Source organism: Erpetoichthys calabaricus, chromosome 15 (assembly GCF_900747795.2).
Source record: "Erpetoichthys calabaricus chromosome 15, fErpCal1.3, whole genome shotgun sequence".
In the NCBI taxonomy this organism is placed as follows: Eukaryota; Metazoa; Chordata; class Cladistia; order Polypteriformes; family Polypteridae; genus Erpetoichthys; species Erpetoichthys calabaricus.
Window position 1 is genome coordinate 11132268 of NC_041408.2, and position 288358 is coordinate 11420625.

The window sequence follows — 288358 nt, forward strand, 5'->3', positions numbered from 1 at the left end:
ACAAATGAAATGCATGTGTTCCAAATAACGAGATGCTGTATTATTTAGAGTTTACAGCTCCAGGCACCTCACACCCAGATAAACAAGACTTGAGCTGGGAGAATGTCAGCTTCCTCGGTGGGGAGGATGGGATAGCAGGCTGCCTGCTGCTTGTGCTGATTGACATATTTACAACACAAAAGACACTGATGAGACGGTGCAAAGGAATTTAAGGTGGCCCGGGATTACAAGTTTTTTCGCAGGTTTCAGGGATTCTAGTGTTAAAATACACATTTTACGGGATAAGGACGAGATAACAGATTACAAGAGGTACAAACTTCATATAGACGACCATCGGGCACAGAATTCAAACTCAGAATGTTACACTGTTGAAGGATGGTGCCGCCGTGCGGCCCACTCATCGACTGTATGTGGCGTAGTCGTTAGTAGAACATTTTGACTGCTGAATTTTCTTCTTCTTTTTTAAACATTGCTCCCTTTTTTTTGTTTTGTTTGGTGTTGTTTTAAAGTAGCAGGTGCCAACGTGTGTCACTTAAAGCCCCCCTGTGAGTGCTTCTCATGACCACCATAATCAAACCTGTAATTGATTTCAGGTCTCCTAATAAGTCAGTTAGTCACAGATGAACCAAACAGAATAAAAGATGATTTTTTGTCTTAGTCACGGTCAAACAGTCTGGAACTTTAATGAAGTGTAAAAATAACAGCCTGACGGTTAAATAATGTTGAACGACCAAAGACAGGGGTGGGCAAAAGTAGGTTTACAGTTGTTCGTATGGAAACTGAAGATTAAAATAAGCTTTGTTAATTCAATAACTTTAAGAAGCAGAAGACAAATGATACAAATAAATAATACAATAATTAATAAATAAATAATACAAGATGTGTGTTTCACACTATAAAACTTCTTTTGCCCATTCCTCTATATTTTTTAATATAAAGTGGAAGCAATATTTTAAAAACATATGGATAATTGGCTTCACGGTGGCCCAGTGGGTAGCACTGCTGTTCGCTTCCTGGGTCCTCCCTGCGTGGAGTTTGCATGTTCTCCCCATGTCTTGCGTGGGTTTCCTCCCACAGTCTAAAGACATGCAGGTTAGGTGCATTGGTGATCCTAAAATTGTCCCTGGTGTGTGCTTGGTGTGTGTGTGTGCCCTACGGTGGGCTGGCGCCCTGCCCAGGGTTTGTTTCCTGCCTTGCGCCCTATGTTGGCTGGGATTGGCTCCAGCAGACCCCCGTGACCCTGTAGTTAGGATATAGCGGGTTGGATAATGGATGGATGGACATATGCATAATTTGTAACCTTTTGATTTAAATGAATATATTAAGAAATATATTCATATAGGGCGGCACGGTGGCGCAGTGGGTAGCACTGCTGCCTCGCAGTTGGGAGACCTGGGGACCTGGGTTCGCTTCCCAGGTCCTCCCTGCATGGAGTTTGCATGTTCTCCCCGTGTCTGCGTGGGTTTCCTCCGGGTGCTCCGGTTTCCTCCCACAGTCCAAAGACATGCAGGTTAGGTGGATTGGTGATTCTAAATTGGCCCTAGTGTGTGCTTGGTGTGTTTGTGTGTGTCCTGCAGTGGGTTGGCACCATGCCTGGGATTGGTTCCCTGCCTTGTGCCCTGTGTTGGCTGGGATTGGCTCCAGCAGACCCCTGTGACCCTGTGTTCGGATTCAGCGGGTTGAAAAATGGATGGATGGATGGACTCAGAAAGTAGACTGCGTACTTTATTGGGTTGGAGATTTAATTTTAACTGGATAAAGCTGACATTTTTCCCAACATGCAAAGCTTGCATGTTGCAATCATTTTAGTTAGCCAATAAAAGGGGTCATTTTGCTTGACTTCTTACTACATTCATAATGGCTAACACAGTACAACACCCTCGTACTACTGACATTTTTCCCATCAATCTACACTCAATAACCCATAATGACAAAGTGAAAACACATCTTCAGAAAAATTGGCATATTTATTGAAAATAAAAAACTGAAATCATTCCTTCCTGGGAATATTTAGACACTTAAGTCCCATTGGCAGCAGCCCCAGCTTCAGGTCTTCTTGCATGAGTCTCTACAAGCATTGCACAGCTGATTTGGGGCCGAGCCTGTCAAGCTCTGTTGTACAGGATGGGAGAGCTTCTTCAGGTGGGCCGGGGACACTCAAGGACACTCAGAGACTTTATGCTTTGAGTGATCGTGTAGGTGAACCATTGCCAGGTTTGACGTGGCATGCACTCTGGCGCAGGTTTTCTTGAAGGACCCGTCAGTATCTGTATTGGGCTGCAGTCTCCCTGTCCCTGCCACTGAGAAGCACCACAAAATTCAGAGAGATTTTCAAAACAAACTGCCAGGGTTCCGCCCATTTTAATGGCATCTGGGATGGAAGGGGGGGGGGCGGGGTCATCTTGCTGTGGGCGGGGCTATTTGTCCTCCTTGGGTGTTTTTACAGAGCTACAGTTAGTGCCTTTGCTCCCCTCTCACCCTGGAGTGGAATCTCTTACCTCGTCAGGTGGTCCCCAACAGTGAGAAAAAGGGCCCAGCAACAGTTCTGGGGGCTTGGCTTATTTAAAAAGAAAAACGTATTTCTGAATATCTAATCAGACATTTGCCCACTAAAAGGTATGCTGAATTTATTTCTATTGATGTATTACAAAGAAATAAATTAAAATATCTTTATAATTCTGAGGTCTGTCATGGCTGATGGAGAGGGCGTACCCAGGACATACACTCTAATTCTGGAAATTAATCCAACTTTTGTTCTTCCTTCATTTGCATACCAAATTAATTTTGTTTTAAAGAAGATAATAAAAATGCTATTGAAGCTTCCCTCTGGAATTCTTTTTTTTTTTTTTTTCGGATCCATTTAAGCTCATAATACTAATTTTGTCTAACAGTTGCTAACACAATCGGTTCAGGTTTCATTTTCCCTGATAATTTGAATTTTAGAGGGACAGGAGAATTTCCAATCGCCACGGGGCCTGGGATTGTGCTCACTGATTCCATCCATCCATTACAAATAGAAAGACGTAAAACAATCTAGTTTGCTAGCTAAAGCTCATAAGCACAGTTCATCTTTTAATTCAAAGAAATTAGGAGGAGATTTAAATTGTAAACGCCTTTATTATCAGCATTACCAGGTAGCGACGCACCAGTGGTGTCAGACGCAAAAACAGTCAACACAAAACAAAGGAATCTCAAGCCCACTTAATCCAGTTCAAGGTTGTGGGGGCCAGAGACAGCATCACCAGTACTCCACGTCATGTACATACAATGCCCTCCGTTACCCCAACTTGGCAGGAAAACAGGTAACTAACTTTTTGGGAGGACCTGGGGAGAGACAGTGAGGTCAGTCGGGGAGGATGTCCTGATTTTCTAGCACATACCCACCACACGACAAACCACCTGCATTGGGACCCGAGTGCAGTGGGTGACACCTTAGCACCACACTTCAACAGTGGGAGTTTTCTTTTGACGATAGCTGGAGTGACAATCCTGCCACCAACCGCCAGGTTTTCCCTGTAAGTTGGAGGACCTGTTTGCAGATTAACGTTATACCCAGCCCCAATGGAGTAGAGTCACTTCTGGCGTTTATGGGATTCGAACTGCCAGCGCAGGTCTCTAGCCAACATTCTGCCCTATATACAGTTAGGTCCATAAATATTTGGACAGAGACAACGTTTTTCTAATTTTGGCTCTGTACATCACCACAATGAATTTGAAATGAAACAACTCGGATGCAGTTGAAGTGCAGACTTTCAGCTTTAATTCAGTGGGGTGAACAAAACGATTGCATAAAAATGGGAGGCAACTAAAGCATTTTTTGAACACAATCCCTTCATTTCAGGGGCTCAAAAGTAATTGGACAAATTACATAACTGGAAATCAAATGTTCATTTCTAATACTTGGTTGAAAACCCTTTGCTGGCAATGACAGCCTGAAGTCTTGAACTCCTGGACATCACCAGATGTTGGGTTTCCTCCTTTTTAATGCTCTGCCAGGCCTTTACTGCAGCGGCTTTCAGTTGCTGTTTGTTTGTGGGCCTTTCTGTCTGAAGTTTAGTCTTCAACAAGTGAAATGCCTGCTCAGTTGGGTTAAGATAAGGTGACTGACTTGGACATTCAAGAATTTTCCACTTCTTTGCTTTAATAAACTCCTGGGTTGCTTTGGCTGTATGTTTTGGGTCATTGTCCATCTGTATCATGAAACGCCGCCCAATCAATGTGACTGCTGTATTTAGCTGGATTTGAGCAGACAGTATGTCTCTGAACACCTCAGAATTCATTCGGCTGCTTCTGTCCTGTGTCACATCATCAATAAACACTAGTGTCCCAGTGCCACTGGCAGCCATGCACAAGCCATCACACTGCCTCCACCATGTTTTACAGATGATGTGCTATGCTTTGGATAATGAGCTGTTCCACGCCTAATCCATGCTTTTTTCTTGTCATCATTCTGGTAGAGGTTGATCTTGGTTTCATCTGTCCAAAGAATGTTTTTCGAGAACTGTGCTGGCTTTTTCAGATGTTCTTTAGCAAAGTCCAATCTAGCCTTTCTATTCTTGAGGCTTATGAGTGGCTGTCACCTTGCAGTGCACCCTCTGTATTTACTTTCATGCAGTCTTCTCTTTATGGTAGACTTGGATATCGATACGCCCGCCTACCCCCTGGAGAGTGTTATTCACTTGGTTGGCTGTTGTGAAGGGGTTTCTCTTCACCATGGAAGTGATTCTGCGATCATCCACCACTGTTGTCTTCCTTAGACGTCCAGGTCTTTTTGCGTTGCTGAGTTCACCAGTGCTTGCTTTCTTTCTCAGGATGCACCAAACTGTAGATTTTGCCACTCGTAATATTGGAGCAATTTCTCAGATGGGTTTTTTCTGTTTTCGCAGCTTAAGGATGGCTTCTTTCACCTGCATGGAGAGCTCCTTTGACTGCATGTTGTCTGTTCACAGCAAAATCTTCCACATGCAAGCACCACACCTCAAATCAACTCCAGGCCTTTTATCTGCTTAATTAATAATGACATAATGACGGACTTGACCACACCTGCACATGAAATAGCCTTTGAGTCAATTGTCCAATTACTTTTGAGCCCCTGAAATGAAGGGCTTGTGTTCAAAAAATGCTTTAGTTGCCTCACATTTTTATGCAATCGTTTTGTTCACCCCACTGAATTAAAGCTGAAAGTCTGCACTTCAACTGCATCTGAATTGTTTCATTTAAAATTCATTGTGGTAATGTATAGAACCAAAATGAGAAAAAAGTTCTCTCTGTCCAAATATATAGTCACACACACACACAAGTACAGGGCAGCCAAAGGGCCTGATTGAGTGTGAATGAACGAAAGATGGGGGGATATGAACAGAGTATTAACACCTTTTTCCCTTCCTCAGCAGAAGAATGGAAGATTAAAGAACATACCTTACGTAAAGTCCACGTGGTAAAATCCGTTCTGGATGACTCCCTTTCCAAAGATGTAACTTCCGGTTCTAGCTGATGACTTCATTCTGGCTCCAGATTATGATGTAATTTCCGGCTCTCACTATCAGCGTCACTTCCGTCAACATTCGTTTCCTTTCCTGTCTGTTAATCATTTCCTGCCATGTATACATAAGAGACCTGCGGAGCATTGTTTTGATTGTCAAATGTCTGTTCTATGCATTATTGACTGCAGTATCCACCAACATTATATGGGAAATTCCCCCAACAGCCCTTGATCTACTTTATTTGTGCTTTATTTCTTCACTATATATATATATATATGTATAGTGACAGGTGGCCATGAAAGGATTGTGGGAGAGAGAGCATCAACGCTGTAATACCTTCCCCAGGACACTAGAGGGCAGCTCTCCTGGACGGCTGAGGCACTACGGATTCCCGCAGAGCATGCTGGGACTTGGAGTTTGGCGCAGCCCTGTTGGGTTCCATGGGGGCCACCAGGGGGAGCTGCAGAGCCCTTCATTGGGCTCTCACCACATCTTGGAGTGATTCCAGGTCCAATTAATGAGCCACCTAGAACACTCCCAGGGCCAACATAAAAGGAGAGCCGCCTCACTCCATTTGGGGAGCCAGAGTCGGGAGGAAGAAGGACGAAGCTTGCGAGGGAGGAGTGAAGGCAGAAGGACTGGGAATTGGCAGCCGAAGGAATGACAGTGTTGTGGTCCTGTATGAACTGTGCTGTAGGGAGCAGAGAAAAGCGCCCCCCAGCTGTAAATAAAATGTGTGTGCTGGACTGGAATTTGTGTCTGCCTGTCTGTGTTAGGGTAGGGCAGCTGTAAGCACCCTGGTGGTCTAAAATATATATTTATTTATGTATATATATATATATATATATATATATATATATATATAGAGAGAGAGAGAGAGAGAGAGAGAGAGAGAGAGACATTAGGCAAGGAGATGGTGGGGGTTCCAGTTGGAAAGCCCTGTTTAATGGCCTTTAATTGGAAATTGGACTCAAGGGTGCATAAAACAAACGGGATTGGAGGGATTCTCGTGTTAAGTGAAACATAAATGAGGAGTCTGACGGGCCGTCACCTTTGAGCAGTAAGCCTGTCCAGTGGGATGTTCTCACGTGGTCATTATGGGTCATTGAGCGAAGCTTCTTGACGAGGTGAGAAATGGCAGATTCATTCAAATAAAATGAAATCCACAACCCAATGAAGTGGGTAGAAAGTGAAGGGAGGGGTCTCAATATTTTCTTCTTCTTCTTTCAGCTGCTCCCGTTAGGGGTCACCACAGCGGATCATCTTTTTCCATATCTTCCTGTCCTCGTCATCTTGCTCTGTTACCCCCATCACCTGCATGTCCTCTCTCATCACATCCATAAACCTTCTCTTAGGCCTTCCTCTTCCCTGGCAGCTTTATCCTTAGCACCCTTCTCTCATTATACCCTTCATCTCTCCTCTGTACATGTCCAAACCAATGCCATCTCGCCGCTCTGACTTTGTCTCCCAACCATCCAACCTGAGCTGACCCTCTAATGTCCTCATTTCTAATTCTATCCATCCTCGTCACACCCAATGCAAATCTTAGCATCTTTAACTCTGCCACCTCCAGCTCTGTCTCCTGTGCCACCGTCTCCAGCCCGTATAACATAGCTGGTCTCACGACCGTCCTGTAGACCTTCCCTGTCACTCTTGCTGATACCCGTCTGTCACAAATCACTCCTGACACTCTTCTCCACACTCTTCTTCACCCCTCTTCCACGATCCCCATTACTCTGTACTTTCTCAATATTTTCTTAATCCACTCCATTTTTTGGGGGGGGGGGGGGGGGGGGGGGGGGGTCAGTCCAGTTTGAAAGGAGAAATAGGAAATCTGAAGCCCTGTTATACACTACAGTCGTCACCCTCCATGAAATCATTTTTCTTCACACATTGCACAATTTAGTTAATACCTAAAAAATGTTTGTTTTTTTGTTGTTTCCTCCTTTTCAGAAGCAAAGCACTTCCTTAGTGGGCTTATCTCGGTCCAGTAAACAGATTTTCTCTGTGAACAATGGCATCGACACAGCACATATTCAATCAGCTATCAGACGTCACATTTCATTGTTACTCACCGGCGAGAAGAAAGTGCATTTCCTTCCAAGTTCTGCCAGATAAAAACGATTTTGCAGGGTGAGAAATGAGCACAGTTAGAATAGTATTCATTCTCAGCTTTTAAACAATGATCAGTTCGTTAATCTCATTAGACTTGTGTTTGCTGGGAAGGCGACAGAGGAGCAAGCTCTTGTGCCATCTGTTTAACTGCTGTGCTTTCATCGAGAATGAACAACGAAAAATACGGAAAAAAAAAAATAATCACTCCGAAAATAAATCATGTCTGTAATTACTGCCATTCAAGATAAAGATGCAACAGGTGGTTAGAAAGAGATAATAAATTGTGGTCTTCATAGAGAGCACTCATTAAGTGACTTCTGGAAGGGGCTGAGAGACCCCGGGGTGAAGGTGATGGACAGCAAGAGTTGAAGTTCAGCGGCCTCCTGTGACGGAGCGACTGCTGCGCCTTTCGCAAGTCATCGACGGCTGCGGGACTCTTTTAACAGTTCATTTGAGACTTATAAAGAATTGGAGTAGGGGCGGATATTTCTGAGAGAATTTTAAAAATTGACGAGCCATCAATGATCAAGCTTGGAGCAGTATAAATGTTCCCACTTTGTCATTATGGGCTACACTCATGCAACACACAAATAAATGTGCCACAAATTGTGACAATAAGTAAAAACCATTGAGACTGGAGAAAAGTAATTAAGATATTCCATAAAATGTTTTGTTGGTTTTGTTGCCTGCAATTAAAACATAAACCACAAAATTAACATTTTCAGTGCACCATCTATTGAAACATATTTTGTAATGCGTGCAGCAATAAAATGCATTACATTTGCCATTCCAACAGATGGTGCATCACAAAGATTTGTAGCAATAAAATGAATTGTATTTGCCATTCCAACAGATGGTGCCTCACAAAGATTTGTAGTGGTAAAGTGTATTACATTTTCCATTCCAATAGATGGTGCATCACAAAGATTTGCAGTGGTAACGTGCACTGCATTTGCCACTCCAACGGATGGTGCATGAAAAAGATTGGTAGTAGTGAAGTGCATTGAATTATCCATTCCAACAGATGGTGCATCACAAAGATTTGTAGCGGTAAAGTACATTGCATTTGCCATTCCAACAGATGGTGCATCACAAAGATTTGTAGTGGTAAAGTGTATTACATTTTCCATTCCAACAGATGGTGCATCACAAAGATTTGCAGTGGTAACGTGCACTGCATTTGCCACTCCAACAGATGGTGCATGAAAAAGATTGGTAGTAGTGAAGTGCATTGAATTATCCATTCCAACAGATGGTGCATCACAAAGATTTGTAGTGGTAAAGTACATTGCATTTGCCATTCCAACAGATGGTGCATCACAAAGATTTGTAGTGGTAAAGTGTATTACATTTTCCATTCAAACAGATGGTGCATCACAAAGATTTGTATTAATAAAATTGATTTGTAGAAATGTTTGTGATGCACCATCTGTTGAAATGACAAATGCAATGTATTTGAGTGTTACAAATGTTTGTGATATGCCATCTGTTGGAATGACAGAGATATAGCAACTGGAAGAACCCTCAGATGAAGACATGTTCAATCAGTACAAACTCACAGAGACAGGCGGGCACAGGACAGCACATACAGTACATCCAGACAGAAAGTGAAATCCATTTCAACAGATGGTGCATCACAAAGATTTGTAGTAATAAAATGCCTTACTAGAAATGTTTGTGATGCTATCAGTACGAACTCACACAGACAGACAGGCACAGGACAGCACATACAGTACATCCAGGCAGAAACTGTACTATAAGGTGGTCAAGTCGTAATCTAATTGTGTGTATGAGGCAGTTAGGTTCCTTTTTAAATGGCCCGTCTGCTCAATCTTTTTCCCAGCAGCCCCTGTGCCTCCCGAAGCTGTCTAATAGTGTTATTCCGCAGGGGCTCCTGGGAGATGGAGGCCATTTTAAGTAGTGCTGCTACACAGTCATTAGCGACCCTACAACACTGGGATATTCGATGGGATTCTTTCAGTTGTTTTTATTTGGGAGTGCAAGCGGACATTACAATAACACACACATCTACATAAATGGATTTAACAGCTTCCTCTGGGCTGCAAGAACACATTCATTGCAAGCGTGTGCGAGTTATGAAGCATTTCAAATTGAAGGGAGTACCTGTAACCCCGAGCCCTAACCCTAAATACATTTGGAAGCGCTGTCACAAACTCCAGAAAGAGCCATAGCAAGGTTTGGGGCAGCCACCTGTATATTAATTTCCTGGCTGCAAAAGTTGCAAAAATAAATGACAGTACTGTTGTGCCCAAACTGGAGTCCAAAACAGAACTGAGGGAACAGGGGAAAGGTGGAAGCTTTTAAAGGTCAGGATAGGAAGTGACATCAAAGGGGCCGGGATCGTAAGGGTCTTCAGCTATAGGCTCAAGCCTGGACGTGACATCAAGGGGGCCGGAGCCGGCAAGGCCTTCCTCTATAGGTCCAGACCCGGAAGTGATGTCAACAGGGCCAGGTAAAGTGAGAAAAAGAGTCAGTGCAATCTGCCACATCCCGGTCAGATTCGGAATTGCCCTTACTCAAGCCCTTTAGCTGCCTCCCATGCACACGTGTGTGACACTATCTAATCCTGCCAACTACGCTATCTATGCTATATAGTGCCTTTCCTATCTATCTATCTATCTATCTATCTATCTATCTATCTATCTATCTATCTATCTATCTATCTATCTATTTTATATAGTGCCTTTCCTATCTATCTATCTATCTATCTATCTATCTATCTATCTATCTATCTATCTATCTATCTATCTATCTATCTATCTATCTATCTATCTATCTATTGTCACAAACTCCAGAAAGAGCCATAGCAGGTTTGGGGCAGCCACCTGTATATTTGGTTTCCTGGCTGCAAAGTTGCAAAAATAAATGACAGCACTGATGTGCCCAAACTGGAGTCCAAAACAGAACTGAGGGAACAGGGGAAAGGTGGAGGCTTTTAAAGGTCAGGATAGGAAGTGACGTCAAAGGGGCCGGGATCGTAAGGGTCTTCAGCCATAGGCTCAAGCCTGGACGTGACATCAAGGGGGCCGGAGCCGACAAGGCCTTCCTCTATAGGTCCGCACCCAGAAGTAACATCAACAGGGCCAGGTAGAACTTCCCGTGAATGGTCTGCAGGAAAGCGAGAAAAAGAGTCAGCAGTGGATTTGATTCAATTCATTTTTGCAAGACACCAAAACCTGAGAGTTTCAGGCGTGCTGTTAATATTTATAATCAGTCATCTAATCGCGGATTCCAAACTTCCAGGCCGGGCCCATTTCAATGGGATTGATGAACACAGATAATGTCTCTCCTGGGAAATGCTAACAAACCGATTGGGGTACAGAGAGCTTTGGAAACTCCTGTAATTAAGCCTTAAATTCATTAAAAATTGACATTATATGAAAGAAAAAAGTGGTCCGAAGAGTAGCCTGCTGCTACAGGGGCTCTCCAGAGCTAAGAGCAACGTCGCCGTAGAGCTATGCGGTTCATCCCACTTGATAGGAGGCAATCTGTGTAACAGAAATGTTTGCTGAGGATTTTAGGATCCTGTTGCCAGCGCTGTCCGCATTCTGCGAGTTCTTTGATTTCAGAATAATAATAGAAAAAAAAACCCATTTGCAGTGCGCATTCATGATTCATCATCAGACTCGGCACCGCCGGAATGTTCTAGAGACTAACAGGATATTTTCACCTGAAGTAATAATTTGTCCACAGTATCAGGCTTCTCCCTCATTTCTTCATTCAGGATGCGAGGACAATAAAAAGGAATGTGGAAATAAGCGAAGGGTGGGGACGGAAGTTAGAAAGAGACCCCCCTTTTAATTCCAAAAAAAACGCCACTTCCGTAGCGAATGATTTTTTTTTTTTTAAATGAAAGCCAAGAGCTTGGGTGGTTCTGGGATTGGAATGTGTTCAAATGTGGAGATAATTCTTGTTGGGGTCTTAATGACACTCTTCTTCTGTGCGGGATCTGTTTATAAATGATGGGCCACAACTGTCAAGGAAATGAAAATAAATCGCAGTATTCTCCCTGAAGGAAAACAGAATTAATCTGCATTAACAAGCTCGCGTTCTGTGCCTTTCTATCTTTATTTTATAGAGCAAGGGGAGGAGTGGCGGGGGACTCTGACTTTATCGGTTTGTTTACAGTTTGTTTTTTCTAAAGTCTGTATTTTAATTAATTAGAATATTTTTCTCAGAATTGCCACAAACACAGTAAAAAATTTATTGTTTTTTTTTACTCTCATATATATTAAGGCCCATCAAAGCTGTCTGTCCTGTTATTGATTACCTCTAACACCCTGCAGGTCTTTTGACATTTTCATCATTAAGTATGATTCACATGTCAGGTTTAAATATCTCCTTAACAATTCACATAAAAATGGAGACATTTATTATGCACTGGAACAGCAGCCGACTCGACAGTAAAAACCAAAACTTTAATTACGCAGTTGAGCCTAAACTTTGTGCTGAAGACTATCATGCTGTTTATTTCATTGTCTGTGTCCGCTGGTGATGACTGGGGTCCCCAACTCCGGTCCTGGAGGGTCCCAGTGGCTGCAGGTTTTCATTCAAACCCTTTTCTTAATCGGTGACCTGTTTTTGCTGCTAATTAACTCCTTTTGAATTGATTTTAATTGACTTGCTCTTGAAGACTCAGACCCCTTAATTATCTGCCAAACAATAATGAGATACAAAACAGGACCACCAAACTGTGACCATCATACAACATCTCAAAATCAAGAAAGGTGAAGGTCTCAGGAATGCTGATCTGCTCAGGTCCATAAAACAATTTAACAGAAAAGAGAAAATCAACAACAGGCCATGGAATTAAAGAACGGGTTTAATTAACGATGAGACTCGGCGCCTCATGAAGCAACTGGTTGGAGTTTGAGGCCCTGACTGAGTTGGTCTTCTGTTGGCTCACTCACTTCACATGTCATTTCTGTTTGGATGCCATTTAAGGAAAGAAATGAAGCAATTCAGAGGAACAATGAAGAAATTCAGGAGAATAAATCTTTAAAAAAGTCAATTAAAAGGAATGTTAAAGGAGTTAATTAGCCACAAAGCTGGTCACCGATTAAGAAAAGGGTTAGAATGAAGACCTGCAGCCACAGCGGCCCTCCAGGACCGGGGTTGTGGACCCTCTACTCTATGATACTGTTAGCCCAGGGTTGTCCAACTCCGGTCCTGGAGGGCCGCTGTGGTTGCAGGTTTTCATTCTCACCTTTTTCTTAATCAGTGACCTGTTTTTGCTGCTAATTAACTCCTTTTGAATTCATTTTAATTGAAGACTCAGACCCCTGTATTATCTGCCAAACAATAATGAGACACAAAACAGGACCACCAAACTGTGACCATCATACAATCTCTGAGAATCAAGAAAGGTGAAGGTCTCAGGAATGCTGATCTGCTCAGGTCCACAAAACAATTTAACAGAAAAGAGAAAATCAACAACAGGCCATGGAATTAAAGAACGGGTTTAATTAATGACGAGACTCAGCACCTCATGAAGCAACTGGTTGGAGTTTGAGGCCCTGACTTAGCTGGTCTTCTGTTGGCTCACTCACTTCACGTTTCATTTCTGTTTGGGTGCCGTTTAAACAAAGAAATGAAGCAATTCAGGGGAACAACTCTTAAAAAATGAGTCATCTTGCCTGAAGAAGGGGCCTGAGTTGCCTCGAAAGCTTGCATATTGTAATCTTTCTAGTTAGCCAATAAAAGGTGTCATTTTGCTTGGCTTTTCTCTACATGGAAAAGGAGTAAATTAGCCACAAAAATGGTCACTGATTAAGAAAAGGGTTAGAATATAAAGCTGCAGCCACTGCGGCCCTCCAGGACCGGAGTTGGGGACCCTCTGCTCTATGATACTGTTAGCCCAGGGTTGTCCAACTCCAGTTCTGGAGGGCCGTGGTGGCTGCAGGTTTTCATTCTCACCCTTTCCTTAATCAGTGACCTGTTTTTATTGATAATTAACTCCTTTTCAATTCATTTTATTTGACTTGCTCTTCAAGACTCAGGCCCCTTAATTATCTGCCAAACAATAATGAGATACAAAAAGAGCCAAAAACAGGACCACCAAACTGTGACCACCACATAATATCTGTGAATAAAGAAAGGTGAAGGTCTCAGGAATGCTGATCTGCTCAGGTCCATAAAACAATTTAAAAGAAAAGAGAAAATCAACAACAGGCCATGGAATTAAAGAACAGGTTTAATTAATGACGAGACTCCGCACCTCATGAAGCAACTGGTTGGAGTTGGAGGCCCTAACTTAGTTGGTCTTCTGTTGGCTCACTCACTTCACATTTCATTTCTGTTTGGGTGCCATTTAAGGAAAGAAATGAAGCAAATCAGAGGAACGATGAAGAAATTCAGGAGAACAAATCTTAAAAAGGTCAATTAAAAGGAATGTAAAAGGAGTTAATTAGCCACAAAACTGGTCACCAATTAAGGAAAAGGTTAGAATGAAAACCTGCAGCCACAGCATTCCCTCCAGGACTGGAGTTGGAGACCCTCTGCTGTATGATACTGTTAGCCCAGGGTTGTCCAACTCCGATTAACTCCTTTTGAATTCATTTTAATTGATTTGTTCTTGGAGACTCAGAATCCTGCATTATCTGCCAAACAATAATGAGATACAAAACAGGACCACCAAACTGTGACCATTATACAGTCTCTGAGAATAAAGAAAAGTGAAGGTCTCAGGAATGCTGATGTGCTCAGGTCCATAAAACAATATAACAGAAAAGAGAAAATCAACAACAGTCCATGGAATTAAAGAGCGGGTTTAATTAACGACGAGACTCGGCGCCTCATGAAGCAACTGGTTGAAGTTGGAGGCCCTGACTGAGTTGGTCTTCTGTTGGCTCACTCGCTTCACATTTCATTTCTGTTTGGGTGCCATTTAAGGAAAGAAATGAAGCAAATCAGAGGAACAATGAAGAAATTCAGGGGAACAAATCTTAAAAAACAAGTCAACTAAAGTGAATGGAAACGGAGTTAATTAGCCACAAAATGGTCACCAATTAAGAAAAGGGCTAGAATGAAAAGCTGCAGCCACTGCAGCCCTCCAGGACCGGAGTTGGGGACCCCCTGCTCTATGATACCGTACCGTCACTGTGTAAAGTGCTTTGAGTAGTGAGAAAAGTGCTAGATAAATGGAAAGAACTATTACTATTATTATAGTGGTGATAGCAAGGTCAGCAGGGGGGCCTTATCCTGTGCTCTTTGTGTGGATCTCAATGCCTGAGGGATGTAATGGGGTCACTGTGCTGTAAAAATGGCACATTCCTTCAGATGAGACATCAAACGGAGGTCCTGACTCTCTGTGGTCACAAAAGAGCCCTGGGTATCCTTTATAAGGAGAAAGGGGTATCCTGATGTCTTGGCTAAACTGCCCTCCACGGCCTTGTCCATTCTGGCCCTCTAATCACCGCCTATCTCTGATTGGCAATCTGTCTCTCACCACTTCACCACCTAACAGCTTATGTGTGGCGAGGGTACTGGCTCAAAAATGGCTGCTGTCACATCATCCAGGTGGGTGCTGCACATTATGCGGTGATTGAAGTGACTCTCCACTTACTGAAGTGCTTTGAAAAGCACTATATAAATGTAAAGAATTATTATTATCTATATACTAGGGTGGCACGGTGGCGCAGTGGTAGCGCTGCTGCCTCGCAGTACAGAGACCTGGGTTTGCTTCCCGGGTCCTCCCTGTGTGGAGTTTGCATGTTCTCGCCGTGTCTGCGTGGGTTTCCTCCCACAGTCCAAAGACATGCAGGTTAGGTGCGTTGGCGATCCTAAATTGTCCCTAGTGTGTGCCCTGTGGTGGGCTGGCGCCCTGCCCAGGATTTGTTCCTGCCTTGTGCCCTGTGCTGTCTGGGATTAGCTCCAGCAGACCCCCGTGACCCTGTGTGAGGATATAGCGGGTTGGAGAATGACTGGCTGACTGACTTATTATTATAGAGATGTTGGCAAGGCCAGCAAGGTGCTCTTACCCTGTGCTCTTTGTGTGGATCTCAAAGCCCCAGGGCAGTAACGGGGTCACTGTGCTGTTAAAATGGCACATTCCTTCAGATGAGACATCAAACAGAGGTCCTGACTCTCTGTGGTCACAAAAGAGCCCTGGGTATCCTTTATAAGAAGTAAGGAGTTATCTGATGTCCGGGCCAAACTGCCCTCCATGGCCTTGTCCATTCTGGCCCCCTTTTCATCCCCAGTCTCTAATTGGCTAACATTTCACCATCTAACAGCTCATGTATGGCGAGGGTACTGGCGCATAAATGGCCGCCGTCGCATCATCCAGGTGGGTGCTGCACATCAGTGGTGGTTCAAATGGCTCCCCACTCACTGTGCAAAGAGCTTGGAGTAGTGAGAAAAGCGCAATATAAATGTAAAGAATGTAGTATTAGTATTATTATTATATACTGAGTTGAATTCTAAAAAATATCCACAAATAGATCAGTCATAAAGATTTCCGTATATCATACCTTCATTTTAATTTAGCACACCTCCTTAAATGAAGGGCTTCAGAATAAAAAATGGCACCTTCTATTTCCGAAGACCCTGCAGGTTTGTTCACAAAAAAATCCAATAAATGTACTTTTTGGTTACTTTTATGGTTATTATGTACCTTTATATTTTTCAATCTTGAAAAAAAAAACAGCTTATTTCTACCTGAAGATTGAAAAAAAGAAAAAAAAAAGGGAACGAGTGTGGTAATGAATACATGCTGTGAGAAAGAAAATACCGTTAGAAATGACAAGTCAACCTGGGTTTTCATAAATAAACGGAAAAAAGGCAAACGTTTTTGAAAAGAAGGCCCCCTTAACGCTAGCGGTGAGTCGATACATAAACAAGACCTTTGAAATAGAATTACATAAATAATTGCAGGAAATTACCAGGCCCTGTTTTTTAAATGCATGGCAGTGTAAACCTTGCACTGAGCGCATTGCCTGCTTTTATTACGTTTATACACTGGGGGTGAATGACGTTACCGAGAAACTACTAGATGCGGATTTGAACCGCGGTGTCGCAGTTGAAGACTCAGACCCCTGCATTTTCTGCCAAACAATAATGAGATACAAAACAGGACCACCAAACTGTGACCATCATACAATCTCTGAGAATCAAGAAAGGTGAAAGTCTCAGGAATGCTGATCTGCTCAGGTCCATAAAACAATTTAACAGAAAAGAGAAAATCAACAACAGGCCATGGAATTAAAGAACGGGTTTAATTAACGACAAGACTCGGCGCCTCATGAAGCAACTGGTTGGAGCTGGAGGCCCTGACTGAGTTGGTCTTCTGTTGGCTCACTCGCTTCACATTTCATTTCTGTTTGGGTGCCATTTAAGGAAAGAAATGAAGCAAATCAGAGGAACAATGAAGAAATTCAGGAGAATAAATCTTAAAAAAAGTCAATTAAAAGGAATGTAAAAGGAGTTAATTAGCCACAAAGCTGGTCACCGATTAAGAAAAGGGTTAGAATGAAGACCTGCAGCCACAGCGGCCCTCCAGGACCGGGGTTGGGGACCCTCTACTATATGATACCGTTAGCCCAGGGTTGTCCAACTCCGGTCCTGGAGGGCCACGGTGGCTGCAGGCTTTCATTCTCACCTTTTTCTTAATCAGAGACCTGTTTTTGCTGCTAATTAACTCCTTTTGAATTCATTTTAATTGAAGACTCAGACCCCTGTATTATCTGCCAAACAATAATGAGACACAAAACAGGACCAACAAACTGTGACCATCATACAATCTCTGAGAATCAAGAAAGGTGAAGGTCTTAGTAATGCTGATCTGCTCAGGTCCATAAAACAATTTAACAGAAAAGAGAAAATCAACAACAGGCCATGGAATTAAAGAACGGGTTTAATTAATGACGAGACTCGGCACCTCATGAAGCAACTGGTTGGAATTTGAGTCCCTGACTGAGTTGGTGTTCTCTTGGCTCACTCGCTTCACATTTCATTTCTGTTTGGATGCCATTTAAGGAAAGAAATAAAGCAAATCAGAGGAACGATGAAGAAATTCAGGAGAGCAAATCTTAAAAAAGTCAATTAAAAGGAATGTAAAAGGAGTTAATTAGCCACAAAAATGGTCACCAATTAAGAAAAGGGTTAGAATGAAAAGCTTCTGCCACTGCAGCCCTACAGGACCGGAGTTGGGGACCTCTGCTCTATACCATTAAAAAAGAAAAGGTTTTTGAAAAGAAGGCCCCCTTAACACTAGCGGTGAGCCGATACATAAACAAGACCTTCAAAGTAGAATTACATAAATAATTGCAGGAAATTACCAGGCCCTGTTTTTTAAATGCATGGCAGAGTAAACTTTGCACTGAGCGCATTGCCTGCTTTTATTACGTTTATACACTGTGGGTGAATGACGTTACCAAGAAACTACTAGATGCGGATTTGAATCGCGGTGTCGCCGTGACACAAAATGAAATGAGTACATATTGCATTTCAAGAAACGGAGACGAAGGCTGTGTGTTTGTGTTCTAAAGAACATTTAGATATTTCTTCTGCCATCGTAGTAAAGCGAGGGAGTGGATTCCGCATGTATCCCTCACCGCATCTTTACTTGTTAAGAGTCGTTTGTATCACCAGTATGGGGAAAAATCAATCGTGACTAACCACATGTCAGACTGAAACGTGATCACGTGGTCTCTTCTTTATAGCTGTTGTAACCAGAAGGGGCTCCACTGTTCAAGTGCAAGTTCAAAGTTTATTGTCATGTACACAGTAAGGAAACAGATTTCCATGTACAATGAAACTCTTTCTTTGCTGTCCACACCAAATGCCAAAACCAACGTATAAAGATAAACATAAATAATAAGTAGCAGATAGATAATAAGTAACAGAGGCAGCATAACGTATAAAAACGGAAGTATAAAGTGTAATGTTCAGGTAGGTGTGTGATGGACAAGTCCAATACAGTTGTGTGAGGTCGATAGAATGAGGTGGCCCACGGTTATAAACTCCAGTCAGTTATTTAGGAGTCTCATGGCCTTGGGACAGAAAGAGTTCTTTAGCCTGGAAGTCCTGCACTTCATACTTTTATACCTCCTGCCTGAAGGTAGAAGTGTGAACAGTTCGTGTTGGGGGGTCTCTGAGGATCGAGGCAGTTGTAGATGCTCTGCAGAGAGGGCAGTGGGGTCCTGGTGATCTTCTCAGCAGTCTTTACCACTCTCTGCAGGCATTTGCGGTCCATAGCAGTCGTGTTGCCGTACCACCTGGTGATGCAGCTGGTCAAGATGCTCTCAGCAATGCAGCTGTAGAAGTTGCCGAGGATCTTAGTCGACATACCAAACTTCCTCAGCCTCCTCAGAAAGTACAGCCACTGCTGAGCCCTCTTGACCAGCTGTGTGGTATGAAGTGTCCAAGTGAGATGGCCAGGTATATGTTAGCCCCCATATCCCAGACCCAATAACGTCCAACACAGTCACGAGTTCACATAATGGATTGTTTTAATCCAATACGCACAAGTAAAATGAAACACGTTTCATCATCAATACGAATATGTTCTTGTTCTGCGCAGAAAACATCTCCACCTATCACTTGTACACTACACTGGTTCTGTTTTCCGTAGCGTAATTATATTAAACTAATAATTAGAACACGGCTTATCAGTGCGTCTATACTATATTATTGTCTAGTTGATGCTTATAAATAATTATATGTGAAAAATTATTGCTGCACGCGCGCTCAGGAGGCAGTCGACAAAACCCACGGTGAGTAGACGGTCGAGAGACGGAGGGCTACAAAAGGGTACTAACCTTTCTCTCTGTTTTTCCGCAGAAGCAAAGAAGAAAAATAAACCGCCGTATCAAAGAGCCAAAATGGCCGACTTGTCTTTCCGTCTCTCCTCGATGACGTCACGAACATGTCAGAGCCAAGACGTCACTTCCCCCATTTAATTTACTGTAGCATTTTGATTTTCTGTATAAATAGAAAATTAAAGGTGGAGTGGTGGCTCTGAGGCTAGGGATCTGCACTGGCAATCGGAAGGTTGCCGGTTCGAATCCCGTAAATGGCAATAGGGACTCTTCTTTGTTGGGCCCTTGAGCAATGCCCTTAACCGGCAACTGCTGAGCGCTTTGAGTAGTGAGAAAATCGCTATATAAATGCAAAGAATTATTATTATTATTTAAATACCCCTCTACTGCAGTGGGTTGGCACCCTGCCCAGGATTGGTTCCCTGCCTTGTGCCCTGTGTTGGCTGGGATTGGCTCCAGCAGACCCCCGTGACCCTGTGTTCGGATTCAGCGGGTTGGAGAATGGATGGATGGATACCCCTCTATTTGCAATGTTATTTTGTCAAATGCTTGGTTGAACCCTCATGCTTCAGCTTTATTTTGACCTGTCCATTGGACATTATATGGCACGGGTGTCGAACTCCGGGCCTAGAGGGCCACAGTGGCTGCAGGTTTTCGTTCTAACCATCTTCTTAATTAGTGGCCAGTTTTTGATGCAAATTAAGTTCTTTTATTTTAGTTTTAATTAACTTGAGTCAGGCCCCTTAGTTGTCTCTTTTGGTCCCCAACTAATCGTGGTACAGACAATATTCACCAGGTAGAACTGCCACTTAACAATTATAAGAGGTAGAAACCACCGTGATCGCTGCTGCTGCTGCCCCGGCCACGTGAAGACAGCCTGGCAGCAAACCTGCTGCACATTCTTCACAAACTGCCAGCCACAGCATGCAGCAACAGACGTTTTATGTTGATTTCTGTGTGAAACCATTGCTTTTCAGAAACTTTTTTGGAAAAATATTATTCAGCCCTCAAAGAGTTAATTAGCAGCCAAACAATAATGAGACATGAAACAAGCTGCCACATGATCAGCTCATCTTTGTCCACCACACAAAATCTGAAAATAATGAAAGGTGATGGTCTCAGTAAGGCTAATCTCTCAGGTCACCAAAACGTTTTGATGGCGTTCTTAGAAAAAACAGAAAAATCAACAGCTTTGGAAATGTGTGCTGTGGCAGAATGAGAGCAGCAACAAGCCATGGAATTAAATAAGGGGCTTAATTAACAGCAAGAATCATCCATCCATTGTCCAACCCGCTGAATCCGAACACAGGGTCACAGGGGTCTGCTGGAGCCAATCCCAGCCAACACAGGGCACAAGGCAGGAACCAATCCCGGGCAGGGTGCCAACCCACCGCAGGACACACACAAATACACCCACACACCAAGCACACACTTGGGACAATTTAGAATCACCAGTCCACCCGCTTCTCATTAATAGATTGGTTGGAGTATGAAATCCCAGTTTAGCTGGTCATCCGTCACATCTCATTTCTGTTTTCCTGCCATTTAGTGAAGAAAGGAATACATTCAGAGGACTGAATCGTTAAAACCATGGCTACTAAAATGAAAAGAAAAGAAGTTAATTAGCAGTGAAAACTGGTCACTGATTAGGAAAAGGGTTAGCATGAAAACCTGTAGCCATTGCGGCCCTCCAGGCCCGGAGTTTGACACCCGTTATATGGGGTGGTTCCCCAAAACTTTATTTTACTGGCTGTCGAATTTTCTTTCTATTACACTATCTATGCAAAAATTATCTTAATTTTTCTCTATACATCATTTTATTTTTCTATTTAAATAGTTTAACATGGGCGGCACGGTGGCGCAGTGGTAGCGCTGCTGCCTCGCAGTTAGGAGTCCCGGGTTTGCTTCCCAGGTCCTCCCTGCATGGAGTTTGCATGTTCTCCCCATGTCTGCGTGGGTTTCCTCCGGGCGCTCCGGTTTCCCCCCACAGTCCAAAGACATGAAGGTTTGGTGGACTGGTGATTCTAAATTGTCCCTACTGTGTGTTTGTGTGTGTCCTGCGGTGGGTTGGCACCCTGCCCAGGATTGGTTCCTGCCTTGTGCCCTGCGTTGGCTGGGATTGGCTCCAGCAGACCCCCGTGACCCTGTGTTCGGATTCAGCAGGTTGGAAAATGGATGGATGGATAGCTTAACATATTCAGATATGCTGGAGGGCGGCAAATTGAAGCACGAGCGGCACAAACTCTAGCTACGCCACTGAGTGATGCGATTGTAAGGCCCACCGAACCGGACCCCCCCTCCCCGGCTGCACCTTGATATCCTGTCCATAAAAAAATGCACAAACAGGATAGGTGACAAAAGCACAGTCCCACACACACTGGAAATGCATCCTATTAAAATATGTCAAGGAATAATTTGTGAAAACGCAAGATTATTTTAATAACTTCAACAAAATGAAGCTGAATTTATCGGAATTTGCATTTCTGTCACATCTTATGATACCTGAAAGTGTCACTAACCCGGTGATGAGAACCTTCACCTTTCACCGGTAAGAATGCGATCCGCAAGATAACAGATCACCGCGTGTTTAATGTATTCTTCATTTGCGGAAAGCAGTTCCAAGTCGCTCTGACATCTTTTCCTCCTTTTTTAAATTGTTGACTGAGTCGTCTGTATTCAAATCGGGTTGCCAATCCACTAAAGAAGCCTTTTGTTTCTCAAGCTGGTGGCTCACTTTGTGGCAGGCTAATGAAATATGTAAGGAAATATAGCACCTCTTGTTCTTTTTCTCAGCCCCTGAAAGTCCCGAGGGGGAGGCTGCAGAACAGAAGAGCAGAATTACAAGAAAACAAGGACTGAGCTTCAGGCTTCACCTTTGAAGATAAGAGAAAGCCACACACAACAAAAGGCTAAATATATCTTTCAATTTTAGTCAGAGACTACAGCCTTATTTGTATTGAATTTAAGGTTAATCTATTGGATTCAGCAGGGTGTCGAGTTTCAATATTTCCAGCTCTCCAGTTTCAAAGCTGGTGTAGCCTGCAGCCGTACTGCTCTCTTTCAGCCAGGGGGTGTTGATATCATTACAGTTGCACGATGTCCACCAGTCAACCTTCAAGGTTGCACAATAATAAACAAACAGCAACGTATAAAATAAAATATTGATCAGATATTCACCTTATTGTTCTGTTCCCGCCTGGTGGATACATTTTTTTTTGTCTTCTTTGGATGTGTGCCTCTGGCAGACACTGGCGACTTTCAGTTTCCTTAGATCGCATTTTTGTATGCATTCGGAAATTAACATGAAAAAATAACAAGGTTAAAATGAAGGGTGGATGTTTTTTTTTTTTATTGTCCTTGGTTGATTAATCAATTAATCACACTGTAGTTTTGGAAAATCAAGGGACTGAACAAAGACATTACCCTAGCGAGTATGGTGGGGAGCAAAAAAGATACAATCAATTAACAGCTGATGTTTCCTCCGTTTTACAAGTCAAGTCAAGTTGGGGAGCATGCACTGGTATCACACCCAAGGCAACCCCCCCAGGGCAGACACGCGGTGCAGTCCCACCCTCCAGAAATGACCCTCTATCTGCCGCAACCGGGTGTTACGTGGGCCACCTCTTGGCCTGGTCCAGCCACTCGGGTCGTCAACAATGAGGATCTTACAAGGTGGAATCACCCTGGGGGAAACGTGCCACATGGCCGTAGTGCTGTAACTGCTGTACTGTAACTGACGCTCCCTCACATGCCAGCAAAGCAGCGGGTCCAGATGGAGTATCGCCAAGACTGCTGAAGGTCTGTGCATCGGAGCTGGGGGGTCCTCTACAGCGCATCTTCAACCTGAGCCTGGAACAGGGGAGAGTCCCGAGGCTTTGGAAAACATCTTGCATCACCCCAGTCCCAAAGGTATCACGTCCTAGTGAGCTGAATGACTTCCGGCCAGTTGCCCTGATGTTACATGTGATGAAGACCATGGAGAGGCTGCTGCTTCACCACCTGAGACCACAGGTTCAACACGCCCTCGACCCTCTGCAGTTTGCATATCAGGAGAAGGTGGGAGCGGAGGATGCCATCATCTATATGCTACACCGATCCCTCTCCCACTTGGACAGAGGCAGTGGTGCTGTAAGAATTCTGTTTCTGGACTTCTCTAGCGTCTTCAACACCATCCAACCTCTGCTCCGTAGGGACAAGCTGACAGAGATGGGAGTAGATTCATACCTGGTGGCATGGATCGTGGACTATCTTACAGACAGACCTCAGTATGTGCGTCTTGGGAACTGCACATCTGACATTGTGGTCAGCAACACAGGAGCTCCACAAGAGATTGTACTTTCTCCGGTCCTGTTCAGCCTATATACATCAGACCTCCAATACAACTCGGAGTCCTGCCACGTGCAAAAGTTCGCTGATGACACTGCTATCGTGGGCTGCATCAGGAGTGGGCAGGAGGAGGAGTATAGGAACCTAATCAAGGACTTTGTTAAATGGTGCGACTCAAACCACCTACACCTGAACACCAGTAAAACCAAGGAGCTGGTGGTGGATTTTAGGAGGCCCAGACCCCTCCTGGACCCTGTGATCATCAGAGGTTACTGTGTGCAGAGGGTGCAGACCTATAAATACCTGGGAGTGCAGCTGGATGATAAATTAGACTGGACTGCCAATACTGATTCTCTGTGCCGGTTATACTTCCTTAGAAGGCTGGCGTCCTTCAACATCTGCAATAAGATGCTGCAGATGTTCTATCAGACGGTTGTGGCGAGCACCCTCTTCTACGCGGTGGTGTGCTGGGGAGGCAGCATAAAGAAGAAGGACGCCTCACGCCTGGACAAACTGGTGAGGAAGGCAGGCTCTATTGTAGGCACGGAGCTGGACAGTTTGACATCCGTGGCAGAGCAACGGGCGCTCAGCAGACTCCTGTCAATCATGGAGAATCCACTGCATCCACTGAACAGGATCATCTCCAGACAGAGGAGCAGCTTCAGCGACAGACTGCTGTCACCGTCCTTCTCCACTGACAGACTGAGGAGATTGTTCCTCCCCTAAACTATGCGACTCTTCAATTCCACCCGGGGGGGTAAACGTTAACATTGTACAAAGTTATTGTCTGTCTGTATACCTGCATTGTTATCAATCTTTAATTTAATATTGTTTTTTGTATCGGTAAGGTGCTGCTGGAGTATGTGAATTTGCCCTTGGGATTAATAAAGTATCTATCTATCTATCTATCTATCTATCTATCTATCTATCTATCTATCTATCTATCTATCTATCTATCTATCTATCTATCTATCTATCTATCTATCTATCTATCTATCTATCTATGCAGGTAATGTGCCTCATTAGGGACTCCATGAGCAACACAAAGTCAAACCAGCGGTACCCAAGGATTTTCCGGAGAGACACAGAATTGCAGGAGTCCAATCTTCGTCTCAGGTCACTGGATAGCGTCCATGTCTCACAAACAGGAAGCACCAGGACTCTAAAGACTTGGACCTCCGTCCTTTTTGCAGAGATATCGGGAGCGCCACACACCCCTTTCCAGTGACCTCATGAGCCCCCATGCTCTCCCAATCCGTCTACTGACTTCATAGAGAGAGTCACCAGAGTCATGAATGTCACTGCCGATGTAAGTAAACCTCTCGACGAGATCGACACTCTCTCCGCAGACAGACACACTGCTGATGGCAGTGCCCAAGAGGTCATTAAATGCCTGGATCTTTGGTTTTTATCAGGACCCTCACTCGTTCGGGACTCCATGAGCAACACAAAGTCAAACCAGTGGTACCCAAGGATTTTCCGGAGAGACACAGTACTGAAGGAGTCCAGTCTTCATCTCAGGTCACTGGAGAGCGTCCATGTCTCGCAAACATATAGCAAGACAAGAAGCACCAGGACCAGCACTTCAGAACATCCCAAATTAATCAGTGCAGGGAGTCAAAAAGATTTCAAAAAATCGACCCTTCTGTCATGGCTTCACACACGCACACACATACCACAAACCTTCTCAGTTTACAGATTTGCACTGTGACAACTCCCGAACCCACAATCTCTTGATTCTAATGGTGCTCTAAACACCCCTCCTTGGCAGTGTTTTGAGCTAAAGGAAGACCCCATTAGATCTACACACAAGGAGAGGCTGTAAAAGAAGTGCTTCCTGGTGTTGTCATCTGGGTTTTATCCTCTCACATCCAAACAGCCACCCTATTGTGCAGCACCACACACCACCCTCACCATAATGCAAATCCTGCCGACTACGCCAATTGTTGTATGGTGGTTTCATACACACACACACACCATGGGCCTTCTCAGTTCACAGATTTTCAATTGTGACAACTCTTGGTTGCCTGCCTTAAACCCACAACCTCTGAATTCTATAGGACTTTGAAATCCTCCTCCTTGGCAGTATTTTGAGCCAAAGGAGACTATAGTATCTTTAGACACAAGGTGGGGAGCATGCGCTGATAGCGTGTTGCCGCACCCACCACACAACAAACCACCTGGATTTGGACCCGAGTACAGCAGGTGACATCTCAGCACCACACTGGAACAGTGAGTGATATTTGTACGGTGGCTGGAGTGCCAATCCTGCCACCAGCCCCCCTGGTTTTTTCCTGCAAGTTGGAGAACCAGCTTGTAGGGCTGGATGCAGATTTACGTCATACCCAAGACAAAGCAATTGCAGGTTAAGGGCCTTGCTCAAGGGCCCAAAGGAATAAAGTAACTTCTGGTATTTACAGGACTTGAACCGGCACCCTTCCGATTGGTACCGCAGACCACTAGCCTCAGAGCCACCACTGCACCTCATTAGGCACAAGGAGTGGCTGTAATCAAAGTGCTTCCTGGTGATGTCATCTGGACATTTTCTCCCCACCCTACTATGCAGCACCACACTGACACCTCACTCCAACCTTACCATAGTGCAAATCTTGCCGACTACGCCACGTGTTGTATCATGGTTTCACACGCACACCATGGGCCTTCATAGATTTGCACTGTGATAACTGCTGGCAGCCAGCCTTGACCCCACAACCTCTGAATTCTAATGGCCCTTTAAATCCCCCTCCTTGGCGGTGTTTTCAGCTAAAGGAAGGGTACAAGGACAAGCTGTGCGCGAAGTGGAGCACTTCCTGGTCTTTCTTACTCTTTCTCCAGTCTATTGTGCACTTGGATGACCAAAACAAAGCAATACGTTTTCATAAAAATCTAAAAAAAATAAGTGAAAAAGAACCATACATGAAAAGCTAGAACACTTTGTAATAACATATTAACATCAAAGGGTAGCTGTTCTTTTGTTTGTCGTGGTATCACACAGTGATCCATCCCAGCCCAGACATTTCCATTATGGTAACTGCCAGTTTGCAATATCTAGATTACAAGGTCCCTCAAAGGCAGCGTTTTTTTATCCCAAGACCTAATGAGAGAACTTCTGCACACAGGGACCACCTCTAAGCACTACACGTGGAGCACTTCCTGCTAACGTCAGATTAGCTCTCTGTCACTCAACACCCAGTTCTTCTGGTAAAGCACTTCCACTACACTCCACCTATCCAACGTGAAAGTCCTACTGACTATCCCAAGTGTTTTTATCAAGGAATCACACAACGATCTGTTCCAGATAGCTACCACTGGCCAGCCATGAACCCATGACATCTAGATTAAGGCCTTCAGAAGTAGTTCCTTATATGCCTTGAGCTAACATGAGAACTCCGATGTTTGTACATACAGGGACCACCTCTAAGCACTACACGTGGAGCACTTCCTGCTAATGTCAGATTAGCTCTCTGTCACTCAACACCCAGCTCTTCTGGTAAAGCACTTCCACTACACTCCACCTATCCAATGTGAAAATCCTGCTGACTATACCAAGTGTTTTATCGAGTAATCACACAAAGATCTGTCCCAGCTTAGACATTTGGGTAACTACCACTGGCCAGAACCCACAATGTCTGGATTAAGGCCTTCAGAAGTAGTTTCTTATATGCCTTGAGCTAATATGAGACCTCCTATGTTTGTACATACAGGGACCACCTCTAAGCACTACACGTGGAGCACTTCCTGCTAACGTCAGATTAGCTCTCTGTCACTCAACACCCAGTTCTTCTGGTAAAGCACTTCCACTACACTCCACCTATCCAACGTGAAAGTCCTACTGACTATCCCAAGTGTTTTTATCAAGGAATCACACAACGATCTGTTCCAGATAGCTACCACTGGCCAGCCATGAACCCATGACATCTAGATTAAGGCCTTCAGAAGTAGTTCCTTATACAGTATGCCTTGAGCTAACATGAGAACTCCGATGTTGGTACATACAGGGACCACCTCTAAGCACTACACGTGGAGCACTTCCTGCTAATGTCAGATTAGCTCTCTGTCACTCAACATCCAGCTCTTCTGGTAAAGCACTTCCACTACACTCTACCTATCCAACGTGAAAGTCCTGCTGACTATCCCAAGTGTTTTTATCAAAGAATCACACAACGATCTGTCCCAGATAACTACCACTGGCCAGCCATGAACCCACGACGTCTAGATTAAGGCCTTCAGAAGTAGTTCCTTATATGCCTTGAGCTAATATGAGACCTCCTATGCTTGTGCATGCAGGGACCACCTCTAAGCACTACAAGTGGGGTGTTACTGGGTGACATCAACTGCACTCTTTCTCACTCGTCCCCACTTTTTTTTTGCACAACACCTCCACTACACTCCACCTGTCCATAGTGCAAGTCCTGCCGACTATGCCAAATGTTTTGTCATGGAATCCCACCACGATCCCTCCCAGTCCAAGCCAGTGTCTTTATATGCATTCATTATGTAATTAGTAAGGACTGTCACGGCACCTGCACTCAGTGAAGAGCGCTATACAAAACTAAACTGAATTGAACCGGCACCCCTCTAAACTGTGATGACTGGTACAAAGGGTCTCACAAGCAGCTCATTTTATGCCATGACGTGATGGATCGTAGTGTGGTGTGATCCCACGACAGAAGAAATGTGTCATCAGTTTTGTGTGCGATTGTCGTCAGGCATCTCGCCATCTAATTCCATATGCAACCTGAGACTCGGGGAATTGTAAGATGGCTTGGGAGGAGATTTCAGATTTGATATAAATAACATATTGCATTCTTTGTCTGACTGACTTTTATTTGGTTATTAAAATGTAATTTATCAAACGAATAAAAGGATAGTTTTCAGTCCCACAATTTAACATCATAATCATTCTGCACTTGTATGACCTATTTTGAGTATTCATTAAACATTAAATATTTATTCCATCTTTTTATTTTCTTGTTCAGCAACAATTTTTATTCTGCTAACAAAGAACCTCCAGGACTGCATTGCACTGGGCCTGTAAATATAGTGTAGCTTCATAAATTAAATATACTTATGTATACATAATTAAATAAATCGAAAATGTTAACAACGTAATGAAATAATTGGCATAATAAAGAAGAAAATTAAGATGCAGCATTTGCTTCCTCATTACTTGCTGAATCGATTGCATTTTAAACATAAAAACAGCTAAAGTAATGTTTATTAATAAACTCTGTTAAAATGAAGGATTTAAGTTACTTTCTTCCGACAGTGCAAATCTAAAATTGATTCAGTTGACAGAGTGAGCAATGTTTTATGCATAAGAGCTTATCTACAGATTACATACTCCCAGGGTAAACAACATGTGTAGCAAATGAATGCCTAATAATAACAAGCAAAAAATAAAAATATGCATTTTAATTCTCCAGAATATGACATTATTTATGAGCTTTTATCTATGCTTAAAAACACACACACACACAAAATGTAGCCCAGAGACTCTTTGGCACTAGACAGGGAAACATGGCAGTAAGCTGACTTACTGGGAATGTGCCAGTAATAAATAAGCAAAAAAGAATGGAAAAGATGCCTATGAGGAAAGCCACTTATGACAATATTCGGAAGCACGGTCAAAATAAAACTTGCATTATGTAAAAGATCCCTAAGCACAAACATGCAAAATCAAAAGCACCAAGTCCATCAAAATTAACGCATTATTTTTTTCCATTGGTGTACTCATCCCTTATAGATGCCAACGTCAATGGGTCTGAAATCAATTGATGTTCAAAGGAACCAACCCTGGACAACTGCACTGTCCACCTCTAAGTTAAGAGTGTGTCCTACTGACTGTTGAATGAGTTAACGCTTACTGACCACCAGACCTAAATTTAATACCACACCACCGTCATATGCACATGCATAAGGGGCATCAGGTTTTCTACACTAGCTGTAATTCCACCCCAGGCCATGGGTTGGTGCTGTCACACACATCATTTCCTCTGGTGTGCTTAACACCCGAAGGCCACAGACTGGAGGACTACTGATGTCACTTCCTCTCCTCCTCTGGAAGCCCCGCCTCTTCTGCCCTGGGATTCTGATTTAACCCCAAGCATCACCAAGCATCTCATGTCTGAACATGACGTCACACCAGACCAGTGCGCTGGCTCTATTTTTGTATTTTTCGATTTTGCCGTTGAACAGGATTTGTAATGTGGCACCCCAACCCATCATACTTCTCGTTGTCTTTCCTTTACACCATATTTAAAATAAAACTAGCACTTTCATCACATTACACTAGTCTAAAATTTACTTTTATCAAATTATATAAGTTGATCCATAAAGCAAAACACAATTTTGTTTTGATAATTTTTCTGCAAAGTGAAACAGCAAGTTTTGCCGTGAATTCAACTTAGTGCCGTGGCTCAGACTCCACAGACTGGAGGACTGCTGATGTCACCTCTGGTCATCCTCTGGAAGGCCCGCCTCTTCCACCTCATGTTCTATGTAACGTCTAAATAAGACATCACACCAGACCAGTGCGATGGCTCTATTTTACTTTTGCCATTAAACGTGAATCACAACCTGTCATACTTCTCGTTTTCTTTCCTTACACCATCTTTAAACTAAAATGATCAATTTTGTCAACTTACATTAGTCTGTCTAACATTTAATTTGATCCATAAAGCTGTAGCAGTGCTAACGCTGGGAGGACTCCATTTCCCAGCAGCCCCAAAGGGGATTGCCTTCATTGGATGTCTGCTGGGGACAAGAAGGGCCAGCAGGAAACTTGAAAATGGGCTAGCAAAGTAGCAAGGGAGAGATCGGTGTTTCTGTGTAACCTGTGTGTCCCGTCCAACGTAACCACTGTGAAGTCATTTGTACCCTGGATTGTTTCTCGTAAGGATGTTTCGTGCCTGCCTGTCATGTGAATAGTGGTGGATTAGTCGTCAGTTGTCTTTCAAGGTAGCATTCCCATAAATCTCAGGACTACCGGTAGGACTGTCCAGTTCATTTATAATGGAAGCTGTTCCCAGGATCATCATTGTCATCTTAAGTCCACACCACTACCACATCTGAACTGCGATAAGGACACTGTCGTGAGCGTTTATTGTCGGGGTCGATTGTTGTATCGCTGAAGGGGAAGGGGAGGTTTGTCTGATCTTTGTGGTTGTTAATTGATTTTCACTCCATAAATTTCACACTTTTGTTTGATTCGTATCCCTGTCTGTGAGTGTGTGCAGGTCGGGCCAAGGCTGGGTGCGTTCCTGGAATCCCCACCGAAAAAATAAATAAATCGCCGTCCTATCGATGTATATCCTGTCAGTGTCTGAGTGGCACCGGACTGCTACAAAGCAAAAAACGCAATTTTTTTGCTATTTTTGCGAAGTTAAACATCGAGTTTCACCGTGAATTCAATTTCATTTCTCTCGTCACTAGTGGTTGTTCTGTTATTATGGCAAAATAAGATGACAGATCTTCATGATTTGAGTGAGTTTTTGATGGCGTTATTCAGCTAACATTTTATTACTCGTACCGGTGATTGGTAATGTAGAAACACTGTGTAATGATCACAAAATCAAACTTTCCAGTGTGAATAGTGTGTGTCTCCACCAGACTTTCTACGACTATGGATAACAAATTATGAAGAAAATCAACAGATGTTTTCAAGTGAATCGTTTCTTTTTTCAAGAAACTTGATATTTATGGTCTTTTTGAACGTGTGAAGTGAAAATAAATGTTGCTTCATTTTGCCATGGCAGGGTTTTTTCAAGGATGATAAGATCCTCCTGCTCTTGGTAGTCACTCTAACAGGTTTAATGTGTTGGCTGAATCTTTTATGCCTGAATCCCCTAATGGATCCCTATATATAAAGGCAAAGCGATAGCTAACATCCAAATAAACGTTCATTTCAGAGGACACTCCTTGGATACTGAAAAGACAAAGCAGCCTTTTGTGTGCCTGCGACTAATGCACACGATAAGCACGGCCTAAGCAAACATTCCAGAGATTACGCTGAACATCTCCCAGATGAGGGCGAAGGGTGGACTGTTAGTGTTTATTACACCCAGGCCCCTTAGCTAAAGCCGTCACAAATTAATAAGTAGCAGGTAAGTACCACCAGGTCCCTCCATGGGAGAAGAAAAGAGAAATCTGTGCAGAATTCTGCAAGACAAGAATGAAAATGCAAAGGTTAAATATAACATTTATTTATTTTTTTCTCCTGTGTTGTTCAAATTTATTAGCTAACATGTGTACAGACGTGGACAAATGCATTGATCAAGTGCTGTCTGCCTCGTGAAAAGTGACGAAATGAAAAGCCATTGTCACCCGTTTACCTGCCTGCCTTTGACATGTCATCGAGTAAAGCAAACGTCATGAGAGATCAAGTATTGCTTATCATTCTACATGCATCTTCTAAAATGACCTGGACACCTTTGTTGGTACCGCTGGAAAGGATCCGAAAGGATTAGATCTGAGAGATTTTTCAGACTTGAATTCCTATCACACACAATTGTCTCCAATCACTCTGCTGTTTGGTGTCACCACGTGTCCCACACTGAATGTGAACCGGAGAAAGCCAAGTACAGAATCATCTGAGGAGATCAGAAGGACCAGCATGTAAAAGGCAAAGGCTGGAAGACCACCATCTCCAAGCGGCTTTGATGTGACAACAATTCCAAATATTATTAAGAAGTTTACAGTCCATGGGATTGTAGCCAACCTCCCTGGACACAGTCGCAAGAGGGAAATCGACCCCAATAATGGACAGAAGAATAGAGAGAATGGCAGACAAAATTCCAAGGACAACTTCCTATAGAGATGTAAGATGAACTCCAAGGTCAGGGTCCATCAGTGTCTGATCGGCACCATCTGCTGTTTTTTGAATGACAATGGATTCAATGGACGAAGACCACTGTTGAAAGAAAAACATAAAAAAACGCCAGACTGGAATTTGCTAAAATGCATATTGACGAGCCACAGTGCTTCTTGGAGAATGTCATTTGGACAGATGAGACAACACTGGAGCTTTCTGGCAAGTCACATGAGCTGGCGCAGATAATGACAAACACTTGGATACTGTTGTGGTCGATTGATTTGAACGGTTGGTTGGGAGAAGCATTGGGCTAACCTTGGCTGTCAAATTGCATTGTTTTTCATTAGGTGTAGACATTTATAGTTACACAAATCGATAGATAGATAGATAGATAGATAGATAGATAGATAGATAGATAGATAGATAGATAGATAGATAGATAGATAGATAGATAGATAGATAGATAGATAGATAGATACTTTATTAATCCCAATGGGAAATTCACATTCAAATTCATTCAAATCTGTGGCGGCCACTGACCTCCTATAATTTTGGGGTCAGTTACAACGTACCATACTCTTGAAACGGTGTCATTCCACCATCACCTGCTCCACCGGAAAGCCATTAGGAGATCTATAAGAAAAAAATCCTGAAATACATTTGTGAAGGATGGAGCATTCAATTAAAGGCTGAAAAGATGATACAAGGAGGCCAACTAGAATAAAAGGAAATTATACAGAAGTGCAGTTAGGACTGAAGCCAGCGAGCACTTCATATGGAAAGAGCTGTGGGAATCCGGGACAAACTACTGAGCCATGGAGTTGAAACAGAAATCATGACAACGTTTAAGAAGAATCTGAATGAGATATGGGGAATAGCTTAGCTATTAGCTAAAAACATGCGTGACAAATGGACTGAATGGTCTCCTCTCATTTGTTAAACGTCTTATGTGATACATCTGTAGATCTGACTGGGAAAGACTCACCACCCGTGTAAAGCAAAACGGTTAGGCTCAGGGTTAGGGTTAGGGATATGGCGTCTCCTCCGGAGAGAGGAGAGATTTAAAACTGGGCCAATCTGCCATCTGTGGTATCAAAAGAGTTAACACTTCCCATCTACATCAATGCAGTCATAAACAGACAATGATCTACATTAATAATGTTAAATTCAGTGAAATACATGGAATGGAGGAAAAGTGGGGAAAAAAAGGGGAAATGAGAATATTTTTAATTTCACAATAAAAAAACCTTTTACTCCTTTCTCTGGACAGAACCTCAGTGCTGTCCTACTACCAATCTGAATTCCTTTTCCAGTAACTTGTCGTTCCTGCAGCTATCACATCCGAGGGATTTTATAGGGCAATGGCGAGATTAAATTAAACACTTAATGGAAAACTTCACAAGTATTTCTGGCAGGAATTTTAAATGAATGAGTAATTAATTGGTAAATGCACTTTAAACTTTGTAAATAATGGCAAAACAATGGAATGGCACTTGTTGTATTATTGTATGACGTTATTAAGAACACATTTTTCTGATGGTTAACAAATCACTGCTGCTTCAAGCGTTAAATTACTCATTGTTGTGGCAAATGTGACCTATTTCTTTGTAAAGAAAAAATGCCCTCAGATTTTTCTTAATTGCTTAAAAAGTTGAATTATTTTCTTTAATGTAAACACATCTGTGTAATATATCATGTGTACAACCTGAAGAAAGAGAAGATGATCTTGATCACAAAGGCCGGCAGTCTGTGCACAGTTATATTAATAATAATAATGATGATGAATTAATTACATTTATATAGTGCCTTTCCTATCTATCTATCTATCTATCTATCTATCTATCTATCTATCTATCTATCTATCTATCTATCTATCTATCTATCTATCTATCTATCTATCTATCTATCTATTATATAGTGCCTTTCACATCTATCTATCCAATCCTGCCAACTACGCTATCTATCTATCTATCTATCTATCTATCTATCTATCTATCTATCTATCTATCTATCTATCTATCTATCTATCTATCTATCTATCTATCTATCTATTGGAGTTGCAGAAGGAACTCCGAGTCCAGCTCAGGGCGGCGAAGGAGCAGTACAGGAGGAAGCTGGAGCAGAAGTTGCAGAACAACAGCATGAAGGAAGTGTGGGATGGGATGAAGATCATCACTGACTGCATCTCGAAGCGGGGTGCCACCATCGAGAGAGACGTGGAGAGAGCAAACCAGATGAACAACTTCTTTAACAGGTGTGACCACCCTAACCCACTCTCACCTTGGAGTACTGCACCCTCCACCCATCCTTCTGCTGACACCAGTATAGGAGAGAGTTTCCCCACACCCATAATTACAGCAGCCCAGGTAAGCAGAGAGCTGAGGAGACTTCGTGCCAGTAAAGCAGCGTGTCCAGATGTAGTATCACCACGACTGCTGGAAGGCCTGTGCATTGGAGCTGGGGAGTCCTCTACAGCGCATCTTCAACCTGAGCCTGGAACAGGGGAGAGTCCCAAGGCTTTGGAAAACATCTTGCAACACCCCAGTCCCAAAGATGTCACGTCCTAGTGAGCTGAATGACTTCCGGCCTGTCGCTCTGACATCACATGTGATGAAAACCATGGAGCGGCTGCTGCTTCACCACCTGAGGCCACTGGTCCACCACGCCCTCGACCCTCTGCAGTTCGCATACCAGGAGAAGGTGGGAGTGGAGGATGCCATCATCTACATGCTACACCGATCCAAAACCAAAGGAGCTGGTGGTGGATTTTAGGAGGCCCAGGCACCTCATGAACCCCGTGATCATCAGAGGTGACTGTGTGCAGAGGGTGCAAACCTATAAATACCTGGGATTGCAGCTGGATGATAAACTGGACTGGACTTCCAATACTGATGCTCTGTGCAAGAGAGGACAGAGCCGACTATACTTCCTTAGAAGACTGGCGTCCAACATCTGCAATAAGATGCTTCAGATGTTCTATCAGACGGTTGTGGCGAGCGCCCTCTTCTACGCAGTGGTGTGCTGGGGAGGCAGCATAAAGAAGAGAGATGCCTCACGCCTGGACAAACTGGTGAGGAAGGCAGGCTCTATTGTTGGTATGGAGCTGGACAGTCTAATATCCGTGGCAGAGCGACGGGCGCTGAGCAGACTCCTGTCAATCATGGAGAATCCACTGCATCCACTGAACAGGATCATCTCCAGACAGAGGAGCAGCTTCAGCGACAGACTGCTGTCACCATCCTGCTCCACTGACAGACTGAGGAGATCGTTCATCCATCACACTATGCGACTCTTTCAGTTCCACTGGGAGGGTAAACGTTAACATTATTCAAAGTTATTGTCTGTTATACCTGCATTTTTATCACTCTTTAATTTAATATTGTTTGTTTATCAGTATGCTATTATAAGGATTGCACCCCTGTCTACAAGGAACCAAGGATAGATAGATAGATAGATAGATAGATAGATAGATAGATAGATAGATAGATAGATAGATAGATAGATAGATAGATAGATAGATAGATAGATAGATAGATAGATAGATAGATAGATAGATAGATAGATGTGAAAGGCACTATATGATAGATAGTCATCTGGTAAAGTAAGTACACCCCATGAAGTGTTCTTTTTTTTTAAATATGTGGACATATAAAGATTTGCTTTTCATTTAATGAGGGTCTGTAGATGAAGGTGGTACATAATATAACAAACATTATGCCACATTAACATTTTGCAGGCCGTTGTATAATTTAAGTAAACATAAATGCAGATTTCACTTGTGGACGCAGTGCTTCTACCCCTAAACTTATCACTCCCTCAAACACCTCCGTTTAGAATGAGGTGCTCCAGGTCAGGAGCGAGTGTTTAGACCACCACTAGAGACCATCGTCGTCTGATCCTGTCCTCTCGTTTAAACCTCGGAAGTTCAGTTTGCTTTGCCCTTTGTTGTCGAAGCGAGTGTCGTCACCTCTCTCTGAGGCCTTTAGAAAGAGGGCTGTAGATGACTGGGATTCCAGGAAGGGATTTCAAGGGGTCTCCAAACATTTGCCTATCAACAATTCCACTGTGCAGGAGATCATCTACAAGTAGAGAAGATTTCAAATAACTTCCTGCTTGTCCAGGCCAGGCCACCCCAGCAATTTCAGGCTGGCAGCAGAACACAAGATGTTGAAAACGTCTCCAGTAACCCCAGGTTTTCATCACAGGCCCTACAGAGATCTCTTGCCAGTGTTGATGTCTACCATTAGATAGAAGATTCACAAATGAGGTCTGCATTGGAAACCTTCATTTTTTTCCTGTCCATTTTCTTCAATATTTTTTTATAGAGTCTGATTGATAATCCCAGGAAGAATTGAAAACCCAGTGGCGTATGAGAGTATTATATTTAAGCAGGGATCTTTTAATGCATCTTTAGCCAGCATTACATACTGTCAAAGGAATATCCAGGCTGCATCTACAAATTAATTTTATCCCGAGCTCTCATTTAAGCACAAGTGACCTTCAGCTGTGCTGCACATCTATTATTTTCTGATCACTTTGTAAAGGAAAATGTCTGCTGTTGTGTTGACGCTGTCTTGGACTCCTCTTTATTTGCATTTCAGGTGCCCTGCAAGTGCTTTTCATTTTAAACCGGAGAGTAGAGCTCTGACGTCCATGTAGCAATCTCCACTTTGCTACCTGATTTCCATAGACTACACATTACAAGGTCATTTATTTCCGCTGCGGGCATGTGCACGATGCTTAGTCATTCATTAAAATGTACGAGTCATTCCTGATTATGTAGCTGATATGGAGTGACGTGAAGGCGGTAGACGGCGTGTAGGCTGAAATGCCACATTTGCAGTCTGCTTCTCTTCACTCGACTTTATTGATGCAAAAGACACTAACAACTGTTAAGTCGTCCATCCATCCATTATCCATATAAACCCTGGTTTATATCCTGCCAGGTGCCAGCTTTGGAGAATCTTCATAATAATAATAATAATAATAATACAAAATGACTTAACAGTTGGTGGCACGGTGGCGCAGTGGTAGCGCTGCTGCCTCGCAGTAAGTAGACCTGGGTTTGCTTCCCGGGTCCTCCCTGTGTGGGGTTTGCAATTTCTCCCAGTGTCTGCGTGGGTTTCCTCCCACAGACATGCCAGTCAGGTGCATTGCCGATCCTAAATTGTCCCTAGTGTGTGCTTGGTGTGTGTGTGTGTGTGCCCTGCAGTGGGCTGGCACCCTGCCCGGGATTTGTTCCTGTCTTGCGCCCTGTGTTGGCTGGGATTGGCTCCAGCAGACCCCAGTGACCCTGTGTTAGGATATAGCAGGTTGGATAATGACTGACTGACTCTTTACATTTATATAGCACTTTTCTCACTTCTCAAAGCGCTTCAATGAATGGGAAGCCACTTCAATCACCACTAATGTGTAGCATCCACTTGGACGATGCCACAGCAGCCATTTCTGCGGCGGTTAAATGTGCAAAATGCTAATTGATTGTTCTTTGCATGCAGGTGTGGTGTAATCATAGAATGATTTTTGTATGTATACATATATATATATATATATATATATATATATATATATATATATATATATATATATACAATGTGGTATGGTACTTAAAACTTTAAATGTATTTATGATATACAGTATATATGATTCTTGAAAAGACAAGTGGCCTAATATTAATTGATGAATATAACATAAATGTACATAACAAATATTAAATAAAATGCTCTTTAGTTAAATACCCATATAAATTCACTAAACATGCACATGTATAGTAATTTAAATTAAACTATGTATATAATATAATTCCTGCAGAGGGTTGGCTCCCTGCCCGGGATTGGTTCCTGCCTTGTGCCCTGTGTTGGCTGGGATTGGCTCCAGCAGACCCCCGTGACCCTGTGTTCGGATTCAGCGGGTTGGGAAATGGATGGATGGATGAATGGATATAATATCATTCAAGCAGAATTTAGTATTGTACTATTGCATGAAGCATGTGTTAATTGTGAAATTAAACCTGAATGAAACATATATATATATATATATATATATACACACACACATATTTATATATATATATACATATATATACACATATATACAGTGCTTCATGTATACAGTATATATTTTTTCCATACTGACACATTCTAATCCCATACATCTTTCTGAGGTGAAGAAACAGGTCAGGCAACATCAAGAGTTTCTTGATTAATCATGCTTAATCTGAAAAACACTAGTTAGCTTTAAGATGTAGGCAGCCTGCTAAATGCTAATTTCTGCCTGAATGGCAGCGCCTTTGTGTCACAGCTATTATCGTCATCAGAAGAGGTTACAAGAAAAAGAGAGTCAATAGTCAATGTGAGTACACAATGAGCACTAATCACAGTGGATTCAGAGACAACTGCAATGAAGCCCTCCTTTACTGTGAGAGCCCTTCAAAGGTACTGGGCTGGGGGTGGCGTTTAATGTGAGATCAGTGCGGGGTGATTAATGGGGTGGTACAGTCTGTTCTGGAGTTAAAACTCGTACGACCTGCGTCACAGCAGAGCGATGAAACAACATTAGCATTCAGAGGCTCGAGAGGAACTGAGCAGCTGGCACAAGATATGCAATATTTTTAGGCATGTTGTTTTAAATTGGTTGCAAAAAAAAAATGCTGTGAAAATGCCATGTCAAATATATATATATATATATAAAGAGAGAGAGAGAGTATATATCAGAGAGAGAGAGAGAGAGTATATATATATATATATATATATATATATATATATATATATATATATATATATATATATATATATATGTGTGTGTATATAAATGCGGTGGGCTAGCGCCCTGCCCGAGGTTTGTTTCCTACCTTGTGCCCTGTGTTGTCTGGGATTGGCTCTAGCAGACCCCATGACCCTGTAGTTAGGACATAGCAGGATGGATGGATATATATATATATATATATATATATATATTGTCCCAGATGGATGAGGACCCTACCCAGTCGGGACGCCAGGATAGTCCCTGTGATGGACAATACCTCCCCTGGGCGCAGCCGCCCGGGTCTGCTTATGGGCCACTGGACCAGAGCGGGGACATTCATCCCTACCGGAGGACGTGGTCACCACCAGGGGGCGCCCAAACAGTCCCGGATGGCAGCACTTCCGCCACACCAGGAAGTGCTGCCGGAAGAATTCCCAGGGACACCCGGAGTGCTTCCGGGGACTCTCTTGACACTTCCGCCACACCAGGAAGTGTCATCAAGGGGAGCACCTGGAGCTCATCCGGGTCAGTATATAAGGGACCGCCTCCCTCCAGAAACTGAACCACAGTTGGGAGGAAGGAGACAAAGCTTGTGAGGAGGGGAGAGGCGGAGAGAAAGAGAAAGAGAAGAAGAAGAAAGAGTGTTGGAGGAAGGCATTGTGGTGCTGAAAGAAAATAAAAGAAGTGTGTTTTGGATATTCTGGTGTCTGTCTGTCTGTGTCCGGGGGTATGCGTTCCACAATGTATATAGTTTTACTGTCAAATAATGCAAAGAGTACACGACACGTGTTTCGCCCTAATTCTGGGCTCATCAGGCGTATACACTCACTGCATCCCCTCTCGGGAATCGAACCTCGAACGTCAGTGCCAGAGGCGAAGCCCCTAACGCTGCGCTACGGCGTGTGGTTCGTTCATTTGACAGCATGTAGATCGGGGTAATTACATTCATGGCATTCATAGTCTGAATCATAATCTGATTGTATGGGTGGTTACCTACCAGGTAACGCTTGTGGTTGGTCAGCAACTCGGCTAACATCCGCCACGGTGCCCTCTTTCAGTTGCGAGAAGCAGGTCATAGAATGGTTGAAATAGTTTTACTGTCAAATAATGCAAAGAGTACGCGACACGTGTTTCACCCTAATTCTTGGCTCATCAGGCGTACACACTCACTGCATCCCCTCTTGGGAATCGAACCTCGAACGTCAGTGCCAGAGGCGAAGCCCCTAACGCTGCGCTACGGCGTGTGGTTTGTTCATTTGACAGCATGTTAGCCGACTTGCTGACCAACCACAAGCGTTACCTGGTAGGTAACCACCCATACAATCAGATTGTGATTCAGACTACGAATGCCATGAATGTAATTACCCCGATCTACATGCTGTTAAATGAACAAACCACCTGCCGTAGCGCCGCGTTAGGGGCTTCGTATGATACTATGTATCATAGTTTGCCTGCGGTACCAATATATTTGCACAACTTCGAGAGACACGCAGCGGGCCGAGGGGAAGTGGGGTGGGACCCTCCTCCTCACATGCCAGCCTCGGGGCATATCTTGCCTCTGCTTAGCTAGCAAATGAGAGAACTACTTAACAAATTTAGATTGGGTTTTTTTCTATAATTTGCTGAAACATTCTGGTTCATTTTGCCACTTCTCTCATCAAGCTAAGTTTCCCAGTTCACTTACGGTAACGATTTATTTGTGTGAATCCGAGAGAGAAAGCCTGCGGGCCGAGGGGAGGGGGACAGGGCCCTCCTCACTTGCAAGTAAAACAATAAATAAATTCTATAGCTATCCACAAGATGGCAGCACAAGAGTAGGTACCTGGCCAGGAAGCTGGCTGTGCCTATAGTGGCTCTCGTATGTTGCATTTTGACAGGCTCAATGAGGTATGACTTAACTCGTACCTCGGGTTTAACATGTTAACAATTAAGAAGTTAAAAGTGTTCAGTTTGGATTATGACATCAAACAGATGGAACCTGACACAAATCTGGGGAGAAAGTTTTAAAGAGTCAAAGCCACAAAGTTGTATTAGCACTGCCCAGTGTTGTGTAGAGGGATGTTAGATTTGTCAGAAGTTGTTAACTGCCTGTCCACTAGATGGCAGCACTAGAGTAGGTAACAGAGAGGCGGCAGCAGAGATCACCAGCAAGCTGGCTGCGTCTATGGCGGCTTTACACTGAAGTACGAGTTCTCTCGTAGGTTGCATTTTCACAGGCTCAATAAAATACAACTTACCTCATACCTCGCATTCAAAGTGTTAACAAGTAAGAATTTAAAAATTTTCAATTTGGATTTTGAAAGTTTTAAAAAGTCAAAATCATGTAGCTAAATTAGCACTTACCAAGAGTTGTGTCATACTAGGGCGTTGTACCATGTTAGCCACTATGAACACTCATCTAAATTCATAAGGCACCAGAAGGAGACCATCAGTTTAACTACCACTGCCACTAAGGTGGCTTTGGTTCCACAAATATTTTTATGGCTCACAGAGGTCTCTTTATCATAGATCTATATAGATTTACATTTTTATATATCTAAAAAAAAAAAGATGTAAATTCACTGATGATGGCATCAATCAAAATAACAGCTGAGAGCAAAGTGAGACCACCAATTGAACCCCCAACATTTACCTTTCAAGAGTGATATGTGTGCAAAGTGGGCGTCCTCGTTGTTAATGTGACCGCTCTTCTGGCTCAGTGCAGACAGTGGAGTAGTGTTGGAGCAGAACTAAAATTTTGAATTTGGTATCACCACTGGCGCCCACACAGATAACTCCACAACTGCCATCTTGCCACCTACTCTATGGTGCACTTCACAATTGCTCACCATCCCGGTGATCACGTTAGTTATGTCGTTGGGTATCGTTGGGTATGCTGATGTTTTGAAACAACTAGACTCGTTACAAGATAAATACTTTGATGGTAATGATAGTGGTCAAGATTGTGATGGGATGATGTGGAGCCTGTAGGCGCTGGCACTGAGACAGATCGCTGCCCAGCAGGTGTTTCTTCATCACGAGGCATCCCGATGGATCAGGTCGGCACACCATTGAAATTCTGCCAACGGTTACCAACTCCCAAATGTTTGGAGTGTAACAAGTGTGGACAACTCAAAGAGATGCGTTATATTCATGGCACGTGAGCGTCTAAGCCTGCAATCTGTGTGGTGCTGTCCTTCAAGGACTCTCATTCTGATGGAGACTGTCAGCCGCGTTGCTGATCAAAATAAACTAATTAACAAGTTCTTTCCATTTTTGACAGTTACTATTGATAATAAAACCTTTACTTCTAATACATTTCTTTCCATTTATAACTAATTAATTATATATCGTATATGCATAGAGCAGTACTACAGCATCCTGGTAATAAAAGAGGCCAGCACTCACTGCGTGTGGGGCTTAATATATGACATCCAGTGTAATCGGGACTTCTAGAAAATAACTGCGGATGAAGTGAGGGAACACAAAAGCAGGCCGGGAAATCTTTCCAGTTGTGAGGGATTCATTTTCAGAGCTACAGATTGTCTTTCACACCAGTATCATAGCCTCCCCATTATATTTAAGGCGTTTTTACGATTTAGTGCTGATATTGATTGAGCTGTGCTATAACAAGACAGCCCAGGGCATCAACAAATAACTGCGCAGAAACTTTAAGAGAAAAAAGTCAATTTAATTTGACACCAAGTTTAGGTGGCTTTTATCGCTAATGGAGGATATTTCCTTTTTTAGCTTTGGAGGCCCATATGAAGTCAGCGCCGCCTCTTGTTAGACAGAAAGGATGGCTCAGTAGCCATTGTTTTATCTTTTATTAGGAACATTTTACATTACATACACTAGACATGTCGATATTATTTCATTCAACCAGTAAATAGATGTAAAACAATGAAAGTGAGCAAAATTAACCCTGATTATTCCTGACGGTAATTTGAAGTTGGATGTTAACGTTTGCAAAGACTTGGCCAAATTACAAATTTTGTTGATAATTGAAATATAAAAAGATTAATGCAATTTAGGGCAGCACGGTGGCGCCCATGGCCTTAGTGTCATGGCATATTCTAAACATGTCAAACTCCGCCCATGGCCTTAGTCTCATTACATATTCACAATATATTAAACTTGCATATTCTAAAAATGTCAAACTCCGCCCATGGCCTTAGTCTCATTACATAATCTAAGCCTGTCAAACTCCGCCCATGGCCTTAGTGTCATGGCATATTCTAAACATGCCTAACTCCGCCCATGGCCTTAGTCTCATTACATATTCACAATACATTAAACTTGCATATTCTAAACATGTCAAACTCCGCCCATGGCCTTAGTCTCATTACATATTCACAATATATTAAACTTGCATATTCTAAACATGTCAAACTCCGCCCATGGCCTTAGTCTCATTATATATTCACAATATATTAAACGTGCATATTCTAAACATGTCAAACTCCGCCAATGGGTTTAGTCCCATTACATAATCTAAGCCTGTCAAACTCCGCCCATGGCCTTAGTCTCATTACATATTCACAATATATTAAACTTGCATATTCGAAACATGTCAAACTCCGCCCATGGGTTTAGTCTCATTACATAATCTAAGCCTGTCAAACTCCGCCCATGGCCTTAGTCTCATTACATATTCACAATATATTAAACTTGCATATTCTAAACATGTCAAACTCCGCCCATGGCCTTAGTCTCATTATATATTCACAATATATTAAACTTGCATATTCGAAACATGTCAAACTCCGCCCATGGGTTTAGTCTCATTACATAATCTAAGCCTGTCAAACTCCACCCATGGATTTAATATCATTGCATATTCTAAATATGTCAAACTCCGCCCATGGCCTTAGTCTCATTACATATTCACAATATATTAAACTTGCATATTCGAAACATGTCAAACTCCGCCCATGGGTTTAGTCTCATTACATAATCTAAGCCTGTCAAACTCCGCCCATGGCCTTAGTCTCATTACATATTCACAATATATTAAACTTGCATATTCTAAACATGTCAAACTCCGCCCATGGCCTTAGTCTCATTATATATTCACAATATATTAAACTTGCATATTCGAAACATGTCAAACTCCGCCCATGGGTTTAGTCTCATTACATAATCTAAGCCTGTCAAACTCCACCCATGGATTTAATATCATTGCATATTCTAAATATGTCAAACTCTGCCCATGGCCTTAGTCTCATTACATATTCATAACTTAATAAACTTGCATATTCTTAACATGTCAAACTCCGCCCATGGACTTAGTCGCATTACATATTCACAATATATTAAACTTGCATATTCTAAACATGTCAAACTCCGCCCATGGGTTTAGTCCCATTACATAATCTAAGCCTGTCAAACTCCGCCCATGGCCTTAGTCTCATTACATATTCACAGTATATTAAACGTGCATATTCTAAACATGTCAAACTCCGCCCATGGGTTTAGTCCCATTACATAATCTAAGCCTGTCAAACTCCGCCCATGGCCTTAGTCTCATTATATATTCACAATATATTAAACGTGCATATTCTAAACATGTCAAACTCCGCCAATGGGTTTAGTCCCATTACATAATCTAAGCCTGTCAAACTCCGCCCATGGCCTTAGTCTCATTACATATTCACAGTATATTAAACTTGCATATTCGAAACATGTCAAACTCCGCCCATGGGTTTAGTCTCATTACATAATCTAAGCCTGTCAAACTCCGCCCATGGCCTTAGTCTCATTACATATTCACAGTATATTAAACCTGCATATTCTAAACATGTCAAACTCCGCCCATGGGTTTAGTCCCATTACATAATCTAAGCCTGTCAAACTCCGCCCATGGCCTTAGTCTCATTACATATTCACAGTATATTAAACTTGCATATTCTAAACATGTCAAACTCCGCCCATGGGTTTAGTCTCATTACATAATCTAAGCCTGACAAACTCCACCCATGGATTTAATATCATTGCATATTCTAAATATGTCAAACTCTGCCCATGGCCTTAGTCTCATTACATATTCATAACTTAATAAACTTGCATATTCTTAACATGTCAAACTCCGCCCATGGACTTAGTCGCATTACATATTCACAATATATTAAACTTGCATATTCTAAACATGTCAAACTCCGCCCATGGCCTTAGTCTCATTACATATTCACAACATGACTAAGCCTTCCAATTTCAGAAGAACCTCTACTTGCACGTCGCTCATTTTTACATGACAAACATTTGGCAAAAAAATGAGCTTCCCTATAAAGAAGTTGTCATAGGCGCCCTAAAAGAAATGGCATACTCCTCCAGAAACCCCCATCTGTGTTGTGAAATGGGGTCTTTACTTTTTACTTACTCGCTGCTATGCCCAATCTATATTTTTTATTACCCGTTTTCCTGGCACTGCAGTGAATCAACTTCGATCACGGCTCACTAGTAGCAGGATAACAAAATTTGTTATCCTCCTGGGTCATTCTGCAATAAAGGTTCTTTGGAATAATGTCTTTTCCCTACTAGTTGCTCAGCCAAGGTTGTTAAGCTCTTTTTCAATAATCCAGTCTATTTATGGTGTGAGAGACATATATACTGTGTGTATATATATATATATATATATATATATATATATATATATATATACACATATACATATACACATACACACACACATATATATATATATATATAGGTCCGACACAAAAAAAACTGTGACTCTTTTTATTTAACAAATTAAGATAATGAACTACGCTTACCCTCAAAGTAGTTCCCTTCTGAGTTGACACATAGCTCCATACCATGCTGCCAATGTTCAAAGCAATTCTGCAGATCATTTTTTTGAAAGGCTATTGAGGATGTTCACCATTTTTTCACATCTTCTACAGACAAAAAAATGGGTTCCTTTGAGCACCGTCTTGAACCATTCAAAAACGTGAGCATGTGACATGCACTCTTCACCGTCAGCCTCAGTCAATATTTGAAAGGTTTCCATCGTGGATTTCTTCAGTTTCACAAGAAAGTCGCAGTTCACTCCATCATTTACTGAACGAGGGTAAGAAAACGTCTATATCTGAATACATGTCCACTCGCACTGAGTGAAGCGATCAAGTTGAGTATTTTCTCACCATCACAAGTTAGAACAGGTTCTAGAACCTTCTCTTTGTTTCTGCCCTCCCGCTCTTGGTTCCTAAGCTATATGGTTTGTCTTGTGTTTTTTGTGTTGGATGTTGTATATATATATATATAAATATATATATATATTTATATATATATATATATATATATATATTTGCAGTTGGAGATCCACGAAGGGAGAAAAAACGAATCACGTATCATAAAATAGTTTTATTCCTGAGCTTTCAACCCCTATCAGGGGTCTTCATCAGAGGATAATGCTTAGACTTACAAGAATCAAAGGCAATATATAGCAACACATTCAGTGTGGGGGGGGGGGATGGGGAGGGGGTGGGTGGAGGTGACTAAGTCAGTATGATAAAGGGGGGGGTTGTACAGTTTAATTAATGTGTATATGTCGTTCTTAAGTTGGCATATGCTGGATTTATGTCCAAGTGTCTGTTGATGGCGTTTTCATCTGATAGCCAAGATTCGGCCAACTCTCTGGCACTTTTTGTACTGGCCTTAAATTTTACTTTTACGTTGTCCCAGTTGAATGTGTGTCCTGTCGATTTAGTATGTGCATATATCAAGGATAGTGCGTCCTTTCTTCTGACAGCGTTGCGATGTTCCTGTACACGTGTTGAGATTCTTTTTGACGTTTGTCCTATGTATACAGCTGAGCAAGAATTGCATGGAATACTATAAACTGCGTTTCGTGTTTCGGCTGTCGATTTCTTGTTTTTAGCATTAAACAGGACTATGCGCAGATTGTTCGTGGGTTTATGTGCTATTCTGATGCCCCACTTGGTCAGGGTGCGTGCCGTGCCTTCTGACACATTATGGTGATACGGGAGTGAATGCCAGGTGGGGTGGGGGTTCTGATTTAAGTCCTTTGGCGTCTGCTGTGTAGACTCCGATTAATGAATGATTTTGAGTATCCGTTCGAGGTGAAAAGTTGGAACAGATAGCGTCTCTCATTAATTTTTGTTTCCTTGGTATTACAATGCGTGTGGACTCGTTTAAATAGGGTTTTCACGCAACTCCGTTTATGAGATACCGGGTGGTTGCTCGCGAAGTGTAGAATCTTGTCTGCGTAGCATTGTTTGCGGTAAACACTTGTGGTCAGGGTGGCGTCACTATTTCTTTTGATGTAAATGTCCAGGAAGTTGATGTGTCGATTGATTTCTTTTTCCATTGTGAACTGGATTGCAGGGAATATTGTGTTAATATGATTGTAGAACTCATTCAGCTGGTTCTTTCTTAATATGACGAATGTGTCGTCTACATAGCGTATCCAAATTTTGGGTGTAATCTGGGATAATAATTAATAATAATAATAATAATTCATTACATTTATATAGTGCTTTTCTCAGTACTCAAAGCGCTATCCACACAGGGAGGAACTGGGAAGCAAACCCACAGTCTTCCACAGACTCCTTACTGCAAAGCAGCAGCACTACCACTGCGCCACCTGTGAGGGATAAAGCTATGTTTTCAAATCGTTGCATTACCAGTTCAGCTAGGAGTCCAGATAACGGTGATCCCATTGGCATGCCTTCTTTCTGTGTGTAATACTTGCCGTTGAAATGAAAGTGCGTTTTTTGGCAAAGTGATATTAGGTGCATTATGTCTTTGATGGACAGTTTGGTTCTTGTCTCTATGGTGGGGTCACTATCCTGTTTCATTAATAGTGTTTCTGTGGCCAGTTGGATCGGGATCATGGTGTATAGCGATATAACATCAAACGAGACCATGATCTCGTCCTCGGCGATGGATACGTCATTCAAGCGCTGTAATGCCGACTCCGCGCTGTTGACGGAATAATCTGAGTCGTCCGTTAAATGTTTAAGTAGTTGGAAAAGTCTTTTTGACAAGTTGTATGATGGTCCGCCTATTAGGCTAACCACTGGTCTGTATTTATATATGTTATATATATTATATATGTGAATTTCCCATTGGGATTAATAAAGTATCTATCTATCTATCTATCTATCTATCTATCTATCTATCTATCTATCTATCTATCTATCTATCTATCTATCTATCTATCTATCTATCTATCTATCTATCTATCTATCTATCTATTTTAGTGGTGTTTTGTGTATTTTTGGGAGTCCATAAAATTCCGGGCAGTTAGCATCATTGGATTTCATTTTGTGAAAGTTCTGTACATCCAGGCGGTTACCATTTCGGAGTTTGGTCAGAGTATAGTTTATTTTATTCTGTGTAGTTTTTGTTGGGTCGTTATTTAGCTGTTGATAAGTATTAGTGTCCGAAAGCATTTCTTCCATAGCTGTGGTGTATTGTTCTCTGTCTAGGATAACAGTTGCGCCTCCTTTGTCAGCTGGTATAATAATAATGCTGTTGTCATTCCGTAAAGATCTTAGAGCTTTCTGTTCACTTGCCAGAATACGTGTGGTTGGTTGTCTTGTGTGTAGCTGGCTGGCGACGTTGCATCTTATTTCTTGTGCCTGTTCTGTTGGTATTTTTTCAGTTACTAAGATATGTTCTAACGAACCGAGGAAGTTCATGTCAGATGCGTCCTTATAATTGAATTTTAATCCTCTGGAGAGAATATTGTGTTCTGTGGTGGAGAGCCGTCTTTTGGATAGGTTGTGTACTCCGGATTGGGGGTCATTCATATGTTGATTTCCAGTGAGTTTACCCCATTTTCTGTTGAGTGTATTTCGTTTGGAAATACGGTTTTTGGAAGCGGTGTCCTGGATCCTTTTAGTCCATTCCTCCGTAACTGTTTGCCCACATGTTGTGATTAGTTTAGCGTGTTGCTCCATAATTACAGATCGGTAAAAGTTTCGTTGGCGGTGTGTTTCCGTGATAAGTTCATACAAAACTCGTTTAGTAAATTGTTGTATGATGGTTGACATTTTCGGGGTGTTCGTTGGTGGCTTGAATCGTAGGCATCTCGGAGTTACATCGTGCCTGATGCAACTGTGGAGGAAGAAGAGTTTTTCATAGCTGTGCGCTTCATTGCTTAAAAAAATGCTATGGTTGTCCACAAGATGGCAGCACTGGAGTGGGTAACTGAGACGCAGCAGTGAAGCTGCATCCATAGGCTCTGTAACAATAATAACAACAACAACATTTATTTCTATAGCACATTTTCATACAAAAAGTAGCTCATTATGCTTTACATAATGAAGAAAATAAAAATAAAAGACAAAACAAGAAATTAAAATAAGACAACATTAATTAACATAGAAAAGAGTAAGGTCCGATGGCCAGGGGGGACAGAAAAAACAAAAAAAAAAACTCCAGACGGCTGGAGTAAAAAATTAAAATCTGCAGGGGTTCCAGGCCACGAGACCGCCCAGTCCCCTCTGGGCATTCTACCTAACATAAATGAAATAGTCCTCTTTGTTTTTAGGGTTCTCACTGAAGGACTTGATGATGATGGTCATGCAGACTTCTGGCTTTTAATCCAGCACTGTTGGAACATCACGGTGCTTTGAGTAGATGGTGGTGGCTTAAAAGGACACCAGAAAAGGAAATAGAAGAGAAAGTAGGGGTTAGTACAGAGGTACACTGTACCTGTACACTGAGGTATGAGTTCTCTTGTATGTTGCACTTAGACAGGCCCAAAGAAATACGAGTTAACTCGTACCTCATGTTCCAAGTGTTAAAGATGGTTGTTTGCCAGGGACAATTGAGATGTACCCAATGGGGTGAAAAATGACATCACATGTACAATCGATGAACCCCTTATGTTATTACAGGCTACCAAAGCGCAAGGCTTAGTGACTTCCACATTTCCCCTGTTGTGGACGTTGACTGTTGCTTCCTTGTGAACAGCACTTACTGGGGGGGCTACCATCTTGCTTGTCCTTTGCCTTTTTTGTCATGCAGCTGAGTTTGCTGGTCATATCCTCAAGGTCCGTACCGCACATCGGTTTTACTTTCATGTCAACGTCAGCTGACGGCAGAATCTGCAGAAACTGCACGATACAAACAGGTCAACACGGACCACAGTCTCAAGGGAATGTTTTCAACATCTTGTGGAATCCATGCAATGAAGAATTTAGGCTGTTTTGAGAGGAACAGGAGGTCCTACCTAGTACTAGTATGGTAGTCCCAAAACCTCAGTGAGGTACATATTTTGGTTTTCTGAGAATTTTACGGGTACCTTACTGCCGTTCATATCATGGCTCCAAATTTTGTATGTCAAACGAGGAAATTTAACATTAATGCATATTGTTGAAGTAAAATGATTTGTAATGTCCATACTTCTTCCGTCCATTTGTTTTGTACACCCTTTTGCTTCGTGAGTCTAATAGCCTGATGTGTGAACAAACTCCAAATGCAATCCATTTTACTGGGAATTGCAGAAAAAGCTCCAAGTCCTGCGAGGCATCAGTTCCATTTGCTGAACCCACGTGCCACCCCATAGATTACACTGACATGGAAGCAAGAGGGTATAGTTAAAAATATATACTTCCACATTTCTGATTATTTTTAGCTTTATAAAATATAAAGGTAGGTGCTCTTATCCTGTTTACTACACTGGATTACAGAATTTGTCCCCATAAAATGGGCTTTTTCACTTACCATCGCTCCAAAGCTTCCTTCATGTCAGAGCGAGCTATTGAATTAAAAAAGATTTACCGAACAACCATCTTCTACAAAATGCACGAAAAGTTATTTGTGTCACATTAATCACTTTTATTATCACTGACAGCCTCTCAAAAAGGGTGAAAAGTGAAAACAAAAGATGAGAATTCAATCTTCGGAGAGAGCTGCTCTGGTAATGATACCTGCCAAATGTTAGCTTGAAACACAGATCAGACATTTAAAGAATCTGTCCCTTGGTTTGAAACATCTAAGAAAGTCTGAAAATGTTTCTAGAGACGTGACAGTGGATTCATCTTAATGCCGTGACATCCCCGGTCAGCAGATCTTAATCCAGTCAAATATCGGTGGGATGAAGTGGGACGAGTTATATGGAGTAGACATCAACCACCAGCCTTGGGACCGTGGGACACATTTGAGCTGACGTGGTCCCGCTTCGCTTTTCTCACCAGTTGGATCCATTGACTGAGAGCAAATGGGGCAGCGACTCTACACTGAGTTGAAGTATCTAACAAAAAGACCCCCAGTGTGTACTTGGCATGGTACTCATTCAGTATGTACACATACAGTACCACATCATGTTTTATACTGAGGAGGATGCAATGCCCGGTATCCAAAACAGATGGTCTGGATGTAAAAGCTCTGATCAGTGGGGCATTAAGAACTGGGACAGTTCATTAGAAATTTGTGTTGCTTCTAACTCCTTTTTTCCATTCACCTAATTATGGATATTTTGAAAGGTTAACCTTTAAGCAATATACCCAGATATGTCAGTCAGTCATCCAACCCACTATATCCTAACACAGGGTCACGGGGGTCCGCTGCAGCCAATCCCAGCCAGCACAGGGTGCAGGGCAGGAACAAATCCTGGGCAGGGCGCCAGCCCAACGCAGGGCACACGCACACTCACACACTAGGGACAATTTAGGATGTCTTCGGACTGTGGGAGGAAACCGGAGCATCCGGAGGAAACTCACGCAAACACGGGGAGAACATGCAAACTCCACGCAGGGGGGACCCGGGAAGCAAACCCAGGTCTCCTTACTGTGAGACAGCAGCGCTACCACTGCACCACCGTGCCATCCACCCACATATTTGTTTGATATAAATAATTTTGTTTACGACAAATGTAATTCATTTGTCAGTTTGCAACTTCATTATTTTGTTAGTAAGTGGCTGGGACATCCTGCCTGTCTCTCTAGAGGCACTCGGCACCACGTCACGGTGTCTTCACTGTAAAACCCAGCACAGCTCAAGTTCAAGCTCTTTGTCCAAGATTACAGATTTTAAATCTTAGTGTGAAGTTGTCAATAACCTCCCAAAAGTAACAGGGACTACTAAGGAGGTACTTGTAGAGGGAGATGTGTTACGTGGGTTAAAAAGGCCGGCTGAAATCTAACAAATCACCAGCACCAGATAACATTTGTCCTCGACTACTTAAAGAAGTTAGTGAGGTGCATATAGAAACCCTTGACATAAATTTGAAAGTCACTGCTCACTGGGGACATTCCTAAGGACTGGAAAATAGCAAATATTATCCCAAAAATAGCAAATATTATTAGGGCGGAGTGGTGGCTCTGAGGCTAAGGAGCAGCGCTGGTATCCCGAAGGTTGCCGGTTCGAATCCCCGTCACTGCCAAAAAGGCCACTGCTCTGCTGGGCCCTTGAGCAAGGCCCTTAACCTGAAATTGCTCCAGGGGCGCTGTACAATGGCTGACCCTGCGCTCTGACCCCAAGGGGTATGCGAAAACTACCAAATTCCTAATACAAGAAATTGTATAAGGCGAAATAAAGAACAAAAAAAAAGGGTGATTGGGCTGAGGCCAGTAAACGTAACATGCATCACTGGTAGATTAATGAAAAGAATTATTAAGGAAGGGCGGCACGGTGGCACAGTGGTAGCGCTGCTGCCTCGCAGTTAGGAGACCCGGGTTCACTTCCAGGGTCCTCCCTGCGTGGAGTTTGCATGTCTGCGTGGGTTTCCTCTGGGCGCTCCGGTTTCCTCCCACAGTCCAAAGACATGTCGGTTAGGTGGATTGGCGATTCTAAATTGGCCCTAGTGTGTGCTTGGTGTGTGGGTGTGTTTGTGTGTGTCCTGCGGTGGGTTGGCACCCTGCCTAGGATTGGTTCCTGCCTTGTGCCCTGTGTTGGCTGGGATTGGCTCCAGCAGACCCCCGTGACCCTGTGTTCGGATTCAGCGGGTTGGAAAATGGATGGATGGATGGATTATTAAGGAAGAGATGGCGAGAACAAGAGTGTTAGCAAGCAGTCAACACATGGAGACCGGGAGGTCGGGTTTTACTAATATGCTGGAAGCCACAGAAGCATATGGCAAGAGGGGTGCCTATGCTGTTCTTTATCCTCATTTTCGGAAGGCATTTGAGGAGGTCCCACATGTGAGACTGGGCATCAAACTAATGGTGTGAGGAGTGAGCAACTTTAGCAGAATTAGGCAATTAAAGTGGCATCTCTCAGAATGCAATGCTGGGGCTGCTGTTGTTTTTAACATACAGTAGGTTGATAGATAGATAGATAGATAGATAGATAGATAGATAGATAGATAGATAGATAGATAGATAGATAGATAGATAGATAGATAGATAGATAGATAGATAGATAGATAGATAAGGCACTATATACTGCATAGATAGATAGATAGATAGATAGATAGATAGATAGATAGATAGATAGATAGATAGATAGATAGATAGATAGATAGATAGATAGATATTTTTTTATTTTTAATATAAACTTTATTTTGCACAATAAACAGAAAACATGAACATGTCAATACAAATAACACTGTCATTACTCCTCCACTACTCCCCAGTCCCCACACATTAAGTGAAGTACACAAGTCTGCATTTAGTATTCAGTACTCCAGCTAATCCTTTGAACATTTAACATTACAATTTCATACCAGGTCTTCTACATTATTCCAAATTGATTTTTAGTTGCCCCTTTTTCAAATTCTTCAATATTGCACATTGTTTTATAATATGTAAATTCTAGCTTGATTCTCGAAATTACATAAAATTTGAAAATAAACAGTACCTCATCTGGTAATGTACCATAATGTTTATTATCACGGCTTTTTAAAATGGCTAACTTTGCTTGCCCAAGTAAATAATTTAAAAGTTGAAATTTTGATTTTGATGTTTTGTTATATTTCATGCCCCAAATAAAAGATAGATAGATAGATAGATAGATAGATAGATAGATAGATAGATAGATAGATAGATAGATAGATAGATAGATAGATAAAAGGCAACTTTACATAAATTCAAGATAAATATACATATTACAACAAACCACAACTCTGCTAACACTGGCTTCTGCACGTCTGTCTGGCCTGTACAATAAGAGAGCTGCTGTTGTCAATAACCGGCCAGTAGGGGGCGGTAAGATGTGGTCAGATCTGCCTGTTTGTGCTACTGGTTTACATTTTAAGGTGCTCACATTTGCATAGAGCAGGTCCGGCTTGATGTGTCCACCAACGGCAGATGGTGATAGACGTTTACTCCTTTCAAAGTTCTCCTGGATGAAGTCACCTGCATTATAGAGTCAGAATGATTCATCATTCGATTGTTAGTAAATGAGTGAATCATTTCTGTTGCTGGGTTTATAAATGTTAACAAGGATGATGTAACTTGTCTCTTTAGGGAGGACAGTCAGTCAGTCGCTATTTCAATGCCTGGATTGCACATGTTGGATTTAATTATAATGTGTTTCTTTATTTACCATTGCTCACTCACATGGATGTCCAGATTCGCCTCCTGCCTTATCCACCCTACCTGATTGTAACAGATGAAACCCATCCAGCATTAAATAGCATCTGAAATAAGGAGTTTCAGCTGGTCCTCCATAATATCCAAAATGCCGCAGTAACTGAATTAGCTGTTACTTGACATGAGATGTGACAGTTCATTCAACTTCTGCAAAAACGATTGAGTATTCCTCATTCCTTCTTTTATCTCTGAATCTTAGACATTTTCCATACCTGGAAGATCTACTCCTCTCAAAAGGTACAGCAAAGCTCTTTAGGTGGCAGTGCTATGAGGTGAGTACGGGAACATTCAATACACCCCACTTTACATTCTCAGAGTCTCTTCCTCGACTGTTTTCTGACGTAAGGTAGCCTTCAGATCCTCTACGCTCTCACTGTGACATCTCTCACGTTCTCAGGTTGTCCGAAAGGCAGTTGAGATGAGCCAACACTCGGGTCTGCAACGACAGCAGCTTATCTTTAATTTAAAAAGCCATTTAAAAAATGTATAGTAACTAGCCAGAGGCCAAAGCTAAACATTAATAATTGTAAAATAAAACAAATGAACAGAGTGAGAGCTTCTGCAACCGGCTGCCAGACCCCACTCCCTGAAATCGATCTTCCAAATATGGGATGTTTTAATTGTCATTTTATGCAAAATAGAAAAGTACTCTGCTTCATACGGAGACTTTCCTTAACAGATACTTTATAAAATTCAATATTTTATTATGCGAGAAAAAACCCAGTTTCCTCCCTCTGACTAATCCAAAAACACATTCACACTCATCACCAAAACCTTTTTACGCTGTATGACCCAAATTATGCCTACCACTCAATTAAAATCATACCTCATAATTCCTTTTGAAATGTGTCAAAATTTTCCACTAATGCTTCAAAGGTGACAGGGTTGCCCTTCTAAGGTTTTAAAAGGACACACACCTGTCATACAGATCACTGTGACTTTGTCACTTACTTCAATTTAATTAGCATTCGTTTTGTAATAGAAGAAGTACCTTGAAGGGGCTTCAGTATCCCCCAGAAGTTACTCTTTATTCAGACAGGTATGTTGGTTTGCACTTGAGCTTCTATTGTCATGTTTCTATAGAAAGATTCAAAAATGAAGGTGCCATCAGCCTTTGTCCCCGTGTTCTATCATAACATGTCTGACCGAGTCAAAAGGAGCCATTATCTTAATACAGGAAAGACTGACTTGTTCAAATCTCCCAGTAGCCCTGAATGACAAACCAAAAACAGGATTTTAGGAATTTTGGCAAATGTATTCAAAACTTAAAAAACTGGAATACTCCATTGACCTCATATATTCAGACCCTTTGCTCTGACACTTGAAGTTTGGCTCAGGTGCCCCCATTCTATTGATTATCATTGAGATGTTTCCATAGATGGAGGCTAGGGATCTTTGCCAGCAATCAGAAGGTTGCCAGTTCAAATCCTATAAATGCTAAAAGTGATTCCACCCTGTTTTGGCCCTTGATCAAAACCCTTAACCTGCAAGTGGTCCATCCTGGTTATGATGATAACCTGAATCTAGCTTTCTCCTAGTCCGTTCAATGCTTGAATGGACTGTGTGTTGGGAAAGGTCGTGAGGTCCAGCGGCTGTGGGGCATCTGTTGGCGAAGAGATATCCACTGTTCTTGTCTTGCTGTGATCTTCATGGAGTCAGTGGAGACTCTGATCGGGGCTCTTCAGAGACTGAGCGAGAAGTCTGAGGGTCTGGGTTCGTGAGGATCCTGATAAAAACCAAAGATCCAGGCATTTAATGATCTCTTGGGCCTGGCCATCAGCAGTGTGTCTGTCTGCGGAGAGAGTGTTGATCTCGTCGAGAGGTTTACTTACCTCGGCAGTGACATTCATGACTCTGGTGACTCTCCCTATGAAGTCAATAGACTGATTGGGAGAGCACGGGGGGTCATGAGGTCGCTGGAAAGGGGTGCGTGGTGCCCCCAATACCCATGCAAGTCTTGAGAGTCCTGGTGCTTCCTGTTTGTGAGACATGGACGCTATCCAGTGACCTGAGATGAAGACTGGACTCCTTCAGTTCTGTGTCTCTCCGGAGAGTCCTTGGGTACCGCTGGTTTGACTTTGTGTTGCTCACAGAGTCCCGAATGAGGCACATGACCTGCATTGTGAGGGAGCGTCAGTTACAGCACTACAGCCATGATCAGGCTCGCAGAATCCTCATTACTGAGTACCCGAGTGGCTGGACCAGGCCATCGGTACGCCCATGTAACACCCGACTGCTGCAGATAGAGGGTCATTTCCGGAGGGTGGGGGTGTCTGCTTGGGGGGTTGCCAACCGGGATCCCGAGCTGTTTCGTCATGTGGTGGGTGTGTCAACGCACTGTACTGGTGCATGCTCCCCAACCTTACCTGACCTGCATCCAGCCCTGGAAGCAGGTCCTCCACCATGCAAGGGAAAATGTGGAGGTTGGTGGAATGATTAACACTCCAGCCACTGTAAAAATAACCTCACCCTGTTCCATTTCATCTGAACTTGTGTGGTGCTGAGGTGCCTCAGGTTGCATGGCTACACTCGGGTCCTAATTGGGATCCTGAGGTGGTTTGTTGTGCGGTGGGTGCGGCAACACACTGATTCACTGCAGGCTCCCAACCTCCACCACCACCTAGTTTGAAGTCCATATGTGGTCAATTCAATTGATTGAATCTGATCAGAAATGGCATACGCAGACCTGTCTATAGAAGGTCCGACAATTGAGCAAACACCAAGCCATGAGGTCCAAGGAACTTTATGAGGAGCTTAGAGACCGGTAGAGATATATGGAAGGCTACAAAATATTCCAAAATTTCATTAGAGGTAGTACATGGAGTGAAAGGTGCAGGACTCATTCATGGAGTTCTCTCTTGGATGTGAAAATATGACTAGGAGATTATTAACCAAAATCTCGAGTGTCACAATCCCAATTTTAAACTGCCGATTAATTTGTTATTCATGTATTGATAAAAATGATATCAAAGGGAGAATAAGAATTCAGTGTCACATATAAAGAAAAATAAATCATTAGAAACTGTATTGTCGTGAATTCTCAACACCTTCCATCCCAGTTTGCACATTTTGCACTGCGGTGACTGCTGGTGGTCAGCCACAAACCTGCAATGTCTGGATTACAGCAGCTCTCAGAAGTAGGTCCATTACAGAAGGAGCAATAAGAGAAGTGATGCTCGGGTATGCAGGGACTCCCTGAACGCACTCCAAGCAGATCACGTTCCAGTGACATCAGCTGAGCTTTGTCTCTCACTTGGTCCTCATCTTCTGTGCAGCACTGCCAGTAAACTCCACTCATCCACAATGCACCGCGTCTGAACAAACAACAAACCGGACTGCTCTGACAACACAAGCAGGCCCAGACCAGAGTGGACTTGCTAAGGAGACTCGGGTCTTTTGTTGTGTGCGGTGAGCTGCTGGAACTGTTCTACCAGGCCATAGTAGCCATTGTGGCGATCTACGCTGCAGTATCCTGGGGAAGCAACCTGAGCACAAAAGAAGCACAAGGCCTGAACAAACTTATCAAGAAAGTCTGCTCCTTTACAGGGACAGGACTGGGCACACTGGAAGCTGTTGTGGAAAAGATGATGGTGGCAAAATTGGATGCCGTCATGAAAAATCTCCTCCATCCCCTCCAGGGAGTGCTCTTTTGGAGCAATTTTAGCCACTGAATCATTCCACCACAGTATGTTAAGGAGCACCTCTGGGGGTTTATTCTGGTCACTGCTATGAGGTAATTCAACGCTTCCACGTGGTGTACTCATTTAAGTCTATTTATTTATTTATCAACTGATTGATTGATTGGTTGCATTATCTGTCATGTGAGTCTGTATTCTTGTTTTTCTTTATGTTTCTTCTGCTTCTGCTAAATCTAAATCCTGCCGACTACGCCAAGTGTTTTGTTGTGGTATCACACACACCACGACCTTTCACCAGTTTGCACATATAGCACTGTGGTAACTGCTTGTGGTTAATCATAAAATGTGTCAGCGTACTTGAGAGTTGAGTACAAGTCGAGAGGAGTTTGCACATTCTTCCTAAGCTCAAATGTTTTTCCTCTAAAGAGTTCTGTTTTCTTACATCCATACCAATCAAGATGTTACATTATTGTTGGCAGTACTCATTTCATTGAGACCCCAACTTGAGAACATGACATTAAGGACTGGTTTTAGAATATTATAACAAGGACGGGCCATTCAGTCCAACATATCTCGACAGTCCTAATCACTTAATTCTTCTAAAAATAACATCAAGTCGAGTTTTGAAAGTTCCTAAAGTTTTGCTGTCCACCACATTGCCATGTGTCTGTGGTTCTTTTTGTGAAGAAAAACTTTGTGATGTTTGTGTCAAATTTACCTGTAACAAGTTACCAACTGTGTCCCCGTGTTGTTGATGAAGTCCTTTTAAAGTCGCCGTCTCGATCCACTGCACTAATTCCCTTCATAATTTTAAACACTTCAGTCAGGTATCCTCTTAATCTTCTTTTGACTAAACTAAAAAAAACTTGGCTCTTTTAACCCTTAAACTGCCACATACTTGGGGCGGTTAATTCACCCCCTGGACGCCCAATACTTTTTTGCTGCACTTTTTAAGTAAATGTCACAATTCACCATGAAAAGGTGACATTTTAATGGAAAACGCATATTTATTCATGCAAAGAACATCACAATTACTGCAACCCTGATCATTTTACACACTGCCAATGAACTGTAAAAACTATAATTCAAGCTACTGCAACAATCAGTTATGATATGTACAAGGTGCAACTGACGCCATTGATGAAATTCAGTAAATCACTGAGCCAACTGCCCTTGACCAGGCTGCACACACTGATGCCTGCAGGCTTGTCTAGTGCAGCGGCTCAGTCCCAGGGACAGTGATGCTGATTCACTAGGGGGCACCACTGGTCATGAGCTGGCCGCTCAACGAATGTACGGCACTGACTGATCAGCTCCGGTGTGCTGGAAAATTGCACTGGGAACCAAATATATAGCCGGTTGCGACATTCAACGAATGTATGTTGCCAAAAATACTTGTGTCTGGCATGCTGGCAAATTGCACTGGGAACCAACTACAGCCGGTTGCGACATTCAACGAATGTACGTCGCCAAAAATACTTGTCTCTGGCGTGCTGGCAAATTGCACCAGGAACCAACTATAGCCGGTTGTGACATTCAATGAATTTATGTCGCTGAAAATACTCGGCTCCGGTGTGCTGGCAAATTGCACTGGAAACCGACTTTAGCCGGTTGCGGCGTTCAATGAATGTACGTTGCCGAAAATTCTCAGTTTGGCGTGCTGGCATATTGAACTGGGAACCAACTATAGCCGGTTGTGACATTCAACGAATTTATGTCGCTGAAAATACTCGGCTCCGGTGTGCTGGCAAATTGCACTGGAAACCGACTTTAGCCGGTTGCGGTGTTCTATGAATGTACGTTGCCGAAAATTCTCAGCTTTGGCGTGCTGGCAAATTGCACTGGAAACCGACTATAGCCGATTGCGACATTCAACGAATTTATGTCAGTGAAAATACTTGGATCCGGTGTACTGGCAAATTGCATTAGGAACCGACTCTAGCCATTTGTGGCAGTTTAAGGATTCATTTTTCGTCCTAACTCATCCCCTGCAGCCCTGCACTCAGCCAAGTCGCTCTTCTCTGGACTTTTTCCAGTGCTGTTATGTCCTTTTTGTAGCCTGGAGACCAAAACTGTACTTTTATTAAGTTGTGTGCCCTGCAATGGTGTGAAGCCCCATCTAGGACTGGTTCCCACATGGTGTCCATTATCACCAGGAGAGGCTCTGACTCTCTTCCATTCCTGAAAAAAATCCAGAAAACACTAAAAACTGGGCATTTTTTCACGACAATTACTTTTTGAACACGAGAGTAAAAAATAAAGTGAGAATACATGAGGTGACAGTCATCCATGGCTTGGTGATAAAGCTTTTTGCCTTACATTCTGAGCATTTAAATAATGTCTCCCAAACAATATCCAGGATAATGTCTCTTCCAGTGAACAGCTGACATGGTTTCCTGCACTCTACAATCCTCTGCACTTTATTTAAGTTCCAGGACAATCTATTCAAACTGTAATGATTGAGCTAAATGTACGTTACTTTCATATTTTTCAGCCTTTTTTTAAGCGCCTGTGGTTTAAATCATCAGTCTGTGGAGCCACATCAGAAAGTGACCTTGTCAGCTCTCTACAGAAACACAGTTATTATGCAATAGCAACATTCCATCATTCACTTTCAAGAGGGCTGCCACCATGACCCCAGGAAGGAGAAGACGTCTGTTTCATTACCAGTAGTAAGCAGGATGTTTCACAGACTACTTGGTGCTACTGAAATGTTACTTATTGTATTTATTTTCTTCATTTCCTTCAAGCTTTCAAATTATAGCATATTTCTGCATGAAAATTAAATATATACGAGGGGGGACCCAAAAATAACTGGAAATAAATAAATAACCTAACAACAACAAAATTCCGGTTATTTTTGGGTCCCCCCTCGTATACACTCACCGGCCACTTTATTAGGTATGCCTGTTCAGCTGCTTGTTAACTCGGATATCTAATCGGCCAATCACATGGCAGCAACTCAATGCATTTCGGCCAATAGACATTGTCAAGACGACCTACTGAAGTTCAAAACTGAGCATCAGAATGGGGAGGAAAGGTGATTGAAGTGACTTTTAACTTGGCATAGCGGTTGGTGCCAGACTGAGTATTTCAGAAACTGCTGATCTACTGGGATTTGCACGCACAACCATCTCTAGGGCTAACAGAAGATGGTCTGAAAAGGGTGAAATATCCAGTCAGCTGCAGTTCTCTCGACAAAAATGCCTTGTTGACGCCATAGGTCAGAGGAGAATGGCTAGACTGGTTCGAACCGATAGAAAGTCAACAGTAACTCAAATAAGCACTCGTTACAACTGAGGTGTGCAGAAGAGCAACTCTGAATACACAACACATCAAACCATAAAGCAGATGGGCTACAGCAGCAGGAGACCACACCGGTCAGCTAAGAACAGGCAACTGAGGCTACAATTCACACGGGCTCACCAAAATTGTACAATGGAAGATGGGAAAAAAACGTTGCCTGGCCTGACAAGCCTTGATTTCTGCTGTGACTTTTGGATGGTAGGGTCAGAATTTGGCTTGAACAACACAAAAGCATGGATCCATCCTGCATTCTTCTGAACTCCCCCTCATTCACACACAATGGATTATGTCTTGGTCCTACTGGCCTTCATTCCTCTCCTCTCTAGAGCATATCTCCACCTCTCCAGGGTCTCCTCAGCCTGCTCCCTACTAACGCTTGTGGAAGATGACCCGGACACAGACAGACGGAGAGCATTTTAAAGTCCACCACACGTTTATTTACACTAATATGTACAATTATAGTGAGCACAACCCGGTTCCACAGCACCAATCACCCCTTGGTCCTTGGCCACACAACACAATGCCTTCAGTCTCTCAGGTCCGCCTCCACTCCTCTCCTCTGAGCTCCATCCTACTCCTCCCGACTCTTGCCCCTGACTGGAGGGAGGCGGGCCCTTTTATTCACCCCGGAAGGACTCCAAGTGCATCCTGAGGGCTTCCATAGCCACACCCCTGTGTGGCGGAAGCTCTGGCGGTACATCCGGAAGTCCTCCGGGTGTCCACAATCCTCTTCCCCCCAGCACTTCCAGGTGTGGCGGAAGTGCTGAGGTCCAGGGCTCCCCAGGCATCGGGGCGCCCTCTGGTGGTGACCACGGGCCCCTACAGGGTAGAGCTTCCAAGCTCTGTACCCGTGGCCCCCACAGCAACCAGGGAGGATGCCCCCTCGTGTTCTGGAGGAGGCACAAGCCCTCCTCCGATTCTCCTGGGCATCCCGTCCGGGCATGAACCCCAGCCGGGTGCCACACGCTACAGATCACAATGTCATCAGCAAACATCATAGTCCACAGCGACTCCTGTCTAATCTCGTCTGTCAACCTGTCCATCACCATTGCAAATAAGAAAGAACTCAGAGCTGATCCCTGATGTAATCCCACCTCCGTCACTCCTACCGCAGACCTCACCATGGTCACACTTCCCTCGTACATATCCTGTACAACTCTTACGTACTTCTCTGCCACTCCTGACTTCCTCATACAATACCACAGCTCCTCTTGAGGCACCCTGTCATCTGCTTTCTCCAGGTCCACAAAGACGCAATGCAACTCCTTCTGGCCTTCTCTAAACTTCTCCATCAAGAGCAAACATTGCATCTGTGGTGCTCTTTCTTGGCATGAAACCATCCTGCTGCTCACTAATCATCACCTCACTTCTTAACCGAGCTTCCACTACTCTTTCCCATAACTTCATGCTGTGGCTCATCAATTTTATCCCCCTGCAGTTACTACAGTCCAGCACATCTCCCTTATTCTTAAACATCGGTACCCACACACTTCTGATAGCAATTATTCTTAAAATGTATCGTTTGTGTCAGAATCAACAAAACATGCAGTGGTATTCTATTTATGTGAATTGTTTACATATCATGAGTGTTCACGAGTGAGGGAAGAATGGAGCGGGAGGTCGACAGACGGATCGGTGCGGCATCCGCAGTAATGCGGGCTCTGCAGCGGTCTGTCGTGGTGAAGAGAGAGCTGAGACAAAAGGCGAGGCTGTCGATTTACCAGTCGATCTACGTTCCTACCCAAAGCCATGAGCTTTGAGTAGTGACCGAAAGAGCAAGATCGCGGATACAAGAGGCCGAAATGAGTTTTCTCCGCAGGGTGGCTGGACTTTCCTTTAGAGATAGGGTGAGGAGTTCAGTTATCCGGGAGAGACTCGGAGTAGAGTCGCTGCTCCTCCGCATTGAGAGGAGTCAGTTGAGGTGGTTCGGGCATCTGATCAGAATGCCCCCTGGATGCCTCCCTGGGGGGGTGTTCCGGGCATGTCCCACTGGAAGAAGGCCACGGGGCAGACCCATGACACGCTGGAGGGATTATATCTCCCGGCTGGCCTGGGAATGCCTCAGGGTCCTCCCAGAGGAGCTGAAGGAGGTGGCCGGGGAGAAGGAGGTCTGGGCTTCCTTGCTTAGACTGCTACCCCTGTGACCCGACCTCGGATAAGCGGTGGAAATGGATGGATGGGATGGATGTTTACATATCAAATTGGTTTTTCTTCTCATACTAATTTCACATGCTGCCGTCTCCTTGTATGAAGGCAATTTCCAACTGATGGGTATGTATAAAGTTTTGAGATCTTCTCTGAAGCGATTTGGATTCCCTGTGGTAGACTCTCTTTCTGTTCTCAAAACTTTTATATCGTCTTTTGTGTGTGTGACTTTCTGTAGTCCAGCAAACTTGGAACGTCGCATTTGCTGGTTTTGTAGAATGAATATCCAGAAAAGAAAGGATGGGATAGCGTGGATTTCAAGCATTCACTTCAAACATAAAAGAAGAATCAGTGATGAGTCATAGCCTATATTGTTTATTGACAAAGAGAATTATCACAAAGAATTATTCATCTGTGAAATGACAAATATTTTATTTTATTAATATCAATATTGTAAATGTATTATTCCATATTAACCATAGCGGCAAAATATATTCTCAAATCCACTTACAATAATGGTGATGTGGTAGACTGCAGCAAATCAGATCAGTTTATATACTTTTGGAATTGTTTTTAAGTGCCAATAGTTACAGCCTACTTATTTTATTTTATTTATTTTTTTATTTTGTGCCCTTTTGTAATGGTTAATGCAGTACAAAAATGGAAAAAAGGTATGGCCTTTAAAAAGACCCACAAAATACAGGCCAGAGTTCTAACTGGCCTGTAACAATTTAGGTCTCACCCCAGGGAAGCCTGACCCCAGGAAAATGGGAAGGCCTGTCTAGGCCTCAAAATGAAGAACAAGCTTTCTAAGTGCAAAATTCAAAAGAGACAAGAGGGAATGCCTTAAAACTTTGGCTTGAACAGGGATACCGCCCACCAGAGGGGAAACTGCAAAAATAACAAGCTACTGAAGAAGTATCAAAAAGGAGGCGAAAGGATATTGCCAAAAAATAAAGTCATCAGAAAAAAAATCCCAAATGCAAAAATCTGAAATCCGCATCAGTAAGAAAGAAGCAGAAGTCACAAAATAAGTAAATACAAAGAAGCAAATAATCCAAATAAGAACTCTCTGAACCACCGAGGAATGGCGAGGGACTGCATTTCCCATAAGTTTTTATAGGGCTGGGTGCAGTCATTCAATGGTGATGGACAGGTGGCCCCGCCTCCTGGGGAACCACCCACAAAATACAAAGAACATTTGAGAACATACATTGAAACTGCCATAAAACGAAACAGAATGAAGTTAACAGATATTACATATTTAGACAAATAACACATGAACAGAACAATATTATAAAAAAAAAATAATGGAAAACAATGAGCAATAAGGAAAAGGACAAGACGAAGACAAAATGAAGCACAAACAAACCGGGGAGGAACCCTGTCTTAATCATAACATCCTCTTTATTGATACTAGCCGCGTTACTTGTTGAAAGTAGGTGATAAGAATTTATTAAAAAAATATTTGATATGTCTTGCCTTACGTGTACCCTCAGTGTTCGTCCAACGCCTTCCCTCAGTATCCTCGCTTCCTCTGTCATTTGAATGTCCATAAAGCTTGCTTCTCGGACTCAGTCATTTTAAGAAGCCTTGTTCAGCTACAGCCTGCTATTTGACTGCCACCAATGGTAGATGGGCCCCCATTCCCCAGTGTGAAAACCTCATTTGCATTCTTCCAAATATTTCCCATCTTTGAAGGTGACTCTCAGTGTGCCTCCTACACCTTTCTCAAAGTTGTCTTTCCTTGATTGCGTCAACCTCTCTTGCCCGATACTTCCTGTCTCAATCACATTTGACTAAGAAACCACAGTGAAACTAACCGATCAGATTAATCAAATGGCTTGTAGGATCTGGACAGACACACACACACACACACACACACACTCAGACACACCTTAGTGTTTTATTATATAGATAGACTGTGTGCATCATAATGATGAAGAGTTTCTCCTCTGTTCTTCTCTTAGTGATGGTGTATTCAGGGTTCACATGGAAGAACTTGAGGATGATGGTCATGTGGACATCTGGCCTTTAATCCATCAATGTAGGGACTGCATGGTGCTTTGATCGGGTGGTGGTAGCGCAGATCACCACCACAGAAAACCGGAAAAAGAACAGCAGAGAAAGTTGGGGTTAGTACGGATTTCACAGCCACCAAGAAAGATAATGATAATTAATTGAATACACAGAGCATCAGGATTAAGCTAAAATGAAGCAATGAGAAAGCCATGTTAACATAATGTGTTTTTAGCAGTTTTTAAAGTTCTCTACTGTATTAGCCTGGTGAAATTCTATTGGTAAACTCGTATTCCAGATTTTAGGTGCCTAATAGCAGAAGGCCACCTCACCACTTCTTTTAAGTTTAGCTCTTGGAATTATAAGCAGAAGATCTAAGGTTATGATTAGAAGTGTAAGGTGAAAGACATTCTGAAATATAGGATGGAGCATATTATTGAAGGCTTTGTCAACCATAAGCAGTATTTTAAAGTCAATTCTTTTCTGAGTTAAGATTCTAGCAGCTACATTCTACACTTGTTGCAATCGATTGATGTCTGTTTTGGGTGGTCCTGAGAGGAGTGCGTTACAGTAATCTAGTCGACTGAAAACAAAAGCGTGAACTCATTTCTCAGCATCTTGTAATGTTACAATGGGTCTAACTTTTGCTACATTTCTGAAGTGAAAAAATGCTGTCCTAGTAATCTGATTAATATGTGATTTAAAATTCAGGTCAGAGTCAATAATTACCCCTAAATTCCTTACCTCCGTCTTGACTTTTAATCCTAATGGATCAAGTTTATTTCTAATGCCCTCATTATATCAATTTCTGCCAATCACTAAAATTTCTGTTTTCTCCTTATTTAGTTTGAGAAAATGACTACTCATCTATTCAGAAACACAAGTAAGACATTGTGTCAGTGAATCAAGAGAGTCGGGGTCATCAGGCGCTATAGATAAATACAGTTGTGTGTGTCCTTAGCATAGCTGTGGTAGCTCACGTTATGCCTTGAGATAATCTGATCTAACGGAAGCATGGAGATCGAAGAGAGCAGCGGACCCAGGATAGAGTTCATTGTACGGGGATGGCAGCTGTAGCGGTACAAGTGCAAGACAGCTAACTTGGCCACTGTTTATACAAAAACTATTCCACCTAATCGTTTTGTTTCACTTGTTAGAACAGATCATTTGTAATTACTTGGAATTTTTTAACAAGAAAGTTGCTATATAAAGAGTGCTGAATGAGCTGAGAAACTGTAGCTAGCTTGAGAAATGTACCTGCATGATCCTATAAGGCAACATCCTCCGTCTAATCATAATAATGAATTTACCTCAAGTAATCCCGTTCTGTCAGATCAATTTGTATGCAGTTCATAGGCAACTGTGGAATGTTCCTTAATAATCAGTAAAGGAATGATTACAATTGACGGCGAAGGAATGTCTGCTCCTGTCACGAGCTGTACTACCGAGAAGAGGGAGGGAGGGAGGGAGGGAGTGTAATTTGGTCAGAGCATGCCGTACAAATGCAGCGAAACACAAAGAACATCCTGTTACCAGGAAGGCTGACAAGACAAATTACAGAAGGTTATCAGTATTGCATTCTGTTCTTAGTAGCAGTGCTTGATCAGGCCATTTTGAGATCACATGGGAGCTGGCATGTATGAAAATAACTTCAGTTCTTCTCGGGACCCTCATGGGTATCGCTTTCTAGATAAGATAGTGTAATCAAATTCTTGTAGGAAGGAAAAGAAGAATAAAAATATGGGTCATTGTTTTATGCAATTTTGTTTGAATTCGTTGTACTTGCTTATGCCTTTATAGAGTAGAAGACCACCTTAAATGTTTTTAGCCAGTTTCAAGGTAACACTTTAGTGTAGCTACTGCACAGATGCGTCAGTTACTCATTACTCCTACATAACGAGACCTTAACAAACATGTCTTTGGGTCTTCCATGACACTTGCAAAGCATCAGTAAAGGGTTTATTCATCTCTGCAATGTCACCCACTAACAAAACCTCACTTTTTTGGGAGGTCTGAGGTGGATTCATTGAGACTCATTTCTCTTGATAGTCCATATTTAGTATATGACTGCTGAATCTTTCATATTAACGAGTCAATTTACCAGCATGTCAAGCTGCCACACAGCACAAAGATAGATAAGCCATCTGCTGATGTTTTTACAAGTGTTATGAAGACCAAAGGAAGCCTTTGGATAACCTGGATAGATGGCAGCTCTTCTTGTTAGAAATCGAGCTACCCAATATGCCTAGATAGCAGGAGGCACTTTCAGTCTTGGTGGCTGTGCTACTGAGCTGACAATTCTTTGTTGTCAGCTCTTTGTATGCCCTTGCCAGCAGAATAAAAGGTTTTGTCTTGTCCTCGCCAACCACTCATCAGCTGTCTTGAATCAATGACCACCCAGCAGTCCAAAAAGATGGAAATCACACTGTGCCAAATCTGGCAAATAAGGAGGATGTGGCGATACCTCAAACTTCAGACCAGCCTTGGCGTTCTTAGCAGTGTAATTGGACGGACTGGTGGGCATCGTCTTGTCCTTGAGACAGCAGTCCCCACCACTTGGATCAAATAGCAGGGTTCACCTTGGTCTCCAACAAGTGTACCAGTGACTGTAGTACCCCTCTGCATGTAGTGAGGTGCACGAGTGGTGGCAAGGACGAGACAAAACCTTTAATTCTGCTGGAATCCAGGCACTTCTAGGCAGGGTGGCACAAGGGCATCAAGAAGGGTGGAGACGACATTGAGAAATGACATCATCAGTTTTGTTAAAATGTGTTCCATGTTCTAATAAATCCCATTTTCCGAATTTAGCTTGACTCCCCCTCGTATTTTTCTAGCCAAAAAGTACCCAGAAACCCAGCTTTGTCACTCAGTAAGTCTTTCCATACCTGACAAGTGCTATTGGGAAAGAAGGTTCAGTGATGGAGCCATAAAAGTCTACGAATAGGCCACTAAGGTAATATAAATTGGATAAATCATGAATAAGTCCTTGTAATATCCTGCATTAATAACGGTGTCAAACTTAATATGTGTCGTACAGCAATCACCTAAGATACTCAGCAGAGCTTCCTGAAATTCTGACTCAAACAGAAGCTGACAACTGTCATTACTCAGCTGTCAGAGACGACTGCCCAGCACAGCTTGACCACAGCTACTGCCGCGTGTGCTTTGAAATATTACCTCATTCTACCTCTTTTCATAAGCTCTAATTAATCCATTAAATTTTTATAAAGTGTTGAATAAGACCATTACTCAATTTCACTCAATATACCCAGGGCTGCATTAATGAATGGATTTACGGGGGTCTAAGAGAATGGAGGGGACACATCACTATGACGCAAAAAAAAATAACATCAGGACTTCTTTTAAATATTATGATGTATTCAAAGTTCTTAAAAATAAAAATGTAGCGCTTTCATTTAAAACAATAAAAATGTCTAGTCTAACTCAGTGGTTCTCAAAGTGGGGGTCACGAGGGAAATTCAGAGCGGGCACCAGAAGTGGCACAAGTCTTCTGTTGAAGCATATGGAGCGGAGGGGTGGGGCTAGGGGGTTGGGAGGGTGTGATGGCACACGGTTATTTACTAACATGTGGGCACTTAACAGTTTTATTCCACCAGTTTGTATTGGATTAGATTACATGAGATTAGATAAACTTTATTAAACCCAAGGGGAAATTTAGGAGCAAACAGCAGCAGAAGCATAATAAACAAGAATACAGACTTACAGGATAAATAATACAGCCAATCAATCAATCAATAAAAATAAACTTAACAAGTACATCGAGTGGAAGCATTGAATTGCCTGACAGCAGTGGGCAGAAAAGACCCCCAGAGGCGCTTCTTAACACACCATAGTGGAGTGGGCCTGTGGTTTAAAGTGCTCCAAGACAGCGCCTCCTAGAGGGCATTTTTCATGATGGCATCCAATTTTGCCACCATTCTCTTTTCAACAACCACTTTCAGCGTGTCCAGTCTGGGCCCTGTGAAGGTGCAGGCTTTCTTGATAAGTTTGTTCAGGCCTTGTGCTTCTTTTGAGCTCAGGTTGCTTAACTAGGAGACTACAGCGTAGACCACCACAGTGGCTACTATGGACTTTTAGAACGAACATATCCATCAGCCCACTGCACACATCAAAAGATACGAGTCTCCTTAGCAAGTGCAGTCTGCTCTGGGCCTCCTTGTGATGTCAGACCAGTCAGGCTTGTTGTTTATGGGATACCCCAGGGACTATCTATCTATCTATCTATCTATCTATCTATCTATCTATCTATCTATCTATCTATCTATCTATCTATCTATCTATCTATCTATCTATCTATCTATCATATAGTGCCTTTCCTATCTATCTATCTATCTATCTATCTATCTATCTATCTATCTATCTATCTATCTATCTATCTATCTATCTATCTATCTATCTATCATTGTAATATATAGTGCCTTTTCTATCTATCTATTTATCTATCTATCTTTGTAATATATAGTGCCTTTTCAAGCCGCCATTGGCCAGTAGGGTTGGAGACCTGCAGTGGAGGTTGGTGCATGGGATACTAGCGGTGAACTCCTTCTTATCGATTACTAGACAAAGAGCCCATTTCGACAACGTAAGATGAAACGGGCACGAGTGGAATAGTAAGTATAAGCCCCACAAACCTGATATAGGTGTATTGAATGAATGCGTAATTAGGCCTCGAGCTGTAGTCGAAATCGCCTTTCAGGCCTCTAGAGCTTTAATCGAAGTCGCCTTTCTCTTTGAATTTTTGCGGCCGTAAATCTGCCGCCTGCCACTATGTCAGTCTCGTAAGGTTTTTCGGGCAGCTGCACAGAAGGCGACTGCACATTCGGTTTCGGACATGTGCAGAAGGCGACTGCGCATTCGGCTTCGGACGGACCCTGCCGCAATGTTGGTCGAAGTCGCCTTTCTCTTTGAATTTTCGCGGCCGTAAATCTGCCGCCTGCCGTGATGTCGGTCTCGTAAGGTTTTTTGGAAAGCTGCGCAGAAGGCGATTGTGCATTCGGCATCGGACATGTGCAGAAGGCGACGTGCGCAGAAGGAGACTGCACATTCGGCTTCGGACGGACATGAGTGAGTGAGTGAGTGAGTGAGGAGACTGGCAAATTATATATAAGATATGTCCGGGGGTTTCTGATTGCTGTCCTTTTTGTGGTCTGAGGGAAACTGTTTATCATGCTTTTATGTACTGTGAGAGACTCCAGACCTTCTTTACTGTCATAGAAAGAATAGTAGAAGGGCTGGGGGTCCCGTATAATAGCACGGTGTTTGTGTTTGGGGTGAGAATTACAAAACACACCAGAGAAAATATGAACCTAACTAATTTTATTATCGGGCAAGTAAAACTATCAATATGGAAGACCCGTAAAAACAAGATTACTGGGAGTGAGATTGAAGACGTTATTGTCTTTTTTAGAAAAGTGTGTGAAAGTAGAATATTAGTGGATTTTAATTTTTATAAGTCTACAAATAATTTAGCACAGTTTAAGGTATTGTGGTACGTGAATAATGTACTTTGTAAATGTGCTGATGATAATAATTCACAATTTGTGCTCTGAGTTTGGTGTTTTTACTTATTTATAAATTGAGATTATAAATAATACTTAGGATAAGTGGGATTGGAGGGTGGAAACAATGGGAGGGATTAGATAAATATATATATATATTATTCCAAGAACAACTTGAGTATGTAATGTTTTGAAACTGAATATTCATCAATAGGAATGTGTGTACATGTTTTCTGTAAGACTTAAGATTGAGTTTGGTTTACTGTTTTCATTTATTCCTGTGTTTATTAAATAAAGTTTGGTTTTAAAAATAAAATAAAAAATATCTATCTATCTATCTATCTATCTATCTATCTATCTATCTATCTATCTATCTATCTATCTATCTATCTATCTATCTATCTATCTATCCATCCACAGTATTCAGACCCCTTTCCTTTTTACACATTTTGTTATGCTGCAGCCTTCAGGTAAAATCATTTAAATTAATTTTCTCCTTCATCAAGCAACACTTAATACTACAGAATGACAAAGCAAAAGCAATATTTTAGACATTTTTGCAAATTTATTAAAAATTAAAAATGGAGATCTCACACTAATGAAAGTATTCAGACCCTTTTCTCATTACTTCAACTACCCTTTAGAGGAGATGGGGAGGTCCCCTATGATGTCTCCGAAATGGATGGGTTTCCACAACTGCAATAATGAATTGTCAAAATGGGGTGAGGAGAGGAAAGCTGACATTTATTTCCGGTACCAAAACCCCAAAGCGCTGGTACTGTGCTGTTTTACAATGTAGGTCCCTCCATTCTTAGTAACTGTAGCTTGTAACTCCTTTGGAGTTCTCATCGGTCTCTTGGTGTTCTCCTTCTCTGACAGTCTTCAGTTTTTGTGGTTGGTCCGATCTATTAGATTTCCAGCTCTGCCATACTCTTCCCATTTCTTTATGACTGAGTTAACTGGACATTTAATGACGTGGATATTTTCTTGTCTCTATCCCATGACTTGATTCTTGTTAGTCTCCTTTTCACTGAATTGCTTGTTGTGTTGTTTAAATAATGATAATAATAATTCTTTCCATGTATATAGCGCTTATCTTTTTACTCAAAGCACTTCAGTGAGTGGTGGGCCACTTTAACCACCATTGATATGCAGCACACACATGGATGATGTGACGGCGGCCATTTTTGTGTTAGTACACTCACCACACATGAGCTGTTAGGTGGTGAAGTGCTGAGAGAGATTAGCCAATAAAAGACAGGGGATGATTAGGGGGGGCAGAATGACTAGGCCGTGGTGGGCAATTTATCCAGGACATCGGGATACACCCTCCTGTTTACAACAAATGCCCAGGGATCTTTAATGACCACAGAGAGTAATGCCCTTGGGTTTGACATCTCATCTGAATGATGGCGCCATTTTAACAACACTGTCTCCCCGTCACTGCACTCGGGTATTGGCCTCCACGTTCAGACCACAGGGTACGCGCCCCCTGCTGGTCTCACCAACACCTCTTTTCCTGGTTGTTCTCCCATTCAAGTACGGGCCGGGCTTGAGCAGAGTTAGCTGCAGTTGATGAGCTCTTCTCAAGTGTGGGGGTTCTCTTCATTTTGTAGGTTCAGCCCCCAGACTGACTCACCACAGGTTGGCCTTTCCATATTCAAGTGGATTTATACTGCAGTCAATTGAATTCCCAGACAGACAACCACCATTGAGCTGATTATGGGATGCCTAAAGCCAACTGGATGCACCAGTGTGTCATAATAAAGGGCATGAATGCTTACACAATCAACTTTTTGTGTTTTATATTTACTATTAATTTAGATCACTTTGCTGAGATCCGCTTTCACTTTGATATTAAAAAGACTTTTTCTGTTGATCAATGTCAAAAGAGCCAAACTAAATCCGCCGCGAGTCAATGTTGTTTAACAATAAAATGTGAAAGCTTCCAAGGAGGTGAATTTTTTTTAGGTACTGTATACTGTATGTAAGGCACACAATCAGTCAAAAATGGAAAAAGAATCCGTGACGTCTGTTTCTTGCTTGATATGCACATTTTCAAGCCATTGTCAGAGGACTGTCCTATTTTGAATGCTTTTGGAGCAGCCGTATTCTCCAAATACTGTAAATTTGTTTGGTTAGAAGAAGAGAGTGAGAGCACTCGGAGAAACTCCCTCAAGGACGAAAACGTTAATTACAATTTAGAGAAACTTTCTGCTGCTGACCACAACGGGAACCTTGGTGGAAATTGCAAGGTACTCACTTGTGATTATTGATTTTTACATTTTAAATTCATGGCATTCTATCTCATGTATCAGGGCCTTAAAGCATGCTGGGTACTGTACGTTCAGACATCCATAGCTTGACCAGACTACATGAATGTTATGTCTCTAAAACCGCAATGTGCCAAAATGGGCCTGCAGATAATGAAAGGAGCTTCTGAGGCACAGTGAGGCAGACATCGGTATGTTACGTCTCAGGCCGGCTTAGCGGTGGCCCACACAGTCAGTCTGACTTAGGAAATGTGGTCAGCGGGGACCACTTCAGTGTGTCGTGTCGCAGGCAAGGGAACAGAATGGCCACTGAACTGCCCTGAGGTACGGAGAGTCACCAGAAGGGGTGAGCATCAGTATGATGGACACACGTAAAGGGAAGAGTCACTCTAAAGCACTGTCACTCTCCATCAGATGACCACCACCTGATAGATAGATAGATAGATAGATAGATAGATAGATAGATAGATAGATAGATAGATAGATAGATAGACAGACAGACAGACAGACAGACAGACAGACAGACAGACAGATAGATAGATAGATAGATAGATAGATAGATAGATAGATAGATAGATAGATAGATAGATAGATAGAGTAGTTGGCAGGATCAGATAGATAGATAGATAGATAGATAGATAGATAGATAGATAGATAGATAGATAGATAGATAGATAGATAGATAGATAGATAGATAGATAGCGTAGTTGGCAGGATTAGATAGATAGATAGATAGATAGATAGATAGATAGATAGATAGATAGATAGATAGATAGATAGATAGATAGATAGATAGATAGATAGATAGATAGATAGATGTTTTAGCATAGTTGGCAGGATTAGATAGATAGATAGATAGATAGATAGATAGATAGATAGATAGATAGATAGATAGATAGACAGACAGACAGACAGACAGACAGACAGACAGACAGACAGATAGATAGATAGATAGATAGATAGATAGATAGATAGATAGATAGATAGATAGATAGAGTAGTTGGCAGGATCAGATAGATAGATAGATAGATAGATAGATAGATAGATAGATAGATAGATAGATAGATAGATAGATAGATAGATAGATAGCGTAGTTGGCAGGATTAGATAGATAGATAGATAGATAGATAGATAGATAGATAGATAGATAGATAGATAGATAGATAGATGTTTTAGCATAGTTGGCAGGATTAGATAGATAGATAGATAGATAGATAGATAGATAGATAGATAGATAGATAGATAGACAGACAGACAGACAGACAGACAGACAGACAGACAGATAGATAGATAGATAGATAGATAGATAGATAGATAGATAGATAGATAGAGTAGTTGGCAGGATCAGATAGATAGATAGATAGATAGATAGATAGATAGATAGATAGATAGATAGATAGATGTTTTAGCATAGTTGGCAGGATTAGACAGACAGATAGATAGATAGATAGATAGATAGATAGATAGATAGATAGATAGATAGATAGATAGATAGATAGATAGATAGCGTAGTTGGCAGGATTAGATAGATAGATAGATAGATAGATAGATAGATAGATAGATAGATAGATAGATGTTTTAGCATAGTTGGCAGGATTAGATAGATAGATAGATAGATAGATAGATAGATAGATAGATAGATAGATAGATAGATAGATAGATAGATAGCGTAGTTGGCAGGATTGGCTAGATAGATAGATAGATAGATAGATAGATAGATAGATAGATAGATAGATAGATAGATAGATAGATAGATAGATAGATACTATCTAACGACTCGGTGATATGAATTATTATGTGTCATCATTTTGCTTTTCCCTACTTGATCGAGGGTGTCGTCATTTCCCTGTTTGCCCCAAGCATTGTGTACCCCTCGGTCAGAGTATTTAAACATCCGCATGTCCCGCAGTCACGTTTTCTATGGTGAATTTCCATCCATTTTTGTTGCCTGTTACGACTGCTCACTTTGAGCCTCTTTTTGTGCATGTGAGGCTGCAGGAGAGCAGCTCTGAAGAAGACGCTCTTCTGTTAACCATTTAACCGCCAACTCCCTAAATATTCCCCATGCCAGGAGAAATCTGAACAATTTTCGTTTTTTTACTTTACATTTATTCAAGCAGTATTTACCTGCTGAAATACCTGCTGAAATGTTTCAAATAAATGGTCAATCAAAGGACGTAGCTTGAACGAGCGGTCACGGTTTGGATCTTTCATATCTGGCTCAGATAACGGGCAGCAGTCCAGTTCAGATGCTGGGGATACACCCACTCATCGCCATCATCCGATGCGTCGTCATTCACAGTATTATGCAGCGCACGTTGCTGATCATCATTGTCACTAAAATCTTTTTCAGAACTGCTACAATCATGATCAGAATTATTGTCCAAAATCGCCTGCAAAACCTCACTTGAAGTCAGTTTGCGTTTCGCCATATTCACAGCTTTCACTTTCGAATCACATCACGTGATCGGCCAATACAAGCGCAGAGTTGTCGAAATACAACGTAGTAATAATACCCACGCCAAACTGTCAGTTATACTACGCGCCAGGCATTCACATAACCACAGGCAAATGTGCCGGATAATTCCGGCAGTAAGGCGTCAGCAATAAAGCTACGATGCCGGATATATCCGGCAGAGGGCGGTTAAGGGGTTAATCCTGAGAGGATAGGCACAGAGATGAGTTTTGATTGAAGATTTATTAAGTTTTACTTTCTGCTACACCTGATGTTAAGATTCCAGAACAGTTTTTTTTATTATTTTGGTACACTTTATTAATTCCCGAGGAGAAAGTGTCTTTTCGCATGAACTTTGGAGGTCGCAGCGTAGGGTCAGCCATTATACAGCACCCCTGAAGCAATTTGCAGGTTAAGAGGCCTTGCTCAAAGGCCCAACGGAGTAGGATCCCTTCTGGCAATAAGAGGATTTGAACTGTTTCTGCAGACTAAAATGTGCTTGAAAAAGAATGATTTATTCATTTAATTTGTACAATGCAATGCAGAGCCGAGTACCCAACAATACGAGTACACAGCACACCGACTACGTACAGTCTGAGTCATGGAGCTGGGCTCACGGTGCTTCTGTTCAGAATCAGGTGTCAGGGATGGCGGCGTCATTTTTTTCCCCACAGTTCACAGCCCATTAAACTGTCCTCTTGGTCGGTCATATTTTCCTAGCTAAGAATTTATGGATGCAGCAAATTACGTCAAGCTCGTGCTTTATAGGTTTTGATCCCTGACAAGTCACTCGAGTGGTGGAGCATGTATCATATATGATGTGTCATTTCATATAAATTAGCACATAACATCCGTCTACTGGACGCCTTGTTGAAGGCTGAGTGACAGAAAGCTAGCACGGCTCTGAGCTTCATTTTGGAAGTGAGAGAAACAGGTTTTAACTTGAGCAAGGCCTTGAAATGAGGGTTTGAGCTCTTATTTACGTATGTGTTTGTGTGTTTGCTTTTTATTCATCCCCTGTGTGATCATTCCCAGAATGTGTGCTGGGGGAGCCATACTTTAAATAACCAGCCTAAGGCATGCAATAGCAACCATAGGAAACCCTGAATCACGCCCAATAAAAACTTGCAAATAATTCACCTTCATTTTCTAACCGTAGTCTTCAAGCAATATAAGTAATAGTGATAAGGTCCGTTGGGACAATAAAAATGAAAAGTGTTTTCTGATTAAGTCCTCCAGATGTTTCGAACAACTGCATCACAACTGAAGGATAATAAGAATGGGAAGCGGGCAGACTCCATCCTCACTGCCGTACAACAGTCCCACAGTGCATACTGATGAGGGTCCTTTGCCATAATTGGTACCAGTTGTTGAATTTAATATGACTGGAGAGGCCCGCAGCAGAGAGGACAGACCACTGAGAGCCCCACTCAACTAAAAGTGGCAAACTATGAGTACTGTTCTGCTTCCTTTAACTTCATCCTCCCATGTTGCTACTTACTTCATATCAGTCATTGTGAAGTCAAGATCACGGTTTACCATACTGTGGCAATTCATCAAAAATTTACCTTAACGTGTGCCCAAAAATCGCCCGTGGTGAACTCAGCATTTTTCACAGTGAGCTCTGCCATTTTGTTTTTGGAAAACCCTAACCCTAACCCTAACCCTAATTTATCACTAAATTACATTGCTTTGCCTAAATTACAAATAAAGACATACAAAATGTTTATCAAGTTATATGTTAAATCTCACATCACAACAGAAGCAAATGAAAACAAAGTAGCCAAACTGGGCCTCAGATCATTCTGACCATTTCGGTCAATCACACTAATTGCTCCACGTCCTGTGCTGTGACGCCTCCTTTCGTCGACCATGTGACATATAGGTGAAAAAACAGAAGGGGCGGAGTCAGACCTTCCCAGTTCTGTGGAAGGCATAGAAGAGGACATGATTAGCGACAGTGGACTCGGGGTGGTATCACATACCTTAGAGGAGTCCTGAGGGTGATCCACAGACGCGCCTGCGTGACAACGTATACAACAACCTCCATAGTGTTTGGGGGCAAAGACACTTTTTTCCTTAGTTTACACGGTTAAAGTGCACATTGCAGACTTTCATTTAAGGGGATTTGTATACATTTCTGTCACACAACACTTTTTCTATTCGACCCCAAACTCCCATTCCCATAATGTTTGGCACACAGCACTGGCAGGTCTGTTAAAGCTGTTGTCATATTGAAGACTTTGGTCACATATCCCTGCATGCAATGCCTGCTTGAACTCTGCCATTCATAACCATCACCAGGGGCTGAGGGTCTTCTCTGGTGATGCTCTGCCAAACCTCTAATGCCACCATCTTCAGCTCCTGCTTGTTTTGGGGGGTTTGTCCCGTTAGGTTTTCACTTCAGTGTATGGAAGGCCTGCTCCGTTAGATTGAAATCAGGTGACTGCCTTGGCCATTCAAGAATTTTCCATTTTTTAGCTTTGACAAACCCCCATGTTGCCTCAGCTGTCTGTTTGGCTCATTATCTTGTTGTAGGATGAAGCGCCATCCAGTGAGTTTGCAGATCAGAAGTTTCTACACACCTCAGAATTCATTGTGCCGTCAGCAGTTCCATCATCAGTGAACAGAAGTGTGCCAGGACCTGTGCCAGCCATACATGCCCAAGCCATAACACCCCCAGATGAGATGGTCTGCTTTGGATCTTGGGCAGTTCCTTGTCATCTCCACACTTTGCTCTCGCCATCACTCTGATAAGGTTCATCGTTGTCTCGTCTGTCCACAAGACCTTTTCCCAGAATCCTGCAGGCTCTTTGAAGTCCTTTTTCTCAAACTGTCATCTGGCCATCCTGTTTTTGTGGTGTTCATCTTGCAGTGTGGCCTCCTCTGTGTTTCTGTTCATGAAGTCTTCTGCTAATAGTCGTCACTGACACGTTCACATCGTCCATCCTGAATACTGTCGTATGAACCAAGTGCTATTGTCAATGCTTTTTCTTCTTGGTGAATCGAACACAATCATCAGGGCGCCCATGATAGGCTGCTGTGATGTAGCGTGGTCATTAGACTGGTGGGTGGGTTTTCATGTGGAGTCAGCCGCAAAGCTGCCACTGTAAATCGAGTACGATCGAGTGGTTTGAGCTGGGTTTCATCCAGGGTCAGCTGCGGCCCACCTGTAATCCCGCCACGGCCCACAGGTGAGGAAATGCTGCAGTAAACTATGCATGAAGGGAGAGCTGAGCTGTTCAGGTCAAAGACAAATGTTGAACGGAAGGAAAGAAAAAGCATTCTTCTTTTAGCATATACAGTCATGTGCCATCTTACTGCTCCATTTGGCCAAATGTCAAAATGGCCGTATGTCAATTACAAAGCTTACAGGTCATTGCAATTTAGGCTACGTGGGACTGGTGTGGGTCATCGGTGAGCATACTTTAACTGTGGGTATGGAGTAGCACCAACTGACCTTCAAGTCCGTCAAAGACAGCGTTTCGCAACCACTGTGCTGCAGTGGTGAGTGGGTCATGGTGGGGCGCCTAAGTTATCAATAGCACTGCAGGTTATGTTGTCCCATTTCTAACTGAATTCATTTCACTAAGGGGGGGGGGGGGGCTCATTTTACCAAGGGTAAGTAGCTGCTGGTGGGTCGTCAATGAATTTAAAAAGGTTGTGCGGGCCGAATGCATAAGAATTATCGGACCAGCACAGATATAAAAAAACCTTGAAGGACCCTCCGAGAGTCAGAAAACATATGAGACCAGGTGAAATAATAATAATAATAATAATAATAAAAGATATATTACAGCATCAATTTCTAGAATATTATTACCCTATTGTTTTCCTATGGCCCTTGGCCGTAGGTACTAATCGCCTCAATTCAGTTGGCCAAAAATCGGCGCGTAACTGTAATTTGATTTAATAGTCTAAATTTCAAATTATTCATCTATCCATCCAACGGGAAAAGGACGAGTTTTGATACCGAATTTTTGATTCTATACCCTTTTTATGTAAATCAGTTGTTTTCTGAGGGCGGCATACCTTGCACAAAAGTGGAGAAATGCAACCTGACGATATTAGAATTACTCCATTTAAAAAAAAAAATCTGTGCTTTAAATTCTATGTTTTATTCAACAATTTATCTTTTATATTAACAAAAACTCATGCTTCCGTCTGAATTGAATTTTCTTCTCTAATGGAGTATCAGTCCGTCTTATTACTTTAACGGGGTACAATGGGACAGGCTTTCTGTATAGGAGTCACAACTTAGCCCATATCAGAGAACTGAGCCAATTTTAAATAAATTGTAACTTTAGGCCACCCTGATTTCCTCATTGCAGCGAATCATCCGGAAAAATAAAGTGAATATTTAGAAATTATTTTGCTTTCTGTATCATCTGCTTGAATGACCTCCAGTGCAGTAAGTCATTATTGATTATCATAAGTAGCCTACATTCAAAAAGGCTACCATAAAAGAAAAAAGTGATTTCACCCAACTGTAAGTTTTTTCCTTCAGTGTTATGATTCTTTTATTCATTGCATATTTTAATTATCCATCCATCCACTTTCCAACCCGCTGAATCCGAACACAGGGTCACGGGGGTCTGCTGGAGCCAATCCCAGCCAACATAGGGCACAAGGCAGGACCCAATCTCGGGCAAGGTGCCAACCCACCGCAGTATTTTAATTATTTGTTAGTTTGTATTTTTTCATCATACCCTCCTGTCTTTAACTAAGGTGCTCACAGACTTGGAATATGCATTCACATATATACAAAACTAGCTACGTCACAGTAACAGAATACATTTAAAAATACATGATATTTGATGTGTGTACCCTCAGGGTTCATTCTTGCACCTTTCTTCAGCATCCTCATGTGTCTCAGTCTGTCTTGGCCAGCATTTCCACACTCAGTCGTGTTCCCATATAGCTCAGGCTCTGTCCTTTCGAAGCATGTTGCTCGCCTCCTGTCAATTATTTTTGCCAGCCAACAATGGTAGACAGGCTCCCATTACCCAGGATGAAAACATCGTTTATATTCTAGGTTAATATTTCACAAGTTTGAAGATGACTTTTTTCGGAATACATGGGTTCCAGTTACCCGGTGAGAAAAAATTACTTGTATTTTTGCGAATCTTCCCCTGGTTGAAGACAACTTTCCTCAGTGTCCTTAGGTTCCTATTAGCCAGTGTGAAAACATCGATTGTATTCTAGGTGAATATTTCCCATGTTTGGAGACGACTTTCCTCGGTATCCATGGTTTCCTGTTACGCGATGTGAAAATTTGTATTTTTGCAAATCTTCCCATAACTGAGGACGACTTTCCTGGGTATCCATGGACTCCCGTTACCCGGTGTGAAAAATTTGTTTGTAGTTTTTTTAATCTTCCCATGATTGAAAATGACTTTCTTCGGGGTCCTTGGGCTCCCATTAGCCAGTGTGAGAACATCAGTTGTATTCTAGGTGAATATTTCCCATGTTTGGAGATGACTTTCCTTGGTATCCATGGGTTCCCATTACCCAGGATGAAAACATCGTTTATATTGTAGGTTAATATTTCACCAGTTTGAAGATGACTTTTTTTTGAATACATGGGTTCCAGATACCTGGTGTGAAAAAATTATTTGTATTCTTGCAAATCTTCCCCTGATTGAAGACAAGTGTCCTCAGTGTCCTTAGGTTCCTATTAGCCAGTGTGAAAACATCGGTTGTATTCTAGTTGAATATTTCCCATGTTTGGAGACGACTTTCCTCAATAGCCATGGGTTCCTGTTACCCGGTGTGAAAAATTTGTTTGTATTTTTGCAAATCTTCCCATAATTGAAGACGACTTTCCTCTGTATCCATGGGGTCCCATTACTTGGTGTGATAAACATCACTTGTATTTTTACAAATCTTCCTATGATTGAAGACAACTTTCCTCTGTGGCTTTGGGATTCTATTAGCTAGTGTGAAAAAATCGTTTGTATTCTAGGTGAATATTTTCCATGTTTGAAGAAGACTTTCCATGGTATCCATGGGCTCCCGTTACCTGATGTGAAACATTCATTTATAGTTTTGCAAATTGTCCCATGATGGAAGACGACTTTCCTCTGTATTCATGAGCTCCTGTTACCCGGTGTGAAAACATCGTTTGTATTTTTGCGAATCTTCCCATCTTTGAAGATGACTTTCCATGGTATCCATGGGCTCCCGTTACCTGATGTGAAACATTCATTTATAGTTTTGCAAATTGTCCCATGATGGAAGACGACTTTCCTCTGTATCCATGGGCTCCTGTTACCTGGTGTGAAAACATCATTTGTATTTTTGCAAATCTTCCCATGTTTGAAGACGACTTTCCTCTGTATCCATGGGCTCCTGTTACCCGGTGTGAAAACATCGTTTGTATTTTTGCAAATCTTCCCATGTTTGAAGATGACTTTCCATGGTATCCATGGGCTCCTGTTACCCGGTGTGAAAATATCGTTTGTATTTTTGCAAATCTTCCCATCTTTGAAGATGACTTTCCATGGTTTCCATGGGCTCCCGTTACCTGATGTGAAACATTCATTTATAGTTTTGCAAATCGTCCCATGATGGAAGACAACTTTCCTCTGTATCCATGGGCTCCTGTTACCCGGTGTGATAACATTGTTTGTATTTTTGCGAATCTTCCCACGTTTGAAGACAACTTTCCATGGTATCCATAGGCTCCTGTTACCCGGTGTGAAATATTCGTTTGTAGTTTTGCAAATCTTCCCATGATTGAAAATGACTTTCTTTGGAGTCCTTGGGCTCCCATTAGCCAGTGTGAGAACGTCATTTGTATTCTACGTGAATATTTCCCATGTTTGAGATGACTTTCCTAGGTATCCATGGGTTCCTGTTACCCGATGTGAAAACATTGTTTGTATTTTTGTAAATCTTCCCATAATTGAAGACGACTTTCCTCGGAACCCATATGGACTCTCATTACCCGGTTTGAAAACATCATTTATATTTTGCAAATCTTTCCATGATTGAAGACGACATTTCCTGGTATCCTTGGGCTCCTGTTACCCAGTGTGAAACTATCATTTGCTTTTTTGTGAATATCTCCCATGTTTGAAGATGGCTTTTCTCGATATGTTGTGTGTGTGTCAGCCTGCCAGGCGCTTCTTGTCTTGATTGTGTTTGACTAATAAGAGATCAGAGCTTCAAAATGGTGACTAATGAATACACATTTTACTTTCCTACTTATGTGTATCAAATTTATTAACATACCTATTATAAAAATGAATATGCGTGAATATACCCACTGTATGTATTTATAATAGCCAAGAAGCGACATGAACATACACTGATGTCACAAGGTATTTTGTAATTTGATGTACCTTATATGATTTTGATATGATTATATGATTGTGTCCTAATGTTGATATCCCGAAATTGGCTGATGAAGAGTTGGTCCCTCTAGTTATATGCGATGATGTAATTCATGTGGCAATCACAGTCACATGATGCACTGTACCTCAAATCTAGGCGAATGGAAAACCCTCCAATCAGAACCTACATGGTACACTAAATGGATACACGTCTAAAACATATTAATCGTTGCAGTCCTCAAATAATGTCACCACCACCAAATCAACCAAGTAATGGCTGTCTTTGTTAGCTATTTGTACACCGTGGTTGCTAACTATGTCTGCCCAGCATAATGGTAAATCGTGTAACCGGAACATTCTTCAGTCTTCAAAAACAGGAGATGTGAAAAATGTGGAGGCTTATAGCTGGAAGAAATTAATGTAGTAGTCGTCACCTTAGATCTTCTAATGCTGGCCTGCTTATAACTGCCAAGAGCCAAGCTTGAAAGAAATGGTGAGGCGACCTTTGTGCTGTTACCCAATCAAAAAACTGGAATACTTTACCAGTTGACATTCGCCAGACTAATAACGTGGAACATTTTAAAAAACTTCTAAAAAAACATTTTTTAATTTAGCTACATTTTAGTTGTACTCCTGATAATAATACGTTTTACTTATATAGCGCCTTTCCCATGTTCAAGGTGCTTAAAAGATTATCATACTGTTAAGCGATTTGCACTCTTTACTAATGTCTACTTTCTGTGCACCACCACCACCACCAGATCAAAGTCCTGTGCAGCCACCTGTGATGCTGGAATGACGGCGGGTTTTGTTGGCCAGTTTTTCTAATATTCTAAAGTTCTAAAATGCTACTCTGTGTAATGGTTAGACAAGATTCTGTGTATTCTTCTGAATGCATATAACAGCTAAACTGACAGTCGCATTATTGATAATTGACTCCATGATTAGTATACATTGACCTGCTATGCATTGTCACACCTTGGCGGCCCTGATCAGGTATGCAGTACCACTCCAGAAGGAGAGGGGGCGCTGTTTGCTAGCTGCCTTGTCTGTTCCCTCTGCAGCTCAGAGAAGACAGCCCAGCAGGATGAACTGGCCACGCCCCTGTCGTTTCAAAAGGCCCCACCCCTTCCAATCTGGAACATACAGTATAAAAACGACCATCTCCGGACGGTGACGTCTCTCACTTGTGACCAGTGTTTTTGACAGACTGAAGCGGAGGCGGATTGGCCGTACTTTTGTTGTACGTTACTGCGACAGAGCGCCTGTTTATTTCTTGAAAGTTTTTTGCTTATTTCTGCTGCCTCGCAATTCAACAGGGTGGATGGGTTAGCATCCCAACTGTTTCTGGGACTCTGCTAGTCACTCTGTTCCAAGTCCTACACTGCAGATATTTTGGGTTGGTACTTTTGTTTTGTAAAATTGCACTGAGTTCCTGTTAATAATGTTACTGGTGGTCCAGAGCAAAAGATTAGGTGAGACTTTGTTTATTCTTTATACAGTAGCAATTGAAACATCGATCAATCAATCAATCCTCTTTGTCCCTTGTGGGACATAAGGCTTCAATGAGCTCCCTCCATCGCCTGCGGTCCTTTGCAGCATGTTGTGCTTCTCCCCATGACAGGTTCATCTTTTGAAGCTCTTGTACCACCATTCTACGCCAGGTGTTTTTTGGGTCTTCCAGTTTTTCTTTTTCCAGGTGGTGTCCATCTTAAGGCCACTCTTGGGATGCGGTTTTGCTCCATCCTTAACACATGTCCAAGCCATCTTAAGCGTCTTAATGTAATGTCCTTGGTGATGCATTGACTGTTTGTTTTCTTGTTTGTTTTCTTGAGGGTCAGTTCCGAAAGTTCCTTATGGCATAATGGTGAGAACTGCCAAAAAGAAGATGTTATTTTTGAAAGTTCGTTACAGGGCACTGCGCAAAATGAAACTTACTTAACGTTTGTAAGTACAGTGTAAAGGATGAGCATGGGAAATTTGAGCTTCCTACGTAATTGTTGGTTTGATATTTTGTTGGGCCAAAAGATCTGGCAGATTCGTCTGAGACATCTGTTGTGAAAGACCTCAAGTCTCCTCATGTCTGTTCTGACCACACGCTAAACACTCTGAACCATACTGGAGGACAGACTTTATGTTGCTACTGTACAGGAGCATCTTTGTTTTTAGGCCAGATGGAACGGAGTTGGGAAGAGGCACCCTGAGCCTTTCCCAGCCTTGATTGAATGTCTTTATGGACAGCGCTGTCCTTGCTGATAAGGCTGCCAAGGTAGGTAAAGTCCTCCACAAACTCGAGTGCTGCTCCATTTACCTGGATGGGTGCTGTGGGAATGGAGTTTATGCCCATCACTTGGGTTTTGGAGGTGTTGATGTTAAGTCCGGCCTGTCTGGCATATTTATGAAACCTGAATTGAAACATAACCCCCTTTTATTAAGATGATGCTAAACCTCAGGACAGATCATTCCTAAAAAGAACAAATCTTTAATAATTTCAAAACAGGGAGGTTCAATAAATGGGGCTATGCATGCTGGCATTGACATTTAAATTTTTGCTGTTTTATATAAATATATTGTTAACATTATGCCTTTGTGACTAATTAAGAGTACATCTGCTAATTTGGATAGATGGAGATATTATCATTCCAGAGACATTAAAAGTTTAGAGCATTTTTGATCAAAACCCCAAGGATAAATGCCATGTGGTGTCTCTTTCATGTAATAAAAATCAATGACACTGCAATAGATTGTGAATCAAGAGAATTGATTAAACAATAGCAGCATGTCTACGTTTAATTAGATACGCCATTAAAGGCATAAAGTTGCCTCTCTTGGTTTTGATGTTTCAAAACTGTGCAGTTTAATGTTTGAGAAAGTGAAACCCTTCAGCCTGGTACCGGAATTGGGAGATAAGCTTATCTGTTCATTCTCATTCCGTGCCTCAGTTCTTCTTTTTCTTTCCTTTGGTCTGTATCCTTTTCCTTTTTAATGGTGGGCTGTCCAATACCTTTAACCTGGTCCAGATTCACCGAGAGAAAGAACAAACTGTGCCGGGTGTACCAGACATGAAATTCCACAAATTATTGTGAAAAGTAAGACTGACGAAGAAGCAGATTCCGGGTAAACATTCCAGTGAATGCTGGCCATGAACCAAAAGTACAAAGCAAGCTTGACTGTCAGAATGGCACCACTATGTTACCCTTTTATTAGGCACTCATACTGTGCCCTGTACTTCAACACCCATGACATGCCTTAATAAAATGCGACACGTGTGGCTATCAAACATGAACACAAAACCATTAATCATGACTTGAAGGATCTTGACTTACATAACCAGGGAAAGTTGGAACAAAACTGCATCATTTAAGAACTGACCAGTACTCAGAAGTGTGTGACGGTCAGATGGGTTGCTGGAGAGTATACTGTAGTCGTCTGACCCGAGATATGACCGTTTGGGCTGGAAAAGAGGAAAGGGGTGAGAGGGACGCATTATCATTGAGGTTCATGCAAAATGGGAAAGTAGGCAGGCCGTCGAGAAAATGACTATGTGTAGTTTGACTTAATCAAAGTATAGGATGATCCATCTACCCATTAATCCATCTTCTATAACAAGAACAATTTGTTTCAAGTACAGTAATCCCTTGCTACTTCACGGTTCACTTTTCGCGGATTCACGACTTTGCGGATTTTATATGTAAGCATATCTAAATATATAACGCAGATTTTTACTTCTGGTACTTGATTCCTCAGTTGGTTTGCCCAATTGATTTCATACAAGAGATGCTATTGGCGGATAGCTGAGAAGCTACCCAATCAGAGCACGCAGTTAAGTTCCTGTGTGCTGCTGATTGGCTCAGCGACGGAGTGTTGCATTAACCAGGAAGTCTCATCTCACTCATTCAGCATTAACGTGCTATTGCTTCAGGGGCCGTGTCCAAGCGCCAACAGATGCAAATGATTGCAGAAAAGGTAAACGTTTTGGATATGTTGAAGGAAAAGAACAGCCACACCGCTGCAGACACCATTACAGCATAAATGAGTCCACGATTCTTTTTATTTAAAAAGGAGGAAAAGCATATAAGATCTACGGCCGCAGTGTCCTTTAACCAGGGCGCAAAACGAGTTGCAAGTGGACGTGATAAAGCAGTAGTCTGGATGGAGTCTGCTTTAGGAATCTTTGCAACAAGGTCGACGACGTCATGACCGCCTACAAGCTGCTACGTGTACTTCGCTATACAGTTAGTGTAAACTTATCTACCGATTTCATATTGCTTAGTAGTTGTCCCTGTTATTAATAGAGTAAAGGGTGGGTTGTTAACAATACAGGGAGGGTTTAAAAACGTCCAAATACACATTAGATAATTAAATAAATATGGTGTCCCTACTTCGCGGAAATTTAGTTATCGCGGTCAGCCTTGGAACCTTGGAATCTCCCGCGATAAGTGAGGGATTATTGTACAGCCCAAACTCACACAAGACAGGCCCCAGTGGGCTTTGACAGGCCTTATTTTTTGACAGTGCCGCAGCTTTGACTCCGTAAGAAAACAAGAAAAAACTCCCAAGTTGCAGAGAAGCTGAGGCCTATCCCGGCCTAAAAAGCATTCAGTCGGTGCCCAGAGCTAGAAGTGTTTCACACAAGAAACCACCATTTTCCCATTTCTATTATTCTCTTTTATTGTTTTGTTGTTTTCTGTTCTATATGCCACTAGTAAAATACCGCCGCTTCGCAGCAGAGAAGTAGTGTGTTGAAGAAATTATGTAAAAGAAAATGAAACATTTTAAAAATAATGTAACACGATTGTCAATGTAATTGTCGTAGACTTATTTCAGTATTGAGAGTGAATTTCCATCCATCCATTTTCCAACTCGCTGAATCCGAACACAGGGTCACGGGGGTCTGCTGGAGCCAATCCCAGCCAACACAGGGCACAAGGCAGGAACCAATCCCGGGCAGGGTGCCAACCCACCACAGGACACACACACACACACACACCAAGCACACACCAGGGACAATTTAGGATCACCAGTGCACCTAACCTGCATATCTTTGGACTGTGGGAGGAAACCCACTCAGACACGGGGAGAACATGCAAACTCCACGCAGGGAGGACCCGGGAAGCGAACCCAGGTCCCCAGATCTCCCAACTGCGAGGCAGCAGCGCTACCCACTGTGCCACTGTGCTGCCCGAGAGTGAATCTGATGATTGTAAAGAGTTTCATTTATGATTGTAAATGGTCGTGTATGAGAAATGCCCATTTTTAGGATATTTGGATCTCTTTGTAAAGGACGCCCTCAGGCTGTAAAATGACCAAGCTGTCTGCTGAGCTCACTCTTGAGCAGGCAACGTTCAGTCGGCCATGTGAGAAGCAATCTTGTGTCAAGTCAGTGGTGACCTTTTTTAGAGTCTGGCCCTGTGAGGTATTTATTGTCATAGCAAAGCAGACCCTTACTGGAAATTGGAGGCGTTTGAATTGGAATGGGAGGTCAGAGGGCATAAAAGGGATGTGAGGAATAAATCCAGTCTCCCCTGAGGCAGGTCCAGTGAAGACGGTAGATACAAAGCGGTTCTTGCGCAGAGATCTGATCTGAGGCCTGGTGCCGTTACAAAGTTTAGTGGTTGTAAGTTTCGTAGTAACATAATTGGTGCGCCGACCGTCAAAAGTAGAGTATGCGGAGGCATGCATGGAGGATTAAGAGTGTGAAGAAACTAAATGAAAAGGCAGGAGTCACCAGCAGGAAGACATGAAGCAAGGCGAACAATAACAGGCTTGAAGTGGTGAGCACGATGAATAGCTGAGGAAGGTAAGGAAGCGAGTGAGGAGGCACACAAGCGCGGGATGTCATTAATGTATACAGGCATGGACCCAACCACGTGGGGTAGGTGCGTGGACAGCGGCCGTGCGGAAAAAGAAAGGGGGACCAGGGGCGGCCCTTGTGGATCTCTGGGAATGAAACCGCCAAAAGGAAAGGGTCAGTTCCGAAAATTCCTTACAGCATAATGGTGAGAACTGCCAAAAAGAAGATGTTGTTTTTGAAAGTTCGTTACGGGGCACAGTGTGAAATGAAACTTACTTAACGTTTGTAAGTACAGTGTAAAGGATGAGCATGGGAAATTTGAGCTTCCTACGTATAGGAAGTCACACAAATAGTGAGGAAGAGTGTCCCCTATCTATATATACAGTTTAGGGGGGGTACACCTGTTTCCCCCCCTTGGGTGTTACAATAGGACATACACAACTTTTGTAAGTACGCTGCAAGAAATGAGCACACGAAATTTCAGCTTGCCACCTTTATGGAAAGAAGGAGAATTAGTGAGGAGTCAGCGAGGGCTTTGCCTTTTATATGTAGAGATAACAATGCCTTGTTTATTGTACGGTTTTTCCCAAATTTTTCTCAAATCTACTAAATAAAATTAGGAATTGCAGCGGGGCTGGAGAGAAACCCAGCAGCACTAGGCAAGAAACATGACAGGGAGCTAATCTACCACAAGGCCCACTCTCACACTGGAGACATTTTTTAATTGGCAATTAAAAGATACGTTTGGTATTTTTCAAGTCAAACCTATTTTCTTACTATCACGGTAAATATTAATTTGCAACATAAAATTGTGTTTTATAGTGAAGCGTTTTTTTTTTTTTTATAAATTTTAAAAATACCTTGTCTGTTCTTTCAGTTTACACTGGGGCTGAAGGGTACCAGGTTCCAAACATGAAAAAAGGCTTTAACTTCCCAAATACGCCCACTTTTCGATACAAGACTGTTATTGAAAATGAATACACATTTTCAGGTAACAGAAATATCGTTAAATAGTATATTCACGTGGTTTTAGAAAGGAATAAAAAAAAAATAAAAAACTATTTGTGGGAGTCGGCCATTTTGAAAGAAAACTCTGTAGCTCATCTTGCCGATTGCCTCTCCCTCCCTCTTGTGAAAGAGAAGAAGTTTTGGTCTCCAGGCTACAAAAAGGACATAACAGCACTGGAAAAACCCAGAAAAGAGGGACTCGGCTGATTCCAGGACTACAGGGGGTGAGTTATGTGGAAAGAGACCTGACTGAAGTGTTTAAAATTATGAAAAGAATTAGTCCAGTGGAGCGAGATGGTGACTTTAAAATGAGTTCATCGAGAACGCGGGACACGGTTGGAAACTTGTTGAGGGTAAACTTCACGCAAATATTAGGAAGTTTTTCTTCATGCAAAGAACCACAGATACCTGGAATAAGTGATCAAGTTGTGATAACAAAAACGAGAACTAGAACTAAAAGTATTGTTATTTTGATTTACAAGTATGAGAACTGAAATTAAGGCAAACAGAGAAACTAAAACTAAATAAAAGTAAAAATTTGTGATATGTGAACAAACTAAAACGAGAACGAAAATTGAGTAAAAATGAAAAAAACAGCAATAGCATTTTCGTTCAATCTGGTTCACTTGTGCAGAGGGGTTGTTTGTAGGTCTCCCTGAGCGTTCAGTTACGTTGCACTGTTTACTATGCGGTGATCTTATAACTTGGGCCTACTATAGTCACATGGGGCAACTTCCGTAAAGGGCCGTTGTTTGTTTGTTGCGTACATTTGGTTCGTCGGGTTGAAGCAGTAAGCACGTGTAGTTGACGATGGCGAGTTTGAAATAGAAATTGAGAAAGTAACGTGTGGGAAAACAAATGTAGCATGCGAGAAGAAGAAAAAGAGTGCGGTTTTTAGCTAGTTGGGAGAATACTACGAATCTGAGGGCTTATTTAGCTCGACATTATCCAACGATTTTAAGTGCATTAGATGAGGAAAACAAGACTAAAGTTGAGAAGCGAAAGAGAGAAGTTAAGCAACATTACAGTCTGTTGGTGCCAGTGGCTGAGGGCCTTGTCTGAGCACCAGCATAACAGGCGTTCATCGAGCGAATATTTTCACTGTGTGGCTGTCTGTGCGATGGACGTCATTACAATATGAACAAATCTCTCGAAATACGTGCTCGTCTAAATCTTAACAGAGTGTTTCTCAATCTTTTTCCATGTGTGCCCCATTTTTTCAAATTAGGTTTTTTGGCGACCCCACCCTAAAGTTTTTATGCACATTTTCAGATTTTTGATTATACCAGCGGTTCTCAAACTGTGGGGCGCGCTGAAGCTGTACAAGGGGGGCATTGAATAAATGAACAAGACATCAAAATTAATTTTTTACATTTTAATTTCAAATTTAAATTTGCAAGCATATAATCACAACGAATGCATTATAACTAAAATTAAAATAAAACATTTCTAAGGCATAGATCTAATGACTAATATGTGCCTACTTTAAAGTGAGAGACGTATCGGTATCTGTCGCGAACATTCAGGTAACAGTAGATCAGGTGATAATGCGGCATGACTGCACCACAGCGTAGCCAATATTGCCAAATTGAGTTAAATAATTTACTGCATATTGGGTTATTTTCATGATACAACTAAAAGCGGTATAATATTTGTCATATGAAAATACATTCGTCTCGCGCACATTGACTTCATTGGTGTCCTCGTTTATAAGATTTTTAAAAATTAAAACATATTTAATCATTTCTTTACATAAAAAAATAATTAAATAATTTATTCTTTGTTTTTGGTATTAGAATTACTACCAAAAACCACACAAGGCATTTTAACAGTTATTAAAGCACTTAAAAAAAATAAATTGCAAATATTTCATCGAAGTTAGCCGAACACATGCAAATCTTATGGAAGTAAAAATGATAGGATACCGCGACACTGCATGAGTATCATACCTTTGTTAGTTGTATCATGAGTTATTCTCATCTATCTTATATTATGCAGGGGGTGCAGAATTATTCCAGGTAGAAAAGGGGGGTGGGGGGGCGGGAAATATGAGATCCATCCAACAACACTAAATTTTAATTTGGGAAGGCTCTATTAGTAGAAATGCTTAAGTCTGGATCAGACTGGGGCATCGCTAATATTTTTTAATCAACAAAATATATAGCCACACATGTGACACATTTAACATTAAAATCCATGTGATAAAATATAGAGTACGTAAAATTCAAACATTTCTTCGGTTTTCATTAAATTTCATGACATTTTTTACTAATTTTAATAATTCTACATTTTAAATGATTCCATTCCATTATAATAAAAATGTAATTACAAATATTATAAATAATCATAAGAATACTATCACTTCTTATTTCTAAAAAACAACAATTGACATATTAGCGATTACAGAAGTGACGTACAACGGTAAGAGAGAGGGATGAGTTGTACAGTAATCCCTTGCTACTTCGCGGTTCACTTTTCGCGGATTCACGACTTTGCGGATTTTATATGTAAGCATATCTAAATACATAACGCGGATTTTTCGCTGCTTCGCGGGTTTCTGCGGACAATGGGTCTTTTTACTTGCTTCCTCAGTTGGTTTGCCCAGTTGATTTCATACAAAAGATGCTATTGGCGGATGGCTGAGAAGCTACCCAATCAGAGCACGCAGTTAAGTTCCTGTGTGCTGCTGATTGGCTCAGCGACGGAGTGTTGCATTAACCAGGAAGTCTCATCTCACTCATTCATCATTAACGTGCTAATGCTTCAGGGGCCGTGTCCAAGCACCAACAGAAGATGCAAATGATTGCAGAAAAGGTAAAAGTTTTGGATATGTTGAAGGAAGGGAACAGCTACACCGCTGCAGGACATCGATTCTTTTTATTTAAAAAGGAGGAAAAGCATATAAGATCTACAGCCGCAGTGTCCTTTAACCAGGGTGCAAAACGAGTTGCAAGTGGACGTGATAAGGCAGTAGTCTGGATGGAATCTGCTTTAGGAATCTTTGCAACAAGGTCGACGACGTCATGACCGCCTACAAGCTGCTACGTGTACTTCGCTATGCAGTAAGTGTAAACTTATCTACCGATTTCATATTGCTTAGCAGTTGTCCCTGTTTTTAATAGAGTAAATGGTGGGTTGTAAACAATACAGGGAGGGTTTAAAAACGTCCAAATACACGTTAAATAATTAAATATAGTGTCCCTATTTCGCGGAAATTCAGTTATCGTGGTCGGCCTTGGAACCTATCTCCCGCGATAAGTGAGGGATTACTGTAACTTGAATTATGATGTTTGCTTACGGGCGGACAGGCCTATCTACACACGTGTCTAGGTGAGTCTTGAAATGATTTGAAATGAATTAATTTAATAGAATCAACATGAAGACTGGTGCCTTTATCTTTATTCACGTCTTTATTAACATTGTTATACCATCACGAGCACAGTAAAAACTATAAACGAAAAGTATAAACATACATTATTTAACATTTTTTTCCACGTCCCAAGAGCCAGCTTCTGTAGCCGAGGATCGGACCGCCAAGGTCCCCGCCTTCGGCCACCACCCAACTCACACTACACCCGACCTCCTTGGCCCCTCCCATAGGTGGTGAGCCAATGGGAAGGGGGACCCACGTTGCCTCTTCGGGCTGTGCCCAGCCGAGCCCCATGGGTGCAAGCCCGGCCACCAGGCGCTCGCCATCGAGCCCCACCTCCAGGTCTGGCTTCAGAGGGGGGCCCCGGTGACCCGCGTCCGGGCAAGGGAAAACGTCGTCCAAAGTTTTTATTCATCATAGGAGGTTTGAACCGCTCTTTGTCTCATCCCTCACCTAGGACCAGTTTGCCATGGGTGGTCCTACCAGGGGCATAAAGCCCCGGACAACAGAGCTCCTAGGATCACTGGGACACGCAAACCCTTCCACCACGATAAGGAGGCGGTTCGAGGAGGGCCTTAAAGATAGGGTGAGAAGCTCAGTCATCCGGGAGGGGCTCAGAGTAGAGCCGCTGCTCCTCCGCATCGAGAGGAGTCAGATGAGGTGGCTCGGGCATCTGATCAGGATGCCTCCTGGACGCCTCCCTGGTGAGGTGTTCCGGGCACGTCCAACCGGGAGGAGGCCCCGGGGAAGACCCAGGACACGCTGGAGGGACTATGTCTCCCGGCTGGCCTGGGAACGCCTCGGGATTCTCCCGGAAGAGCTAGAAGAAGTGGCCGGGGAGAGGGAAGTCTAGGTATCTCTGCTCAAGCTGCTGCCCCTGCGACCCGACCTCGGATAAGCGGAAGAGGATGGATGGATGGATGGATGGATGGATGGATGGATGGATATTTAACATTTTAAACAGAATAGATGAATAAATGAAACAACATATAATCAATGGCGTACCTTGCTCCATTTACCAAGGGTGCAACAATTTTAAAGGTTACTGTTTTAGAGATCAGCGTTTGCCTTCCATTGTTTTCTCACAGTTTCTCCACACACTTCCGGTATTCTACATCATTACATCCCCTATGTGCAGAATGATTTTGCGGTCATTTACACAAATACCACAGAGACGATAGTCCACATACTCCATGCTGCAATAAACAAGCTTGTTTCAATAAACAGCTTCCACTTCAATTTCCATTTTTTTCACACACCCCCCCAATCCCCCCCCACCAACAGGTTTTGAAACACTGGCTTAACAGCAACATGCTTGCACAGATTGGTTTCTTGGGTTGAAACATTTGATCTTGCCGACTACGCTCATTAGGCCACTTGATCTGTTTCATCATTGATAGTCAAGCTGCGTTTAATGGCATTATGAACCGTGAGTGTACTTTGTTGACTGAAACATAACTTGTATTGAAATACGCGTAGGCCGGAGTTTGTGGTCTTGCAACAAATAAAAAAAACTAAAATTGTACTCATATTATGTAAAAAGTCCAGAACTAAATTAAATAAAAACTAAATTTTTAAACACAGGACTAAATAAAAATAAAAATGGTTGACTACACTGAAAGCTAGAACGAAATAAAAATGAATTGTATGTGTGGCAGGCGGCTGGCGTCCATGTCCAGCCAGGACGCCCCTGCACACTATATTCAGGGGGAGCAGCCATGGACAGTGCAATACCTCCCCCTGGACTCTAGATGGCAGTGCCTCGGTTTCCCACAGGGCTCCCTCGGAATTGGACTTGGGTGCAGCCCTGTTGGGTCTCGCAGGCACCACCAGGGGGTGCTGTGTTTGGGATTCCTGAGCCCGTGTGGGCAGCAGATTCATCACAGCAGATTGATCGAGCACCTGGAGCACTTCCGGGTGAACTATAAAAGGAGCCAGCGACCACCACTCAGTGGCCAGAGTCGGGTGGGAGGAGGACAAGGTTGCTTAGGAGGAGTGGTGGTGCCAAGGACGAGAAAGTGCGGTGGATTAATGGTGTGCTTGGGATTCTGTATTGCCTGTGGGTCACGGGGAAGACGTGTGCCCACAGGTGAAGAAAAAAAAAAAGTATTTCTTTTATTTTACACGTGCCTCCCGTGTCCAATCTTTTGGGCGCTATATAGTGTCATCTTACAGTATGAAATAAAATAAAAACTAAAACTACAATTAATATCAGAACTGAAATATCACTGGTGGACGGTAGGACTCGACTTGATGTTACTTTGGAAGAATTCAGCGGGTAGGACTGGCGAGGTTTGTTGGCCTGAATGGCCTGTTCTCGTCCCGATTGTTCTAAAGCTCTAAAAAGACCAAATTGCTATTAAGTAGACTTTCCTGTGGCCTTTGTTTAGCCATGGGCGCTCAACAGACAACCCAGAAGATTTAAACAACTTTAAAAAGTGCTGAGCTCCACAGCCATTCGAGTTCACGTGCCAAATGAGGCTGATGGGTCATCTTCTCCCACCTCCGCTTTTCTCAGTCATTAAACACTTATTGCCCACAGGGCAAATATGTATGAGTCAACTAATGTGCGTGGAAAGGCCATATTTCACGTAGCTGTATTTAGCCCTGCATCACAGAGGGTGGCCGTTTTTCTTTCTTGTTACCTAAAAGCATTAGGCTATTTATTTTTAATCTAGCCTACTTAAATCATAATTTATTACAATTAGTACCTCTAGCTCAGGACTGTCTGTTTTGCAGCGAGTGCTAAAATGATAAATCTATCACTCCTTTTATTTATAAATGAACCCTCGTTCCGAAAACGGTACATTAAATTACAGTTAATTAAACACGCAATGTCTTTCAGATGCAATCCGGTGAAGGTAACTGGATGGCACTTAAAAGAAGATTCAATACTGTCAGGCATACAAAGATTAGTTTTGCAAAAGACAGATAAGACCGAGTGAAATTTTACTCACAAATCAAGTCAAACATCCTAACTCAGGCTACCATAAAACTGCCGGCGCTAACAATTACTTCCAGATGACCTTAATGGATGAATAGAAGCTTAAAGGGGATCTACCCAAAGGAAATCATGCAGAAAATAGAATAGTCTACAAACATGAAAAGGTGGGGCGTTACTAACTGAAGAATAGTGTAGTTCAGTGACAATGAGAAAAATAGTTGTAGGTCGTCTGAAGATGTGCATCGGAGCTGTCTGTCAAATAACCGCAAGCGGCGGTAATGCATAATGCAGAGTCCCTGCATAAAGGAGTGTGCAGTTTTCAAACAACAATGTATGATTTCGAAAATGCTGACAGAAAATCAAAACGTCCTTCGGTAATTTTGATGTTATGTGACACGTAAACTGAATAGACATCCCGAGCATTGCTACATTCCCAATTTCAACAGTGCACTGACCGATAATAAACACCGCTTCTGTTTTCTTTCGTGGGACGATTGTGAATTAGCGGGTAAGCCATTGAACTGTGGACCACTCGGATGTGAGTTCAATCATTATAAGATCAAAGCAAAGTGATTACAATTAATAACTCCAATTGTGTCCGAATATGCTGCTTACGGACGATTTATTACCGTCATCACTAGGAAATAAACCTAATTCTCTTTACACCAATGCACTGCTAACCGAAAGTATTCAGGTAATTGCTATTGTTCAGTTTAAATAAGAGCATTGGCTGATGTAGTGGCGATGCAGCATGAAAACAATGGGGGCTGACACAGAGAAAGTGATCAGCTGACATCGGCAGGAAGCGCACCATTTACAGGGTTCAGCTCACGGTGCAAGGAACTCGCTGTGGGGTCTAGACTCGCCATTGGCAGTTCAACATGGTGAAAATCTGCAAACTGATACAATTGGTGTTAACAGTGGGATTTGAACTGCTGTGTCAGAGCTGCACAGAATGGGTGGGGGCTGACACAGCAAAGAGATCAGCTGACGGCACTAGGAAGTGTACCACTCATGGTGTTTAGAGGTGGGCTCTGCGCGGCTGACTGATGGAGCCCGCCGTTTAGCTCATGTTGCAAAGAGCTCGCCTCTGAGCCCGATGTTGTGGATTCTAGACTCGCCATTGGCAGTTCACCAAAGCGCAAATTCTTCAAAGTGAAATTATTGGTGTTAAGGGTGGGATTTGCACTGTGGATGGGTGGAGTGTAGGGGCGACACTGCAGAGATAACGTACGTATTTTTTTGTTCAGCATTGTAAAATACGCTTCTGTTTGAGTTGTATAAGGTGTGTTGTGTTTTATATACGTTGCTTTAAACAGGTAATACGCCTACATAGATAGATAGATAGATAGATAGATAGATAGATAGATAGATAGATAGATAGATAGATAGATAGATAGATAGATAGATAGATAGATAGATACTTTATTAATCCCAAGGGGAAATTCACATACTCCAGCAGCAGCATACTGATACAAAAAACAATATTAAATTAAAGAGTAATAAAAATGCAGGTAATAACAGACAATAACTTTGTATAATGTAAATGTTTACCCCCCCCCCCCCCGGGTAGAATTGAAGACTCGCATAGATCTCCTCAGTCTGTCAGTGGAGCAGGACGATGACAGCAGTCTGTCGCTGAAGCTGCTCCTCTGTCTGGAGATGATCCTGTACATGGTGGTTTAGATGGGAGTAACAGAGATGGGAGTAGAGTCATACCTGGTGGCATGGATCGTGGACTATCTTACAGACAGACCTCAGTATGTGTGTCTTGGGAACTGCAGGTCTGACATTGTGGTCAGCAGCACAGGAGCGCCACAGAGGACTGTACTTTCTCTGGTCCTGTTCAGCCTATATACATCGGACTTCCAATACAACTCGGAGTCCTGCCACATGCAAAAGTTCGCTGATGACACTGCTATCGTGGGCTGCATCAGGAGTGGGCAGGAGGAGGAGTATAGGGACCTAATCAAGGACTTTGTTAAATGGAACCACCTACACCTGAACACCAGCAAAACCAAGGAGCTGGTGGTGGATTTTATGAGGCCCAGGCCCCTCATGGAGCCCATGATCATCACAGGTGACTGTGTGCAGAGGGTACAGACCTATAAATACCTGGGAGTGCAGCTGGATGATAAATTAGACTGGACTGCCAATACTGATGCTCTGTGCAAGAGAGGACAGAGCCGACTATACTTCCTTAGAAGGCTGGCGTCTTTCAACATCTGCAATAAGATGCTGCAGGTGTTCTATAAGACGGTTGTGGCGAGCGCCCTCTTCTACGCGGTGGTGTGCTGGGGAGGCAGCATTAAGAAGAGGGACACCTCATGCCTGGACAAACTGGTGAGGAAGGCAGGCTCTATTGTAGGCATGGAGCTGGACAGTTTGACATCCGTGGCAGAGCGATGGGCACTGAGCAGACTCCTGTCAACCATGGAGAATCCACTGCATCCACTGACCAGGATCATCTCCAGACAGAGGAGCAGCTTCAGCGACAGACTGCTGTCACCGTCCTGCTCCACTGACAGACTGAGGAGATCGTTCCTCCACCACACTATGTGACTCTTCAATTCCACCCGGGGGGATAAACGTTAATATTATACAAAGTTATTGTCTGTTATACCTGCATTGTTATCACTCTTTAATTTAATATTGTTTTTGTATCAGTATGCTGCTGCTGGAGTATGTGAATTTCCCCTTGGGATTAATAAAGTATCTATCTATCTATCTATCTATCTATCTATCTATCTATCTATCTATCTATCTATCTATCTATCTATCTATCTATCTATCTATCTATCATAACTATGTGGTGCATATGTCTCAGGTCATTTTTTGGATGGGTTAGGTAGGGGGAACCTCAGCCTCAGGCAAGTCTGATAAGCGGGCCATGGCATGATAAAGGTTGAGAACCCGTGCATTGTGTACTTAGTAATTTGTAAAGTTTGTAGTTACATTTTCTCATAAATGTTTTAGCCAGTATTGCTACACTGGCTGGGGTTCCAAGTTGTGTTTTTTGTCTGATTTTGTATCTTTTATTTGTATTAATGTTTCTTTTGATTATTATGTATGTTATTCTGTGTGTTTATTTGAGTACTTCCCATGTGTTTTGTAGGTGGTTCCCCAAGGGGCGGAGCCACCTGCCAATCACTGCCAGGAACTGCCCTCCAGCCTTTATATAGGAGGGCCTCCCATAGTTCCTGGCAGTTCTTATCAGACACGCTAGAGAGTGGAGTGTGTCTTCTGGTTACTGTGCTTATTCCCCCTGTGAATTACTGGATATTTTGAACCGGTACTCTGTTTTTGACTTCGCCTTTGCTTTGTCTTGTCAGGTAATTCCTTTTTGCCCTTAGGACATTTCGTTAAAATAATTTTTTTCTTTTATAAAGATTATTCAAGGCCCATTTTTGGTATGTAGTTGGGGATTTTGATTGTATTCCCCACCTAAAGGGCAACCTTTGAAAAGATTTTGGGATATTTATGGTTTTGGGACTTCCAGATCACAACACTTGGAGCCTTCACTTATTGAAAAGAGTTATACAAAAACAAACTGAATTGAATTCACACCCTGAATCTGTTGACCATGGGGTTGTTCTAACTTTCTAACAATTTTACAATTCCAATAAGAGATTTAAATTAAAAATGCAACATTTAAGGGTATTATTGAATTAGGTTTTCCTTAAACAAATTCCCTGAAGGTCTGTCAGTTATCTAAGCATTTTGACGTCTCTATAGAAATGAAATAGAATTAAGAGTTCTGCATTGCTCAAGCAAGCCTTGGAATTGAATTATCTGTTTAACCGTACAAATAAAGCTACTGATTTTTATAATATACTATCTGGTAGAATTAACCAGGATAATTTATCTGCCTTCATGTCTGATGTAGCATTTTAGTAGCTACTCCAGTTTTTCATATTCTATTAGAAAATATTAGGGAAGAAAGAAAGTGCTGCTGGAAGAGGAGTTGAGAAAATCAGTTTACGATAAGCTGCTAATGCTGGAGATGTGGTTTAAAGAAAAATGACCTTGTAAGAAGTGACCTTTTTTTGCCACCTCAGTGTCATATTTGCTGATGTATGTCCTCCTGCTACAAAGAGAAATGATAGTAATAATAATGAATACATTTTTTTGCCGACTCAGGTTACTGTAATTGACACGTTCTTGTTAGACAAAATTGATTTTCTTAGGGGTCTTTACAATGAAACATATTTGTTGAGTTGAACAACTGGATTTCTTTCACACCATTAGCATCGTTTTGATTTTGTGGGTATATATTTAATAGTGCTGCGGTGAGCTGGCACCCTGCCCAGGGTTTGTTTCTTGCCTTCCGCCCTGTGTTGGCTGGGAATGGCTCCAGCAGACCCCCGTGACCCTGTAGTTAGGATATAGCGGGTTGGATAATGGATGGATGGATTGATATTTAATAGTGCATTAATATGTACAAAATGAAAACATACACAGTAAAGATGCTTATGAAATGTAGAACTAATGTAATTACCAAGTCAAGTCAAGTTGGGGAGCATTCACTGGTACAGCTCATTGCCGCACCCACTATACGACGATCCCAGTTTGCAACCCCCTAGGCAGACACGCAGTCCAGTCTCACCCGCCGGAAATGATCCCTCTATCTGCCGCAGGCAGGTGTTACGTGGGCGACCCCATGGCCTGGTCCAGCCACTCAGGTCCCCAACAATGAGCATCTCATGAGCTGGATCACCCTTGGGGTAACGCTCCCTCACAACGCAGGTAATGTGCCTCATTCGGGACCCCATGAGCAACACAAAGTCAAACCAGCAGTACCCAAGGATTTTCTGGAGAGACATAGTACTGAAGGAGTCCAGTCTTCATCTCAGGTCATTGGATAGCGTCCATATCTCGCAACCATATAGCAAGACAGGAAGCACCAGGAGTCTAAAGCCTTGGACCTTCATCCTTTTGCAGATATCAGGAGCACCACACACCCCTTTCTAGCCACCTCATGACCCCCCATGCTCTCCCAATCCATCTGCTGACTTCATAGGAAAAGTCACCAGAGACATGAATGTCAATGCCGAGGTAAATAAACCTCTCGACGAGGTCGACGCTCTCTTCGCATGACAGACACACTGCTGATGGCCGTACCCAAGAGGTCATTAAAGGCCTGGATCTTGGTTTTTATCAGGACGCTTGCAAGCCCAGACACTCAGACTCCTCGCTCAGTCTCTCGAGCGCCCCGATTAGAGCCTCCTTTTACTCCGTGAATTAATTAATTAATTACCCATCAGTCTGGTTTTTTTTTGTTTTTTAGTAATACTTTTTAGAGGGTCAGCTCAAATTGGACGGTTGGGAGACAAAGTCAGAGAGGCGAGATTGCGTTGGTTTGGACATGTGCAGAGGAGAAATGCCAGGTATATTGGGAGAAGGGTGCTAAGGATAGAGCTGCCAGGCAAGAGGAACAGAGGAAGGCCTAAGAGGAGGTTCATGGATGTGGTGAGAAAGGACATGCAGGTGATGGGTGTGACAGAGCAAGATGATGAGAACAGGAAGTTATGGAACAAGATGATCCGCTGTGGCGACCCCTAATAGGAGCAGCCAAAAGAAGAAGAAGAAGAATAATACAGCATATAATGCTTAACAGATTAGTAGTTAGGCTATGAGGCTTCAACACACATTGGGACGTTTGCGACCAACCGTGAAGCGGCAGGCATGAGGATCAGCACCTCCAAATCTGAGGCCATGGTCTTCAGTAGAAAAAAAGATGGACTGTCCCCTCTAAGTAGGATATGAGTTGATGTCTCAAGTGGAGGAGTTTAAGTACTTTGGGGTCTTGTTCACAAGTGACGGGGGCAAAAGGGAAGGTGAGATCGACACACGGATTTGGGAGGCGAGCACAGTTATGAGGTCGCCATACCGGTCTGTACCAGTGAAGACGGAGCTGATTAAGAAGATGAAGCTCTCGATTTACCAGTTGATCTATGCCCCTACCCTTTCCTATAGTCATGAGCTTTGAGTAATAACTGAAAGAATGAAATTGTGGGTACAAGCAGCCAAAATGAGTGTTCCCCGCAAGTTGGCTGGGCTTTCCTTTAGAGAGGGGGTAAGAAGCACAGACATCTGGAGGAGGCTCGGAGGAGAGCCACATTGAGAAAAGCCAACTGAAGTGGTCCAGGTATCATTTGATACACATGCCTCCTGGACGCCTCCATGTGTAGATTTTACGGGTGCAACAAGATTGAAGGAGACCCCAGGGGAAGATCCAGGGCCAGCTGGGAGGATTATATTTCTCAGATGGTCTGGGAACACCTTGGGATCCACAGTATGACTTTGGCAAGTGTGGCTGGGGAATGAGACGTTTAAGATTGTTCCCCCTGCTTGGGTAAGCGGTGGAAAATAAATGAGTGAATAAAGGATGATTAGTTTATATACACTGTAATTCATACATTAGTAACACTTTTTAATAAGTCATAAACAAGTATTGCATAGTATGGGTTGATATCTATCAAAACATTTATTTATTAATTCTTATTGCAGTACCTAATCTAAAATTCAAAACTATTCATCCATTGTAAAGATTTTTAAAGGCTATGAAATAGTCACTTGTGGAAAGGGAAATCATTGAAAAAACCCTGGCCAAAGATGGAACTTTGAAATGATAGGTGTGGTAGTTCTCAAGTCATTTCAAGTTATTTCTTCACAATCACAGTGTGTATACGGTATATACATGTGGCCCAGTGAGGCTGGAGCTCGCCTGCAACATTCACAGGTCGGTTCTTGCCCTGGATACGTTTCGAAGAATTTTAAACAAGAGAAATGCGTTCGATAAAAGATTTTAAGTTGAATGGTTGAATGCTCTGCGCATATGGAGCTGGAGTGTATTCCATACATGTCTGCTGTCCTCTCTATTTTTGAGATATTCGTTGAAAATTCTGTTCCCCCACCGTACCCTGGGATCTTTGAGAGGAAGACACTTCAATATGTTTTTACGAGGAGCAGTCATAAAGTTCCTAGAATTGTGATATAGAGCAAGAGTGAGAGATTATGCACACACTGTTGTGTGTGGGGAGCAGCATATAGCTGTAGACCAGTTACGACAGGTCTGGATTGGTTTTGGCGTGTACTCTTGTTTTAATTACTGTTTGAGTTAGACGTGTGCATAGTAATTCGGCGCAATGTCGCAGTTCGAATGACATGCTAACGTTAAGTTCAAACTGGGGACTCGTCTGGTAGTGGCACTGCAGCACATTCCCCAAAATCAGCTTCAGATACACAAATCAGCTTCAGATACGCAACCGAACGTCATGGAGGGAGGCATTTCTTAGCACACCAGGCTTGAATGAGCCGGTGGCTAAAAGTGCTCCAAAAGTGCGCCTCCTGGAGGAAATGGAGGGATTGTTTTCAGGATGACATACAATTTTTCCACCATCCTCTTTTCCACAACAGCTTCCAATGTGTCCGGGGTTCACCCTGTGATGGAGCAGACTTTCCTGATAAGGTTTTTTTTTTCAGGCATTGTGCTTCTTTTGTGCTCGTGTTGCTTCCCCGGGAGACCACAAACTGAAAGAACAATCCAAATTTTCCACCATCTTCTTTTTTCCAAAACTGCTTCTAGTGTGCCCAGGGTTAGCCGTAGCAGGCTTTCCTGATACGTTTCTTCAAGTATTGTACATCTTTTTAGCTCAAATGGCTTATCCAGGAGACTACAGCATAGACCACCACATTGGCTACTATGGACTGGTAGAACATTTCCAGAAGCTCGCTGCACAAATCAAAAGGCCAGAGTCTCCTTACCATGTCCACTCTGCTCTGGTCCTTCTTGTGTTGTCAGACCACTCCAGTCTGTTGTTTATGTGAACCCCCAGGGTCTTGTAGCTCCACACCACTTCAACATCTCCACCTGAATGATGACTGGTCTCAGAGGCTCTTTGGCACACTGGGTGTTGATGTTGAATTGCATCTACAACCCAAAGTCCTCCATGAGCCTCCTGTACTCCGACTCGTCTCCAATACCAATGTAGACTATGATGGAGGAATCATCTGCAAATTTCAGTAGATGGTATCGTACTGGATGGCCATCGTTTGTAGGGTGTAAATGGGAAGGGAGGCAGGACAGTTCCTTGAGGTTGCCACCATTTCTGACACACAGTCCCCTGAGCCTCACAAACCGTTGGTGGTCCATGATTCAGGAGATTGTGAGGGCATCAGGATGGAAAGCCTTGAGTGTTTGCCCCAGTTGATGAGACAGAATGGAACAATCAAGGAACACAAACCTGACTGTGCTGCTGAGTTTGCCTAAGTGGGACTACGTAGGCCATGAGGAGCTGTAAATTAACTATGTGGTCAGTTAATGATCTACAGTACATGAATAATATACAGTGAACTGCCAAAAAAAGGAAAACTGAAGCTACATAACACGGCTTATCATCATTGGTTGTGGACCGTAACGGGCTGAATCATCATGTTAAAACTGTCTGGGCTACTGAGGGACATGCAGCTCCACATAAAGATATTTTACTGGAAGTTTTCTGTCATTAATGCCTTGTCCTCCTTTAGTTATAATGACATGTAAATTTAAGTGACCTGTGAAGTGGAGGAATGATAATAGTGTGAAATAGACGATTTAACGCGGTTTCAAATACTGTATGTGTTGGAGGGAAAGTGATCATTAGACAGTAGAAAGGTAAATTCTGTAATCATGTGCCTAGGCTATTCAACATTCAACGACCCTCTTGCCCCCACTTCTTTAAAAAAAATAGATATTTACATTGTGGACCACCGGGGGGCGTACAGCGGACAGGTGGACACGAGTCACAGTCCAACACACACAATTTATTTACAGTGTTTTCTCTCTCCCCACGTAAGCATAATTCACAGTCCTTTACTACTACTACTCTTCTTCTCTTCCGTCCTTCCCCGTCCACCTCCTTCCGACTCTGGCGGCTCCTCTTATTCAAGTCCTCGGAGTGCTCCAGGTGGCTCATCAGTGTTACCCGGAATCACCCCCAGGTGTGGTAGAAGTCCACTATAAGGCTCTGCAGTTCCCCCTGGTGGCCCCCACGGAACACAACAGGGCTGCACCAAACTCTAGCTACCAGCATGCCCTGTGGGAGTCTGTGGTGCCACAGCCACCTGGGAGGCTGTCCTCTAGCATCTCAGCAATGCACTCCACCCCGGTCCTTCCATTCTGCTGGTGTCCCACCGTATCACACCATCTATTGATATATAACAATTGATGTTTGCTTCTACAATATATTTCTGACTCTGGCTTTGGACTATGCTGCTTCAATGAGCTAATCGTTTGGATTTTTTTTTTTTTTTTTTTGGATTGGGTGGCATGGTGGCACAGTGAGTAGCATTGCTGATTGACTGTTACCGTGATCCGAAATGGATGGATTATTAGTGTGGTGCAGTGCTTGAGGTGTAAGCCTTTAAGACTGCGGGTGCTAATGATTCAACATGTGACCCTGAGAGAGTCGCGTTACCTGTCTGTGCTCCAAATTTGACAAATTATGTAGCAATACGAGACATTCATAAAGTCTTTGATCTCAGTCCCACACCGATGAGTCATCCTGAATGTAGAAGCTGTAGGCATCACAGGTAACCTTTAAAACTCAGTCTCAACTTGGTTAACCAATGGAAGACAACAAGTGCAGGTAGGAGGAGAGCCAATGGATAATCAGTTGAGTCCCTCAGGGGTCTCTCCTTGGTTACTTTTTCCTATGCCATACCGATCTGTGGTGGTGAAGAACACTCTGTATATTCCTCTTACCTAGTGGATAGATTTATGTTCAGGCTATGAGAACTGTATGTCTCCAAGAGACAATATCAAAATGGTTATGCAGACCTCTTGTATCCCCCTCCCTCTGTCCACATACTGTATACACAGGCACAAATAACTAAAAAGAAAAGTGTGGAATAGACCACCTTTACAAAATGCTTTACAATGTCTCTAACATGCACAGAGGCCAAGAAAACAGCCCAGGAAAATACTGGACGCCTCAGACCAGCCTGGAGTGACTATGCCAAGAATTTATCAGGGCTCGATTGGATGAAAGGCCAGGAATTCAGTGCAGAGCCGCACTCGGCTGCATTCCTTTCTCATACCGTTTTATTCTCGCTGACAAGTAAGTGGATTCCTGAATTAAATCTGGTGAAATATCTCATCAGCCTTAAAGAGGCCTATTCTTTCCGAGTACAGATGCTGCCCACTTTTCAGGCTCTTAAATTCAGATAGGAAAGAAGAAAAAAAAAAAGAGGTTAGTTATATGCTTACCTACAGCATCATTAAATGACTCATTACGGGTAATAATGTGCAGCAAAGTTATTGATGCATTAAAAGGAAGCTGTGCTCTGATCATTACAGTGGTGCAGATTGTGATAAATATAAAATGGCCATGGATAGACAGCGAAAAGTAATATATAATAGATAGATAGAGAGATAGATAGATAGGAAAGGCACTATATGACAGATAGATAGCTAGATAGCATAGTTGGCAAGATAAGATAGATAAGAACAGCACTATATAACAGATAGATAGATAGAAAAGGCACTATATAACAAATCGATAGATAGAAAAGGCACTATATAACAAATCGATAGATAGATAGATAGATAGATAGATAGATAGATAGATAGATAGATAGATAGATAGATAGATAGATAGATAGATAGATAGGAGAGGTAGTATATGACAGATAGATAGACAGATAGCGTAGTTGGCAAGATAAGATAGATAAGAACAACACTATATAACAGATAGATAGATAGATAGATAGATAGATAGATAGATAGATAGATAGATAGATAGATAGATAGATAGATAGATAGATAGATAGATAGATAGGAGAGGCACTATATAATAGATAGATAGACAAATAGAGAGTGTAGTTGGCAGGAAATAAAACAGCAACTAAAGAATGTATTAACAATAATAAATGAAAACAACGATCCCACCAAAGTTCCCCTTTTTGGTGATTATACAATTAGATACAACAAACCACAAACAGTAAAGTCCATGAAAAAATGGCAAGAGATGTAATGTAAAGATGAAGGTAAATAGTCTAGAGATCCACACGTTGAAGGGGAATGTAAAGATAGTCCTACCGTTAGTTCCAGAAATGGTGAAGATGGGTAGACGGGTTCAGGTTTGCTCCTTTCTTCACAGGATGGCCATAATTCCACATACAGTCCTCACATAACAGGCAGACAGCAGACAATCCAGACCCTGACCAAGAAACAATCCAGGACAAAAATGAAGAAAGCACAACTATCAGACAAGAACTTCAGAAGACACGAACCACAAAATACTTTTTTTTCTCCTTGAACCCAGCAGCCCCTGCACCTTCAGCAGAAGCCCAATCAGAGCCACTGCAGGGACTGCTGGGAGTTGCAGATTCAAGCCCCAGTAGCACCGCTAAAGCATCATTTTGGACAAAAATTTTTAAATGCTTATCAGACAAGCCTGGGCATCACAATCCCTCCTAATACATTAACAGCTGTGTTTGGTGGGCTCACTGGTGGGCTTAAAGTGGAGAAGAAGGACAAACAAACTGGAATTGCCTTTACTACGCTATTAGCACATAGACTTGTCTTGCTCAACTGGAAGGATCCTACCCCACCTCTGTTAAGTCAGTGGGTAACTGATGTTATATATTATCTATAACTGGAAAAAATCCAATTCTCACTTAGAGGATCGCTGCAGAACTTTTTCAAAACCTGGCAGGATCTGATCAATAGCATTTTAGAATAAGAATTTAAATTGAGGAAGCGGATTCTTCCCTCTCTTTTTCTATTCTATCCATGCATCCATCCATTCTCCAACCCACTATATCCTAACACAGGGTCATGAGGGTCTGCTGGAGCCAATCCCAGCCAACACATGGTGCAAGACAGGAACAAACCCTGGGCAGGGCACTGGCCCACCATAGATAGATAGATAGATAGATAGATAAAATAGACTATCTATCTATCTATCTATCTATCTATCTATCTATCTATCTATCTATCTATCTATCTATCTATCTATCTATCTATCTATACAATACAATACAGTTTATGTTTGTATAGCCCAAAATCACACAGGAAGTGCCGCAATGAGCTTTAACAGGCCCTGCCTCTTGACAGCCCCCCAGCCTTGACTCTCTAAGAAGACAAGGAAAAACTCCCCAGGATAAAAAAAAAAATGGAAGAAACCCTAAAGGCAGTTCAAGGAGAGACCCCTTTCCAGGTAGGTTGGGTGTGCAGTGGGTGTCAAAAGAAGGGGGTCAATACAATACAATGCAGTTCACAGAACAGAACAATTCCTCAATATAGTAAGAAATAAAAAATATAAATTTTAGAAGTACAGAGCAGAATTTAACAGTAGATGATATATCCCATAATAAGATTTGGATTTGTGTAGAGTCCTGGAGACCTCATCCTTCAAGCTGCCTCCCCCATTTGGCCATTCCACAGCTGAAACAGTGTTGGGCCAGCCAATCCGATGAAAGGACCCCTCTTTCCCACGATTCCTTGCCATCCTCCATTTGGGATGACTTTTCCTTAGGCAGGCAAAACAACTTGGCAGGTGGGCCGTGGCACCAAGTGCCACATTTGAGTACCGAGAAGAAAAACAGAATAAGTGAGGGTTAGTATACAATTATAACTGTCATGTTACTTATGTTTAAGTGCTAATGACTAACAACAGAGATCCAGTCTGTACAGTTAATCAGCAGCTCTAGTCAGGGTGTGCTAAACTGAAGTGGTGAGTCTTCAGCCGGGATTTAAAAGCTGAGACCGAAGGGGCATCTCTTATAGTAGCAGGCAGACCATTCCACAGTTTAGGGGCCCTGAAACTAAAAGCTCGACCTCCCACTGTTATTTTATTAATCCTTGGAATCATAAGCAGACCGGTATCTTGAGATCTTAATATGCGCTCAGGTTTGTAAGTCATGATAAGTTCAGACAAGTTAGCCGGACCGCAACCATTTAATGCTTTATATGTTAAAAGAAGGATTTTGAAATCTGCCCTAAACTTAACCGGGAGCCAGTGTAAGGACTTGAGGACTGGAGTTATGTGTTCGTATTTTCTTGTTCTTGTAATAATTCTCGCAGCCGCATTTTGGATTAACTGGAGGCTGTATAAAGAACAGTTTGAACATCCAGTGAACACCGCATTGCAGTAGTCAATCCTACTAGAGATAAATGCATGAATTAGTTTCTCAGAATCCTGTTTATTTAAAAAGCGCCTTAATTTCCTAACATTTTTAAGATGGAAGAAACATGTTTTGGACAACTTTGTAATATGCGCTTTAAATGACATGCTAGAGTCAAAGATAACTCCTAGATTGCGGGCTGATTCAGTAAAGTTGACTGGGATTCCCACTGAGTTAAATGATGACAAAATATTGTTGTGATCAGCGTCATTCCCTCCAATAATTAACATCTCTGTTTTATCTGTATTTAAAGACCAGTAGTTCTTATTCATCCACTCCTTTAATTCACTAACACAACTAATTAAAGACAGCATTGGAGAAACTTCATTTGATTTAAATGAAAGGTATAACTGGGTGTCATCTGCATACGAGTGAAAATTAACATTATGTTTCCTAATGAGAGATCCCAGTGGAAGCATGTACAGTGAAAACAGTAAAGGTCCCAGTACTGAGCCCTGCGGGACACCATATTGAACTTCTGTGTATAATGATGGAGTACTGTCAGCACATTTCTGTACATATTGGAATCGATTTGATAAATAAGAACTAAACCAAGCGAGCACGGTGCCTGTAAGCCCAACATCATTTTCTAGCCTGTGCAGTAAGATAGAATGGTCGATGGTGTCAAACGCTGCACTTAAGTCCAACAACATAATTACAGTGGAGTTTCCTTCATCAGAGGATATCAGAATGTCATTTACAACCCGTGTTAGTGCCGTTTCTGTACTATGACCAGTGCGAAAACCAGACTATCTATCTATTTATTCTATCTATCTATCTATTTTATTATTAAAGTGCTGATCTAGCTCTCTTTCTCATGGGTTGTTTTGTTTCAAACCAGCTTTGTTAAATTTAACTTGTGTGTATGGAATGTTTTTTAATTTTAATAAAATAAAATATGTTAAAAAAGAGAAAAGAAAAGAAACCCAAAGACTCGCCTGTTTCGAGGTGCTTTCGGTAATTCTTAGGAATTAATGTTTATCCGTGGCTTTTAATGTTCTATTTATATTTCAGCTGCTTTGATATTTTTATATATTTGAGTGTTTTTAATCATTTCTTTTTTGTTGTTGTGTAATTGGTACAACTAGAGATGACTTTGTTATTTATTATTATAATTATGACTGTTGCTACGGTTTGGAGTCTAACCAAGTAGCATTAGAGGCATAAGAGATATCATCCAACTTTACACAAATTAGAAGAAAATAATAATTACACATAAGCAAAAATTAATTTCTTCTTCTTGCCCTATCGCATATTTACCAGACAACATTATAACTTGTTGTTTTTTTTGTTTTTTTTTTTATAAAAGAAGCAAAGTTGCTTAGGTTCTTAAATTTAAATGGTAATTGAAACATCTGTTTGGTAAATGTTTAGATAATTGGAAACATAATAAATTCAAGATGTGTTTTTTTCCAGGAATATTTAATTAGGTATGCAAATATGGCAATGCAGAGAAAAGCTCTCCATTTACTACACTGATGCTTACAAATAAAACAGTAGAAGGACGTCCATTGGGGATTATTGTGAAGTTTATGAGACTTACCAGGAACGCTTATCAGGTTCTTCTGCTCTCACCCTTGAAGATTAATACACATGTATAGACAAAGTCTCGAGTGGTGCCAATTGTGGCTGAAAATCGTGTAAATTAAGATCAAAACGCCGTGAAAAATGTTTGCTCTTCACAGACCTTGAGCCGCCCGTCGTTATTAGCTAGGGTGCTGTATCTTAAATGGCGGCACAGGCTTCCTGTACACAAGCTTCTTTTACCTCGTAGTCTAAGGCAAACACAGACAGAAGCACAAAACATTTGAATATTATAGAAGAACGCCACATAGCTTTATTTTTACATATGATTACGCGTCTGATTGAATACTTTAACACGTATATGTCTGCATACCCTTTAAAACAGGGGTCCTCCAACTCCAGTCCTTTAAGGCCGCGGTGGCTGCAGGTTTTCATTCTCACCCTTTTCTTAATCAGTGACCTGTTTTTGCTGCTAATTAACTCTTTTTCCTTTCATTTTAATTTATTTGCTCTTGAAGACTCAGACCCCTTAATTGTTTCTTTGTCTTTAAGTAGCAGTCAAACAATAATGAGATCCAAACAAGGAACCAAAACAAGACCAGCAAACTGTGACCAGCATACAATATCTGAAAATAAAGAAAGATGAAGGTCTCAGGAATGTTGATCTGCTCAAGTCTCCAAAACATTTGAGCAGAAAAGAGAAAATCACCAATTTCAGAAATGTCTGCCATTGCACAATGAGAGCAGCAACAGGCCATGGAATTAAAGAACGAGTTTAATTAACGACGAGACTCGGCGCCTCATTAAGCAACTGGTTGGAGTTTGAGGTCCTGACTTAGTTGGTGTTCTCTTGGCTCACTCACGTCACATTTCATTTCTGTTTGGGTGCCATTTAAGGAAAGGAATGAAGAAATTCAGAGGAACAAATCTTAAACAAACAAGTCAATTAAAATGAATGGAAAAGGAGTTAATTAGCAGCAAAAACGGGTCACTGATTAAGAAAAGGGTTTAGAATAAAAGCCTGTAGTCACGGTGGCCCTCCAGGACCCTGCTTTAAAGTAAGTTAAATATATTGTCATCAACTCCCTGTAATTGCTCCAGCCGTCCTGGGTATGACATTAATCTGCATGCAGCCGGGCAAGTAGGCCCTCCAACCTGCAGGGAAAAACCTGGGGGTTTGTGGCAGAATTGGCACTCCAGCCACCATTAAAAAACCTCCCACTGGATCCACTCCATCTGAACTTGTGTGTTGCTGAGGTGTCACCCATTGTATGTCTGCACTCTACTAATCTAATCCTAATTTACGATTCTGAGTAGATTTGTCATGTAGTGGGTGTGGCAATGCACAGTATCAGTGTGTGCTCCTAACCTCCTCCTCCAACTGAGGGAACACATTAGTCATGGACAAAATATTGGGGCACCAATTGGGTTGCCCCCTTTTATACTTAAAAAGTTTGTTTTTTGCAGTCTCGGTTTTATTGGGTAATTTCTAAAATTGTACAGTAGGTTTTCTTTTTATCCCACTACTAACACCAATGCTGGACCATTGCCATGTGCTAGAAAGGATTCTTTTCCCTTTAAATGGCTGTTTGAGGTGGCTCACAATTCTTAACAGGACAGCTCACCTTTGCCACACAAGTTGGAGTTCAGCTTGTGACACCACAGCCTTAACATTTCTATAGACAGTGTCCATATTATTGGGTAAATGCTAAAATTGTACAGTAGGATTTCTTTTTATCCTGTGCAGCACCAATGTCAACTGCTAGAATGGATCCTTTTCCCTTTAAATGGCTCTTTGAGGTGGCTCATAATTCTTAACAGGACAGCTCACCTTTGCCACACAAGTTGGAGTTCAGCTTGTGACACCACAGCCTTAACATTTCTATAGACAGTGTCCATATTATTGGGTAAATGCTAAAATTGTACAGTAGGATTTCTTTTTATCCTGTGCAGCGCCAATGTCAACTGCTAGAATGGATCCTTTTCCCTTTAAATGGATCTTTGAGGTGGCTCACAATTTTTAACAGGACAGCTCACCTTTGCCACACTAGTTGGAGTTCAGCTTGTGACACCACAGCCTGAACATTTCTATAGACAGTGTCCATATTATTGGGTAAATGCTAAAATTGTACAGTGGGATTTCTTTTTATCCCATGCAGCACCAATGTCAACTGCTAGAATGGATCCTTTTCCCTTTACATGGATCTTTTATGTGGCTCACAATTCTTAACAGGACTGCTCACCTTTGCCGCAGTGTTCGGAGTTCAGCTTGTGACACTGCAGACTTGACATTTCTATAGACAGTCTCCATTTCACGGGGTAATTGCTAAAATTGTACAGCAGGTCTTGTTTTTATCCCACTGCTAACACCAATGTAGCACCAATGCCAAGTGCTAGACTGGATCCTTTTCCCTTTATATGGTTCTTTTATGTGGCTCACTGTTGTTAACAGGACTGCTCATCTTTGCCACACTAGTTGGAATTCAGCTTGTGACTCTGCAGCGTTGACATTTCTATAGACAGTGTCCATTTCACTGGACAATAGCTAAAATTGAACGGAAGGTCTTCTTTTTATCCCACTGCTAACACCAATGTAGCACCAATGCCCAGTGCTAGAATGGATCCTTTTCCCTTTATATGGCTCTTTTATAACAACAACAACATTTATTTATATAGCACATTTTCATACAAAAAAAGTAGCTCAAAGTGCTTTACATAATGAAGAAAATAAAAATAAAAAACAAAGCAAGAAATTAAAATAAGACAACAATAATTAACATAGAATAAGAGTAAGGTTCGATGGCCAGGGGGGAACAGAAAAAGCAAAAAAAAACTCCAGACGGCTGGAGAAAAAAATAAAATCTGGAGGGGTTCCAGGCCATGAGACCACCCAGTCCCCTCTGGGTATTCTACCTAACATAAATGAAATAGTCCTCTTTGTAGATAGGGTTCTCACGGAAGGACTCGATGATGATGGTCATGCAGACTTCTGGCTTTTAATCCATCACTGTTGGAACATCATGGTGCTTTGAGTAGATGGTGGTGGCGCAGGCTGCCACCACAAAAAAAACGGAAAAAGAAACAGAAGAGAGAGTAGGGGTTAGTACGGATTTTAGAGCCACCATGAATAGTTATGATAATGAATTGGATATACAGAGTATCAGGATTAAATTAAATTGAAGTTATGAGAAGGCCATGTTAAAATAATGTGTTTTCAGCAGTGTTTAAAGTGCTCCACTGTATTAGCCTGGCGAATTCCTATTGGCAGGCTATTCCAGATTTTAGGTGCATAACAGCAGAAGGCCGCCCGCCTCACCACTTCTTTTAAGTTTTGCTCTTGGAATTCTAAGGAGACACTCATTTGAGGATCTGAGGCTACGATTTATATAGCTCGCTAATCTTTACAGGACAGCACGCCTTTGCCGCACTCTTCGGAGTTCAGCTTGTGACACTGCAGACTTGACATTTTTATAGGCCGTCTCCATTTTATTGGGTAATTGCTAAAATTGAACAGAAGGTCTTTTTTTATCCCACTGCTAACACCAATGTGGCTTCAACACCAAGTGCTAGAATGGATCCTCTTCCCTTTATATGGCTCTTTTAGGTGGCTCGCTGTTGTTAACAGGACTGCTCACCTTTGCCACACTAGTTAGAGTTCAACTCGTGTCACTGCAAGCTTGACATTTTCATAGGTGCCCCTGCCTCAGACTGTGAATGCCGGTGCACACTTTGGGTGACTCCCGCCTGGCTGATGCAACCTGTCAGCGGCGTTACAGTGTATACAGTACAGGCATACAGCATATAGTGTATTTTAAATGAAGACATCACGGTCCACTGCTTTAGTATTCTACATCATGCTTGCAAATTATACCCTCACATATTTAAATATTTATATATATATATATATATATATATAAAATTAAAGTAATTTAATATGATAAACACTTTAATCAGTTAATAGGTGGTAAATTATTTCAGCCCATGACTATTGTTAACAAAGTGCACCAAAGAGCTCTACATGCTGATTTGTGGCCCCCACTTTAGATTTATTGAATTAAACAGCTCCACTCTTCAGCAGGGCCATGCTGAGTAATGAGTGCAAACAAGTGTTCAGAACAAGTGGGCCTTTTTTTTTTTATTCCCGGTGATAAGTACGGCTGCCACAAATTTCTTATTATTCTTCCTTTTCTTTTGTGGAGGTTTGCGTTGTAGAAATGTTTAAGTGAAATATAGCAAATATAAACAGAGCACAATAAAAAAAAAATATATTGCTTGTTTGCAGGACCTGAAAATGTAGTGGAGTATCTTCCCTACTTTATTTTCAGCATCCCTGTGAGTGACCGTTGCATATTTTATTGGTGGTATAATATTGTTGTTAAATAGATGGTTACTGCATTAACATCCCTTCGCTGATTACCTGGTAAATTACACGAGAAAATGATTCGAATACACCTGAGTCGTTCTACAGAAGTTAAGACATTAATCCCAGTTCTAATGAAAAGGCTTTACACTTAGCTAATGGAGTAATTCCTAATTACTTCAATAGTGGTGCTAGTTGAGTGCTTAATAACCTTAAATCATTTCTGTAGTCCTTTTGCATTGCCTAGAGTGTGATTAGCGTGGCCTAACTCGACTTATTTATTTATTTGTTTATGACGCACGATTCACCTTAATAACATAACAGGTATCTGTGTATCTGTCTGTCTGTCAGGCTGCTATGTCTCTGTTATGTGCCATTCGGTATGAGAGTCATAAAAGCAGTGCTAATGTTTGCGATTTACCATCTGTTGGAGAGAAACATGCAATGCATTTTATGGCTACAGATTTTTGTCATGCTCCATCTGATTGAAAAATGCAATGCATTAGAGGTGGGGGTTGATTTGTTTCGAACCTTTTTTTTTGTAAAACTTTAGTTATATGTATGGAATGCTATTTAATTGTAATAAAATCAATTAAATCAAAAAGAAAAATGCAATGCATTTTATAATTACCTGCATTACAAAATACACTCCAAGAGATCATGACGTAAAGGTGTTAACATTGAAGATGCTGAGGTCTGTGTTGAATACTTAGATTTCACCCAATCTTAGTTGGGCACCTCACCTATATATATATATATATACTGTGTGGCACCCGGCTGGGGTTCATGCCCAGATGGGATACCCAGGAGGGCCAGAAGAGGGCTTGTGCCTCCTCCAGAACACAAGGGGGTGTCCTCCCTGGTTGCTGTGGGGGCCACGGGTACAGAGCTTGGAAGCTCTACCCTGTAGGGGCCCGTGGTCACCGCCAGGGGGCGCCCTGATGCCTTGGGAGCCCTGGACCTCAGCACTTCCGCCACACCTGGAAGTGCTGGGGGGAAGAGGATTGGGGATACCCGGAGGACTTCTGGATGCACCGCCAGAGCTTCTGCCACACAGGGGTGTGGCTACAGAAGCTCCTCAGGATGCACCTGGAGTCCATCCGGGACTTATAAGAGGGGCCGCCTCCCTCCAGTCAGGGGCAAGAGTTGGGTGGAAGAGGACGAAGCTTGGTGAAGAGGAGTGGAGGCGGACCAGAGACTGAGAAGGCATTGTGAGTGTGGCCAAGGACTTAAGGAGTGATTGGTGCTGCGGCACTGGGATTGTGCACTTATACTGTAAATATTATGTATAATAGACGTGTGTGTGTGGTGAAACCAACATGTCTACCTGTCTGTGTCCGGGCTGTTCCCCACAACTGTATATATATATATATATATATATATATATATATTCACAGCATTCATAGTCTGAATCACAATCTGATTGTATAGGTGGTTACCTACCAGGTAACGCTTGTGGTTGGTCAGCAAGTCGGCTGACGTCCGAGGTTCGATTCCCGTAAGGGAGTGCAGTGAGTGTGTACGCCTGATGAGCCCAGAATTAGGGCGAAACATGTGTTGCGTACTCTTTGCATTATTTGACAGTAAACTATTTCAACCATTCTATGATCTGCTTCTCGCAACTGAAAGAGGGCACGTGGCGGATGTTAGCTGACTTGCTGACCAACCACAAGCGTTACCTGGTAGGTAACCACCCATACAATCAGATTGTAATTCAGACTACGAATGCTGTGAATGTAATTACCCCGATCTACATGCTGTCAAATGAACGAACCACACGCCGTGGCGCAACGTTAGGGGCTTCGCCTCTAGCGCTGACGTCCGAGGTTCAATTTCCGTAAGGGAGTGCAGTGAGTGTGTACGCCTGATGAGCCCAGAATTAGGGCGAAACACGTGTCGCGTACTCTTTGCATTATTTGACAGTAAACTATTTCAACCATATATATATATATATATATATTAGTATTGTGAACGTTCAGCCTGACTACAGACAGACACCAGGGGCCTCATGTATAAATGTTGCGTACACACAAAAATGTTGCGTACTCCTGTTTCCATGCTCAAATAGCGATGTATAAAACCTAAGCTTGCCGTAAAGCCATGCACATTTTCACGCCAGCTAAATGCTTGGCGTACGCAAGTTCTCAGCTCGGTTTTGCAAACTGGCGGCACCCAGTGTCAAGGCAATGCTTTTGTTCCAGTGTGGTTTCCCTTTCTTTTTTAGATCCACATCCCTGATGAGGCTTTATCAAATACACTGAAATTAACCGCATATTGTTTATTAGTACAAGGCATCTAATTGTAATTAACCTCTAACAATATAATGGTCCACAGAATGACCAAACTATTCTAAATACCATAGCTGCTTTAGTGTTGTTACTCTCACTGCACCTTCTTCTTCTTCTTTCAGCTGCTCCCGTTAGGGGTTGCCACAGCGGATCATCTTTTTTCATATTACTCTCACTGCACCACTCGGAGTATTTATATCACTGTATCTTAGTGGGGAATCACAGATCTACGGCAGCTGATCGCGTTATCGGTATACAGCATTAAACACACACTGCCTCCGCCATGCGCACAGTCTATTTCAACTGCTCTCATACAGCAAATGCTTCAGAGCCTTTTCTGTACGGACACGGAAACAGTTTCATCCCAAGAACTATAAACGCACTCAATCAGTCCATCAAGTGCTCCTTGTAGAACTGTTTGTACTTATAAGTACAATTACCTCACTGTAAACTTGCTATACAGTTATAATATTGCACAACCTGAGCCACTTTATAAAGCGCGTATTTACATATGATGATGATATCATTTTTAAGATGAAATGCAGCAAAATATGTTTATTACATTATACAGATAAAACGTTAACTTCATTTAAATAATCTATATTGTTAATAATTAAACGTGAGGACATGGTGTCGCAGCGCTAGCGACGAGCTGGCGCCCCATTCACGAATTGTTCCTGCCTCGCACTGTATTCTTGCTGGGGCTGACACGACACTGGAAGGATAGATGGATGGAATAACTAAACATGTACTATGGAGATATTTCAATGTTCCTTAAACGTTTTGAAGAATCAGCGTTCTCAGCTTACAGATGATTTAACGTCTATTACTGAGCTGATTGTGTGCTGATTGGGTATTTGGAGAAAGAACAGGAAGGACAGGAATTGGGGGGTTAGTACGTTTGAAAGAGACAGTACTGCTGCAATAAATTATTTCATCGAAGATCACGCATGGCGCAGCAAGCATCTTGCAGGAGCAATCTCTGTACAGGGCACCAGCTCGTCACTATCACTGCACCACTGTGTTCCCATGTTTAATAACATGCTTCAACTCCTATCATCATGAAATTGGTGTGGTGGAAGTGCTGCAGTCCAAGGCTTAGCAAATGTCCAGGCACCCTCTGGCCGTAGCCACGGACCCCCACAGGATTGAGCTTCCAAACTCTTTTTTAACGTGACCCCAACACCCATCAGGGTGGCTGCCCTCTTGTGTTCCCGGGGAGATACTGCTCCTCTCCTGGTCCTTCCACTCTCTGGGTGTTCAAGCTGGGCATGAGCCCCAGCCGTCCGCCACAATATATATATTGCACATTTCAGTTTCAACACAGCTGTTATGTATGTATGCAGTGTTATGTTATTATTGATAGAAACCAGGGCGTTAAAGGCTCAAACCCCAACATGAACACACATAGAGTTCAAATAAAGGATTTTTTTATTCAACCTTTTTCCTTCCTCAGTACCACAAAGTAGCACCCAAGCACAGGTTTCATTTCTCTCTTCACAACACACAATAATCTCCACAATAATCTCACCAACACACTGCCCTCCTCCAGTTGAGTGTTGCCTTTCTTCCTCCCAGCTCCGACTCACCTGGGTAAGGGAGTGCGGCCCCCTTTTATTAAGGACCCGGGAGTACTTCCAATGCCAGGGCCACTGCTCAATGGAAGCACTTCTGGGTCAAGTGAAAGTCTGCCTCCCTGTAGCTCCCTCTTGTGGCACCCAGTGAGCCCAGGAGGGCTGCTCTGCCAGACTACATTTCCCAGCATGCCCTGCTGCCTTCCCACTGGACACTGATATCCGGGGCTGCTGCCACCTAGCATGGTGGGGGAGTAAAAAGCCCCCAGCGACGTCTTTCATTTTGAGTGGGCTATCCGTCCATCTCTTCTAGTCCTTCCTTTTGGGTCTGATCTCTCTTTCCACCCTGCAGGGAGGCTCCTAACAGGCAGATAGGCAGTAAGGAACCTTTCTGTGTTCTGGCTGGGATGCCATCCAGTCCGTGTGGCATCTCCATATTATGTTGCCATGGAAACACAGCAATATTTAGACAATAAATATAACAAAATAGCAATACAGCATTTATACAAGGGAATACAGAACAAGGAACGACATTTGCACAAATTGACACCATACAGAGAAACAGGAATGAGTGATGACAGAAGATGTGCAACGGACAAGGAACGCAAAGCCATGTATTGCAGAACAGTAATTAGATTAGATAGATAGATAGATAGATAGATAGATAGATAGATAGATAGATAGATAGATAGATAGATAGATAGATAGATAGATAGATAGATAGATAGATACTTTATTAATCCCAAGGGGAAATTCACATACTCCAGCAGCACCTTACTGATACAAAAAACAATATTAAATTAAAGATTGATAATAATGCAGGTAAAAACAGACAATAACTTTGTATAATGTTAACATTTACCCCCTGGGTGGAATTGAAGAGTCGCATAGTTTGGGGGAGGAACGATCTCCTCAATCTATCAGTGGAGCAGGACAGTGACAGCAGTCTGTCGCTGAAGCTCCTCCTCTGTCTGGAGATGATCCTGTTTAGTGGATTCTCCATGATTGACAGGAGTCTGCTCAGCGCCCGTCGCTCTGCCACAGATGTTAAACTGTCCAGCTCCATGCCAACAATAGAGCTTGCCTTCCTCACCAGTTTGTCCAGGCGTGAGGCGTCTTTCTTCTTTATGCTGCCTCCCCAGCACACCACCGCATAGAAGAGGGCACTCGCCACAACCGTCTGATAGAACATCTGCAGCATCTTATTGCAGATGTTGAAGGATGCCAGCCTTCTAAGGAAGTATAGTCGGCTCTGTCCTTTCTTGCACAGAGAATCAGCATTGCAAGTCCAGTCCAGTTTATCATCCAGCTGCACTCCCAGGTATTTATAGGTCTGCACCCTCTGCACACAGTCACTTCTGATGATCACGGGGTCCATGAGGGGTCTGGGCCTCCTAAAATCCACCACCAGCTCCTTGGTTTTGCTGGTGTTCAGTTGTAGGTGGTTTGAGTCGCACCATTTAACAAAGTCCTTGATTAGGTTCCTATACTCCTCCTCCAGCCTACTCCTGATGCAGCCCACGATAGCAGTGTTGTCAGTGAACTTTTGCACGTGGCAGGACTCTGAGTTGTACTGGAAGTCTGATGTATATAGGCTGAACAGGACCGGAGAAAGTACAGTCCCCTGCAGTGCTCCTGTGCTGCTGACCACAATGTCAGACCTGCAGTTCCCAAGACGCACATACTGAGGTCTGTCTTTAAGATAGATTAGAGCTCCTGTGAGGCACTCACATTATACTGTATATAGTCAGACACGTGTGCTTCAGCAGCCCACCTTCCCCGTTTCCCACCGGTAGAGCACAGTCACAACACTCTTCTTCCTCTTCTGTTTTTCTCCTCCACTCCTCCTGGGAAGCTTCGTCTTCGTCCTCCCGACTCTGGCTCACCAAGTAGTGGCCGCTGACTCCTTTTATAAGGCACCCGGAAGTGCTCCAGGTGCTCGTTGACGCATTTCTGGTAGCACTTCCGGGTTGAGCTTCCCATTAGGGCTCAGCTGCTGCTGCCGCACCACCTGGCGGCACCCACGGATCCCAACAGGGCTGTGATCCAACTCCAACTGTCATGTAGCCCTGCAGGAGTCCGATGACCTGCTGCAACGCGGTTGGGGGAGTGGGGGGGGGGTTGTCTGTAATGCTCTGGATATATGCCCCCTTACCCAGTCCTTCCAGCATGGAGGCGTCCCAGCCAGGCAAGGGCCCTGGCCCCCTGCCACAATATATGTATATATATATATATATATATATATATATATATATATATATATATATATATATATATACTGTATATATATATATATATATATATATATACTGTATATATATATATATATATATATATATATATATATATATATATATATATATCATCACGTCCATTTTTCAGCCTCATTTATTGACTTCCACATGATGATTCTCATCACGCTTGGCATCATCGATTTCAAGCTTTTTAGTTGTTTTGCTAAGATCAAGAGCAAGCGTTACAAGAAGTGGAATATCTCAAGAGGGGGAGCCTGCGTTACAAAGAAGAGCTGTTTAGATGACAGTAATGTGGTTCAGACAGAAAGAACAGCTGACGCTCTCTCTGAGGAGGCCGATAGTGATCAAATATTGAAGAGCGCGCCCGCATTTACAGGTACACTCTTCGACTTTTTTATTTTGACTTGGTTATACTCATGCAAACGCTGCCCCTGGTGTTCTGACAGAGTAACAGGCCCACACAATCTCATCAGGACAATTAACTGTAAAGATGTCAGACCAATTGACCGCATATTTCAGGTGGGCACCAGGGAATGAGAAGACCAGGCAAAATCATAACATACTTAACAAAAAACCCACCTGAGCCAACAATCAAACTGGCATCCAAGCACTGAAGGATAGTAAATGCTTTTTTTTTAACTTCATTATTTGTAGTGTCTTCTATTGGAGGAGAAAATCTCCTCCAAAAACCGGTCACCAATTAAGAAGATGGTTAGAATGAAAACCTGCAAGTCACTGCGGCCCTCCAGGACTGGAGTTGGGACCCCCCGCTCTATGATCCCGTTAGCCCAGTCCCAGAGGGCCCCAGTGGCTGCAGCTTTGCATTCTAACCATCTTCTTAATTGGTGACCAGTTTTTGCTGCTAATTAACTCCTTTTCCATTCATTTCAATTGACGTGACTCCGACCCCTTAATTGTTGTATTCAGACAATATAATGGGATACAAAACAAGCCAACACTTAACGTGCACCACACAATATCTGAAAAAAAAGAAAGGTGAAGGTCTCAGGAATGCTGATCTGCTCAGGTCCCCAAAACATTTTAACAGAAAAGAGAAAATCAGCACTTTCGGAAATGTCTGCCATTGTACAATTAGAGCACCAACAGGCCATGGAATTAAAGAACGGGTTTAATTAATGATGAGACTCAACACCTAATGAAGTAACTAGTTGGAGTTGCAGACCCTGGCTGAGTTGGTCTTCTGTTGGCTCACATACTTCACATTTCATTTCTGTTTGGGTGCCACTTAAGAAAAGAAATGAAGCAATTCAGAGGAACGAATCTTAAAAAACAAGTTCATTAAATGGAATGTAAAAGGAGTTAATTAGCCACAAAAACTGAACAGGGTTGGAATGAAAACTGGCAGGCACTGTGGCCCTCCATGACTGGAGTTTGAGACCCCTGTCTTAGTCTTAATCTTTTTTTCATATTGCTTGCTTGTCAGTTCTACTGCGCATAATCTGGCTCTGTGTCTGCTGTACCCTGTGTGAGTAACAAAATCAGGTTTTATAAGATAGATTTGCACAGAGCACAGTGACATATTAAACTTACACTTACAGCATCCAACTTTGCCACCATCCCCTTTTTCCACAATGGCTTCCAGTGTGTCCGGGGTTCGCCCTGTGACTTTCCTGATACGTTTGTTCTGACTTTGTGCTTCGTTTGTGCTCAGGTTACTTCCGCAGGTGACCCAAAGCGTACAACCAAAACAACGCTAAAGTGGCTTTGGAGGACAAATCTGTGACAGTTTTTGAGTGGCCCAGACGCAAACCCCGTAGGATAACTGTGGAGAGAACCCTGAAGATGACACTTCCTGTCCAGTCTAAATGGAGCTTGAGAGGATCTGTGAGGAAGAATGGGATCAACTGCCCAAATCTAGGGGTGCAAAGCTTGTGGAGACTCACCCAAGAAGACTCCATGATGGATTTGCTGCCAAAGGGGCTTCTACAGTGTACTGAAATGTGGATCTGAAATGAGAGAATTCACTGTTTGATGTTTAATACATTTGTCTTTATGGGTTATTGAGTTATTGAGATGGGCAAAATTGTCAAATGTATCCATTTAAAATTAAATCTTCAACACAAAGTGTGCCAAAAGTGAAGGGGTCTGAATACTTTATTAATCCACTGTAAATATGTTTCATCTGAGAACCATAAATAAGCAATTTTAAATCTAGTGTAGAGTATAAGACTGTGGCTCCAGTCTGAGTGGATGTTTGCTCGGTGCCACACTTGTCACACACCTGGAAGTCACCATTCCCTTATTGAAACGTTACAGTCTGGCTGTGTAAAGGTTTCACTCAGATTTGCAATATAATTTAACTATGTCATTATTTTAATGAAAATGCAGTGAAGTTGTATTTTTAGAAGCGTTAATTACGCCATAATTACTTTTTGTTTTTTTTTTTGTAGCTGATGTGCTTTGACGTTTTTAGATTTATTGTTATTACTGCATGAAAATTCTGTTTGAAAGCTTTTTCACCTGGCACACTCAATTTGACAGACGAGCATCCCCAAAATTATAACGCATTGTTTTAAAAATGACTGAAAGCTTTTATTTTTGGATTATGATCTTGGCTGCAGCTCCATAGATCCTGGTTTCATTTGTCATGGCTTGATGGGGTCTGTCATTTATTGCGTTCATGTGGCTCACCTTTCAGAGGTCTTTGGTTTTCTTTCCCCGTTCAAAAGATTCTAGCAGGGCAAAGAGGCCATCGAAAGGTTCATTTTGTGTGTGACTGTGCCATTGGATGGACTGGCGTCCTGTTTGGAACTGGAGAGTTGTGACTTGTGAGGTATTGTATGGGGTGGGTACGGTAGGGTGGGGTGGGTTTAAAGGTGGGGTAGGCTGTATTGGGTGGGTAGGGTAAGGTAGGGGGTGGGGATGGGTGTTTTGGGGTTAGGGTAAGGTGGGGTGGGTTTTAGAGTGGGGTAGGATGTGGGGTGTGTTGGATGGGGATAGGTGGGGTAGGGTGTGTTGGGTGGGTAGGGTGGAGGTGTTTAGGGGGTTAGGGTAGGGTGGGGTAGGGTGTGTTGGATGGGGTAAGGTGGGGTAGGGTGTGTTAGGTGGGTAGGGTTTATTAGGGTAGGGGGTGGGTTAGGGTGGAGGTGTTTAGGGGGTTAGGGTAGGGTGGGGTAAGGTGTGTTTGTTGTTTTGGATGGGGAAAGGTGGTGTAGGTTTTAGGGTGGGTTGGGTGGGGAAGGGTGGGGTTAGGGGTATGGTGGGGTGGTTTTTAGGGTCGGGTAGGGAGTGTTGGATTGGGTGTGTTGGGTGTGTTGGGTGGGGTGGGGTTTTATTAGGGTGGGATGGGGTATGTGTTGTCTGTGGCTTCAGTTTCCCTTGGTAAGTGGTTCCGATTTGTCTTTGGGTATTTGTGTCCCTTCAGCCAATAGAGCATTTGCGAGGTCACAATCAACATTCCAATTTTCAAAAGAGTTGAAAAGTCAGACTGTTTGAGTTCCTCCAAGTCTTTATGGACCTGGCTCTGTGCACAGGAGCTCAGTCATGTTGTAGCAGAAAGGGGACGTCGGAGAACTCCAGATGATTATTTGCCCACGTAAAGGTGATCTCACCCATGTGTTCCAGTAGATCACCTTCCGGCCCTATCTGAGGTAAGTGATAGCACCCTGGGGCAAGTGGAGGGAGCTAATGGGATCATCTCATCATTCACCTGCAGTGATGAGGGAACGCCCACTGAGGGCAACTGACTCCGCCCCTTTAGGTCAGATCACTATAAAAGACCAGACACCCCAGAGAGAGTCATCTTAATCTGGACCCAAACTGAAACCAGGACCCAGACCCTCACTACCGAGATGTTAGACTATGAGAGTCGAGATCACTGCCTTTTATTTCTGTTGCCTTTGCTACCTATAGCACCATCTAGTGTCTGTTTAATCTTAGTGTCAAACGGGGCGACCCAGCTGGCACCACAACCCTTCCTTGAAGTCCACAAGTGTCCTTCCACCCGTCCACAGTGGATTAATAAGAAACCAGTTTTATACTGTCACACACGCACGTTTAGGAGACAGTCAACAAGCTCAGAGGTGAGTGAAATCCTGCGAGACATCACGCTTACCTTCTCCATATCCAGGCTCCCAAAATGGCTACTCCACCCACGAAGATACCACTTCAGGTCCCACTACAAAGACAGAAGCTCCCGTTTCGCTTTGATGACTTCACTTCTGGTCTCAACTTTCCGTCCCTCTGCCGTGACATCCTATCCGGTCCAATCATTTCCAGCCACCATTTTCCCCTATAAATACCCGCGATGTAACCATTTTTGTTTCTCAGTTGTTTTGATCCTTAGATGAAAGTCTGTTTGTGTCTGGAAGACATTATAAGGGGCTACCAACCCAAACCTTTTCGAGTTGTTTGTCTGCTTATTACAACTACCTAAACTGAGTTGTTCGTCTTAACTCTTTTAGGGTGGATGTCGATGGTAGGGGTTGAGTGCGCACGTCGACAAAAGTTGACATCCAGGGGTAGAGGGTGACAATCAGCTGTTAATGGTGACAAAACTCACCGTTACGTTAAAGGCATTCCCTCTCTGCTTGGAGGAATGTTAGACTCATTGACTCGGCATCTAATCCTTGCGTGTGCGTGAGTTACGTACGAAATGTAAACAAATGTAACACCAGTGCAACTCATATTGTAAGCAGTGCAATGTGGCAATGCATGCACTTGGCTGATTTGAACGATATCATACTTTGCAGGATTTTGCCGTGTTACTTCTTCTTCTTCTTCTTCTTTCAGTTGCCCCCATTAGGGTTCGCCACAGTGGATCATCTTCTTCCATATCTTCCTGTCCTCGTCATCTTGCTCTGTTACCCCCATCACCTGCATGTTCTCTCTCGCCACATCCATAAACCTTCTCTTAGGCCTTCCTGTTCTCCTCTTCCCTGGCAGCTCTATCCTTAGCACCCTTCTCCCAATACACCCCTCATCTCTTCTCTGCACATGTCCAAACCAACACAATCTCGCCTCTCTGACTTTGTCTCCCAACTATCCAACCTGAGCTGACCCTTTAATGTCCTCATTTCCAATCCTATCCATCCATGTTACACCCAATGCAAATCTTAGCATCTTTAACTCTACCACCTCCAGCTCTGTCTCCTGTTTTCTGGTCAGTGCCACCGTCTCCAGCCCATGATCACCAGCCGAGATAAGGGAAGGTTTCAGACCCGGCCAGGAGGCCATAAGTGAAGGACCAGGTAAATGTGCTTACCAGGAGCAGGTCATTCCTCTGCACAACATGTGACACTGTCCCTCGGGGTTGAACCCGATTAGGACACTTGCAGGGTGGCATGGGAATTAGAGCCTGCAAACGCCCACACTGCAAGATACAAACCACAAGAACAGGATGACCAGATTACAGTTTGTGACAACGGACTTCAGAGAGCCTGCAGAATTCTGGGAAAAGGTCTTGTGGACAGACGAGATCAGAGTGATGTCGAGAGCAAAGTGTGGAGACGACCAGGAACTGCATGAGATCCAAAGCAGACCACCTCATCTGTTAAACATGGCAGTGCTGGGGGTGTTATGGCTTGGGCATGTATGGCTGCCACAGGTCCTGGAACACTTCTCTTCACTAATGATGGAACTGAAATGAATTCCAAGGTATGTAGAAACATCTGCTCAAGCTCAGTAAATGACGACAAACTCACTGGACGGCATTTCATCCTCCAATAAGATAAGGAGCCAAACAGACTGCTGAGGCCACACAGGAGTTTATCAAAGCAAAAAAATGAATGGCCAAGCCAGTCACCTGATTTCAATCCAAACTTTAGGGGAAAAGCCCCCCCGAAAACAAGCAGGAGCTGAAGATGTCTGCATGATAGACTTGGCAGAGCATCACCAGAGAAGACCCTCAGCACCTACTAATGTCTATGAATGGCAGACGTCAAGCAGTCATTGCAAGCTGGGATGTGCGACACGGTCCTTAATATGACAACAGCTTTACTACACCTGCCAGACGGTGCCGTGAAATGGGGGGGGTTGACCGTGTAGAGAAATGTCTGCAAATGCCCTTCAATGAAAGTCTGCAGGGTGCACTTTAATCTCGATGTCTGAATGATTTGATTTGTGATTTTAAACTGTGGAGCAGAGGGGCAAATCAAGAAAAAAAATGGGTCTTTGTCCCCAACATTATGGTGGACACTGTAGCGTCCAGTGACAGTGCCTGTTTAATGGTTAAAGGTAGAAGAATTGTCACTTTGGCGTATTCGTCTCTCTGAAGCTTCGCCGTCAACCAACTGTTTATTTCCTGCTTCAAAGACCTGTAAGTGCAAATCGGAATAAAGTGCCCATCCTCAGTAACGGGGCTCGTGTTGTGTGACAGCGCACGTCTCTGCCTCAGTGGCTTTATGTTCTCAGCAGCCACCCAACAGCGCTGGCATCTTGTATTTTATATAATATTCCGTTGATGATTATGTAGAGAAGCAAAATGGCAGTAAAATATCATTACAGCTTATTGATCAATTAGCTGGGTATGCAGTTATTTAACACGTGACTGAAGTGGTAGTTTTGATATTTACATCCTGGCCCTCTGCTTGTAGCTTCATTTTTGTGAATGCTGTAAAAATACGCCGATTAACTGGCATACTGGCTACGGCACTGGGCTGTGAAGTTGATGTGTTCACTCTGGACCACTCATTCAACACGTAGCCCACCCTCGCCCCAAGCAAGTCATGTCACCTATCAATGCTCCTGATGTAGAACTATGGGACCCCTTGTACTACACTGCAAATGACAAGTTTCTTTAGACAGACGTGTCAGCCATGAATACCTGTAAATGTCTCACCTGTGCCCCCACAGGACTAAGGCTGCCCCCCCATAAAAAGAAAGACAGAACTAAAGGATTATCATGCAACCAGTGCAATAATCACTTGTTAAATATGAGCAAAAATCTAAAAACAAAAACCTCTTTCACTCAACTTAGTTTTGTAGAATTGCTCTTCTTCACTGAGTACAGGCTGAGAGCGACAGTGGATTCGGAAAGTACTGAGAACCCTTCACTTTATTGTCTTGTCAATGCTGTTTTAAATGGAGAAATCTGCCATTTTTGAATACAGGTCAACACTCAATAACCCTTCATGACAAAATGAACATGTCTTTTCTAAAAGGTTTACAAATTCATTACAAATCTCTCTGAAATCTCTCATCCATGTTACTGTGGTATTCCAGTTTGTGCTCAGGTATCTCCTGTTTGCTTTCATTCTCCTTGAGATGTTTCTAGAACTTGAGTGAAGTCCACCAGTGGCAAATGGAATTGAATGGATGGCATTAAGAAAGGCACACGTGTCCCTGTGTAGAGGAGGTCCCACAATTCACAATACATGTCTGGAAAGAAACCAAACCATGAAGTCCAAGGAGCTCTCTGAAGACCTCCATGATCAAACTGTGGTAAGGCAGAGATCAGGGCAAGGGGATCAAACCATTCCCAAGGTTTTGAGTGTTCCCAGTGACCTCAGTAATTGTGAAATGGAAGACAGTTGGAGCCACCCGGACTGTTCCAAAAAGTTTTCATGTTGCTAATGAATTATTATCTATAAATGTAACATCAGGTCAGGTCACTTGCAGAAAATTCTCTGGTGATTCTTTACTTATGAGGTGTAGTGATAAAGGGGATGAGACAGAATAGAGAAGTCCGGTGGAGAACTTTGAGAAATGTCAACAACTTAACATCAGCAAAACCAGTCCCTATTCAGCAAGTAGGTGGTTCACTTCTACAAGTGCTGGGGGTCCACATCAATCACCAGTTAGACTGGTCTCAGAACATACAGGAATGATAAAAGAAAGGACTCTTCATCCTTAGGAGACTGTGTTCCTTTAATGAGGGAAGTGACATCATTCACACCTACTGTATGTCCAGTGTAGCTTTCTACGCCTTGAGAGATGACAACAAACTCAGTTATGCTATGCACTCGGGACCCCTTGGATGTAGTAGAGGAGGAAAGAATAAAATATCTATCTATCTATCTATCTATCTATCTATCTATCTATCTATCTATCTATCTATCTATCTATCTATCTATCTATCTATCTATCTATCTATCTATCTATCTATCTTATTGTGCCTTTTCTATGATATAGTGCCTTTCATTATCTATCTATCCGCACAGTGTACCAAATGCACCATATGGAACTTGCAACTGTGCATCCACTCATAAAATGTGCTGGGGGCACACTGGTGGGACACCATTGTGACATGGTACTTGTAGTAAATCAAGCCAAGAAGAGATGGCAGATGCGGCCAGTAGGTTCAAGTAAAAGGACGTTGGACAAAAATAACTGAGCTTAGTGTACAAAATACACCAGCGTGAGTAGTTAAGGGTTAAACTATCAGGTACTCCTGTTCAGATTTGTATTTTCTTTGAATGTTATGCTTCATCTGTACGGAGACGTATTTGCAATTTAATTGACGGTTGCTTCACTGTCATGCAGCCTAAATAAGACTCTGCAAGTCTCACGGCTGTCATACAGAGGATCACCTTCTGAGTTCTTCTTCTACCCTCTGAGGTATATGATATCACTCCAAGCCATGAGGGGGCGCTGCCACTAACTTTCTTATCCTTTTCTTCCTCCACTTTACAGAGAAACCGCCCACTGAGGGAAAGTGACTGCGCCCCTTCCTGGTCCCTGGGCTATAAAAATGTGACCTTCCGGAAGGAGGCATCACTTCTACACAAAAACGACCAGAATATTCCAATCAGACCCGAGAGACCCTGCAGCCACTTTATTTACATGCCGATTATTTAGTTTCCTTCTTTCTCCATTGTGCATTTGTTTTGTGTTGAACTAAGAAATAAATAGGGTGGCACCCCAAAAATTCTGCTCTTTGGGCTATCAGAACAGGACCTCCCAGAAGGAGGCGTTACGTCTTTCCTGAGCAACAAGAGCTCTGTGACTTGCAGACGGCAGACAGGAAAACCTAACTAATATCAGGAAATTTATTGTCATGGTGTCAGTTTTTGTTTCCTTTTATGCCATCGAGGTGTTGTTTTTTGTTTGGACTTATAAGTAAGGACCCCCCAAAGATTCCTTTTCATGTGAGCCGGTTATTCCCTCGGACGACCACACAGCACAGGGATTCCGGGTGTAGGCCGGCTGTGTTTTGTGTTGTCTCGGGAACAGAACAGTGAGTTGAAAGCCTAAAGCCGTAAAAATAGTTTTCAATTTCTATACTGCAATGCTGGGAGTGACTGATTAATGTGGGACTTGGCTGTTTCGGAGGATATCGATGACTTCAGTTGAGCTGAAGAAAATGCTGCCTGTTAGCTTTATTTTGTCATGTCTTCTGAGAGTAGCAAGATCGAGGAAATATTACAAAGCGCGGGATAGCAGAATACGATTACAGTTAGGGTGGGTAGCAAAAGCACTTGAAAAGTGCTTTGATGTGCAAACAAGCTGTTCTTTTCTCTTAACCGCTAATGTTTACCGAAGCGAGAAACATGAATTGATTGTACGTTTATAAAAGGAACTTCTTGTTAAAAAGTTACGGAGATCTGAAAAAGCAACAAAAGATGCTGTCAATGGAAAAGCAAGAAGCAAAGCCAGGGAAAGTGATGGGCTTATTATTTATGATTTCATTATAAGATCTGAGGCCTTGATTGTGAAATATCTGGTGTTCTGGCAAGGCCAAGGGTCTTGCCTATGGGCACAAGCAAGAAGCCCCCCTCACCCCGATGTGTACGGTCTTAATAGAATGGTCTCGTAGCCCGCAGGGGTCACAAAATGCTTAGATTCACACCATCCTAAAACGGTGATTGGTTTGGTTTATTTCAGGGACCCCCAGGAACACATTCAGCCGTCACCCCGTTTATATACACTCACACACAGAAACACGTAATAAAGTGACTCAAAATGAGTGAATAATAAGGTATACATTAAACAGAAAGAAGGCAAAAATGATTAGCAAGCGACTTAACGTGTAAGCAAAAGCCCACTCAGTTTTCCTGATGGTGATTGTTACTTAACACAGAACAAGGCCCGACAAAATATTAAGTAAAAAAGATCAAAGGGGAAAAATGGAAAACGACAAAGTCAAAGCCCAGTCCATCTCCAGATGCAGATGCCGATTGAAGGTAATAAATGAACGCAAGTCCAAAGTGAGCGGCTTTCTGTATCGAATTTAAAGTCTTATATCCATACAGGATGATGTCTACCAACTCAGACCTGACCCCTTGAACATCAGGCACGGGACACAAGCACCAATCCAGAAAACTGTAATCCTCATGTGACTGTGCTTGCACTCTGATGTTAGGGTGAAGTGTTGAAAGACGAAAAAGGGACAATTGAGTCCCTGCCGGCTCAACTTTAAACTCCGCGCCATGCCTTATTTCCCCAAGCAACCCCTGCAGCAGCCCAATGGCAAAGCACTACCAGGGACTGCTGGGATTTGTAGTCCATTTACATAGTACTGCTACAAGCCATGGAACTAATGCAATGAGTTTTGTACTCCAGGAGTGGAAAATGTACATATTGTAGGATGGAAAATGATAGCAGAAAAGCAACATTTCATTTGTCATTGTGAGTTATTGAGCGTAGACCGATGAGCAAAAATTGCAAATTTATCCATTTAGAATTAAATCGACAACAGAATAAAGTGTGCAGAAGGTCGAGACATCAGAATACTTTTTGAATCCACTGTATATTTTATTCAAGTGAATAACAGCTTGTGACACGAGTTACATTTAGGGGCACTCACCCAGCCGTCCCCATTTACTGTAAACCAGAAACAAACACGCAAAGGCGTGAAGTCAACACAAGCGCTGCCTCTCAAGGGCCGTTTACTGTAGGCAAGGTCAGGTCATGATGGAGCTCCGCCTCTCCGCCCCCTCTCAGTCAAGGAGGAACGCCCCCTTCCGGGTGGGTGTGCTTTTATGGTCCAGGAACTGGAAGGGGAGGAGTCATTTGCTCTTACCATGAAGGAAAAAAGAAGACAACATAGTTAGTAGCAGTGCCACCTTTCAGCCCCTGGTGGGATTACATACCTGGGAGAGGTGAACCTCTCACCTATATATACACTACTGGTCAAAAGTTGTAGAACTCCTCCATTTTTTCCACTTTTGCTTCAAATTTAATCCTCATTGTTGACGACCCGAGCGGCTGGACCAGGCCAAGGGGACACCCATGTAACACCTGGCTGCAGCAGATAGAGGGTCATTTCTGGAGGGTGGGGCTGGACCGCGTTTCTGCCTGAGGGGTTGCCAACCAGGCTGTTATGTCGTGTGGTGGGTGAGGCAACGCGCTGTACCAATGCACGCTCCCCAACCTAACCTGACCTGATACCGAAAACATTGATATCTCGATGATGGACGTGTGTCTGTCTGTGTGTCACAGTGTCTCGAGGACCATCTAGAGCTAAAAAAAAAAAAAAAATACCAAACTTGAAACTTAAGCCTGTTATGAGATGACAATGTGCTGATTGGTTTTTGAGCCAAATCGTGCGCTCTAAGGGAACCCTCAAAAACCGTAATTCTGCAATGAATTTCAATCTCCGGTCTTTGATGGATCTTGACGTTTTAGGGTCCCCTGATACCGAAAACACTGATTTCTCGATGTGTGCGTGTGTGTGTGTGTCACAGTTTCTCAAGGACAGTGCAGAGCTAAAACAGAAAAATACGAAACTCGAAACTTAAGCCTGTTATGAGGGGATGATGTGCCGATTCGTTTTTGTGCCAAATTGGGCACTCTAGGGGAACCCTCAAATACCGTAATTCTGCAATGAATTTCAATCTCTGGTCTTTGACGGATCTTGACGTTTTAGGGTCCCCTGATACCGAAAACATCGATATTGCGATGTATGCGTGTGTGTGAGTCACAGTTTCTCGAGGACTGTGCAGAGCTAAAACAGAAAAATACGAAACTCGAAACTTAAGCCTGTTATGAGGGGATGATGTGCCGATTCATTTCTTGTGCCAAATCGTGCAAGAGAAAGGGGCGCGCTGGAGGAACCCTCAAATACTGTAATTATGAATTCTTCTCGTCAACTGGCCTATTTTATGATCAGAAAGATCAGCATCAGAGCGGTAAATAATAACTGGAATGTTAGAGAATACTTCGGTTAACTTGGTTCCTGGGGCGCAAAGCCTACTGACGCTCACGTCCAAATTTTCTTCTTTCGTGTTATTTGCATGCTGTGTATGTTGGTGTTTACAGATCTGTTTGCTGTCATTTACATTTGCGTAGTGTCATGAGATTGATGTAATTTCGTTATTTCTGCCTTGCCTGCTGCTCTCTATCATTTCGTTGATATTACGTAAATATTTTTTTTTAATCTATTAACACAACAGGGAGGGGTCCGAAGGCGGTTAAGGGTTATCTGACACAAATACACCACCAAAAGCGTGGTGACGTATAGCGATATCGTCCGACAAACTTTAAAATAATGAGGTGTTCTAAAACTTTTGACCGGTAGTCTATACAGTATGTATAAAAATATGAGCCATCAGAAGAAATTCACACATACGAAATATACATAAAATTATGAGCCATGTAGGCAATGAATCCCATAATGTACCGCAAATCCATGGGGCTCCACTCTAAAGGTACGGAGCCTTCATCAGCAGGTTTAAGCACCACCTGAGCCATCCTTGGGTATCATGGGAATAATGGCGAGACTGTGGCGCTTGACTGGCTTTGCAGGAAAATCCTGTTAAGTGTCATTTTGTTTTGCTGGGATTTTATTGAAAAAAGTTAAAGGCTATTTGTGTTGACAGCGGCTGAAGGAGCCCTAAAGCTCTTTATACACAACTCGACTTGTGGCAGCTGATATCATTTATTTATTTATTTATTTTTGAGGCTGTTAAAGGCAATACTTAAATCCTACCTTAAGACATCATTTTCCTATGGGAAACTGCACGCTTCCCAAAGGATTAGCTGATCCAGAAGAGTATAATGTGATTTTAACAGCATGAGTTCATCACATTTGAATTGAATCTGTGTCTGGGGTAATTTGGTGCCAAAGCAACAGTGAAAATAGTACTAATCTTCTTCAACAATGGAGGCAAATAGTGAAAGCAGAATGAGTTTTAGTCTCTTTAAGAAGAGATACAGAAGATAAAGCAGCTTAAATGAGATCTGATTAAAAAGCGGCAAAATCAATACAACATGTATTATTAAATATCCAGTAGTGGCAGCATTATGCCTGTCAGCCTTCTTCTGCGTTCTAAAAAAGAGGGCATCTTCTTACAGGGGAGCCCACACATTTGTAGGATGGGGGGACGGAGCAAGAGTTTTGTTACATGAATCAAATGTGTCTAAAACAGGAGAATATTCCTTGATAGTGTCATCCGTAGACCACGGAAGCAGGGGGTGGCCACCCAAACCTGCGATCCTCCTGAGGCGGCCCAGTTTGGACAACTGCGGGGGTATGCGGAAACTGGATTTAGGAAGTGCACCCCTGCACCCCTGGTGCATTCTGCTTGGTGCTTCTCTGAAAAAAAGTGTTGATAAGAAATAAAAAAATCTTTTATTTGAACCCAGAATTGTGTTGGGTGATGTCGTGTCTGCAGTTTGGGGCTCAGAGAAGGCTCCATGTGGTTATACTTATACTATCTATCTATCTATCTATCTATCTATCTATCTATCTATCTATCTATCTATCTATCTATCTATCTATCTATCTATCTATCTATCTATCTATCTATCTATCTATCTATCTATCTATCTTAAATGCCACAAGGGTGGGATGGGCATCCCAGCTAGAGAAGGGGATGGTTCCTTACCTGGACAGGAGGCTCTGAACAGACAGTTGGGCATCCCAACCACGAGAAAGGAAGGAACCAGACCCGGAAGTGTTGGCCAGATTGGATGGACAGACAGCCCATCAGAAGATGTCTTTGGGGACTCTTTATGCCCATTTGGGAACCAGATAGGAATGCTGGGAGTTGTAGTCTGGCAACACAGCCCTGCTGGGGACCATGGGTGCTGAAAGGGGGTGCTGCAGGGAGAAGAGCTTCCTAATAAGTGGGACTTCTGTATGACCCAGAAGTACTTCCATTGGGCAGTGGCCCTGGTACTGGACGTACTCCCAGGTCCTTAATAAAAAGGACCGCACTCTGTTATTCAGGCGAGTCAGAGGTGGGAGGACGTAGAACAACACTCAACTGGAGGAGGGCAGTGCAGTGAAAGGAGAGGTGATCTGTAGAAAGAGAAAGGACACTTGTGCTTATGCTTTTTGTTGCTTTGTGGAAGTGTGTTTAATAAACACTTTTTTATTTGTACCCGAGACTCTGTGTGATCGTGTTTTGGGGTTTAGGGCCTTTCATCTTTCATTTCAATCTATCTCTCTATCTGATCCTGCCAACTGATCTATCTATCTATCTATCTATCTATCTATCTATCTATCTATCTATCTATCTATCTATCTATCTATCTATCTATCTATCTATCTATCTATCTATCTATCTATCTATCTATCTATCTATCTATCTATCTATCTATCTATTGTAGCAGTAGAGGTATCGATCCACCTCTTGAACCCTCAGGTACCACTCCAAACACCAGGTAAAAGTACAAGACTTCTTTATTTTTATGTAATTATGTGCACAAAGCACCCTCCACTCCACACTATTCATATAACTCAGTTCTCCAATACAAATACCAATCGTCCACTCCCAGACACTTAGCCACCCTACCTCCCAACTCAGCTCAGTGTACTGGGCTTTCCCAGAGTCTTTTATACCCCCTGACCCGGAGGTGTTCCTGTTCCATTACCCACAAGTCCTTATTCCTTCCGGGTCAGGGTAGAAGTCCTTTTCTTCAACCTGGAAGTACGTCATCTCTCCTGTTCACGTGACCAGGACGTACTTCCACGTTATAGGGCACATATGAGTCCACGGGCCTCCCGACAGTGACTCCCAGTGGTCCCCAAGGTATCCAGCAGGGCTGTGTATAAAAACTACATAGTCCATGAGGCCCTGCTGGAATTCGGGGCACGCACATGCTGTTGGGAGAGCTCCTCCTGGCGGCCTGGGGGTGAGGGCCGGAATATGAAGCTGGCAATCCATCACACTATCTATCTATCTGATCCTGCCAACTACGCTATCTATCTATCTGATCCTGCCAACTACGCTATCTATCTATCTATCTATCTATCTATCTATCTATCTATCTATCTATCTATCTATCTATCTATCTATCTATCTATCTATCTATCTATCTATCTATCTATCTATCTGATCCTGCCAACTATGCTATCTATCTATCTATCTATCTATCTATCTATCTATCTATCTATCTATCTATCTATCTATCTATCTATCTATCTATCTATCTATCTATTATATAGCGCCTTTCACATCTATCTGTCTAAAAACGTCATTTTCCAGGCTGCTTAATCCAGACTAGGCGCCCCAAAAGCATTTCCTCCTTAATGTTAAAGTCTATATGAGTTTGATTCGTAATGTCTAGTTAAATATTTTACAGATCTCAGTTTTCAGGAATCCATCTCAAAAACCCAAACCATTTTCTTGAAAGTTTATTTTCTGACAAAGAATCCCGCCGAGACTCCCCAGGACGTCGCTTTTATGCATTTCTAGTCATCGCAATGCAGATTTAAGTTAATAATTTGCCATCTTTATCTTTGGCACTTTTCAAAGGATGCGGAGGTAAGATATTTTAGTAGTGTTCTATAAAATTGATTGTTATTTTGAGTTTTAAGAGTTTTCTTTTTTTCACATTTTATTCAGTAAGCGTGTGTGGGTGTATTTTTCTAAGAATTTCTATTCATTTATTTATTATTATTATATTTTCTTTCTTGGCAGTCCCTGTATAAACAGAACACAAAGCGGCATGCAGGCTCCTTTCTAATACCTTTCAAACGAGTTCTCCCTCGGGATGGTGTTGCTTTTTCAGTGGCAACAGTTATTGATGAACTAATGTATCGAGGAACTGTGGTAACAGATACTTGGACTAATTGAATCATTTTTAATCCTGATTGTTCTGGATAGCGAGACACTACAGCCTGACTGATAAACAGACAGATTGGTGTGCTAAATGGATAAACCTACGGCAGTACTTTAAAGACAATAAAATGGACTCTCGATGGAAAGGACTCCGCCACCTTTCATACAAATCACTTACGACCCCACAGGAAATCTTTTTCTTTCCCATTCTTGCCCATGTCCAGCATTTCCTCCAATGATGATCACCATTGCAGCTGCCAACTGAGCATCATGAACATTTGTTCTTACAGGCCGTCACCTATGCATGACAGAGGACCCCCTTCCTGGTTTATAAGAGGTAAGGAGTACCACCCCAGGGTGAGAGGGGGTGCAGTCACAAATATCTTTGTCTCTTCTGTCATCCTGGTCAGTGAGAAGGTGCCCACCAAGGGCAATTGACTCTGCTACTGTAAAAGAGCAGACGCCCAGGAGAACGTCGTGTCAGATTGTACCCATCAACCTGGAGCTCCTGACGACAACCCGTTTGACTTCTGGGATGAGAGGACTAAAGTTGATTTCGGACTCTTAACACCAACAAGCTGACAGAGTTGGGAGTAGATTCACACCTGGTGGCATGGATCGTGGACTATCTTACAGACAGACCTCAGTATGTGCGTCTCGGGAGCTGCACGTCTGACATTGTGGTCAGCAGCACAGGAGCGCCGCAGGGGACTGTACTTTCTCCGGTCCTGTTCAGCCGATATACATCAGACTCTCAATACAACTCGGAGTCCTGCCACGTGCAAAAGTTCGCTGACGACACTGCTATCATGGGCTGCATCAGGAGTGGGCAGGAGGAGGAGTATAGGAACCTAATCAAGGACTTTGTTACATAGTGCGACTCAAACCACCTACAACTGAACACCAGCAAAACCAAGGAACTAGTGGTGGATTTTAGGAGGACCAGGCCCCTCATGGACCCCGTGATCATCAGAGGTGACTGTGTGCAGATGGTGCAGACCTATAAATACCTGGGAGTGCAGCTGGATGATAAATTAGACTGGACTGCCAATACTGATGCTCTGTGCAAGAGAGGACAGAGCCGACTATACTTCCTTAGAAGGCTGGCGTCCTTCAACATCTGCAATAAGATGCTGCAAATGTTCTATCAGACGGTTGTGGCGATCGCCCTCTTCTACGCGGTGGTGTGCTGGGCAGGCAGCATAAAGAAGAGGGACGCCTCACACCTGGACAAACTGGTGAGAAAGGCAGGCTCTATTGTTGGCACGGAGCTGGACAGTTTGACATCCGTGGCAGAGCGACGGGCGCTAAGCAGACTCCTGTCAATCATGGAGAATCCACCGCATCCACTGAACAGGATCATCTCCAGACAGAGGAGCAGCTTCAGCGACAGACTGCTGTCACCATCCTGCTCCACTGACAGACTGAGGAGATCATTCATCCCCCACACTCTTCAATTCTACCTGGGGGGGTAAACGTTAACTTTATACAAAGTTACTGTCTGTTACACCTGCATTATTATTACTCTTTAATTTAATATTGTTCTTTATCAGTATGTTCTGCTCCTGGAGTATGTGAATTTCCTCTTGGGGATTAATAAAGTATCTATCTATCTATCTATCTATCTATCTATCTATCTATCTATCTATCTATCTATCTATCTATCTATCTATCTATCTATCTATCTATCTATCTATCTATCTAATGACTGACAACAGAAATGCAGTATGGACAGTCAATCAGCAGCTCTAGTCAGGGTGTGCTAAACTGAAGTTGTGAGTCTTCAGCCGGGATTTGAAAACCGAAGGGGCATCTCTTATAGTAGCAGGCAGGCAACTGAACATATTGTGGAATATGACCCGGACACAGACAGGCAGACACGTTTAAATCACCCCACACACGTTTATTTTGGGTCTCCATTATACAGTCCATCAATACTCACAAGCCCCAATACCCCACAGTCCAGGCCTTATCACAATGCCTTCTCTCTTTGTCTCTTCAGACCGTCTCCTTCTCTCCTTCAGCAACCTTGTCCTCTCTTCCACCCAACTCAAGTCCATCTCTGAAGGGAGGTGGCCCCTTTAAATAAGCACCCGGATGTGCTCCAGGTGTGTTCCCGGCAATCTCCCACCGACACGCCCCAGTGTGGCGGAAGTGCCAGCTGTCTCCCCGGAAGCACTCCAGGTGTCCCTGTTCCTCTTCCCCTCAGCACTTCCTGGTGTGACGGAAGTGCTGCAGTCCAGGGTCCTCCAGGTATTGGGGTCCCCCTGGCGGAGACCCCCAATACAACCAGGGTGGACGCCCCCTCGCGTTCTGTAGGAGGAATGAGCCCTCATTCTGTCCTCCTGGGCGTCCTGGCCGGGCATGGAAGCCCGCCGGGCACCACAATATTAAACATCAGCTGTCCAAACTGAGTAAATGTACCATTTTAAGAGCAGAAGAAAGCCATTGTGAATTTGATGGCAGCAACACGTCTCAAAACCGTTGGGCCAGGGCCGTGTTTACCACCCTGTTCTTTCACCAACAGTCCATACACGTCTGGGGAACTGAGGAGAGCAGTTGCCGGAATTTTTGGGAGACGAATGTTGTCCCATTCTTGTCTGATACGGAATTCTAGCTACTCAAAATTCCTGGGTCTTCTTTGTCATGTTTTTCGTTTCATGACGTCCTGAATGTTTTCAGGTGGTGAAAGGTCCTGACTGCAGCTCCTCTACTACAAAGCCATGCTGTCGTAATGGACGCAGTACGCGGTCATCTAGATGGGAGCAGATGTTGATCTAAAACCTCTATATAGCATTGCTGGTGCTTTTCCAGATGTGCAAACTCTGGTGTACCCCCACATCATCATAGATGAATTGAACAGTGATAACAAACTGGATGGTCTTGGTCCCAAACAAAATGGAGGGTACTGTAGTAGCTACGTTATACCCAGGAAACATGACTGTTTTAAGTTAAAATAAATGAAATATAAAAATGAAACATCCCCTTTAGTCCATTTTTTTGTGCGTACCCTCATACCCGCGAGCATCGAGAGTGTCTCATGGGGTCACATGTAGGGAAACAAGGGGGCTGAACACAATTAGTAAACTCAATAGAAGACAGGAAGATACCAGACATCACTTCCAACCTTGACGTCACAAAACGCAAATCTCCCACCCACGTCAGTCATCGGAAATCGTCGATCATTACACGACTGCAAACCGAGGAGTCTGGACATCACGGCAGCCTCAGTTGACAGCCTGGCTGAAACTCGGCAGAGTTCTGACCGCACTGGACATCACAAATGGCCGTCTCTCGGGACCACAACCCTTTATGAGCGTTTTTTGTGCTTTGTTTACAGGAGCAGCAACCCCACTTTAGCAGACAGACCCCGTGGAAGTGAGCCTGGAGATCCTGTAGGGTTTATCGTCTTTGTACGGTTTATTGTCTACTTTACATACGCGGATACTCCAGACTTGTTGGAGTTGCAGTGCATCAAAACGCGGCTCCCCCTGGTGTAGTAACCCCCTGTGCCAATGTTGATTTGTTTTTTTTCCTTTAAATGGGTGGCACAGCCTGTTTCCTTGCGCACACATTTTGAACATCAGAGTCTGTGCTGCGTGTACTGCAGGAAAAAGTGAGTGGCATCTACTGAGATAACGGCACTCACTTGCCAAAGTCGGAGTAAACAAGGCGGCCTACAGCGCATCCCAGATGGATGCCACGTTATTCTAGACAGATGGAGGTGAGTTATAGGTCTGGAAAATGAAGGTCAAAAAGAGAACGGATGGTCCCCCCGTGTGGCAAAACGCAGACCCGCATTAAACAAGACATAGCAGCGCACATCCCAGTAGAGAGCTGCTTAGCTGCAAGAACAGAAGGCATTCAAAAGTCAATTTAAAAACAGGATGACAAGTTAATAGCAGTGTCTGATACTTAATATGGCAGTGTGTTTATGAACTCTTAATTATTCTGCAGCGTTTCCTTCTTATATGGAAAGTTAAATTTAAGGGCATCCAAACAAATATGGTCATTACAGGGCCAATAAACAAAAAAATGCTTACCCCCCCCTTGTCTTGACATTTTGAACGATGGTGGATTTATGGCGCACTCCATGATGCTGGGGACAAAGACCCATTTTTTCCTTGATTTGCCCCTCTGCCAAACAATTCAGACATCGAGATTAAAGTGCACATTGCAGACTTTCATTGAAGGGGATTTGCAGACATTTTTCTACATGCCTGCCCCCCCATTTCAGGGTACCATCGTATTTGGCAAACAGCACAGTATTTGGCAGGTTTATTAAAGCCGTTGTCATATTTAGGACTTTGTCACATACCTCCTCACATGCAATGACTGCTTGAAGTCTGCCATTCATCGCCATCAGCAGGTGCTGAGGCTCTCATGCAGCTATCTTCAGCTCCTGCTTGTTCCAGGGGGCTTCTCCCCTTAAGTTTTCTCTTCAGCATATGGAAGACCTGCTCAGTTGGATTGAAATCGGGTGACTGGCTTGGCCATTCAAGAATTTTCCATTTTTTAGCTTTGGCTCATTATCTTGTTGTAGGATGAAGCACCATCCAGTGAGTTTGGAGGTCTTTACTGGAAATTGAGCAGATCAGATGTTTCTACACACCTCAGAATTCATTGTGCCACTGGCATCAGCAGCTCCATCATCAATGAAGAGAAGTGTGCCAGGACCTGTGGCAGGCATACATGCCCAAGCCATAACATCATAACACCCAGCACCGTGTTTAAGAAGCGAATGTCCCGGACATTCATTCACACACAACATTCAGGACTCAGGAGATTCACATTGTTGAATCCCATACCAAATGGCATATAACAGAGACACATGCATAGCATTTGTCATTCCAACAGATGGCGCACCACAAACATTAGCTCTGCTTTTACAAACCCCATACAAATTGGCATATAACAGAAACATTTGTATTGTATTAGTCATTCTAATAGATGGTGTCTCACAAACATTAGCTCTGCTTTTACAAATCCCATACAAAATGGCATATAATAGATACATTTGCATTGTATTTGTCATTCCAATAGATGGAACATCACAAACATTAACTACTTTTATAAATCCCATACAAAATGGCATATAACAGAGACATGTGCATTGTATTAGTCATTCTAATAGATGGCGCATCACAAACATTAGCTCTGCTTTTACAAACCCCATACAAATTGGCATATAACAGAGAAATGTGCATTGTATTAGTCATTCTAATAGATGGCGCATCACAAACATTAGCTCTGCTTTTACGAATCCCATACAAAATGGCATTCAACAGACACAGCTGCATTGTATTAGTCATTCCAACAGATGGTGCATCACAAACATCCCTGCTTTTACGAATCCCATACAAAGTTGTAACAGCCGACCCCTTACCCAGCTGGCAGCTACACCTCCAAGACCTGTGGCCTGGATAAATAACTGAGATGAATCTTCTATCAAGCCGTACCTCTAACAAATAAACTTTTCCCCACAATCGACAATGTAAACATAAGCACAAAAGAAAAGCAGATATGTAAAAATAATTGAATATATTAAAACGGTACACAACAAAACACTATTGCACATACCCCATGTAGAATATATATGTATACCCCTCCACCAGAGAAATAGCGTGACAACACTATATACAGTACTGTGCAAAAGTTTTAGGCAGGTGTGAAAAAATGCTGTAAACAAAGAATGCTTTCCAAAATGGAAGTGTTAATCATTTATTTTCATCAATCATCAAAATGCAGTGAATGAACAAAAGAGAAATCTAAATCAAATCAATATTTGGTGTGACCACCCTTTGCCTTCAAAACAGCATCAATTCTTCTTGGTACACTTACACACAGTTTTTGAAGGAACTCGGCTGGTAGGTTGTTCCAAACATCTTGGAGAACTAACCGCAGATCTTCTGTGGATGTCGGCTTCCTCACACCCTTCTGTCTCTTCATGTAATCCCAGACACACTCGATGATGTTGAGATCAGGGCTCTGTGGGGGCCATACCATCACTTCCAGGACTTCTTGTTCTTCTTTACGCTGAAGATAGTTCTTAATGACTTAATGGCTGTATGCTTGGGGTCGTTGTCCTGCTGCAGAATAAATTTGGGGCCAATCATACGCCTCCCTGATGGTATTGCATGATGGATAAGTATCTGCCTGTATTTCTCAGCATCGAGAACACCATTAATCCTGACCAAATCTCCAACTCCATTTGCAGAAATGCAGCCCCAAACGTTCAAGGAACCTCCACCATGCTTCACTGTTGCCTGCAGACACTCATTATTGTACCGCTCTCCAGCCCTTCGACGAACAAACTGCCTTCTGCTACAGCCAAATATTTCAAATTTTGACTCATCAGTCCAGAGCACCTGCTGCCATTTTTCTGCACCCCAGTTCCTATGTTTTCGTGCATACTTGAGTCGCTTGGCCTTGTTTCCATGTCGGAGGTATGGCTTTTTGGCTGCAACTCTTCCATGAAGACCACTTCTGGCCAGACTTCTCCGGACAGTAGATGGGTGTACCTGGGTCCCACTGGTTTCTGCCAGTTCTGAGCTGATGGCACTGCTGGACATCCTCCGATTTCGAAGGGTAATAAGCTTGATGTGTCTTTCATCTGCTGCACTAAGTTTCCTTGGCCGACCACTGCGTCTACGATCCTCAACGTTGCCCGTTTCTTTGTGCTTCTTCAAAAGGGCTTGAACAGCACATCTTGAAACCCCAGTCTGCTTTGAAATCTTTGTCTGGGAGAGACCTTGCTGATGCAGTATAACCACCTTGTGTCTTGTTGCTGTGCTCAATCTTGCTATGACATGAAACTGTCTTCCACAACCTCACCTTGGTAGCAGAGTTTGGCTGTTCCTCACCCAGTTTGAAGCTGTTTCTGTTTCAGTTAATGACTGTGTTTCAATCTACGTGGGACATTGATGATCATCAGCACCTGTTTGGTAGGACTGGTGGATCAGACACCTGACTAGAATCCTACAAAATCCCTGACTTTGTGCAAGTGGACCAATAAGAATTGATGCTGGATTGAAGGCAAAAGGTAGGAACACCAAATATTGATTTGATTTCGATTTTTCTTTTGTTCGCTCACTTTGCATTTTATAAATTGATAACAATAAACAATCATTATTTCTATTTCTGAAAGCATTCTTTGTTTACAGCATTTTTTCACACCTGCCTAAAACTTTTGCACAGTACTGTATATATACACACACACAAAGACAAACCCTCCCTTGCCCCAGTAACATATAACGACCACAAAACACAGACAGCAATGAATGAACACGGAGAATGGCAATGATATTGAACTTGAGTCCGCGTGTACAACTGTCCTGAATGCGGATGACTGGTCAACAGATAAGAGATGTGTTTGTATTTCCGGAATAAATGGAGCAACCTCACCGTGAATCCTCGGCTTGTGGTGTATGATGTAATCCGACCCCGGGGTCTCTGGTGATGAGGGAATTGAAGTCAGTCCGGATACAAAACACGAAGTGGAAAACAGCAGGTAAACTTGGTTCGTAGTTGTAAAGTGAAATCTCCGTCTCTCTCCTCTCTCTTCCCTGTTCTCTCCCGATTGTTTATATAGTACTGCCGGATGTAATTGATTGATCATTAACAGGTGTTTTCCATTTTGGGGCTGCGGTCTGTTTCCATCATCCGTCCCAATTGTATTTACGGGGACGACATTTACTGACGCACACTAACAGCAAACGGGACGATGGAAACAAAACGCACTCAGTACAAACATTGAACAACACTATTACTATGTAGCCATGCGAAAAAGTGGCATATAACAGAGACAGATGCATTGTATTAGTCACTCCAACAGATGGCGCATCACAAACATCTCTGCTTTTACAAATCTCATACTAAATAGCATATAACAGAGGCTTTTCATGGAGCACTGCAAGGTCTATGTTGATTACTCAGATTTCAACCTGCCTTAGACAGGAAGCACAGCTAGTTAAATATTAATTGTTGTGGCAGCTCAATTCATCTTTTTTTATTATTTCACATTAAATCAAGCTGGTTATTGACATAATGAAAGATGTAATCATGTAATCTGTACTAGGAAACCGCATATTGTGCCATAAGCCGGCATGTGTGCAAATGTGCATTTTAATCTTGCATTTTGCAGGCATTTAAGGAGAATTTCTTTGCATTGTTTGAAACTAAATGAATGGAAGTGGTCTGTTTCAGTCAATCAGTCATTAACAGCAGGCCTCCATTACGGTATAGAAGGAGCGGCGGTGTTTAACTCACTAAGTAAAGGTCTGTTATACTGAAGGATATTGATCAGCATCGGCAATCTGCAGTTAGCAGAGCAAAAAGCACAAAGCTGCCTAACGTCTCTTTATCTTACAACCCAATTAAAATATTCTCTCTTTTCCTCTTTATGTATAATTTAGTTCTGTTCTAGTTGTTATTTTTCATGTTTCTTTTTCTCAATTTTCTTTTCCATGTTGTGGTTTGGACTCAAATAGAATCTCATTTTGATTTTGTCTGCGATTAGCACATGGCATTTGTTCTATTTCAGGGTTCCTTCCCTGGCAGAGATTTCAATCTTTGTGTGTTTGTTTGTCCATTTTTGATTATTTTGTTTCCATTACTATTGCTTGTGTTTATTATTTGTATCCTTTGTTTTTCAGTTTGTCTTTGTTATGTGCTATGTATTATGTGGGTGGTCCCCCAAGAGGCGGGGCCACCTGCCAATCACTGCCAGGAAGTGCCCTCCGCCCTATAAACTGGTTCATTTTGCCAGTGGGCATTCTATTGTGGCTTCTGTGATTTGTTTCCGTTTCTTTTTTTCTGGATTCCTGCCTCCTTTTCTGACCTTCCCTTTGGATTCTGTTTTTTGGAATTTCCTTTTGCAGGCATTGCACGCTGTTTGCTCTCTTCTGAGCTTCATATTGTTGTAACAGCGCTTTGTGACATAAACCTTAGTTTTTTTTTTAAACGCGCCTGCGTTTGCCCTTATTGCTAAGCCAGGGTTTGATGCTGATATCCCCCTCTAGTGGACACTTGTAACTGTTTTGTGCAGTTCATAACAATGTCAAACGTTAGTAGGTGTAAAGATAATTAAAAGACTTCACACGTATCCGAGTTTGCGGATAAAAATCTTAACAGTGCTGTAATCATTTGGTTTGTAACAACAACATTTATTTCTTTAGCGTATTTTCATTCAAATGAGATGCAAAAGAGAAAGTTACAAGAAAAGAAAAACAAATCAGATTAGGCGACAATATTAAAGAACGTTCTGTAAGACCTACTGGTTATGACTTTAAGGTGGGTTTTCTTTTCACTTTGGTTTTTATTATGTGTTTCCGCTTGATAGCGGATTGATTTTGATTTTTCTGTTAATGAACCTTCCTGGACTTTGAACTACGTTCCACCTTCTGACCCTTTCTCATTAAAAGTCTGCCTTATCTTCTTTGTGAGAGTACAAAAGTATAGTAAAATAAAAACTTGAAATATGACCTAAGCAGTGCTCAGTCAATCTATATTTTACTATATACAGTGCATCCAGAAAGTATTCACAGCGCATCACTTTTTCCACATTTTGTTATGTTACAGCCTTATTCCAAAATGGATTAAATTCATTTTTTCCCTCAGAATTCTACACACAACACCCCATAATGACAACGTGAAAAAAGTTTACCTGAGGTTTTTGCAAATTTATTAAAAATAAGAAAACTGAGAAATCCCATGTCCATAAGTATTCACAGCCTTTGATCAATACTTTGTCGATGCACCTTTGGCAGCAATTCCAACCTCAAGTCTTGTTGAATATGATGCCACAAGCTTGGCACACCTATCCTTGGCCAGTTTCGCCCATTCCTCTTTGCAGCACCTCTCAAGCTCCATCAGGTTGGATGGGAAGCGTCGGTGCACAGCCATTTTAAGATCTCTCCAGAGATGTTCAATCGGATTCAAGTCTGGGCTCTGGCTGGGCCACTCAAGGACATTCACAGAGTTGTCCTGAAGCCACTCCTTTGATATCTTGGCTGTGTGCTTAGGGTCGTTGTCCTGCTGAAAGATGAACCGTCGCACCAGTCTGAGGTCAAGAGCGCTCTGGAGCAGGTTTTCATCCAGGATGTCTCTGTACATTGCTGCAGTCATCTTTCTCTTTATCCTGACTAGTCTCCCAGTCCCTGTCGCTGATAAACATCCCCACAGCATGATGCTGCCACCACCATGCTTCACTGTAGGGATGGTATTGGCCTGGTGATGAGCGGTGCCTGGTTTCCTCCAAATGTGACACCTGGCATTCACACCAAAGAGTTCAATCTTTGTCTCATCAGACCAGAGAATTTTCTTTCTCATGATCTGAGAGTCCTTCAGGTGCCTTTTGGCAAACTCCAGGTGGGCTGCCATGTGCCTTTTACTAAGGAGTGGCTTCCGTCTGGCCACTCTACCATACAGGCCTGATTGGTGGATTGCGGCAGAGATGGTTGTCCTTCTGGAAGGTTTTCCTCTCTCCACAGAGGACCTCTGGAGCTCTGACAGAGTGACCATCGGGTTCTTGGTCACCTCCATGACTAAGGCCCTTCTCCCCCGACCTCTCAGTTTAGATTGCCGGCCAGCTCTAGGAAGAGTCCTGGTAGTTTCGAACTTCTTCCACTTACGGATGATGGAGGCCACTGTGCTCATTGGGACCTTCAAAGCAGCAGAGGTTTTTCTGTAACCTTCCCCAGATTTGTGCCTCGAGACAATCCTGTCTCAGAGGTCTACAGACAATTCCTTTGACTTCTTGCTTGGTTTGTGCTCTGACATGAACTGTCAACTGTGGGACCTTCTATAGACAGGTGTGTGCCTTTCCAAATCATGTCCAACCAACTGACTTTACCACAGGTGGACTCCAATGAAGCTGCAGAAACATCTCAAGGATGATCAGGGGAAACAGGATGCACCTGAGCTCAATTTCGAGCTTCACGGCAAAGGCTGTGAATACTTATGTACATGTGCTTTCTCAGTTTTTTTATTTTTAATAAATTTGCAAAAATCTCAAGTAAACTTTCTTCACGTTGTGTGTAGAATTCTGAGGAAAAAATGAATTTAATCCATTTTGGAATAAGGCTGTAACATAACAAAATGTGGAAAAAGTGATGCGCTGTCAATACTTTCCAGATGCACTATATTGCCCCTTTTCACTGTACAATTTTCCCGTGATAAATTATTATGTAATACAGTCAAGCAATCGGGAGAAACAAGTTACAAAAGACAGCTTAAAAATAGTGAATAAAGAAATAAAACAGATCATTTAAATACAATTAAAATTTAGAAATCTTTATGAGACCCTGCACTCTGACCCCCAAAGGTCGTGCAAACAGAAAATTTACCTTGGGGGGTTAGTAAAGAGTATCAAATCAAACCAATCAGTTCTTTCGCTTTTCCGATTCTGATTAAATGTACAACATGACTTTGGAGAACGCGGCTCACTTCGTAACTTTGTCTCCTAAAGCTCCTGTTTTGGGTTCAACTCCCGGTGATCCGCCAATGGAGAAGGAGTTCAGGAAATGGATAATCTCGCTTGATGAAGACTGAGAAGTTGGCATCACACTAGCAAAACGTTCCCAACGATCGGTTGTAGCCTTCATTTGTAAGCGAGTTGCGGGCGACTTGCAGAGTTGCTGCTCCACGTCGGTCGGTTGGCTGTGTGACGTGAAAGCCGCTCATAGAATTCTGAGACTCACTACGACCGGTCCTAGGTGTGGCCGATCGTGCTTGTGTGACAATTGACATCCACGGAGCACTTAACCTGACAAGAGAAACGCACAACAACATTCACGAACACGGAAGAACAAAAAGGAAAATCGAGCGCTCTGCACTGCGCAATAAGAAGAGAGGCTGTCACAGTCCGGTTAGCTGTTGGTTCGTTTGGCTCATTTGATAGTTAAGTATTCCGATCTTGAACTTCTACCTGGAGGGTTTTCGAGGTCAAGGGATCCAATCCTGTCGTTATTTGTTCAGTTTTCCTAATGGTTTAGGACTTGTGTAATTTTTCTTTTTTCAATAATCTTGGATGCCATTTTAGGTCCCACTGCAACCATTTAAGGTACCCACTGCTAGGTAGGTGTGCTGCATTTCTAGGGGCGTGGCCTCAGAGGTCGCGGCCTCTTGTAATTGGCTCCACGGGATTAAAGGTCGACTGAGGGTTCTCATCTTTATCCGATCTGTGGATACCTGTAGACTTTCAAATTTTCAATTTCTTCCTGTGAGTATCGTTCGGTTTTTGACCTTATCACTTGTACCTTGTCACTACGATTTTTGGTCTCACGTTCTGGTTTTGGTTGCTGGTTTTCGGTTCATTTCCCAATTTAGATCCTTTTGTGCTGTCATTATGTGCATCTCCCTGTTTTCTTACCTGCCAGATGAGGCCCTTACTAGTGTGTTTTAAAGTTTGAGCATAAAAGATGAGAGATTTAAAGAAGAGCAGAATGAAGCTGAGAAAGCTGCGAATGCTAACTATTTGGGAAATTGTAAAGCTGAAAACTATCATATTTAACTATTACTATTAAAAGTTATTTTTGTTAAAAAAAAAGAAGATTTACGTCAGCTACCTTTCTGGCTTGACTGCTCCCTTAGTTATTCTGAGTATCCAGTGGCGTAGCTTGAGTTCGCGCCACTCGGGACGGGGTGGTGCTTCAATTTGCCGTCCTCCACCATATCTGGAAAAATTAAGATTGATTTATTCATATATAGAGAAACAGCAATAATTGTTCACATATAATTATTTATATGCATCAACTAGACAAGAATATAGTATAGACGCACTGATAAGCCGTGTTCTAATTATTAGTTTAATATAATTACACTTCGAAAACCAGAACCAGTGTAGTGTACAAGTGATAGGTGGGGATGAGCAAGAACGCAATCGAATTGATCACGAAACGAAATGATAAATTACATAACGGATTTAGATTGGGTTTTTTTCTATAATTTGCTTGAACATTCTGGTTGATTTTGTGACTTCTCTCATTTCTCTAAGTTACATAGTTTGGTTGTGTCACCGATTTATTCATCCGAATCCAAGAGACAGTCTGAGGGCCAAGGGGAGGGGGAGGCGGGACCTCAGGAGTGAGGAGGTGGGCGGGCCCTTAGGAGTGGGGAGGTAGGCGGGACCTCAGGAGTGGGGAGGTAGGCGCGACCTCAGGAGTGGGGAGGTGGGCGGGGCCCTTGCTCACTCACTCACTCGCTCACTCACTCACGCGCCAGCCTCTGTTCGAGTCGCTCTACCTCGCGCCACATGTTGGAGCGCACCTTGCCTCCACTCAGCTAGTGATACCTGTTTGTTCAGCAGACATTATCATCTACAGATTATTAAAGAGTAACGTTTGACATTTTTGAGAGAGAGAGATCAGAGCTGTGTGTGTCTTAGAGCAGTGTCTCCCAACCTCAGTCCTGGGGGCTGCAGGTTTTTGTTCCGACCAGCTTCTGTTTTTAATTGGACTCCTGGGCTAATTAAGTGATGTGTTATTTCCCAAGTTCTGTGTTTTGGGAACAATATGGAAATTAGAAAACTAAGTTTGGTAAAATATCTATATATATAATTCACTAAGCCAGAAGACAAGTAGCCAACCATGGAAAGCACGCCGGAAGGGGCGTGGATTCACTAAGCCGCCGACAAGTAAGACACCCAAGGCACACGCAGGAAGGAGCCACGCCCACCAACTCTAAGACCATTGGATGCGACGACAACTCGCAGAGCCACGCCCACCAACTCGGACGTGACGACACAGAAAAAACGGCGTCATTTATATTCGTCTGTCGTAGAGGCCACATGCACCTCCGAGCCACGTTGACTGTTCATAGAGGTATGTTTCTCGCGGAGGTGAATCGCCATATGCAGCGTGTAAAACGGTTTGCGAGGGGTATCCCATGGGATCCTTAAAACAATCCTTTACAACTGAGGTTAAAAAACAATGAAGTAAGCAGTCTTTAAAAACCAATACGCCCTGTGCCTTTGTTTCATTAGCGTCGGCTGTCCTCCAATTGTAAGTCACGGACAATTGTATGTTTCCCTCTCAAAACACAATGAAGGAAGCAGTCTTTAAAAATCAATAAGCCCTTTGCCTCTGTTTCATTAGCGTCTCACCTGCTTCATCCAATGGTCTTAAAGTTGGTGGCCGGGGCTCCGTGAGTTGCTCTTGCGAGCGGGCACATGACCAGGGGGTGTTTAAGCTTAGAGAACGAGGGTGGAGGGGGGAGGACCAGGTAAGAAGAGGCATGGAATGACCGTGCGACGACAGTCGGCTGGCAAAAACTGGACTGTACTTACTGAAAGGAGCGTTACGGATTTTGCAAATGTTAATTTTTTTCCCTCCTTTTAGACAACTGTGTCTTTCCGGAAGTGTTCGGCAATCAATATATTATTTTTGCGGCGTTTGCCTGCAGGACCACGTGCAGCGAGCGAGAGAGAGAGTGCGCTGGACACATAGGAATAATAATACTTCGTTACATTGATATACCGATACTGATTCTCAGTATTCAAAGCGCTATCCACACAGGAAGGAACCGGGAAGCGAGCACACAATCTTCCAGAGTCTCCTTACTGCAAACCAACAACACTACTACAGCCCCACAAGGCAGTTAAAAAATACACGGGGCTCGAATTTGTTTTCACTTTTGTAGATAGCATTGTTGCAATTTTACTTTTCTTGGTGGCTTATTACATTACGGATGTTTCACATGTTCATTGCTTACCCTGTGCTTAAAAGACATTAAACAAGTGTTTCTCAAAAGTGACTACAAGTACTGACAACTGTGTCGTTCAGGAAGTGGTCACCCATCAATACATAATTATGCGGCGTATGCTACGCCGCGGGTTGGCTAGTATATAATATATATATATGGAAGAGAAGGTCTGTGATTCGGTTTGCATATTTGCAGCTGGAGATCCACAAAGGTGTCGATCGTTGTTTTTCTGAGCTCTGTTGATTTAGTTCCCATAGTGGTTGAGAAGGGGGTCGTTATTAATGGCTCCTTTGTACAGGTTTCCCCTTTAGCCGTCCCGTCCCGTAGAGTGATAATTTCGAATGTGCCACCCTTTCTGAAGAATGAAACTATCAAAAGGTGATAATAATCAGCATCCCCTCTTGTTATTAGTCCTCTTCCTCTTCTAAGCTCTGCATTTATTCCAGCAATTTCAGCCGAGGCTAAAAAAGATTCCGAAAATGCCAACTTTCCGATCTTTCTGTGAGAACGGCGCACTGAGCCACTTGCAGGTTTGACCTCTGTCTTTATTTTTGCTGTTGCAATAACAACTTTTCTATTTCAAGAGTGCCAAGGTTTAACAGGGTCGACTTCAGTCTCATTAACAGCTGCTGTTCAGATAAAGAAAACAAACCCCCCCCCCCCCCCCCCCCCCCAAACCAACGAGACAGCAAAGAGTGCAGAATAAATTGGCATGGTGGGAGACCTGTCTGGCAGCAGAGGGTCACTCTGGTGTCATGTGGCAGTCTGTCCCCAGCTTGATGTTCGCCCGCCTGCCCGCCCTCCCTTAGCCACTGGACAACAAACAGCACTAAGGAAGGCCTTTTCTTTTTCATCTTTCATTTTATTTTTCTGGATTCCCAACTGAGATGAGGAAGTCGGCCTGTCTAGACTGAAGCCCAGCATGCACTTTGCACTCATTGTGGTAGTCGCTCAAAGGCAGGCAACTCTGTCTTAATTAATGAACTCACATCAAATGGCGCTTCATTAGCAATGAGCTTCGCTTTTCTCAATCCTTGAAAAAAAGTATTTTATTAAAATGTTCACTCCTTGGGGGTATGTTTTATTTCGCTCTTTCGAAATCGAAAATAAAACGTTTATTTATAATCGCCATTTAAATCCCATTTCACACAGAAAAAGGGGCCTGTTCAAGTTTCCATTGTTTAAATTGAATTTAGTTTTTCATAGCATTAAATAGCTCAGCTGCAGTGGGCTGGCGCCCAGCCTGGGGGATTTGTTTCCTGCCTTGCACCCTGTGCTGGCTGGGATTGGCTCCAGCAGACCCCCGTGTCCCTGTGTTAGATTATAGCAGGTTGGAAAATGACTGACTGACTGACTAATTAGCTCCGTTAAAAGAGAACACAACACGACGTGCACCGCGTCCCTGCAAATATACGTTTGTCCCTCCTACAAATCTTGGGCTGGTGCTGCCTTTATGGCATTTGTGTGCTCCTCCAATGTTCTCTCTAAAAGTTTTCTTTCAATCCTCCATTTTCTTGGAACATGCTGATTAGTGAGTGTGGGTGACTAACCTCGAGTGCATCCAATTCAGAGAAAGTGTGGCCGAGATGAAAAACGTATGACCACTGTGGCCACCAGAGGGCGCTCCATACGCCCAAACCCCAACACGGGTAAGACGCCATGAGATAGGGGTAATCAGCAAAGTGCGGCTATGGCTGCCAGGCATGGAAGTCCCTGAGAGCGTCGAGTCCGACTAAATGAGTGCAGACGAGAATGGACGGGGACAGACGTGATCCTTGTCTGGGGACACCTCGCTTAAAGACCTTGTAGTGAACAGCTGAGAAAGTCACTGCTGAATAGGCTCCACCCACAGGGTTTCTTCCTAAAGCCCCGCCCACAATTTCCTCCAATCTAGGGGCTTTAAACTTTCAGGGCTGTAGTGTCCTATTTCTACCCCTGCATTAGACAAGTAAGTAAAATAACTATGGAAAGACGAAGACAGCAAAAGCAACGGAATGAACGGTTTGACACTGAGAGGAAGTAAAAAGGTAAAACTGCAGTTATCAGTTCAAGAGCAGTAATTCAGTAAACTTCAGTAATCAAAGTTTAAATTCGTATACAGGGTGGGAAATGGGGAATTTTTAATTGATGTTCATCTCTGTCTATCTATCTATCTATCTATCTATCTATCTATCTATCTATCTATCTATCTATCTATCTATCTATCTATCTATCTATCTATCTATCTATCTATCTATCTATCTATCTATCTATCTATCTATCTATCTATCTATTGTGGCGGACGGCCGGGTCCCATGCCTAACCGGGACGCCCTTTCGATGGGTATTCAGGGGGATCAGCCCTGGACGGTGCAGTACCTCCCCCTGGACGCTGGATGGCCGCCCCCCCTGGGTTGGAGCGGTGTCTCAGTCTCTCGCAGGGCTTCATGGGAGATGGAGTTCTCCACAGCCTTGTTGGGATCTGCGGTGGCCGCCAGGGGGCGCGGCATGGGTCCCTGAGCCCACCTGGACGAATCTTCGGCCCCACCCGGGAATGCAACCAGAAACAGGTGATCAAGCACCTGGAGCACTTCCGGGTGGGCCATAAAAGGAGCCAGCAACCACCACTCAACGGCCAGAATTGGGAGGAAGAGGACGAGGATTACAGGGAGGAGTGGTGGAGGAAGAGAAAGTGTGTTGATTTGTGGTGGGGACTGTGTTGTGGCTGGAGGGATTACGGGGAAGACGTGCCCTCCAGTTGAAGAAAAATGAACAGTTTATTTGTTTTACACGTGCCTCTGTGTCAATCTGTGTTGGGTTGGGCACAATATAGAGCCTTTTCTTACACTATCTATCTATCTAATCCTGCCAACTACGCCATCTATGTGTTACACAATGACAATAAAGTGCTTGAACTTTATCTATCTATCTATCTATCTATCTATCTATCTATCTATCTATCTATCTATCTATCTATCTATCTATCTATCTATCTATCTATCTATCTATCTATCTATCTATCTATCTATCTATCTATCTATCTAATTCTGCCAACTACACTAAAAATCTATCTATCTGTATATAATCCTGCCAACTATGCTAAATATCTATCTATCCATCCATCCATTTTCCAACCCGCTGAATCTGAACACAGGGTCACGGGGGTCCGCTGGAGCCAATCCCAGCCAACACAGGGCACAAGGCAGGAACCAATCCCGGACAGGGTGCCAACCCACCGCAGGACACACACAAACACACCCACACACCAATCTATTTTATAGTGCCTTTCAGTATCTCTCCATCTCTCTAATTCCAGATTAATTTGGCCAGTTCTGGTCCCTTATTCCTCTACATTGAAATATACTGTGGCTTTAAATCACTTGGTCTGGTGTTAGAATGAGGATTTGTTCATTCATGATGGTAATCTCTGCAGTTACAGCAGAACAATCAACCCAGAAATGAAGAATTCCTGCTGGTCAGTGCCAGTCGAAGCCCATCTGGAGCCCTTTGCAGGTTGGATGGATGTTGTCCCACATTTTCCATAACAGGCAGTCGGTATTATTAGACTTTGAAGACCTGGGGGTGAGAGGGGTCTCCACCTTGGTGTCTGGAGTGCGCACCGCTTCAGTAGCACACATGGCGCCCTATTGTGTTTGTACCACGGACTGTACGGACCACGTGCCCTTTGGCATACAGAGCTTTTACTTTTATAAAAGGTGCCCAGCGGGTAACAGTGCCCACTCAGTATCATCAGAGTTTGATGATATTCCCCCTCAGTGTCCGGAATGCGCTCTCCTTAACTTTCAAAACTGGTTTCCCTTTAGGCTGCCCATATCCCCTCATACTGGTATATATAAATCGGTGTTTTATGGCTTGTCCCTCTAGCACCTTATGATTTATAAATGTATTTATATTAAATTATAAAAGGTTGAATTCTTGTTTCTGATGTTCCATTCACCACCATCTTTAAGAAGGTTTAATTTAGCAGCTGACATTTAGTTAACAATATAAATGCCAGGCTGTATTCTTAGTATTCTTCGTGATTGCAGGGCACCTTTAAGTGGAGAGCGCGTTCTTAGCAATCCATTTGGAGCAACTGCTGTTCACTTGAAATACAAACAGGACATAAAGAGAAAGGGAGAATCGACTAATAGTTTACTAAAAACAAAATTAGCACCGACTCTGTCATTCACGTCTTGTGTCCAAACTGACATGCGTTTAGCATGATGGCAGCATCCTGTGGTGCACTTTTACCAGAAGAAAAAAATTAAATAAAAGTAAAGGGTCTGCGCTAGTTGATTAGCAGCATTGGTTTGTTGTGGATGACCATTAGGACTGCGCATTTCACTTTATTTAAAACATGTGCAAAAAAAAAAAAAGGAAAAAGAAAGGAGTTCTTCACTCACACAAACAGCAATCTACAACATTTTTCCAATCTGATGACCAGTTGACCACCACCGAGAATATCCGGAGTTTGTATTCCTGAGACAAATGGATTTGATCGGCTCTCATTTGAGAATTATTTGGGCATTTACTTATTTAAAACACAACTGGAGCTCTGATTTGTGTGCATCTGTAGATGGCTCTCCAGAGAACAGACGGCTGGTTGGCAAAGGACACGCCAAGGAGGAGATGCACCTGATCTGATGCCAGGGCTGTAGGGCAAAAAGATCCAAGGATATAATGGGTTTTACTATTTTACAATAAACACATTTATACAGTTTTCATTGGTATCCTATGTAAGATTATTGTCACAAAATGATAGATAGATAGATAGATAGATAGATAGATAGATAGATAGATAGATAGATAGATAGATAGATAGATAGATAGATAGATAGATAGATAGATAGATAGATGGTATAGTAGGCAAGATTAAAAATGTAGATAAATTGGCAGTTATATAATAGATAATTTTTTTTTTTTGGTGATTTGCTTGAGTACTTGTTTGGGACTGTGTTGTGGCTGGAGTAAACTGATTATGAAATGTGTACTTATTATGGACAATCATTTATATTTATGTGTGGATTAGGAGGCATGTACAGGGGAGTAGTGGTATAATGAACAGATTATGAATTACTTATTTATTATGGACAATTCTATACCTTTATGTGTGGAGTAGGAGGCGTGTACAGGGCAATAGTACTGGTGTAATGCAACATATTTATTAACTACATATTACTGCTGTGTTCATGTTTTTTGTTATTGTGAAAAATAAAGTTTATTTTAAAATATAAAAAAAATGATATATATATTATGTATCTATTAATGTGCGGAGTAGGAGGAGTGTAAAGGGGGAGTAGTGGGGGTCTGATGTATGGCTCTTTTGTTTATTCTGAAATTTGGCTTTTTGTCATTTGACTATGTATATTGTTATGTTGATGTTTCTTATGTTCACAATAAAGGTTGTTTTAAAAATTATAATAGATAGATAGATAGATGGTATAGTAGGCAAGATTAAAATGTAGATAAACTGGCAATTATACAGTATGATAGATAGATAGATAGATAGATAGATAGATAGATAGATAGATAGATAGATAGATAGATAGATAGATAGATAGATAGATAGATAGATAGTATAGTAGGCAAGATTAAAATGTAGATAAACTGGCAATTATACAGTATGATAGATAGATAGATAGATAGATAGATAGATAGATAGATAGATAGATAGATAGATAGATAGATAGATAGATAGATAGATAGATGGTATAGTAGGCAAGATTAAAATGTAGATAAACTGGCAATTATACAGTATGATAGATAGATAGATAGATAGATAGATAGATAGATAGATAGATAGATAGATAGATAGATAGATAGATAGATAGATAGATAGATAGATAGATAGATAGATGGTATAGTAGGCAAGATTAAAAATGTAGATAAATTGGCAATTTTATGATAGATAGATAGATAGATAGATAGATAGATAGATAGATAGATAGATAGATAGATAGATAGATAGATAGATAGATAGATGGTATAGTAGGCAAGATTAAAATGTAGATAAACTGGCAATTATACAGTAAGATAGATAGATAGATAGATAGATAGATAGATAGATAGATAGATAGATAGATAGATAGATAGATAGATAGATAGATAGATAGATATGAAAGGTGCTGTATAGTAGATAGATAGATAGATAGATAGATAGATAGATAGATAGATAGATAGATAGATAGATAGATAGATAGATAGTAGGCAAGATTTAAAATCTAGATGAATTAGCATATATATAATAGAGAATATATGTAAGAATTTATAAAAATATAAACTTATCATTAATCTTTAATTACTGAGCTCTTGAATTGATAAACAGCACTTTTACGTGTTTATCTTCTCTCAGTGTGAAATCTTTTATTAGGCTCCTTTTGCTCAGTTTTTTCGTCTTTCCTCCATAGTTACTTTACTTATTTGTGGACCACAGGAGTAGAAATGGTGGTGAGCTGGTGGCGTTTCTGCCTCACAGTAAGGAGACCGGGGTTCGTGTTCTGGGTCCTCCCTTTGTGGAGTTTGTATGTTCTCCCCGAGTCTTTGTGGGTTTCCTCCTGGTGCTCTGGTGGCCTGGTGATAATAAATTGGCCCTAATGTGTGTGTGGTTGGGATGTGTACGTGTGTTCACCCTGTGATGGACTGGCACCCTGTCCATGGTTTGTTCCTGCCTTGTCTCCCTATGCTAGTTGGGATTGGCTCCAGCAGCCCCTCATGACCCAGTTCATGATTAGGTGGGTTAGAAAATGACTGACTGACTGACTTTGGTCTGAACACACACCAGAATGACTATAAAGCAAGAAAATTCAAAAGAAAGGAAAGTTTTAACTTGGCTGCTAGTACCAGTGAGGCGCTATGCAGATGTTTGCTGTTGGCATAAAGGAGCCCCCTTTGCGATTCTTGACACACTTCTGCTTTATAATTCCTTTTCTGAGAGTCCTCAGTGTTGGCGTCAGAGAGATGATGTGTAGTTTTGTTCATAATGGCACTCAGTTTTGTTTTCATTCTCATCTCGTCTATTACATCCAGGTGGTCCACAGTACGTCCATTAACTGTGCCTGCCTTCTTAATCAGCTTGCTGATTCGGTGGGCCTCTCTTGACATGATGTTACCAGCCCAGGCCGCACTGACCATCACAGAGTTATAGAAGATGTGAAGGACATCGCTTCCCACATTAAAGAAGCTCGGTCTCCTATGGACGAAGAGCTTGCTCTGCCCTTTCTTCTATAGTTCCTCTGTGTTCCAAGACCAGCCCAATCTGTCATTATTGTGGACCCCCAAATACTTGTAGGATTGGACCACCTCTTCATTCACTCCCTGACTAGTGACTGGATTTAGGGGTTCTTTGGTTCAGCAAAAGTCAATCATCAGTTCCTTGGTTTTGCTGATGTTAAGTTGCTGACAATTGTCACAGGTCTCCACCAGACTCTTCTGGTCTGTCTGATCCCCCTTATCAGTAGACCCCCATAACTTCAGAATCATCTGAGACTTTCTGCAAGTGACATCACAATGTGTTATATTTACAGTCAGAGCTGTACAGAGTGAAGAGAGAAGCAGACAGGCTTGTTCCTTGAGTCCTTGAGTGTCACAAACTGCAGTCTGCTCGACAGATAGTCCATCATCCAGGACACCCCAGCTCACCCACCTGCCTATCTCTGAGTTGCCCCCTTAATAGGAATGGCTGGATGGTATTAAAGGCACTGGAGAAATTAAAGCACAGAATTCTCACAGGGCTGCCAACTTTGTCCAGCCTTGTGGAGCAGACAGATGATCGACTCCTCCACCCCAGTGTTTGTCCGATAGGCAAACTGCAGTGGGTTCAGGTGGTCTACCACAAGAGGACTCTCATAGTTGAGGACCAGCTGCTCAAAGATCTTCATGATGTGAGATGTAAGAGCCACTGGTCTGTAGTCATGATGTGAGGAGGTGCCCACCTAACAATGCAGCAGTGGCACTTTCTGAAGCCTTAGTGACAGAGGACACCACAAGTTTGGTCAGCGCAAGACATTAATTAATAATAAACATTGTGAATTTTTTTGATTGTTTTTATTCTTTATTACAATAATGATTTGTGTTTCATGTTTCTACAATATTGATGCAACGATCAGATCTAATAAATGAGGGGTGTGCTACGTCAAAATGATATGAATCGGAAAAAGTAGACATTGGTGAGCCTTCCAACCAGATATGAGACGGAGGTGTGGGTTAGTGATTCGTTTAATAAGAGTTTGTTTGTATATAAATTTATGGTAATAAAGATTCCTAGAAATCTGGTTATATGTAGAAATTAATTAATTTGAATGCTTGAGCACACAGTGTGTCAGGCAATTAAAATACACTAATTAAAGTAAGAAAGTCATTAATATACATCATCATGGATACAATTAATTGTGTTGTCTCCTGTTTACTTGGTTTTACACCCGGTACCACCGAATCATGCCAGCTATCATGCCAATTCACAATTTTTATCCTGTAAGTTCATCCACTCGACTTCTTCATCTCGACCGCATGGTCCATCGTGGCTTTCATTCCCCACCTACAGTGGATTCAGAAAGCATTCAGAACCCTTCTCATTTTGGTGTGGTGCAGCCTCATGCAAAAATCATTTAAATTCATTTGTTATAGGCAACATGGGTTAGCTGGCATCCTGGCATGGACTGATTGGCCCTTACCTCGCCGGGAGGCCCTTATAATGGAAGACTGTGGATGGATGTGTTTTACACATAATAATAATTTACCAATAATTTAATTAAAGTTACTACTTTAGATGAACAATGTATTAAAACTATAAAAACATATCATAGATTAAACAAAAAATACACGCAGAGCGGCGCTAATAAAAATAACTTAATTCCTGTTCCATATATCAATAACGCACATAGTATTCATCTCTGCTCCTCCGAAACATTGAATATGGCTCTATTAAATATTAGAGCTTTAACTAACAAGACGTTTTTTATCAACGATCTTATTAGTGATAAAAAAATAGATTTTATTGCACTAAGTGAAACGTGGCTTAGCTCAGATGGCGCAGCTGTTTTAATCGAATCTGCGCCTCCGGATTACAGTTTTACTCGTGCTGATCGCCAAGGAAAGAGAGGTGGAGGGCTAGCAAACATTTACTCAAGCAGGTTAAAATGTAAAAATATCAGTTTTGGTAAATTCAAGTCTTTTGAGTATCTCGCCATTGTTATTCAGGGAGATTCTCACGTTCTAGTATTATCCGTGTATAGACCTCCAAAATTCAACGCGTCTTTCTTTGAGGAATTCTCTGACTTGATGTCAATCTTAATTACGAACTATGACACACTCTTAATAGTCGGCGACTTTAATTTTCATATAGATAATCAATGTGACCAGAAAGTAAAAGAATTTATGAACCTCCTGGACTCTTTTGATTTGAGACAGCTCGTTATTCAGCCTACACATAAAGCAGGTCATACGTTAGACTTAGTAATTACTAAAGGACTAAAAGTTAATATAAAGCAGGTCATTGATACGGGTCTATCAGACCATTTTCTTCTACTATTTAATATAGAAATAATGATAGAAAACACTCATGAGAAGCATATTGTTAAAAAACGCTTCTTTGACTCATCAGCAGCTTTAAAACTTTCAAACATTCTAAACATCAGTCTGTTTATAGTGCCAACTATAATGTCGAGGAGAATGTAAATAATAAGGTGGAAAGATTTAATACTAAAGTGAGGGCTGCTGTTGACATAGTTGCACCTGAAAAGACAGTTAAAAAATCTTCTAGCATTGTTATACCATGGAAGACCCAAAGAGTGTCTGATTTAAAGAGAACATGCCGTAGAGCTGAGCGTAAATGGAGGAAAACTAAACTAACTATTGACTATGAAATATTAAAAGTTAAAATAACAGAATACAATAACACAGTCCGTCTTGAGAGGCGCTGCTATTTCTCTAAGATTATAAATAACAATGCTAGTAATCCCAGAGTCTTATTCTCAACAATTGATCATCTGTTAAACCAGGTAACTCAAAGGAATGCCTCCTAAGTACTTCCAGTAAAACCTGTGAGGCTATCGCTGTATTTTTCAATCAAAAAATTAATGATATTAGAAATAACATAGTATATCTCCCCAACACTAAGGATCCTCCTAAACCCCAGTACCCCATAATAAACAAATTAAAGTCTTTCACTAGGATAGATTTACCTGATTTACATAAAATAATTTCTCAAATGAAACCCTCCACCTGTGCCCTTGACCCAATACCAACAAATTTTTTCAAAGAAGTATCGGGCGTGCTTAGTGATAATGTTCTTGACATAGTAAATTCGTCATTAGATACGGGGGTCTTCCCAGACTGTCTTAAGACTGCGGTAGTTAAACCCCTACTTAAGAAAAATAATCTCGATCCCTCTGCTCTTGAAAATTATAGACCCATCTCTAACCTGCCTTTCTTAAGTAAAATTCTAGAGAAGGCAGTCATTATACAGTTAAATGAGCACCTCAATAACATGCTATTCTTGATAAATTTCAGTCAGGTTTTAGAACAAATCACAGCACAGAAACTGCACTCGTTAAAGTAGTAAATGACTTGCGGGTAAATGCAGACAGAGGCCATTTATCTGTTCTCATCCTCTTAGATCTGAGTGCCGCATTTGACACCATTGATCATAATATTCTTAAGAATCACCTTAGTCAATGGGTGGGCCTCTCTGGCAGTGTCTTAAATTGGTTTGAATCCTACCTGGCAGGGAGAAAATTCTTTGTTAGTTGTGGTAATTATAACTCAAAGACACATGATATTCTATATGGTGTTCCACAAGGCTCTATCCTGGGTCCACTGCTCTTCTCAATCTACATGCTTCCATTAGGTCAGATTATCTCAGGGCACAACGTGAGCTACCACAGCTATGCTGATGACACACAGCTGTATTTATCAATAGCACCTGATGACCCCAAATCTCTTGATTCGCTAACACAATGTCTAACTTGTATCTCAGAATGGATGAATAGTAACTTTCTCAAATTAAATAAAGAAAAAACCGAAATCTTAGTGATTGGCAATAATGGATACAATGAGGCTATTAGAAATAAACTTGATGCATTAGGATTAAAAGTCAAATCGGAGGTAAAAAGCTTAGGGGTAACCGTTGATTGTAATCTGAATTTTAAATCGCATATTAATCAGATCACTAGGACAGCATTTTTTCACCTAAGAAACATAGCAAAAGTTAGACCTCTTATATCATCGAAAGATGCAGAGAAATTAGTTCATGCGTTTGTTTTCAGTCGTCTAGATTACTGTAACGCAATCCTCTCAGGACTACCCAAAAAAGACATCAATCGTTTGCAACGAGTGCAGAATGCAGCTGCTAGAATCCTTACCAGGAAAAGAAAATCCGAGCACATTTCTCCAGTTTTGATGTCACTACACTGGTTACCTGTGTCATTCAGAATTGACTTTAAAATTCTGCTTATGGTTTATAAAGCTTTAAATAATCTCGCCCCGGCTTATATATCGGAATGTCTGACACCTTATATTCCAAATCGTAACCTCAGATCCTCAACTGAGTGTCTCCTTAGAATTCCAAGAGCAAAACTTAAAAGAAGTGGTGAGACGGCCTTCTGCTGTTATGCACCTAAAATCTGGAATAGCCTGCCAGTAGGAATTCGCCAGGCTAATACAGTGGAGCACTTTAAAAAACTACTGAAAACACATTACTTTAACATGGCCTTCTCATAACTTCACTGTAATTTAATCCTGATACTCTGTATATCTAATTCATTATAATAACTATTCATTCAAAATCTGTACTAACCCCTACTCTCTCTTCTGTTTCCTTTTCCGGTGTCCTGTTGGTGGTGGCGTGTGCCACCACCATCTACCCAAAGCACCATGATGTTCCAACAATGATGGATGGATTAAAAGCCAGAAATCTGTATGACCATCAGCATCAAGTGACTCCGTGAAAAACCCGAACTACAAAGAGGACTATTTCATTTATGTTAGGTAGAATGCCCAGAGGGGACTGGGTGGTCTCGTGGCCTGGAACCCCTACAGATTTTATTTTTTTCTCCAGCCTTCTGGAGTTTTTTTTTGTTTTTTCTGTCCACCCTGGCCATCGGACCTTACTCCTTTCTATGTTAATTAATGTTGTCTTATTTTAATTTCTTATTTTGTCTTTTATTTTTCTTCTCTCCATTATGTAAAGCACTTTGAGCTACTTTTTGTATGAAAATGTGCTATATAAATAAATGTTGTTGTTGTTGCTGTTGTTACAATAAACATATTTATGCAGTTTTCATCGATATGCTATGGCAAGATTATTGTCACAAAAATGATAGATAGATAGATAGATAGATAGATAGATAGATAGATAGATAGATAGATAGATAGATAGATAGATAGATAGATAGATAGATAGATAGATAGATAGATAGATAGATAGATAGATAGATAGATAGATAGATAGATAGATAGATTTTAATGTAGTGTGGTAGGCAGGGTAAGATAATGAGTGATTAAAATACATGGTATCGTAGGCAAGATTAAAAATCTAGATAAACTGGCAATTATATCATAGGTAGATAGATACATACATAGCATAGTTGGCAGGATTAGATAGATAGATAGATAGATAGATAGATAGATAGATAGATAGATAGATAGATAGATAGATAGATAGATAGATAGATAGATAGATAGATAGATAGATAGATCTACCAGCATAACAGGGAGATCTAGATAGTGTTTGTTACAGGGAACGTCACTATCTCAGAGTGCGCATTTTATGTCATCTGCTTCTGTCCAGTGATCATTGCATAATAAAAGTTGCTAGGCAACATTAATGGGTGGAACCATACATACATAGGGAGTGTCTAGGAATGGAGCCCCACCCATTCTTGACAAGTGCCTTTAACTACTGGTTCCAACTCCATGTGACTTTGAATTGGACTTTGTCATGTGACTATCACGTAATAAAAGTTGCTAGGCAACACTGATGGAGGGAGCTACACACACAGGTAGATACTAGGAATGGCGCTCCTGTCATTCTTCACAAGAACCTCTAACTTTGATTCCAACTCCCAGTGACTCTGAATTGGACTTTGTCATGTGACCATAACATAATGAAAGTTGCTAGGCAACACTGATAGAAGGAGCCAGATACACATTGGGAGTGACTAGGAACAGAGCCCCACCCATTCTTGACAGGTGCCTTTAACTACTGGTTCCAACTCCATGTGACTTTGAGTTGGACTTTGTCGTGTGACTATCACGTAGTAAAAGTTGCTAGGCAACACTGATGGAGGGAGCCAGACACACATAGGATGTGACTAGGAATGAAGACACAGCCATTCTTGACATGTGCCTTAAATGACTGGTTGCCGTTCCACATAACTGTAATTGGACTTTGTCATGTGACCATCACATAATAAAAGTTGCTAGGCAACACTTAGGGGTGGAGCCAGATACACATATGGATAGTGACTAGGAACGGAGCCCCACCCATTCTTGACAGGTGCTTTTAACTACTGGTTCCAACCCCACATGACTTTGAATTGGACTTTGTCATGTGATCATCGCATAATAAAAGTTGCTAGGCAACACTAATGGGAGGAGTCTGACACACAGATAGCTACTAGGAATGGAGCTCCTGTCATTCTTCACAAGAACCTCTAACTTTGGTTCCAACTCCCAGTGACTCTGAATTGGACTTTGTCATGTGACCATAACATAATGAAAGTTGCTAGGCAACACTGACAGAGGGAGCCAGACACACATAGGGAGTGACTAGGAACAGAGCCCCACCCATTCTTGACAGGTGCTTTCAACTTTGTTTCTAACTGCACATGACTGAATTGGGGTTTGTCATGTGACCAATGTATAAAGTTGCTAGGCAACACTGATGGGTGCATCCAGACACACATAAGGAAGTGACTAGGAATGGACCTCTTGTCCTTCTTGACCGGTGCCTTTAATGACTGGTTCCAACTCCACGTGACTCTGAATTGGAGTTTGTCATGTGACCATCGCATAATAAAAGTTGCTAAGCAACACTGATGGGTGGAGCCAGACACAGATAGGGAGTGACTTGAAATGGAGCCCCACCCATTTTTGACAAGTGCCTTTAACTTTGGTTCTAACTCCACATGACAAGTTTTGAACATGGAGGGATAGACGGATGGGTGAATCATTCTGTATTTTAAAAAAATTGCATTTGTGAGAAGACTCAGTTTCAAGTAAAACGTAATTTGGCAGTCACTTGAGTTTGTAATTGCAAAGCCCACCGGTTACATGGTATAAAGTGATCTAATTGGAACGGAGAACACCATCCCGTAAGTATTCGGTTGACACTTGCTAAATGATATTGATTTCTTTTCTACCCATTATAAAAAAAATCTCCCCAGCTTTTCAGAACTGCAGAACGATTGCCGTAAAATAGGTCGGGTGTAATCAGACTAAAGTTTCCATTTTCTAGCACTTAAACTGTCAAAAACAAGGCTAGCTTTTCTTTTCTTTCCTTTTTTCCCCAGAATGATCTGTTTTTTTCTCTCCACTTCCCACACAGCAGGGAACAGAAGACAAAGAAAAAAAATAAATAAATGACAATCAGTTTACAAGCTGCACTAAGTTTCATTAGAAAACACACGCACGACTGTAGAAATTCAGAACGATCCCTCTGAGGCCGATTAAAATATAATCATCATCTTTTAAACGTAGTGACACAAGCTCTACACTGCAGGCCAAGGTAAAAGATTGCATTACTTCCATATTGTGCCGCATCGCCCGTGCACCTCTTCTTCTTCTCAATCTTCTTCTTCTTCTTCTTCTCCATCTTAATTATGTTTATCTTGCATTGATGGTTTCTGGGAGTCAGTTTAGGGAGAAATTGAGTTCAAGGATTGTTAGAGCTTGATGAGCTTTCAACCGGTCTGAAAATCAGGGAGGATAATTTTGTTATTGGACGGAATGACGCGGATTGCAACAAAATGGTGTCATTATTTTACTCTGTTGGAATCGCCACTAGTTTTACTGAAGCAGCAAGCAAATCAAGGCGTTATCTTTGACACTAGCATGTCGTTTAAAGCGCACATTACAAAACTATCCAAGGCACGTTTTTTTCCTATCTTCAAAATGTTGGAAAATTAAGGCATTTCCTTAAAAGGCAGGATACTGACAAATGAATTTGTGCATTTATTTCTAACTAGGGGGCTTCACCTCCTGCTCGCTTCACTCGCCAACCCCCTCGGCCTGCGGTACGTGCCAGCCACTTCACGTCTCTGCCGCTCGCGTATGTGGATTTCAATTTCACCAAACAACAAATCTTTTAATTCTCGTGGATATGCCTCTTCATTGGGAAGAAACACTACTTTTCCCTGATGGCAACATGAATTAGACGATCTACAAGTCTCCGACTTAAAATTGAAAGTCGAACAACATCTACATACTTCTGTCACATCACCTATATTTTACCTTTTCGTCGATATCACATTGAATTTTGATTCCGTGTTTGGAATTCCATCGTGACAACGCAACGTATAACTGCCTGTGAGTGGATATCGTCTCTTTCTCTCTCCACAAACTGTGTCTGACAATAGCATTCACACAAATAGAAATGACTGAACTGTGTGTGTGCTTGTAAATGTTTTAGATGTGGGCGGGACTTGTCAAAATCTCTTTGCCTAAAGTCTCATCTCACGGGGCTTGAAATGTTCTCTCGCGGGATTTCACTTTCACCAAACAACGAATCTATTAATTCTCGTGGATACGCCTCTTCATTGGGAAGAAACACTACTATTCCCTGATGGCAACATGAATTAGACGATCTACAGGTCTCTGACTTAAAGTTTAAAACCAAACAATTTATTCAATCACTTTTCGCTGTTCCATTATTTCACCAAGTTTGTTTGCATTAATGCGATCTTTACTATCAGTTTTTTGAGACTTTCAAATTTTAGTGCTTCCATTATCTCTAACCTGCTCTGCATGTGTATTGCACCAATGTTTTTGAATTCTTTACAATGTTCTACTTTGTCATCTACTCTTTGTCTTTTATTTCCAGCCCCCGGTGTGGTTAAATCTCTTGGCACAAAGTCTCGGCTTGCAGGACGTGAAAGTGTCTCTCGTCCCAGGCTAAAAAGTCTTGTCTCGTCCCAGGATTTTTTTATTATAATAGTGAGATAGGATTGATGACTGCAATGCAGTGTTCACTGGATGTTCAAATTGTTTTTTACACAGCTTCCAGTTAATTCAAAATGTTGCTGCAAGAATCATTACAAGAACCAGAAAGTGCAAATAAAGTAACTCCAGCTCTCACATCCTCACACTGGTCCCCAGGTATGTTTAGTGCAGATTTCAAAATCCTACTTATAACATATATAATTCAAAATGCTGCTGCAAGAATCATTACAAAAACCAGAAAGTACAAACACATAACTCCAGTCCGCAAGTCCTTACAATGGTACCCAGGTAAGTTTAGGGCAGATTTCAAAATCCTACTTTTAAAATATATAATCCAAAATGCTGCTGAAAGAATCATTACAAGAACCAGAAAGTAGAAACACATAACTTCAGCTCTCACGTCTTTACACTGGCGCCTGGTTAGATTTAGGGCTAATCTCAAAATCCTCCTTTTAATTTATGAAGCCTTAAATGGCCGAGGCGCTTCTGACTTATCTGAACTTTTCATTTCTCACAAACTAGAGCACACATTAAGATATCTATCTATCTATCTATGTAATATAGTGCCTTTCCTATTTCTCTCTCTTCTGGAAGGAACAGAAAGCCAATGCACATCTGAGAGGTGTCCCTAAAAGTCCAAAGCGTTCTATTTCTGTCTCATCAGACCAGAGAATCTTTTACCCCATCTTGCTCTCACAGCCCAGCTCAAGTGTAAAGGGGGAGTAATGGTGGTCTTTGTGTTATAAAAAATTGTTAACTTTTGTTTTCTTATTAATGTGCGGAGTAGGAGGAGTATAAAGGGGGAGTAGTGGGGTTCTGATGTATGGCTCTTTTGTTTATTCTGAAATTTGGCTTTTTGTCATTTGACTATGTATATTGTTATGTTGATGTTTCTTATGTTCACAATAAAGGTTGTTTTAAAATTTAAAAAATTATCTATCTATCTATCTATCTATCTATCTATCTATCTATCTATCTATCTATCTATCTATCTATCTATCTATCTATCTATCTATCTATCTATCTATCTATCTATCTATCTATCTATCTATCTATCTATCTATCTATCTATCTATCTATCTTTCAGAGGTTGTGCAGAACGCTGCCACAGTTTGTAACTCCAGCGTCCTTAAGACCGGGGTAAGCAAGTCTAGAATATGAATCAGTACATTTATGAGCAGCCTTCATTTGCTTGTTATTTATCAACTTTTTATTTCAATGTTGTGTTAACTAATTCAATAATTAAATTCTGTTTAGCTGCATAAGACACTTAAAGTCAGACTCTTCCTCCAATATAGATATATTTGTTGTAATTTATTAAACAACTGCCTACAGTGGCATAAAAACAGATCTTAAAATGATGAGCCAATGTAACTGCACCTAATGTTTAATTAGCCACAATGCAAAGCTCAAATTCCCCAAGCAGGAATTGCATTGTGTATTATGCGGGTTTCACTGTCAAGTTGGGTTGATGCAAACTCATAAAAAAATGAAAATGTTTTGCATACAAAGGAACATAGTTATTCAACAACAACAAAAAAAAAAATAAAAAAAAAATAACTGTCACTTATTCTGTAAAGAAGCGGCTCTATGGTACCTAAGCGATAATTAAGTGCAATGTTGATTGTTTTATTAACAGGTAGCACTGCACAAATTCACTTTATTCTACAATTCCGCCATCTAATCCCTAATTATAATTACTGAATATTACTTGGAAACAGAAAATTCTATCCCCAATTACCATATTAATTACATGTTATTTCTCTGCAGTTTAAAGCCTGACTGAACACACTAAAATATATTGCGCTGATTTACAAGCCTTCGTGCTTTCCCATAAGGGAAGTTTGTTCTCTTGAAACAGTAATCATCTCCAGCAGGGGAGGAAACGTAACCTCATGAATATGATAATGTGATGGAATGAATCAATATTACGTGAAGCTGTAGCCATTCGGCCTGGTTAGTCCTAATCGCCATTCTCTCTTTACCTGGCAGTCGACCCCTTTTCATAAATGATTTCGACACCTCCTGATAGATCAGTGGTTGGATCTAAAGGATTGAATTTCCGGTGACTTTTTATTTTTATTCTTTTACTGCAGGCTAATCCATGCATGCAAAAGGGCTTCCTTCTTGTCCTGGGTGGGTTTCAGATCTCAATTTGTTTCCAGTCAGTAACAGATGTTGGTTCGAGGTAATAACAAGTCTGCATTAATTAGGTCGCAACTATCTGTATTCCTCACAGCATTGTAGAGAGCGCTCAGCGGCCATACTGCTGTGAAAGTAGAGATGCCCTTCTGCATAGTTAGTCAAGAAAAAGTCAAATTTACCGACGAGCAAAACTACTCAAGTGGAAGTTTTCAATTATTTGATATTAATTGTACTTAAGTACTAATAAATGGAGGATTTCTCCTCGTTTTATATCCATTTTATGATATCCGGAGCTGCGAAATGATGGAGCTGCAGGCTATCCCAGCATGCATCAGGCACAAGACCTGGACAGGGTGCCAGCCCATCAGAGGGTGAAAACACACACACACATCAGGGGCCAATTTATCATCGCCAGCCCACCTAACCTGCATGTCTTCGGTCTGTGGCAGAAAAACCAAAGCACCCAAAGGAAATACACCCAGACATGGACAGGATTTGCAAACTCCACACAGGGGAGAACCCGGGCATTGATTCCCCCGTCTCCTCTCCTTGAAGTGCGGCAGCAGTGCCACCACAGCGCTGCCCCCTACTCTATAATTCAGAAATTATTCAGACCTCTTCACTCTCTGCACACTTTATTGTGACCTAAATTTAATTTGAAATAGATGAATTTGCCATTTCTGCTCAACAATCTGCACTCAATAACCCATAATGACAAAGTGGGGACATGTTGACAAATAGGTTTGCAAAGTTATTAAAAATCAAAAACTGATTTTTAGTATTTCAGATGCTGCAGTGCTTTGCAGAAGCCCCTTTCGCAGCAACTCCAGCTCTGAGTCCTTGTGGGTGAATCTCAACAAGCTTTGCACACCTGAATGTTGTCAGTTTATTCCATTCATCCTAGCAGATCCTCTTCAGCTCCTTCAGGCTGGATGGGCAGCTCGGTCCTCTCAAGGATCGTTAAAGCAGACCGCCTGCACCTCAGTCTGGAGGGATACTACAATGAATGTGAGATTTCAGCTTTTGATTTTTTAATAAATTTGCAAACCTTTGTGAAAACTCGCATTCACTTTGTCATTCTGGATTATTGACTGTAGACTGATTAGCCAAAAAATATATCCATTAAAAAATTAAATCTACAACATAAAAGGGTGAAGAAAGGGAAGGGTTTTGAATACTTTCTGAATTCACTGTATTTAAATAAAATATTCATCGTTGTATTGAAAAACTTTACAATGACAAAAAATCCTGCTCAGTGAGGACTTGTCCTTAACTCACTCACTCTACACACAACGGGACTCTGGCTAAGAGGGAGCTTTTTACTTCATGCTGGGGTCACTTCAGGACATGCCCCTCTATCAGGGTCTTGGAGTGAAACACGTGGAAGAGGAGCAAAAGAAAAAAGAAATTGTGTTAAATAGGAGAGCAGGCAAGGAGCGGAAAGCATGTGGGGGCTCAAGTTGGGGGCTTTGAGCCAGCAAATCAATGAGGAGAGCTTAGTGAAGTCTGCCGAATCACCGCTTGAGAGGAGCAAAATTGGGGCCAAAACCAGAGCAGGAGACTTACTAAAAAGATATCACTTTAAGAGGTTAAGAACTCAAAACTGGACTAACAATCAGAACTTGTAATTAGGAAAGGTGAGAATGAAATAACAAGTTTGTACAATGAATCACTGCATATCAGCAAAGGGGCATCTCAAGGGCACACCAAACTCAAAATCAGTTATTTAGGCACAGCCATACGAGCCGAGGTGTGGAGCCACAAACAGCAGCGACCCAAGACAGACAGACAGACAGACAGACAGACAGACAGACAGATAGATAGATAGATAGATAGATAGATAGATAGATAGATAGATAGATAGATAGATAGATAGATAGATAGATAGATAGATAGATAGATAGATGGATGGATGTGAAAGGCAGTATATAATAGATAGATAGATAGATAGATAGATAGATAGATAGATAGATAGATAGATAGATAGATAGATAGATAGATAGATAGATAGATAGATAGTGTAGTAGGCAGGATTAGATAAATGTGAAAGGCACTAAATAGATAGATAGATAGATAGATAGATAGATAGATAGATAGATAGATAGATAGATAGATAGATAGATAGATAGATAGATAGATAGATAGATAGATAGTGTAGTTGGCAGGATTAGATAAATGTGAAAGGCACTAGATAGATAGATAGATAGATAGATAGATAGATAGATAGATAGATAGATAGATAGATAGATAGATAGATAGATAGATAGATAGATAGATAGATAGATAGATAGATAGTGTGGTTGGCAGGATTAGATAAATGTGAAAGGCACTAGATAGATAGATAGATAGATAGATAGATAGATAGATAGATAGATAGATAGATAGATAGATAGATAGATAGATAGATAGATAGATAGATAGATAGATAGATAGATAGATAGATAGATAGTGTAGTTGGCAGGATTAGATAAATGTGAAAGGCACTAAATAGATAGATAGATAGATAGATAGATAGATAGATAGATAGATAGATAGATAGATAGATAGATAGATAGATAGATAGATAGATAGATAGATAGATAGATAGATAGTGTAGTAGGCAGGATTAGATAAATGTGAAAGGCACTAAATAGATAGATAGATAGATAGATAGATAGATAGATAGATAGATAGATAGATAGATAGATAGATAGATAGATAGATAGATAGATAGATAGATAGATAGTGTAGTTGGCAGGATTAGATAAATGTGAAAGGCACTAAATAGATAGATAGATAGATAGATAGATAGATAGATAGATAGATAGATAGATAGATAGATAGATAGATAGATAGATAGATAGATAGATAGATAGATAGATAGTGTGGTTGGCAGGATTAGATAAATGTGAAAGGCACTAGATAGATAGATAGATAGATAGATAGATAGATAGATAGATAGATAGATAGATAGATAGATAGATAGATAGATAGATAGATAGATAGATAGATAGATAGATAGTGTAGTTGGCAGGATTAGATAAATGTGAAAGGCACTAAATAGATAGATAGATAGATAGATAGATAGATAGATAGATAGATAGATAGATAGATAGATAGATAGATAGATAGATAGATAGATAGATAGATAGATAGATAGATAGATTTTTTTTAAAACAAACTTTATTGACAAAAACTTCAGTCAACTATACAACAACGTACACATTATATTATTATAAATACATTTTCATGTTAAATATTTTTGCAAACACAATTGAACCAACAAACTCCCCTAAAAAACAACATTTCTGTATAGTGTTAGAACTCTGGTAGAAACATAAAACCTGGCACCGGTGGAGTGGGTGGTCCTGCCTCCTGTGGTTCAACCCACAAAACACAAGGAACATAATAGCGTTTAAAGAGATAGTACAGTAATATTTTAATTAAACATACTGTAACTGAAACAGTAATACATTAAACATAGTTACTAAATGACGAATGAACACAACAATGTAAGCAGAAATGATCACTAGAGATGACCAATACTTAAAATGAACAAAAGGGACAAAGAAAAGAAATAAAGCATTAGCCAAAGGAAATCCATTTATAAAGAAACATCTTTGACGTTGGGTTACAAGCCAGACTTTTGACGGTTTCTTTTCATTTTTTGGGCATGTCTAACATTTCGTGGGACTAACATTCCACTATTTCTTGATGCCAGCTTCTCATTTTTTGTGGCCTGCTAGGCTGGAAGCCTGCAGATACAAGTTGAGGGCTGAGCTTCTTCTGGGCTGTCCAGTGAAGCTCCTGGCCGCTATGATTCTTGCACTACAAAACAGCAAAAATGGCGAGTCCTTCACAAAGACCCCAAGATCTTGTCACAGTCACTCTCAGTGAAGTGCGCTATACAAATTTAATTGAATTGTCTGTCTGGGAAATGTGGTAAAACGTGAGAAGGTTAGGCTCAAAAGCCTTAAACCTCATCATTGACTATCAGATGAATCAGAAAGCTGCCTCATAAAACTTTCAACCGTTCTTTTGGGTTATTATCTGATTATCTAATTCCTGCCATGACATTTTCTGGAAAATCTTTACAATACTTTAAGTGCGTTGGTTGAGCAGCACCTAGAGGTCACCATATTTTTAGTCGACTCCGGGCTTCCTTAATTTTCCATTTTCTGCCTATGCTTACCGATCTTCATCATTTTCCAATCTCTCAATGTATCCTGGCATTAAACTTCAAAGGCTGCGGTGAAAGCCGAGAGAGATGACATTTTCTCAGACACTTTGTTCACTTACAGTCACTGCTAATGTACATGAGAATGATGCCATCCAAATGACTTTTCTGGCAAGTGGCAAATAGCATAATCCTGAAAATGGGTGGCTGGGGTGGGGGGGTGATTTACCAATCCAGACAAAAATGGAGAAAGAACAAGTGAAATGGTGATTTGATTTATTCGTAATTCCTTTTTACCCTGGGGGACGGCGACTGCTTGAACAAGATCACACAATAGTAGGCAACATTCATCATTTTTTTTTCTTTGTATGGCTGTATAAATGCACAATTGCTTCAAAGGCAAAAAAAAAAAGAAGCTTCACGTGCTTTGCACAAAGTGCAGCCTGCTTTGAAACACAAGACATAATGATCAGAGTGCAACGTTTCGGAGTCACAGCCCGACGGTGTTCTGCTGTAAGGGATTTTTCTTGTTTTCGTTCTTGAAAACAAACAATGGTTCGACTTCTGTATATTTCAAACCATACATTTGATAATGTAGGGTATTACCAAGGGCGTCTGCAGGAAAAATGATAAAAAGAAGAGGCAGCGCACTTTTGAAAACCCCTGTGTCTTTTTGAAACCTGCCTGACAGGCACAGTGTGCTGCATTTCACTCTGACTAAGCAAACACTGCAGACTTTTGCCCCTTTGCTGCAGGCAAACTCTTCAAAGAGACGTATGGAGATGGAAAGATGTGCCGTAGTATAAAAGTCTATTATTGTGCTACATGTTCTATTTAATGTCTAACAGTTGTGCTACTGTGAATTCATTGATTTATACTGAATGTTACGTTCAGAGGCTAGGAAACCCTCATTGCTGTAAATGTAAGCGCAGCACTTTCAGCGTAAGTCAACCTACAGTCCATTGTGCGGAGTTTAAAGGGTTAAACCGGGGACACCTCACCCACTCCCCCATTACATCGCCAACTCCCCTCATTACAAGCACGCTGACATCCTCACCTAACCCAGTGAGATTAATTACCTCCACCTCAAACGCACGCTTGCACCCCTTCACACGCGGCACGGCTCCCTGCCAGAACTTCCTGCTACACACATGGGCCTCCTTTTCTCGATACAGCTCTGCATAGTGGCGCACCCCAAAAGCTCTCCAACGTGCACCACCACTTTCCTCCTTTAAGTAAGTTCATATGCCTAACTGTCTATGTATTGTTACACAATTCTCTAAATAGCTAAGCCCTTTCTTTCCCGATTCCAGGGTTGCACTGTGACGCCATATTACAACGCCTCTTTTGGGCAAGAGCCTTCCTCTGGCAGAACTCTATCCTCCAACCTGCCTGTGCCAAAAAGACTTCCCTGTTCCCTGTGGCAAAACCCCATCCTCAGTTTTACCTCTTTTAAGATATGCAGCATCCATCCTCTGACCCCCCCACAAAATGCCATCCACATTCTGCCATCTGAACAAAATGCCATCCTACTTCCTGCCTCCGATCTCTGCCAAAATCTCACTCCTCACTCCTACCTCAGACCCAACAAACAAGGATAACAAATACAGTCTGGGCAAATGGAAAAGGGGTGTGGCACTGTGGGACTTATTCATTATTACAATGACGAGAGTTAACCCGCCCCATGTCTTATATTGGCCAATCACTACACAGGAAATAGTCACCTGTCATTCTCTATTTCAAGTTACAAGTTCCTCTTGGCACTTACATGGGCAAGCATTCATTTCAGATAGCAAATCACCTTTCTGTCAATGTCCGTGGGCGGCCTTTCTTCCTCCTGTCCCTGCAGCCTCGTCCTCCTCCAGCTCCAGCTATCTATCTATCTACAGTGGTGTGAAAAACTATTTGCCCCCTTCCTGATTTCTTATTCTTTTGCATGTTTGTCACACAAAATGTTTCTGATCATCAAACACATTTAACCATTAGTCAAATATAACACAAGTAAACACAAAATGCAGTTTGTAAATGGTGGTTTTTATTATTTAGGGAGAAAAAAAAATCCAAACCTACATGGCCCTGTGTGAAAAAGTAATTGCCCCCTGAACCTAATAACTGGTTGGGCCACCCTTAGCAGCAATAACTGCAATCAAGCGTTTGCGATAACTTGCAATGAGTCTTATACAGCGCTCTGGAGGAATTTTGGCCCACTCATCTTTGCAAAATTGTTGTAATTCAGCTTTATGTGAGGGTTTTCTAGCATGAACCGCCTTTTTAAGGTCATGCCATACCATCTCAATTGGATTCAGGTCAGGACTTTGACTAGGCCACTCCAAAGTCTTCATTTTGTTTTTCTTCAGCCATTCAGAGGTGGATTTGCTGGTGTGTTTTGGGTCATTGTCCTGTTGCAGCACCCAAGATCGCTTCAGCTTGAGTTGACGAACAGATGGCCGGACATTCTCCTTCAGGATTTTTTGGTAGACAGTAGAATTCATGGTTCCATCTATCACAGCAAGCCTTCCAGGTCCTGAAGCAGCAAAACAACCCCAGACCATCACACTACCACCACCATATTTTACTGTTGGTATGATGTTCTTTTTCTGAAATGCTGTGTTCCTTTTACGCCAGATGTAACGGGACATTTGCCTTCCAAAAAGTTCAACTTTTGACTCATCAGTCCACAAGGTATTTTCCCAAAAGTCTTGGCAATCATTGAGATGTTTCTTAGCAAAATTGAGACGAGCCCTAATGTTCTTTTTGCTTAACAGTGGTTTGCGTCTTGGAAATCTGCCATGCAGGCCGTTTTTGCCCAGTCTCTTTCTTATGGTGGAGTCGTGAACACTGACCTTAATTGAGGCAAGTGAGGCCTGCAGTTCTTTAGACGTTGTCCTGAGGTCTTTTGTGACCTCTCGGATGAGTCGTCTCTGCGCTCTTGGGGTAATTTTGGTCGGCCGGCTACTCCTGGGAAGGTTCACCACTGTTCCATGTTTTTGCCATTTGTGGATAATGGCTCTCACTGTGGTTCGCTGGAGTCCCAAAGCTTTAGAAATGGCTTTATAACCTTTACCAGACTGATAGATCTCAGTTACTTCTGTTCTCAGTTGTTCCTGAATTTCTTTGGATCTTGGCATGATGTCTAGCTTTTGAGGTGCTTTTGGTCTACTTCTCTGTGTCAGGCAGCTCCTATTTAAGTGATTTCTTGATTGAAACAGGTGTGGCAGTAATCAGGCCTGGGGGGTGGCTACGGAAATTGAACTCAGGTGTGATACACCACAGTTAGGTTATTTTTTAACAAGGGGGCAATTACTTTTTCACACAGGGCCATGTAGGTTTGGATTTTTTTTCTCCCTAAATAATAAAAACCACCATTTAAAAACTGCATTTTGTGTTTACTTGTGTTATATTTGACTAATGGTTAAATGTGTTTGATGATCAGAAACATTTTGTGTGACAAACATGCAAAAGAATAAGAAATCAGGAAGGGGGCAAATAGTTTTTCACACCACTCTATCTATCTATCTATCTATCTATCTATCTATCTATCTATCTATCTATCTATCTATCTATCTATCTATCTATCTATCTATCTATCTATCTCCTTCCTGTTTTGCTGTCGCTGTGCATGCTGGGTGTTTGTTTCGAGTGTGTGCGAGACTGCGAGTGTACCTGTTGGTGGACGCTGTGAGGTGAGTGTGGTGTTTCTTTTTTTTTTTTTTCTTCTGATATTCTACTTTCTTATTTCTATCTTTCTTTGGTGTAAACAGCTAAAACTTGTTTTGTACTGAGTGGCTTAGGCCACGGCAGCCGCAATGGCTGCGAATCTTGAGCGTCTGAGCCGCCGCCATGGGATTAAACTTTTATCGGAGGAGTTTGTCCCTTTGGAGGCGGGGGTGTTGGCAGTAGGCGAAGTGGTAGGCTGTGAGAATATCAAGTCGGCTTCACGAATGAGCGGGTCTATCGTTGCTTTCCTGAGCTCTGAGGATTTAGTTCACATAGTGGTTGAGAAAGGGGTTGTTATAAATGGCTCCTTTGTACAGGTTTCCCCTTTAGCCGTCCCGTCCCGCAGAGTGACGATTTCGAATGCGCCGCCTTTTCTCAAGAATGAAACCATAGCAAAAGAGTTGGAGCGGCATGGACGCTTAGTGTCTAAAATTCGTTATATTCCTTTAGGCTGTAAATCGCCGGATTTAAAACATGTCTTGTCTTTTAGGAGACAAGTTTATATGGTTTTAAATAGAATGAACGATGATTTAAACGTAGCAATGAAGTTCAGAGTGGAAGGTTTCGATTATGTAATTTTTGTCACTTCGAATGAAATGAAATGTTTTGGGTGCGGGAGTGAAGCCCATTTAATCAAACAGTGTCCTGAGAGACAACATGGGCACAAGAAAACTGACCATGCAGTTACGGAAAAAGAAGGGCAGGAAGTGAAAGATCGTCCAGTAGTGGCTGATGGCGCAGAGGCGCTTGTAGAGGCGCGGGGCGTTAAGAATAGAAATGCCTCAAGATCTGAGGAGCAAGAGGATCAGGTGCCTCCCAGGGATGAGCCGAATGAAGGCGGTAGTGAGACTGTAGGCCAGACAGCAGCAGCAGCAGAAAGTGTGTGGGGAGACATAGACATGGACGAGGGAGGCAGCAACGAGCCTGAAGAAAAAAGTGAATTTAAACGTCCTGCTCAGAAGAGGCAAGGTGAAAGAGAAGAGCGGGCACGTAAGAAACTTGTTTTAAGTCAGGGCTCGGGGGTCATTGGAGAGGATCCCGCCTATGGTCCTTGTCAGGAGGATTTTCCCGTCTTCGCGGAGACGGCCGATGACGGATCAATTGCGGGGAATGTCGGGGAAGAGACCGATGACGGTAATATCTCCGATGGGTCTGCTGCCTCGGAGCCCCCAGAGTTAAAACCCAGGGGGGGTTACAGCGCTCAAAGTGTAAAAGAGTTTTTGGTGAACACCGCCGGTAAAAAGGGGGTGGACGTGGCTGAGTTTTTCCCAGACATTGAGCTCTTTATATCGTCAGTCCGCGGGTTGCGGCGGGACAAAGCAGCCTCCGCGATGTTTGATGTTAAAGAGCTCGTGAGGCTCAAGAATTTAACAAGTAAACTGAGGAAACAGTCCAACTTAAACACCACCTAATGGCTAAGCCCCCTGTTAAATCCACTCCACAGTATTTGTGGTGGTCCCTGTGTTTCATTGTGTGTTCATCTTTATATTCAGGTATCATGACAAGTGTACAAATAGGAACCCTACATATTAACGGGGGGAGGAGTCCTGATAAGAGGGTCGCACTTTTTGATTTTATAAGACAAAAAGGTTTGAATGTCATCTTTCTACAAGAAACCCACATTGATGAGCAAAATCAGTGGGAGTGAAGCAGGGATTGGAAAGGGGACATTTTCTTTAGCAATGGGACAAATGTTAGTGCTGGAGTGGCCATTTTATTTCTTGGAGGGCTGCAAGTAGAAGTCTGCAGAACTGATGAGCTGGTGAAAGGGAGACTCCTAAAAGTGACAGTAAAACTTCAAGGCAGCGTCGTCACTTTTATTAATGTGTACGCCCCGAATGAGGGTGAGGAGAGGCTCCAGTTCTTTAACAAATTAAGAGATCTTTTATCTGAGTGTGACCCTGAGGAAGTGGTGGTGTTAGGAGGGGATTTTAATTGTACACTTGACTCAAGGATGGATAGAAACAATGGACTGGAACCGCACCCTCGCTCAGCGCGAGCTCTGGGAAAAATAATTAAGGACGTTGGGCTGGAAGATGTATGGAGGTCAAAAAATGGGGCCTGTCGGCAATACACTTGGGGGAGAGAACGAGTAGAAACACGATCTCAATGGCGAGACTCGATCATTTTTACAGTTTTAAGCACCTGTTAGGGTTATTTAAAGTGTGCTCTATTGTGCCTACTGGCTTCTCCGATCACAGTCTGGTGTGTTGTTCACTTCTTTTTAACGTGTACAGACCCCGTAGTCCATACTGGCATTTTAACACACTCCTCCTCAAAGATCAGAACTTTAAAGAGTTGTTTGTTCATTTCTGGGGAGGTTACAACAGTGGTGGGAGGTTGGGAAGAGTCACATCCGGGCTTTGTGTCAGGAGTATACCAGAAATGTCACCAAAGTATTGCAGTCAGAAATGGCAGCTCTGGAAAATCAAATAGCTGAGTTTCAACAACAACTAGAGAAGGGTCCAAATAAGCAGCTGCAGACGAGCCTGACTACTGCTAAACTGGGGTTGGCCCACCTGCTTGAGACCAGGGCTCAGGGGGCTTTAGTGAGGGCCCGCTTTCAGCGGTTGACTGAGATGGATGCACCAACGCAGTACTTTTTTGGTTTGGAGAAAAAAAACTTGCAGAGTATTGCATTGTATAAGAACACCTGATGGCAGAGAGACACAAGAGCCAAGTGAAATAAGGCAGGTGGTCCGCGAATTTTATGAACTTTTGTTTGCTGCAGAAGGAGATGGTGGCAGTGAAGACCAACAGGCCTTTTTGCAGGACTTACCACAGCTTTCCAATGCAGACGTGGCAGATCTAAATAGTGAGGTGACCTTTGCAGAACTCACCAAAGCCCTGGGACAGCTGAACACAGGGAAGGTCCTGGGAATCGATGGCATTCCAGTGGAATTTTACAAAGAGTTCTGGGATGTCATTGGTCTGGACTTGCTAGAAGTGTTTCGGTGGAGTTTTAAAGCTGGTTTGTTACCTCAAAGCTGCCGTAGAGCTGTGATCACGCTGCTGCCGAAGAAGGGAGACCTGTGTCTCATTAAGAACTGGCGGCCAGTGTCTCTCTTATGCGCAGACTATAAAATTCTCTCTAAAGCCTTAGCCAACAGGATGGTCCAAGTTTTAGGGAGACTGGTGCATCCTGATCAGAATTACTGCGTGGCTGGCAGGTCCATTTTTAATAACTTTTTTTAATTCGGGACATTTTAGCTGCTGCAAAACTATTTGGTTTTCGGACTGGTCTTATATTTCTTGACCAGGAAAAAGCTTTTGATAGGGTCGGTCACTCTTTTTTATGGAATGCAATGAAGGCTTTTGGGTTTGGGGAGTCTTTTATTAAATATATTCGATTACTTTACAGTGACATTTCTGGTATAATCAAGGTCAATGGTGGTTTGTGCGCACCTTTCAGCGTCAGAAGAGGAGTCAGACAGGGCTGCTCTTTGTCCGGTATGTTGTATGCTCTGGCATTGGAGCCTTTCCTGGTGCACCTGAGGAAGGTGCTGACTGGTCTCACCATCCCCAACTGCAACATGGAGCCTGTGAAAGTCACGGCTTATGCTGATGATCTCGCAGTTGTCATCAAAGACCAGAAGGATTTGGACAAACTAACTGACTGTCTGCGGAATTACAGTAAAGCGTCTTCGGCAAAAATCAACTGGAATAAAAGCAGTGCAGTGCTGGTTGGGAACTGGACAGGATGTAGTCCTCCTCGACTGGAAGGCAGTCTGCAGTGGACAACTGGGGGTTTCCTGTACTTGGTAGTCCATCTCGGAGATGACCACTACATCCAAAAGAACTGGGAGGGTCTGTTGGACAAGGTTACAGCTCGGCTCGCTAAGTGGAAGTGGATCCTCCCTCAGTTATCTTATAGAGGACGGATGCTGGTAATTAATAACTTAGTGACCTCCAGCCTGTGGCACAAATGTATTTGTCTGCAACCTCCACCTGTGCTTGTTCAGCAGATACAAGAAGCAATCATGGATTTCTTTTGGAATGGTACCCATTGGATACGGAAGGGCGTTCTTTTCTTGCCGTTGGATGAAGGCGGACAAGGACTTGTTGACATTACCAGCAGGATTGCTGCTTTCCGCCTTCAGACCATTCAGAAACTGCTGTACCCTGTTGAGCAGAGCCAGTGGATGAACTTGGCCATACTTTTCGTTAAACAGGCCAGGCATATGGGACTTGGTAAAAGTTTACTGCTGTGCCATTTTGATAAGATCGGGACTTTACATGTGCCAGAGTTTTATAAAAGCATTCTAGCAGTGTGGCAACTGCTATCGATCAAAAAGGACTGTGATGACCTTTCCTCTTTTTGGGTCCTTGATGAACCGTTGCTCTACAATCCTGCTGTTGGCACTGCTACAGGACTTTCTGAAAACTGTATTCAGCATTTCATAATACATAGATTTACCACAATAAAGGACATAATTGACTGGGAAAATTACACTTGGAAAAGTGCACAGGTGGTAGCAGAGGAGACAGGAGTGCATTCAGTACGCCTCATGGAGAAGTTTCTGTGTAAGATAAGATCATCACTGGACAGGGAATCCTTGACACTCCTGCACAGAATGTTCACCTCACGACTGAAGCCAACTGATGAAACGCCTTTTCCAACACTTACTGTATCTCCAGCTGTTGAACTGAGGGACGGTGAGACCGATGTTTTAGCCTTATGGTCTCTTGAGGCGTTATCTCTGCCTACGGTGCCGGGGAAGCAGCTCTACAGGATCTGCGTGAAGGTGAACAACCAGGAACAGCTGAGGACACGAAAACACGACACACCGTGGAGAGACAAACTCGGAGCTCCTCAAGGACTGAACCCCACCTGGAGATCGTTGTACAAGCCACCATTGGCCAGTAGGGTGGGAGACCTGCAGTGGAGGTTGGTGCATGGGATACTAGCGGTGAACTCCTTCTTATCGATTATATGATCGGGGGTTTCTGATTGCTGTCCTTTTTGTGGTCTGCGGGAAACTGTTTATCATGCTTTTATGTACTGTGAGAGACTCAAGACCCTCTTTGGTGTAATTGAAAGAATAGTAGAAGGGCTGGGGGTCCCGTATAATAGCACAGTGTTTGTGTTTGGGGTGAGAATTACAAGACAAACAAGAGAAACTATGAATTTAATTAATTTTATTATCGGGCAGGCAAAACTGTCAATATGGAAGACCCGTAAAAACAAAATTACTGGGAGTGGGACTGAAGATGTTATTGTCTTTTTTAGAAAAGTGTGCGAAAGTAGGATATTAGTTGATTTTAATTTTTATAAGTCTACAACTAATTTAGCACAGTTTAAAGAATTGTGGTGCGTGAATAATGTACTTTGCAAATGTGCTGATGATAATAATTTACAATTTGTGCTCTGAGTTTGGTGTTTGTACTTATTTATAGATTTGAGATAATAAAGAATACTAAGGATAAGTGGGATTGGAGGGTGGAAACAATGGGAGGGATTAGATAAATATATGTTTTATTCTAAGAACAATTCTGAGTATGTAATATTTTTGAAACTGAATATTCATAAATAGGAATGTGTAGATATGTTTTCTGTAAGACATAAGATTGCGTTTGGTTTACTGTTATGTTTAATTTTTCTGTGTTTATTCAATAAAGTTTGTTTTTTTAAAAAAAAAAAAAATCTATCTATCTATCTATCTATCTATCTATCTATCTATCTATCTATCTATCTATCTATCTATCTATCTATCTATCTATCTATCTATCTATCTAGATAGATAGATAGATAGATAGATAGTGTAGTTGGCAGGATTAGACAGATAGATGTGAAAGGCACTATATAATAGATAGATAGATAGATAAATGTCAAAGGCACTATATAATAGATAGATAGATAGATAGATAGATAGATAGATAGATAGATAGATAGATAGATAGATAGATAGATAGATAGATAGATAGATAGATAGATAGATAGATAGATAGATAGTGTAGTTGGCAGGATTAGACAGATAGATGTGAAAGGCACTATATAATAGATAGATAGATAGATAGATAGATAGATAGATAGATAGATAGATAGTGTAATTGGCAGGATTAGATAGATAGATATGAAAGGCACTATATAATAGATAGATAGATAGATAGATAGATAGATAGATAGATAGATAGATAGATAGATAGATAGATAGATAGATAGATAGATAGATAGATAGATAGATAGATAGATAGATATGTGCTGTCTACCTGGTCTTGTCTCATAGTGTTTCAAGGGCATGAACGTGACTTGCTATCTGTAATGACTGTCTGCTCGTGTAAGCGCGCTTCATCATCAATGATGAGGTTTAAGGTTTAAGGCTTTTGAGTCTAACCTTCTCACGTTTTACCACATTTCCCAGACAGACAATTGAATTAAATTTGTATAGCGCACTTCACTGAGAGTGACTGTGACAACTTCTCGGGGTCTTCGTGAAGGACTCGCCATTGTCGCTGTTTTGTAGTGCAAAAATTGTAGCGGCCAGGAGCTTCACTGGCCAGCCCAGAAGAAGCTCAGCCCTCAACTCATATCTGCTGGCTTCCAGCCTAGCAGGCCCAAAAAATTAGAAGCTGGCTTATAAAGCTAAAAAAAATATCAAGAAATGATGGAATGTTAGGCCCACGAAATGTTAGATGTGTCTAAAAAGGAAAAGAAACCGTCAAAACTCTGGCTTTTAATCCAACGTCAAAGAAATTATGTACAACTATATTTCCTCTCAGAATTACTCCCTTTTGAATATGCAAATTAATTTAAATAGCCCTTTAAGTTCAGCATTTTGTGAAAAGACAATAGCAAAAACACTGGGAAAAAAAGAATTTCAGCAAATGTGAAGTGGATACAAGGAAAAACATACTATTTGTGGGCTTGAGCAGTGGTATAAGCAACAAATGGAAGTTGATCAAGTGATACAGAGTGGCGGAGAAAATCGAAAGTCAAGTTCAGAAAGTCGCACAGGTCAAATATCAAAATCACCATGAAAAGGTGAGTCATAGCCCACCGAGTGTCATACAGAAGTGTATTAAGGGACAGAGAAAAGAAAAAAAAATAGGGACACGGTGAAGAAAAAAAGGCAGAAATGTCGATTTTAATCTCGAAATTTCCACTTTAATCTTGTAATTTATTTTGGCATTAAATTAAAGCGTTGTAAACTTCATCTTAAAATTTAATTTACCAGAGTTTCTCAAATCCCATCGTAACTTAACTCCACGAAGAATACATTACATTCATGATATTACAGCTCTCTGAACATTTTAGAATTTTAAGATTTATACTTGATATCTTTTATGATGAAAATGCATGGTGACACAGTGGTAGTGATGAGCTGGCGCCGCGTCCAGGGGTTGTTCCTGCTTCCCGCAAGATGCTTGAAATAATTTATTGCAGTAGTAGTGTATCTGTCAAAAGTACCAACCCCCAATTCCTCTCCTTCCATTTTCTTTCTCCATGTAACCAATCGCCACAATATAAGCCATGTAATAAATGTCAAACCAGATGTAAGCTTAGAACGCCGATTCTGCAAAACTTTTAAGGAATATTGAGAAATCTTCAGAATATGTGTTTAACTATTCCATTCATCTATCCATTGAGGTTCGTGGTAGCACCAGCAAGTGTACAGCATCGAGGCAGAAATAATCCCTGGACAGGATGGGATTCTGAAATCATGAGTCACCTCATGATAACCTTGAAGAAGGATCTGGATGAGATATGGGCAGAACTGAGCTATTATTACAAATGGGCGACAAATGAATTGAATGCTCTCCTTTTGTTTGTCAAACTCTTTATGTTCTTTTGTAAGGAAAGGAAGTAATCTCAATCTATTAACTACAAAATGTTCCAAAATTGGCTGGTGCTTAAACAAATTAAAGAATGAAGCCATTTCACAACACCCTCGAGAGATACTAGAAACAATTCTGGACATTTTGAACATCTGAAGTCAAACGCCCTTTAAGGCCACAGCTGGGACACTAAAGTTTGCGGTCAAGCTGCCTTGTGTTTGGCCTGTTCTGGGCAGATCAGCAAACACCCTGGTCTGCTTTGTGAGATTTTTCCGAAGGCCTCACACCATTTTGGGTTTAGAAATACAATGAGAGGGCCTTTTCTCGTTCACAATATACTTTTCAAACATGCCATTCGCTTGTTTACTTACCTGACCCTTTCATCTAAAGAGAAAAGAGAATCACAAATGGGCAGAACGGTTATTTCCGTATGTTTAATATCAGAACAGTATTAGGGTTAAATGAATGTCTCAGGAGCCCACCGTGTGTCAGAGGTGAGGATTTCGCCCTCGAGCTTGTTGATGCTACGGTACAACACTTTAAAACTTGAACACAATATGCTTTTGTTAAGGCAGCTTACTAGAATAATGATGAGTTGGCAAAGCTAAGTCTGGAATTTTTATTAAGTAAGAGTAAAATCACGGCTTTATTAGCGAGACTGTATTTCTATTTATTCATACTGTGATATATGGCTGGCAGTTCATGTTGGCCAATACCCCCACGCCACCAGGTGGAGCCCTTCTTGCAACATGGAGGTGCCCCGAGTTCCAGCAGGACATCATGGACAGTGGAGTTTTACATTACAGTCCTGCTGGATACCATGGGGGCCTCCAGGGGACGCTGCAGGAAGGCACAAGGATTTTTATTATAACCCGGTAGTACTTTCTAATCATGGGAATGGAATTGACGAATTACTTCTGGGATGAAGAAAAGGAGGAGTTTCCACCTGACCCAGAAGTATTATGAAATCACGTGGACTGAGAGAAAGAAGCACTTCCGGGTCAGGGACTATAAAAGGACTGTGGGAAACCCCAGCAGATTGAGCCGAGTTGGGAAGAAGGGTGACTGAGCTGCTGGGAGTGGAGGATTGTGTATTGATTAGTGTATTGTGCTTATTATACTGATAATATAATTATAATTTATCCATCCATCCATCCATCCATTTTGCAACCCGCTGAATCCGAACACAGGGTCACGGGGGTCTGCTGGAGCCAATCCCAGCCAACACAGGGCACAAGGCAGAAACCAATCCCGGGCAGGGTGCCAACCCACCGCAGGACACGCACAAGCACACCCACACACCAAGCACACACTAGGGCCAATTTAGAATCGACAATCCACTTAACCTGCATGTCTTTGGACTGTGGGAGGAAACCCACGCAGACACGGGGAGAACATGCAAACTCCACGCAGGGAGGACCCGGGAAGCGAACCCAGGTCCCCAGGTCTCCTAACTGCGAGGCAGCAGCGCTACCCACTGCGCCACCGTGCCGCCCTAATTATAATATAATATAATATAATTATAATACTGATGCTCTGTGTAAGAAAGGACAGAGCCGACTATACTTCCTTAGAAGGCTGGTGTCCTTCAACATCTGCAATAAGATGCTGCAGATGTTCTACCAGATGGTTGTGGCGAGCGCCCTCTTCTACGTGGTGGTGTGTTGGGGAGGCAGCATAAAGAAGAGGGACGCCTCACGCCTGGACAAACTGGTGAGGAAGGCAGGCTCTATTTTAGGCACGGAGCTGGACAGTTTGACATCCGTGGCAGAGCGACGGGCGCTGAGCAGACTCCTGTCAATCATGGAGAATCCACTGCATCCACTGAACAGGATCATCTCCAGACAGAGGAGCAGCTTCAGAGACAGACTGCTGTCACCATCCTGCTCCACTGACAGACTGAGGAGATCGTTCCTCCATCACACTATGCGACTCTTCAACTCCACTGGGGGGGGGGGGGGGGGTAAACGTTAACATTATATAAAGTTATTGTCTGTCTGTATACCTGCATTGTTATCACTCTTTAATTTAATATTGTTTATTATCAGTATGCTGCTGCTGGAGTATGGGAATTTTCCTTTGGGATTAATAAGGTATCTATCTATCTATCTATCTATCTATCTATCTATCTATCTATCTATCTATCTATCTATCTATCTATCTATCTATCTATCTATCTATCTATCTATCTATCTATCTATCTATCTATCTAATCCTGCCGACTACACTATCTATCTATCTATCTATCTATCTATCTATCTATCTATCTATCTATCTATCTATCTATTATTGAATTATTATTGGAGTATTGTGGAGTGGATGGTGCTTTGTGCACTTTATTATTATAATAAATAATATTTGGACTTTTATCTGGTGTCTGATGTGTGGTCGGAGGGCTCAAGGGGACGACAGCGCCCCCTGTCTGTCACAATATATGGTACACTTCATTTACTGTTATAAACATATCAAATCAAATCAAAAGTAACGTGTACTTACTGAACAAAGTTATTGTGCCCGATCTTATTACAAAAAATAACTTTAGCATTTTTCAAGCTAAAATAATTTCTTTACAATCATGGTATCTATCCTTTTGTCTCATACAATTGTACTCAACAGTGAAGCATTTTTTTTACAAATGTGGAAAAACACCAGCATGTTGTTGTTTTTTAAAACAGAGCTGAAGAGACCCGGGGTCCAAACATGAAAATAAATAAAAGCCTAAAATCTTACAGAATACATCAAATCTTCAAGCCAAGAATGTAATCGAGTATTGATCTGTGTCTTGAGAGTGCACACATATTTCAAAAACGGTGCATTCATGTGTTTTTAAAATGGGAATAAAAAAGCAAATAGTAAAACATTTTTGTGAGATTCTGTCATTTTCGCCGATCATCTCCCTCTGCAGTATGGATTCTCCTCGGAAACTCATCGCCAAACGCTGTTATGGGTGTTATTGAATGTTGATGCCCAGATGTGAATTGCCGTCTCGGTTCTATAGACAGCTAGATAATAATCAGAGAAACAAAGTCACACTTGTGATCACTCGTAGTCTTTCACTTAATGTAATAAAAATAAGCTTTTAACTACAACTCAACACTTCTTCTTCTTCTTTCGACTGCTCCTGTTAGGCGTTGCCACAGCAGATCATCTTCTTCCATATTGTCCTGTCTTCTGCATCTCGCTCTCTTAAATTCTCCTTCTTCAGCCAACAGTAGCCCAATTTCCGCCAGTACCCTGTTGGCTAACCCTGTCGTTGTTAACCCGGGCCTCAACCGTCTGGTATGGAAATTTGTTTCGTTGTCCGCATATTGATCTGGCAAAATTTTACACCGGATGCCCTTCCTTACGTAACCCTCCCCATTTATCCAAGCTTGGTACCGACACGAAGAAACACACTGGTTTGTACATCCCCTGTGGCTGGGTTCAACTACAACTCAGAACTGCCGCATCATATTACGGACTTGAGCAAATGTCTACCAGGAAAAAATAGTGAATCGTACTAATAACATTTACTCACAAAATATCATTGTTCTTTCACCATCTGGTCTGTACGACTCCAAGCTGCCATTGCACGGGACATCACATGTCTTTAAAATAAAAATTAAAAAAAGCAAAAATTTGAGAACATATGGCATGAGAAAGTAATATGAGCAAGCATTGAATCCCGGCAGATGCCTGCTAAATCAGATGATTTCAGGGCATACTAACACCTCTGCAGCTATATTAGACACTCGGCTCACATTCATGCAGAGCGTCACTTGTTACAAGTCATGGCCGAATATAACTACACAGACAAAAGTAGGATACTATATTCAGCCTGAAGCTATGGAAGTCTGAAGAACTGACGATCTAACTGTGGAAAATTGTATTGATTTGCACAGTGCCATTTTGAAGGTTCATGTGACCTCAATAGTCACGCTGACAACTTAATGGAAGTTACACTGTAAATGTGCCGGCATTCTCCAATACATGGTACCCCTCAGTGGATGCAACAACCTGAGGAACGACCTCTCAAGTAGGTTCTAGTCGGTAGGGTTTTCTTTTTGGTTACACCTTCAATTTTTCTTTGACTCTCGAGTATCGTCTTCGTGTGGAGCAGAAAATCTGAGTGACTGTGCAAAAAGAAGACAAGTGAAGGAGCCCTGTGAGAACTCTGAAGGAGTTACAAGCTACAGTGGATACGATGGAAGAAACTGTGTAGACAACACCTATTGCCCAGGTGGTCCAACAGGAGCAGCTTTATGGAGGAGCGGCAAAGACGACGACAACAATGTATTTCTTGTGTAGCCCAAAATCACTCTAACAGGCCCTGTTTTTTGACATACCCCAAGCCTTAACTCCTTCAGAAGACAAGAAAAATCTCCTCCAAAAAAAAAAAATCCATATAGGGGAAAAAAAAAATTCTTGGAAAGGCAATTCAGAGAGAGAGACCCCCTTCCAGGTAGGATGGGCGTGCAATGGGTGCCCAAAAATGAGGTAAACACGACACGCAAAACAGAACACAAGACATCCTCTTCACAGAGCTAGATGGCCAATCTATCATAGTCACCTCGGTAGTAGAAACAAAAGGCAAAATGCAAGAATTGATGACACCACTCACTCAATACAGAACTGTCACATATGAGGGCACAGATTTGTCCAATTACATCTAAAACAAAGTAGAAACTTCTTCTTCTTCTTTCGGCTGCTCCTGTTAGGGGTTGCCACTGCGGATCATCTTCTTCCATATCTTCCTGTCCTCCCCATCTTGTTCTGTCACCCCCATCACCTGCATGTCCTCTCCCACCACATCCATAAACCTTCTCTTAGGCCTTCCTCTTCTCTTCTTCCCTGGCAGCTCTATCCTTAGCATCCTTCTCTCAATATACCCCTCATCTCTCCTCTGCACATGTCCAAACCAACGCAATCTCACCTCTCTGACTTTGTCTCCCAACCGTCCAACTTGAGCTGACCTCTCTAATGTCCTAATTTCTAATCCTATTCGTCACACCCAATGCAAGTCTTAGCATCTTTAACTCTGCCACCTCCAGCTCTGTCTCCTGCTTTCTGGTCAGTGCTACCGTCACCAACCCATATAACATAGCTGGTCTCACTACCATCCTGTAGACCTTCCCTTTCACTCTTGCTGATACCCGTCTGTCACAAATCATTCCTGACACTCTTCTCCACCCATTCCACCCTGCCTGCACTGTCTTTTTCACCTCTCTTCCACAATCCCCATTACTGTTGATCCCAAGTATTTAAACTCATCCATCTTCGCCAACTCTACTCCCTGCATCCTCACCATTCCACTGACCTTCCTCTCATTCACACACATGTATTCTGTCTTGGTCCTACTGACCTTCATTCCTCTCCTCTCTAGAGCAGATCTCCACCTCTCCAGGGTCTCCTCAACCTGCTCCCTACTCTCGCTACAGATCATAATGTCATCAGCAAACATCATAGTCCACGGGGACTCCTGTCTAATCTCGTCTGTCAACCTGTCCATCACCATTGCAAATAAGAAAGGACTCAGAGCCGATCCCTGATGTAATCCCACCTCCGTCACTCCTACCGCAGACCTCACCACAGTCACACTTCCCTCGTACATATCCTGTACAACTCTTATGTACTGCTCTGCCACTCCCGACTTCCTCATACAATACCACAGCTCCTCTTGAGGCCCCCTGTCATATGCTTTCTCCAGGTCCACAAAGACGCAATACAACTCCTTCTGGCCTTCTCTAAAACTTCTCCATCAAAATCCTCAGAGCAAACATCACATCTGTGGTGCTCTTAATTGGCATGAAACCAAACTGCTGCTCACTAATCATCACCTCACTTCTCAACCTGGCTTCCACTACTCTTTCCCATAACTTTATGCTGTGGCTCATCAATTTTATCCCCCTGTAGTTACTACAGTCCTGCACATCCCCCTTATTCTTAAATATCGGCACCAATACACTTCTTCTCCACTCCTCAGGCATCCTCTCACTTTCCAAGATTCCATAAAAAATCTGGTTAAAAACTCCACTGCCATCTCTTCTAAACACCTCCATGCTTCCATAGGTATGTCATCTGGACCAACGGCTTTTCCATTCTTCATCTTCTTCATAGCTGTCCTTACTTCTTCCTTGCTAATCCGTTGCACTTCCTGATTCACTATCTCCACATCATCCAACCTCTTCTCTCTCTCGTTCTCTTCATTCATCAGCCTCTCAATGTACTCTTTCCATCTGCTCAACACACTCTCCTCGCTTGTGAGTATGTTTCCATCTTTATCCTTTATCCCCCTAACCTGCTGCACATCTTTCCCAGTTCACTCCCTCTGTCTAGCCAGTTGGCCATTTTCTCCCTCCTTAGTGTCCAACCTCTCATACAACTCATCATACGTCTTTTCTTTAGCCTTCACCACCTCTCTCTTCACCTTGAGCCTTATCTTCTTGTACTCTTGTCTACTTTCTGCATCTCTCTGACTATCCCACTTCTTCTTTGCCATCCTCTTCCTCTGTATACTCTCCTGCATTTCCTCATTCCAGCACCAGGTTTCCTTTTCCTCCTTCCTCTGTCCAGATGTCATGCCAAACACCCTTCTTGCTGTCACCCTTACTACTTCTGCTGCAGTTGCCCAGCTGTTTGGTGACTCTTCACTGCCACCCAGTGCCTGTCTCACCTCCTCCCTGAACTCAACCTTGCAGTCTTCCTTTTTCAACTTCCACCATTTGATCCTTGGCTCTGCCCTCACTCTCTCTCACACCCAACTTGCGGTGCAAATGCACTAACAACATTCATCATCACACCTCCAATTTCCAGCTTCATAGTCATCACTCTGCCTCACACTCTTTTCTCCTCCAAAACACGCTTGACATGCTGTTCCTTCAGAATAACTTCTACTCCATTTCTCCTCCTATCCACACCATGATAGAACAATTTGAATCCACCTCTGATCCACCTGGCCTTACTCCCCTTCCATATAGTCTCTTGCACGCACAATATATCAACCTTCCTTCTCAAAATCATATCGGCTAACTCTCTCTCCTTACCAGTCATACTGTCAACATTCAAAGTTCCTACCCTCAGTTCCACTCTCTTTACTTTCCTCCTCTCCTTCTGCCTCCGGACACATTTCCCTCCTCTTATTCGCCTTCTTCTTCTTCGGCCAACAGTAGCCCAATTTCCGCCAGCACCCTGTTGGCTAACACTACTGGTGGCGGTTGTTGTTAACCCGGGGCTCGACTGATCCGGTATGGAAATTTGTATTGTTGTCCGCATATTGACTTGGAAACATTTTACACCGGATGCCCTCCCTGACGTAACCCTCCCCATTTATCCGGGCTTGGTACCGGCACGAAGAAACACACTGGTTTGTGCATCCCCTGTGACTGGGTTTAAAAACAAAGTAGAAAGTAGAAACTAATTAACAAAAATGAAAAACAACAACATCACTCCATCAGCCAGTTGTAGGACCACGGCCAGGTTGTTGGGAGTGAGTCATAGAAGTCAGACACAGTCAGAGTCCTGGAAACCTCGGCCAATAAGCCGCCTCCCCCGTATTGGCTGATCTACAGCTGAGACAGTGTTGGGCTGGCCAATCAGATGAAAGGACCCTTCTACCATGTGATTCCAGCGCTCTTTTATTTGAGACGGTGTTTCCATAGGCAGGTAAACAACTTGGGACCAGGTACCACATGAAGATACTGAGAAGAGAACCAGAATAGACGAAGGTTAGTAACAGCAGGGCTGTGGAATCGGTAGATAAATCCTTCAACTCCTTAGTTTCCGGTACTTCCAACTCCGACTTCCCGACTCCTAATGTATTTTCCATGCTAATTAAAGCAAGGCAACATACACGTCATTTAACCACAGAACTACTGGCTAGGAAGCTGACTCTCTACCGTATTGGCCAGTTTAAACAAACGACAAGAACTCCTGAACACACTTCAGGCCATTGCACACACCTCTACCTACATCGTTACACTTGTTTACACTCAAATGAACTTGGTAAACACATTATATCTGAAATAAAATGAAAACACTTTTTGTAATGTACCATAATCCGGAGTACAATATGTGAATGTCAGGTTGTATAATAGCTCAGCTGAACTTCACACAAGTAGTAACACAGCTATGCACTGGGCTTTATTCTTACATCAGAGAAGTACTTAATTATGACTATTGTTTGTGAAATGGGACATTTGAACTTGCTGTATTTTTTTTTCATTACAATTTAAATTTATTAGGAGTCGGAGGCGGTACAATTTTGCCGACTCCGACTCCAACTCCAGGAACCGAAAATTGTCTTCCGACTCCTTGACTCCAGCTCCGACTCCACAGCCCTGAGTAAGAGTTTATAAATATCATATTACAGCTCAACTCAGGGTATGCTAAAACACAATGAAAGACAAAGCCAATGTTACAAAAAAAACGCACATGACATCTTGGCTAGAGTTTGACACGAGGCACATGGGGAGACTGTGACGTCAGCTGGAAGAAAGTTCTGTGAGGGATGTGATTTTTGTCCATCAGTCTGAATGTCATGTTGAGAGTAAGCCAACCAGTGCACAATATCAAAAACACACCATACTTACTGTGAAGTGGGGTGACGGCAGGATCGGGCTGCTGGGGATGCTTCTCTGAGGCAGGCCCTGGAAGGCTTTTGAAGGTAAAAAGGTAAAATGAATACAGCAAAATGTGGAGAAATTAGAACATTTGGACAATCTGGACGAGAACAGGCCATTCAGCCCAACAAAGCTCGTCAGTCCTATCCACTTCATTCTTCCAAAATAACATCAAGTTGGGTTTTTTCGAAGGTCCCTTTACTGTCAACCACACTATTTGGTCACTCATTAAATGTGTCTGTGGCTTTCATGAAAATGTCCGATTTATCAATAATATGCAAAAAACAAGAAATAAATGAATAATGCGCAGAGTACTTTGCTTTGCGAATTCGCTTGGCCGATGCTATTCCAGACCTTGTTTACGCTACTCATGCACACACAGGGATTGAACATCAAGTCAATGAGTCTAACAGTCCTCCTAACAAAGAGAGTCTACCTATAAAGTAACGGTGAGTTTACTCAGCGTTTACAGCTGATTATCGCACGCTGCCCCTGACATCTGCCCTCAACCCCGGCAGTCGACAAAACTCGACATCCACTCTAAAAGAGTTAAGAACCTATAATAATAACAATAATAATAATAAAGTTTTATTTATATAGCGTCTTTCATACACTCAAGGAGACTTTACAATTCAATAAACACATTAACAAAACAATAGAAATCATATACAAGAAAATGAATAATACTCATTGAAGAGATTTTTTAACAGGAGTTTGAAATGAATAATAGATTTTTCCTCATGAAGGCTGAGAGGAAGAACATTCCAAATTTTAGGGGCCATCACACTGAAAGCTCTGCCACCCATAGTTACTAACCTGTATTAGGGTTAGGTTAGGTTAACCCTAAGCCTAACCCTAACCTGAGGTGTCACCCACTGCACTTGGGTCCCAATCCAGGTGGTTTGGCACGTGGTGGGTGCAGCAACGCATATCAGCGCATGCTCCCAACCTCTTCCTCTTCCTCCTTTGTTGAACAAATTCAAAATTAAAAGCCAAATTAAATCCACTGTGTGTCAATGTTGCACAATAAGGAGATACGAAAACTTCCAACGGGGTGAAGACTTTCTATCGGCCTTGTAAGCTGCACCTTCTCTCACGTCTGTGTGACTTTTCCTCCCACATCTCCAAATGATGAGCAGGTTGGGTTAGTTGCTGACCCCCCATTTGCCCCTGTGTTAAGTGTGAGTGTCTGTGTGTGCCTAAGCAGGTCATGTTGGTTCCTGCCATGGTTGCTGCCAGGATTGCTCCCCCCGCCCCGTGATCCTGAAGAGAATGAAGCAGTTTTTGTTACCAGAGGTATTTTAGTAAAAGAGGAAAAAAATAAATAAATAAATTTAAGAAACATCAGAGACAGCGAGTTCAAGAGTTGAAGAGCTTCAAATGTAAATAGGGCTTCTGTATGGCACCACTGTTCTATAAAAAGCGCACAGATAAATGTCAAAGCCCGGCATGGTTACGAAACAAACAGCAGTGACTAATCTGTGACTCTCAAATCCGACTGCGTGAGCCCTAATTATTTACATATACACTTTATATTTGTGAGGAAATGGACTTAAAGAGCACCACTATGACGTTCATTCTGAGAAATTATTAATGGGCTGCGCTTATAGTGAATAGTTTTTTAATATAAAAGTTCAGTCCTGGATTAACACGAGAGTTACATACATTCATGACAAGTGACTTCATTTTAGTGCAGATGGTGTCCTGGACTGCAGTGGGTTGGCGCCCTGCCTGGGATTGGTTCCCTGCCTTGCGCCCTGTGTTGGCTGGGATTGGCTCCAGCAGACCCCCGTGACCCTGTGTTCGGATACAGCGGATTGGAAAATGGATGGATGGATGGTGTCCTGGATGATGGACAGACTGTCTGTCTGGTGGACTCAAGGACTGTGTGTGCAGCACTGGAGTGCCACGAGAAACTCAACACATGGCACCCTTTACCCAAGAGCAGTGCCAGGAGTTTGTTTACTGAATATTAAATTATTTTTCTTCTTCTTCTTTCGGATGCTCCTGTTAGGGGTTGCCACAGCGGGTCATCTTTTTCCATAACTACCTGTGATCGTCATCTTGCTTTGTCACACCCATCAGCTGCATGTCCCCTCTCACCACATCCATAAACTTTCCCTTAGGCCTACCTCTGTTCCTCTTGCCTGGCAGCTCTATCCTTAGCACCCTTCTCTCAATATACCCCTCATCTTTCCTCTGCACATGTCCAAACCAACACAATCTCGCCGCTCTGTCTTTGTCTCCCAACTGTCCAACCTGAGCTGACCCTCTAATGTCCTCATTTCTAATCCTGTCCATCTTTAACTCTGCCACCTCCAGCTCTGTCTCCTGTTTTCTGGTCATTGCCACCCTCTACAAATCATATAACATAGCTGGTCTAACTACCGTCCTGTAGACCTTCCCTATCACTCTTGCTGATACCCGTCTGTCACACATCACTCCTGACACTCTTCTCCAACCTGCCTGCACTCTCTTTTTCACCTCTCTTCCACAAACCCCTTTACTCTGTACTGTTGATCCCAAGTATTTAAACTCATCCACCTTCGCCAGCTCTACTCCCCTCATCCTCACCATTCCACTAACCTCTCTCTCGTTCACACACGTATTGTCTTGTTCCTACTGACCTTCATTCCTCTCCTCTCTAGAGCATATCTCCACCTCTCCAGGGTCTCCTCAACCTGCTCCCTACTCTCACTACAGATCACAATGTCATCAGCAAACATCACAGTCCACGGGGACTCCTGTCTAATCTCGTCTGTCAACCTCTCCATCACCATTGCAAATAAGAAAGGACTCAGAGCCGATCCCTGATGTAATCCCACCTCCGTCACTTCTACCGCAGACTTCACCACGGTCACACTTCCCTCATACATATCCTGTACAACTCTTATGTACTTCTCTGCCACTCCTGACTTTCTCATTCAATACCACAGCTCCTCTCGAGGCACCCTGTCATATGCTTTTCTCCAGGTCCACAAAGACGCAATGCAACTCCTTCTGGTCTTCTCTATATTTCTCCATCAACACCATTAGAGCAAACATTGCAACTAAATATTAAATTGCAAGATTAAATTAAAGTGTTTCTTTCCTTACACCTAAGCTGTTTGATTGAAGAGGTGTCAATTGCTTATATTAAAGTGCACTATTTCCACCCATAGTTATACTTTTTATACTGCACCTAAAAACACACGGAACCCATCAGACCATCTAAGGACATGAAAACAGCTAATTAGGTTACTAATAAAGAACGTCCATCTCATATCATGAAGACCTTTGAGAAGCTGGTCCTGAACTGTATGAGTCCTCTTGTGGTAGATCACCTGGACCCACTTGCAGTTTGTCTATCGGACAAAGACAGGAGTGGACGATGTAATCATCTGTCTGTTCCAAAAGGCTTATTCTCACCTGGACAAAACTGGCAGCCCCGTGAGGATGATGTTTTTTGATTTCTCCAGTGCCTTCAATACCATCCACCTATTCCTGTTAAGGGGTCAACTCAGAGATCTGCAGGTGGATGAGCCTGTGGTGTCCTGGATGATGGACTATCTGTCTGGTGGACCACAGTCTGTGACACTTAATGACTGTAAGAGCAACACTGGAGCACTGCAATGAACAGGTCCGTCTGTTTTTATATTCAATCTGTTCACCTCCGACTATAAAAAGAACAGCAGGTCATGTCACTTGCAGAAATTCTCAGCTGATTCTGTACTTATGGGGGATATCGATAAGGGGGACGAGACAGATGAGAGGAGTCCGGTGTAGAACTTTGATTATTGTCTGCAACTTAACATCAGCAACAACCAAGGAACTGGTGATTGAGTTTCACCACACTACAGAGCCTCTAAGTCCAGTCACTATTCAGGGAGTGCATGTAGAGGTGGTCCACTCCTACATGTAATTGGGGGTCCACATCAGTGACAGGTTGGGCTGGTCTGATTAAAAATGATTAAAAGGGCAGGCTCAGTTACAAGATGCACTCCATTCCCCCTAGAGATAGTAGAGGATGAGACAACAAAGACAAAACTGAGTGCCATTATGAACAATGCTGCACATCCTCTCTCTGACAGCAACACCGACGACTTTCAGCCAAGGAATCATTCAGAAAAAGTGTGTCAGGAAACGTGACGGGGCGCCATTAACAACAACAGGAATACATCTTTATAGCACCTCACTGGGACTGTGACAGCCAAACCTGAACTTTTGTTTCATTTAAAAATCCTTTTTAGTCATTCTGGTGTGTGTTCAGGCCATACTGTGTCTATCTATCTATCTATCTATCTATCTATCTATCTATCTATCTATCTATCTATCTATCTATCTATCTATCTATCATATTCTACCTTTCACATCTATCTGTCTGTCTATCTATCTATTATATTCTACCTTTACATCTACCTATTATATAGTGCCATTCATACTTATCTATCTATCTATCTATCTATCTATCTATCTATCTATCTATCTATCTATCTATCTATCTATCTATCTATCTACCTATTATATAGTGCCATTCATATCTATCTATCTATCTATTATATAGTGCCTTTCACATCTATCTATTATATAGTGCCTTTCATATATATCAGTCTATCTATTCTATTGTACCTTTCACATCTATTATATTATATCTTTCACATCTATCCATTATATAGTGCCTTTCATATCTATCTATTTATCTATCATAAAGTGCCTTTCATGTCTATCTATCTATCTACTATATAGTGCCTTTCATATTTATCAATCTATCTATTATATTGTGTCTTTCATGTCTATCTATCTATTATATAGTGCCTTTCATGTCTGTCTATCTATCTATTATATAGTTTCTTTTCATATTTATCAATCTATTATATAGTGCCTTTCATATCTATTATATAGTGCATTTCATGTCTGTCTATCTATTATATAGTTCCTTTCATATTTATCAATCTATCTATTATATTGCCTTTCACAGCTATCTATTATATAGTGCCTTTCATATTTATCAATCTATCTATTATATAGTACCTTTCACATCCATCTGTTATATAGTGCTTTTCATATCTATCTATTATATAGTACCTTTCATATCTATCTATTACATAGTGCCTTTTATATTTATTGATTAATCTATTATATAGTGCCTTTTGTATCTATATTTCTGCAGCCACACTGGGCCATATTGGATTTACCAATCAGCCTGAACTGCCACTCGTGGGACTTTCTGTGCGTGGAGATCACAAGGAGGTCACGCAGACTTCCTGCAGTGTTCAGAATCATCGATGATCTCGACCGCTAGCCTCTTGTGTCATTCATACAATCGAATCTATCAATCAAATGAATTTGCAAATGTTTCTATAAAAGAGATCTTTGCTGAATGAATAATTGAATGCTTAACTTTTAAAAAGTAATGTTTTATCGACCGTAAAGAATAAATAAATTAAAAGCAGTATATTAAAAAACCGAATTACCCATTTAGAGATTCATGGATTATTAATATACTTGTAGCATAAACAAGCATTTAAACAGATTGATTAACAGAATCTTTAAGATGCAGCCTGATGCCGTGCTTGAGTGCAGATTATAGATTTATTTTTATCAAAGCTTTAAACGGCCTTTTTTTGAAAGTAGACTTAGCATGGATTGTATGCGGAGCACAATCTGAAAGGCTCAGGCACTTCTCCTTCATTTTGTGCCATGCTTTTATCATTTTGAAGCATATCAGTTTAATGCTGAATTGATCTATTATTTAATCAGATCTCTTTCACTTTGGTGTTTCAACTTTTAAACAGGCATGAACAAAGAAGACAAATATTTTCAGAGATGGGTTTGAACAGTCGTTTAGTAAAGAAAGCAAGACCTCTTTGTTCAGGGATGTGCTTTATGACAGTAATTTAATTGCCTAAATAAATCTCAATCTTGTGGAACAATTTTCAAAAATAATTTATGCTTGTTTTTAGGAGTAAAATATGGGAAAGTGATAAAAGATTAACTGCCCGTATTGACTAGCTACATTGTTCTCATTGTCTTACTCTTAGCTCTGCTTGAATGATTCTTTCCTGGCGCATGATTCCACTTTGTGATGGGCTTTAATTTATCTCATAAAACAGAAATGATCTTTTCTAGCATCTTTTGCATCAGCACGCTTTATGGACAGCAGGCTGTCATCGGGAGGACACAGCTCTCTGGGAATATTCTGTGTTAGATTTATTGTGCTTTGTGCTTCTTTCTTGTTTTGTTTGCCACACACTTGAGAGTGGCAAATGGTACTCACGTTGCTAAATGCATCATGGGTAAAGCTGATCTACTGAAGTCTATGGTGAAGCAACAACACAAAACGGCAAAAAGGGTGTAAGGTGTCAAACAAAGGACCAAACCAGACCAGGACCTGCTGAGAAATGGGCCTTTCCCCGGGACGCCTGACCCCAAACTCAAAAGGCTGGTTTTAGGGCCTACTCAGGTCCAAATATGGGGCACAGGCTTTTATCCATTCAAAAATACTTGTATATGTTCCAAATAAATCACTACCACCTGAGGATGGAAAGGACGAAGACCAAGAGTGAAGATAACAGTAAGGTTTGAGATCTGGGCCATCTAATGAGGAATGTAGCGATCGCTTTTAAATAAGTTGGATGAACGGTCAGATCTCATGGTGAGTCACAGGTAAGTTCAGGTATTTCACTTTGCTTTACTGTGGAGAATCGACTTAAACTTCTCATTTCAGATGATATTTTGATGCTGAATGGGTTTCATCTGATATGATCTGATGGAGTGCAAAATGCAGGAGGGAGACCGAGCAATGGGGGAAAAAAGCAAACACAATACAATTAAACCAAAATGTTTAATTGAAATACTTCTCTGCTACTCTTGGTGCAGTCAGCGATGAATGTGGTGAAAGGGTCCACTAGGACATCACCACAAGGGTGTCGGGGTAAGTGGAATCTTTCCATGCTGGCCAACTTATCCGGTGGCTATCTATGTCTATAACATTTCGGAAAATCGGTGAGAGCATAAAGTGGGATATATTAAACGCTCCCATACTCAGCATGGTAACACTGTGATCACAGCTGCCTGTTGCACCTTATCGCAGGAGCAGGTAATCCGAAAATGGAAAGAATAAGGAGCAGGGATAAAAGTAAGGCAGGACTAGCCTGTTTCCATAAACGGGATTGTTTAATACGTTGGATGAACTTTTACATGTCATGGTGAGTGGCAACGAGTTCAGGTACTGTAGCATTTGATCATTGCAAAGAACCAGCCTCAGTGTTTTATTGCAGATGCTATTTTAATATTGGACAGTTTTCTTCTCAGATAGAGTGGAAAAGGCATGAGGAGAACTGGAAATGAGTGAATAAGCAATGAAGAAAAAGGGAGCACATTACAAATGAAACTAAAACATGTTATCCGATCATTGAAATACTGACTAAACGAGTCCATGTCACTGCCTAGGAACATACATTACAAGATCCTGACTATAATGTTTATGAACTCATCGACAGAATTGATTCACTCTGTTACCAGCACTCTAATGATGAATCATTCTGACCCTAGAGTTCTGGTGACTTCAACCAGGGGAACTTTGGAAGGAACAAACTCTTATCAGTATGTGCCATTTGTGGACCAAACAAGCTGGACCTTCTCTATCCAAATGTTAATAATGCCTTGTGGTGCAACTGGGCACATCTGACCACATCTTATTTCCACGTACAAGTCTGTTATCAGATGGCAGAGGCTCTCTTATTACACAAGCCTGCAGTTCTTATGTTTGTATTTAGGCTGGTGTGGTATATTATAAAACTAGCAAAATACCTGCGCTTCGCAGCGGAGAAGTAGTGTGTTAAAGAGGTTATGACAAAGAAAAAGAAACATTTTAAAAATAACGTAACATGATTGTCAATGTAATTGTGTTGTTATTGTTATGAGTGTTGCTGTCTTATTAATTGTCATTGCGAAGTAGAGCCTTAGTGGAAATTGGAGGCGTTTGAATTGAAATCGGAGATCAGAGGGTATAACGGGGATGCGAGGAATAAAAACTCTCTCCCTTGAGCCACCGCCAGTAAAAATAGTTGCCTCAATGACGTTCTTTTGCAGACACGTGACCTGAAGTCTCGTGCCGTCACAAAGTTTCAGTGGCTGTACGCAAATCCACAATCGGTTTCATATTGTTTTCGTACCTTATCAATTGTGTAATGTGTTTTTTGAACAGGTTTGATTCATCGAAGTGATCACTCCTGTTGCGTTCAGTCACTTCACGTGAGCCGCTGTCTTGTGTGATGTTGCGATGTCCATACCTTGTGTCTTCTCATTAAACTTGTATCTCACGAATATGGCATTGCAAACGACAGCGGGTCAGTTCACGTGCTTACGTGGGAGGCGTGATAACGCGATATATTTTGATATATATCAAAATACCCGCGCTTCGCAGCGGCGAAGTACTGCTTTAAAAATTTTATTAAGAAGAAAAGTAAACCTTTTTAAACTGAGAAAAATGAACCGGTTGTAATCTGACCAAGCTGTGTGCTGAGTTTACTCTTGAGCATGAAATCTAACGTGGTTTGTGCCCTTCAGAATGAAAACAGTTTGCATTTACCTCTTTAATAAAAGGCAAGCTTTTAAGCCTGAGAAATCACCCTGTAAATGCACACTTTTAATTGCACATGTGTTAATATGTATATTTACACAGTATTAAAAGACACTCAAAAATTAACGTCATTTACCTTCGTTCCCGCATTTGACTCGTGCTGTAAATCTCTTCCTTGTTTTTAGTTCACGTGATTACGTAGGAGGCGTGATGACGCGATACGTGACTCCGCCTCCTCCATTAGAGTATATGGACAAAAAACAGGTTCCAGTTATGACCATTCCGCGTAGAATTTCGAAATGAAACCTGCCTAATTTTTGTAAGTAAGCTGTAAGGAATGAGCCTGCCAAATTTCAGCCTTCTACCTACACGGGAAATTGGAGAATTAGTGATGAGTAAGTCAGTCAGTCAGTCAGTCAGGGCTTTGCCTTTTATTAGTATAGATTTACATTTTTATTGAGCTCCAGTATTTTTTTTTATTTTCCCCTGGGGACATATAAAGATCTATCTATCTATCTAATAATGCCTTTCATATCTATCTATCTATCTATTATACAGGGTCTTTTATATTAATCTATCTATTTATCCAGCTATTTTATTGTATAGTGCATTTTACATGTATTATCTATTATATAGTCCCTTTTATTTCAATCTGTCTATCTTTTATATAATGCCAATCTATTTCATTATATAGTGCCTTTCATATCTATCTACCTATCTAATCCTGCCAACTACACTATTTATTATATAATGCCTTTCATAACTAATCAATCTATTATATAGCATCTTTCATATCTATCTCTCTATTATACAGGGTCTTTTATATCTATCTATCTATAGTATAGTGCATTTCATATCTATTATCTATTATATAGTCCCTTTTAAATCTTTATCTATTATATAGCGTTTTTCACATCTATCTATCTATCTATCTATCTATCAAAAAAGCCCTTCAAGAGAGAGAAAACCATAAAACTTATGGCTTAAAGGATGAGGCCAATGAAAAATCTTTATAAATTAAGAACTGATTAACAAAAGAAATCAAAACAAGATAACAAAAATGGAAAAGGCCTAATGGAGACAAAAAGGATTAGCTCTAAAAGGCAACCCCAAGGCACACAAGTCCAAAACGTCAGCTCAACAACAAAATGTGATATCCAGTAACAGAAACTGACAGAAAACAGAAAACCCAATAGTACTCATAATAGAAAAATCTCAACTCCGCTAACTCCAATGACACCATACTGGGACCATGTCCTCAACCCTCCATATAAATAATTATGAACTCCACTTTCAAGAACCCTCAAAATCCTCCAGTTTCTAAGGGTCTTACATAAACATCAAAATTTATGGGGGAATCTTATGACCATTACCAACAGGTGTACAAGCTGAAAATCATATAAGGCCAAGATGGAATCTTCCAGAACTCAATTTGACAATATCTTTAAATAAACCCATTCTCCATCCTCCAATAGATCATACAACACATTGTAGGCCCCCTCCACTCCATAAGCCTGTCCTCACCTTTGGCGACTCGAGCTTTTCTTTACTTTTCCCCTTCAAGTACCCTGACGTACAGGTAAAACTTTTTCTCTCAGATTAATATCAAATATTTTACAGTTTAAATGGAAAGATTTAAAATCCAGTCCCTGTATAACAAAAGTGCTGTGTTATGTTGGCTTCTTACATTGTTTAACTTTGTGGAAACAGCTGACAATGCAAACTTTAATAGCACTTTTAATTCAAGCTTTTTGTGAAGCGAAGCTCTGTCTGGGCCAAATAGTAAATATCCCTGATCCAGTAGCGACACCACATAGAAGCTTACAATAAATTATTAACTTTTCCTGAGGCTATAACATCTCCACAAAAACAGATTCTACAAAAAGACCCAAACGACCGAATTAGATGGAGTTCTAATGAGGTTGATAACTTGTTACAAATGAAAGTAATTTCATTATAATTTTATTTGTCCTCTGTCTCTCCCTTAACCCTAATCTCAAGGACAGTTTTAATAAAGACATTATCCCTAACTCTATCTAAATCTTGAAAACTTTTTATATGTAATGTTAAAGTTTAATTCAGGGCACTAATGTTAACTATTATTTTAACCATAATCTTAAAACCCTTTTATAGTGTGTAACAAGGCGCTATATAGGCGCCCGACCCGACACAGAGGCACGTATGAAACACAAAGAGACTTTATTTTTCTTCACCCGTGGGCGCACGTCTTCCCGTGACCCACAGGCAATACACAGTCCCAAAGCACAATTCCAACACCAACAAAACACTCTTTTCCTTTTTCCAGCACTCCTCCTCTAGCTTAGTCCTCCTCCTCCCGACTCTGACTCCTGAGTGGTGGTGGCTGGCCCTTTTTATAGCCCACCTGGAAGCGTTCCAGGTGCTTGACCAACTGGTCCTAATTGCACTTCCGGGTGGGACTGAAGATTCGTCCAGCCGGGCTGCTGACTCCAGGCTGTGGCTGCAGGCTGTGGGCTGCAGGCTGTGGAAGGTTCCATCTCCCATGGAGCCATGTGACAGGTTGGGGGAATCACCGTCCGCCAGGGAGGCTGCCACCAAGCATCCTGGGGGAGGTATTGAGCTGCCCATGGTTGCTCTCCCGGAACAGATGCAGCAGGGGCGTCCGTGCCGGGAATGGAACCCGGCTGTCCGCCACAAGTGTTAACCCTAACCTTAATCTATAAACATAAGTGCCTATTCTAAGATGTTATAAGAAAGAGAAACATTATACTTATGTTATAAATTACAATATATACATATACAGGGTGATTCAAAAAAATTAATCTGATTTCAAAATTATTTATTTTCCTTGTAAATCATTCCAGAACAATGCAGTAAATTGTAAATGGTTTAGGTAAGCATAAAGTTTATTATGTAATTTGACAAGCGCTCAATATGACATCCTGCAGCTTTTCAGACAACATCAGCGCGATAGTCAAATTCCTCCCATACTCGATTGAGCGTGTCAGGTGTCGCTGTACTCATGGCTCCTTCAATGCGATTTCAGAGATCATCCAGTGTTGTTGGGAGTGGTGGCACATAAATAGAATCCTTAATGTACCCCCATAAAAAAAAAGTCACACAGCGTGAGATCTGGGGCCTCATGTATAAACGGTGCGTACACACAAAACTGTTGCGCACTCCCGTTTCTACGCTCAAATTGCATTGTATAAAACCTAAACTTGGCGTAAAGCCAAGCACATTTTCACAGTAACTAAAACCCTGGCGTACGCAAGTTCTCTGCTCTGTTTTTCAGACTGGCGGCACCCAGTGTCAAAGCAGTGCTACTGTTCCAGTGTGGTTTCCCTTTCTTTTTTAGATCCACATCCCTGACGCGGCTTTATAAATACACTGAAATTAACCACATATTGTTTATTAGTTTAAGGCATCTGATTGTAATTAACCTGTAACAATATAATGGTCCACGGATTGGTCAAACTGTTCCAAATACCATAGCTGCTTTAGTGTTGTTACTCTCACTGCACCTTCTTCTTGTTTCAGCTGCTCCCGTTAAGGGTTGCCACAGTGGATCATCTTTTTCCATATTACTCACACTGCACCACTCGCAATATTTATATCACTGTATCTGAGTGGGGAATCACAGCTGTACAGCAGCTGATCGGATTATCGGTATACAGCATCAAGCACATGCTGCCTCAACCATGCGCACAGTCTATTTGAACTGCTCTCATCCGGCAAACGCTTCAGAGCCTTTCCTTTACGGACCTCGTGGTTCAGAAACAGTTTCATCCCAAGAACTCTAAACACACTCAATCAGTCCATCAAGCGCTCCTTGTAGAACTGTTTGTACTTATAAGTACAATCACCTCACTGTAAACTTGAGATACAGCTATAATATTGCACAACCTGAGCCAGTTTATAAAGCGCATATTTACATATGATGACGATATCATTTTTAAGATGAAATGCAGCAAAAATATGTTTATTACATTATAGAGATAAAACTTTAACTTCATTTGGATAATCTATATTGTTAATAATTAAACATGTGAGGACACGGTGTCACAGCGCTAGCAAGGAGCTGGCTCCCCACCTCATTCTGTATTCTTGCTGGGGCTGGCGCGACACTGGATGGATAGATGGATGAAATAATTAAACATGTACTATGAAGATATTTCAATGTTCCTTAAAAGTTTTGAAAAATCTGCGTTCTCAGCTTACAGATGGCTTAACGTCTATTACAGAGCTGATTGTATGGCGATTGGTTACTTGGAGAAAGAAAAGGAAGGACAGGGATTGCAGGTTAGTACGTTTGAAAGAGACAGTACTGCTGCAATAAATTATTTCATCGAAGGTCGCGCATGGTGCAGCAAGCATCTTGCAGGAGGCAGGAACAATCTATGGACAGGGCGCCAGCTCATCACTATCACTGCGCCACTATGTTCCCACGTTTAATAACATGCTTTAACTCCTATCATCATGAAAATGATATTACGAATACATCTCAGTATTATAAATATTCAGAGAGCTCTAATACCACGAATGTAATGGATTCTTTGTCCAGTCAGCATGAAGAGAAAGCCCATTTAAGAAGCACATAGTGATTCACACACATAGAGCACATAGAAGATCAAATGCAAAACAAAGCATTTAACGTGCTAATTTAGTTACAATGGGATTTGAGAAACTAGTAAATGAAACAATTTTAAGATGAAGTTTATGATGTTCTACTTTAATGACAAAATAAACTACGTGATTAAAGTGGAAATTTCAAGATTAAAGATTTTTTCCACTGTGTCCCTATTTTCTCTCTACCCTAATAAGCTTTCATATGACATTCAGACGGTGGGCAACGACTACTACTTACTACGCCAAATAGTACGTTTTTCTTTGCCTCCACTTGATATTCGCTGAAATTCTTCTATATCCCCCCATGATTTTGCCATTGCCTTTTCACAGAACGCTGAGCTTAAGGGCTATTTATATTGATTTGCATATTTAAAGAGGCGTAATTCTCAGCGGAGTTGGTGTGGACCAGCAGGCGCGTGCACATGCGTTACTTTTCACGCTGACCGGGATTTATGGAGCGGAAGAACATGGAAGTTGGCAAACGCACAGATTTATGCATCTGGATTTGTTTGTGCGTACAAACATTTCCACTTTTGTCCTTACGCCATGTTTTAGTGTGAATTCTACGCATGCCATTATGCACGAGGCCCCTGGTGATCTTGGGGTCCAGAAGTCGACAGCTATGACCGATTCACTCTTATTGAAGTGGAGAACGCAAAATGCTTTCTGCTCAGGGGTCGCCATCTCCTTGCAGACTGAAGGGAGCCATTTTCCGGTGACAGTCAGAAACTCTATAAACCCATTCTTTCAATTGATTGGTATGTGATTGGTTCCTAGGCGCCTCACAGTTGTAAAAATCTGGATTTGGATGAATCTTTTTGAATCACCATGTGTATGTATATGTATATATATACTAGGGGGCTTCGCCCCCTGCTCGCTTTGCTCGCCAACCCCTGGATTTGGTTAACCGGATATACAATTTAAAGAGATTGTTATTTTCATGGGAATTGTTTCATATGGATTATTTTCACTTTTACTTTAAAACTTCAGTTAAAACAATATTTGGAATTAACTTTTCTTCAAGATCGCATTGAACTTTGACTCTGTGTTTGGAGTTACATCGTGACAATGCAACGTATAACTGCCCATGAGTGAATATCGTTTCTTTCTCTCTAATAAATAAACCAACTTTTTCGAATGTTTGTCCCTGTGATTTGTTAATTATCATAGCAAAAGCTATTCTCACGGGAAACTGTAAACGTTTTAATAAGTATGGCATATCAAGATCTCCTTTGGTGTCTAATGTTATCCCTTGAAGATGTACTACATTACCTTTCTTGTCGACTGTTAAAATTTTACGTTAGAATTGTTCGACCAATTTTTAATACAGCTAATCTTGTTCCATTGCATAGCCCATCACTCAGACATAAATTACACAATAACATTACAATACATCCTTCTTTCAACAGTAACTCGGCCAGTGGAAGACCAGACGGTGTTAACGGTTGTAGATATTCTACAGGATATTGTAAGATGATGTTTTCATCTTCCACACCATCACCACCAACTGTTTCAGCAGAGTCTACTGATATGCATTTAATCAATTTGCCGTGTAGCCGAACAACAATTTTCACGTTAATTCGTTTGACTTCATTGTTTCTCGCTGCCATATTTAGATGAATGGGTGATTCAAAACTGATCTTTGTAAATGTATGTGTGTGTGTGTGTGTGTTTATAAGTATACCCTTCAATGGATTGGTGTCTGTCCAGGTTAAGTGCCGGAATGCACTTGATGATCGTGGTCTTGTTTGAAAATAGTTGTAGGTATGGCGTGACTTGAAAGAATCTCATGGTAAAAGTCCCTGTCTCGTGGGACTTTCTTCCAAAAAGTCTCTTCCAAAAGTCACGTCTCCTCCCGAGATTTTAAGGCATCTTAAGGTGGTATGGTGGGTGTGGCAACATGCTGTATTAGCGCATGCTCCCAACCTCTCCTCTCCCTCTCTATGCAAATATAACATAGAAGCTTGTGGCAGTTCTACATAAATATACACAGATCAGCCACAATATTGTATAGGTCCCCTGTCGTGTCACCGAAACAGCTCGGACCCTTCGAGGTAAGGCCTCCACCAGACCTCTGAAGGTGTCCTGTGGTATCTGCACCCAGACGTTTGTCAGCAAATCCTATAAGTTATGAGGTTGGGGCCTCCATATATTGGACTTGTTTTTCCAGTACATCTCACAGATGCTCGATCAGTCTGAGATCTGGGGAATTTGGAGGCTAGGTCAACACCTTGAACGCTTTGTCATGTTCCTCAAACCATTCTTGAACAGTTTTTGCAGTGTGGCAGGGCACATTATGTGGCTGAAAGAGGCCAATGTCATCAGGGAGTGTTGTTGCCATGAAGGGGTGTACGTGTTCTGCAATAATCTTTAGGTAAGTGGGATTTCTTTTTTTGAAATTTTTGATCTGTGGTTGATTGAGTCCACGGATGTGGATCCTGCAGATATAGAGGCCCGGCTGTATGTATTTACATATACGAGGGACATTGAAAAAGTTTGCACAGTTTTTTTTTACTCTATTTATTAAGAATTTCAAAAACAAATGACATCACTTTTCTACATGGTCACCTTCCTTTGCAATGCAATTTTCCCAGTCACATGACACTCTGAGACACGACCAATTAATACTCCTCATGCCTTCACCGTTTCCAATGAAATTATGAAAGTGCGGAGACTTTTTGAACATCCCTCGTATAATTTCTCTCTCTTCCAAATCTTTCTTATTCACAGAGCTTTTTGGGCTGGTATTGTGGGTATCATGAGAGGTTTTACTTATATAACTGTTAATTTGTATCCCATTAGTAAGTAATCATGCTGGGGTATGGTGGCATCGGGCATCACACACACATTTCTAGAATGTAAAGAAACGTGATTAGAATACTCCATCATTAAGTTCTACAGTTAGGGATGGTGTCTGAGAAAGCTCTGTCCTCAAAGTGTTCCAGCTTTAACTTTACGTGTTGCCCCTAGGAGATATTGTTAGGAAGTTCAATATTTACATATATGCTGATAATACTCAACTAAAGCTTTCCTTCAGAATAAATGATATTTCTCCCGTTGTGCTTTTAAATAATTCTGTCTATAAGTTTAAAGATTGGAGTAAATAATAAGTACTTTTCTTTGAGTTTGGAAATAAGATATGCTTTTAAATGAGTGAGAAGAAGAGAAACATAAGCAACAATGAGGACCTGTCACTTTTTAATTCAGTAGGCCTAAACATTAGTTTTACAAAATCATTATCTTTGACACCAGTTTGTCTTTTACAACTCCACCTAAAACAAACTTTTCCTGACAAAAAATATATAGGACTAGTGGGCCATTTTCTTTTAAATATGGACAGCACTGATTCAGCCATTTATTTCTAGTAGAATCGACTATGGCAATGCCTTATTCTCTGGATTTTTCAATCATTCTCTTTGTAGCTTTCTTGTTAGTGAGAAATAGCCTGAAGGCAAGTTGAGCGATTGAACTGGGAAATGAAAACTGTGTTGTGATCCTGCCACTGAAGAATATCAAAAAGATGTGCAGGCCTCAAGAAACAACATAAGCCTGACCTTTCCTCTCCAAATTTCTGAACAGAAAGAAGCTCAGCAAAATCGTATCTTTGTTTTGATCAAATGTTCTCATAAAGGGTGTGAGGCCCCCAAAACACCCATAAACCAGGCTAGAATTATCATTGGCCTGTTTGAAGACAGGCCTCACCCTATGCAGCCTCAACCCCAAACTCCTCAGGCATGCTTTTGTCGCACCAACACTAAATTTGGGGGGGGGGTTGGGCGGGGGGGGGTATGGCTGACTTTAAAAGTTCCAAAATATCTGAAATGTCTCAAAATACACAAAAAGTGCTTATCTAAGGGTGGGAAACCATCAGACCTCTGTCTTGAGAGCAGTGCGCCTTAGGCTAAGCTTATTAGTGTGCTAACCGACTGTTCGGTAGCTAACCTGTGTGGCTGGGTTTCCCCTCGCCTTACGACCTGCGCTCTTGGCAAATGCCTAATTCACCTTAATGTTGGCATCAGCCCTGCTTGAGAGAACAGTCTAACAAGGAGTCTTTATAAATGGACAACGAATTAATGGACAGAGGTTGTTGGCTTCCATTTATGTCAGTCGGTTTCAAAGTACTTTATTTACCTGCGTGTCTAAACAAATCTATGTCTTTATGCACATTAATTAGTAGTTTGTAAATTTATTCTTACATTTACCCAGAGAACTTGTCACAGCATACTGTGGCTACACTCTGTGAAGACAGGTCAGGTCTATCAGGTCAGGTCAGGGAGCTTGTACTGATACAGCGCGTTGCCACTCCCACCACACGACGAAACAGCTCGGGATCCTGATTGGCAACCCCTAGGTAGACACACAGTCCAGTCCCACCCTCCAGAAATGACCCCATATCTGCCGCAGCCAGGTGTTATGTGGGCGTCCCTTTGGCCTGGTCCAGACACTCAGGTCCCCAACAATGAGAATCCTGCAAGCCGGGTCACCCTCGTGGAATCGTGCCACATGGCCGTAGTGCCGTTACTGACGCTATCTCAAAATTCAGGTAATGTGCCTCATTCGGGACTCCATGAGCAACACAAAGTCAAACCAGCAATACCCAAGGATCCTCCAAAGAGACACAGTACCGAAGGAGTACAGTCTTCATCTCAGGTCACTGGATAGCGTCCATGTCTCGCAACAATATAGCAAGACAGGAAGCACCAGGACTCTAAAGACTTGGACCACTGTGCTTTTGCATATACAAAAATAAACTGAACTGAATTATAAAATGCTGGAATTTATTTTTAGAAATGGCAGAGATTGTTTGCCCATAGCTTGTCCTAATTAGAAATCCAATAATCGAAAACTAAAGACATACAGTAACCCCCCCCCCCATAAAAAAAACTGTAAATCCACTAATTACAGAAATGCACTGCCACATAAATATGCATAGATCAGCCACAATATTGTGTAGGTCCCTCGTTTTGCCACCGCAACAGCTCTGACCCATCGAGATGAGGCCTCCACCAGAACTCTAAAGGTGTCCTGTGGTATCTGCAAGTCACCAATGATTGCAACTGAACCACTTAAGGACCAACTCACCAGCCTCAAATATAAAGAATGGTTTCAGTCCTTAGGCAGTGGTGTCATGGTGGTCCCACCTCCTTGTGTTCCACCCACCCATTTGCAGCAAATGAAAGCAAAGGTATTTACATACTCCACTGAATAATTAATAAACACAATATAAACAAAAGTCAGAAAACCACACAAACATAATCAACAACATAACAAAGCAAAACATATTTGAAAAATACCAAGAACTCAGGGAAGGAGAGAAGGGATTAGCAATTGTGCTCCCTTTTGTTGGGGAATGCTACCACTTTCCTTTTTGGAGCCCTGAAGGAGTCCCTTACGTGATCGTGTCTGACAATGTATAAATGGTGCGTGTGATGTATATTGTTATTATGTTGTTTGCGTGTCCTTTGTTGCCAAAGTTTTATTGTCAACAGTTCAGAGGAGACGTCATTCTATTTAAAATTAAATAAAGTTGACTCCGTTTTAAGTGCACGGCCTCCAGACGAGATCGCCACATGCACTTAATAGGAGTGCAACATGTCAGTCCTGAAAGTTGACCATTCAGTTACCCCACCTACTAGCCTAGTCAAACCAATAAAACATTCATTAAAATAGACTACGGTGAAGAATACAGTGGATACATGTATAACACATGCATACAGTCATATGAAAAAGTTGGGGAACCCCTCTCAGCTTGCATAATAACTGACTCTCCTTACAACAATAAAGATAACAGTGGTATGTCTTTCATTTCCTAGGAACATCTGAGTACTGCAGTGTTTTCCGAACAAAGATTTTTAGTGACGCAGTATTTAGTTGTATGAAATTAAATCAAATGTGAAAAACTGGCTGTGCACAAATGTGGGTCCCCTTGTCATTGTGCTGATTTGAATGCCTGTCACTGCTCAATGCTGGTTACTTGCAACACTAAATTGGTTGGTTGAGCTCATTAAGCCTTGAACTTCATAGACAGGTGTGTCCCATCATGAGATATAAAGGTATTTAAGGTGGTCAATTACAAGTTGTGCTTCCTTCCGTTTGACTCTCCTCTGAAGAGTGACAGCATGGGATCCTCAAAGCAACTCTCCAAAGATCTGAAAACAAAGATTGTTGAGTCTCCTGGTTTAGGGGAAGGCTACAAAAAGCCATCTCAGAGGTTTAAACTGTCAGTTTCAACTGTAAGGAATGGAATCAGGAAATGGAAGGCCACAGGCACAGTTGCTGTTAAACCCAGCAGGTCTGGCAGGCCAAGAAAAATACAGGAGCGGCATATGAGCAGGATTGTGAGAATGGTTATAGACAACCCACAGATCACCTCCAAAGACCTGCAAGAACATCGTGCTGCAGATGGAGTATCTGTACGTCGTTCTACAATTCAACGCAATTTACACAAAGGACATCTGTATGGCAGGGTGATGAGAAAGAAGCCCTTTCTGCACTCACACCACAAACAGAGTTGCTTGTTGTATGCCAATGCTCATTTAGACAAGCCAGATTCATTTTGGAACAAAGTGCTTTGGACTGATGAGACATAAATTGAGTTATTTGGTCATAACAAAAAGCGCTTTGCATGGCAGAAGAAGAACACCGCATTCCAAGAAAAACACCTGCTACCTACTGTCAAATTTGGTGGAGGTTCCATCATGCTGTGGGGCTGTGTGGCTAGTTCAGGGACTGGGGCACTTGTTAACACTAGAATTACCAGAGCCTATTTGATATTTGGAATTCAGGCTTAACACATTATACACTTCATGTCTACATTTTGTCAATTATTACTAAAACATGAAAAAGTTTCTGTTTTAACGATGTGTTTACTGTACATAGATTGTTGTAGACACGGAACACACATGAAATGCATGTGTTCCGAATAACGATATAGTATTTATAAAAGGTGTAATTTTGCTTGACTTCTCACTCTATCCAACTCCAAGCAACTGACACACAGGTAAACAGACTTGAGCTGAGGAAACTGTGCGGCGGTGGGGGATGTGATAGCAGGCTGCTTGCTGCTTATCAACACATTTACAGGACAAAAGGAGCTGATGGAGAGGTGCGAAGCGATTTAAGGTGGGACAGATCTATGAGTTTTTTCGTAGGCTCTGGTAATTCTAGTGTTAAAGTCGAGGGTCGGATGAATTCAACCCAATATCAACAAATTATTTGAGGATAATGTTCAAGCATCAGTCACAAAGTTGAAGTTACGCAGGGGTTCGATATTCCAACAAGACAATGACTCAAAACACAGTTTGAAATCTACAAAGGCATTCATGCAGAGGGAGAAGTACAATGTTCTGGAATGGCCGTCACAGTCCCCTGACTTGAATATCATCAAAAATCTATGGGATGATTTGAAGCAGGCTGTCCATGCTCGGCAGCCATCAAATTGAACAGGAGAGATTTTGTATGAAGAATGGTCAGAAATACCTCCATCCAGAATCCAGACACTCATCAGAGGTTATAGGAGGACAGCGTCTAGAGGCATCTGTTAGATTTACAAAAGGAGGCTCAACTAAGTATTGATGTCATATCTCTGTTAGGGTGCCCACATTTATGCACCTGTCTAATTTTGTTATGATGCATATTGGATATTTTCTGTTAATCCAATAAACTTCATGTCACTTCTGAAATCCTACTGTTTCCATAAGGCATGTCATATATTAAAAGGAAGTTGCTACTTTGAAAGCTCAGCCAATGAGAAACAGAAATCCAAAGAATTAAGAGGGGTTACCAAATGTTTTAATATGACTGTACACTGATGGGCATTTGTTGACTTCTGGCTTCCACAAACCATCTCAGCAGCGTCTGTTCTACATCTTTAGCCTTCCCTATTCTTTTTAGTTTTCTGTCTGGATTGCCGTTGTTCTGCCAGTCTTGCAATATCAATTCCATATTCTTGTTAATCCGAGAAATCTGGCTAGGATGAACGCTGTAATGTTTTGCAACAGAGACCTGACTCTCCTTGTTGTCAAGTCTGTTTAAGACATTGACACGTTTATCCAGAGACAACAATTTGTGCGCACGAAACGACAAAGTCGATGCCATAGTCAAAAGTCACGACAGCCAATTTATCACAGTTGAGTTGTAAGGCTAATCTGTAATTTCATTCGGTGCTAACAGACTTTTGTTTAACGCATTGGCAGTTTTGAGACAACATTTATGTGTACGTAAGAAACCACTGCAGTGTACACCTAGTAACTGCACTATAAACTGTTAGGCCTGAGTACAGTAGCGGGATTGGACCTCAGCACCTCCTTCAGCTGGTCACAAGAGCCAGGCTACTTACACCGTCGATTACATCATTTGAGCCTGTCAATTGACATCGCTGTTTGACTAGTGGATGTGAAGAGACCGTGCAGTTAACTAGAGTGAATTTGCCTAGAGAGAACAGCAATGGGATCAATAATGTACGCGTACTTAAGCAGATTGTGTGCTTATCCGAAGTTATTTCCCATTTACGAGGTGAGACACAAAAATAAATGGACTGGGCTTGGGGCTTTCCCTTGAAACTGTCTGGACGTTGGCCGGACGTGAATCATAGAACTATATCTCCTCCTACACGCTCTATTAAACCGCCAACCAGCTAGGTATATCCTGTGAGTAGGCCACTCACTATTTGCCGCTATAATGTCGGGTGAAAAAATCGAACAGTGAATCAGCATCAAATTTCTCGCAAACTTGAACAAAATGGCCACAAAATGTTATGAAATGATAAAAAGTGTACGGTGATAACAGTTTGTCTCGCACACAAGTTTTCGAGTGGCACAAATGCTTCAAGGAAGGACAAGAAAATGTGGAACACGTTTAATGCCAAGGTCGACCACGCTCGTCTCGGACGGATGAAAACATCAAAACGTTGAATCAGATTGTTCGAAATGATCGTACTGTTTTTCCGTAAAGCAGTGCTTGACTGACAAAAACATTCCTGTCCTCGATCATCCTCCCTATTTACCCGATTTAGCTCCCTGTGATTTGTACTTGTTCCTGAAAATCAAAAGTGACCTGAAGGGAACACATTATTCTTCAATGGATGAAGTGAAGACAGAAATGGCAAGCCTGTTGAAGAGCCTCAAGCAAGAAGACTTCCAGCACTGTTTTAATCAACAGAAGACACGTATGGAGCGGTGCAGAGATCGGGAGGGGGAGTACAGGGGGTCCTCGGGTTACGACACAGTTCCGTTCCTACAACAGTGATGTAACCTGAATTTTGGTGTAAGTCGAAACACACCCTAGCCTAAGTCACTTACCTATCCTAGCACATTTGCATAATCTAGAACATAAAAACAAAACTAAGACACAGAAAAAGGAAAATGACATAAATATACTGTACTGTAGTAACAGAAAAAATGACAAAAAAATGAGTGTAAAAAAATTCCTTACTTTTATTCCTTCTGATCTCTTTACAAAGTCTAGTTTCACATCCATCGTGATGGCTTTCCTCTTCTTCGAAACACTACCATCTGAGGACTCTGACTTTCATTTAGGAGCCATGATAAGGGCAACAAAGTCGCCAAAGAAAGCAACACAAATGGAACACATGTGCTGCACGCGACCAAACTAGTTCGCACACTCCCTCACTCATACGCCGCGTACTACCGCTGCGCGCAACCAAACTAGTTCCCCCACGTAGTCCGTAATTACGACGCTAACAGCGTAAGCAGAAACACTCATGTCCCAATTCTTTCAAGTTTTTATGGGAGTGAGTGTTGCAAACTCGAAACGTCGTATGTCGAGACATTGTAACCCGAGGACCCCGTGTATATACAAGGTGACAATGTTTAGAATGCTGTAAGTCACCAACAAATATATTTTTTTTACCAATCCAGTAATTTCTGTGTCTCACTTCCTACTTGACTTTATACAAATAGGGACTCGTGCAAGTCATGTGCAGCTAAGCGGAGTCAACTGTACATCTAAAAATTCTATTTAAAAAAACTTTTGTTATGAGATTTAAAAAAAATTACACTCTTATTAAAATTTTACCAATAAGTTTGATTTTAGCCGTATGTTTCATGTTATATGCTGAATCTGAACACACCATTCTGTTCATTATTAGTGTGCACAACACAGCAGCCGGTGCTGTTCAGCTCTTCTCTAACACATTTACGCATTTTATAGAGCGGCTTTATGGCCAAGTACGTTTTTTTTTTTTATTTTTATTGTAATGCCCACAAATTAGGGCAACTACATGGCAGATCAAGGGTGACACTACACTACACTGAAGAAACTGTTCTTCAATAATAACACCTGAAAGGCCTAGGATCACAGAGTGAAAAGCAGAAGTGCATTCTCAAGTATAATATCTTCAGTGTGCCCAGTCATTGATGAACATGGGGGCCTAATGGCACTTATCTTTTCAGGTTGCAGGCTATTGTTTTCAGTGAGAGGCTGTTATTGGTACAATTACCTTAATGTTAAATCTATAAGCTGCATTCCTTTCAAATGTTGATATAGATTTTTTGAAGAGTTATTTTTTGGTAAATGACACCTAGTTTATTATCTTGTGGCTGTGCAACTCAATACTTGTGTGCTCGTGTTATCTCACAATTTCTTAAGAAGAAAATGAATTTTTTTAAAAATAAAATTTCAAATTGTTTAAAAAAATATGGAGTAGGTTATCTGGTTGGTCAGGTGGCAGACCGGCTATGGGTACAGCCATATTGTAAAACAAGAAGCCATACTAATGACATGACAGACAGTGTGAATAGTCAGGGACCACCAGCTCAAGCTCTCTGAATATTAAGGAAGTTGAAATCTCTTTCCAGAGCTCACTGAATGATCTCAGCTTCGTCAGGAAGATATGGTACCCCATGCTCTTGGCCTGGCACGCACTTCCGGGCATCTTGTAAAATTCATGGCCGAGTCCCCCACTGAGAGAATGAGACACTCAGACAACCGTTGTTTTAAAGTTCTTTATTAGCTCGGGTGCCTTCTTTCAGTAATAAATAAAAGCTGCACCTTGAAATACAAACAGTCTGTTTCCGATATCGAAGAAGAAAATAAACATTCATAAATCAAAAATTCCCACTCCGCCGTCATTCTTCAAAATTAAAAGTAGACGATAAAACGCTTCTTCCTAGTCACTCAAGAAATGAAGCGCCATTGTTATGGTCCGGGTTAGCTCCACACTACTCATTCCTCCTGGATCATCGATAGTCGTAACCGAGATGAGCTGGGCAAATGAGGACACATACATCCAGACAAGGGATAGGTGCAAATTATTAAAAACCAACAAAAAACAGAGTTCAAATAAATAGGGCAGTGAAGTCTTCTTCATGAAATAAATAATCCAATAAAAGCACAGAGACTGTTCCTGTTACCACAAACTCACAAGCCGCAATGCTGCCATGTAAACACCGACAGGCTCCCGGTTCCTCCCTGTGTGGATAGCGCTTTGAGTACTGAGAAAAGCGCTATATAAATGTAATGAATTATTATTAATTATTATTATTTATCTCCTCGGCTTACCTTGTACGGGATCCAGCAATTGAGGAGACCCCCAACCGAAAGGTGTAGTCAACCTTCTCAGCCAGGCTCAGGTCCCCATTGCCTGGAATCGGCAACCCTGGGGTGCTGCACTGAGTTGGTTGTATACGTCTCCCTCGGCGTCTGCGGGAGCAGTGCAAATCGGGCCACTCCTACTCTCCGGCAATCGCTCAGTAAAATAGCTTTTTCGTAGCTACATTTTAGTTATATCCCTGTTAGTCTATACGGGTATTGAATTATCACTTTCCTCTGGGCTCTGCAATTCCGCACTAATCTGAACTATTCTCTGCTGTCTTTTCGGGTTCTTCTGTGGTGGCTCAGGGTACCACGCTGCCCCCTGTGTTTAAGGATTGAATAGAGGGTTTCCAGATGTCCACAAGACCTTCATCATCAAATTCTTTCATGTGAAGCTGGAAGAACACAGGACGACAAAGTTGACGCCATAGTCAAAAGTCACGACATCTAACTTATCACAGTTGAGTTGTAAGGTGTGGGGAACAGCCCGGACACAGACAGGTAGACGTCATAGTTTCACCCAACACACGTTTATTTACAATATGTACAATACAATAGTGCACACACCCAGTGCTGAAGCACCAATCACCCCTTTAAGTCCTGGCCAAAACACAATGCCTTATTAGTCTCTGGACCGCCTCCACTCCTCTCTACCAAGCTTCGTCCTTCTTCCACCCGACTCTTGCCCCTGACTGGAGGGAGGCGGCCCCTTTTATTCACCCCGGAAGGACTCCAGGTGCATCCTGAGGGGCTCCGTAGCCACACCCCTGTGTGGCGGAAGCTCTGACGGTACATCCGGAAGTCCTCCGGGTGTCCACAATCCTCTTCCCCCCAGCACTTCCGGGTGTGGTGGAAGTGCTGCGGTCCAGGGCTCCCAAGGCATCGGGGCGCCCCCTGGCGGTGACCACGGGCCCCTACAGGGTAGAGCTTCAAAGCTCTGTACACGTGGCCCCCAAATCAACCAGGGTAGACGCCCCCTCGTGTTCTGGAGGAGGCATGAGCCCTCGTCTGGTCCTCCTGGGCATCCTGGCCGGGCGACAACCCCAGCCGGGTGTCACAAATGGTAATCCGTAATTTCATTCGGTGCTAACAGATTTTTGTTTAATGCATTGGCAGTTCTGAGACGATATTTACGTGTACATAAGAAAACACTGCAGTGTACACCTAGTAACTGCACTATAAACTGTTAGGCCTCAGTACAGTAGTGGGATTGGATTATCACTTTCCTCTGGGCGCTGCAATTCCGCACTAATCTGAACTATTCTCTGCTGTGTTTTCGGGTTCTTCGGTGGTGGCTCAAGGTACCACGCTGCCCCCTGTGTTTAAGGATTGAATAGAGGGTTTCCAGATGTTCACAAGACCATCATCATCAAATTCTTTCATGTGAAGCCTGTAAACCATGAGGACTGATTTAGAACATCTATATTAGGTACAATGCCAAGTGGGAGGCTGGGTGGTCTTTTAACCTTGGAACCCCTGCAGATTTTGTTTTTTTTTTCCTTTTTTTCCTTTTTTCTCTCCTCCTGGCCATCCAACCTTACCTTGTTCTTTGTTACATTCTGTATAATATTATTACCTGATCTTGTCTGTTTATGCTTTATACTAACTTTCTTTTTATTGGTTTGTGCTCTCCCTCATTATAACCTATCATCTACAGGGGAGGAGTGAAAGCTTTAGATTTGTCAAAAATTTCGATCTCCGTTTTTTAACGGATCTCGACATTTGAGGGTCCACTGGTACCAAAAAACATCGATATCTCGATGATGGGTGTTTCTCTGTCTCTGTGTCACAGATTCTTGGGGACGGTCTAGAGCTAAAACGGCTGGACGGAAAAATACCAAACTCGAAACTTAAGCCTGTTATGAGATGACGATGTGCTGATTAGTTTGTGAGCCAAATCGTGTGAGAGAAAGAGGCGCGCTAGAGCAGGGGTCTCTAACTTTGTTTCTCCCGAGAGCTACTTTTATAAAATGAAAATGGCCGAGAGATACTCATGTTTTCTAACTTTTATTCTCAAAGCTTATTTCAACCCAAACAAACTGAATAAGCTTGTTTTGCCTGAACATTTACAAAATGTTGGTGTCCACAACTCAGATTTTGCATTAAAACAACACCAAAAATATTAAGTTCACCTGCAAGTGCCTTTTGTATGTCTGTGTGCATTTTCTAGTGTATCTTACACTATTGGATTAAAACATGAATGCTGTCAAAACAAAACAATGCAATTCCAAATCCACAGATATGACTTTGTGATGGATGGCCGGCTACATATTCCGGCCCTCACCCCCAGGCCGCCAGGAGGAGCTCTCCCGACAGCATGATCATGCCCCGAGTTCCAGCAGAGCCTCATGGACTATGTAGTGTTTATACACAGCCCTGCTGGATACCTTGGGGGCCACCGGGAGTCGCTGTAGGTGGGCTCGTGGGCTCTTATGTGCCATATAACCCGGGAGTATGTCACTGTCATGTGACAGGAAGGAACGACGTGCTCCCGGGTTGAAGAAAAGGACTGTTTACCCTGACCCGGAAGGAGTAAGGAACTGTGGACTGTTGGACAGGAACACCTCCGGGTCAGGGTGTATAAAAGGACTGTGGGAAAGCCCAGAGACTGAGCTGAGCTGGGAGGTAGGGTGGCGAAGTGTCTGGGCGAGGAGGAAAGAGTATTGTTGAGAGAGTTTATTGTTTATGAATAGTGTGGTGTGTAGAGTGCTTGGTGCACAGTATTATTATTTAATAAATAATAATTACACTTTTACCCGATGTTTGGAGTGGTACCTGAGGGTCCGAGAGGTGGACGAGGGGCATATCTGCTACAACTTCTTCATTTGTCATTTTGTCACATGTCACTGTGTCACCTTATTCACATGCATGGCCGGATTAAGGAGGGTGCTATTGATGCTGCAGCATTAGGCCCATTCCTGAAATAGGCCCAGATGAAAACAGACAAGAATTTTCCAGAAGCTGAACAGCTTTCCTTTGCTACATTAACATCAAAATAATTCTTAGAATGAAATTTGGAGTCCGACTTTCGGACGCCTAGACACAGCATTACTTATTATACAGTTACTATTGTTCTTTGCGCTGTGACGTAACTATAACGTTGTTGTGTTTATTGTTAACCAAAGATTTCAAGTTAATGCTATCAATTTTGCGTTAAACAGTTTACTTAGTAATTTAGTTGCGCTTTGTGCAATATCTTGGGGATTCTTGCCACTTTATTATTGTTCGGTAAGTGCCACGTAGTAAATTTTTCACCTTGAAAGTAAGTTGTACATTAAAAATCGATGGCTATTTAAATGGTTATCTGTAAAGTTAAAACTAAAAGCCGGTCCGCGGGCCCAGAATGGATGTGTAGAATTTTTAAAATCCTCAACAGGATTCTGGTCTATTATGAAATTATAGCTGCGGTCCTCAATGGGGCAGGAAAAGCTAAGCATGCTGGCGCTTATGAGCATGGATACTTGTCCACAACGGTAGAATCCATACATCGTATTCTTATTATTTCCTTGTCTTCTTAGAGAGTCAAGGCTGGGGGGGCTGTCAAAGGTAGGGCCTGTTAATGCCCATTGCAGCATTTCTTGTGTGATTTTGGGCTATACAAAAATAAATCGCATTGTATTGTATTCATAAGCTCTCTTTTCTTGTTCTTGTTTTATTTCCCAACCTCCTCGCCCTGCACATTACAGAAACCTTTCATTTTCATATCATAATACCACGATAAATTCATCACATTCTTTTACGCTAAAAAGTAAACGAGATTTCAATTATTTTACAACTGATTCATTAAGCAACTGATGCTACAGAATGCTTTCTTTTTCCTCCCCTACTGATGTTCATTTCACACCTAACACATTTCTTCAAGAATCAAAATGCAGGCAATACCTTTAATGGTGAAGACAGCGATGCCAATGCACGTTTGCTGCTTCATTTGCAACGGTCACCCTTCATGGCAGCTGTATAATCAATTCACCCTTTACCATCCTAAGAACATATCAGATTTTGACAAGTATACAATGTCTACTCTTTTTTGGCATCACTGCTACCTTAGCATCTCACTTCAAATTCCTATGCCATAAAATTAGGAAATCTAACAAGAATTAATAATAATAATAATAATAAATTTTATTTATATTGCACTTTATATTTTAGCAATCCCAAAGTACTACAGAGTAAAAATAGAATTATAGGCATTTGTGTTAGAGACATCATTTAAATGAGGTCTTGGAGAAATAGAGATCACGTCAGAGTTGGGTGTCACGTTTTAGTTGTTTGCATTTGGAAATGCTAATACTGGGTATGTCTGAAAAACTATATATACTGTATATATATATATATATATATATATATATATATATATATATATATATATATATATATATGTAAGGACCCAGAGGAGTGAGACAGTGAGGAGGAATAGAATTATTGTCTTTACGCCAATCACCGAATATCAGTCCTGAAAACGACCTTTGTGGTTTCTCCAGTGCACCTCACTGGTGCCATTCAGCTCTTCAAAGGTGCCCCTATGCTGCTTTGTCTGGTCATACACGCCATGCCAGCTCCACCTCACTCCACTCACTCGGGGATCTGCTTCAGGCTGCACGGGAAGTGGAGGGCGTCCTCCTACCCCTGCAGTTGCTCTTTCAGGTATAACAGACCCTAGCGGAGATGAAGGAGAGGCTGGAGAAGACCCTCGGCGCGCCTTTAGGGACCATTCAGGAGTGACTGAAGCGGCACGGCGCTGCTTTCTCCAGCCTGCAGGATGTGGCCGTACAGGTGAGGGATACCTGTGCCGTACAGGAAAGGGGAGGGCGGAACGCAACGGTGGCAGCGGTATTGATCAGTTCTGCTTGTCAAGCCTAGACCTAGACCATCGGTGCGCCCCAGAGCAGAAGGAGGACCTGTGAAAAGAAGATGGGGACTCCTGATGGAACGCAGCGTGAGCCTGTCTACTTGCAGACAGTGGAGGGCTGTGCTGCGGCGGGGTGGAGACACCACGAGCCCTCAGCTGGGCGGACGTTGGGGCAGGAGTTCCCGTCCTGCTTCGGATCCCGCAGGATTCGGACTAAAGGGGAGCGCCGTTGCTACGAATGCAGCTGCTGTGGTCACAGCTGGAGGGGTTGTCCCTGGAGGATGTCCAAAGGATGTGGACGATGGGACAACTCCTCTTGATTTCGCAGTTTTGTTTTCCGCAAGACAGACCCGCGAACCAAATGACGGCGTCTCCCCGTCCTGGAGAAGACATGCCACTGAGGCCCACGGGGCTCATGTGAGAGAGGGGCAATGTGGTGGATGGCCGGGGTTGGAGCGGTGCCAAGGTTTCCTGCAGGGCTCCATGGAAATTGGACTTAGGGGCAGCCCTGTTGGGTCCTGCAGGCACTGCCAGGGGGTGCTGCAGCTGGGACTCCTGAGCCCCTGTTTTCACCAGACCTGGAAGTGCAGCCGGAACTCGGCAATCAACCACCTGAAACACTTCCGGCTGGACTATAAAAGGGGCCAGCAGCCACCACTCGAGGTTGCCTGAGAGGAGTGGTGGAGGAAGAAAAATTAATTTAGTGTTTGTGCACTTGGGACTGTGTTGTGCCTGTGGGGATTACGGGGAAGACGTGCCCCACAGGTGAAGAAAAATAAAAGTTTATTTATTTTACACGTGCCTCCGTGCCCATCTGTGTTGGGTCAGGCGCCCATATAGTGCCTTTTATTATATATATATATATATATATGGGGCGGCACGGTGGCGCAGTGGGTAGCGCTGCTGCCTCGCAGTTAGGAGACCTGGGTTCGCTTCCCGGGTCCTCTCTGCGTGGAGTTTGCATGTTCTCCCCGTGTCTGCGTGGGTTTCCTCCGGGCGCTCCGGTTTCCTCCCACAGTCCAAAGACATGCAGGTTAGGTGGACTGGCGATTCTAAATTGGCCCTAGTGTGTGCTTGGTGTGTGGGTGTGTTTGTGTGTGTCCTGTGGTGGGGTGGCACCCTGCCCGGGATTGGTTCCTGCCTTGTGCCCTGCGTTGGCTGGGATTGGCTCCGGCAGACCCCCGTGACCCTGTGTTCGGATTCAGCGGGTTGGAAAATGGATGGATGGCTATATATATATATATATATATATATATATATATATATATATATATGTATATATATATATATATATATATATATGTATATATAGGGCGAGGAAAGGTCGGTGATATGGTTTGCATATTTACAGATAGAATCAAAAAGGGAAAAAATGAATTACGTCTCTCACAATTGTCTTTAATTCCTGAGCTTTCGACACCTGTCAGGTATCATCGTGAGAGGAAAATCATTTGACATACAGGAATCAAGGAAATATACCTGACAGTGTTTGTGTGTGTGCTTATTAACACAAAAATTATCTATCTATCTATCTATCTATCTATCTATCTATCTATCTATCTATCTATCTATCTATCTATCTATCTATCTATCTATCTATCTATCTATCTATCTATCTATCATAGGGTGCCTTTCCTATCAATAGATGGAACACTATACCTAGACAAAATTAGTCAATTAATAGATAAAATAGACCAAAAATAGATAAAATTAATAGATAAAATATATATGATAAATAGATTAAATTAATAATTTATTCATAAAGGATGCAGTCCTCTAATTACATTTCAAAACATACAAAAACTATAAATGAAGCCCATAGGCACAGTGAAGGATGCCTATTTTGAAGAGTTTCTCTTTCGGAGTGCAGACTATTAACTGAGTTGTTTAGGGACACACAGTGAGCTGGGATGGGGGCCATAGTTTCGGTGATTGGGGGTTAAAGCCACCATTAATCACTGCAGGGTTCATCATTGGGAGGTCAGGTTTTCTGCCTCAGAGTCTTATTAGAGATTCTAGAGCAGAAACGAGAGTGAGAGTCAACAGTGCATTCATTTGCAATGCATTACTTGATGGATTTGAACACATTAATAACTCAAATATGCATTACAATACTGTATATGTTTATAAGTCGATACTTGTTCATTTCCTTTGTGAACCTCCTCTGGATACCATAACCGTGTTCAACTACTGTTGAAGGTATATGATTTTTGTAAACTGGGGTTTGTTCACTTCTTTCTAATGTTTCTAGTCAGTCCTTTAACTGCTTAATTTGAAGTTGTCTATATTGTGTCCTGTTAATATTTTTTCCAGCACAATTTATGGAAATCCTATAATAATTTATAAACTTATAATAAGACAAATTCTGCAAATTGGCAATATAGGCTCAGAAAACAACCTGTCCCTAAATACTAAGAAAACAAAAGAGCTTCTCATCACTTTCAGGAGACACCATGATGACTTACATATCTCCCCTTAACATCAATGGAGATAATGGTGTTACTTCTGTTAATTATTTGCATTATTGTGTGTTTCTTACTTGTTTTGTGTATTAGCTCATTTATACTGTATGTGTCTACACTTGTTCAGTTATGTTCCTTGTTTATTTGTGGGTGGGCACTCAAAGCACATCACCATTAAGGGACTGACCTCAGCCCTGTAAAATTGGACGTAATCCCACAGTCCCTTGCGGTTCATTGAATGTGCTCATAGTGTTGGTGAGTTCTAGTGTTTTAAGGCTTTGTTTATGATTCATTGTTCAGGTTTTCAGCAGTTTTGTTCTTTTTTTTTTTTTACTGTTCTTTGGATTTGTGTATTTGGAGATTGCCTATTTTAAGCAACTCCTTTAATACCCTTTGTGCTCATTGGAGCCTCATTTATTTATAGAGTGTTTTTTCTCTAATTTATAAAGATTCTACATTTACCCATTTCATGTCTAGCTAGGGTCTGATTCTTTTTCCCCCTCTAGTGGGTGTTTTGAGTCATTTTTAAGACTGTTTGTGATTAGGAACCCCAGGTTCATGACATTACCCTCCATTACATACCATACTTTGAATCCCTGCTTCTTTTAGTTTGATTGCTAACCTTTCATGTGGTACCTTATCAAAATCGTCCTGAAAGCCAAAATAAACACAGTTTATATAGATAAACAGCAATAAAACTATGAACAAAAGAGTGAGAAGAAGCCCATCGCTGCCAAGGGGACTGCTCAGAACCCTGTAAAGGCTAACTAAGGCCCACAGTCCCTTGCGGTTCATTGAATGTGCTCAAGCTGTTGGTGAATTCTAGTGTTTATTGCTTTGTTTATAATTTATTGTTTTGGTTTTTGACCTTTTTACTCTATTGTTGGATTATTCTTTGGAGGTGGGCATTAAGATATTGTTTAGTATGAAATTGTCTGTTTTGGGTAACCACTTCTTTGCTTTTTCTGCCCATCAGAGCCTGATTTCTTTGCAAGTTGTTTTTCATTTATATAACATTTTACGTTTGTCCTTTTCATTTCTAGTTAGGTTTTGACTCTTTATCCCCCTCTAGTGGGTATTTGAGACATTTTTGAGACTGTTGTGTTTAGGAACCCCAAATTCTTGACAGGACCCACCTACACAGCATGCCTTGAATCCCTACTTCTTTTAGTTTGATCAGTAACCTTCCATGTGGTACCTTAACACAAGCTTCCTAAAAGTCAAGATAAACACAGATTGTAGAGATAAGCAGCAATAAAACTATGAACAAAAGAGTGAGAAGAAGCCCATCTCTGCCCAAGGGCCTGCCCAGAGCCCTGTAAAGGCTGACTAATGCCCACAGTCCCTTGCGGTTCATTGAATGTGCTTGAGCTGTTGGGGAGTTATAGTGTTTATTACTTCATAATTTATTGTTTGACTTTATTGACCTTTTTACTCTGTTGTTGGATTATTCTTTGGATGTGTGCATTGGGACATTGTTTAGTATGAAATTGCCTAATTGGTAGGGGTGGGGGGTTGATTTTTTTTTAACCTAGTTTTGTAAAACTTGACTTGTTTGTATGGAATGTTATTTGACTTTAATAAATTCAATAAAATTTAAAAAAAATTGCCTAATTTAGGCAACTACTTCTTTGCCATTTGTGTTCATCAGAGCCTCATTTCTTTACAAGTTTTTATTTTTATTTATTTATAAAGATTCTATGTTTACCCTTTTCATGTCTAGCCGGGGTTTGACTCTTTTTTCCCCCATCTAGTGGGCCTATTGAGTGACTTAGGAAGTTCCTGTAGTTCATGACAGTGCTTGCCTATACACTGTACTGTGAATCCCCCTCTTCTTTTTAGTTGGATCACTAACATTTCCCATGGTACTTTATGAAAAGCTTCTTGCAAGTCAAGATAAACGCGGATTATGGAGATAAGCAGCAATAAAACTAAGAAACAAAAGAGTGAGAACAAGCCCATTACTGTCAAGGGACTGCTCTCAGGCCTGTAAAAGCTGAGTAAAGCCCACGTTCCCTTGCGGTTCATTGAATGTGCTCGAGCTGTTGGTGAGTTCTTGTGTTTATTTCTTTGTTTTTATTGGACTGTTGTTTGGATTTGTGTATTGGAACATCGTTTGTCTGTGGAACTGACCATTTTAGGCAACTCCTTCTTTGTCTTTTGTGACCATTAGAGCCTTGTTTGTTTACAAAGTACTTTTTATAATTTATTTATAAAGATTCTATGTTTACTCTTTTCATGTCTAGCCCCTCTAGTGAGTGTTTTGAGTCATTATTAAGACATTTGTGTTTAGGAACCCCAGGTTCATGACAGTACCCACCTTTACACACCATACCTCGAATCCCTGCTTCTTTTAGTTTGATCACTAACCTTTCATGTGATACCTTATCAAAAGCGTCCTGAAAGTCAAAATAAATATGGATTTTGGAGATAAGCAACAATAAAACTATGAACAAAAGAGTGTGGAGAAGCCCACCACTGTCAAGGGCCTGCTCAGAGCCCTGTAAAAGCTGAGTAAAGCCCACAGTCCCTTGCGGTTCATTGAATGTGCTCCAGCTGTTGGTGAGTTCTAGTCTTTATTGCTTTATGCAAAACTTATTGTTTTGTTTTTTTACCTTTTTACTCTGTTTTTGGTTTATTCTTTGGATTTGTGCATTGGGATATTGTTTAGTATGAAATTGCCTGTTTTAGGTAACTAATTCTTTGCCATTTGTGCCCATCTGAACCTCATTTCTTTACAAGTTTTTATTTGTATTTATTTATAAATATTTAATGTTTACTCTCTTCATGTCTAGCCGGGGTTTGACTCTTTTTCCCCCTCTAGTGGGCCTTTTGAGTGACTTAGGAAGTTCCCCCAGTTCGTGACAGTGCCTGCCTACACAGCGTACCGTGAATCCCCCTCTTCTTTTTAATTGGATCACTAACCTTTCCCATGGTACTTTATGAAAAGCTTCTTGCAAGTCAAGATAAACACGGATTATAGAGCTAAGCAGCAATAAAATTAAGAAACAAAAGAGTGAAAAGAAGTTCATCTCTGTCCAGGGGCCTGCTCTCAGGCCTGTAAAAGCTGAGTAAAGCCCACAGTCCCTTGCGGTTCATTGAATGCGCTCGAGCTGTTGGTGAGTTCTAGTGTTTATTTCTTTGTTTTTAATTTATTGCTCTGGTTTTTGACCATTTTAAACTGTTATTGGATTATTCTGTGGATTTGTGCATTGGTACATTGTTTAGTATGAAATTGCCTATTTTAGGTAACCACTTCTTTGTTATTTGTGCTCACCAAAGCCTTATTTCTTTACAAGTTTTTATTTTTATTTATTTATAAAAATTCTACGTTTACCCTTTTCATGTCTAGCCAGGGTTTGACTCCTTTTTTCCCCCTCTAGTGGGCCTTTAAATTGATTTGAGGAACCCCCAGTTCATGACAGTGCCTGTGTACACACCGCACCGTGAATCCCCCTCTCCTTTTTAATTGGATCACTAACCTTTCCCGTGGTACTTTATGAAAAGCTTCTTGCAAGTCAAGATAAACACGGATTATAGAGCTAAGCAGCAATAAAATTAAGAAACAAAAGAGTGAAAAGAAGTTCATCTCTGTCCAGGGGCCAGCTCTCAGGCCTGTAAAAGCTGAGTAAAGCCCACAGTCTCTTGCGGTTCATTGAATGTGCTCAAGCTGTTGGTGAGTTCTTGTGTTTATTTCTTTATTCATAACTTATTGCTTTATTGTTTTGACCTTTTTACTCTGTTGTTGGTTTATTCTTTGAATTTATGCATTGGTACATCGTTCCCCCAGTTTGTGACAGTGCTTGCCTATACACCGTACCGTGAATCCCCCTCTTCTTTTTAGTTGGATCACTAACCTTTCCCATGGTACTTTATGAAAAGCTTCTTGCAAGTCGATATAAACGTGGAATTTAGAGATAAGCAGCAATAAAACTAAGAAACAAAAGAGTGAAAATAAGCCCATCTCTGTCCAAGGGACTGCTCTCAGGCCTTTAAAAGCTGAATGAAGCCCACAGTCCCTTGCGGTTCATTGAATGCGCTCGAGCTGTTGGTGAGTTCTAGTGTTTATTTCTTTGTTTTTAATTTATTGCTCTGGTTTTTGACCATTTTAAACTGTTATTCTGGATTATTCTGTGGATTTGTGCATTGGTACATTGTTTAGTATGAAATTGCCTATTTTAGGTAACCACTTCTTTGTTATTTGTGCTCATCAAAGCCTTATTTCTTTACAAGTTTTTATTTTTATTTATTTATAAAAATTCTACGTTTACCCTTTTCACATCTAGCCGGGGTTTGACTCCTTTTTCCCCCTCTAGTGGGCCTTTAAATTGATTTGAGGAACCCCCAGTTCATGACAGTGCTTGCCTATACACCGTACCGTGAATCCCCCTCTTCTTTTTAGTTGGATCACTAACCTTTCCCGTGGTACTTTATGAAAAGCTTCTTGCAAGTCAAGATAAACGTGGAATTTAGAGATAAGCAGCAATAAAACTAAGAAACAAAAGAGTGAAAATAAGCCCATCTCTGTCCAAGGGACTGCTCTCAGGCCTGTAAAAGCTGAGTGAAGCCCACAGTCCCTTGCGGTTCATTGAATGCGCTCGAGCTGTTGCTGAGTTCTAGTGTTTATTTCTTTGTTTTTAATTTATTGCTCTGTTTTTTGACCATTTTAAACTGTTATTGGATTATTCTGTAGATTTGTGCATTGGTACATTGTTTAGTATGAAAATGCCTATTTTAGGTAACCACTTCTTTGTCATTTGTGCTCATCAAAGCCTCATTTCTTTACAAGTTTTTATTTTTATTTATTTATAAAATTCTATGTTTACCCTTTTCACGTCTAGCCGGGGTTTGACTCCTTTTTCCCCCTCTAGTGGGCCTTTAAATTGACTTGGTGAACCCCCAGTTCATGACAGTGCCTGTGTACTCACCGCACCGTGAATCTCCCTCTTCTTTTTAGTTGGATCACTAACCTTTCCCGTGGTACTTTATGAAAAGCTTCTTGCAAGTCAAGATAAACACGGATTATAGAGATAAGCAGCAATAAAACTAAGAAACAAAAGAGTGAAAAGAAGCTTGAGCCGACTATGGATTATTATATGCCGCAATATCCCTCTCTAAGTTCACCCAGCTTTGATATAAACGCCCCTAAAGGTGTGAGATGAGTTTATTATAAAATCTCACATCTTACATTTGGGCACTAAACAAAACAAAAAAAAATAAAATGAAATTTTCAGTGTGCATAGAAAGTCTGTTGTTTTTTTTTTTCCATAGTAAATGCATTGTCTTTATTTCACACTTTTTAAAGTAGGGGTGAAATGGCACAGCAGTCTGCCTGTTATCTCCACGCTTACCTTGACAAGCTGTTCTGGGCAGAAAGTACTGTTGTTTCTCAAAAAAAAAAAAAATATTGCCATTTCACTATGTCAACAATACGAAAGAAGATATTTTGAAGGATGATCTGTGTTTGATTTTCGAGCTTAAATGAATTTGAATATCCATAACTAAGTGATCATTACGTTGTCAGAGGAAATTCATTAACGCGCAGATGAATGTACTTACAGGTGCAGCCTTCCACTGATCTGTTCACAAATCTCTTAAGGTTCAGGAGGTTTGGCACTCTTCACGTAACGAGCCGTGCCCACGGTGGCACGGACCGTCATTTAGTGAGACAGAAAAAAACAAAAAAAAAATGGCTACATGTTGGCTTATTAGCATTCGCTGTTAATTATGCTTGGTTCTTTTACAGCTGTTCCCAGAATGCCAATAGCTACTCAGCTGCAATATCTTAAAAGCTGGTAAGTTAATCTATGTGTGTTTAAATTATGCACATAATTTATAAATGATCATTTACTATATGAGGATATGCAAAATAAGCAAATCACTTTGTATGAATTTGTTGCAGGTCTCGACGACAGATAGACACACACGCAGACAGACATGCATGCAGGCATGTGGACCTCGCATGGAGTTTACGTGTAATTGCAAAGTGCTAATTCACTTAGCGCCAAATGTAGGAACATTTTCATTATCCTTAACGGCCCCATAAAGCCGAATGCATCGCCTCCTCCGAAGGCTTTAAAGCCAAGCGGCAAGATTTGAGCTCTAAACAGCCGATTTACTTCAAAAAATCTCTTTCTAGCACTTCGCATAACTAACATAAAAAACAATTAATTAATAAATGTCTGTGTTCATTTCTCCCTTCGACGTATTTAAAATTATTGTTGATAGTCCTTTTATAAATAAGCAATTAGACTAAATATATCAGAGGCTGGGCACTTTCCATGTCTTGTAATTTCACGGATGAAAGGCTAACAGCTGATTTGAATAAATGAACCAATTATCACTGAGTGTAAAGTGTTTGATTAAACAGGATAATTGTTGCCATTATTTGCATGAGACATTATCTTTTTTTTTTTTTTTTTTAAAGGGATTTTTTTTGCTTTATTTTCTCTGATTAAAAATTAAACAGCACAATGCGCAGCGTGTTTGGGGTGCGTCTGTGATCATTTCATTTTGTGGCTCATGCTCAAATATAATTAAAAGGGGAAAAAGTAAATTGAATTAGTTCATTTCGCCTATAGGCTAAAAGGCTAAATGCCCCTTTTTCGTCCCGAACTCACTGCAGTCGGCAGCAAAGCCTTTGAAGAACCACAACATTAAATGTAGGGCAGCACGCGACAGCAAATCCCGCCATATGTTACACTGATCGCAAACGTTTGAACATCGCCTGTGAAGGGTAACTAATAACTGTTCTCTTATGACCTCGTTTTATTGCTTTGGTCACTACAGTAGTAACCCTAATGAACACAGCCGGTGGGCTAATTAAGCCTTGTCTTTCTATTCATTCATTCATCTGAATCTGCTTGTATGAACTTAGCAGCGCTGGGTGAGAGACAGGAAGAGACTCCGACTGGAACAAATGTATCATGACAGATGACACCACATACTGTACAGGGCAGCAGGCCGCTTTAACGTTGGTGGTTCCATTAGCATGAGATGCGGGGGCAATTTGAGAGTCCCTGCAGAAAAATCTACATTGGCATGGAGAAAACACTACATTACAAGCCTCATCGCCCCACTCTGTTTTTTACTTCCTCATATACAAAGTATAGGAAAAGTATTGTAACTGTGCAAAAAGTCAATGTCGAGATTTTGATGAACCTCGACGTTTTACACCTCTCTGACTTTCTCGTATACAAAGTGTAGGGAAAGTATTGAATCCTCCAAAAATTCCATTTCAACATTTTGATGAATCTCGACGTTTTAGACCTCCCTGACTTTCTCATATACAAACTGTAGGGAAAGTACTGTAATCGTCCAAAAATTAGATTTCAAGATTTTGATGAAACTCGATGTTTTAGACCTCCCTGACTTTCTTGTATACAAAGTGTAAGAAAAGTATTGCAATCCTGCAAAAATTCCATTTCGAGATTTTGTTGAATCTCAATGTTTTTGACCTACCCAACTTTCTTGTATATACAAAGTATAGGGAAAATATTACAAACATCCAAAAATTCCATTTCAACATTTTGATGAATCTCAACGTTTTAGATCTCCCTGATTTTCTTGTATACGAAATGTAGAGAAAGTATTGTAATCGTCCAAAAATTCGATGTGAAGATTTTGATGAATCTTGACGTTTTAGACCTTCTTGACTTTCTCGTATACGAAGTGCAGGGAAAGTATTGGAATCCTCCAAAAATTCTATTTCGAGATTTTGATAAATCTTGACGTTTTAGACCTCCCCGACTTTCTTGTATACAAAGTATAGGAAAAGTATTAGAAACGTCCAAAAATTCCATTTCAACATTTTGATGAATCTCAATGTTTTAGACCTCACTGATTTTCTTGTATACAAAGTGTAGAGAAAGTATTGTAATCGTCCAAAAATTCAATGTGAAGATTTTGATGAATCTCAACGTTTTAGACCTCTCTGACTTTCTCGTATACAAAGTGTAGGAAAAGTATTGGAATCCTCCAAAAATTCCATCTTGACGTTTTAGACCTCCCTGACTTTCTCATTTACGAACTGTAGGGAAAGTACTGTAATCATCCAAAAATGACATTTCAAGATTTTAAAGAAACTCTATGTTTTAGACCTCCCTGACTTTTTTTGTATATGAAGTGTAGGGACAGTATTGCAATCCTACAAAAATTCCATTTCAACATTTTGACGAATCTCAACGTTTTAGACCTCCCTGATTTTCTTGTATTCGAAGTGTAGAGAAAGTATTTTAATCGTCCAAAAATTCGATGTGAAGATTTTGATGAATCTCAACGTTTTAGACCTCCTTGACTTTCTCATATACGAAGTGTAGGGAAAGTATTGGAATCCTCCAAAAATGTTATTTCGAGATTTTTGAGGAATCTCGACGTTTTAGACCTCCCTGAATCCGAAAATACCATTTTTTGAATTATGCATGTGTGTCTGTCTGTGTGTATGTGTGCGTGTGTGTGTGCATGTGTGTAAACACGATAACTTGAGTACGCTTTCACTTAGGTCAACCAAATTTTGCATACAGGTATTAAGTACAAAACGTAGATTTCTATCAACTTTTTGGCTATTTCCACTAACCAGAAGTGGTACTTTACCTTTTATTTTTTGAAGTACAAGTGACCTCTTTCTAATTATAATGTGAATGCATCTGGCCTCTGAAAATGCACACATGTTGACATCGATACGTTTTGAGCCATCTGTGTCACCTAGAGCAAAAAAACGTAATTTCTGAGGTGTTAAAGTCAACAAAATGGACACACTAGTATCTAGTGTGTGCATCGTATTTCACTCTGAAGGACAGCAAACAGTTTGTCTGCACTACATGATTTGGTCGAGAAGGTCGAAAACAAGCCGGACGGCAAAGCTTTTGCTGCTTTCGCAGCTATTAGAAACATAAAATTGACAAATGAGAGGAAACCACTCAGTCCATTTGTTGCCCGTTTGTTTAGCTAATAGCTAACCTATCCCAATATCTCATCCAGATCCTTTTTAAAGGATGTTAAGGTTTCTTCTTCAACTCCATATCTTGGTAGTTTGTTCCAGAGTTCCACAACTCTTTGTGTAGACAAGAGCTTCCTGGCTTCAAAGCACTTCTTGTTAATTTCCACCGATGTCCTCGATTACGTGATTCACAGTTAAGATGAAAGAATGTTGCCAGATCTTCTTTATCAAAGCCTTTGAGAATTTGAAATACTGGATGAGGTCCCCACGCTCGAGACTAAACAGGTTTAACTCTCTTGAGTCTGTCGCAGCAGGCCACATCCTCAAGCTCTGAGATGCACTTGGTGGTTCTCCTCTGCACAGTTTTAAATGCCATGGTGACCAGAACTGCACACAGTAGTTCAGTTGTGGTCTCACTCGAGCGTTATATGACTTGAGCATAATGCCCCTTGACTTCAATTCCACAGTTTTTATGATATAACCTTACATTTTATTGGCCTTTTTAATTGTTTCTGTGCTTTGCTTAGTCGATGAAAATGTTCAACATAAACCTCTAAATTGTTTTCAGAGGTTGCCTCCTGTAGCTCAGTGTCTGCCATCTTGTACTTATGACTGATGGTCCTTTCGTCCACGTGTAGCACTTTGCACTTTTCTATATTAAACTGCATTTTCCAGGTGGTAGCCCAGTTCCGAAGGTCATCCTGCTCTTTTTGAATTCTTTCTCACTTAGAGACACGTGGGTATGAGAAAGGAGTCAGCATTGGTGGGACCACAATGGTAGTCACAGCTGTGCCTCTCGTTTACGGTTGTTTGCTGTGCCGCTGGTGCTCGCTAATGATGACAGCGCTCAGTCCCTGAGTACAGGCAAAAATGCACTGATCTAGGACCACATATGAAAGTGTCACAAACAAAATTTGAAAGATGCTTTGTGTCACAATAAGGTGAAAATTCAGAATCGACTCACCTGGTAAAGTGCTCCAGGAAGTACTCAGACCCGTTCACTTTCGGCACACTTTATTATCTTGTAGATTTAATACATTTGCCATTTTTGCCCCTCAATCTACACTCAATAAACCCATAATGAGAAAGTGACAACATGTGTTTAGAAAAGTTTATCAAGAATCAAAGCCGCCCCAAAACATGGTGTTCCTTCCACCGCAGCTCTCTTTTGGGATGTTGTTGCCATGTTATGCTTTGGCCCTTTTTTATGGTATATGTGCTACTGTGAAAAAATGAACCATAGTTTCATCGTTCCATAAAACACCATCGTGGACTGTCAAGGTGGTCTTTAGCAAACTTCAACCATGGAGAGGACCGGCTTCCTCTGAAATCCTTTCCTTTAAAAAGTTTTTAGGGGTTTATGTTAATACATTGTCACCACCTAAGCAATGTGCAGAAGTGACCACAAAGGCAAATACAATATAATACAATACAATTTATTTTTGTATAGCCCAAAATCACACAAGAAGTGCTGCAATGGGCTGTAACAGGCCCTGCCTCTTGACAGCCCCCCAGCCTTGACTGTCTAAGAAGACAAAAAAAAATGGAAGAAACCTCGGGAAAGGCAGATCAAAGAGAGACCCCTTTCCAGGCAGGTTGGGCGTGCAATGAGTGTTAAAGAGAAGGGGATCAATAGAATACAATACACAGAACAGAACACAAGTAATCATCAATACAGTATAAAAATAAAAATATAACATAATTATATAAAAAGGGTGACAGGGCAGATCCAAGCACCTATAGGCCAGTAAGCTTAACATGCATCACAGGAAAATTAATGGAAGGAATTATTAAGGATAAGATCGAGCAACACCTGGCAAGGACAGGAGTTATTCTAAGCAGTCAGCATGGGTTCAGAAGAGGGAGGTCGTGTTTTACTAACATGCTGGAATTCTATGAGGAGGCAACAAAAGGATACGATCAAAGTGGAGCTTATGATATTATTTATCTGGACTTTCAGAAAGCATTTGATAAGGTGCCACATGAGAGGTTGGGCATCAAATTAAAAGAGGTGGGAGTTCAGGGTGATGTTTGTAGATGGGTGTAGAATTGGCTCAGACACAGGAAGCAGAGGGTGATGGTGAGAGGAACCTCATCAGAACTGGCCGATGTTAAAAGTGGTGTTCCACAGGGGTCAGTGCTGGGGCCTCTGCTATTTTTAATATATATAAATGATTTAGATAGGAATATAAGTAACAAGCTGGTTAAGTTTGCAGATGATACCAAGATAGGTGGATTAGCAGATAATTTGGAATCCGTTATATCATTACAGAAGGACTTGGATAGCATACAGGCTTGGGCAGATTTGTGGCAGATGAAATTTAATGTCAGTAAATGCAAAGTATTATACATTGGAAGAAAATAATGTTGGGTTTGAATGCACAATGGGCGGTCGGAAAATCGAGAGTACACCTTAGGAGAAGGATTTAGGAGAGGTAGTGGACTCTAAGCTATCCACTTCCCGACAGTATTCAGAAGCCATTAAGAAGGCTAACAGAATGTTAGGTTATATGTCAAGTCAAGTCAAGTCAACTTTATTTATAAAGCACTTTACATACAACATAGCATCACGTGTGGAGTCCAAGGAGGTTATGCTCAAGCTTTATAACACACTGGTGAGGCCTCATCTTGAGTCCTGTGTGCAATTTTGGTCTCCAGGCTACAAAAAGGACATAGCAGCACTAGAAAAGGTCCGGAGAAGAGCGACTGGGCTGATTCCAGGGCTACAGGGGTTGAATTATGAGGAAAGATTAAAAGAGCTGAGCCTTTACAGTTTAAGCAAAAGAAGATTAAGAGGAGACCTGAGTGAAGTGTTTAAAATTATGAAGGGAATTAGTGCAGTGGATCGAGACTGTTATTTTAAAATAAGTTCATCAGGAACACGGGGACACAGTTGGAAACTTGTTAAGGGTAAATTTCACACAAACATTAATAAGTTTTTCTTTACACAAAGAACGATAGAAACCTGGAATAAGCTACCAAGTAGTGTGGTAGACAGTAAGACGTTAGGGTCTTTCAAAACTCGACTGGATGTTTTCTTGGAAGAAATTAGTGGATAGTACTGGCGAGATTTGTTGGGCTGAATGGCCTGTTCTCGTCTAGAGTGTTCTAAGTACGGAGCAGAATTTAACAGTAGATGATATCACATAATATGATTTGGATTTGTTTAGAGTCCTGGAGACCTCAGCCATCAAGCTGCCCCAACCAATTCCATTCCACAGATGGGATAGCACTGGGCCAGCCAATCCGATGAAAGGACCCCTCTACATTTGAGTACCGAGAAGAGAAACAGAATAGGTGAGGGTTAGTAACAAATTAAAACTATCATGTTACTTCTGTTTTAGTGCTACTGACTAACAACGGCGATGCAGTCTGTACAGTTAATCAGCAGCTCTAGGCAGGGTGTGCTAAACTGAAGTCGTGAATCTTCAGTTGGGATTTGAAAGCTGAGACCGGAAGGGGCATCTCTTATAGTAGCAGGCAGACCATTGCACAGTTTAGGGGGGTCCTGCAACTAAAAGCTTGACCTCCCACTGTTATTTTATTAATTCTTGGAATCATAAGATAAGATAAATCTTTATTGTCATTGTCACTTTAACAAAAGAACAACGAAAATTAAGGTGCTGTCGACTCAGGAATAAAAGTTAAAAAACAAGAAAAGGAATAGTAATAAAGGTACATTATAAATATATACAAACTAGTCATTTAGCCCATTACAATAACGGGCGCTAGAACAGTAGTGCATAAACATTAGTAGGAACAGTCAATATTAAATGGCAAGGGACTCTGACCTCATTCTTTTTGTTGGTTGTATTTTTCTTTCTTTCAGCCTTTCTTTTGTTGATGTTTACTTGCTGAGCTGACCGTTCTTCGTGGGCTGCCGCCGTGTATTGTATGTCTTTAATTTTCTGTGACAGTAATACGGTCTTGTACGGCTCTATTCAATAAGGGCGACCTCAATTGAACGCTGCAAATAAAGGCGTTCGTAGATAATTTAGTTCAAATGGCACTGGAATATGTGAAGAGCAACAAAGGTGCAGATCTTTATTTACGCGCGCCTTTATTCGCTGCGCCCAATTGAGGTCGCCCTTTTGAGGCTCGCCTTTTTGTGCGCGCCCTTATTGAAGGATACTGTCTTGTACGTCCGCTGGCTTGTACGTCCGTAATATACCTTTAATTTTCTCTGGCGGTAATACAGGCGTGCGCGTCGGTAATATGCCTTTAATCTCCTCTGACAGTAATACTGGCTTGTATGTGGCTGTAATATGCGTCACTGTATTGTGTACCTTTAATTTCCTCTCGCAGTAATACTGGTTTGTATTTCCGTAAAACGCCTCTAACTTTCTCTGACAGTAATATCACGCGTCGCACTGTGCCCCGCGCATGCGCACTTCATAAGAAGACACCCACACCTGGACGCACATAGGGATTTTATATATATAGATTACACTTGTCATATCTACAAATTGCGCTGGCTGACTTAAGGTCTATATTGCATATTCAGAGAATGATATGGAGCAGTTTTATTTGAGTTCAGGGCTATGATTACTTTTGGATAAAAGCTGTTTTTAAGCCGGTTTCTCCTGTTTTTCATTGCTTTGTATCTCTTGCCCGATGGCAAAAGCTGGAAGAGGCAATGACCGGGATGTGTTAGTTATGCTTGGTACTCACCTCACTCCATTGTTCACCGAAGCCGCACATAGACCTGAGGGTCGTTTCCTCCTACTGCCGTACTACGTAGTCTTGTCTTCATCCATTGCTAGTATGGTGCTATTTCATATGATAACGGATAATAATTCTTTACATTTACTGTATTTAGTGCTGTCTCACTACTCAAAGTGCTTTACATAGCGAGTGGGGAGCCACTTCAACCACCACTCGCACTGGAGCCATCTTGTGCTCGCCACATTAGCTAATAGGTGTTGAAGGGGTGGAAGATAGTTAGCCAAGTAGAGACAGGGGATGATTTCAGGGGCCAGGCGATGGTGGGCAGGACATCGAGAAGCACCCTACTTGTTACAAAGAGATCTTTTATGACCACAGTGAATCAGGATCTCAGTTTTACATCTCATCTGAAGGACGCTGCCATTTTTACAGCACGGTGTTCCTGTCACTGTCCTGGGGCATTTGGTGATACACACACCGACCACAGGGTCAGCGCCCTCTACTGGCTTCGCACAACACCTCTTCCCGAAGCAAACCCAAGCTTTTCCTAGGTGGTCTTCCATCCAAGCACTGCCTGGGCCCATTTACCTTCAGGGCGGATGGCGGGGTTCTGAGGTTGCGGGTGGTGTGGCTGCTGGTACACGACAACTGACCGGACCCCCTGTGGCAGAATCACAGGAAAGGTTCAAGTGAAGAACAATGTTGAAAATAACAATTGGGTTGCTTTACGTGTTCATTTCCAAATCAGATTACCTACTACTTTAGTTGCAAAAGGGTTCCGCAAAAACGTTCTAATTAATGAATGATCTTAAGTACAAGATACTTAGCGTTAAAAACTTTTGCACCCCCTAGATTGTGTTTGTTCATTAATGTAACCTAGAAGAACATTAGACTATATTTTAAGACAAATTTATACATAAATGTGCTTATTTCTGAAGGGCTCACCTACGTTTTTTTGTCACTGGAAACAGCGTCCAAGTTGGCAACAGAACCCAAATCCATCTAAGTATGCCAACTGGTGCCAGCCTCCGCTTTAAAGGAGCTATTGTATAGAAAATCAAGATGTATGTATTTAGCCGATTAATTTAGTATTTTTTTTTTTAAACTTTACCCCCCACTGAGGTGTAAAGAAATAATAATTCAGCAGCAAAGTAAGTTTTTTATCCAGCAAAAGGCACATAAAAATGGATGCCTGCAGCTGATGTTAATTACAGAACGTGTCCATCAAAATAATTACTTTTTTCAAGAATACACATATCTGAAGTCTTATTTACTGAATATTTCTGAAAGGTCTACTTACATGGCAGCTTATAAAAAGGCACTAAATTCACAAAGTACTCCAGTTTAATTCAATAATACACCATTCCCTTAAATCATGTTTCAGAGCCATTATTGATGTGTGCAGGCTTGAAAGGAAAAGAGACAGCAATGAATGACAGGAAGATTGAGGACCGTTGCTAGGAGATGACTGTTACTCATAGCGTGTGAATGATAGTGGCTGCAGGGAGAAACCGCTCAAAGTGAAAGGAGAAGTTACAGTACAAGAGAAAGCCAAAGTCAGGAGAGTTTCAGAAATTGATTTTTTTTTTCAATTCCTTTTTTTTTTTTTTGCTGCTGAGAATAGCAAAGATGATGGGAGAGCCACACAATGTGGGAGAGACACGAGCGAGGAGACGACACGGAAGCCTTGGAGCCTTTCCTTTATCCCAGAAAAAAAAATTTGTTTTTTTTATCTTAATCAAATGATTGCTTTGCAAACAAATCATACAATTTACATAAATATTTAATAGACAGAACTGTACATTTCTCAGGAGAAATGAACTCTACTTAATGTTTTGTAGCAATAGTAAGAGACCTTCCATCACCCATCTGAAAGACTTGATATTTGACACAGACAAATAAATAGATGTGAAAAGCACTTTGGGATAGATAGATAGATAGATAGATAGATAGATAGATAGATAGATAGATAGATAGATAGATAGATAGATAGATAGATAGATAGATAGATAGATAGATAGATAGATAGATGAAAGGCACTATATAATAGATAAATGTGAAAAGTTCTATATAATAGATAGATAAGAAAGGCACTATATGATAGATAGATAGATAGATGTGTAAGAAACTATATTATAGATAGATAGATAGATAGATAGATAGATAGATAGATAGATAGATAGATAGATAGATAGATATGAAAGGCACTATATTATAGATAGATATGAAAGGCACTATATAATAGAGAGATACATGAAAGGCACTATATAATAGATAAATGTGAAATGTTCTATATAATAGATAGATAGGAAAGGTACTATATGATAGATAGATACATATATAGATAGATGAAAGGCACTATATAATAGATAAATGTGAAAAGTTCTATATAATAGATAGGAAAGGCACTATATGATAGATAGATATGAAAGGCACTATATTATATATAGATATGAAAGGCACTATATAATAGAGAGATAGATGAAAGGCACTATATAATAGATAAATGTGAAAAGTTCTATATAATAGATAGATAAATAGATGTGAAAAGCACTATATGATAGATAGATACATATATAGATAGATGAAAGGCACTATATAATAGATAAATGTGAAAAGTTCTATATAATAGATAGATAGATAGATAGATAGATATGAAAGGCACTATATGATAGATAGATAGAAGTGTAAGAAACTATATTTTACATAGATAGATATATATGAAAGGCACTATATAATAGAGAGATAGATGAATATAATATATATTCACTATATAGGCACTAAATAATAGATAAATGTGAAAAGTTCTATATAATAGATAGATAGATAGATAGATAGATAGATAGATAGATAGATAGATAGATGGCTGTACTCTGGGATCTTTAAAAGGGAAGGACTTTAAACTGTTTTAATATATTATAGAAATGCTGTCTGAGTCCCCAAGACTGATCAATATCTCTTCTGGAATAGAAATAGGTGGGAGGTGAGGAAAACTGGGCAGTTTCCATTTAGCAAAGTTTGTAATTTGGAGAGAGTGGAGAAATTGTGTTGATGGGAGACTAAATTTGGAGTGTAGTTGTTCATAGGATGCAAAGACATCATTTATATACAGATCTCAAAGTGATTTAATCCCATACGTTTTCCAAACATTTAAAACTGTGTTAGTTTGAGAGGGTGGAAAAAGGTGGTTATCATGTAGAGGTGCCACAGATAAAATATTGTCTAACTTGAAGTGCTTCATACTTTGGTTCCATATTCTGAGTGAATGAATGACAATCAGGTTGTTAGTATATTGACGATAATTTGTATTTATTTGGGTACAAAGCAAGGAATATAAAGAAATGCTGCAGCATTTCATTTCTATTGCATACCAAGCCCGTGTGTGTTCATCTACTTGTGTCAATGTCCAGGTTTTTATAGCTTGTATGTTGGCCGCTCAGCAATAAAATTAAAATTAGGTAGTGCCATGCCACCTTCTGATTTAGGTCGTTGTAGGGTCCCCTTTTGAATGTGTGTATTTTTTGAATTCCAAATAAATTAGGTTATGATTGAATCTAATTTCTTATAAAAAATGATTTGTTAATGTTTATGGGAATATTTTGTAATAGGAAAATATTCAACTTGACAATGTTCATTCTCCCTGCTAAAGTAAGATGGAGGGTAGACCATCTATGCACGTCTTGTTAATTTTGTCCATGCAAACAGCAAAGTTCTGTGCTACACCCCTGTGTACAAAGTGAAAAGAAAAGGAGACAGGACAGCTCATTGTGGTGCTCCAGTGCCACTCACATCCATATCAGGGTCCTCATGACCTACAAATGTGATGTGGAAGTTTGGGTTGGCTCTCCTCGGCTGGTGAACCCATGTGTGTTCTGTGTTTGTACTTTTTGAAGCATTTGCTTAGTGGTTTTCAGTTTCTTTTCATTTTGGGGTCCCCGATTTAATCCATAAAACGATTATTAATTACAAATATAGCATCCGAATGAGTGATGCTGACCTACAAGAAGAAAACGCATTTAGAGATTTTCGCAAAATAACATTCTAATTCTCCAGGCAAGGATGAGAAGCAATTAGAAATGTGAATGGAATGTTAAGCATATATCATTAAAAATTTTGAAAATAAATCAAGGAATGTTATGCTTAAAGTCTTTAATGTGCTAGAGACCCTGCATCCGGAGCAGTGTGTGAAACTCAAGACACCGAGTGACAAAGATAGAACAGCATTAATGATGTACAGTACAGGGAAGAGAAACTTGGGGCATCCCAGAACTAATAGTCAAGAGCTTCTCCAAGGGGTCAACCAAACTGAACCTAATAAGCGTTCTGCCCCACATGCTGTTAACTATTCCTGTTATTTGTTGAACTGTGCCCCCCCCCCCCCCCATTGTCTTGCCACTTATTAACATACCTGTCAGTCACGTCCCACACTCACAATGTTGTTATAAATGTCTAGGAAACTCACGTAAAGCACACAGGTCCCTTAACACTAGAATCCCTGAAGCCTACGAAAAAACTCATAATCCTGGCCCACCTTAAATCCCTTCGCACCTCTCCGTCAGCGTCTTTTGTGTTGTAAATGTGTCGATCAGCACAAGCAGCAAGCAGCCTGCTATCCCATTCCCACCTTGACGGAGCTCAGCTCGGGCAAAAAGTTCTCCCAACTCAAGCCAAGGCTCTTTATCTGCATGTGAGGTGCCTGGAGTTGTAGAGGGTAAATAATACATCGTCATTTGCCATACTTGCAGGGCAGCATGGGAGTTGTGGTCCCATAGTCTGGCTCTGTCGGGTTCTGTGGGGGCTGTCAGGGGGGAGCTCTTAGATACTGATGTTATGAGGATCATAACGGTCCTGCCTGACCCGGAAGTGCTTCCCAGGTGTAATAGATTAAGCACAGGAAATACTCTGGATTGAAAAGAGAGTCCTCCACTTGAGTCGGGTGTGAAGGAGACAAAAGAAGAGAAAGAGTTATTCTAAAGGTATCATTTAAATTATCACTATTGTGATGCGATTGTGTCAGTGGGTTGTTGGTACTAGTAGACCCCTTAATGGCCACAACGTGTCAGAACTGCAGTCCACTGTAGTCAGGCCTGCTTATTAAAGTAAATGAATTCGGTGCAGCAGAACAACAAGTGTGAGCTGAACATTAAGAGCTTTCACACTCAAGTGGGATGACTGCTAATACAAATATTTAATGACCACCCCCCCCCCCCCCAGATCCCCCATCTGGAGTTATTTTTGTATTTGTAAGAAATTTCTAAGTGTGTGTGTTTTTTTATTGTTCTTTGACTTGCTGCCTAATACGTTTTGCGCAGGTAAACTAAAGGGAGAATTTATTGTCCCATTGCCTTTGGGAAAACCCTCAGTATGGGCGACAGCAAATATTAGTGGTAGGGCATCCACGTGTAAAGTTGTGGGTGGTCTGAGAGAAAAGCAGTGGCTGCTACCTGTCTCTTGAGTCTCAGGCACGAGAAGAAGCCATTTCTTGAGAAACACGACTATTAATTCTGGTGGAAAATAAAAAAGTCATGTATCTATGTATTAGCATAAGTAGATATAAAACTTAGTATGATTTTTCATACGCATTAAACTTTGTGTGAACGTTAACAGGAATCAGGAATGCCAAGCAAATCTATCTTAATACATAATTCGCCAGTCTCCTCACTCACTCACTCACTCACTCACGTCCGAAGCCGAATGCGCAGTCGCCTTCTGCGCACGTCACCTTCTGCGCATGTCTGAAGCCGAATGCGCAGTCGCTTTCTGCGCAGCTGCCTGAAAAACCTTATGAGGCCGACATCGCGGCGGGCAGCGGATTTATGGCCGCGAAAATTCAAAGAGAAAGGCGACTTCGATTAAAGCTCTAGAGGCCTGAAAGGCGATTTCGACTACAGCTCGAGGCCTAATTACGCATTCATTCAATACACCTATATCAGGTTTGTGGTGCTTATACTTATTATATATTATACTACTAGCCATGTGCGCCCAACTATGTTGCGCGTATTAAAGTTGTCTGTGAAGGGCTCCCTGTTTAAACGCGGCTGCCAGTCGTGAACTGGGCCCTTCGTCGCACAGCATTATGATTTTTTATAAGGGAAACAAAATTACCGAAGAAAACCCTTGGACATTGATTCGATAGGAACGGCCTACTCGGAATCACTGTCCGAATAGTAATTATGTGGTGGTGTAGGAGCATTTCTGCTTCTCTCCGTTCGCAGTCCATCTCATTTTCACGACGCTGTCATTTCCTCTCACGATCTCTTCTCAACCTTTCTCCAATCTCGCAGGTTGCTTTGTGGCAATCCAAAGAGTAAGGCAATATACACGGAGCAATGGTTATAAAAGGGGGACACATAGGTATCCAGGCTCTTTAAAGCATAAATAGGGATCACTTCACTGACATGTGAGCAAGCCACGGTACAACTGTGAGACGCGCAGCACTCACCGGCTACAACGTAACAATAATAATTTCCGCAACGTGCTGTTACGTTGTCATTCATTTTACCCACTGTCTTTCTTTCATTCATATGTTACGTAGGCACGTACCTTTTATCTTCGCCAATCTCATTCTCTAACCAGGCCTCAGGAGCTAACCAGCTTAACACTGTCCACCACCCCTTTTGTTATTCCGGCACATTGTTGACATCCGTAAGTAACAACAACGTACTAAACTGGAAGGTGGTCTACGCATGCATGGAATTCGCGGACAAACAAAGATCAAGATCCAAATGAAGATTATATATAAAGATTAGTTAATTTAAAGCACAACAATTTGTTTAGTTTGAATGTCTGTGTTCTGAGGTGTGACTGGAGTACTACAGTCTTCAGTACTATAAGCCTGGAGGAGATTCTTAATGCAATGCCTATGTTTTAGCTGTCTCTCTACTGCCATCTAGTGCTTCTTCTTCTAATTCATTCGCGGACAAACAAAGATCAAGATCCAAATGAAGATTATATATAGAGATTCCACTCGTGCCCGTTTCATCTTACGTTGTCGAAATAGGCTCTTTGTCTAGTAGTTAAACAAAGGCATATGCCATATTTCTTTTTTAATTGAGCTCAGAGTGAAACCACCAATATTTAATCACCCAAAAGGACGGAGAAGGGGGAAAATGATGAATGGAGACAGCCTGAGGTCAGAGAAGGGGGAACACCTGCCAGTTGAAGGCCGGCTAGGAAATAAGGGAAGCGAGAAATGATAATGAATGGCAAAACACGGTGGTTTCCGAGAGGGCCTGAAAGGGGACAGCTGGAGTGGGGAGTCAGAATAAGCAGCGCAATGAGCTGTTTTGAGTGAGGTCAAGATGATAAGAAATGATTATATTAACCGCAACGTTTGACCTGTTCGGGGCTCAGCTAAGTTTGGCTTAATTGGGTTGAGTCCGCATTGTTGTTTATTGCAATAAACTAATTACTCTGTTGGCCTATCCTCTCACTCCTAGAGCCTTCTTTCAAGGTGAGAATCTTTGGCGCTTCCACACTTCTTGTCGTTTTTTTGGGACACTTATTCAAGTTCAAGCACTTTATTGTCATTGTGACAGCCCCAAGGTGCATTTAAAGGAAATTCAAATAATTTCAATTATGTTGTATACAGTGTTACATGATCAAGTAACCAGAGCAAATTATTATTGTTCAAAGTACAGCAGCATAAATTGTTATTGCATCTGTTAATGAATAGTACATTACATATTATATATTGTACTAGGGGGCTCCGCCCCCTGCTCGCTTCGCTCGCCAACCCCTGGCGTTGGGGCATGACAAAGAGTGAGATGTATGAATTAGATACAGAATAGTGTGCAGGTTTGGATGATGCCTATATAAATACAAAATAGAGTGTTTGGCATAGAGTAATGTTTTATTGGAATATTTCTCTGTATACAACATTAGTAGTAAAGATGGTGTCTTGTCTTTGAATGAGTCTTCCTTGGCATGGATCATTTTTAACTTTAACTTTAATGTGAGATGAACGTGGAACACATGAGAAGGCAAAATAAAGTTGTCCATGTCCAAAAACGGGTTCAGAGAGGTAGATGCCAACTTTGTCCATGGTTTGTCCTTGTGATTTGTTGATGGTCATGGCAAATGCAGGTTTAATGGGGAACTGTCGGTGTTTCAATGTAAAAGGTAATTCTAGGTCAGAACTCGTAAGGTCAATTCCAAGAATGAGAACAGTATTGTTAGCATGTGAATCTGAAAGAACTGTTGCTTGAATAACATCGTGTGTTATGGTGTTGACGACTAACCGTGTGCCATTGCATAAACCCTGTTTAGTGTTAAGGTTTCCTAATAGCATGATTATTGTTCCGTTTTTAAGGGTAAGGTTGTGTTGTGGTCATCCGTCCGGGTTAATAGTGTTCAAATATTCTAAGGGTAAATTCAGATGTTGATTGTCGTCATCAGAGTCAACTTTGTCAGAGCTTAGAAAGAGTCGTGTCTCTCCAGGAAGTAATGAAATGACCTGGTTAATAATGTGATTAACATTAATATTTTTTGGACATAATATAGTGCGTTGTGTTAACCACATATGCGAAAGCAGTATGGGCCATTGCCTTTTGGTGGCCTGATATCTACTCCGGTAGATGCAAAAGCAAATGAACTATTGTAGGATCTAATGCAGTTCATAAAGTTTTTACTTTCAGGCACATCATTAGTTAGAAGCTTCTGTAGATATTCAAGATATGAATGTAAAGGAGGCTTTCTAAACTGCCCCTTTTGACAACAACGTGTAAATTCATTATTTGTATTGCCAGTTGTTTCTTCTGTGAAGTTAAGTGAATGACAATGATTGCAAATGACATTCATTAATCCCAATGAATTTTCCTCAATAGTGGACTCATTATTGAAAGCGTTGTCAGCCAACTGGCGTAAGCGTTTAGCAGACGTCTGGCGTTGATGTCTGCGACGGGCATGTTTTGCTTGTGGTGTTTGAGTGCCGCGTTGTTGCATGTCCATTATTTGTGACGCGCTATTTTTGATTTTTAATTGATTCGCCTCCGCTTTGCGCAAAGTCCGTTTCACTCTACGTCGTGCATTGTTTGTATCGTGCCTTGTCCGTTTTTGTATGTCGGTCAGTTGAGCTTTCTGCTTTTTGAGTCCTGCTTGCTTGTTTTCTGGCCGGTCATATGCGCGTTGCTTTGCTCCCTTTTTTGTATGTCTGAGACGCGAGCTCTTTCTTTTGAAATCGTGCTTGTTTCGATGCAGCACTTTGAGACGCGCGCTGTATGCATCTACGTTCAATGTGTCTGTTCATTTGGGCACGTCTCTGTAACGGGATTACTTGAGCTTTGCGTTTTTTGATCCGAGACATTTTTTCTCACGTATTTTCCGAAGCGCGTTGTATGCGCCGCCGTGTATTCTTTTGGTTTCATTCGTGTTTGTGTGTTTGGTCCTGTTATCCGATCCGAATCGTTTTGTACCCGTGACCGTGTATGCATGACTTGTTTGTTCCTCAGCGTGCGAAATATGTATAAGTAATAAGGAGGATCGCACTCACTGTTAATATGGAGCCTTTTCTCCAGTTGAACGGTTAATAGTGCTTTATTTTAATGAGATCCACCTATGCCGCCTAGTGTGAAGGTTTTGAGATGACGTATGTTTAATATGGACGTTTCCTTTAGATATGTGGCTTTGGATGTCACTTCTTATTGATTTGGGGGGGGGGGGGTGTGGGTGAGGATTGTTGTTGCGCGAGCGTCTTCTTTCGTTTTGTGTTCCAGGGGCTTGTTGAATCCCCCTCTTTGTGTGTGTCCCGTCCGTTGCTTGTAGGGTGTGTGGGGTGGTTTTGTGTTCTTTTTTTTTGTGTTCCAGGGGCTTGTTAAATCCCCCTCTTGGTGTGTATCCCGTCCGGTGCCTGTAGGGGGGGGAGCCTTGCCGTTGTGCGCGAGCGTCTTCTTTTTTTTTGTGTGCTAGTTTCGTGTGCAATGGGTTTCGTGCGGTGCCTGCCTTTGACTACATTTTTCTTTGCCGTTTCCTTTTTTCTGTGCTTGCGGCGTCTCATTTCTTTCTCCTCTTTTTTCTTTGCTCACTGCTTTTTTCTGTGGTCTTGTCCGCCTCTCGCGGCCCCTCATCCGCCTCTCGCGGCCCTTTCTTGCGCCTGCGCAGTACGTCTTTTTGCAGCTACGGCCCATGGCCGGATGTGCCTGCGTCCATCATCCGGTTTAGCATTCTCGGTTAGTAATATGGATTACATTAGTATATTGCACATCACCAATATATTGTCAATTTCCCATTGGGATTAATAAAGTATCTATCTATCTATCTATCTATCTATCTATCTATCTATCTATCTATCTATCTATCTATCTATCTATCTATCTATCTATCTATCTATCGCTTATTGCACATGTTCAATTAAAAATGATCTCAGACTGAGGAGCTTCAGAGCTCAGAAAGTTTATGGCAGATGGGAAAAAGCTCTTTTTTAGTCTGTTTGTGCGTACATGGATTGACCTAAAGTGTCCGCCTGACGGGAGGAACTCAAACAAAGAATTTCCAGAATGAGTTTTGTCCCAGAACTGAGCCCTCTGCGGGACACCATATTTATCTTCTGAGTGTAATGATGGAGTCTTATCAGTCCATTTCTATACGTACTGGCATCAATGTGATGCAAGCACAATACCCGTGGGCCCAATGTCGTTTCCCAGTCAATGGTGTCAAACGCTCTGGTTAAACCTAACAATATAATTGCTGTGGAATTTTCTTGATCAGAGAATATCAGAATCTCGTTTACAACACGGGTTACTAATGTTTCTGTATTATGACCTGAGCAGAAGCTAGATTGGAATTTCTGAAATAAACTGTGATGTGTAAGGTGAGACTGAAACTGCGTGGCGACTACTTTTAGTCAAAAAGAGTAAATCTGAAACGGATCTATCATTTTTACACATTATGCGAGTCTAGCTCTGGCTTTTTAGGTCACAGTCTGATAGCTGACACTTTTAGTTCATCAGAAGGGGGAGCTGTCAGCAGTGAAGTATTGATAATGCTAAGTTCTCAACACTGATCTAAACTCAGTGTTACATGCTTTTTCCAATGTGTTGCGTGTGCACCCATGATGAGAAAAAATATTGAGAAAAAAAGCTAAAATTATACAAAGGAGCAAAGTCACATGAGCCTGATCCTCCGCTTCTCCCTAGGGCTTCTGAGCCCCCTTAACTGGAGATCCTTTAATTGGCCCATGGCACAGCACACATCACCTTTTAAACTTGTGTTGGTATTACATGGCAGATTGTCTATGCCAGTTTAAATGTTGGCATACTTGTCCTAAACAGGAGAATTATGAGTTTAGTATTAAATTGATAGAAAGTCTGCTATTACAAAACTGGAAAGGGGAAATTCCTTTTTAACCATTTCCTCCACAAAAAAAAACACTGGTAGGCTTTGATGTTCCCAAGGAGCATTACAGACCTGAGACATGAGCCCTTTAGCATTGCAAACAATGTATTTTCGGGGGAGTGGGGTGTTGATAAAACTGTAAATAAAAGTAGAAAACCAAATGCAAACTCCATACCGATAGTAAACAATTTGGGAATCAGTGTGCTGTAGCGGTTAAGGCTTTGGACTTCAAACCCTGAGGCTGTGGGTTCAATTCCCATCACAAAACAGTGAAGGTCCCTGTACTGAGCCCTGCGGGACACTATATTTATCTTCTGAGTGTAATGATGGAAGACTGTCGGCGCATTTCTCTACGTACTGGCATCATGACACCGTGTGAACATAAGCAAGTCACTTGACCTGCCTGTGCTCCAATTGGAAAAAGAAAAGAAATGTGACCAATTATATCTCAAATGTAGTAAGTCGCTTTGGATAAAGGCGTAAGTCAAATAAATAAATAAATAATAATCAAGTTCAATGAGAAAAAAGTGCTACAATGGGGGAAATAAGTATTTGATCCCCTGCTGAATTTGTAAGTTTGCTCACTTACAAGAAATGAACAGTCTCTAGTTTTTATGGTAGTTTCATTTGAATGGAGAGAGACAGAATCCATCCATCCATTATCCAACCCGTTATATCCTAACTACAGGGTCACAGGGGTCTGCTGGAGCCAATCCCAGCCAACACAGGGCGCAAGGCAGGAAGCAAACCCCGGACAGGGTGCCAGCCCACCGCAGGGCGCACACACACAGCACCAAGCACACACTAGGGACAATTTAGAATTGCCAATACACCTAACCTGCATGTCTTTGGACTGTGGGAGGAAACCCACGCAAGACACGGGGAGAACATGCAAACTCCACGCAGGGAGGACCCGGGAAGTGAACCTGAGTCTCCTAACTGTGAGGCAGCAGTGCTACCTGGGATTAATAAAGTATCTATCTATCTATCTATCTATCTATCTATCTATCTATCTATCTATCTATCTATCTATCTATCTATCTATCTATCACTGTATAGTGCCTTTAATATCTATCTATCTATCTATCTATCTATCTATCTATCTATCTATCTATCTATCTATCTATCTATCTATCTATCTATCTATCTATCTATCTATCTATCCTGCCGACTACACTATCTATCTATCTATCTATCTATCTATCTATCTATCTATCTATCTATCTATCTATCTATCTATCACTGTATAGTGCCTTTAATATCTATCTATCTATCTATCTATCTATCTATCTATCTATCTATCTATCTATCTATCTATCTATCTATCTATCTATCTATCTAATCCTGCCGACTACACTATCTATCTATCTATCTATCTATCTATCTATCTATCTATCTATCTATCTATCTATCTATCTATCTATCACTGTATAGTGCCTTTAATATCTATCTATCTATCTATCTATCTATCTATCTATCTATCTATCTATCTATCTATCTATCTATCTATCTATCTATCTATCACTGTATAGTGCCTTTAATATCTATCTATCTATCTATCTATCTATCTATCTATCTATCTATCTATCTATCTATCTATCTATCTATCACTGTATAGTGCCTTTAATATCTATCTATCTATCTATCTATCTATCTATCTATCTATCTATCTATCTATCTATCTATCTATCTATCTATCTATCTATCTATCACTGTATAGTGCCTTTAATATCTATCTATCTATCTATCTATCTATCTATCTATCTATCTATCTATCTATCTATCTATCTATCTATCTATCTATCTATCTATCTATCTATCTACCCACTGTGCCGCCGAGAGACAAAATATCAAGCAAAAATCCAGAAAGAAACACGTTACATAAAAGTTATTCATTGATTTGCATGCCATTGAGAGGAATAAGTATTTGATCCCCTACAGCCCAGCCAGAATTCTTGCCCCCACAGATTGGCTGCATGCCCATGTGGCACACAGATTAAAATCAATCAACCAATCAATCATTTCCAGATACTCCTGATCTCAACTCATGATGTATATAAAGCACACCTGTCCACAGCATCAACTTCTTCCATTCCAACCTCTCCACCACCATGGGCAAAACCAAAGAGCTGTCAAAGGACATCATGGACAAGACCTGCACAGGGTTACAAGATCATCAGCAAGAAGCTTGGTGAGAAGGTTGTTCACTGGCAAACTTAAGACAAACCTGTACATGTGCCTTTTTGAGCAGGGGGTCCTTGCAGGTGCTGCAAGATTTCAATCCATTGTGGCGTAGTGTGTTACCAATGGTGTTCTTGGTGACTGTGGTGGTCCCAACTGCCCTCAAATCATTAACAAGCTCCTCCCGTGTAGTTTTGGGCTGATCCCTCACCTTTCTCATGATTATCCTCACCTCATGAGGCAAACCTCACAGGTGGCGCAGTTGGTAGTGCTGCTGCTTTGCAGTAAGGAGACTGTGGGTTTGCTCCCCGGGTCCTTCCTGTGTGGAGAGCGCTTTGAGTAGTGAGAAAAGCGTTATATAAATGTAAAGAATTAAATGTTGTATGGAGCTCCAGACCGAGGGCGATTGATGGTCATTTTATATTTCTTCCATCTTCGAATAATTGCACCAAAGGTTGTCGCCTTCTCTCCAAGCTTCTCGCTGAAGGTCTTGTAGTCCATGTAAAGTGAAAACAGTGAAGGTCCCAGTACTGAGCCCTGCAGGACACCATATTTATGTTCAGAGTGCAATGACGGAATACTGTCGGCGCATTTCTCTACGTACTGGCATCATGACACCGTGTGAACTGTGCTCCAATTGGAAAAAGAAAAGAAATGTGACCAATAGTATCTCAAATGTTGTAAGTCGCTTTGGATAAAGACGTAAGCCAAATAAATAAATGTTAATCAAATTCGAAGGCCCGGACCAGTAAATGCAGGGAGCCGATTAGGTAACAAGACTGAGCGTTCGACATGCTGAAAGTCGAAGAAAGACAAAGAGGAAAACAAAAGCAGCAGCTTTTCTACACGGGGGCCTTGAGACCTCAAACGTTTCCATTATTCCTTTTGCATAATTGCTAAGGTTCTTACACATTTTACTTGCCCGGAATTGAGTGATTCATTTCTTATCAACATGCAGAATGATTGTGATTCATGCGTGGTGCTTTGCTGTATACATGCAATTGGCTTATCTTGCTAATTACTTGCTCTGTTAGAACACCTACGCCTCCATAGATGGTGCGCTGCTGATTAAATAAAGCCCTGCAAGATAAAGTGGACTTTTTTCAAGCAGGTGATCCTACATAGTTGTTATCATTCTCCTGTGTGAGATTAGCTGTGTCTCTGCCACCACGCCAGGCTTTTTTTTTTGTTCTTTTTTTACCTACTGATAACACAGCTAATTGACATTGCAAAACAATTGGATTTATTCTGAATTGCCTTTCATGAAAAAGTCGCTTCAGAATTTGCCTGCTTCAAACGTTGCGCCACACTTTTCCAGATAGCTCTGCGTTAGTTAGAAATATCTATTCACTCCTTTGTCGAACTTGTTTAGTTTTCTGGTAGCCATGGAAACGTTCAACTCGTTCCCAGCAGAAATTGGTGCAAGGTGGGCCTTCAATTCATAAGATGTTGCAGATGGACCGTATCCAGTGTCACAGATGGCCGGGGTTCTTGCCAGGCCAGGACACCTCTTCGCTGGGCAGAACAGTACCTCCCCCAGAACACTAGATGGCAGCAACCCATGGGTTGCAGTGGTGCCTTGGACTCCCACAGCGCTTCATCAGAGATGGAGTTGTCTTAAACCCATGTTGGGATCGTTTGGGGGCGCCACCAGTGGGTGCTGCAGCTGCTCCTGAGTCCGTATGGGCGATCCCCTCACACACCTTGTGTTTTATAAATGTGCCTCCCGTGTCTGTCTGTGTCAGGCTGGGTGGCTGGCACGCCCCCTAGTGGTTCTGTCACACCAAATAAAACCTTGGGCAATTTACTGTCGTCAATCGTACAATAGGAAGCTCATGAGTCTGCAACAAAATGATTGATGATGGCACACGAATTTGCCAACATGTCAGTGTGTCGTAAGGCACGTGATCTACCAAAATGTAAAGGCTTCGTCTTCTTCTAAAGCTTGTCTTACGTTCCGGGGGGATCGCTATATTTGATTTGTCTCCTCCATTCTCAGCTATTGAGCGCTTTCTCCCCCTTCACATGGTCCATCTACTTTCTCTTTGGTTGCCCTCTTTTCATTCTTCTCAACACTACCATATACACGATTCTGAAACAAAACTAGCAAACATGTTACACAGTGTACCCCTTGTGGGCAGTATGGGCTTTGGAAAACTAAATTCAATATCACACTGGTCAACTGTAAGAGCTGCTACAAGGGCCTCCTTAGCAAAGTTCCCCTAGTGATACTTATCTACCATAATTATCGCCACCACCACCTGATCAAAGCACCGTGATGTCCCAGAAGACCAGAAGTCCACATGGCCGTCATCATCAAGTACTTCCATGTGAACTGATTGTGAGGTCATTGATGTTAGGTAGAATGCCTAAAGTGGGCTGGGTGGTCTCATGGCCTCAGAACCCCTGCAGATTTTTTTTTCTCCAGCCGTCTGGAGTTTTTTTTTTGTTTTTTTCTGTCCTCCCTGGTATCGGACCTTACTTTTATCCTTCCATCCATTCATTATCCAACCTGCTATATCTTAACACAGGGTCATGGTGGTCTGCTGAAGCCAATCCCAGCCAGCACAGGGTGCAAGGCAGGAACAAATCCCTGGGCAGGTGCCAGCCCACCACAGGGCACACACCCACACACACTAGGGACAATTTAGGATTGCCAATGCACCTGACCTGCATGTCTTTGGACAGTGGGAGGAAACCAACGCAGGCACGGGAAGAACATTCAAAGTCCATGCAGGGACTAGGAAAGGGGTGTGTAGCACTCCCGATATCTATGCGAAAGGACGAAGGTCCACGTCTTTAGAGTCCTGGTGCTTCCTGTCTTGCTATGTGGTTGCGAGTCATGGACTCTATCCAGTGACCTGAGAGGAAGACTGGACTCCTTCATGTGTGTCTCTCCGGAAAATCCTTGGGTACCGCTGGTTTGACTTTGTGTTGCTCATGGGGTCCCGAATGAGGCACATGACCTGCATTGGGAGGGAGCGTCAGTTACAGCACTGCGACCATGTGGCGCGATTACCCGAGGGTGATCCGACTCGCAGTTTCCTCATTGTTGGGGACCTGAGTGGCTGGACCAGGCCAAGGGGTAGCCCACGTCACACCTGGCTGCGGCAGATAGAGGGTCATTTCCAGAGGGTGGGACTGCCTGGGGTTACAAAACCAGGATCCTGAGCTGTTTAGCTATGTGTGTACCAGTACTGAAACACAACCAAACGTGAAGAAAGTGAAGGGGTCTGAAAGATTTCTGAATCCACTGCATAATCTGAGACAACTCGAGCAAATTGAGAAAGAAACATCTGATAACTTTCATAATCCAGTGACTTTTAAAATTCTGACATCAATTTACTGGGGCTAAAATAATACATTTTCAAGTGTTTCGGGCTTCATAATTGTGTGACAGCACTAACTTAGGTGATTTATCAGTGTCAAATAAAACCCAAGGCATATCTTTGATTTGCTGTTTTGATGAATATGACTTGTTATAAAGTAGATGTAGAGTATCAGGCAAATATTAGATGCCTGGCAGCTTTTATTTTTATATTATATGTAAAAAAAAAAAAAAAATTGGAAGGACCCTGTAAATAAACAAACCTTGGGATGAATTCTGAACAAAATTTAAAACTCACAGAAATCCCAAAGCTTTCGAGATTTAGGTCATGCTGACTCCTATACGTATTTGAAGTAATTCCTCAGTGTTACCAAACTCTACAACACTACAGGGTAACAACGTCTGTGTCTGTGTGTCTATATTTTCATTTTTTCACATTTTCATTTTCTTTCTGTACAAGTGCAACCATTCAGAATTATAATCAGAATTTGGATTACAGATATTTTTTGTTGTTACCATTTTCCATCTTTCTGTAAAAGAACCAGGGGGTTCTGTGGTGGCAGTGATATTTTGTATATAAGTTGATAAATCCTTTTATTTGTACAAATTGTAATATTAGTGTTTCGTCAGATTTGTTGCACTTTCACATCTAACTAACTAACCCCTCCGAGTCTTTAGGGCTGACTCGGGATGTGAACTTGATTACACAGTTGATGGAGGTGCCTCACATTGGTTTGGCAAGGACCTTCTATAAGCCAACCCCTGTAGAAAGGCTGTGGAACTACCTAGCTGGCAAGCATCAGCCAAAGAAATGGGGGGGGGGGGCCTTCTATAAGCCTACCCACCACTTGAGGGCAGGTGTAAAAAGGCAGTGTGTGCCCCCATTGGTCTGAAGTATGGCTGTTTGGGATTGGGTTTGAATCAGAGGCCATTTTGTACCACAACGCGCTATTGGTCTGAGGATTTGAACAGAGAATGTATAAAGATGGTCGCTTTACCCCTCGCTCTCTCTTTCTCTCTCACACACACCATGGCCAGGAAGAGAACACAATGAGGAGAACAATTCAGCAGGAATATATTGAGACAGACCTGTCCTGAAGAAAGCTGACTAGAAATAATATGACCTGACCAGAGACATTTGAGTAGCTACAAGTCTGTGCGCCACCTGAAACTACACATCTAGCATTTGTCAGGTTGTATGGTTTTGGTTTGCCAATATTCATGTGTACTTTGCCTCACTATTTCTATTTTATGAATATTATCAATACTGCATTATTAAAGTGTGTAACTTAACTCCTGCTGGTCTTTTGTTCTATCTAATTGTCTGAGGTTATAGATGCAGAAGGGAAGGTGGGGTGAAGTGCTAAAGTACAATAGCTGATAAACAGTGCCAAGTCTATGGGATATGAGACATTCTGATAAAGTCTACACCAAAACTAATAATGTACAAAAAGGGGAAAGTAAAGTCACATACGACTCTAGAAAGACAAAACAGGTGCCACAGTTAAAAAATGTGAAAAGAAGCCTCGACATAGCTTATTTGGACAAAATGACATAAATAAATATGCTGCGAAATCTGCCAATAAATACAGAAAAAAGGCATTTGATGTTAGCATAAATAAATAAACGTGTCACAGAATATGTTTCTTGTTGCTTATTTATTTCATTTTGTCTGTAATATTCGTTCAACCGTAGCATGAAATACAGCTTCTTGAATTTCAAACTGACACTTTCATTCGTCAAAGCTGGGAGGGCGAACTTTACCAAGTGCAGTTTTTACTTTCTCATATGCAAAGCGTAGGGTAAGTATTGTAATCGCCAAAAAATTTGATGTCATGATTTTGATGAACCTCAACGTTTTAGACCTCCCTGACTTTCTTGTATGCGAGGTGTAGGGAAAGTATCGTAATTGTCCAAAATTCGATGTTGAGATTTTGATGAATCTCGATGTTTTAGACCTCCCTGACTTTCTCGTATGCAAGGTGTAGGGAAAGTATCGTAATTGTCCAAAAATTCGAGGTCGAGATTTTGATGAATCGCAACTTTTTGACCTCCCTGACTTTCTTGTATATGAAGTGTTGGGAAAGTATCGTAATCGTCCAAAAATTCGATGTTGAGATTTTGATGAATCTCGACGTTTTAGACCTCCCTGACTTTCTCGTATGCGAGGTGTAGGGAAAGTATCGTAATTGTCCAAAAATTCGATGTCGAGATTTTGATGAATCTCAACTTTTTGACCTCCCTGACTTTCTTGTATATGAAGTGTTGGGAAAGTATTTTAATCGTCCAAAAATTCAATGTTGAGATTTTGATGAATCTTGATGTTTTAGACCTCCCCGGCTTTCTCGTATACGAATTATAGGGAAAGTATTGTAATTGTCCAAAAATTTGATGTCGAGATTTTGATGAACCTCGACGTTTTAGATCTCCACAACTTTCTTGTATGCGAAGTGTAGGGAAAGTATTGGAATCCTCAAAAAATTGCATTTTGACCTCCCTGAGTCTGAAAATACCATTTTTGGAATTATGTCTGTAAGTCTGTCTGTGTGTGTGTGTGTGTATGTAAACAAGATAACCTGAGTATGCTTTCACTTAGGTCAACCAAACTTTGCATGCAAGTATTAGGAACAAAACGTAGATTTCTATTCACTTTTGGGCTATTTCCGCTAACCAGAAGTGGTATACCATTTATTCACGCAGCTGCGCAGTCCAATTTTTTCAACTTTAATTTTATAATAATTGTTCAATAAATTATTAATATGATTGATTTGTTGTTAATGGTTCGTTAATGTACACAATATAAAGATATAATCATTGTCTTGCAGTTTACTCCTCAAATATCCATCTCCATATCTGAGTATATGAGAAAGTCTGAGGGGAGACCACTCCCGATTTTTTGATTGGTGAATCGCATGGATGTACGTGTATTGCTTGCCCAGAATTCTCATGCAAAGTGGCGACTTTAATTCTATCAACTGTGTAGTCCTCATTAGCAGCCAACATCTGTAGTGCCTGCTGTAAATATGGCATTTAAGATGGTTTAGTCCGGTGTACCAACATTGCTGACACAACGCATAGTGTAGAGCATATGAAAAACTGAGGTCTGCCAAAGCTAGTTGGCCTCAAAATAAATGAATCACAGGTTGACCCAGGCCATGGAGACGTGATGTTTGTCAGCGCCATCTTGGCATCACAGATGACATGTGGATCAATGGAATGTGACAGCTTCTAATTAACAAAAGCAGCTTCAGTCTCACTAGATGCCCTTATCGCAATAAGAGTGCAGTAAAGTGATCCGATGACATTAGGAGAACCGGATATTGCTGCAGATTGCCTTTTTATGTTGGCAAAAACGCGTTAGGTTTAGTGTATGTACACCCACAAAACTTCCCATGGGCTCACCACCTATGGGAGGGGCCAAGGAGGTCGGGTGCAGTGTGAGTTGGGTGGTGGCCGAAGGCGGGGACCTTGGCGGTCCGATCCTCGGCTACAGAAGCTGGCTCTTGGGACGTGGAATGTCACCTCTCTGAAGGGGAAGGAGCCTGAGCTAGTGCGTGAGGTTGAGAGGTTCCGGCTAGATATAGTCGGGCTCACCTTGACGCACGGCTTGGACTCTGGAACCAATCTCCTTGAGAGGGGCTGGACTCTCTACCACTCTGGAGTTTCCCCCGGTGAGAGGCGCCGAGCAGGTGTGGGTATACTTATTGCCCCCCGACATGGAGCCTGTACATTGGGGTTTACCCCAGTAGACGAGAGGGTAGCCTCCCTCCGCCTTCGGGTGGGGGGACGGGTCCTAACTGTTGTTTGTGCGTATGGAGTCCCTGGAGGGTGTGCTAGAGGGCATACCATCTGGGGACTCCCTCGTACTGCTGGGAGACTTCAATGCTCACGTGGGCAATGACAGTGAGACCTGGAAGGGCGTGATTGGGAGGAATGCCCCCCCCGATCTGAACCCGAGTGGTGTTTTGTTATTGGACTTCTGTGCTCGTCATGGATTGTCCATAACGAACACCATGTTCAAGCATAGGGGTGTTCATATGTGCACTTGGCACCAGGACACCCTAGGCCTCAGTTCGATGATCGACTTTGTGGTCATGTCGTCGGACTTGCGGCCACATGTCTTGGACACTCGGGTGAAGAGAGGGGCGGAGCTATCAACTGATCACCACCTGGTGGTGAGTTGGCTTCGATGGTGGGGGAGGATGCCGGTCAGGCCTGGTAGGCCCAAACGTGTTGTAAGGGTCTGCTGGGAACGTCTGGCAGAGCCCCCTGTCAGAAGTAGCTTCAACTCCCACCTCCAGCAGAACTTTGACCACATCCCGAGGGAGGTGGGGGACATTGAGTCTGAATGGGCCATGTTCCGTGCCTCTATTGTTGAGGCGGCTGACCGGAGCTGTGGCCGTAAGGTGGTCGGTGCCTGTCGTTGTGGCAATCCTCGAACCCGTTGGTGGACACCGGCGGTGAGGGATGCCGTCAAGCTGAAGAAGGAATCCTACTGGTACCTTTTGTCCTGTGGGACTCTGGAGGCAGCTAATAGGTACCGGCAGGCCAAGCGGAATGCGGCTTCGGTGGTTGCTGAGGCAAAAACTCGGGCATGGGAGGAGTTCGGGGAGACCATGGAGAACGACTTTCGGACGGCTTCGAGGAGATTCTGGTCCACCATCTGGCGTCTCAGGAAGGGGAAGCAGTGCAGTGTCAACACTGTATATGGTGGGGATGGTGCGCTGCTGACCTCGACTCGGGACGTTGTGGGTCGGTGGGGGGAGTACTTCGAAGACCTCCTCAATCCCAATAACATGCCTTCCAATGAGGAAGCAGAGCCTGGGGACTCAGAGGTGGGATCCCCCATCTCTGGGACTGAGGTCACCGAGGTGGTCAAAAAACTCCTTGGTGGCAGGGCCCCGGGGGTGGATGAGATACGCCCGGAGTTCCTCAAGGCTCTGGATGTTGTAGGGCTGTCTTGGTTGACATGTCTCTACAACATCGCATGGACATCAGGGACAGTGCCTCTGGATTGGCAGACCGGGGTGGTGGTCCCCCTCTTTAAGAAGGGGGACCGGAGGGTGTGTTCCAACTACAGAGGGATCACACTCCTCAGCCTCCCTGGAAAAGTCTATTCGGGGGTTCTGGAGAGGAGGGTCCGTCAGATAGTCGAGCCTCGGATTCAGGAGGAACAGTGTGGTTTTCATCCTGGTCGCGGAACAATGGACCAGCTCTACACCCTTAGCAGGGTCCTGGAGGGTGCATGGGAGTTCGCCCAACCAGTCTACATGTGTTTTGTGGACTTGGAAAAGGCGTTCGACCGTGTCCCTCGGGGAATCCTGTGGGGGGTGCTCCGGGAGTATGGAGTACCGGACCCCCTGATAAGGGCTGTTCGGTCCCTGTACGATCGGTGCCAGAGCTTGGTCCGCATTGCCGGCAGTAAGTCGAACCCGTTTCCAGTGAGAGTTGGACTCCGCCAGGGCTGCCCATTGTCACCGATTCTGTTCATAACTTTTATGGACAGAATTTCTAGGCGCAGCCAGGGCGTTGAGGGGGTCCGGTTTGGTGGGCTCAGGATTGGGTCACTGCTTTTTGCAGATGATGTTGTCCTTTTTGCTTCATTAGGCCGTGATCTTCAGCTGTCTCTGGATCGGTTCGCAGCTGAGTGTGAAGCGGCTGGGATGGGAATCAGCACCTCCAAATCCGAGACCATGGTCCTCAGCCGGAAAAGGGTGGAGTGCCCTCTCAGGGTTGGGAGCGAGATCCTGCCTCAAGTGGAGGAGTTCAAGTATCTCGGGGTCTTGTTCACGAGTGAGGGAAGAATGGAGCGTGAGATCGACAGGCGGATTGGTGCGGCGTCCGCAGTGATGCAGGCTCTGCATCGATCTGTCGTGGTGAAAAAGGAGCTGAGCCATAAGGCAAAGCTCTCAATTTACCAGTCGATCTATGTTCCTACCCTCGCCTATGGTCATGAGCTATGGGTAGTGACCGAAAGAACGAGATCGCGAATACAAGTGGCTGAAATGAGTTTCTTGCGCAGGGTGTCTGGGCTCTCCCTTAAAGATAGGGTGAGAAGCTCAGTCATCCGGGAGGGGCTCAGAGTAGAGCCGCTGCTCCTCCGCATCGAGAGGAGTCAGATGAGGTGGCTCGGGCATCTGATCAGGATGCCTCCTGGACGCCTCCCTGGTGAGGTGTACCAGGCACGTCCAACCGGGAGGAGGCCCCGGGGAAGACCCAGGACACGCTGGAGGGACTATGTCTCCCAGCTGGCCTGGGAACGCCTCGGGATTCTCCCGGAAGAGCTAGAAGAAGTGGCCGGGGAGAGGGAAGTCTGGGCATCTCTGCTCAAGCTGCTGCCTCCGCGACCCGACCTCGGATAAGCGGAAGAGGATGGATGGATGGATGGATGACGCCCACAAAACACAAGGTATGTCACAAAATCAAAAACCAAGAATAATGGAAGTAATTAACAGAAGTAACATTAATAGAAATAAAATCATCAGAAATTAACAAAATGAACATACGAAAACTGGATGTTGTGACTCACTGGTCAGTCAATGACTTCCAGCACAGCAGGAAGTGAAGTGAAGCTTTGGCCGAGATATTCCTGACCTGAGAAGTGATAACAGGTAGCCGATATAAACTGATGGAAAATTTTTAAAAAGTTCTTTGGTGATAATGCGCAGCATTGGCTGTCTTAAAAGAGAACTGAAATGCAGGCTGTGCATCATTGTCAACACTTTTGAGGTTTAATATGTTTGTTACGTTAACACACAATATTATAATAGCTTGTTGATATGAGTTATTAGATTTCATATCACCAAGCCATTATTATAATATAATTATAATATAATAATGTATGTGAGTCATCATTTCAATGGTTTGCCTGCATTTCCCTACTTGACCAAGGGTGTCGCCATTTCCCAGCTTCTCCAAAATTTTGCGTACGCATGAGTCAGAATTGCTGTAAATATACTGTACACGCGTTCCCCCATCATGCTTTCTTTTATTAAATCCTGACATTGGCTTGGGAAGATGTGTATGCACATTTCAAGTGTGTTTTTTTGCGCATACGCAACTTTTATAAATGAGGGTGCAGATCAGGGTCTATGTTTTCTGCTTATGAATAAATGCATGTATTTAGGCACACATGCATATAAAACACACATATTGATTTATCTACCTGAGAGTATAAATAGTAGTGTTTTACATTACATCCCAAGTTAAAGATCAATAGTATTTTGATGCTATATGGTATAGCAGAACTACTTCAATTTTTAATTTTATATTTTTAATCACAGCTAGTCAAACGGCGTGTGACTTTTCAAATTACCATTAGCCATGATCTAAACGTTTTCCGCCTCAAACCCCTCGAGATAAATCTTGCAGGAAGACAAGTCTATTTTTATTTCTGTGGCAATCTAAAGGTGAGTTGCAAAACCCTGGGGATCTTCCTCATACTGGGATATTAAACATGATTTCCTCTTTTGAATAAAAGTGAAAAGAAAAAGGTTGAAGTGCTCCGTATTCATACAGATTAGGCTGAGCTTTAGTCCTGCAATTGTCAAAAATAACATATTGGAAATTGTGTGCAGTTTTGCAGTGAAATCACTTATCTACGTCAACGTATATGGTAGACATCAGATTATTTAATTTAAATCGTACTGAAAAATGGAAAAGAAAAACCAATATAGCTATTAAATTGCACAAAATCTCGAACAGAAAATAATTTAGAGTAATGGAAAATGCAGTACTTTGTATGACTATAGGCACAGTTATTTTAGCATTTGGGGATCCAATTTTTGCAGCCGTTTTATTACGTCAAAGTTGAAGAGTTTTCTCCAACTAGGTAGGCAGTTCTGGTAGTTTTGCTCAAAAATTCTGTGTCTTAGTTCCTTTTACAAAAGTCTTGAGTGCTTTTTTGGTCATATTGAATGTTGATTACTTGCCAAGAGTCCCAAAGCACATAAGTCCCAAACAGTTGCAAAAATGATCACTAGAGGGGGAAACACCATCAAAAAACCCTGGCTATTAACATAGTTCTTCGTAGAAGACATGTTCTTATTTTCGAGTTCAGGTCCTCCATCTGGCAGGCAAAGCACAAAACCTTGAAAACATCTGGCTTTTTCATGGCATACCATTGACTATTCGGTTAAAGGGGATCGAGTCCTGTCATGGTCACATACCAACATCTCATGACTTAAACCTGAACTCCAAGTTCCCCATTCTTTTAGTTAAAATGTAGGTAACATGCATGCAATTGTAACTCTGAGCAGGACAACCTCTTTAGTAAAATGTAGATGGACTGGAAAATTCTCATGACATTTCTAGTACCAGTGGATGGATTGGGTTGCCAGAGATCCAGAAAAAGGAGGACATGCTCCTCTTTTTGGATTCAGATCCTCCATCCAGCAGGAAAAGCACAAAACCTTGAAAGTGTCCAGCTTTTTCATGGCATACCATTGACTATTCTGTAGCGGTGCTACATAGTAATAGTGTTTTCAATGTTTGTGCTGAGTGCGTTTTGTTTCCATCGTCCCGTTTGCTGTTTATAATGTGTGCGTCAGTGAATGTTGTCCCCGTAAATACAGAGGGGACGGATGAGGGAGAGAGACCGCAGCCCCAAGATGGAAAGCACCTGATCACAATCTGGCTCTTTACTATTTAAACAATCAGGAGGGAAAAGAGGGGGAAGGAAGGAGAAAGACGGAGTTTTCATTTTACGACAACGAACCACCATTACCTGCTATTTTTCACATCGCGCTTTTGTATCCAGTTTGTTTTTCATTCCGCTGGATTTCCTTCAGTTCAATCATCACCAGAGACCCCGGGGTTGGACTTCATTATCCACCACACGCCGAGGAAACACGGTGAGATTGTTCCATTTTTCCGGGAGATTCAAACACATCCATTCTTTGTTGGCCATTCATCCGTATTCAGGACAGTAATATACCCGGACTCATTCGTCATTTCTGTATTCACTCATTGTTATTTGTGTTGTGTGAGTTATAAGGGCAAGGGAGGGTTTGTTATTGTATATATGGTATTTTCTCATATACATATATATATTTTTTTTTCTACATGGGGAATGTGCAGTAGTGTTTTGTTTTTGTGTTCCATTTAATATATTTATTCACTTATTTGACATACCTGCTTTTGCGTGCTTGTGTTTAAACCGTCGATTGAGGGGAAAATATTATTTGTTAGAGGTACGGCTTAGTATATGTAGATTCATCTCAGGAATTTATCCAGGCCACAGGTCTTGGTAGTGTAGCTGCCAGCTGGGTAAGGCGTCGGCCGTTACAATTCCATTAAAGCGGCTTGAGTCACATACCAACACCTCGTGGTCTGAACCTGAACTCCAAGTTCCCCATTCTCTTTGTTAAAATGTAAATACATGAATGCGATTGTAACTCCGAGCGGGACAAACCCTTTGGTTAAATGCAGATGTATGAGGATGATTGGAACTCCAAAGGAAACCCATTTTCCCCACACTTCTTTTCGATACAACATCGGTATATCAGTGCGATCGGAACTCAAGGAAAAACCCGTCTCCATACAATGAATGCTCCACATAGTGACTAGGGACATAGCACCGCTTTGGAGACCTTCGCTGCATTCTCCTTTGTCCTCCTACTCAGGTACCTGACAGCACTGCGGATGGACAAAGAGATGCAAAAGTGTTCCATGGCTTGAGGGAAATTTGCACCGTTTCCTCTGAATCTTAGGTTCTATTGAACAGAGTTACCCTTCAGGTATCCTCAGAGTTCTTTTCTTGTAGTCAATTGGTATATTTTTAGTTTGTTGTGCTTGTGTTACTAAATTTTGTTTTTACTTTAGAATTTACAGAACAATGGAAAAACGATTCCTATATTGTCATTACATTTGGTTGTATGCAGCTACAACACATGGCCCACTGATAATATATTCTTTTTCTTCTTCTTTTGGCTGCACCTGTCAGGGGTTGACACAGCGGATCATCTTTTTCCATATCTTCCTGTCCTCGTCATCTTGCTCTGTTACCCCCATCACCTGCATGTCCCCTCTCACCACATCCATAAACCTTCTCTTAGGCCTTCCTCTGTTCCTCTTACCTGGCAGCTCTATCCTTAGCACCCTTCTCCTATTATACCCAGCATCTCTCCTCTACACACGTCTAAACCAAGCTCACTGATAATATCAATAAATATATTTTAATAAAATCTAAGCTGTGTGCATTAAAATAATTGCACAAAAAGTGACATTTATAGCAAACGTTTTGTATTTTTATTTGAAGTGTGAGCACGAGTGTTCAGGTTTGGATGAGGACAGGTAATCAGTAAAGCTGGTAAGTGAACAACCTACCGTATTTGGGTCTATAAATATTCATGAATCAGTATCTCACCATAGATTGCTATGAATTGTATTTTTGATGGCTGTCAAGTAGATTTTCAGTCAGCAATGGACGAATCAGTGACCCGCGTCACCCTAGCAACTTGACATTGCTTTGCGGTTCAAGGAATAAATTACAGAATTTAGTTAAGTGATTTCTTACATTACAGACGGAGAGAAAAAAAATTGAAATGTGGTCCTTGTTGGCGACAGAAATATCTGCCAGACTTCAGACATCCAAAAGCAGATGGTTTCTGTTTGCTCTTAATAATAATAAATTAAGCAAAATGTAAAAAAAAAAATGGTGTCAGTTGAGCTGTAGTATTAAGCAAATGATGCCTCCTAATAATAAAATAAGAAAAACAGGTGTTATCTGAAGGCTGCTGCTTTGATACTGAAGTAGGATGTGTGGGAAAAACATGAAGGAAAATGAAGGGAAAATACCTGGAGGAAAACCCACCGGAGTCGTAAGTCAATGTCAACTCGAAGAGACAAACTAAGGGGCTGTTTTCAGTTGTGATGTTGCTCATTCACGAGTAAATTAAGTTGTTTTTTACCATTTAATGTGGGATGTAAAATAAATGGAGATTCAACAATGGGGACAGCACTGCGGCACAATGGTTAGAGCAATGGTCAGATCGATTTTATTCAGAATAAAGGCAATTGGTGAATTGGCGGTAAAGTGGATAGAAAACTTCACGTGCCATCAAGTGCCACTTTTTGAGCCCACACTTCACAAAGTCACGCTAAACAACTTTTTCTTGCACTCTTGTCCGACATGCACAGTCAGAACTGTGAGCCACAGGATTTCCAAGTCAAGCAAAGCACATGCGTCCAATCGGTTCACCAGTCAAAAAAACAGGACTTGCTACAGCCCACCTTCTTGAGTGATAGTTTTTCTCTCAGGTCTTAATAAATAAATGAGGAAATAATTACCATGTATACTCACGTATAAATCGGGTCTTGAAACCCGAAAAATAGATCATAAAATCAACCCAACTTATACGGCCGTTAAAAAATGTGACTTTTTTTTTTTACATTATCTTGCTTCCTCCAATCTCGCATCAGTTTCTCCAACACATCAAATTTTGTTGCAGCAGCGCAGTTACCAATTTCTTTCGCTACTTCAACGACTTTTAATTTAAAACAAGCTTCATATTTCCTTCTGATCGTACGCTCCATCGTAGATAAGAGATGCTCTTATGATAAAGGTGTATGAGGGTGTGAGATACAAAAAAACACAAATCATTGCAAACGTCGCTTCGGAATACTTCGGGTATCACCGTGTGGTCACGTAGGCACATTAGAGAGAGAGAGAGGTTTGGAGCACATGCTGATACAGCGCATTGCCGCACCCACATAGATAAAAAAGGCCGTGTGCTCTGTGGTTACTCTCTCAGGTGGGTGTTAGCATATCATAATCCCTTGTACCAATAGCGTGAGTTTTCCGCATTCGACTTATATGACCGACATTATAAAATACCAGAAATTATACAGTAAAATCAAACCCCGACTTATCTGTGGAAGAACTTATCCGTGAGTATATACGATAAGTAACATATTTCATTAAATAGAGACATAAAATAATAACAATATATATACACACATTTCACAATGTTTTTAATTTGTCTTTCACATTTCACACTACTTCCATATTTATTTTTTTCATTTTGTCAGCAGTGTTCATTGACAAAATTTGGTAAAGCGTTTTCCACAGTGAAAATACTGTATTCGCTGTTGATCATGTACTCCGAATATTTTCCTGTAATTTTGCTGTGCGGCTATCTTAGATGAACATTTTTCTCCCAGCACCCCATGATGCTTTGTGAAGCCAGTGTGACATCACAGAGTTGTACAACCATGTGCAGAACTTTTTATGTATGCATACTGCAAGAACATTACCAAGCTGCTTTGGTCATGTGTGATGCCATGATCTAATCTGTACGCCACACTTCCTCTCTTTATGCATTTAAATAAAAAAAGAAAATTTGCAGTATTTTAGCTAACCATAATGAGAATATTATGAGTATTGCCGCTGGATTTATAACACTGATCCCAATGCACTGGATGTACAGAGCCACATGGCTAATTTTTTTTCTGTAATTTTGCTGTGAGGCCATCTTAGATGAACACTTTTCTCCCAGCTCCCCATGATGCTTTGTGAGGCCAGGGTGACATCACAGAGCTGTAGCAGCTATGTACAGAACTTTTTATGTATGCATACAGCAAGATCATTGCCAAGCTGCTTCGGTCATGTGTGATGTCATGATCTAATCTGTACTCCACTCTTCCACCCCGTATGCATTTACATAAAAAAAAAAAATTACAGTATTTTAGCTGTCCATAAGGAGAATATTATGTGTACTGCCACTGGATTTACGAGGGTCGTTCAATATATAAACAGGAACTTATGAGCTACACTTTATTTATTGAATACAATGAAACGACTTACACACCTTTTTCTATGTAATCTTCTACCACTGCAATCCACTTGCTCCAGCACTCAGGAAGCTTCTTAATCTGAGAAGAACAGAAGTCCTTTGACTGCTTGTTGACCCTCACTTGGACAGCATCAATAACCTCCTCATTTGACTTGAATTTCTTCCATCCTAACAATTCTTTAAGTGGACCGAAGAGATGAGAGTTGCTCTGTGTCATACACTCCAGACTGAGAGAAACACTCATCCCCAAACTGATTTTTAAGTATCAAATAAATCTGAGATGGAATGACTTCTTCTCATGTCAAAAATGTAATAATAATTCGCTGTGCACCACTGCTCTGACAGGTTGATTACAACTGACTGGAAGGGGGGAAAGAGCAGCTAGCACTACTAACGACAACTTCAAACATGAAGGCATTTGTCCAATGAGTCATGTCTACCTTGCACTCTTCATAAGAACAGAATATGAAAATTCATCCATCCATCCATTTTCCAACCCGCTGAATCCGAACACAGGGTCACGGGGGTCTGCTGGAGCCAATCCCAGCCAACACAGGGCACAAGGCAGGAACCAATCCTGAGCAGGGTGACAAACCACCACAGGAACATGAAAATTCCTGTTTATAATTGAGCGACCCTCGTATAACACTGATCCCTGTACACTCGATGTACAGAGCCACATGGCTATTTTATTCCAGTAAATTTGCTAGATGAACATTTTTCTCCCAGCTCCCCATGATGCTTTGTGAGGGCCAGGGTGACATTACAGAGCTGTAGCAGCCATGTACAAAACTTTTTATGTATGCGTACTGTAAGATCATTGGCAAGTCACTTCAGACACATGTGATATCACAAAAAAATCGGTATTTCAGTCTTTCACCCTGCATGCATTTAAGTTAAAAATGAAAACTTGCACTATAGTAGCTGACCATCGTGAGAATATTATGGTGATACCTGTTAGGGATGCATCCGGTAGATGCCAAGGGAGCTTAGCGGAAGATGGAGGTCCGACTCCTAACATCCCAGCAGGCTTAGAAAGAATATGGCATCTCTGCCTGTTGAGAAGACCCAATGGCATGAACTGTGGAGACAGAAGAGAGAAAGGTATGCTGGGCTGGCTGGAAATAGTAACCCGACATCTGGATGAATTTACATTTGGGTTGGTTTTATCTACATTAAATGCATTGCATTTTATGGTTTATTTATTTTGAAGAGACTTTGCACTGCACTTTATTTGACTCATTTAGTTGATTGTAGAACACTATTTACTATATAACAAAGTGCTAAGGTCCCTCTGATCAACTTGATGGAATTGTTTGGCTTTGGTGTGATGGGTCAGTTCGGTGTTCGTGACACAATTGAAAGATGAACTGCGGGAATGAGACACACGAGAAGAAGTAATGGCGTTGAATGCACACTGAGAGAGTCACCTTTTAAAATTTATAAAGTTGGACAAGAGACAGGTGAGAAAAGTGCCTCGAAAATAAAGACAGAGTCTGAAAAGCAGGATTTACAGGAACGGACTCGAGAAACGGAGCACCAGTGAAGAGACGTTCAGACGCATGAGAATACAGAGGAAAGACACTGAAGTTACACGTAGGGCAAAAATAGCAAATATTTCTTAACTATTCCATTACTTGTCTTTGACCACTACTTTGTGGCTAGTATGAAATATAAGTACTTATACTCTGCACTGTAATCTTGCTTGTTATATGTCTTCTCTTCGCGGCTCAACCTGATCATGACTATCAACGGTTCTGGGTTTAAGAGGTGATACCAGATTTAGGCTGAACAAGAACAATTAAAAAGCTACTGAACCATTATAATCCACTTAAAATTAGGTCAGTTTGGATTTCACAGACTTTGTCAAAGTTCGTAAACCATTTTGTGATTTCGCTGAACTCCTCTCTATCAGTGTGATGCACTGGTTAAGGCTTTGGACTTCAAAACTCTGATGCTGTGGGTTCAAATCCCACCACCGACACTTTTTGACCCTGAGCAAGTCACTTCACCCGCCTGTACTCCAGTTGGAAAAAGTAAAGAAATGTAACCAATTGTATCTCAAATGCCTGTAAGTCGTTTTGGATAAAGACATCAGCCAAATAAAGCCTATAAGTTGCTTAGACTAAAGACATCAGCAAAATAAATAAGTGTAAGTGTAAAAGTTGTCAGTAATACTCCTCCATAACTGTCCCATTCACAAAAATCTCAATTCACAAAGTCACGATTTGACAAATTGGTCTCATTCTTTGAGGAGGGCTGATGCCGTACACGGTGCGTTGTAAACCCCCACAGAACTTTTGTATTTAAAACATTCTTGAATCAACTCCAAGCGACGAGCTAAAATGTGAAGTTAAATCAAAAATCATTTTCTGATGAAAAGCTAAGAAAGGAGAAATTGTTAAAAATTAACAAATGATTGTAACACGGTAAAAAAAAAATATTTTGGTGTGAAATTCCCCAGAATATCATTTGTAATTTTTTTTCCTTTCTGATTAATGGCAATTACTAGTCCTTCAAATGCTTCATCACCTGTATAATTATGACAGGTAACCTTTGATCACAAGCTAATAAATCATGTGGCCTCTCCTTCAGAAAGGGCAGGTGTAGAACAGGGATATTATCAATCACTCACTGCTGTGGGACGTCCTGGAACGGACACACTGTATATTCTGAACAGATTGACGACTAGTAGGTCTTTTAGGCTGCGAGAGCTAGACATGCACACTCCATTGAACAGGCCAAGGGAGATGACTGACAGCATTATGTTACATTTGGTTGCATGTAGAAGTCAGCACTTACTGGTAGATCTGAAAGGAGCATGCAGCAAATGATTGACGCAAGTAGCTGAGCTGCTTTTGAGCAGACAGGCATGATGAGATGAGAGAGAAGGAGTGAGAGAGAGAGAGAGAGAAAGAGAGAAGAAATGTGTGAGGCTTTTGGATAGCAGTTGGGAGTGACTGATGAATACATACGTTCTTCTGCTTATATGCATCACCCATCATTTATTTTTTTAACTAGAACGACATGACAGATCAAGTTGAAACTCTGCATGTTCGGTATTCTCTTGAAGATCACGTCTACGGTGTAGTCCATCCTTACACATTCTACCTCAACTTAAACAAGAATAAAGCTGAAAAAAAAAGAATATCACATTTAAATTAAATTTAGTTTCATACTGCATAATGTATGAATTGTTTCTATTATCAAGACAGATTATTGTTACACACGTGCGAATAGGAGACAGCTAAAGGGCCTGAGTAATCATAATACCATATCAGACCAGGGGGCGGCAGGGTGTGCTGACTGTCTTTCTCAGTTCCCACCAGGTTCTGGTGCCTTGGATGATGTCACTTCTGGTTCCGGCTCTTTGGATGATGTCACTTCCAGTTCCGGCCATGATGACGTCACTTCCTCTCCGGTCCTTTAAAACCGTCATCTTTCCACCAGTCTGGCAGTTCTGTTTTGGACTCAGTCTTGTGAATATCTCTGTTCAATTATTTTTAAAGTTTTGCAGCCAGGATATAATATACAGGTGGCTGCCCCAAACCTTTATAATGTCTGGAGAGTTATTTCTTTTCACATTATAAAACACATTTTTTAGGAGCGTTTGCATATAATGCGAGGAGCACCTATTGTGGTAGCCATGTCTGCCTGTCAAATTCAAACACGTCGACTACGATGGTTTGGCCATGTATGTTGAATGGACGCGAGCCGACTACCACAGCAACTCCTCTGGCGTGAACGACCCACTCAGTGGCGAATCCAACGAACTGCACCGAAGAAAACATGGTTAAAACAGGTCGAAGATGACATCAGAAATCGCAGAATAAATCTCGACGAGGCCAGAACAACCACCAACGATCATCCTGCATGGAAAAGAGTTGTGAAGGAGATCCGACAACCATTAGAACCCACAGCAGCGTATGGGCTTAGGAGCCGATCCAGACCCAACGCCAGCTAGGGATCAAAGAAGAAGAAGAAGAAGAAAGATGTCTGCCTGTCTGTATGAATCCACCTAAAACGACTCAGCCCTCTATAGACCATTTTTTTAATGTGTTGTACTTATTCTTCAAACAAATTTGTCAACCCCGTTCAGTTTTCACTGAGATCACCACCATAAGGTTGCACTGTACAAAGTTCGAAATTTCCCTTTGAAAAACATCAGTGAATCAGCAAACTCAACACTCTGAAAACAGAGACATTCTGTACGACTGCAAATGAGTTTATCATTTCAATTTTACCTTGACAGCTCTTACACCCAACTTGTATGTTTTGTACATTTTCCACTTTTATTCTCCACTTGGATTCCCAATTCAAAGTATGCCAGCAACTCATATGGCGGTCTCTTCTCCAGCTGCTTTAGGTAAGTTTAGGTGCGTTAACTATACAAGCATGCAAAAAAAGTCGCTTCTCTAATCTGCCTTCTTATATGGTATAAGAGAGTCCTCTTCAGTCTCAGCTTTAAAATCCAAGCCGAAAGACTCAGGACTTCAGTCCGGCATACCCTGACTAGAGCTGCTGATTAGCTGTGCATAACGCATCTTTACTTCTTAGCAATTTGTACAAAAATAGTAATATTTATAATCTGTGACTAACCCTAAATTAAGGCTCCAAAACGCAAACATCTAAAATGGATTCGCTGGGTAACAAAATTTCAGAATAGAAGAGAGAATCGCAAGTGATTGCTAGTGAGGTTTTCCAATTTCAGCTACTTTAAGGTGTATAAGGAGTGGATGTAGAGATAAAGACACTTTTTTAATCTTAAGGAAAATTAATTTAAAAGGTTAATCACAACAGAAAAGAGGGCAATGTCAGGAGTGAGCTGGGGTTTAACCTTTAGCCAGTCCTTGTGCCCACCCACTGCTCGGCTACTCTAGTCACATGCTCGGAGGGTCAAATGAGAGAGCCCAGTGCGTGGCATCGTGTAGCTTGTGCCCTTGCAACACCCGCCATGTTGAGCTCCCTTGCATGCTAGTGTTTCACCAGTTTCCATCATCGTGCTTTGACCTGTTTTTTGGATTCCGATTTTTGTTATGTGCTTTTCGGAAACTTTATCTGACCTTCTCTCCATTTTCTCAAGTATTCTTCTGGATCATGGACTTTGAATAAACAATGACTTTTTTTTTTTTTTTTTTACTATTTTAGTATTCATCTCACCTCTTTCCTTGTGTTGGTTTGTCCTGATCTGCTCTCAAATAATGACACATCCTGTCTAGCGAGCTTGAGGAGCACTGACTTACTGCAAAGGTGACTGCATTTGAAAGCACAGTCGGGAGGCATGCTGCTGACAGACAAATGTCAAGGGGGAAAAAAAATAAATAAATAAACAATCCAACCTAAATATTATTTGACAAGAAAGAAGGACCACTGCTTTAAAGTATTGTAGTAATACGACTAAGCCTAAGTCCTATACACAGGAGGATTAAAAATACAGCCATCAGCCAAATGTATGCATTGATGTGTCAAACGCTATAATTTCTTAATTTTAATAACAACTCACAAGAGAGTTGAACGATCATTAAAAACATTTTTCAGGCAAACCCCTTTGTTCACTAGCTATAGAATTGAGTATAAAACACTTTACAGTTGGATTCCATCTGTTTTGTCTTGGTAGAGTTTTCTATTACTCTGCTTTCTCCTTTTGTATTCTTTAAAGTGTAGCCTTTGTCAGAATTCCTCAAACCCCATAGACTTAGCACTGTTTATCAAGTATTGAACTTTATAACGTCTCCCCACCTTACCTTCTACATCTATAACCTCAGACAATTACACAGAGTAAAAGACAAGCAGGAGTTAAGTTACAACTTTAAATAATGTATTATTGATAATATTCATAAAATAATAACGATAAGCAAAATACAAGTGAATACTGGCAGCCATACCACCTGATAAATGCTGATGTGTAGTCTCAGGTGGCACACAGACTTGCAGTTACTTTCAATGTCTGTAAGTCATCATTTTATGGCTTTCTTCAGGACGGGCCACATGCCTGTCTCAGTATGGCTGCCAAGTTGTGCTTCTCAGTGTGGTCTTCTTTTCTTAGTAATGGTGTGAGAGAGAGAGAGATAGGGAGGGGTACAGCAACTGAATTTATACATTCTTTGTCCAAATCCTTACACCAATAGGGCATCATGCTACAGAATGGACCCTGATTCAAACCAATCCCAAACAGTCATACGTCAAACTAATGGGGGCACACAGTACCTTTCACACCTGCCCCTTAAACCAGCTAGATAGTCTGGCTTTTCTGTAGGGGTTGATTGAGAGAGTCCTGCAAAGAACCAAACTGGTTTTAGGCCGACCCTGTCGTAATGAGAGGTAGGGCATCAAAGTAAAAGAAGTGGCAGTTCAGGGGATGGAGTGTAGATGAGTGCAGAATTGGCTCAGACACAGGAAGCACAGGGTGATGGTGCGAGGAACCTCATCAGAATTGGCAGATGTTAAGAGTGGTGACCAGAAGGGGCCAGTGCTATTTTTAATATCTATAAATGATTTAGATAGGAATATAAGTAACAAGCTGGTTAACTTTGCAGATGATACCAAGATAGGTGGATTAGCAGATAATTTGGAATCTGTTATATCATCACAGAAGGACTTGGACAGCAGACAGGCTTGGGCAGATTTGTGACAGATGAAATTTAATGTCAGTAAATGTAAAGAATTACACATAGGAAGTAAACATGTTAGGTATGAATACACAATGGGAGGGTCGGAAAATCGAGATTCCACCTTATGAGAAGGATTTAGAAGTCGCAGTGGACAGTAAGCTATCAACTTCCAGACAGTGTTCAGAAGCCATTAAGAAGGCAAACAGAATGTCAGGTTATATAGCGCCTTGATGTGTGGAGTACAAGTCACAGGAGGTTCTGCTCAAGCTTTCTAACACACTGGTGAGGCCTCATCTGGAGTACTGGGTGCAGTTTTGGTCTCCGGGCTACAAAAAGGACATAACAGCACTAGAAAAGGTCCAGAGAAAAGCGATGAGGCTGATTCAGGACTACAGGGGACGAGTTATGAGGAAAGATGAAAAGAGCTGAGCCTATACAGTTTAAGCAAAAGAAGAATAAGAGGAGACCTGACTGAAGTGTTTAAAATTAAAATCAAGACTGTTATTTTAAAATGAGTTCATCAAGACCACGGGGACACAGTTGGAAACTTGCTACGGGTAAATTTTGCACAAACATTATGAAGTTTTCTTTACACAAAGAACAATTGACACTTGGAATAAGCTACCAAGTAGTGTGGTAGACAGTAAGACTTTAGGGACCTTCAAAACTTGATGTTATTTTGGACGGATATGACTGGTGAGCTTTGTTGGACTGAATGGCCTGTTCTCATCCAGATTGTTCTAATGTTCTAATGTTACAAAGACTCAGTCCTAAAGGGGAGGGTTCTTAAACATCAAACCATTGCTGCTCCTATCAACAATATAACACTAATATTACATTGCGTTTTCTAAGTTACAAATAAAGACATACTGTACAAAATATTTACCAACTTGTATGCAAACTTTCACACCACAACACCATCAAAATAAGTAGATTTGAAAATGACAAAAGGCTGAACTCATTCAAGTATTTTTTTGGAAGTTTTCGATGTTATACCTTCAGCTACGTGGCTTGGCAAATTGCTCCACAATCTCAAGACCCTCGTGATTCTGTCTTGAATGTACTTCCTCATAATTTCCACTAGTTACGTAAACTAAAGAAAATGGCTTGAGCAGCTTAATGAATGGTTTCCAGAACTTTAAAGATGTGGATTTGATTCCCTCGTAGTCCTTTCGGTTCGATTTGGTTTCATTCACTAGGAGTCGAGTAGACTTTGATCTCTCCTTTACTTGAGACAGGCACTTGAATGTTTATCATTTTTTAACATTATTTATGACGACACCACTTTTGAGGGTTAGTAAAAACATCCCACAATGCTTTGGGATGGTGTGATGTTATCATTAATGCTGCTCAATAAAGGTTACCACATGCAGTTCTAGTTCATCAGATTTTATTTATTGATTTTTTTAATGTATAAATTTAGGATAAGACTTTTGTTCTTGGACTTTGATTTTGGATTAACATTTCTGGTTTTGTGGTTTGATCTCTGGTGTTAACCTTTGCTATTTTTTGTTTTTTTTTACCTTGTCTCTTCTCCTGGTCCTTGCCTCGTAAAATTTCCCTGGCTTTTATTTTGAAGTCCGAACAACAGCATGCATCACATTAGATAAATTAAAGTAAAAATATAATGGAATTGCAAGTGATTAATCAACCATCCATCCATCCATTTTCCAACCCGCTGAATCCAAACACAGGGTCATGGGGGTCTGCTGGAGCCAATCCCAGCCAACACAGGGCACAAGGCAGGAACCAATCCCGGGCAGGGTGCCAACCCACCGCATGATTAATCAACCATTCACAATGAAATGTTGAGGTTGTGGAGGTTTTATTATTTTTCCAGAGTGTGATTACTTACTGACTGACTGATACGAGGTGCGTTTATTGTCAACAGTCGCCAAGTTAACGTAATGCAAATGAATTTTTCAATATTGACATCCACTTCGTTTTGAAATATAAAAAAATAACAGATACAGTATACCGCGAATTGAAATTAATAATAATAATTCATTACATTTATATAGCGCTTTTCTCAGTACACAAAGCGCTATCCACACAGGAACCGGGAAGCGAACCCACAATCCTCCACAGTCTCCTTACTGCAAAGCAGCAGCACTACCACTGCGCCACCTGTGAGGACAAATTAGTGGAGAACGGGTGACTTAATTGAAACCTGGATGACAGGGTGGGTGATTAGCTTACAAATTAACTTATTAATATATTAACCAAATTTTTTTTTTTAAATACATAGAAGGCGTGACTGTTCATTGGTGGATGACGTCGAGCAGGTGATGTATGATTGGTTTAATAAGAATAACGGATCGGTAAGGGTTAAAAATAAACTGACAGGTCCTGCTGACAACATTTTTTTTTTCTTTTCCCTTTCCTCCCATTCTTCATCTTATTATGTGATACTTGCAATCTCATTAAATTTGGCTTCATTCAATTTCTCAACAATGTGAATGTGACTGGAAAGATATCACCCAATTTACATAGAGCGAGATGGGGTGGATGGGGGGGGAATGCATTTCTTGACAGCGTTGACCCTTAAACTAGACAGCATCCTACAAACATGTCCTTCTTTCCTTAAAAAATTTAGATAGTTGCCTTTTACCCCCTACTGGATGTTTATCCGAAGAAGGAATAGGTCACCCTTCAGAGGATTGCTTGCCATGTGACAAGCAGATGGATGACTCACTCCGCACAGACTGCAAATTACGTGCGCTAAATAAACATCCGAATATCGGGATTCACATTAACTGGTCCAAAGGTCCTTGGCTGCTTTGTACACATAGTGTGTATTACATTATTAATTATGACTTGAATGGCTTATAATGGAAAAAACAAAACTGAAACAGCCATCACTTAAATTCTGCTTGTAAAACATGTGGGATTTCATATATCAACATTCATAAAGTGCCATTGTGTGCCTGCTGTTAAACGCTGAAGCCTGACTGCAGTGTCAGCATGCACAGAATCTGCTAGAAAAACACAGCCGTATTAGCAAAGGATGCCACTTCACTTGGGCAAATTCTTTCATCTCTGTCTTTTTTTTAGCTCTTATTAGAATGATCTTGATTTATTTATCAGAATTAACAAATGTAATACTCCTGATGTCACATTGGTTATTATTGCTTCCAGACAGTTCCAGAGCCTCCGCTTTAATTATGATGTAGGTAGTTATCTGCATCGATGAACTTCTTTATGGGCTACCCTGGGTCACGAAAATGAACAAAGATGTACGAAAAAACATCTTTTTTTGTTTTTTCTTTGTTTCTTCTACCACTAGACTGGCTGATCCCGTCCATTGTAACCTTACATTATCCCTGAGATAACCCATCTGTGGCTCGCCACACGCACACCGTCACCCCCAAGTTTGCACAACCCCAGTGAACTGCAGGTATTGATGGACGCCGGCTCTTGGACAGCATTTACCGCAGCAGGAGAGCTGAATATGGGCTATCAGGGTGTAAGGCACGTGAAAAAGAAAGCGATTTGTTGTGTTATAATAGCGATGTAATAGAATAGAAAGGGCAGAGCGGGCTCTTTTTCATTAGGAGACTGCGCACCTTTAATGTGGAAAGTCACGTCCTTCACATCTTCTACAACTCTGGGATGGCCAGTGAGATTTTCTGTGGTGTGGTGTGCTCGGCAGGTAACATCACTTCAAGAGTGGCCCACCAAACCAACAAACTAATTAAAAGGGCAGGATCAGTTATGGGACGCTCTCTGGTCCTGCTGGAGGTTGTAGTGGAGAACTAAAACAAAACTGAGTGCTATTATGAGCAAAGCTACACATCCTCTCCATGACACTGAGGCCATTCAGCCAATGAATTACTCAGCAGAAGTGTGTCAAGAATTGCAACGGGGGGCTCCTTTATACCAACACCTGCATAATGAGCACCTCACTGGGACTGGGACTGCCAAGTCAGAAGTTTTCTTTCTTTTTAATTTTCTTCTTTGTTCAGACAAAAGTGTGTGTATATCTATTTATTTATCTACCTATTTATGTATAGTTTTTATTTATTTAAAAAGCTTCTACTAAAACCCAAATCTAGCCTGGGGGACAAATAAAGATCTATCTATCTGTTTATCTATCTACAGTATGTCATCAGCCCAACAGAGAAATTCGCACAGATCATCATGAAGTTATAGAAGCTGTGGAGGACATCAATTCTGACATTAAAGGAACGCTGTCTCTTAAGGAAGGAGAGCCTACTCTGTCCTTTCTTCTATAGTTCCTCTGTATTCTGAGACCAGTCAAATCTATCATTAATGTGGACCCAGAGGTACTTGTGGGAGTGGACCACCTCTACATCCACTACTTGAATAGTTGACCAGACATACATAGAGGTTCGTTGGTGTGGCAAAAGTCAATAACCAGTTCCTTGGTTTTGCTGCTTTTGAGTTGCAGACAATTCTCAAACTTCTCCCCCCTGACTCCTCTCCTCTGTCTCATTCCCTTTATCAGCACACCCCATAGGTGCAGAACCATCTGAAAATTTCTGCAAGTCCTGGTGTCATATTTATGGTGAAAGGTGTACTGAGTGAAGAGAAAGGCAGACAGGCTTGTCCCTCATGGTGCTCCAGTGTTACTCACACAGTTCCTCTGTGTTCAACACCAACCTGCCATTGATGTGGAACCCCCAGGTAACTTTTAGGAGCACACCACTTCTACCTCCATTCCCTGAATAGTGACCAGACATAGAGGCTCGTTGATACAAAGAAAGTCAACCCCCAGTTCCTTGGTTTTGGTTTTAAGGTGCAGACAATTTTCTTTGCACAAAGAAAGTTCTCTACCTGCCTCCTTTCCTCTGTCTCAACCCCCTTATCAATACACACCATAACTGCAGAATCATCTGAGAATTTATGCAGGTCTTGGTTTTATATTTATGGTCCAAGGTGTACCGAGTGAAGACAAAGGCAGACAGGCCTGTTCCTCATGGTGCTCACACAGTTCCTCTGTGTTCAACACTAGCCTGTCTTTGATGTGGACCCCCCAGGTACTTTTAGGAGTGCACCACCTCTACATCCACTCCTTGAATAGTGACCGGACTTAGAGGCTTGTTGATGCAAACAAAGTCAATCACCAGTTCCCTAGTTTGCTGATGTTGAGTTACAGACAATTCTCAAAGTTCTCCACCTGCCTCCTCTCCTCTGTTTCATCTCCCTTAGCAATACAAGCCATAAGTGCAGAATCAGACAGAGAATTTCTGCTGGTGACCTGACCTGCTGTTGTATGTCTAGTCTGAGGTGTACAGAGTGAATACTAAAGCAGACAGGCCTGTTCCTCGTGGTGCTCACACAGTCCTGGAGTCTTTAATGGAATGAATTCTACTAAGGAAAGAGAGTCTGCTCTGCCCTTTCTTCTCTAGTTCCTCTGTGGTCCGAGACCAGTCCAACCAATCATTAATGTGGACCCCCAAGTACTTGTAGTAGTGGACTGCCTCTACCACCACTCCTTGAAAAGTAACTGGACATAGAGGCTCGTTGGTGCAAAGAACGTCAACCACCAATTCCTTGGTTATGCTGATGTTAAGAGAATTTCTGCTGGTGACCTGACCTGCTGCTGTATGTCTAGTCTGAGGTGTACAGAGTGAATACTAAAGCAGTCAGGCCTGTTCCTCATGGTGCTCACACAGTCCTGAAGTCCTTAATGGAATGAATTCTACTAAGGAAAGAGAGTCTGCTCTGCCCTTTCTTCTCTAGTTCCTCTGTGGTCCGAGACCAGTCCAACCAATCATTAATGTGGACCCTCAAGTACTTGTAGTAGTGGACTGCCTCTACCACCACTCCTTGAAAAGTAACTGGACATCGAGGCTTGTTGGTGCAAAGAATGTCAACCACCAATTCCTTGGTTATGCTGAGAATTTCTGCCAGTGACCTGACCTGCTGTTGTATTTATGGTCGGAGGAGTGGAGAGTGAAGAGAAGAGCAGACAGGCCTGTTCCTTGTGGTGCTCACACAATCCTTGAGGCTTACAAACTGCGGTCTTCCCGTTAGATAGTCCATCACCCAGAACACCACAGTCTCATCCACCTGCATGTCTCTGAGATGTCGTATCAGGAAAATAACAAAATTTTCTGGCCATGCCTTGTGCAGTATATTTTAGTTTTATACATTTTGATGTAAAAAGGCCTGATATAAATTAAAAAAGGTTACTGAAAATAATTACAAAAGCACAGAGAGATACAGTGAGTTAAGCATTCATCCATCCATCCATCCATTATCCAACCCGCTATATCCTAACTACAGGGTCACGGGGGTCTGCTGGAGCCAATCCCAGCCAACACAGGGCTCAAGGCAGTAACAAACCCTGGGCAGGGCGCCAGCCCACCGCAGGAGTTAAGCATTCAGTTATTTAAAAATGAAAGTTGGTCAGATTGTGCTCGCCGTTTTTGTTTTCTTAATTTAAACAATTCAGGATGCATTGTATAACGAAATGGAGATTGGTAAAATTCTTGAGAAATTTCCATTATTTATTTATTTTACAAGAAATGGATTAGGTTTACAAGAAGAGATTAATATTATATTGCAGTAAGCTTCCATCGTTCTTTGTCACAGATGGTGAATAACATAGCATTTTGCATCTAGTCACAACAAAGATAATATTCTGAATTAAAAATTGCAAAACTGAGCATTTCTTATTTAGCTGTGCATATTTTAAACCCCGAATGGGTACTCTGCAAAATAATAACAGATAAGCAGCAGATTTTAACAACTGCTTTACAAATGTTATCCACACTACATTAACTGTTGCAGATTTAATATTTGTACAAAACCGCTCACGTCTGTCTAATTTAATGGTGCGTGTCCCATGTAATATTAAAGCAAGTACATCATTTTTTTCCCCCACTAATCATTTCAATCCCTTAATAGCATGGCAACCTTTTCTAAATAGTAATTAATTTTACATTTCTATAAACACATAATATTCTGTGGGGAGAAAAAATAATCTGGAATCTTTCTAACTCAAGGAACTGTATCAATAATTTATGAATAATAATTTATTTCCTGTATGTGTTAAATAATATGGTGAGACCAAGGTAGAAAATAAGTCAATTTATTTATTTATTTTTTAACAAATCAGTTCATACTTTTTTAATGTGTTTTTAGCATTAAAAATTAAGAGGGTGAAGCAGACCAGGGATGTAAATTATTATTTGTAATACAAGAGCCAACAGGGTGTCACACGTAACTTGTAACGACTGAGAAAATTCACCTTTTTTCGTCTTATATGTAGCCAGTGAAGAAGACATTTGTTTTATACATAAGATAAACACAAATCATTGAACATGTTACTTTCATAAAGTAACAGCTGCTACTATGCCCTGTTATTTTTTAATTGTTCGTAGGTTTAAACACATATTTTCAGTTCAATAAACTGCAGAGTTCTAACATTTGTTATGCATCTGCTTTATAGTTATGCTTTTGAATATAAATAAACTGCTGTAGAAGATCCTTAACTCATCAGCAGGACCCACTGGTATCTGCTTCTTTGGGCAAGGAGGATCAGGATGAGCACTGGCAGAGCCTACAAAATGACCTCCAGCAGGCCACGGGTGTGAAAGCTCTGACCAAACAATCAGAAACAGACTTCATGAGGGTGGCCTGAGGGCCTGACAATGTCCTCTAGTGGGCACCGTGGAGCTCGATTGGCATTTGCCATCGAATACCAGAATTGACACCCTGTGCTTTTCACAGATGAGAGCACATGTGACAGACGTGAAAGGATCTGGAGAAGCCGTGGAGAACGTTATGTTGTCTGTGACATCGTTCAGCATGACCGCTTTGGTGGTGGGTCAGTGATGGTATATCTGGGGAGGCATATCCATGGGGAGACGCACAGACCTCTACTGGCTAGACAACGGCACCTTGACTGCCAGTAGGTATCGGGATGAAATCTTTGGACCCATTGTCAGTTTATTTGTACAGATGGTATTTACTGTTCATGCCGCCTTTTTCATTCCTTGCAAATGCCAGGGGTGTTAACACGTTATAAATTAAAACATTTATTGTTATTGTTTCTTTGAAGGCTCCTTTCTGTGTCATCTCCCCAAGACTCTCTTGAACCTGAACCTACTTTCCCAGAAATGACACCACATCCTGGAATCAAACGTGGGTTCAAGTTCCGTGAGTTGGAAAATGTGTCACGTGTGCGTGTCAGAGGGTCGCCTACCCTGGTATGTAGTTCCACTCCGGATCGAGAGGGGGCGCTGTAGTTAACTGCGTTCTCTTCTTTTTTCCCTCCACACTTACTGTGAAGCCAACCCCAGTGAGGGCAACTGACTCCGTCCACTTCCAGTCCCGGGGCCAGAAAAAGCACAATGACAATGACGACTGTGATGGACAGAATAACTCACCTATGAGCAGGCCCTGATTTTGTAACTGGAAGTGCCAATCACGAGAGTTTGAAGCTTCAGTCAAGGACTGGCTACGTCCATCTCTCTGGATCACACTCAGTGGTCTCTCAGGAGAATTCTGAGGAAACTCTCCAAAATGACCACCCTGTGAAATTTCTCTCTGAAGCTAAAAAGCAGACGAGCTTGGGAGATGAAAGATGAAAGCTGGCAATCGCTTCTCTTTGTTTGACCAGAGCACCGAGGTCCACTCTGTTAAGCCAGGCACTGTGCCACGTCTGAAGACAGAGAAGCAACCATTACTTCAAGTAGGGAACTTTAGCCTCCAAGTATTAAATATATAAAATTTACAAACCATTCGGTAAACATGTTTTCACTTTGCCATTATGGAGCGTTGAGTGTAGATTGGTGGGCAGAAATGGCAAATGTATCCATTTAAAAAGAAATCTGTAATTCAATACAGTGTGCAGAAAGTGAAGGGGTCTCAATACATCCTGAATCCACTTTACGTGATATTAGCTATCAATGTCTGATGTATTGCGTAGTGAGAAGTCAAGCAAAATGACACGTTTTATTGGCTAACTAGAAAGATTACATTATACAAGCTTTCGAGGCAACTTGAAAAGGCAAGATGTAATCGAAGAAGAAGAAGAAGAAGCGGCCTGAGTTGCCTCGAAAGCTTCCATAATGTAATCTTTCTAGTTAGCCAATAAAACGTGTCATTTTGCTTGACGTCTCACTACATTCATAATGGCTAACACGGTACAACACCCTAGTACTACTGATATATTGTGTATAATATTTGTTTATTAGTAGATGATTGGAGCTCTTTATTTGCTGAATTTTGAAACCATAACACTTGTAGGATGTTTAGAATTTTCAAGCCTGGCTTCCAGAGTTCTACAATGGTAACAAAATATAATTGCATTACTTTCTACTCGGCTTACTTTCCATTGAGACTCGGCACCAAGGATGAAGATCCTCCATCGGAGCTCCTCTGAACGAACAGCCTTGTGTTTCTATTCAGAATGTGTCACCTGCCTGCTCCGTCAGCACAAAGCAAATGTTAGCCTTGTATTCCAAGGAAACAGCGGGCCAGGGCTAACAGTGCTTTTCCAGCTCATTGAGTGCCATGCCAGGATATATTCAGAATTATTCAAATAATGGTTCATACTGTTATAAAAATATTCTTTTGGAGAGATTCTCATATACTATTGGCAATAGAAATAATTTTTCAAACATATGCAGTCATCTTGTGAATAACCAGAAAGCAATTGCCTTGAAATGATTGCAATGTATAAGTTTTTTTATTTGCTAGTACATTTATGATTGATTTGCACTGCCATATAACTCCAAACACTTGTTGACAGAGTAGGCGTTCCTGATCCAAGACTTTTTAAAGGAAACACCAAAGTTCATCTTGCAGGTAGAAGTCCTTCTTCTTGTGTTCTTCTATAGTGAACTGCAGTTTTGATTTTCTGTCCTCGTTTTTTTATTAAATTATGGAGTCTTTTGACCAGAATAGGCTGAACCATTCCTCAGGGTGACCTTACTGGGCTGATGTTTTAATAAAGATAATCTTGTATATAAACATCTATGCGTGGAAGTGTGTGTGTGTGTGTGTGTGTCTGTCCGGCTCGGAAGTGAGAGGTAGAGTTGGGGTCGGGGCTCCACCTCCAAAGATACTCAAGGGAGGCGAGCACGTTGGCAAAACGAAGCCTCCGAAGAAAGACAAAGTCGGTTAGTCACTAATGCACAAGCGATTGCAAGCACGTCGTAAAAAATGAAACCTCAAAAGAAAGACAAAGTTACTTAGCCACTGATGCACAGGCGATGTAAGCACGTCATAAAAATGAAACCTCAGAAGAAAGACAAAATTGCCTAGCCGCTAATACACAAGCGATGCGAGTACGTCGGCAAAACAAAACCTCCAAAGAAAGACAAAGTCGCTTAGCTGCTAATACACAAGTGAGGTGAGCACATCAGCAAAACGAAACCTCCGAAGAAAGACAAAGTCGCTTAGCTGCTAATACACAAGCGATGCGAGCACATCGGCAAAGCGGAATCTCCAAAGAAAGACAAAGTCGCTTAGCTGCTAATACACAAGTGAGGTGAGCACATCAGCAAAACGAAACCTCCAAAGAAAGACAAAGTCGCTTAGCCACTGATGCACAAGTGATGTGAGCACGTTGTAAAAATGAAACCTCCGAAGAAAGGCAAAGTCACTTAGCTGCTAATACACAAGTGAGGTGAGCACATCGGCAAAACAAAACCTCCGAAGAAAGACAAAATCGCTTAGCCGCTAATACACAAGTGATGCAAGCATGTCGTAAAAATGAAACATCAGAAGAAAGACAAAGTCACTTAGCTGCTAATACTCAAGTGAGACCAACACGTCAGCAAAACGAAACCACCGAAGAAAGACAAAGTCACTTAGCCGCTAATACACAAGTGATGCGAGCATGTCAGCAAAACAAAACCTCCGAAGAAAGACAAAGTCGCTTAGCCACTGATGCACAAGCGATGCAAGCACGTCGTAAAAATGAAACCTCAGAAGAAAGACAAAATCGCTTAGCCGCTACTACATAAGTGAGGCGAGCACGTCAGCGAAACGAATCCTCCGAAGAAAGACAAAGTCGCTTAGTTGCTAATACACAAGTGATGCAAGCACGTCATAAAAATGAAACCTCAGAAGAAAGACAAAGTCGCTTAGCCGCTACTACATAAGTGAGGCGAGCACGTCAGCGAAACAAAACCTCCGAAGAAAGACAAAGTCGCTTAGCCACTGATGCACAAGCGATGCAAGCATGTCGTAAAAATGAAACCTCAGAAGAAAGACAAAATCGCTTAGCCGCTACTACATAAGTGAGGCGAGCACGTCAGCGAAACGAAACCTCTGAAGAAAGACAAAGTCGCTTAGCCGCTAATACACAAGTGATGCAAGCACATCATAAAAATGAAACATCGGAAGAAAGACAAAGTCGCTTAGCCGCTAATACACAAGTGAGGCGAGCACATTGGCAAAACGCAACCTCCTAGGAGAGAGACACTAAAAGTAGTCAAAGTGAACTTTATTGTCATCTCAACCATATACAAGTATACAGATAGACGAAATTGTGAAGCTCAGGGTCCACAGTGTAACAACATGACATGCAAATAATAAATTGAAAATAGAATTAAAATTAAAATGTAAATTTAAAATTAAAACACAAATAAGACAAGACATTGTGCAAAGACAAGACAAAGAAGTCGCAGCAAT